Genomic DNA, 288,358 nt, shown 5'->3' on the forward strand with positions numbered 1-288,358 from the left:
CAGGTCACAGAGAAACTCATTTCTTTTTCAAAGGTATCAGTCTCTACTGGGATCATAACACTATTAATATTACATATTAATACTATATTATAGTATTAATACTATATTAATATACTATATGTAGTATATTAATACTATATTAATATATATTAGTATGTAAGTATATTACTATATTACTGCAAGTCGTTGTTAAGTGAGGAGCACATCATATGTCTTTTATAGCTGAGTTCCAAGAAAGCCTGAATGACTTTACTAATTGTTTAAAAAAAGTACCAGTCTTGTATAATCCTATATTTCTACAATGAGTGGTCCCAACTGCTTTCCTGTTTCAACATTTTCGATCACAACAGATGAGAAACAGTAATACCTGAATATACTTCATGGCTGGTGTTAGTGGGCAGGTTCATTCATTATCCCAGAATGTTATCACACCAGGCGTGACTGCTGGAAACCATAGAGAAGTCACTGCTCCCTGCTTTTCACCCTCTCCCACTTGTTCTCTCGCTCTCTCAGAGGAAGCTGTCAATCAGGTTTTTTTTTTGGGTGGGGTGGGAGGGGGGGGGGGTTGGCTCTAGAGGTTTCCATTGGCTGGGACTGGGGTGGTGGGCGGTGGAGGGTGTACTTAGGGGAGCTGGAGATTGGGGAGTGCTTGAATCTGGCTGGGTGGCGAGTTTTGTGTGTGTATCTTTCGCACTCCTGGAGCAGGGAGGACCCAAGAAGAGAGCGAAAGATTGAGCAGGTCCCGTAACCCCAAACACAGAGAGAGAAAGAGAGAGAGAGGAGAGGGAGCTGTCACTTCTGGCGTGGGAGAAGAGAATACATTTTATTAAAAAATTGTTTAATTCTTAAGAAAGAACTGACTGCACTATCAATGCTTCCCGCCTCACAGAGGTAAGGAACTTTCCCAACTATTTCTGCTAACGAGATAACCATATCTGTTTTTAATAATAATAAACTATATATATATCCTATCAGGAATTATGTCGTTTATGTCCCAAAGCTGTTTAAAAAGTTGTTACTTGGAGCTTTGACTTTATTAAGAACGATGCGGCTCCAACTGTAAATCTGCAAAAAATATCTTAGTGCATCTGTGAATTTGAAGGTGGGTTGAATATATGTTGCTTGCAAATGTTTAACTCTTAACATCAGCCCACCCCGACCCATCAAAGCAAGGAACGCGGGCAGCTATTACTGAAGGACTTTTAATAACATGTTTTGTAGCAGGAAGGTTCTGGGGCCAGCTGCTGGTTTTTTTTGGGGTGGGGGGGGCACACATCTGTTTGCTTCCAGAGACGTGTTTTGTGTTTCCCTGCATACCTGCGCTCGGAGGGAGAGTCCCGCAAGTCTTGGCCGCTTGTTTTCTGCCTCTCAATCTGCTGATGGAGTTTAAAGATTGAATGAAACTTTTCCCCCTAATCTCACCGCGCAGTGACCTGCGGTGGGACCTTCAAATCATTTTTTTTTTTGTTCACGGTGGCTTTGAACTCCCAGTTTGAACAAACGGAGAGAGAGGGGGAAAAAAATACACGCGATTATTCCCAGTTTTCACCTCTGTGTTAGCCATTTCTAAAAAAAAAATAAAATAGATATTCTCTGGGGAATGTGATTACAAAACAGAGGGGGGGAAAAAGTCATCATACCCTTCAGATCCCCACTCATATATATATATATATATATATCACACCCGGAGTACACTCAAGAGGCAGAAGAATCGGAGTGAGTCCTAGATTGGCTCTTCTGTGGGTGATACAGGGCGAGTGGCCGAGTCCTAGTGACTCTGGAGTGAAGCCCAGGTACAGAGTGTGGGGTCTAATTGTACTGGAGGGGAGGCAGCCTCAGTTGCACTGGAGTAAGTACCTGTAAGCACAGTTGGCTGAGGTTGCTTGGCTTCATGTCACCAGTTGGCACCATAAACCCTGTTGGTTTTCAACACCAATCATTTCAATTTGAGTTGCGGAGTTGGGACTCTCGCCTGTGAAGGGAGGGTTTGGAATTCTGCACACGGGTGTCTCCCCATGCCCGAAATGATGGCTGAACACTCAGCTTCCCATGGGATTGATTCCCAGTTAAATTCTGTCCTGTGACATTGCCGGGTCCGGGACTGTCTCGCGTGATTCCTTTTTTTAAAAAAAATCTAAGTGTAGTGTTCAAATCCAATCTGAGAGGCTGCAGACAGGTTAATTTAGACATCGAACTTAGATAGAGAGGACTAGGTCCTGAGCAAGAATGGGAATTAAATCTTCCGATAGCAAAATGTGTCTGTTCTGTATCAATTAAGTCTGAAACGGCTTGTTGGATAAATGGCCAATATTATGACTCAGCGTGATAAACATTAAGGGCTATTGGTTAGTGTGAATTTGGAAGTAATGTTGTTTTAATCTTCTGGAGTTTTGCCTCATTATCTTGTGAGGGGTTAAGGGAGAATTTTCACACAGACTTTTCCTTCTTGGCAGTTTAGCTGCTCTTGGTCTCCAGACTCGGGCGATTTGGGTGGATTTTGGGTACAATTAATGTCACCTTGCAATTCTCTTTTCCTACTGAAAAATACTTTGGGCAAAAAAATGTCCGTTTGAAAGTCATGTTTTAAAGCAACAACTCGCATTTCTGTGGTACTATTAGCATAGGGGAAAAAAAAACATCCCAAGGTGCTTCACTGGAGAGTCATCAAACACAAAGACTTTGTACCACATATGGTCAGGTGACAAAAAAAAACTTTAGTCTAAGAGGTAGGTTTTCAGGAGCGTCTTAAAGGAAAAGACAGAGGTGGAGAGGCTTAGGGACCGAATTCACAGCAGGAGCGAAATAAATTGGGGATGCTCAAGAGGCCAGGATTAGAGGAAAGCAGACCTCTCGGATGATTGCAGGGTTGGAGGAGGCTGCCGAGGTCGGTAGGGGTGAGGCCATTGAGGCATTTTGAACATTCGAACTTATGAGAATTTTAAATTTGAGACAGCGCTGTGCATTAGTGTAAGTGAAATAAAAGCTGCGCCTGAGGCAATAGGGTAGGTAAAGATGCTAATGAACTAGCTTTGATGTCGAAGAAGCTCTAGAGCAGACTCGAAACATTAACTATTTCTCTCGCCACAGAGGCTGTCAGAGCTTTTCCAGCATTTTCTGTTTTTATTTCAGATTTCCAGCATCCGCAGTATTCTGCTTTTAGCTTTGATGTGGTTTCTTTAGGGACAGTAGAATTGGGCAAAGGCAAAATACTGCAGATGGTGAAAACCTGAACCAAAAACAAAAAGTGCTGGAAAAACTCAGCAGGTCTGACAGCATCTGTGGAGAGAGAAACAGAGTTAAGGTTTCGAGTCCCTATGACTCTGTTTCAGAACTAAAGAGAAATAAAAATATGGCGAAATAGGGTGAATAGAAAATATAGGGAGAATAAAAAATATGGTGAATAGAAATAGAATAGAACTGGGTAGCTTGGCTCTGCAATTAATACATACCTCATTGTTGGAAAGTATTTGATCTCTTATTAACTGTGAATGGTCAGGAATGAAATTACATTTTAAACACTTAATAAGACAGTGTAGACTTTGGACAAGAGTTGCGACTGATGCACCTAAGCTCCCAGAAAGGGTTGGCGCAAAAGGCAGGATTCAGGAGTGAAACAAGGTAATCCTCTGATGTGGGATAGCATGGCATTCTTGTCATTTTCATATTATGCAATGAAATAAGTTTATATAGATTGAACAACTTCAATCTCATTGTAACAATCTTGTTGTACATTCACCATACTGTACATTGATGTTATTGTAGAGTAAAGCAGTTTTAATGATTCAAACCCATTCTCTCCTTTAGTTCACCGTGCAAAGGGTTTAAAGAATTCTATGCACAAAAGACACAAGTATTGTGATTTGGGTCACTGGGTGCATCATTGCTATTGTACCAGTGTGAATCACTGTCCAGAAAAATAAGATGCCCAAAGATCTTAAGAGAGGTGATTAACACTTTGGAAGAGATCCACAGTCCAAGGGAACTTGTAAACCAGAATAGGACATGTATATAGTCTATGAAGGGAAAAGGCTTGATGGGCCAAATGGCTATTTTCATTCATTGATTTTTAAAAATTCATTCACGGGATGTGGGTGTCACTGGCTAGGCCAGCATTTATTGCCCATCCCTAATTGCCCTTGAGAAGGTGGTGGTGAGCTGCCTTCTTGAACCGCTGCAGTCCCTGTGGTGTAGATACACCCAAAGTGCTGTTAGGGAGAGAGTTCCAGGATTTTGACCCAGCAACAGTGAAGGAAAAGTGATATATTTCCAAGTCAGGATGGTGAGTGACTTGGAGGGTAACTTCCAGGTGGTGGTGTTCCCATCTATCTGCTGCTCCTGCCCTTCTAGATGGTAGTGGTCGTGGATTTGGAAGGTGCTGTCTAAGGAGCCTTGATGAATTCCTGCAGTGCATCTTGTAGATGGTACACACTGCTGACACTGTGCATCCATAGAACCATAGAAACGTTACAGCACAGAAGGAGGTCATTCGGCCCATCTTGTCCATGCCAGCCCAAGGACACCCAGGTGCCCTTTCTAATCCCACCTCCCTGCACCCGGCCCATAGACCTGCAACTTACAGCACTTTAGGTGCAGATCCAGGTACTTTTTAAAAGAGTTTAAAGTTTCTGCCTCTACCACCAACTTGGGCAGCGAATTCCAAACACCCACTACCCTCTGCGTAAAAAGTTCTTCCTCATGTCCCCCCTACACCTTCTGCCACTTATCTTGAATCTATGTCCCCTGGTTCTAGAATTCTCCATCGAGGGAAACAATTTTATCCTGTCCACTCTATCTATTCCCCTCATAATTTTGTGCACCTCAATCAAGTCACCTCTCAGCCTTCTTTGTTCTAAGGAAAATAACCCCAACGTATCCAATCTCTCCTCGCAGCTACACTTTTCTAACCCTGGCAACATTCTTGTAAACCTCCTCTGCACTCTCTCCAGGGCTATTACATCCTTCCTGTAATGTGGTGACCAGAACTGCACACAATACTCCAGTTATGGCCTCACCAGTGTTTTATACAATTCCAATATTATATCCTTACTTTTATATTCTATACCTCTGCCAATGAAGGAGAGCATTCCATATGTCTTCTTTACAACCTTGTCTACTTGAACTGCTGCCTTCAGGGACCTGTGTACTTGTACGCCAAGATCTCTCACTTCATCTACTCCTCTTAGTATATTCCCATTTATTTTGTAATCCCTGTAACTGTTTGACCTCCTTAAATGTATGATCTCACGCTTCTCTATGTTAAAATCCATCTGCTACTTTCCCGCCCACTCCACCAACCCATCTATATCGTTTTGGAGATTATGGCTATCCTCCACACTATCCACTACTCGGCCAATCTTTGTGTCATCTGCAAATTTCCCAATCGTGCCCCCCTCGTTCATGTCCAAATCATTAATATATAACACAAACAGCAAGGGTCCCAACGCCGAGCCCTGTGGAACACCACTTGAGACAACTTTACATTTGCAAGGGCATCCATCGACCATTACCCTTTGTTTCCTGTTACAAAGCCAATCTTTTATCCAGTTTGCCACATTACCCTGAATCCCATGGGCTTTTACTTTCCTGACCAATCTGCCATGTGGGACCTTGTCAAATGCCTTGCTAAAATCCATGTACACAACATCCACTGCACTACCTTCATCAACCCTTTTTGTCACTTCCTCAAAGAATTCAATCAAATTTGTGAGGCAAGACCTTCCTTTAACAAATCCATGCTGACCATCCCTGACTAGTCCATGCCTTTCCACATGACAGTTAATCCTATCTCTCAGGATTGATTCTACTAATTTGCTCACTACCCATGTAAGACTAACTGGCCTATAATTGTTTGGCATTTCCTTTGATCCCTTTTTAAACAATGGAACTACGTTTACATTTCTCCAGTCCTCCGGTACCTCCCCTGTATCTAGTGAAGATTGGAAAATCATCCTCAGAGCATCTGCTATTTCCTCCCTGACTTCCTTCAGCAGCCTCGGAAACAATCCATCTGGCCCTGGTGACTTATCAACTTTCAAGGACTTTGAGTACTTCCTCTCTCTTTATGACTATCCCGTCCAATATCTCGCAGTGTTCCTCCTGGACTACTATATCTACATCCTCCCTCTCCTTTGTAAACACAGAGACAAAATATTCATTCGAAACCCTTCCCTTAGCCTCTGCATCTACACACAAGTTTCCATCTTCATCCCTGATAGGTCCCACTTTTTCCTTAACTAACCTTTTAGCATTAATGTATTGGTAAAACATCTGCTAATCTTTTTGCATGCCCTCTCTTTGATTTCCTTATTTCCTTTTTTACTTCGTCCCTGCACTTCCTATATTCGTCTAGGCTATCTGCAATGCTTAGTTCTTTGTGCCTATCGTACGCTTTCTTTTGCTGTTTGATCTTCCCCTGTATTCCTCTGGACAACCTGGGAGGTCTAGATTTGGCAGTACCATTCTTATTTTTGTAGGGAACATGTCTACGGTGGTGGAGGGAGTAAGTGTTTGTGAATGGGGTGACAATCAAATGGGCTGCTTTGTCCTGGATGGTATCAAGCTTCTTGAGTGTTGTTGGAGCTGTACTCATCCAGGCAAGTGGAGAGTATTCCATCACACTCCTGATGTGTGCCTTGTAGATGATGGACAGGCTTTGGGGAGTCAGGAGGTGGGTTACCCGTTGCGGGATTCCTAGCCTCTGACCTGCTCTTGTAGCCACAGTATTTATATGGCTAGTCCAGTTCAGTTTCTGGTCAATGGTAACCCATTGGATGTTGATAATGGGGGATTCAGTGATGGTAATGCCATTGAATGTTAAGGGGTGATGGTTAGATTCTCTCCTGTTGGAGACGGTCATTGCCTGGCACTTGTGTGGCACAAATGTTACTTGTCACTTGTCAGCCCAAGCCTGGATATTGTCCATGTCTTGCTGCATTTGGACATGGACTGCTTCAGTATCTGAGGATACATGAATGGTGCTGAACATTGTGCGATTATCAGCAAACATCCCCACTTCTGACCTTATGATGGGAGGAAGTTCATTGATGAAGCAGCTGAAGATGGTCAGGCTGAGGACACTACCCTGAGGAACTCCTGCAGTGATGTTCTGGAGCTGAGATTACTGACCTCCAACAACCACAACTATCTTCCTTTGTGCTAGGTATGACCCTAACCAGCAGAGAGTTTTCCCCCTGATTCCCATTGACTCCAGTTTTGCTCGGGCTCCTTGATGCCACACTCGGTCAAATTCAGCCTTGTTGTCAAGGGCAGTCACTCTCACCTCACCTTTGGAGTTCAGCTCTTTTGTCCATGTTTGTACCAAGGCTGTAATGAGGTCAGACCCTGGCAGAACCCAAACTGGGCATCAGTGAGCAGGTTATTGCTAAGCAAGTGCTGCTTGATAGCACTGTTGATGACCCCTTCCATTACTTTACTGATGATCAAGAGTAGACTGTTGGGGTGGTAATTGGGCGGGTTGGATTTGTCCTGCTTTTTGTGCACAGGACATACCTCGGCAATTTTCCACATTATTGGGTAGATGCCAGTGTTGTAGCTATACTGGAACAGCTTGGCTAGGGGTGTGGCAAGTTCTGGAGCACAAGTCTTCAATACTATTGCCGGAATATTGTCAGGGTCCGTAGCATTTGCAGTATCCAGTGCCTTCAGCCGTTTCTTGATATCATGTGGAGTGAATCGAATTGGCTGAAGACTGGCATCTGTGATGCTGGGGACCTCCGGAGGAGGCTGAGATGAATCATCCACTCAGCACTTCTGGCTGAAGATTGTTGCGAATGCTTCAGGCTTATCTTTTGCACTGATGTGCTGGGCTCCTCCATCAATGAGGATGGGGATATTTGTGGAGCCTCCTTCTCCAGTAAGTTGTTTAATTGTTCACCACCATTCATGACTGGATGTGACAGGACTGCAGAGCTTAGATCCGATCCGTTGGTTGTGGGATCGCTTAGCCCTGTCTATCACTTGCTGCCTATGCTGTTTGGCACGCAAGTAGTCCTGTGTTGTGGCTTCACCAGGTTGACACCTCATTTTTAGGTATGCCTGGTGCTGCTCCTGGCATGCCCTCCTGCACTCTTCATTGAACCAGGGTTGACCCTCTGGCTTGGTGGTAATGGCAGAGTGGGGGATATGCCGGGCCATGAGGTTACAGATTGTGGTTGAGTGCAATTCTTCATCTCCACAAGGACTGTGTGATGGCGATACTATCATGGACTGATTTCTCTGTGGCAGGCAGGTTGGTGAGGATGAGGTCAAGTATGTTTTTCCCTCTTGTTGGCTCCCATGCTGCAGCTATGTCCTTTAGGACTCAGTCAGATCGGCCTGTGGTGGTGCCAGTCAGCCACTCTTGGTGATGGACATTGAAGTTGCCCACATTCTGTGCCCTTGTCACCCTCCAAGGGTGGAATACTGATTGATCAGCTGAGGGGGGACGGTACATGGTGACCTGATGCCATGAGACTTTATGGGGCCCAGAGTCATTGTTGAGGACTCCCAGGGCAAATCCCTCCCGACTGCATACCACTGTGCCGCCACCCCTGCTGGACCTGTCCTGCAGTGGGACAGGACATCCCCAGGGAGGTTGATAGTTGTGTCTGGGACATTTTCTGTAAGGTATGATTCCGTGATTCTATGTCAGCCTGTTGCTTGACTAGCCTGTGAGACAGCTCTCCTAATTTTGGCACAAGCCCCCAGATGTTAGTAAGGAGGACTTCACAGGGTCAAAAGGGCTGGGTTCTCCATTATCAATTCTGGTGGTCCATCCGGTTTTATGGGCTTTTTAGCATTTTGATACAACTGAGTGGCTGGTTAGGCCACATCACTGTGGACCTGGAGTCACATGTAGACCAGACCAGGTAAGGATGGCAGATTTTCTTCCCTAAAGAATATTAGTGAGCCAGGTTTTTACGACAATGGCCACCATTAGGCTTTAATTCCAGATATTTTGTTGAATTCAAATTTCACCTTCTGGCGTGGTCGAACCTGGGCCCCCAGAGCATTACTCTGGGTCTCTGGATTACCAGCTTAGTGACAATACCCCTCTTGACCCTGCTTTTATATGGCCTTGCCTCATCCCTATCTCTGCAACCTCCTCCAGTTCTACAAGTCTCAGAGGTCTCTGCACTCTTCTATTTTTGGCCTCTTGCACATCCCCGATATTAATCACTCCATCATTGGTGGTCGTGCCTTCAGCTGACTGGGCTCTGAACTCTGGAATTCCCTCCCTAAACCTCTCAAATCTCTTTCCTTTAAACTGCAGCTCAATATCTACTCTTTGACCAAGCTTCTGACCATCTGTCCTAATGTCTCCTTCTGAAATTTTGTTTAGTAGAAATGCTCCTGTGAATCACTGTGTGATGGTTTACTATATCAAAGATGCTACATAAATGCAAGTTATTGTTGCTGTTTTATTATTAATCTTTCTGTTTAATAACCACCCTCCTGGCCACAACTGAAGTTCCCATAACAACCAGGGGAGGAGCTCATGTCAAAATGAATTCATCCTCAAGCCAGACCTAAGCATGGTTTGGAATAAAAAATGGTTCAGTTTATGGCATAAAAGTTGAATTACAAAATTGTTGCATATGGACAGAACTTACCGTGAGTTACTCATGCCTTCTGATGATGGAATGTTATTAATTATTGTCTTTTTTAACTTGGTGGCAAAGTTCTCAAATGTAATGATGCGCTGGCTAGACATTTCAAATGGAATGTGCTATGTCTTTAGTAGTTGTAATCAGCGACTAAGAAATGCTGCTTTTGTGTTGCTTTTACAGGATTGTTGAGTAAACCCAGCCACAGGCAAGACTTAAGTATGCCGGTCCTTGGGCACAGAACAGAGACCTGCCTTCTCCTGGCCTTTGTAGCAGTGACAGTTCATTTCATCGGCAAGGCACAGGGTCAAGGTAATTGTTGGCAAGATGAAATAAATGTCTAAGAAATCCCTCTGATGTGCAGATGTGGGCAAATCACTCGCTATGATTTTAAGTTTTTTTTTACAATACGTCGTACATGTTAGTTTTGATTCGCTGTGTTTATAAGGTTTTATAAAGTTATTCATTATTTCAGCGAAACGGAAGATGTGAAATAATTATTGCAAAATGCGTTAATATATTAACAATCTCAGGTTGCAGTTGACTCTTTTTGTGACTATTTGCAATATGTATAGCATAATTTACCCCATTGCCTGATTGGAAAATGGGTAATCATTCTATTTTTACAACCTTCCTGTAAAGCTGTAGAAAGCGTGTATCTCTTTACCTTTCCACAATATTATGTTTTTATTCTGGCACGTAAACTACAGCAACCAATATTATTTTAACGGTCATGCACAAAGGAATTTTGTACAACCTCATGTCACATTTTCTCATATCAGGACATCATAACAGGTATTTTCAGAACCCAGCATTTGTACTTGCCTCATACCTGACTGTCTATCAGCACTTAATAAAACTTTGACTCCATTTACACTTGCAGTTGTAGACACAGGTTTTTTTCTTTGCACTGTCAATTGTAATTCAAGACTGCTCTTCAAGGCTCTAATCTAACTGGAATGCAAGGGTTGGGTTGGGCCATGGCTTTGAATATAATGCAACATCTTTGCTGCTTCAACGCAGTGGGTTTGAGGTAGAAGGTCAGCCATGATCATACTGAATGGTGAAGCAGGCTCAAGTGGGCTGTATGGCCTACACCTGTTCCTATTTTTTATGTTCTTATGTGCAAAGTGAATCTGTTTCATGTTGCTGCTAGTGTTGTAGTATGAATACCACTTAGCCTCTTGATTGGCAAGAGACATCTTAACAAAGATGCGAAACAAGAACTGGTAGAAGTAAAACCCTAATTCCACTGATATTATGGCACAGTAACAAAGTGACATTCCATATTTGTATCAATCAATTTGTTTGGCTGAAATGTTTAAAGAACCTCTATTAACATTTATACTTTCGAGTTGTGAATCAGCTACAAGAGTTGAAAATAGAATAACAGAGTGGTAGGAATACTATTTCCAGTGTTGATGGTTAGTGTAACCCAGTCACGATACAATCAATGGTTTGGTGAACCAATCTTGGGCCTGAAGTAAGGGGTTTAAAAAAGACCATGTTGGCCCACAACTTATTGAATTTTGCTTAGCATCTCTCCTGTCAATGAGTGCTGGATGGCTTAGTGGGCTATGTGTTGGCTTGAGGGCAAGGAGGCTGTAGATTTAGTGGGGCTCGCTCAGTCTCTCATTTCCTTGAGCTTCCTAAAATAAGATCTGCCCCTCAGGGCAATGGTGAGACTGTGTTTAGCGTTGGCCACTCTGTAATAAGTGATGGCCTTGGATGGTTCTGTCTATTGGAAGTAGAAATCAGCAGTGTCTGAAGCTGGTAGAAGTTTTTCTCTTTCTACTCTCTAATGAGCCATTATTACTCCTGCCTGGCATGGAAGCATTTCAAAAGTGTAAATATTCTTCCCTGCAACTCTGGTCACGCACAAGGTGATATACAGGGAGGTATCAGGATCCATTCAGTATTACACACAGTAACCATGTTGATGTACTTTATGGAAACATCATGGAATGAAACTGTACAGGAAGAGGCCATTTAGCCCATTGTCCCTGAGCTGAACATTTGAAAGAATTAACCCTATTCTCCTGCTTTTCCCCCATGGTCCAGCAAATTGCCTCTAAGTGTTATGCCATAAAATGCAAATGTTAGGGTGTAAAATTTACCCTATTATGTTTATAGCTGTGTTTTGGCAAAATCAGATTCACGAGAACCATGGAAAGTTGTAGCAATGTCCCATAATTCGAAAACTGCATTACATTCCAACCACTTCCTTGCCACTCATGTCCTGCACTTTTGCCTTCTTAAGAAGCCCCTTGGACAACAGTGTGAAGAAGCTTCACCTTTTTTTATTTACCTCTTGGCCTTTGCAAGAGAAATATTTGACACCATTTTCTCTCCAAGAATGTTTTTCCCTTAAAATATAAATGCATTCCCTGAGTCTAAGACCAATACAAATTGTGTTCAGGTTATGTGACCTCAAAGCAGAGTAATAGTTTTAGAGACCCAGTGACTTGAAAAGACATATTTTTCTACTGGATCAAAAGGAAGGAATTGAAGCAAAAGTCAGCTCTCTTTAAAAAAAGATACTTTTTTGGATAATATAATTATTGTATCTGTTTATTTTTGCATCAGGAAATGTTAATACAAATATTGTCATTTGCTGCATTGTCTTAACTGTATGGTAACAAATACAATTTGTGACAATGAAAAAAATCCAGCCAGTTTCATTCTCAATAATCTAAGAATAGATTTAACAGCCCTTCAAAAAGTTCTTACAATGTTCAGTGGTTTAACTGTTGGACAATTATAGGGCAATAATCATTCAGAAACAGCTGCATTTCAAGTAACAGTAAGGGTGATTGTGTTAAGTAGAACACACGCTTTGTATGAATTCTGAACATACCAGGTAAAGTGAATATAAAGACAATGAACTAGAACCAATAATTTTTGTGCATTCCGAGCTCCATGAAATATTTGCTTCAACATGTGAAAGCAGTGTTAGTGATTGCCACAATTACAGATGGTTGTTTGAATGAATTTCTGTCAATAATGAATATTGAAAGTTTTAGCAAATTATTCAAGTGTTAGAAAATGGAAATGGGGCAGAAAGTGTGGCATGTTTTGTTATGTTAAGATAAGCATAAGATAAGGTTGGGGGATTGATATTCCCAGAAAATTCCATATCTTCTTTTCCAGCCGTTTCATTCCTGTTGGTGCCGCTTCCTTGCCCATTTTACACATATTCTTACACGCTTTAAGTGTAGGCCACACGTTTGTCCCTGTGGGAGCAGGGAGGTGTGACGATATTCAAATGAATTAGATTCTTTTGGCTGTTTCACCTCCCCTGGCGATGAAAGGTTTCATTCCATGTGACAAACATGGTTCAATCTGACCTAAACTGGCACAGTCCTGGGAAGTGAGCCGATAACCTTCTGCCTTGACAGCCAAGAACTCCCCCACTTGAGATTCTGCGAATTTGTAGTCAAAACAGTTGGGCATATTAAATTGCAAACTTCCAAACATCTGCCATTCAGCATATTGCACTGCGGCGACTCTAATTAACATCAGTGATGCTGTGCCTTGTGGGGCCTATAGTCCAAAGGCCTATAGAAAACAGAAAAGGAACAGGGCTTATCCAGTAAACATAGTTCTTCCATGATGTTGCAGCTACAATAATATCAGTTCCCACCAGGAAACAATGTTTTGCACAGCCTCTAATAGAAAACAAAATCATGTTTTGAAGATTTTAAGCAGTACTGTGCGATTAATTCATCCTGTGTCATCTGCTCACAACAGAGGAGAGTTTCCAACATCCAAACACTTGCAACTTTTCATAAAGTGGATTTTGCTTCATACGCACAGTTAGACTTTGCAGATGTAGATTCTTTTTCCCAAAGTGTTTATAACAAATGCAAGCAGTTTAACTTTCAATGAACAGGAGTATGAATCTTGGAGAGTTAATTGTAGGAAAGCCACTTTTCTGTAATGTTAATAAAGATGCCTCCCTTTGACAGTGCCGTAGGGCTGCATTCCTACGTAATTATTTTTCTTTTAAAAAAAAAGCCATTTATCTGTCAAACCTTCAATGGTCTTTGGGGCATCTTTCTAGTTGAGTGTGTTAACAAGCCCATGCTTTACAGTTGCACATTTCTTTTTCAATGAGGCACTTTTACTGGCCACTTTGACACCAAGTTCCAGCCCAAATTTGGGGTGACCAGTAATTTTTATTTGGGGGAAACAAGATTTTCGCTGCAAGGATAATAAAGTACAACAGGAAAAAAAAAGGTGCCATCTTCAGGTTGGTGAACACATAACTATCGTTTTTGTCTTGTTTTGTCTGAGTGTTAGCACTGATTGTTTAGCTGGGTTTTGGCAAGAAACAAGCAACCTTGTGCCAAAATGCTTCCCTGAACTAAAATGGAATCCCTTCAATACAGACAATTCCTTATTCCTACTTTTGAAACCACTAGTAACCAGGAGATTATTGATTGATGCAATGATAATTCTACTATTTAAGAAAATAACTTAGAAATTATTTGCTTAATAAACTAAGGTGCAAACTTTACTCATATAACCGGTCAAACTCTTAAAGCCCGGGCGCTCGATCTTACACATTTACTCTGGTGTTGAGAAAGGGTGTTGTAACTTCAACCTAAACCAGGGTGTCCAAAGTTTTGTCAGTATGTACCATGAAGTATTGGGAGCCACGTACAGTATAAAGAGTGACTCCCAGATATGGTGCTCACAGTAGGGATCAGTGTTTCATTGCAGAGAGGACATCTTGAGAAATTGCTGCCCCACAGTTTCCTGGAAGCAGAGATAGAACATGGAGCCTTGGAAGTTAAATCGCTGACCTTCCAATGTCGGAGCTAACATTCCAATCGCTAATACACTACCAAGGTGTATCACAAAGGTGTACTTTGAGAACACAGTGAAAGTCATTTTCAACCTCACCACCTGGGCTGTATTCACTCAATGGGATAAAAACTGAGTGTGCTCTACAAAGGGTGTATAATCCTATTTACTCCATCTGATTAATGTCCAGACAGTGAAAAACAATAACCTGTATTTATTTGGGCTTTTAACGTAACAAAACCTCCCAAGGCACTTCACCGGAGTGATATAAAGTGAAATTAGGCACTGAGCCATGTGAGACAATATTAGAGCAGATGACCAAAAGCTGGGTCAAAAAGGTAGGTTTTAAAGAGTGCCTGAAAGGACGAGAGAGAAGTGGAAAGGTTTAGGGAGGGAATTCCAGAGCTTAGTACCTTCAGGCAGCTGAAGGCACAGCCGCCAATGGTGGAGTGATTAAAATCAGGGATGCACCAGAGGCCAGAATTAGAGGAGTGCAGAGATCTTTGAGGGTTGTGGGGCTGAAGGAAATCACAGATTTAGGGAGAGGTGAGGCCATGGAGGGATTTGAGAACAAGGGTGAAAATTTTGAAAATCAAGGTGTTGCTGGACCATTGTCTTGTTTGCTAATCCGTTAAGGATCAGTGTCATCGGTAACTTCAATCCCCAACACAGTTGGCAATTAATTAGTTAACACACATTGTGCTCTCAATCCAGAGCCATCAGAAGAAGGGTGTGATGGTGTCTGTGATACTCCCATGTCATGCTCTTGGGTATCTGCTAGTATTTCCTCAGAGGTAACTTAAATAATTTTGTCCTCGTTTTTCATTAGAGAGTAGTCTTGGCATGTCCACAGTACAGTGACAGCTGTAGACTTGTGTGGGCTGAACATTAGCATACCACAAAGCCTTTGCAGACAGATCAGAGCATGTCACTCTTCAGCGCTATGAATTACTGAGCAAACTGTACAACAGATTTGCTAAAGCTTAGAGCTTACCCAATTCATCTGTTTGCTAATGAAAAATCTCATTAGAAATATACTTATTGATCAGCTACTAACAACTGCACCAAAAATAATTTTATTTATGATTGGCAGCCGTCAATGATAACATAACTGGTTAAGCATGGTTGTATTTTGGCACAAAACCATTATATGTTTGTATCATGGTAGTGACACCAGTTGACTTGCATTGTTTGTTGGGTTGCTCCAATTTGTGTTTTCTTTACAAGATCAAGGGTCATAGCTAGGCAGCACCCAAAGTGCCAGGCACTTGGAGCTGCAGTCATTGCCATATAACCTCCCTGTTCTGAGGTGGGCATTTGAACTTGTACAACCCCTGACTTCACCTGGGTCCCAAAGTCTCTCCCTAGTTATGACCCTTAAATTTGACTGTGGTGTTTCAATTAATTTAACTGTTTGGGTTTGTGGTGATGGCTAACTAACTCATTTCTGCTTCCTCATCAAATGGGCAAGTCTTAAAAAAAAAGAAGTATGAGTGAAGGATTGTATTAGAATTCCCTCACCTTTCTTTAAAGAAAAGGAAATACTTTTTGTTAATTCCTATGGATTGTATGTTTGGTGGCAGGGGAAATTCATCGTGTCATTTTGTAATCCAGCACTGCACCAGTTCATCTTACTTTGTCTTTGTCTTTCACTGTATCGATCAATGTAGAAACTATCCATGGGGATTACTTGCTTGCAACGTAGTTTCTCATTGTACAAACTAATACATTTGCTTGTAGTGTGTTTGGAACCAGGGCTCTACACTACATTGTAAGTGATTAAACAGAGCATATTATTGCACTCGAAGAGCTGATAAAAATTGGCATTTTGAACTTAAGGTGAGCTTAGTTGTGTGGGTTTGAACATTTCAATTGTCTTCATGGGATTTCCAAACAATCAGTCAACACGTGTAGTTTAGAACCCTGGTAAATAATGTGGTAGTTGTAGTTTACTGTGCCATAAATGTTCATTTTAATGAATGACTGACAGCTTGCTTTGTTGATTTGTGTATGAATTGTTTCCCCTCATGTTCTGATATAATGACGGTATCCATTTCAAATGTTTAATTCATTTTCTTTTCTTTTTTGTACATCTTGTAGTTGCCTCCCCAACAAGATTAAAGTTTACTATAGTGTCTCAGGACAGTGTTAAGATTACATGGAAAGCCCCTAGGGGGAGATTTCAGGAATACAGATTAACTGTGACGCCAGTTGTAGGTAAGATTTTTTATCTTGCATTTTATAATGTATTGCTTCTTTAGCCAAAGTGCATTATTGTTGCTTCAATCTGGTTCAGTTGAATTTCTGCTTGTTAAACTTGTTTAAAAATAACATTACTTCTCATATAATTGAAACCTGTCTTTATGCTTTCTACCAGCAGGTCTTATCATGTTTCTGCATTGCTGTAGTGTTTGATTTTTTTTCTTTTAGGCAGGTAATTTTTCTTAAAGGGCAGGGAAAGGTAAGTCTGAATTAGGCCAGTCAGCCTAACATCTGTTGTTGGGAAAATTCTAGAGTCCATTATTAAGGAAGAAATAGTGGGACATTTAGAAAAGCTTAACACAATCAAACAGAGTCAACATGGTTTTGTGAAAGGGAAATCATGTTTCACAAATTTGCTAGAGTTCCTTTGAGGATATAACACACTGAGTTGATAAGGGAGAACTGGTGGATGTAGTGTATTTGGAATTCCAGAAGGCATTCGATAAGATGCCACATAAAAGGTTATTGCGCAAGATAGGAGCTCACAGTATTGGGGGTAAGGTATTAATATGGATTGAGGATTGGTTAACACACAGAAGACAGAGAGTCGGGGTTAATGGGTCTTTTTCAAGTTGGAAAGACGTAACTAGTGGAGTGCCACACGGATCAGTCCTAGGGCCTCAATCATTTACTATCTATATTAATGACTTGGAGGAGGGGGCAGAGTGTAATGTATCCAAATTTGCTGATGATGCAAAATAGGTGGGAGCACATGTTGTGCAAGTGAAGCATTTGATGGGAAGACACTTTAGAGCAACATTCAGTGTTTGCCTAACTCTGGCAAATCATGCCACCATCTGAGTATTAAGTTTACAAAGCAGCTTCTTTTTTTCACCTTTTAAATAATATTGAAACCTAGTAAATAAAAACCATTAGCAAGCGCTAGTATCAGAAAATAGCCCAAATGATATTGGAAAATAATTCCAAAGGTCAAAATGTCTGATACCAAGAGGGTGATTAATATATTGTTATGACCAGGTGAGGAGAGTTTGAATCACTCCCCTCTTTGCCCTCTTTGCCCTCTCCTCATTTGACCACAACAAGTTTTTTTTGTTTGAAAAGGATTAACTTGTCAAGTCAGTGACTACCTAACTGTTTATGCACTGTGATCATAAAATAACCAATAGGACAGGTCTTCTTGAGTTCAACAAAGAAAGAAGTTAGCTTTATTGTACTTGAACTGATCTAAGTGAAAATAGAATATAAACACACACACACAATTACAGAGTGGGCCAAATTGGAATCCATAATAAAAGTAAAAGAGTATACTGTCTGTAGTTTGGTGACTTGGCTGGCTTCAGGCTGAATTCGATGGTCTCGATGCTTCAGATTTGAAGATGTAGATGACTGGGTTGGCTGTTCTTCTGGAGATGGTAGTGCTGGGTTGGATTCTTCTAAGAAACCTCTGTCTGAATGAAGCAGGGTGCCCCTGGATGATCACAGTCAGCAAACAGGGCTCAAATCTTAAGGCAAAATACTGCGGATGCTGGAAATCTGAAACAGAAACAAAAACAAAAAGTGCTGTAAAGACTCAACAGGTCCGACAGCATCTGTGGAGAGAAAGGCAGAGTTAACGTTTCAAGTCCGTATGACTCTGCTCTGAAGAAGAGCCAACAGGGCTCAAAATTTACCAGGAGGGTTGGAGAAAACAGATGCAGGAGGGACCCCAATCAGGCCTTCTCCCTAAGCTGCTTGTCCTTAGTACTGTTGAGAAAACATGTGCTTAAAGTATTCAAAGGGTTGGCTTGTCATGTGACCTTCCTTCTCCGACTGCCAGGGGATTCAAAAAAAGACATTGTCTGTGTATTCTAACGGTGACATGGTTAGCTCATGTCTAGAAGCTAACCCAGCCAGGTTCCTATTGTCCAAGCGATTAGTCTTAATGGCCCATCTCCTACAGTTGGATACCTCAGGTAATTGCCATAGATGCCTTGCTAATGAGATAGGAGATATAAGCCCTTCACACTCCCCTGAAGACATTGGGCAGAAGTTTCTGCCTACCGGGCGGCGGGCCTGACCCAATCTCCGGCGGGCGGGGAGCCGATCCCCGCCGGAGAAGCGGGCCTCGCTGCCATTTTAAGTGGGCGGGCTAATTAAGGCCCACCCAGCGTGGCACTTGGCGGGAAGCGCTATGCGCTCCCTGTGCAGGCTAGGGGGGTGGGGGTGGATTCCCCAAATGCGAGAGTGTGCTCTTTCACGCATGTGCACGGAAGAGTGCACGTCTCCCTGAGGCTAAGTGCTGCCTCAGGGAGATCGCTGAAAGTTGTACAAAGATTAAAAATAGAAAAATAAAAAAAATCCTTAACATGTCCCCCTCATGTGACAATGTCACACAAGATGGGACATGTTAATAAATTTCACTAAAACTTTATTAAAATGTTTTAAACCGCTGGTGGATGAGGTTTCATGTTTTATCAGAAGCCTGCTGGGGCTCCTGGCCTGCCCACCAGCCTTAAGGTTGGACGGGCAGGTCTTTAATTATCTTAATGATCCTGCAAATGGCCTCAATTGGCCATTGATAGGTCAGCTGTGCCCCCACCTTCCTAAAGGTTTAAATGGGGTGGGATGACATTGGTTCCCCCCAACGTCATCCTGCGTCATTTTGCGTGTCGGCGAGTGGGCCCCGGCGAGTGGGCCCCGCCCCTGCTCGCCAACGGCAAAATTCAGCCCATTGTCTTTGAGTTTTACAGACAGACTGCCACCACTCTAATGAATTGGAACATAGAATGTATAGTAATGCAAATTGGGGTTGGCCATCTTGGGCTGTGAGTTCAAGTTGCTTCCGTCTCTCTGTTTTCAAAAGTTCAATTCATGTTTCCAGTTGGTGGATTAAAAATAATTATTTGGCATAAAGCGCATCTTTGTGACAATATAAAATTACATAGAACTTACAGCAGAGAAAACAGGCCATTTCGAACCAAATGTTCCATGCTGATGTTTATGCTCCACACAAGCTTCCTCCCACTCTTCTTCATCTCACCCGATTAACATATCCTTCTATTCTTTTCTCTCTCATGTACTTACCTAGCTTCCCCTTAAATGCATCTATACTATTCACCTCGACCATTCCCTGTGGTAGTGAGATCCGCACTCTCACCACCCTCTGGATAAAGAGGTTTCTCCTGAATTCCTCACTTGATTTATGAATGACTGTCTTATAATTATGGTATCTAGTTTAGGCCTTCCTCACAAGTGAAAACATCTCTCTGTCTACCCTATCAAACCCCTTCATCATGTTAAAGCCCTCTAACAGGCCACCTCTCAAACTTCTCTTTTCTAGAGAAAAGGGCCCCAGCCATTTCAATTTTCCCTGACTAGATATAACTTCCCAGTTCTGGTGGCATATTTGCCAACCTTTTTTGTACTATCTCTAGAGCATCTATTATAATTTCTATAATGTGAAGACAAGAACTATGCACGTTACCCTTAAAAGCATTCTAACTAAGGTTCTCCACAAGTTTAACATAACTTTTTGACTTGCCAGTTCTTATCCTTCTAGAAATAAACCCCAGTGCTTTCTTTGTTCTTTTCTTAAGGCCTTATTAACCTGTGTTGCGACTGTTAGTGATTTGTGCATCTGTACCCCTAGGTTACCTTGCTCCTTTACACTATTTCATAGAATGATGCAGCACATTGGCCATTCGGCCCATTGTGCCTATGCCTACGCTTTGGTAGAGTTACCCAATTAATCACACACTTGTACTCTTTCCCTGTAGCCCTGTAATTCTTTACGTTTAAGCATTTCTCCAATTCTCCGTTGAAAGTTTCTATTAAACTGCTTCCGGTACCCAATTGCGCAGTGCATTCCAGATCACAAAAGCTTGCTGTGTTTTTTAAAAAAAGTTTCCTCATGCCATCTCTAGCTCTTCAGCCAATCACCTTAAATCTGTGTCCTCTGGTTACTGACCCTTCTGCCACTTTAAACGGCTACTCCATATCCATCCCCTATCAAAACCCTTCCTGATTTTGAACGCCTCTATCGAATCTTCTCTTAACCTGCTCTGCTCTAAAGAGAACAATTTAGTTTCCGAATTTTCCATATTGCACACAGGTGAAGTGTATTTATACCGTGTTTATGCGTTACCGTGACTATGTGTTCAGATAATAAATGAATGTTGCCATGACTTTAGCATCACCAAGGTTACCGAAAGGCTCAGCACTTTCCTTCCTGGGTTGAGTTACCGACTAAAAAAATCAATCATTAACATTGCATTTCATGCATGTGGTGCAAGTGCAGATTGTATCACTGTGAGTGAAGTTTGGCTGCTATTACCTATAGCACCATTGTCAGTTTTGCTTCAGGTGACATAATTCAGTGAAGTGATATATCTTGGAGTTTTCTTGGCATTAAGTGCTCCCATATACTGAAGGAGCAATGAGCCCTGGGGCCACAGTCATTTTTCAGTTTGTGGGAGACAACTTTAATAAGTTGACTCTGGGTATTAAGCCACATTTTTTTGTGGAGACTATTGCGAATCATTAAATGCTTCAGGGATTTCTCTGTTAACTTTCCCTTTTGTGAGGGCATATGAAAATTGTACAGATTTTGAGCTCTAAGATTTAATCAAGAGCAGAAGTGAAAGTAAACTAAAACACAATTGGAACTCTTTATTTATAGATGTGTTTTTCTAATAAACTTTAACTCTGTAAAACATGATCTCAGATTTTAATAGAAACCCAAAATATTGGCACAACTTCAAAGATAAACACAGAAATTATTGCTTATCCGAAAGAGTAACATGGTTAATAATTGTTAACCTCAAGATCTGAACCAAGTTTTAATTCCAGGCGGGTGAGGTGAAATTCCTTTGCCATTGACTCCTCGAATTTAAAATTCTCATCCTTGTTTTCAAATCTCCTCATGGTTTCAACCTTCTCTATCTCTGTAACCTCCTTCAGCCCTACAAACCTCTGAGATCCCTGTGCTCCTCCAATTCTGGCCATCTGAGCATCCCAAGATTTCCATCCCCCCCATCATTGGTGGCCGTGCCTTCAGCTGCCTGGATACTAAGCTCTGGGATTCCCTCCCTTCACCCATCTGCCTCTATCTCTCTCTCCTTTTGAGACACTCATTAAAACTCACCTCTTTGATCAAGCTTTTGGTCACCTGTCCTAATACCACCTCATGTGGCTCGGTATCAGATTTTATCCAATACGCTTTTGTGAATAGCCTTCAAGCAATATTTCAGAGGGATACCTGCAAATGGAATGTTTTATTCCAGAGTGGCCCTCTCCTTTCATTGGGACCAAAGTTCGCTGCTGAGTCTACCTAACTTGTGTGAGGTCATAAAGTCAATCCTCCCAAAGGATCATTGTTCCTCAATCTATTTTTCTTGTATGAAAAGCAATTAACACATCTTTAAAACAGCCAACAGTCTCTGAGTTAGCCAAATAATTCCCCTGGCGCTTCCAATACCTCGTGCGTTAAATGCCAAGGGTGCAACAAAAATCACAGAATGGTTACAGCACAGAATGAGGCCATTCAACCTGTTGTGTCTCTGCTGACTCTCCAAAGGAGCAATTCACCTAATGCCACTCCACCTTCTGACCATTGCCCTGCACATTTTTTCTGCTTCGGATAATAATCCAATTCCCCCATGAGTGTCTCGATTAGAGCTGCCTCCACCACACTCTCAGACAGTGCATTCCAGATCCAGACCACTCGCTGTGTGAAAAGGTTTTTCCTCATGTCACTAATGCTTCTTTCCACCAATCGCCTTAAATCTGTGCCCTCTTGTTCTTGATCCTTCCACCAGCGGGAGCAGTTTCATCCTATCCACTCTGTCCAGACCCCTCATGATTTTGAACACCTCTCTCAAATCTCTTCTCAACCTTCTCTACTCCAAGGAGAACAGCGCCAACTTCTCCAATCTATCTACGTAACTCAAGTTCCTCATCCCTGAAACCATTCTCGTGAATCTTTCCTGCACTGTCTCTAATGCCTTCACATCCTTCCTAAAATGTGGTGCCCAGAGGCCATTCAGGCCCTTGAGCCGGTTGTGTCATTCGGTTCAGTCATGTCTGATCTCTATCTTGACTCAACCTTTCCACCTTCAATACCCCTATCTAACAAAAATCCATCAGTCTCAGATCTTTGTATTTTCAGTTGACCCCCTGCCCCACCAATGCGGAAAAAATGTTTCCACTTATGATGGGATTCCAAAACTAAGGACTATAAATATAAGATAATGACTAATAAATACAATAAAGAATTCAGGAGGAATGTCTTTCCCCAGAGAGTGGTGAGAATGTGGAACTCGCTAGCGTAGGGAGTAGTTGAGGTAAATAGTGTAGATGTATTTAAGGGGCAGCTGGATAAACACATGAAGGAGAAAGGAGTAGAAGGATTTGTTGATGGGGTGAGATGAAGTAAGTAGAGTTGGAGGAGACTCGTGTGGAGCATAAAAACCAGATTAGTTTTATTGGGCAGAATGGTCTGTTTTGTGCTGTCCATGCTATGTAGCTCTGTGTAAGTGAGTTACTGGCTGCATTATAAGAGGAGCAATGATCATTAGTTCTATCCTAATGATGCTGTTTCCTTAGAGCTGCATAGGACATTGTTGAGCTCTGGAATGAATTAATGTGTGTCCCAGCTTATTTAAGACAAGATGCTGGTACACTTATATTAAACATCTGGGGAAATGTTTCAGTTGGGAACAGAGTGTTTCCTGTTTAATAGATCCTGAATGTTGGGGGAAAATTGCTTCTGATTCGGAGACTATGTGGAAAGTTCGTTAATTTGCTTTCTCAATGCTAAGAGTTACATGGAACATAAACCCCTTCCTGTTCATTAACTTGCTAATCCCACAGCTTTTGACCTGGGATAAATCACTTTTGTATCTCTTTGATTGTGTAGTTGAGGAGAGCTCCTTGAGTTCCTCATCAACGATACAAGGGGAGGAGTGTGATTGGTTAATGCCAGTATCACGAGAAAGGCTCATAGTGAAACATCAGCCGATTTTTTTTCACTGTGTCAGTTCTTATTTTCCATTGTCTCGGAAAATATTGCCAAGACTTTTAATTTCCAACCAAGTAAAGTGAGACTGGGGCCTGAACTTTACCCTTGGTGGGTGTGCGCGATTGGCGGGCCTGCGACCGATCAGAACACTGGCCGCTGTCCGCGATCGGCCCCCGACCGCGATTTCACGCTGGTTGGCCAATGAACGGCCAGCTGGCATGAAACATACGCTGAAAAGCTCAGCGCTGCGGGGGTGAGGGCGGCCGATGACATTCCCGCGAGAGCGGGGCTGTGCTGCGAGGAAGCTCCCTGAAGGGAGACCAGTTGCCTCAGGGAGCTGGAGACCTGAAAATGCTAAAATAAAGGTTTTTTTTTAAAAAGCTGAAAAGAAGTGTCTGTGCATCATAATTGATCACCTGAAAATATAGCTGATAAAAACGCTGTTCAAAAAATTTTTATATTATTTCATCACTGAAACTTCATCCCGTCCTTGGATGAGGTTTCACGAAAAATGCAAAGGCTGCCTGGCCGACTCGCCCATCCGCCATCCGTTGGACGGGCAACGGAAAATCGGAGCCAATTGTGCCGTTAATGGGCTTAATTTCCCTCTTCATTTTAGGCAGGTGTGCTTCCAACTTCTGCGCGCGCCTGCCGAGTGAAATATTGCGCGAGCGGGTGATGACATCATGACGCTCGCCCAACGTCTTCTCGTGCGATTTTACGCCTGACCAGGTCGGGCGCGCGTCCGCCCGTAAAATTCTGCCCCTAGGAAGTGAGTCTCCAAATAGAGTGTGAACTGTCTTCCTGTGTACTTCAGTGGAAAGATGCTCAGGTGCGGTGAAAAATCAGCTTCCGATTCGCTATGAGTATGTTCCACATCACTGCCGCAGACCACTTCACTCCCCAGATCTCAACAACCAGAGTTAGGCAAAAAAAAACAGACCCTTTGCTCACTTCCCAACTCATTTTCAATGATCCATTCTTAGAGATAGAAGATTCCTCAGGGTATCAAAGCCATAAAGGTAGCAACGCAGCTTAACAAAGTCATGACAAGTGCAACAGCACTGGCTCTCATTTCTAGAGGGATAGAATTAAAAAGCAGACTTGTATTGAACCTTGATTAGATCACACTTGTGCTGTGAACAGTTCTGGTCTCCCTACGACAAAAAGGTTATTGAGACACTGGAGAAGGTACAAAATGGATTTTACAGGGATGACACCAAAGCAGAGAGGGTACCACTTTCAGGAAAGGCTGAATAGCTTGCGTCTCTTTTCCCTAGGAAAGTGAAGGCTAAGAGGGGACCTAATAGAGACCTTTACATTTTTTAAGGGATTTTGATACGACAGATGTAGAGAAAATGTTTCCACTTCTGAGCGAGACCAGAACTAGGGGCTGTAAGTATACGATAGTCACTAAATAAATCCAATTGGAAATTCATGAGGAACTTCTCTACCCAGAGAGTGGGGAGAATGTGGAACTCGCTACCACAGGGAATGGTTGAGGCGAATAGCAGATACATTCAAGGGGAAGCTAGAGGAACACACGAGGGAGAAAGGAATAAAAGGAAATGCTGATAGGGTGAGATGAAGGGAGTGGAAAGAGAATCACGTGGAACTTAAAATACCAGCATGGACCAACTGGGCTGAATGGCCTGTTTCTGAGCAGTAACATTTTATGTAAAAGCATGCAACACAAACAAATAGTTAGTTGAGGTTCTCTGAATATGTTACATCGCTGTTTACTCACATCTACTCTACTATTAGCAAATGAAGGGAAAAATATCCCTTTAAAATTTAGCTGAAGCTATCATCTGGTATTGTACAACATTGAAATAGGAAGAGGCCATTCAGCTCCTCAAGCCTATTCCTCCATTTAATTAGATCCTGGCTAATCCCTTACCCAACAAAAACCTATCAATCCCAGTTTTGAAATTTTCAATTGACCCTCCAGCCTCAACCTTTTGGGGGACAGAGTTCTGGATTTCCACCACTCTTTGTGTGAAGAAGTGCTTCCTGACATCACCCATGATCGGCCTGGGTCTAATTTTAAGGCTATGGCTCTATGCCCTGTACTTCCCTCGATCAGAGGAAACAGTTCCTTTGTATTTGCCATCTGAAATGCTATAATCATCTTAAACACCTCAATTAGATCACCCCTTAATCTTCTCACCAGGTGCTTCTGCTGCCTTTAGGTCTGTTACAGGACAGATACAATGACAGATTACTGTGCATGTTCCAGTAACAGTGTTAGCAAACAGATACGGTGCAGACAGAAGCTGAGTATATGGTGGAGCAACTCCCCGAGTTGGTTCAGTTCTGACATTATGGGCCCGATGGACCCTAGCCTGCAATTCCCTCCGCAGCCTCACCCCCTCCCTATCTCTCTGACCTCCTCCAGCCTTACAACCCTCTGAGAATTCCTCGCTCCTCCAATTCTGGCTCATCTCTGATTTTTATCACTTTACCATTTTTGGCCGTGCCTTTAGCTGCCTGGACCCTAAGCTCTGGAATTCCCTCCCTGAACCCCTCCACCTCTTCACCTCACCCTCCTCCTTTAAAACCTCTCTCTTTGATCAGGCTTTTGGTCACTTGTCCTAATATCTCTTTATGTGGCTTGGTGCTAAACCTTGTTTGATATTGGCTCCTGTGAAGGGCTTTGGGGACCGTTCACAATGTTGAAGGCACTATGTAAATGCAAGTTGTTGTTTTTGAATGGTGAAGTATGTTCTACTTTAATAACATTAATATTGCTTGGTGCTGAGTTAAACTGAACTGTGAACTTTGTGTTTTTAGGTTTTGTAATATCCATTAAGTGATAAATTCTTCAGTCAATCTCAGAACGAAAAGTGCAGCAATAACAAAGATTAGGAACAAATTTCTTCAGATCTTGCCTCCAAAGGATGGCGATCAGTTCAATGTGCAGTGCTATGGCTGAATAATTGAGTTAACCTTGCAGCCAAAAGCTATATTCCTATGGCTATTTCATTGACCTGCATCATGTAGCTCAGGCACTAATACACAATAGTTAATACACTCCTGAATGATCAAAAGGCACCCTGCATAAGAAGGCATTCGTGTTAGAATTGCTGTAACTCCCCTTTGCTGTTTTATTGCAAATTGGTTCGTGTTTTGTGATGATTAGCTGTGTCCACCTGCCAAGGCTGGGTTTCTCTATTTCAAGTGAACAATAATGTGTGCGTGTGAGTGTGTGCCCTGTGACGGACTGGTAGTCCTGTCCTGGGTGTACCCCGCTTGGCGACCATTGCCTGTCGGGATAGGCTCCGACTCCCGGCAATCCTGAATTGGACGAAGTGGTTCTGGAAAAGTGAGTGAGCAAGTGAATAAAAGCAGTGCTGGGTTATACCTGCCTTTGTTGTAGGCCAACTTGCAGCAATCTCTGTAAAGTTGTTCACCTGGCAAGGAACTTAACCACAAACTACGTTCGATAATCTAAGACTATAATTTGAGCTGGGAGGGGAGGAAGCATTGTTCATTAATGCTCTGATTACACCGTGTCAGTTTAAGGAATTCTACAAGTTAATAGCTTAGAGTTAAGTATAATACTCCACTCTTGGGTTAACAGTAGCACTGTATTCTGCAGACCTGGCAAACTCTTCCCCCAAAAACCTAAGGCAGCTAAAGGTTGAGGCTGGGGCTCGATTGAAAATGTCAAACCTGAGATAGATAGACTTTTCTTACACAAGGGAGCCAGGGTGACTAGATGGAATAATGTTACAGATCAGCCATTATGTAGGAGCATAGGAACAAGAGCAGGCCATTTGGCCCATCAGATCTGTTCCCACCATCCATTGAACAATTTGTTTTTACATGTGTTACTGTGGCCCTTGTGCTTTGAACAATTTCTCTGACCTTTTGAATAACAGGTGGAAAAACCCAGGAATTAAGCTTACGGAAGGGTGAAACAGCAGCAGTCGTGGCAGGTCTGCTCCCGAACCAGGAATACATGGTGCAGCTATTCGCCATCAGCAGCAACAACAAAGCGAGTTCACCAGCTCAGGGGCAATTCACAAGTAAGATTGAACAGGGTGTTTATGAAATGGGCCTCGTATTTTTGTCAGTTGGCGGAGTGGAGGAGGAATGGGGAAACATTTCTATCTAAATGGTCTTATGAATAGGCTGGTGATAGTATCTGGTATGAAAAATCTTAGGGCTTCATAAATCTCTTTCAGCAGACGCGACTATTCCAATGGTGTCCTGGCCAAACTCGCAGCCTCCATCCTTGGTAAATTTTAGCTCATCCAGAACTCGCTGCTGCCCGTGTCCTAACCTGTACCCACCACCCCCCATGTCCTAACCTGTACCCACCCCCCTGTGTCCTAACCTGTACCCATCACCCCCCGTGCCCTAACCTGTACCCACCACCCCCCGTGTCCTAACCTGTACCCACCCCCCTGTGTCCTAACCTGTACCCATCACCCCCCGTGCCCTAACCTGTACCCATCACCCCCCCCGTGTCCTAACCTGTACCCACCCACCCCGTGTCCTAACCTGTATCCACCACCCCCCGTGTCCTAACCTGTACCCACCCCCCTGTGTCGTAACCTGTACCCACCCCCCCACCCCATGTCCTAACCTGTACCCATCACCCCCCGTGTCCTAACCTGTACCCATCACCCCCCGTGTCCTAAACCTGTACCCATCACCCCCCGTGTCCTAACCTGTACCCATCACCCCCCGTGTCCTAACCTGTACCCACCACCCCCCGTGTCCTAACCTGTACCCACCCCCCTGTGTCGTAACCTGTACCCACCACCCCCCGTGTCCTAACCTGTACCCACCCCCCTGTGTCGTAACCTGTACCCATCACCCCCCGTGTCCTAACCTGTACCCACCACCCCCCGTGTCCTAACCTGTACCCCCCCACCCCATGTCCTAACCTGTACCCATCACCCCCCGTGTCCTAACCTGTACCCATCACCCCCCGTGTCCTAAACCTGTACCCATCACCCCCCGTGTCCTAACCTGTACCCACCCCCCCTGTGTCCTAACCTGTATCCACAACCCCCCGTGCCCTAACCTGTACCCATCACCCCCCCCCGTGTCCTAACCTGTACCCACCCACCCCGTGTCCTAACCTGTATCCACCACCCCCCGTGTCCTAACCTGTACCCATCACCCCCCCCCGTGTCCTAACCTGTACCCATCACCCCCCTGTGTCCTAACCTGTACTCATCACCCTCCCTGTGTCCTAACCTGTACCCATCACCCCCCCGTGTCCTAACCTGTACCCATCCCCCCTGTGTCCTAACCTGTACCCACCCCCCCTGTGTCCTAACCTGTACCCATCACCCTCCCTGTGTCCTAACCTGTACCCATCACCCCCCTCTGTGTCCTAACCTGTACCCATCACCCTCCCTGTGTCCTAACCTGTACCCATCACCCCCTCTGTGTCCTAACCTGTACCCATCACCCCCCATGTCCCAACCTGTACCCATCACCCGCTGTGTCCTAACCTGTACCCATCACCCCCCGTGTCCCAACCTGTACCCATCACCCCCTGTGTCCTAACCTGTACCCATCACCCCCCGTGTCCTAACCTGTACCCATCACCCCCCCTGTGTCCTAACCTGTACCCATCACCCTCCCTGTGTCCTAACCTGTACCCACCCCCCCTGTGTCCTAACCTGTACCCATCACCCCCCCCTGTGTCCTAACCTGTACCCATCACCGTGGACCTACATTGGCTCCCACTCTGGCAGTACTGCAATTTTTATAATTTCATATTTATTTTTGAAATCCCTCCATGGTCTCATCCCCTCCGTACCTCTGTGATCTCCACTTAAATGCTCCCCTAGTAAGCCACTCAGATGTATCAACCGCAAGTTCCCCTCCGAGCCCCTCACCATCCTGACGTGGAAATACATCGCTGTTCCTTCACTGTCACTGGGTCAAAATCCTGGAACTCCCTCCCTAACAGCACTGTGGGTGTACCTACACCACATGGACTGCAGCGGTTCAAGAAGGCAGCTCACCACCACCTTCTCAAGGGCAATTAGGGACGGGCAATAAATGCTGGCCCAGTCAGTGATGCCCACATCCCATGGAATCTTTATAAGAATATTATTAAAATGATCAGTGAACTTAACAAGGAGACCAAACCTAATCTCCCTCATGAACACAGGTGTGGCTATTGGCAGTAACAGGTCGCACTGAATGTTTTTTGGGCTCATGCCCTTTGGTCCATTGTGTCTGTGCTGTCTCTTGGAAAGAGCTATCTAATTAGCCCTGCTCTTTCCTTGTAGCCCTGAAAATCTTTCCCCTTCAAGAATCCAATTTTATTTTCAAAGGCCTATTGAATCTGCTTCCACTGGAAGTGCCACCATTCGGGTAAGTTGTTGAACCGAGGTCCGTCAGGAGGATGTGAGAGAACCCAGGGTGTTGTTACTGAAGAAGAGCAGGGAAGTTGCCCCTGGTATCCTGACCAATATTTATTTCTAAACCGACATCACAAAAACAGATTATCTGGTCAGCTGCTGTTTGTGGGATCTCGCTGTGCGCGCATTGGGATGCCTACACTGCTACAGTGGCTGCACTTCAGAAAGTCCTTCCTTGGCTGGGAGACAGTCCTGGGGTGTCCTCACTAACACTTTTAACAGGAAGTTGCAGGAAAAGTCTTTGTTAGAAATTGTTTACACGGCAAGGGCAATTTTCTGATATGGAAACGCACCCCCTGACAGGGTGGACCTGAAAACATACCCCCCGATGGGGTGGATTTGAAAACATGCCCCCCGATGGGGTGGATCAGAAAACCTGATCTGTGTTTCCTACCATGTCCTGTCCATTCACTCAGATGGGCAGAGAATTTTGAGTCAGTGTGCCCACAGTTTCCTGGGATGTGGTGAGGGTGGATGAGGCTTCTCGTCACTAGGGTGTACTCCAAGTGTTTACACCGGTGTGTCCACAATCAACCTCTGTGGAGGCCCAAGAATGAATGTGAGCAGCGAGCAAGTGAATTAGCGGCTTTTCCTCAAACATGCTATTTGACTACATAACTTGATATAAATTAAAAATAAACTTTGGCCTGATTGCCAGAGTAGTCATTATGTTTGTGGTGTGGGAACATTTATACTTGCTGATCAGACTTGTTGAATGTGGCAGGACAAGATTGTTAAGGGAAGCAACTTGCATTGTGGGCTTTATAAGCTGGAGGCATAGGGGACAAAAGCTAAGGAAATCATTCAAACATTTATAAATCACTGTTAGACCTCAACTGGAGTATTATGGCTAATTCATCCAAATGTTGAAATTAAGATAATTGGCAAAAAAAAAGGTGAGGAGGCTCTTTTCACACAGCGAGTTGTTGTGATCTGGAAGTAGATTCAATGGTAATTTTCAAAAGGGAATTGGATAAATATGCAAAGGAACCATTGCAGGGCTATGGGACTAATTGGGAGGGAATGGGACTAATTGGGCGGCTCTTTCAGAGAGCCAGCACAGGCATGATGATGGGCCGAATGGTCACCTTCCATGGTTAGACGGGTCTATGATAAGTTGCTAAAGTCATTTTTTTTTTCTACCATGCAGTGAAGGCATCACGAAGCAGAGGCAGACCTGGTTCACCTCACATGCCAAAACACAGAAAGGAGTCGGAGTCCCGCGGCAGAGATAAGGCAACCGATGAAGGTACACTTCCTCACAGTTTCGAATTGGAAGGAAATGCTAATCGGGGAACTTTTTCTCCAGTTAGACAATAAAGTTTTTCTTTACACAACAAAAGAACAGACAAGGGAAATGAAATCCGTTCTGCTTTTAGATGATAATATACAGTTACAGCAGGAATAATAGCGACACACAGGTATACCCTCGAGGTCCTGCTTTCATTCAAAGTATTGGATACACAGAAATGGATATATATTTATACATATATGTGAAAGGGTAAAGTGAAACCCATGTATATAGTTACTCTCAACAAAACAAGACACTTGCAAAAAGCAGACACCTATTGAGAGATTCAAGTAACTTGGGTGGCCAAATATACAAGAGGCACCCTGAAACCATGCACACTCGCAAATTATGAATTACAGTCAGCCTTCAATGAGCCAAGTACCTTTAGCAGTTTAAAAACACGGGTTACGCAGCCTTTTGCAAAGTTGCAAAGCTGTACCTAGAACTTCCACTGAGTTGGGGGGGTGGGGGTGATTGGGTTTTTTTTCCTTTGCTTCCTATCCAGGGCCCCGCATTCTCATGGGGCCAGTCTAGGCTGGCTCAGTGAGAGGCGGCAGCGAGCGCTCATGAGAGAAGCTGTTTCTGCGGGATGGTGGAGCTCTGTACCCAGCTTGCACAGCGGTAGAGGAGCTGGGATTGCATGCTGGCTCTGACCTGGGGATTGAGGCCTTTCTGCTGCCATGGGTGGGGAGAAGGTGGCACACCAGTAACGTCACTGGACTAGCCATCCAGAGGCTCAGGCTAATGCCCTGGGGACACGGGTCAAACCCCACCACTGCAGCTGCAAATCCCACCAATGCCACGAAATGATGCATTCAGTTAATGAATAAGAAATCTGGAATTGTAATGATGACCATGAAGCTATCATCGATTGTTGTAAAAACCCACCTGGTTCACTAATGTCCTTTTAGGGAAAGAAATCTGTGTCCTTACCTGGTCTGCCTACATGTGACCCTAGCCCCACACCCATGTGGTTCACTCTTAGCTGCCTTCTCAAAAGTTCAAGGGCATTTAGGGTTGGGCAACAAATGGCTACATCCCAATAAAGAATAAAAATGCTGGGTATAAAGTCCCCGTTCTACTGAAAGCTTTTACAGTACATACAATGACCATTTTGAAAATAACACCTGCAAACAAGGACAGCTGGTGCCAGTCTCTAAGGTGTCTCTAATTTATAGCATTCACTGTGCTTTAGGTCACTTTGTACATCGCTATCAGATTCCACTCTGACATTTCCTCATTAGTCTTCTGTAAGGAGGAAGCATCCTTGAGTTTGGAATTGTCATTAATCCTGACTCCTCACTATCCTGACTCCTCATACGAGTGACAATCTTTATCACAGTTGGAGACGGAAGGAATGTCTTGCATATTGTGTACAAAATCTTAGCCAAAATGCAGAACCTCTAGTTTGTAATGAACATCCCATTCTCGCTCCTATGAAATGCGCCGTGCGTGTTATCTCCCTGCGTGTATTGGAACACACGGGTGGGTCGGGATTGGCTTTTCCTGTGAGCTTACATCACCAGAGTCATTGTATTTGTTTTCACTTCTGTTTATAATGTCTGGTAACTCGTATATTTGCTCGCCATCACTGTGACACTAAAACTACCGCCACCTTGGAAACAAAGAAGGGAAGCTCTTTGGGTAATTTACGGAAAATGAGTTCCATGTAACACTGGCCACGCAGAGTCTTCATTCTAGAGAGGAGATGTGGGCACTTCATCACCCCAGGTATGATAGGGTTGCCAACCCTCCAGAATTGTCCTGGAATCTCTGGGAATTGAAGATTAATTTGCCTACCACACACAACGGACAATCATAACTAAAGAAACTAATACAAGAGGAAACACATGGAGCGGCTGATTCAGAAGCTGCGCTGTCAACCGGTGAATCCTGCCACCCTTTCTGCGATTGAAGCCCTGGAACCATCAGTTACCTGTAGGAGGATGAGTTAAATGGTCTGGCTGTGAGCTTTTGAACGATAAAACAGTACAGCACTGACAGAGGCCATTCGCTGCATCATGCTTGTGCTGGTATCTTATCTCTCCCATGTCTCACCTCAGCTCTTGAGGGGGGGGAGAATTTTCTCCCTGTTGGGCGGGACCGGGTGGGTGTGTTGCCGATCGCCGTCTGCGATTGGCTGCGCGCCGCCATTTTACATGGGCAGGCCAATTAAGGCCCACCCAGTGTGTGACGCACGCCCGGCAGTGCTGAGCGCTCCCTGTGTGGGTGGGGTGGGGGCGGGGTGGAGGGGTGGTTGGGGGGGTGGGGGGGGGTGAGAGTCGGGGCCTGCACGTGAAAGAGTGCAGAAATCCCCCTGAGGCACTGAGCTGCCTCACCGAGATTAAGTTCAGAATGAAAGTTTTATTAAAGAAGAAGAATATTTAGACATGTTCCCTCATGTGACAGCGTCACATGAGCTAGGGCGTGTTTATCAAATGTTCGAAAAATGTTTATTTAATTAATAAACCCGTCATGAAACCTCATCCCTCCCGTGGATGAGGTTTCATAAAATGTGAAGGCCGTCTGGGCTCTTCGCCTGCCCCCCAACCTTAAGGGTTGGACAGGCAGCCCTGACAATTACTTCAATTAGTTTATTAATGGCCTTAACAGGCCTTTGACGGCTCAGCGGGCGTGCAGCCGACTCCGGTGTACGCCTGCCGAACTGAAGATCGGAATGACGCGTGGTGATGTCAGGACGCCGCCTGGCGTCAATGCGCATCATTTAACGCGTCGGTGTGCGGGGCCCACCCCCACACGCTGAAGAGAAAATCCTGCCCTTGATTATTTTTAAGTTGAATCATACTTTACACCAATGAGAAAACATAGGAACATAGGAGCAGGAGTAGGCCATTCAGTCCCTCGAGCTGGCTCCATCATTCAACTTGATCATGGCTGATCTATAAGACCTTAAGGCATAGGAGCAGAAGTAGGCCATTCGGCCCATCGAGTCTGCTCCGCCATTCAATGAGATCGTGGTTGATCTGATAATCCTCAAATCCACTTTCCTGCCTTCTCCCCATAACCTTACTGATTAAAAATCTGTCTATCTCAGCCTTGAATACACCTAACCATCCAGCCCCTACAGTCCTCTGTAGTAAAGAATTCCACAGATTGACTACCCTCTGAGAGAAGAAATCCCTCCTCATTCTCAGTCCTAAATGGCCTAATCTTATTGGGAGACTTGTTCCCTGGTTCTAGACCCCCAGCCAGGAGAAACATCCTTCCTGCATCTACCCTGTTGAGCCCTGTGCGAGTTTTGTGTGCTTCAATGAGATCTCCTCTCATCCTTCTAAACTCTAGAAAAAAAAAAGAAAAGAACCTCTTTTCAAAGTTTAATTTGGAGATGGGATGAGTGCAGCTCAGTGAGCCAGCTGGGAGAGGATGCTGCCGTGACATGAGCTCTAGAGGTCATAGCAGGAGTTAGGAACTGCCTGAACTACATTCTGCTCAACTTTGTTTAAGTGGTACCTTTGTATTTCGTTCTTGTGGTGGTGGCGATAGCTCAGCATGGAACTGGCCAAAAATAAAGAGCTCTCTGGGATATACAGGATGGTACAAGTTGTAGGGGATCTCTCACTCCCTTCATATTTCTATCTGGCCACCTGTCCTTTGTGTACCAGGCAGCCGGTGTTATCATTCACCCGGAGGGATTTGATCTCCCGCCTTCTTGCTGGGCTGCTTGGTCACAGCAACGCCGCAGTAAGGAATGGTCCAAGTCCTTCCCTTCAGAATGAGAGTCAGTAAAGCAAAATCAATACAGAGGGCCAGTGTGTGCCAGCTGTGCCCCCACAGCTCTGGCCAAAATGACTCAAAAGCAGGCCACAGATAAACCGTTCCATTTAAGACAGAGATGAGGTGACATTTTTTTCTCAGAGGGTTGTGAGCCTTTGGAACTCTCTTCCTCAAAAGACGGTGGAAGCAGAGTCTTTGAATATTTTTAAGGCAGAGCTGGATAGAATATTAATAAACAAGGGGGTGAAAGGTTATCAGGGGTAGGCGGGAATGTGGAATCGAGGTTACATTCAGATCAGCCATGATCTTATTGAATGGCAGAACAGGCTCGAGGGGCCGAGTGGCCTACTCCTGCTCCTAATTCGTATGTTCGTATGTATTCCGCCTGAACCTCTTTCCCAGAGACAGCCTGGCGGAGATTTTGACTCACTCAAAAGCTGTTCATATACACAGAGTCAATATGGGTCCCAGTATTTGTTATCAGGGGAGAAACTGGGACATGGAGTAAGCAGGAGATGTACCTTCACAGGAGAAAATATCCCCTTGCAACGAACTCAACACATTTAACCTGGAATAGCAGGTGATATGATCCCTATGCATTTCTCACCAACCAACCTGCAACTAAGTGTACTTTCCACCCATCATTCGACAAAGATTATTTATATTGGCTCCGCCATTTCCTGTTATTTAGCAAAATAATGAATGTTACTGTAGCCCAGGACCTGTCACGTGACATAATTTAACTTGGGTTTTAAGCTCTGCTGTGTGTAAATGGGAATTAGCAACTGGGCAAAGTGGTCATAAGCTTTAATATAGGGCAGAATTTTCAGATTGGCGGGTGAGTGCGATCGGCAGGTCCAGTCAAAGCCGGGGAATGGACCAGCGTCTGCGATCGGACCCCAACCGTGATTTCACTGACTGGCCAATTAATGGCCAGCCAGCGTGAAGCACCTGCTGAAATGCTCAGCGCTGCTGGGGTGGGGACGGGAGGAGGGCAGGTGTCGATGTCAGCGCGGGCACGGTGGGGTGGGGAGCGCTCACAGAGAGCTCCCAGAAGGCAGAGACCTACCTCAGGGAGCTGAAGACTTCAAAAGTGTTAAATAAAGATTTTCAAATCAGAACAAAAATGTCCAAACATTGCAAACAGTCACCCGAACGTATACATGGTGAAAATTTTATCCATTGATTTTTATTTAATATTGGAAACGTCATCCTGCCCTCGGATGAGGTTTCATGAAAAATGCAAAGGCTGCCTAGCCAATTCGCCGGTCTGCCAACCATGAGGAAAAATCGGGAATAATTACAACTTTAATGGACTTAATTGCCCTCTTAATCGTCAGCGGGCACGCTTCCAACTTTTGCGCGCGGGGTGACATCGGTACGTTTGCCTGATGTCACCACGCGCTACTTTACGCTTGAGCGGGTCAGGCATGCGTCCAGGCGGACGCCGACCTGAAAATTCTGCCCATAATCTCGCGAATTCTCCTGATTAAACCACTCAAACTTCACTCCTCTCGTCTCCAGGATTATTGCTATATTCCTGTCAAATACTTTTAACCCACTTGTTATTCGATTCATTTTGATATATTTTAGCATCTTAGTTCTGTTTGGTCTTTGTATTTATTGTAATACTGTACTTAATTAAAGCTTTCTATTAAAAGAACATGCTTGTGGTTATTTTAAGATGGCTTAGATGGATTGCAGTTTGTTAAAGACATAAGCACGTGATGGAGGCAAGAGGAGAGTACCAGCTGATTGGATGGAAGTGGAACATTTGCGTCTGAGATCTGTGGTTTGGGGTGTGTGTGTGCATGTTTGAGTGTCTGTGTGTGTAAAAGTGCAATCTGGTTTCCATTGGTTAATTTGTTCTGGCTAATCAACTGGAAGTCAACTCTAATTTTGACAATTGGAAGTCTGTTAACATGAGTCTGTCTGGTGCATTGAGAATTACTGTTGAGTCACAATGCAATGTTTTCCTCTTTGAAGGAGAGCTTTGTTCTCAAACTAAAAGCAAGCCAAGAAAAACAATATTTACCACGTGTTTCCTCCCTTTTTCTCCTTGCCTTATTGGTATGGGGTCACATGGTCTCTAGTTGCCCTCACCCTACTGGCCATACTTTGTATGAGCCTGGATGATTTGGGTAAAGGAGCTATTTAACCATGGGGCTCATCATAGGCTAGCCCAACCTGTCCTCACCAGCAACCTGTATCAGTACAGAAAGGAGAAGGGCAGCAGATACATGGGGACACCACCGCCCGCAAGTTCCCCTCCAAGCCACTCACCAGCCTGACTTGGAGATATATCGCCGTTCCTTCACTGTCACTGGGTCAAAATCCTGGAACTCCCTCCCCAACAGCACTGTGGATGTACCTACACCACGTGGACTGCAGTGGTTCAAGAAGATGGCTCACCACCACTTTCTCGAGTGCAATTAGAAATTTTTTTCCAAAATATATTTTATTCATAACATTTGTATGAATACAATACAGAACTGTTCAAATTTGACATTATATGAAGTGCAGTACACATCAGTTTCTTTCAATCCAGTGCATGAAATGCCTCACTACACATGTCATTACAGGTTATGTTTACAGTGTACCTTTTCATTTCATGTCAAACACTCTCTGGTACATACAGCCTGTGGGATTCTCAATGGCTTCCACTGTTTTGGTGTACAATGGCAGGAGGAGGGATTAGACAATGGCCTTTCCCCGTTGCACCTTTGCAGTGGCTGCCCCATGCCCCAAGCTTTAGTCCATCCCTTGGCACATTGACCCAGACCATGGAATGTGCCAGTCTGCAACATTCAGTCACTGGCAGCTCATCACGCCGGAAGACTAGCGAGTTTCAGAGCATCTTTCGCTGAGTTGTTGGCCTTTCAGCAGCAGCTGGTGCTTATCTTGGAGTGTGGCCCCCGGGAACAGCCCCTCGACCACAGAGTCCTGCGTTACAGAGCTGCTCGGGATGAACCTCGACAAAAACCTACTGCATCTCTCTCCAGACCTTCTTCGCAAAGGCGCATTCAAGAAAGCAGCGGGCGACAGTCCCTTCCCCACCACAACCACCTCAAGGGCAACGTGCAGAGGCACTGAGACTCCAGGCGTGCAGAAAAAATCTGACAGGGCGGGCCCGTCTCACCACCATTGGGGATGGGCAATAAATGGAGCCCTTGCCAGTGATGCCCACATCCCATCATCGAAAAAGGACAAACTAAGAGAAAACCCTAGTTGGGTCCCAATCCCTTCCCACAACCCAATTGCAGCACCTCTGTTGTCCCTCTGGTTGAGCTCAGCCAACTCGATGCTGATTTAAGGATGTCTGTTTTGGATCTGCTTGATACTCCAACCAGTTATGTACCAATTTGCAACTCTTGGGTGGCCCGGCCTAAAGATGAAGGTTATTAGGAGGTCAGGAGTCTTTGAGGAGAACAAATAAACTGGAGAAAATCAGGACAGAAATGCACGATAACAAAGCAGGTTAGATTTATTTTACTGAAATAATTTATATTCTTATTTCCAAGTAAAAAATTGAATTTAAGGATAATGACACTGATTGAGTTACTGGGTCGGGATAGAGTACAGACAGGAGATACCTGCTATCAATGTGTTCCTCAAAAGTAAATATTCCAGCTTACCTTGTAGTTATCGGTGTGACCGATCTTGTTAAGTGACTAACACTCTTTTATGGAATGAGTCTTTTTAATGAGAAACCTGTATTGTTGCCAGTATTTTGATTTTTTTTTATATATGTAGCTACGGCTTTACAGAATGGTAAGGATCTGTTGGGAAGCCTCAGTTCTAGCTGCAGAATGCAGGTTATGCTTTTTCATACAATCTGGGGAAAAGAATGGTACCTTTTCCCTGTTGGGCATTTTTTGTGGCAGCGATTCCTGTGTCCACCGCTGTGCTTGTGGAGGTAAGTACTAAATCTCTGCTAGTTGCCCCTTGCATGCATCTGTATATGTCGATGTGCAACCTTTCTTGTTACATTTTATCCACTGGCCCATTCGTTTTATCCACTCGATTGACACTAGAATTGCTTTAAAAGCGGCAATGTTGAATTTATTACGTGACCGAATTCTGCTTATAGTCCGTGCAGGTAAATCACCCTTTCAGCTACTGTAATACCAACAAACTCAACCTGTCCGTGGCTGATGGAGGCCAAATCACTCAATAAAAGCAGCAAAATGGATGGTTGAAAAGGATTAAGCCAACACATTGGGGTTTGAAGACTTCTGTCCTTGAGATGAAGTACAACACAAAGACTACTGCTCTGTATGTAGTACTGTTTCTTGTTACTTCCTTATAGTTCGAAAAAAATAACATCCCCATAGCAAAGTAAATTTACCTGTGCAATATTTCTGAATAATTGATGGTGACTGTCATTCGGTAAACTTGTAACAAATATGCCACAGTGATCTTGCAGTGTGGATGGTTTGATTTAGGGATCAGCAATTTTGGAGCAAAGCCGCAGTCCTCTGATAAATCCCACAAATTTAGACACTGACTGTGTGGAGCCATATGTTCTGCTTCAGTAGCTCTATTTACATAACTGAGAACAGATATTGAATATCATTTCATAGAATCAAAAGGACATAAGAAATAGGAGCAGCAGGAGGCCATTCAGCCCCTCAAGCCTGCTGTGCCATTCAGTAAGATTATGGCTGATCTACCTCAACTCCATTATCCCCACATCTCTTGATTCCTTTAATGTCCGACCATCTATCGATCTCTGCCTTGAATATACTCAATTATTGATCATCCACAGCTCTCCGGGGTATAAAATTCCTATAAGGGCTGTAACAATAAATCAGTTTGCTCTGTTCTTTCACCGGATGTGGGCATCACTGGCTGGGACAGCATTTATTGCCCATCCCTAGTTGCCCTTGAGAAGGTGGTGGTGAGCTGCCTTCTTGAACCGCTGCAGTCCATGCGGTGTAGGTACACCCACAGTGCTGTTAAAGAGGGAGTTCCAGGATTTTGACCCAGCGACAGTGAAGGAACGGTGATATATTTCCAAGTCGGGATGGTGAGTGACTTGGAGGGGAACCTCCAGGTGGTGATGCTCCCATGTGTCTGCTGCCCTTGTTCTTCTAGATGGTAGTGGGTGTGGGTTTGGAAAGTGCTGTCTAAGGATCCTTAGTGAGTTCCTGCAGTGCATCTTGTAGATGGTCCACGCTGCTGCTACTGTGCGTCGGTGGTGGAGGGAGTGAATGTTTGTGGATGTGATGCTAATCAAGTGGGGCTGCTTTGACCTGGATGGTGTCAAGCTTCTTGAGTGTTCTTGGAGCTGCACTCATCCAGGCAAGTGGAGAATATTCCATCACGCTCCTGACTTGTGCCTTGTAGATGGTGGACAGGCTTTGGGGAGTCAGGAGGTGAGTTACTCATTGCACGATTCCTAGCCTCTGACCTGCTCTTGTAGCCACAGTATTTATATGGCTAGTCCAGTTCAGTTTCTGGTCAATGGTAACCCCCAGCATGTTGATAGTGGGGAATTCAGTGATGGTAATGCCATTGAATGTCAAGGGGCGATGGTTAGATTCTGTCTTGTTGGAGATGGTCACTGCCTGGCACTTGTGCAGCATGAACGTTACTTGCCACTTGTCAGCCCAAGCCTGGATATTGCCCAGTTTGAAGCATATCCAGGTACTGGCAAATTGCTTGTTGCCTGACAACAGTCAACAGTCAATGCCCTCAATCCAGAAACTCTACAAAGAAATATAGTATTAAAAAAACAGTCTCTGCAATGTCAAGACCACAGAATTTATTTGGACTTTCAGATGATGAATTTAACAAGCTCAAACCTGCTTTTAAAGTTTTGAAAGTGTTGGAAATGGCCGGGAATGACTCTGTTGTGTTACATCTGGTAATTGACTGCACCTTGTTTGCCAGTATTAGGAAAGTGTTGCCAATCCTTCACGGTGGATCTTAGCTATTTGCTAACTGTGGAGGGTCCTAGCAAACAACATCCCCAGAACATTCGCTCTCTTGCAAAAAAGGGACCAAGAATGAAGCATGATTCCTGCACCAGGAACTGGTGTGTAATGAAACATTGATGTCTATTTTGGAGCAATTCCAAATTGGATAGCGGCTGCAATCAGTTGATAGCCTGCGATATCTTGCGAACACAGTAACGTGTTTGCTTTCTCTAAGCATCTCTGTGTAAGCTGTAAATCAGTTTGGGATGTCCTGATGTCATAAAGGATGCTATGGCGCTGCAACCTCTTTTAAAAAAAATCTAGTTATTATTCCCTACATCGGACACGCTCCTTTGCAAAACTATCAAAAAAACACAACTTTGATTTTGGGTGCTGTTGTACTCATTGTGTTCATTAATATTCCTCTAGCATTTAGGGAGGGTGCAGAAAAGATTCACAAAAGTGGTTCTAGGGATGAGGAACTTCAGGTAGATTCTTGATTAATAAGGGGGGTGAAAGGTTATCGGGGGGGGTGAAAGGTTATCGGGGGGGGTGGGTAGGTGGGAATGTGGGGTTTGAGGTTACAACCAGATCAGCCATGATCTTATTGAAAGGCAGATAGACTGGAGAAGCTCCTTGGAGAAGAGAAGGTTGAGGGGAGATTTGATAGAGGCGTTCAAAACCATAAAGGGACAGAGTAGATAAGGAGAAACTGTTCCCATTGGCAGAACTGTCGAGACCAGAGGAGACAGGTTTAAGATAATTGGCAAAAGAGCCAAAGGCCACATGAGGAAAAACTTCTGTACACATTGAGTGGTTAAGGTCTGGAATGAACAGCCTGAGAGTGTGATGGAGGCAGCTTCAGTTGTGGCTTTCAAAAGAGAATTTGATAATCATGTGAAGAGAAAAAAAAATGTTTCAGGGCTACGGGGGAGTGGAACCTGCTGAGTTGCTCGTGCAGAGAGTTGGCACAGACATGATGGGCTGAGTGGCCTCCTGCTGTGCTGTAATAGCAGAACCATTTAAACTGGCAGCATGGAAGGAGACCATTTGGCCCATCATACCCATGTCAGCAGATAAGTAGCCATCCATCCCAGCTATGATCTAGGATTCTATCTCAGACGCTGCCTCATTTTGCTTTGTTCCATTTTAATAATTTTCATGTCCTCATTCTTCATGTCCTGTGGCATCTCCTGGATTGGTTTCAATTCCCTGAGGCATTCAGAGTATTTTTTTTCAGAGTATTTTATTCCCCTTGACCTACCCTGGATATTTTCCTTTTTTCTCTTGCCTCTCTTGTTATATGACCGTTGTGGGGGAGGGGTTTAGCAGGGCAGGAGTGTCGGAGCTGTTTAACATAACTCCACAGCCAGCATGAAGACTAGGGGCAGGTTTGATGGACCAACTGGCCTTTTCGTATCTGTTCATTTTGTATGTTTTGTATGTACAATAGCACAAGCTAACACTCATCAAATTAACATTTGACAAAAATTGAAGGCAAGGAGATTCTATTTGCTTTATTGAGGGCTACACCGCAAACTGGATCATTGCTTTTGTAGTGTGTGTACTTTTCAGCCATGGTTTCTTTGTGCCTTGATTAAATGTTTAGGCAGTCAAGCGGTTAAAAGATTACATCGGATATATGAAACAGGCTATTCAGCCCATCAATCTATGCCAGTGTTTAGGCTGTACCCAAGACTCCTCCCATATTTTCTTTCATCTAACCTGACATAGCCTAACCTGCTATTTCCATCCCCCTCATGTCTTTATCTAATTCCCCCATAAATGTACCTACACTCTTCACTTCAACCGTTCCCTGTGGGAGTGAGTTCCACATTCTCACCACTCTCTGGATAGAGAAGCTTCTGCTGAATTCCCTGTTGGGTTTCTTGGTGACTATCTTATACTGACGGCCTCTAGTTATGCTCTTCCCCACAAGAGGAAACATTCTCGTTGTATCTGCTTGATCAAAACCTTTCAGAATTTTAAAGACCTCCTCCTCAGCCTTCAAGACCCAGCCTATTCATCCTCTCTGATAGCTAGAACCTTGCTGTTCTGGCATAATCCTTGGAAATCTTTTTTGCACCCTGTCAAGTGTCCCTCTATCTGTTTTATAATCTGACCAGTCTGGTTTACCCCAATGTTAAAGAACGTATTCTCACCAAGAGCAAATCTCTTCACCCACTTCCTTGGTAGGTTTCTATTACAAAGCGGATTTGAGGCTTTGAAAGATAAGAGAGTTTGAGGGCAAAATTTCTCAATCCATCTTCAAAGTTGAATTGTCCATTAGTAGGATATACAGCTTTTTAAAAATGGAACGATTAGCCATTTCTGAACTTGAGTAAATTGAATAATTAATAGGAGAAAGTGCAAACTATTCTTGACAACGTTAGTTTAAATCTTCAGTCATTATAGCACAGAATCTGTTGCTATCTGCTGCTGAAATTGTCATCCGTGCCTTGGTTACTTGTCAACATGGGGCAGGATTTTCCCTTTGTTGGGCAGGCACAGCAAGTGGGCTCGGGAGTGCCTGCGAAACAGACCACCGCCCACCATCGGGCCCCGACCCCGATTTCATGCTGGCTGGCCAATTAACGTCCAGCAAGTGTGAAACGCGCTCTGAGAGCCTCAGCGCTGCCGAGGTGGGGGTGGGGGTGGGGGTTTGGGGGGGGGGGGGGAGGGTGGTGGGAGGAGCGCGGGCGCTGAAGTCTGCGCGGGCACAGGGGAGCGCACACTGAAAACCCCCAGAGCTGCCTCAGGGAGCTGAAGAGTTTTGCAATGAAATATAAAGCTTTGAAAAATAAGGCAAGCGTGTGCCCACATGTGACTTGGTCACATAAACAGGGACATATTAAAAATGATGTTTAAAATTTTTTAAAAATTACTGTTGGAAACCTCATCCCGCTCGTGGATGAGGTTTCCTAAAGAATGCAAAGGCCGTTTGGCCTATTCGCCCGCCCGCCAAACGTAAGGTTGGACGGGCGGAGAAAAATACAAATGAATTGCTAGTTTAACAGCCTCAATAGGCCTTTTAATTGTCGGTGGGTGTGCTGCCGACTCTCGCACGCGCCTCCGACCTGAATATCACGTGAGTGCGTGACGAGGTCGGGATGCTCGCTCGATGTCATCGCGCACTATTTTACTCCTCATCAGGCCGGGTGCGTGCCTGCCCACGGGATGTAAAATCCTGCCCATGGACTGTTTCTACGCTCTCCTACCCAGCTTCCCACTTTCCACCCTCCCATAAATTGAGAAAACTCTGCTGCCTGTGCCCTAACCCACACCAATTTCCATTCAGCCAAGACCCCCAGTGCTTGCTGACCGACAGCAGCTCCCGGTCCCTAGTGCCTCGAATTTTAAAACTCTCATCCTTGTTTTCAAATCCCTCTATGGCTTTGCCCTTCTCCATCTCTGTAACCTCCAATCCTCCGAGACCTCCTCCGATTTTGGTCTCTTGAGCATCCCCGATTTCCTTCGCTCCACCATTGGTGGCCATGCCATTTGCTGCTGAGACCCTAATTCCCTCTGTAAACCTCCCCGTGTCTCTCTCCTCCTTTAAGCTGCTCCTTAACCTACCTCTTAGACCAAGTATTTGGCCACCTGTCCTAGTATCTCTTTAGGGAGTAAGATGTTACATTCTGCTTGATGATGCTCCTGTGAAGCATCTTGGGGATGTTTTGCTAGGCTAAAGGCACTATGAAAGTACGAGTCGTTGATGTCAATATACCGAGCCTCATGCCAAGTTCTTATAAAACAAAAATCACCATCACTTAAACCTTCTTGTGACTTGAGAACAAAATAAAAACACTCGAGGCTTATTTTTGCATTTTATTCCCAATGCCACATCTTCGTTTTGGTCAGAAGTTTTCTTTTATTCGTTTCTGGGATGTGGGCGTCGCTGGCTGGACCAGCATTTATTGCCCATCCCTAATTGCCCTTGAGAAGGTGATGGTGAGCTGCCTTCTTGAACCGCTGCAGTCCATGTGGTGTAGGTACACCCACAGTGCTGTTAGGGAGGGAGTCCCAGGATTTTGACCCAGTGACAGTGAAGGAAAGCCGATATATTTCCATGGTGAAAATGGATGGTGAGTGGCTTGGAGGGGATCTTCCAGGTGGTGGTGTTCCCATGTGTCTGCTGCTCTAGCCCTTCTAGATGGTCATGGTTGTGGGTTTGGAAGGTGCTGTTGAAGGAGAGTTGGTGAATTCCTGCAGTGCATTGTGTAGATGGTACACACTGCTGCTACTGTGCGTCGGTGGTGGAGGGAGTGAGTGTTTGTGGATGTGGCGTTAATCAAACAGGCTGCTTTGTCCTGGATGATGTCAAGCTTCTTGAGTGTTGTTGGAGCTGCACTCATCCAGGCAAATGGGGAGTATTCCATTACACTCCTGACTTGTGAACAGGCTTTGGGGAGTCAGGAGGTGAGTTACTCATCACAGGATTCCTAGCCTCTGACCTGTTTTTGTAGCCACAGTATTTATATGGCTGGTCCAGTTCAGTTTCTGGTCAATGGTAACCCCCAGGATGTTGACAGTGGGGGATTCAGTCATGGTAATGACATTGAATGTCAAGGGCCGATGGTTCGATTCTCTCTTGTTGGAGATGGTCATTGCCTGGCACTTGTGTGGTGTGATTGTTATTTGCCACTTGTCAGCACAAGCCTGGATATTGTCCAGGCCTTGCTGCATTTGGACATGGACAGTTTCAGTATCTGAGGAGTTGTGAATGGTGCTGAACATTGTGCAATCATCAGCGAACATCCCCACTTCTGACCTTATGATGGAAGGAAGGTCATTGATGAAGCAGCTGAAGATGGTTGGGCTGAGGACACTACCCTGAGGAACTCCTGCAGTGATGTTCTGGAGCTGGGATGATTGACCTCCAAAAACCACAACCATCTTCCTTTGTGCTAGGTATGACTCCAACCAGCAGAGAGTTTTCCCTCTGATCCCCGTTGACTCCAGTTTTGCTGGGTCTCCTTGATGCTTTACTTGGGCAAATGCTGCCTTGATGTCAAGGGCAGTCACTCCCACCTCACCTCTGGAGTTCAGCTCTTTTATCCATGCTTGAACCAAGGCTGTAATGAGATGAGGATCTGAGTGGCCCTGACGGAACCCAAGCTGAGTGTCAGTGAGCAGGTTATTGCTGAGTAAGTGGCTCTTGATAACGCTGTTATAAGATATACCAGCCATTTTCAACACAGTGGGCAGAATTTTCTCTTCGGCATGCGAGGGTGGGCCCCTCACGCCGACGCGTAAAATGACACGCGGTGACACCGGGAATGCATCCCGACGTCATGAGCGTCATTCCGATCTTTCGTTCGGTGGGTGCGCAGCGGAGTCGGCTGTGTGCCCGCTGAACTGCCAAAGGCCTGTTAAGGCCATTAATAAGCCAATTAACCAGATTGACAGGGCTGCCTGTCCAACCTTAAGGTTGGTGGAGGGGGCAGGCGAAGAGCCCAGGCGGCCTTCACATTTTTCATGAAACCTCATCCACGGGCGGGATGAGGTTTCATGCAGGATTTATTAAATTAATAAATATTTTTCGAACATTTCATAAACATGTCCCAGCTCATGTGACGTTGCCACCTGAGGGGTCATGTGTAAATTAATTTTTTACCTACTTTATTCAAAATTCTCATTATGAAATGAATCTCCCCGAGGCAGCTCATGAGCAGCCCGTCTGACGGGGATAAAATTCTCCCCAATGTTACTCTTCAGAAGGCAAGTGGAAACGGGCTGCACTTTATTTAACCGGGAAATAACCCTAACAGAGAGATGTCTTGATAGAACAGACTGCATGAAGATGGATTCGAGAGTAAAGCGATTTTAAGCCCCGGTGAATTCTGACAGTCCAATGTGTGTGAAGCTGTCATTCAAACTCACTTTGGGCCGCTCGGTAACAACTGACGATGGGGATGGTTCCCTTCCTCAGTAAAGAAATTGTACTGGTCACTCTGGGATGGGTTTGTGAGAGGTGACCAGAGGTAGACGTAAATGGCCTTGTAACAAATGTAGTGGCAACAGTTGTGATATGGTTTGCACGCACCTTTAAGAACGTGTATCTTAAACTGCTGTCAATTGTTACCACCTTGACAGGATGTGATGTCATTGTCCCATGACTTGTCGTCAGTCCATCAGCAGCAAGTCTAGGAGTAAGATGAGTGTATCATAGTCTCCCAGCTAACTCTGTCAGTATATCGTCCTATCTTCAAATAAAGACCTCACATTATTGTTTCACCAGTCCTTATGTATGACCAGTATGTTTATGTTGAGAAGAAATATGTAACAGTGACAAGCTATTCTGATGTAAGATTCCATGAGTAATGGAACCAGTCATAAAGAAGAATTATTTCCACTTAAAATTTGTGGATCACTGTCAGCTAAAGGTCACCGTAGCAATTACATTCTTCACGGTGACCTGTGGTTCCTCCATAATTTTAGTCTCCCTCATGTTCCTCGCAGGATCGTTTAGGATATATTGCTTGCCTGAAGGGTACTGCACCCAGGTGATCTTGTTCAGGCAGCACTCTCCTTTTGTACCATGACCCTGTGAGGTCAGAATTCTTGAGCAGTGCATCAGAGGCAGGATCTGTGCTAGCCCCTACAGGCAGCAGGTGTAATCCTCCTCAGCACCTGCTCCTCCTCCTGCTCATCTGTGCTCTGTGCCCCACCGCCTCAAGCTCCACCAGCTTTTCCAGGACATTCCCCTCTGCGCCCTTCTGAGGCTTTGCTGTAAAAATGATATAGAGGCACTGCAGTAGGTGTAAAAAAGATTTACGAGGATGATACCGGATTGATAGACTGGGATCTTTTCTCTGGAAAAGAAAAGACTGAGGGGCTGACGTTATTGAGGTCTTTTAAAAATTATGAAAGAGTTTGACAGGGTAACCATGGAGGGGATGTTTCCACTTTGGGGGGCAGGAGGTAGGTGTTGGTGGGAAACCAGAAGCAGGAGACCATAAATACAAGATAGTGACTAATAAATCCAAATGGGAATTCAGGAGAAATTTCTTTACCCAGAGAGTGGTGAGAATGTGGAACTAGCTACCGTGTGGAATGGTTGAGGTGGATAGTATAGATGCATTCCAGGAGAAGCTAGATAAACACATGGGGAAGAAAGGAATAGAAGGAAATGCTGATGGGCTGATAGTTGTGTCATAAACACTGGCAATCTCCTTCGACAGCACCTTCCAAACCAGTGATCTCTACCATCTAGAAGGACAAGGGCAACAGATGTATGGAAATACCGCCACCTGGATGTTCCCCTCTAAGCCACTCGCCATCCTGACTTGGAAATATATTTCCGTTCCTTCACTGTGGCTGGGTCAAAATCCTGGAGCTCCCTCCCTAACAGCACTGTGGGTGTACTTACACCACATGGACTGCAGCGGTTCCAGAAGGCAGCTCACCACCACCTTCACAAGGGCAATTAGGGATGGGCAAGAAAAATGCTGGCCTAGCTAGCGATGCCCACGTCCCATGAAAGAATTTAAAAAGTTGACTAGTTGGGCTGAGTGGCCTGTTTCTGTGCTTTAAATTTTATAGCAGTTTTGTAAAATGTGTAATGGTTTTTGAAGTTGAGTATATGTCCATGTGAGTAGAGAGATAAACGTCCAAATGTTTTAGTTCTGAACTCGCGGTTATACCGATTTTCCCTATTTTCTTGATGCTCTGTGGCCTGTGATATCCTCCTTAGAAAGAGACAGAGGCTTGAGGTGTCTGGAATTTGTTGCATTTCTGGTCTGTGGAGACAGAAAAATAGTCTTGCCAAGTTTGAGTAACAGTGGCAATGACTCCCACCCGTCCTCCTGTCCTTCTCATCTTCTAATTAACGAACACTCACCGTGCAGATTGGGTTGGCTTACAAGAATTTCTTGTCTGAAACCCTTGTGTCAGTTTTTGGGAGCTCATTGATTGGGATTAGGAGCTGGTTTGGACATGTGTGCGTTATTCAGTTTCTCTCTTGGCAGTGTAAGCTTTAATGAATGGTTTTGAGAGTTTGACACGAGATTAGTTGATATGTGAGAGTAATTACTGTGGAGGGTACTTGGCATTCTAAGTTGAAGTTCAGTCTTTCAGCTGCTATTCTGAGGTCAGCCAATGTTCCCAGGATCCACTGACCTCTGGACACTTACTCTATCTTGTATGCTCCTGATTAACTATACGTTTGCAGTTTCTAATGAGGGGTTTGCCCTTCAAAGCCGTTGAGGTCTTGTGTCCCTGCCCTTTACTTATATCAGGTCTTCTAGACCTGATTGGCAAAATAGCTCTTGTTCTCAGAGTCGGAAGGTTGTGGGCTCAAGTGCTACTCCAGCAAGCGCAAAAATCCAGGCTGACGCTTGCGTGCAGTACTGAGGAAGTCCTCCCCCTCAGTACTGCAGGTCACAGTGCTGTCTCTCAGATAAGATGTCATGTCGAGGCCCCATCTGCCCTCTAAGGCCCCAGGAGGGAACTCGCGTTCCACACAACGTACTACTGCAGTAACGCTCGATTAATAAATCAGCAATGACTCCCGAAGTTCCTTTTGAAATAAAAGTTCAGAAGCCAGCAATCAACATTAAATATATCTTGGGAATTGTATATCCCAAAAGCCTGACAAAACAATTTGTGATAAGTGAAAAGGTTATACAAACCTAATTACTTCTGAGCTTTTCCTAGAACTTGATCCATAATCAACCAGTGTTAGAATCTGGTGAGATTTCCTTTTGTCATCCTGTCCATCTATCTCAGGTTTTTTTATGCTTTATTTTATTTTAAATGCAGGCTTCCTCCAAATCATCTGTTTTATTTTCTTTTCTTTTCTCCTTTCCAGTCGCTGGTTATACCAACCATCGGCCTAACCATTGCTGCTCAGTGTGTGAGAAGTTAGAATGATACCACACTGATTTTAAAATTTGCAGACAACGCCAATGAGGGAACGAAAACAGAAAATGCTGGAAAAACTCAACTCTTGAGTCACACGGACTCGAAACGTTAACTCTGTTTCTCTCTCCACGGATGCTGCCGGAACTGCAGAGATTTTCCGGCATTTTCCGTATTTATTTCAGATTTCCAGCATCCGCAGTATTTCGCTTTCGACCAGTTAGGGAGTGTTTTTAATGCAGAGGAAGACTGTGATAAAATGCTGACAGAATGGGCGTGTAATTGGCAAATTAGCTTCAATGTAGAGAAGTGTGTGGTGGGGCATTTTGGTAGGACGAATAGGGAGGTCACGTTTTATTTGGAATCGTCGTCGGCTGTTCCTCGATTCGAGGATGACGCCTACGCAGGGTCGCGAGTTTCTGCCTTGGGCCTTCATTCATGCGACTGAAGTGGTCAGTTCACCACCTGCAGACCTTTGAGCACAAGGGGCAGGATGTCCCACGAGGCAGTGGGATCTGGAGTGATCCTTGGAGTTTAAGTGTCTAAATGGAATAGAGGAAAACAGGAATTTTGGATGGACAAATGCACAAATCACTACAAATAGCAACACAGGCCACGATGAAAGGGAACGCAGAACTGGGATTCATTTCTAGAGAGAGAGAATTGAAAAACAGAGGCCTGTATTGAAACATGGTTAGACAGCACTTTGACTATTGTGCAGAGTTCTGGTCTCCGCATTATAAAAGGATATAGAGGCTGTGGGAAGGTGCAAAATAGATTTACTAGAATTATACTGAACTGAGAAGTTATACCTATCTGGAAATGCTGAGAGGCTGATGTTCTTTAATCTGGAAAGGAGAAGACTGAGCGGTGACCTAATGGAGGCCTTTAAAATTATGAAAAGGTTTGGTCGGGTAGATGTAGAGAAGATACTTCCACTTCCAGGTAAGACCACGAATATAAGATGGTCACTAATAAATCCAATCGGAAATTCGGGGGAAACTTCTTTACCTAGAGAGTGGGGAGAATGAGGAAGTCGCGACCACAGAGAGTGGCTGAGGTGAATAACACTGGTGCATTTAAAGGGAAATTAGATAATCACTTGAGGGAGAAAGGGATAGAAGGAGATGTTGATAAAGTGAGATGGAGAGGGGTTGGGAGGAGGCTCATCTGGAGCATGAGCACCAGCAAAGACCAGTTGTGCTGTAACACTTCGTAACATAAGCACATGGCCATTCAGCCCATCATGCCTGTGCTGTATCTTTGAAAAAGCTATTCAATTAGTCCCATTCCATTTGCTCTCTTGCAACCTTTCCCCCTCTAAGTTGTTAACCAATTCTCATCTGAAAGTTACTATTAAAACTGCTTCCACTGCCTTCTCAGGCAATGTATATCTCCCAATACATGGCAAACACCTCTCAGTGATGATGTGACGATGTTCAGGACCACTGTCTTTAGTGAAGATCAGGCACTCCTTCCTTTCTAGTTTTTGTTTGACTTCAGCTTGTTTTATTTACAACGAATGGATACCAGGCATCCCAGAAGATTCAGAGATTCATGGCAATTTTTCTCTTAAAAAAAATCAAATCCAAATCTACTTTTTTTCAAAAGAAATACAAACAGTTATGAAGCACATTTAAAACATTGTTATGTTTTTCCAGACCTGTTGTTTTCAAATTTCACAATTTTGCAGTTCTTTTGCAGAATCAGTGTCTGGTTCAAAATGTTTTAGGCAGATGCGCAATAGCTGCAAAAATGGTGCAAAAATGATAAGGAAGCCAAATGACTGCTGGCTATAACTCTGCCAAAATATCCCGATGTCCTTCCATACAGGGAATGGCAGGGGCTTGTATGAAGGGATCAAAAAGGCAACAGGTCCATCAGCAAAGAAAATGGCTGTGCTGAAAATAAAGGCAGGGGAGGTCATCACCGACTGCAATAAACAGTTGGAGAGACGGGAGGAACACTACCTTGAGTTGTACTCTAGGGAGAACACGGTTACCGAGGAAACTCTAGACACAAATAGAGCCTGCCTGTCACGGCAGAGCTAGATATCAAACTTTCCAAAGCTATTGGCTCACATGCCATGGGCAAAGCTCCAGGTGCTGATGTCCCACTGCCTGAACTCATCAAGTATGGTCACTTGGCACTCCTACAGCATCTACACAAACTTCTCTGTCTCTGCTGGAGAGAGGGAGGGGGCAGTGCCCCAGGGTATGTGTGATGCAAAGATTGGCATCCTGTACAAGAACAAGGGAGACTGCAGCAGTCACAACAACACCCATGGCGTCTCCCTGCATCCTGGGGAAAGTATTTGCCCGTGTTTGCCTTTGTCGGACTGCAGATCCTAGCTGAACACATCTACTCTGGATCCCAGTGTGGCTTTGAGACTGGAAGATCCACGATTGACACGATCTTCTCAGTCCAGCAGCTGCAAGATAAATGCCGTGAAGAAAGGAGACTGCTATGCACTGCCTTCATCAACTTCACCAAGCCATTCGACCATGCGAGCAGACGTGAACTATTGAAGCTGCTGGAGAAAATGAGCTGCTCGGTGAAGCAGCTCTATGTGACCTCCTCTCTCCATGACCGCATGGTAGGTCAGGTCAGCTGTAATGGGGCAACATCAGAACCTTTTCAGATCTGCACTGGGGTCAAACAGGGTTTGTGTTTTGGCACTGACACTCTTTGGCATATTCTTCACTTTGCTGCTGCCACATGCCTTCAGGTTGTCGACAGGGGGTGTCTACTTACATAGCAAAACTGACGGGAAAGCCGTTCAGTCTTGCTCACCTGAAATCCAAGATGAAGATGAACCAAGTCCTCATCAAAACCTTGCTCTACACCGACGATGCTGCACTAGCATTCCATACTGAGGAACACCTGCAGGAGCAAATGGAGAGACTCTCGCTTGCCTGTAAAGAGTTTGGTTTGAACATCAGCATCAGGAAGACCAATGTCATGATCATGGACAAATGTCACCATCCTGACTTGGAAATATATCGCCGTTCCTTCACTGTTGCTGGGTCAAAATCCTGGAACTCCCTCCCTAACAGCACTGTGGGTGTACCTACACCACAGGTATTGCAGTGGTTCAAGGAGGCAGCTCACCACCACCTTCTCAAGGGCAGTTAGAGATGGGCAATAAATGCTGGCCTTGCCAGCGATGCCCACATCCTATAAATGAATTAAAACAAAATGCTGCCACAGCCCCATCTATCAGCATTGACGATGTGATGGTGGAGGTTGCAGATAGCTTCACATATCTAGACTCCACAATCACTAGCAATCTGTCACTTGATGCTGAAATCAGCACACGCATCACACATTTATGTCCAAGCTGAGTAGGAGAGTGTGGAACAGCAGCAGCCTGACTGAGATCACCAAACTGCGAGTCTACCCAGCCTGTGCCTGCAGCACACTCCTCTACGGTGGTGAGATGTGGACAATATATAATAGGCAAGGGAAAATTCTGAACAGTTTCCACCTTCGCTGTCTCAGACATATCCTCGGCATTTCTTGGCAGGACAAGGTCACCAACTCAGAAGTCCTGGAGTGTGCTAATTCCATCAGCATACACTCATTGCCCAGCCAATGATGTTGGCACTGGCTCAGCCATGTTCATTGATGGATGATGGCCGTATACCCAAAGACCCTCTGTATGGTGAACTGACCACTGGGTAACAACCTCCTTGGCGTCCATAGTTCCGCTACAAAGTGAGATATGGAGATGATGGACATTGACACTGGGGGACAGTCGCTGACGGCCGTGACCTCTGGAGGCTGACCCTGCATTGGGAGGAGACGAGCGGAAACAAAAAGCTCAGCTGCTGAGAAGAGGACCCAGGGAAAAAAGGAGCCAGCGAATCATGCACCTTCTCAACCCAATGTCGTCCTATGCAGCGAATGGCGCAGAGCCCAGCCCTGCCAGAGTGGGGTCCTGAGCCACAGCAGGTGATGTTTAACACAGCGTTGACCATCACGGCGCAAACCATCATCTTACGAGACAAGGAAATGATAAAGCAATGATGCAATTTTAATGCAATCTATTTGCACTTTCACCTTTGTAGTTCAACAAATTCATCTCGGTAGACTGCAGAAGAAACTTCCCACTGGCAGCTGGAGGTCACCAATTGAAGATGATTGGCTAAAGATCCAGAGGGCAGATGAGGAGAATTTTTTTTAAGTGTAAAGTTGTTATGGTCTGGAATGCATGGCTGGAGGGGGCAGTGGAAGTAGATTCAACAGTAACGTTCAAAAAGGAATTGGATAAAAATTTGCAGGGAAGAACAGGGTGTGAGCAGAACCAATTGGATTGCTCATCCAAAGAGCTGGCACAGGGGCAATGGGCAGAATGGCTTCCTTTGGCGCTGTGTGCCTGAGATTAAGTCTGACCATAGATTGCTTGCCTGTTCTTTCAACCGGATGATATCGCTCAGTGATGGCCGACTGCAGGAGGGAGCTTGTTTTAAAAAGGAAATAACTAGTTAATTATGTTTGGTTTTCTGATTGAGATATGAGCCTGGTCGTTGGAGCAAATCGTGTTTTGCTTCCTGTCAAAGAGAAATGGTGCAGGGCTGGAAACTCCTTCAGTGCCAAAGACCTCACTCAGCAAGGCCGCAGCTAACATCCAAATTCCACAAACCCCTTCCATGACTGAAAACCGGGTCACCTTCCAAAATGAGAATGCTTGTGTCGTTTGGGGGTAACGCATGGTCCATGAAATAATTATACATGAAAGAAAAGTAGCTAGCTTTCAGGTGGGCTTCTCAGTGGTTTCAAAAATTGACTTTAAAAAAGCCTGTTTTCCTGTGAATTTGGGGCGTTACTCCCTCGAATTGAGTTGGTTTTTGCTTCCAGAAAGGATTAGATTAGCTGCCAGAACTAACACATGCTTCTTAAAAGGAATTTGCAAAGTAACAGAAAGAAAACAATCTATGACGGTGGATCCATTCTGATTTGTGATTCTAGCTCAGTGTAGTCTAGATGCTACAGTCAGAGAGATACCATTTGGGAATTTAGTACACCTGGACTGTACCGCTGCCCGCAGAGATCAGCATGCTGGGTTCACACGCCGATCCATCTCTTGGATATTACTTTTTAATGACTGGAAAATTGTGACAGCTGCAGATTGATACACTGACCTCCGCGCTGGGTCTTCCGATCCACCCTCCCATCAGCAGGAGCTCTCTGCTGGGCGAGGTGACCCATGAACTTTGTGTCCCGAGTGTACTGCTCGTCTGAGATTGCAGAGTGCAAGTTCACCGCTAACGGGGTCAGATTGATGTGGAGGGCTCTTAACTACATAAATCCATTCATGGAACTTCGGCACTAGCTGGTAAACTTTGAGCATTTTGATAGCACAGGCAAGGAAAGGTACTTTTACTCAAAGTATTAAAAGCAGACTGCTGGAGTTTGCAAAGTGCCCATGTGGTTCAACAGAACACTTTTAGTATCCAGATTAACTCGTCATTGGAGCCGCTAGAAAGCCACACATAAGCAATGCCATTCTTTTTTTTATATTCATGCACAGGATGTGGGTGTCACTAATAAGGCTAACATTTATTGAGACACCCGAGTGGCTTGTTTGGCCATTTCAGAGGTAAGTTAAGTCAACTGCATTGCTGTGGATCTAGGGTCACTTGTAGTCTGGACCAGGGCAGCAAATTTCCTTCCCTAAAGGACATTAGTGAAGGAGATGGGCTTTTACAAACTCAGCAGTTTCACTGTCACTGATATTAGCTTTTTATTCTAGGTTAAGTTAATTAATTGAATGTAAATTCCCTAGCTACTATGGGGGGATTTGAGCTCCTGGCCAGGATATTGAGGTCGGCGAGCAGGGGGCGGGGCCTGCTCACCGACGCATAAAATGACGCGGGCTGACGTCAGGCGGAACTCCCGACTTCACCCCGCGTTATTTCCATTTTCAGGTCAGCGGGGGTGCAGCCGAAACAGCTGTGCGCCCGCCGACCTGTCAATGGCCAATTGAGGCCCTTTAAAAAGTAATTGAAATAATGAATGGACCTGCCCATCCAACCCAGCTGAGGGAATCATCCCTGCCCGCGTCGGGAGCGCATAGCGCTTCCTGGCGGCTGTCACTTTGGGCGGGCCTTAATTGGCCCACCCACATAAAATGGCAGCGCGCCCCCGACTGGGGGCGCCGATCGGAGGTGCGCCTCCACGCGCCCACTTCTGAACTTACCCCCTGATGGGGGGGGTGGGGGGGGGATTCTTCCCCATGTCTCCAGATCATTAGTCCAGGTCTCTAGATTACTAGTCTAGTAACATAACCACTACACTACCATAACCACCATTCAGCCCATCTTAACTCGTCAATCCTCATTGCAGCATCCAGTTGGTTCTTAAATGATTGCTGAGTTTGTGTTATTCTATCCAGGGGTCTGCCACGTGTGTCAATCACTCGCTGTATGAAGGAACAATTCCCAGTATAAATCCTATATTTGCTTTTGAGCCTCTGAACTCTTGTCCTATTCTCACTGTTCAAAGTTATTTTCAGGTTTTTTTTCATACCACCCTGTAATGACACCATATGTTAAATTACACTATGTTATATACTTCCAAAAGGTCACCTATCAGATGCCTCCTTTCAAGGCTGATAGGTCTATATTCTTCAGTCTTTCCTTGTAACTCAGGTCTCTAACATCAAGGACCAGTTTGGTGACTCCACTCTACACTGCCTTCAATATCTAACTGTCTCCGTCAAAACTGGACACAGTTTTCAAGGTATGGACAAACCAGAATTCTCTACAGTATGATCGTGAGCTTTTCAAGCTCATATTCAACTCAACTGTCTCAATGATCTGCCCGTATCCTAACTCCCTTTCATCCATCACCCCTCTTCACTTGCCAGCCTACACTGGCACCCCAGTCAGGCAACAGATCGATTTTAAAATTCTCATCCCCCCCCCCAAACCACACCGCCCCACCCCCAACATCCCTGTAATCACCTCCAGTCCCACAACCCTCCAAGATCTCTGCATTTGTCCAATCCTGGCCTCTTGCTACTATCCTACTTCCCCATCACTGCACTATTGGCAGCTGCGCCTTCAGCTGGTTGAGGCCCTAAGGCTTTGAAAATCCATCCAAAATCTTTAAAAACGGAAACTTTGCAGCTAAGCAGCATGCTTACGTCTTCCAATGTGGAAACACTGAGGAGCATTTTAAAGATAGGTGTTGGAGATTGTAAACAACCCACAAAGGAGAGGCAGCATGGCAACATTCACAAAGCACAATATAACACAAAAAGTTGCTTAAATGTCCAGTGCTTGAGATGTGCAGAGTGCTTTTGTTGAATAAGGCAAAAAGTGACCATTGATGCTAGATGAAAGTTGTGAAGTGCACCAGAAGGTGTTTATCATAGAGTCATACACCTCAGGAGGAGGCCATTCAGCCCATCTTGTCTGTGCCAGCTCTTTGAAAGACCGATCCTCCTGCCCTTTCCCCTTTGCCCTGCAAATGTGCCCCCTTCAAATGGTTGTCCAATTCTCTTCTGAAACTTACTTTTCAATCTGCTTTCACCGCCCTTTCAGGCAGCTCGTTCCAGATCACAATAACGTGCTGTGTTTCCTTTTGAAAAAAAGTCGTCTCATCAGCTCTGTATCCCCCACTGCCCCCCCGCTTCTTTCAGTTTATCGAACTACTACTTTGCTTGAGGGAAGGTCTTGAGGATAAACGTGGAGAGGAGGATTTAGAAAGAAGGCAGCTTAAACACTTATTGTCTTAAAGGCTTAGGTTTGTCCACCTGATTGGTGGCAGCCTGGGTTTTGGAACTGTCCATTCACTGGGGACAGTGACCCTGACAGATGTTCCGGCTCAGACTCATTTAAAATGTTTGCAATGGACTCTGAGCATTTGCGCTGCCTCAGGCAAAGGAGGAGATGAAACAGTGAGATTATTGTGGCTGCATTGTCCACGCCCCACACACCACCAGCCAACCCACCCTCCCCCTCCCCACCACCAGCCAACCCACCCTCCCCCTCCCCACCACCACCACCCCCCACGCCCCCAACCCGGGATGGGAGAGCAAAATGTATTAACTGTTTTCAGTTTTTAAAAGCACACCACGCCTCACGCGTTTAATCACTCTTTGCTGAGACTTTAACGGTGGGGAAGCATCTCGCTTGACATAACGCCACCATTTATTCAAATACACCACCCAGACTTATCGACTGCAAAGCCCAAGGGTTGGCTGATGCAGGAGGGCTGGCCAAATGAAATAAAAACAGAAAGTGCTGGGGAAACTCAGCAGGTCTGGCAGCACCTGTGAAGGGAGAAACAGAGATAACGTTTCGAGTCCAACAGAACTCTTCTTCAGCTGCCCAAACAGATGTCCAACTCAGTTCCCAACCTTTCAGTAGTGTCCAGGAGACTAAATAGTGATCTCCAGCACACTGCTACATGGCGATATCCTCCACCACCGATGCACAGTAGCAGCAGTGTGTACCATCTACAAGATGCACTGCAAGAACTCACCAAGGCTCCTTCGACAGCACCTTCCAAACCCACGACCACTACCATTTAAAAGGACAAAGGCAACAGGTGCATGGGAACACCACCACCAGCAACTTTCCCTCCAAGCCACACACCATCCCGACTTGGAACTATATCGCTGCTCCTTCACTGTCAAAATCCTGGAACTCCCTCCCCTAACAGCGCTGTGGGTGTACCCACACCACATGGACTGCAGCAGGTTCAAGAAAATGGCTCAGCGCCACCTTCTCAAGGGCAATTAGGGATGGGCAAAAAATGCTGGCCTTGCCAGCGGTGCTCACTAAGGATGGATAAAAATGGGGAAGATCACAGGGTCTTTAAAAAAATGTTATTTTATTTTCTTTAAACACTTTTGTTTATTAGTAATTAATGTTCTGGAAATTGGGGAAAAAAAAAGGCTGTTTGACTGAGTGTCAAGAATCAGCCAATTGGGGAGCTTGGAGTAAGTTGGCATTCCGATTGGCCATGAGAAGTCGGAGCATCGTAAGGATGGGCCAATGGAGGGAGCGTGAGGGTGGGGGCAGTTGGAGGCAGGCGACCATGTAATGAAACCTCCAGGAATATGTCCGTCCTGAGCTGGTAACTCTAATTCCCACCGCTGATTGCTTCCCACTTTGAACTGTAAATCCTGCTCCTGATGTAGTTTTGTTTGAGCGGTGATGGCTGAGCTGATGTTCGCAGAATTCATCGCCCTGGGAATGTCCTCGGAGCTGCTCTCGTTCCAACGCCATAATTTGGCCAGAATTGGGGCATAAACCCCGGTTTGCTGAGTGCAATATCCATTGTAAGGAAGGGCTTGTTATATTTGAAGGTCACTATGTGGGATTCTGATGAGCAATGTGCTGCCCCTGTCCCAATGCCTGTGTGGGCAGCAGGAGCACACCACAGCTGCATTGCACAGAGTTTACTGCACAGAAGCAGGCCATTCGGCCCGGCTAATCTGTGCCAGTATTTGTGCTCCACACTTTGGCACAAAAACAACAGTGTAACGGCAGCCGAGTTAGCATCCCAGTGAGGAGCTTTATCTGCCAGAAACACACATGAAGAAATTTATATGGCACCTTTCACAACCTCAGGGCATCCCAATGTGCTTTACAGCCAACAAAATACTTTTGAAGTGTAAACTTGCAATGTGTTGAGCTTTTTGTTGAAGCACTTATCGACTATCTTCAACACTGATATCCTCAGAAGCTATTTACCCTTCACCTCTGAGATGCCACACTCCTGATATTGTTGCCTGGCAGCCCTCAAGTAACACAGGCACCTCAGCTGACAACATCAGTGATTTACAGCCTGTTGTCAAGCATTTGTACACTGTTAACATAGTGTTCAGAAAATGAGGTTCAGTCTATAGTACATAGAGATAGGGGCACATGCCTGGGGCTGGTTTGGGTGAGTAGGTTTAGCTCTTTGGTATATTGCATTACCTGTTAAGTGAAGTTGAAGACCACTCAATCTTTCTGCCGGGTTCATTAACTTTTCCAGATTCCACATGCACATGTGTCAACATGTGTTCCCCTTGTGTTGCCGCGTGTTCCCCTGTGTTTTATCCAGCTCGTATCTGGATTATTGCTAGTGCATCAGCCATCTGTGGGTTGGCAGTGGGCCAAAAAGAGTTAATCTTTGTTTAAACAATTCCCCCTGTTAAGCTGCGTTCTGTGCGTATTATCCGTGCTATGTCCCTGTAAACGGCAGGGAATAAATCCTTGTATCAGCTCAGATCATCTGATTGGATTCCAGAGACTGCTATCCATCATTTTTTGAACTTAACAACCTCAGTTATGAGAGCAAATCTGTTCACCTCTTGTAATCCAAACTCTAAGAGCGTATGTTGGAAAGAGTAACACGTTTGTGACAACAGACATTGGGTTAAAAGATATGGATTTCAAACCCTCCTGACATTCTGTTTTGTAATTGTCTTCCAGTCTCTACATAGTCTATAGGGGTTGCCTATAGAGATGGCAAAGTCTACAAGGAAATAAAAGATCACTCATTTCGGTAGAGCCTTTCACCACCTCAGGGCATCTCACAATGCTTCGCAGCCATGAAACGGTCACTGTTATGCTGTAGAAAGTGCTGCAGCCATCTTGTGCACAGAAGGATTCCAAAAACAGCAATGAAATAATGACCAGATAACTGATGCAGAATGTATTAAATTACTTATAAAATTAAATAATTTGACAGTATTAGGCAGTCTTAATGCAGACAATGTTTTAATATTGCAAATAGTCAACCAGGGAAGTAAATATGGTTAACTTTTGTGGACAATATAGAGACCACTCAGTGGTATAAGTAGGATACACTGAGATTTATATAATGAGATTCCTAAAAGTTTTTTAAAATTCAATTATGGGTTGTGGGCATTGCTGGCTACTTCAGTATTTATAGCCTATCCCTAATTGCCCTTGAGAAGGTGGTGATGAGCTGCCTTCTTGAACCGCTGCAGTCCCTGTAGTGTAGGTACACCCATAGTGCTGTTAGGGAGGGAGTTCCAGGATATTGACCCAGTGACAGTGAAGGAATGGTGATATATTTCCAAGTGAGGGTGGTGAGTGGCTTGGAGGGGAACTTCCAGGTGGTGGTGTTCCCATGTGCCTGCTGCCCTTATCCTTCTAGATGGTAGCGGTCGTGGGTTTGGAAGGTGCTGTTGAAGGAGCCTTGGTGAGTTTATGCAGTGCACCTTGTAGCTGGTACACACTGCTGCTACTGTGCGTCGGTGGTGGAGGGAATGGATGTTTGTAGGAGGGATGCAAATCAAGTATGCTGCTTTTTCCTGAATGGTGTCAAGCTTCTTGAGTGTTGTGGGAGCTGCACTCATCTAGGCAAGTGGGGAGTATTCCATCACACTCCTGACATGTGCTTTGTAGATGATGGACAGGCTTTGGGGAGTCAGGAGGTGAGTTACTCAACACAGGATTCCGAGCCTCTGACCTGCTCTTGTAGCCACAGTATTTATATGGCTGGTCCAGTTCAGTTTCTGGTCAACAGTAACCCCCAGGATGTTGATAATGGGGGATTCAGTGATGTTAATGCCATTGAATGTCAAGGGGCAATGGTTAGATTCTCTGTGGTTGGAGATGGCCATTGCCTGGCACTTGTGTGGTGTGAATGTTAGTTGCCACTTGTCAGCCCAAGCCTGGATATTGTCCAGGTCTTGCTGCATTTTGACATGGACTGCTTCAGTATCTGAGCAGTTGCGAATGGTGCTGAACATTGTACAATCATCAGCGAACATACCTACTTCTGACCTTATGATGGAAGGAAGGTCATTGATGAAGCAGCTGAAGATGTTTGGGCCTAGGACACTACCCTGAGGAACTCCTGCAGTGATATCCTGGAACTGAGATGATTGACACCCAACAACCACAACCATCTTCCTTTGTGCTGGGTATGACTTTCCCCCGCACCACTCCACCAGTAGAAATAGTTTCTATCAACCCTGTTGAATCCTTTAATCATCTTAATCACTTCAATTAGATCCCCTTAATCTGCGTTACTCATGCAGAGAATATCTTTGAGATGGGACTTGTGTTGCAAAAGTTCAAATACTGTCACAGAAGAAAGGAGTTTGTGGAGAGTGAGCAATTTTGCGGGAGTCACAGCACTAATGAAAATTGACCAAACTTAAAAGTTGGAATGTTAATGCAATTCTAGTATTGTTTGAACTTAGTTTATCTTCTGCTTCTATCACTTGGCTTTTTTTTTTGAATGTTTTGTCTTTTCTTTTTAAAACCCAATGAGGATTTTGGTGCTTTTGTTTATTCTTATTTTACATCCTCAGTTTATTGCTGCTTATTTCAGCTGTTCACAGATCTATCTGCTTTAATGGTTCTTGTGCTCATTACATTAGATCAATCGCTGGCTCTTTTTCCCTTGATCTTTATGATAATATGCCTGATTCCTCTCTTCCTTTCATTTTCTCCCTTTTCATCTTGTACCTCTCAGCTGTACCAATGATTTTCACCCCAGTTACAGGAAACTTGCAAGTTACTGCATGCTTTTTCTCAATTCCAACTGTTCCCCTGCTTAATAATTGCATTCAAGAAAAGTAGAGGCTTGAATTGAAACACTAAGTGAAATGTGTTCAACTAAAAAAGGGCTGAATTAAGAGTTAACATCTGCTTGTTGCCTTTGGGCTGTGAAGAGCGACTGAGCAGGCTGACTCACTTTTTCCCTAGGAAAGGGAAGGCTGAGGGATGACCTTTACAAATTATGAAAGGGTTCGACGGGGTGGACGTACAGAAGATGTTTCCACTTTATGGGAGAGTCCAAAACTGGGGACCACAAATTTAAGATATTTCACTAATCAATCCAATTGGCAATTCAGGAAAAACCTCTTCACCCAGAGAGTGGTGAGAATGTGGAACTCACTACCACAGGGAATGCTTAAGGTGAATAGTACGGATGTATTTAAGAGGGAGCAAACGGACATACAAATTAGGAGCAGGAGTAGGCCAATCAGCCCCTTGAGCTAGCTCTGCTATTCTATAAGATCATGGCTGATCTGATTGTGGCCTCTACTCCACTTTCCTGCTGCCCCCAAGACCCTTTGACTCTCTTGCTGGTCAAGAATCTATCCACCAGTGCCTTAAAAATATTCAGTTACCCTGCCTCTCCAGGGAAGAGAGTTCCACAGACTAACAACCCTCTGAGAGTAACAATTTCTCCTCATCTCTGTTTTAAATTATTTTTAACTGGTGTCCCCTAGTTCTAGTCTCTCCCATGAGGGAAAACATCCCTGTCTAGTCCCCTCAGGATCTTATATGTTTCAATATCGCCTCTCATTATTCTAAACTCCTATGGATACAGAAACTGGAAGCTAGATAAACTCACGAAGGAGAAAGGGGTAGAAGGTTACGCTGATGGGGTGAGATGCAGCGGGGTGGGAGGGGGTTCGTGTGGATCTCAAACTCTTTCATAATTTTAAAGGCTTTTATCAGGTTCAAAAAGAGGCCCAGGCTATTTTGCCTTTCCTGATACTGAATTGTTGCTTATACTAATTTTAATCGATTGAATGCTAAGCCCACAAGGATTGGACTGGTGAAGTTTCTTTATCAACGAGAATTACTCTTTTGGCCTTAAGAAAAGGTGACGCCATTCGGTCATGAGTACATGTTGACTTTAGTGAGCTTTGTGAGAGGGAATTTCCTGTTTTCAACCTTTGTGTGACGCTGGTTTCCAAGCAGCAAGTGACATTTATTTATAAAAGGATGTTTTAGTTAAAATTATGTCTCACTAAATGATTAAATCAACAATGAAGTGAAATAATTATCCCAAGAGGGTTGGGATACAATAGGTGAAAGCTGTGTTACAGTTTGCAGAGCTCTGCTTGGACCCCACCGGGAGTAACTGCACCCGGCTCCAGGCACCTCACCTCAGTAAGGAGATGCTGGCCTCGCTGGGGAGCTGAAGCACAGATTCACCCAAAAAGATACTGGGGCCAAAAGGGTTAAATTATGAGAACAGATTTCATAGACTTGGTTTATATTCCTTTAACTGTAGAAGATTAAGGGGTCATCTAATATGATTAAAGAATTTGATAGGGTTAGGTAGTGAGAGACTATGTCCTCTATGGTGATGGGGGAGTGGGGGTTGTGTGGGGGAGGGATGTTGTCCAGAACAAGGGTGAGAATCTTAAAATTCGAGCCAGGCCGTAGACCAGGGGTGATGTCAGGAAGCACTTCCTCACACAAATTGGGAGTGGAAATCTAGAACTCTCTCCCCCAAGAAGCTGTTGAGGCTGGAGGGTCAATTTTAAAACTGAGATTAACAACATTTTTGTTGGGTAAGGGGATTAAGGGTTATGGAACTAAGGCGGGTGGATGGGGATGGGCCTCCATCCCCGATGTCTGGAAAGGTTTCATTTGAACCCAAAGCCCAATCAGTGCCTGTGCAATAAAGTTTAGAGCCACTCACATCCAGCATTACACACTGGCCTACCCTGCACCATAAATAAAAAGGTGAAGCATATTCAGGTCATTTAAAAAAAAAAAATTTATTCATTCACGGGATGTGGGCTTCGCTGGCTAGGCCAGCATATATTGTCCATCCCTAGTTGCCCTTGAGAAGGTGGTGGTGAGCTGCCTTCTTGAACTGCTTGCAGTCCATGTGGTGTAGGTACACCCACAGTGCTGTTAGGGAGGGAATTCCAGGATTTTGACCCAGCGACAGTGAAGGAACGGCGATATATTTCCAAGTCAGGATGGTGAGTGACTTGGAGGGGAACTTCCGGGTGGTGGTGTTCCCATCTACCTGCTGCCCTTGACCTTCTAGGTGGTAGTGGTTGTGGGTTTGGAAGATGCTGTCTAAGGACAAAAACAAAATTTATCTCATTTTGACAATCCAAAAAAATTAACATCTCCTTCTCTGGTCTTCATTCCTAGACCAGTAAACATAAACAAAACATTACACAACAGAAGATCGCCCGTGACCAGTCCCTCTAGTGTTCATGGTGCCTTAAGCTTGCGTTTGTGAGTGCTGTCATGGTGCATCTGCCTCATTGGCAGCGGCATTGCAGTCAGCCCGCTGACTCTGCTGTCCTGTTGGCTTTGATGACCTTGGCGGTCGTCCTCTGGCCAGTGGAGCCTGTGCTGGCCCCGCCTGGGAGGGAGCGGCCAGTGCCATGGCTGGCATTTCCCAGTCACCGCAGCCTCATCAGATGCCATGGTCACTGGCGGAGGAGCTGCTGCCGTCATCCAGGATGCCCTGAGAGGAGCCCACAGAGACAACAGACAGCTCGTGCACCAACGTGAGGTCGTTCTGGACCTCCCTGCTCACCTTGATGGATGGGCACCTAGCTGGGATACTGGGTGCCTCATCCATCTCCCACACTAGCACTGACCAGCTGAGGTCAGTGCCTGTGTGAGGGCTGCAGGTCCGAACGCAACCCCAGTAACTCCTCATTCTGTCCCTGGAGCTGCCTCTCCATGAGAGTCGCCACTCTCACAATGGAGGAGGCAGTGCGCTCGGCCATGAGGGTCAATACAGTGCTCATGCTCCACATGGACTCCTCCATAACGGAGACCATGGCACGCAGACCCTCTGGATCTCCGCCAGATCCTCCCGCACTTTCCGCTAGACATCCAGCATCTGCTAATGGTTGACCCGGAGGCTTCAATCTGCCTTCCACTGAGCGTTGTCCTGGTCTCCCAGGAGTCCTCCAGCTGCTGGTGCCCTGGGCACTCTCTGCCTCCACCTGCTCCTCAAGCGAGTGTGAAGTGCCCTCACCGCTGTGCACCGACATTCTAGCTGAGGATCATACGCCCACCAAGGTGCTGGTATCTGTGCCGGTGCCTGGTTCAGAGAGCGGGTGAAGCCTGGCGGTCCTCTGGCATCAGGGGTGGCTCTTCGGGGTCCTGCGATTGAGTGCGTGTTGGCGAATCTAAAGGAGAACAACAAGATGTCATTAGTTTAAGTGATCACACTGTCACTGCGTATGCCAGGTACCCTGGTGAGACAATGGAGATCTGCATCATGGTGCCATCGTCTTTCATTGATCAATGGGGACTCCAGTTTTGAGGCTCCCATTAATGATGAAGCTACACAAAAATGTTTGCACCATCCGAAACTCTCATCTCTGTGCACCGCACTGTTACCTTCATCCGACACCCCAGCCTCACCGCGGCCGGTTGACCGAGGTACATAGCGCCTCTCCAGCTCCAAGGCATCCAGCTCGAATCTGGATAGGTTTAGGAGGTTTGGGGGGCCTCCACCTGTCTGTGACCTTTTGCTGTTGTTATGGGCTGTCTTCTCCTGAAAGGACAGAGGTGCATTGATTAGTCCCCTCTCTACCTGCAGCGCCATTGCAGCCTGGCCAACCCCAGCTGAGGAACACCTCCCAGGGCACATCTGAGTCGTGGCCCTCGAGCCGCAAGGCACTCAGTCCAAGCAGCCAGGGCTCACCCACTTGGCCAGCTCTGGCATCATTGACAGTTGGCACTCAGACTCTAACACCCCTGAGGTCTTCAACACTTCAACACACTGATCCATGCCATCATGGTACTCACCTTTCTCAAGTGCACCAGGTCATTGAACCTTTTGCGGCACTGCATCAATGTGCACCGTACAATGTTGTAGCTGCTGAACCGGGCCACCACCTCCTCCAAAACTCTTTTTGTGAGGTGCGGTGGCCTCCTCCTTCCATCCCTGGGGACAAGGGTGTCCCTCCTGGCAGCCACCCCCTCCAGGAAGACCGTGAGGCACTCGCTCAAAAACCGGGGGGCCAAGTGCCCATCCGAGCTGCCCTCCTGCCTGGCGTCTCCAGCCACACTGGATGGCATAACTTCAGTGTTCACAACGCAGAAGATACATCCTTCCCTGGCAGCCTTCAAAGAGCTGCCTGTGCCATTTTTAAACCGGCAGCTGAATCACCATTGGACCGGGCGGCTGATAGGCTCCCGCCTATCCCTTCCCGGCCATTGGGAGGATGCATTTCACGCTGGTTGGGCCTTAATTGGCCAGTCAGAGTGAAACCACGACCGGAGGCCGATCGCGGGTGGTGGCCCGTTTCCTGAATGGTTGCAGGCCCACCAATCACAACCACCCGCCAAGGGTAAAATTCAGGCCATAGTTAGTCTGTTGGTATCTGGAAAAAGGAAACCAAGTTCCAGATGTCGAGCCTTTGTCAGTGTAACAGTTGAACAGAAACCTTTTGGAAGGCTAAAACTCCAAGAAATATGACTAATGGGAAACAAAGCAGCAGATTAGCGTCTGGTGTGTGGGTGGATTCAACTTCATGGAAAATTATGAAAAAACTGAAAAGAAAGGAGAGCCCAGGAGAGGCTATTAAAGTCTCCAGAACACAAAATAGGACAGAGTGTTTGGAAAGGGCTAGGAATCTAACTTCAAACACATCAGATAAAGGGACGACAATGAGAAAGGGGACGGGAAATACAGGACTGAAGGTGTTGTATCTGAATTCACACAGTATACGAAATAAGGTAAATGAGCTTCTGGCGCAGATTGAAATTGGCAGGTATGATGTGGTGGGCATCACGGAGACATGGCTGCAAGGAGATCAGGACTGGGCGCTAAATATCCAAGGATATACATCCTATCGAAAAGATAGGCAGGTTGGCAGAGGGGATGGGGTTGCTTTGTTAGTAAGAAATGAAATTAAATCGATAGCAAGAAATGACGTAGGGTCAGATGATGTAGAATCTGTGTGGGTAGAGTTGAGGAACCGCAAAGGTAAAAAAACCATAATGGGAGTTATGTACAGGCCTCCGAACAGTAGTCAGGATGTGGGGCACAAGATACACCAGGAGATAGAAAAGGCATGTAAGAAAGGCAAGGTTACAGTGATCATGGGGGATTTTAATATGCAGGTAGACTGGGAAAATCAGGTTGGTAGTGGATCCCAAAAAAAGGAATTTGTGGAATGTCTGCGAGATGGCTTTTTGGAGCAGCTTGTGGTGGAACCCACTAGGGAACAGGTAATTCTAGATTTAGTGATGTGTAATGAGGCAGGTTTGATAAAGGAGCTTAAGGTGAAGGAACCCTTAGGAGGAAGTGACCATAATATGATAGAATTTACTCTGCAATTTGAGAGGAAAAAGCTGGAATCAGATGTAACGGTATTACAGTTGAATAAAGGCAACTACAGAGGCATAAGGTAGGAGCTGGCCAGAATTGACTGGGAGATGAGCCTAGCAGGAAAGACAATGGAACAGCAATGGCAGGAGTTTCTGGGAGTAATTTGGGAGACACAGCAAAAATTCATCCCTAGGAAGAAGAAGCATACTAAAGGGAGGACGAGGCAACCATGGCTGACAAGGGAAGTCAGGGACAGCATAAAAGCTAAAGAGAAAGCATACAATGCGGCGAAAAGCAGTGGGAAACCAGGGGATTGGGAAGCCTACAAAGACCAATAGAGGACAACTAAAGAAGAAATAAGGAGGGAAAAGATTAAATATGAGGGTAAACTAGCCAGTAATATATAAGAAGATTGCAAGAGTTTTTTTTAGATATATAAAGGGTAAGAGAGAGGCAAAAGTGGACATTGGGCCACTGGAAAACGACAATGGAGAAGTAGTAGTGGGGAACAAAGAAATGGCGGAGGAACTGAATAGGTAATTTGCGTCAGTCTTCACAGTGGAAGACACAAGTAACATCCCCAAAGTTCAAGAGAGTTGGGGGGCAGAGGCGAGTATGGTGGCCATTACCAAGGAGAAGGTGCTAGGAAAACTGAAAGGTCTGAAGGTGGATAAATCACCTGGACCAGATGGATTACACCCCAGAGTTCTGAAGGAGATAGCTGAAGAGATAGTGGAGGCGTTAGTGGTGATATTTCAGGAATCACTGGAGTCAGGGAGGGTCCCAGAGGACTGGAAAATCGCTAATGTAACCCCCCTGTTTAAGAAGGGAATGAGGCAAAAGACGGCAAATTACAAGCCGATTAGCCTGACCTCGGTCGTTGGTAAGATTTTAGAGTCCATTATTAAGGATGAGATTTCAGAATACTTGGAAGTGCATGGTAAAATTGGGCAAAGTCAGCATGGTTTCATCAAGGGGAGGTCATGCCTGACAAATCTATTAGAATTCTTTGAGGAGGTAACGAGTAGGTTAGACAAAGGAGAGCCAATGGATGTTATCTACTTGGACTTCCAGAAGGCCTTTGACAAGGTGCCGCACAGGAGGCTGCTCAGTAAGATAAGAGCCCATGGTGTTAGAGGCAAAGTACTAGCATGGATAGAAGATTGGTTGTCTGGCAGGAGGCAGAGAGTGGGGATAAGGGGGTCGTTCTCAGGATGGCGGCCAGTGACTAGTTGAGTTCCGCAGGGGTCAGTGTTGGGACCACAACTTTTCACTTTATACATTAATGATCTAGATGAAGGAACTGAGGGCATCCTGGCTAAGTTTGCAGATGATACAAAGATAGGCAGAGGGACAGGTAGTATTGAGGAGGCGGGGAGGCTGTAGAAGGATTTAGACAGATTAGGAGAATGGGCAAAGAAGTGGCAGATGGAATACAACGTGGGGAAGTGTGAGGTTATGCACTTTGGTAGGAAGAATAGAGGTATAGACTATTTTCTAAATGGGGAGAGAATTCAGAAATCTGGAGTGCAAAGGGACTTGGGAGTCCTTGTCCAGGATTCTCTTAAGGTTAACTTGCAGGTTGAGTTAGCAGTTAGGAAGGCAAATGCAATGTTGGCATTTATTTTGAGAGGACTAGAATATAAAAGCAGGGATGTGCTGCTGAGGCTTTATAAGGCTCTGGTCAGACCACATTTAGAATATTGTGAGCAATTTTGGGCCCCGTATCTCAGGAAGGATGTGCTGGCCCTGGAGAGGGTCCAGAGGAGGTTCACGAGAACGATCCCAGGAATGAAAGGCTTAACATATGAGGAACATTTGAGGACTCTGGGTCTATACTCGATGGAGTTTAGAAGGATGAGGGGGGATCTGATTGAAACTTACAGAATACTGAAAGGCCTGGATAGAGTGGACGTGGGGAAGATGTTTCCATTAGTAGGAGAGACTAGGACCCGAGGGCACAGCCTCAGAGTAAAGGGAAGACCTTTTAGAACAGAGATGAGGAGAAACTTCTTTAGCCAGAGAGTGGTGAATCTATGGAATTCATTGCCACAGAAGGCTGTGGAGGCCAGGTCATTGAGTGTATTTAAGACCAAGATGGATAGGTTCTTGGTTGGTAAGGGGATCAAAGGTTATGGGGAGAAGGCGGGAGAATGGTGTTGAGAAACTTATCAGCCATGATTGAATGGTGGAGCAGACTCGATGGGCCGAATGGCCTAATTTCTGCTCCTATGTCTTATGGTCTTATGGTCTTCTGCCCCTGAACCTCAATGGAATGTTGTGTTGGACGACTCTAATAGTTGAGTTTGGAAAACAGCATCACAGTATTGTACTGGGATTCAGTTACAGCTTGCATGGGCTGTGGTTATGCAAATTACAGCCGGTATTCTTAGCTTTGTGTATGTACACACCTGATAGCCGGCCAAATTCAGACTCCGTAGGCTGGCATTAAACGACATTAAAAACAACATTTTAAATTGTCTATACAAACCATGATGCATTGGATACGTTTGTGTGGCACATTCAATATTCACGCCAAGCTTAAATAAAGAGGATAAAATAAAATAAAGAGGAACACCACCACCTGGAAGTTCCCCTCCAAGTCACTCGCCATCCTGACTTGGAAATATATCGGCCGTTCCTTCACTGTCGCTGGGTCAAAATCCTGGAACTCCCTCCCTAACAGCACTGTGGGTGCATCTACACCACATGGACTGCAGCGGCTCAAGATGGCGGCTCACCCCCCACCTTCTCAAGGGCAATTAGGGATGGGCAATAAATGCTGGTCTAGCCAGCGCTGCCCCCATCCCATGAACGAATGAAAAAAGGTTTCTGCCTTTCTCCTTAAAAAGATATCGGTGAAGTCATTATTCACAAAGGTAATTAATTCAAGTTCCGTACTGAGAATTGTAACATCTCTCAAAAGCTGTTGTCTAAACAGGGGAGAAAACACAGCTGTGATTATTTGAATGGTTTCATTTTTGGTCCTGAGCACAGCCCATGCCATTGCTCGCTACAGAATTGACCCCGCATGCCCGATGTTGGCTGCTGGAGGTACACGGCAAATTTATCCAGACTGTCCATTTATAATTCATTGACAGCGATTGATTTAACAGAAGGGAGGATGAATTATTTAGACAAGACCTAAAGTGCTAATGGCTGTAATTGCAAATGTCATAATTCAACACAAAGCACATTTTAAAACTGAGTGATGTATTAAAATTATTTTAATGTGGCCTTTATCCAGGGTCCCCCCCAAGGATGTAGCATATGTAGTTTAGTGTGTACTGTTAGCTACTTCTTAACAACCTGGTAAAACTTTACTTCAGAGCTGTTAAACTGAGAAGAATACAATGTTTACAATAAGAATGGAATTATTTGGAAGATCAGTTTAAGTTCCACCAGTTTATTTTAATTGACCCATTGGAAGGTTTTATTTGCCTTTTAAACATATAATTTAAATATTACTTTGATTCATTTTTTTCTGAAATCTTAAAATAATTTGCTTCCTACCCCTGGGGACACCCTGTTCAATTACAGTATCGCAACAAAACTCAGGTGGCATTAGAACTGACTTAAATTTGGAACCTGAGCCTTTGTGGGTCAGTGTTGTTTGGCACCACACCTGGTCGTTGTATTTAGCTGCTGATCTTTGAGACTTTAATGCTCCATCTAATTGATTAGGTCAGAGGAGTTTGAGCCCTAAACCCAGACTGGGATTTTATAATCCTAAAAGGAAAGAAAGACTTGCATTTACACAATGCCCTCATGACCTCAGGCCATCCCAAAGTAATTCACAGCCCATGAAGAACTTTTGAAGTGTTGTAAATGCTGCAGTCAGTGTGTGCACAGCAAGCTCCCGCAAACAGCATTGTGAAGTGAGCAGATTCTGGGCAGAATTTTGCCCTCAGATGGCGTGCGGGCCCCACCGGCTCGGCGGCGAGCGGACAGCTGACCCCCGCCGCCGAAACGGGGCCCGCCGCCATTTTGAGAGGGCGGGCCAATTAAGGCCCACCCAGCGGGCTGCCCGACGGGAAACGCTATGCACTTCCTGTGCGGTGGGGTGGAGGGAAGGATTCCCCATCTGTCAGAGTGCGCTCTTTCACACATGCGCACAAAAGAGCGCACTGCTCCCTGAGGCAAAGTCCTGTCTCAGGGAGTTTACTGACAGGTAAGAAAAGTCAAAAAATAGAGAAATATTAAAATTATTAACATGTCCCCCTCATGTGACAATGTCACATGAGATGGGACATGTTAATAAGAAACACATAAAGTTTATTAAATTTTAAAAAAACGGACATGAAACCCCATTCCGCCAGTGGATGAGGTTTCATGTATTATCAGAAGCTACTGGGGCTCCTGACCTGCCCACCAGCCTAAAGCTTGGACGAGCAGGTCTTTAATTATCTTAATGATCCTGTCAATGGCCTCAATTGGCCATTGACAGGTCGGCGGGAGCACAGCTGATTTCACTGTCCACCCACCATCCTAAAAATTTAAAGGGACCGGGATGGCATCGGGAGTTCCTCCCGATGTCATCCCGCGTCATTTTTCCCTCGGCGAGCGGGCCCCCCCCGCCCCCCCCAATCGCCGAGGGGAAAATCCTGGCCTCTGTCTTTGTGATAAAAGAAAAATACTGTGGATGCTGGAAATCTGAAACAAAAACTGCTGGAAAAACTCAACACTGTGGAGAGAGAGAAACAGAGTTAATGTCTCGAGTCTGTATGACTCATCTTCAGAGCTCTGAAGAAGAGTCATACGGACTTGAAACGTTAACTCTGTTTCTCTCTCTCCACAGATGTTGCCAGACCTGCCGAGAATTTCCAGCATTTTCTGTTTTTGTTTCAGATTTCCGGCATCTGCAGTATTTTTCAAAGGAATGTTTGGTTTCTGGTTTTTTTTTTGGGATATCCTTCAAGCAAAGGAATATGAAGCTGTTCTCAGTCATGAAGTCGCTGATGCCATTTTTAGGATAGACCTTCTTTAAAGAACCCAGGTTTTAGCTAAGAGATGGAGTGGAATGAAGAGACCCACACAGCGAGGGCCAAACTGCCTCTGCTGTTGGCAGCTGTGATTCGGTGAGTTGCACTCTCAGCTTTGAGTCAGAAGGTTGTGGGTTCAAGTCCCACTCCAAATGCTTGGGGTGTGCAAGTTGAGACTGATGCTCCCGGTACTGAGGGAGCACTGTACTGCCTTTCAGGTGAGATGTTAAATCAAAGATCAGCCTATCCTGAATAGAAGCTGCTGGGGAAGCACAGCAGGTCTGGCAATGTGTGTGTGGAGAGAGAAACAGAGTTCATGTTTTGTATCCAATATGGACAGAACAGTTTTCTATCCTCTCTGGTGGATGTAAACAATCCCATGGTATTATTTTGAAGAAGACGGGGAGTTCTCCCCAGGTGCAAAAACAAAAATACCTGGAAAAACTCAGCAGGTCTGGCAGCATAATTATTGCAGACCTGCTTGAGTTTTTCCAGGTATTTTTGTTTTTGTTTTGGATTTCCAGCATCCGCAGTTTTTTTGCTTTTATTTTAGTTCTCCCAGGTGGTCTGGCCAATGTTTACCCCCCAACAGACATCACTAAAGCAGATTATCTGGCTGTTACCACGTTACTGATTGTGGGAGCTTGCTGTGCACAAATTGGCTGTCATTTCTACATTGCAACATTTCAAAAGTACTTCATTGGTTGTAAAGCTCTTTGGGATGTCCTGTGGTTGTGAAAGGCGCCATAGAAAGGCAGGTCTTCCTTTTTGATTTTTGCCCTTTGAGTGGGGTGTTTAACCAATGCCCCTACTGATACTTCAGATGGACGTTAACATTTCCAGCGGCATTGTCCTGGTGTGTGCTCAACACTCCTCTCTCACCCTCAAAAAGCAAATTAATTGCTCAGTCATCTCTGCGCTGTTTGAGGCATGTTGCTGCTGGTTCTCCACATAGCAGCCGCTGGCCTCTGAAGATTTGCGTGAAATGTTTTAAGAGCTTTAAGAGTGGATGTTGCTCTCAGGACTGGGACTTGAACCTATCGCTTTCTGACCTGCCGCCAATCATAAATCTCTCCCAGTTTTCATGCCCGGGGAACTCAGTAGGAACGGAAGTCTCTGGAGAGTTGTACAATGGACAGCTGATCTCACCAGTTTACATTACTGCCAAAGTTCAATATAGAAACGAGGCCCCCAGCCTCACTTCGCAGTCGGCGTGGGTGCACAGAACCCCTGCAAGAGTGCTTGGCGAGATTGAATGGAGCCAGGCCAGATTGGGAAGGGTGTGAGTGAATTATTGGGACCCCAAGAGCAACTGGGATCGGAGGGTTTGTGATGCTGTCAAGGGCCTGGGAGGTTTGTGAGGGTAGCAGGGAGGGTGCAAATCGTGGCTTCTGGGAACCGTGGCTCGATCGCTTGAATTGGTAGTGACGATCTCAAAGAAAACTCCGGTTTTTGCACCATGACCACATGGTGGCTTGTGTGATATGTAGGGGGCAGGCCACCCGGCACAGAATACCTAATCTCGGGTATGCAGGCACCAGGCCGTGCTATTGTCCGCTGATGTACTCAAGACAAAACATAGAGCAGGATTTTGAGTTGGGCGAGCGAGGGAGTGGCCGGGAAATGGGTTGCCCCCCTGCAGTCGGCCCCCGACTGGGATTTCACACTGGCCGGGCCGATTAACGGGCAGCATGAAAGGCTCAGCACTGCCGGGGTGGGGGCGGGACGTGGGCGGGTGCTGAGGTCAGCGCGGGCGCCGGGGGGGCGGGGGGGAGCGTGGAATGAAAACTCCCTGAAAGCAGAGAGAGGGAGAGCTGCCTCAGGGAGCTGGAGAGTTCAAATCCAATAAAAACAGAGTTTAAAATCTGGATTTTATTTTTTTAAAAAATTAATCTCGGAAACCTCATCCCGCCCTTGGATGAAGTTTCCTCAAAAAGGCAAAGGCCGCCTGGCCGATTTGCCCACCCGCCAACCGTAACGTTGGACGAGCAGCGAATTGTCACGGCCCATTAATGTGTTAACGGTATTAATCGGCCTCTTGATTGTCGGCGGGCGCGCTGCCAACTCTCTCTAACGCCCGCCGACCGAATTATCACACGAGTGGGCGATGACGTAGGGATGCTCGCCGGACATCATCGCACACTATTTCACGCTCGAGCCTGTCGGGCGCGCGCCCGCACACTGAGTGGAAAATTCTGCCGATAATCCCCTCCCCCCAGCCTCTCCCCCAATCCAAAGACGGGTGGGAGAAAGTGGAAACTTTTGGATCTAAATGAAAGACGGGATAGGTATGTTTATGGATATATTTGTGACTGCTTCTTGTCTAGGCTGTTGAAATTGTTCTGTGCTTGTCGTACAATTAATCATATTTTGTCATCTAATTATCTAGTTGTGGGGGGGGTGGAGCAGGTTGGATGTGGAAACACCAGGGCATGTGCAGCTACATAGAATCACATCGAACTTACAGCACAAACAGCCCATTCAGCCCAACTAGTCCGTGCGGTTGTTCATGCTCCACTCCAGTCTCCTCCCACCCCTCTTCATCTCACCCTATCAGCATATCCTTCCACTCCTTTCTCCCTCACGTGTTTATCATGCCTCCCTGAACATCCCCAATTTTAATCGCTCAACATTGGCGGCCGTACCTTCAGCTGCCTGGGTCCTAAGTTCCCTCCCTACACCTCTGCACCTCTCTACTTCTCTCTCTCCCTTTAAGACCCTCCTTAAAAGCTACACCTTTGATCAAGCGTTTTGCCATCTGACCTAATATCTCCTTAGGTGTATTGGTGTCATATTTTGTTTAATAATGTTCCTGTGAAGTTCTTCAGGATGTTTTATTATGTTAAAGGTGCTATATAAATATAACTCGTTGGTCCCATTAAATACATTTATACTATTCGCCTCAATCACTCTCTGTGGTAGTGAGTTCCACATTCTCACCACTCTCTGGGTAAAGAAGTTTCTCCTGAATTCCCGATTGGATTTATCTTATATTTATGGCCAGTAGTTTTGGACTCCACCACAAGTGTCTCCACACTCTCTGAGTCCAGCATTTTAAACCCCTTCGTACTCTTAATGACCTCTGTCAGGTCAGCCCTCAGTCCCAGTCTGTTTCAGTCTCAGAGAGTTACTTTTTTCAGAAACATAACTGCATAGGTTACCTTTGTACAATGTGGCTGGGGTGGGGCAGGCGGGAGGGGAGGGGGTTGCAATTGTAATTGGTAAGAAAGACTTTGTGTGAAGTGAATGTTGAATGATGGAAGGGATACAAGTCAGAAAAGAACCCATTTGAAAAGAGAAGTATCGAATCGAGACTTAAGCAATTAGCTAGTGAGGAACAACATTGGACACTGGTTCAATGAACCTCTGACAACTCGCCAAATTTGACTTGTTAAAAAAACCCAAGACCTTCTCAAAGGAACGAGAGAGAACTGCCACATGGAAGATCCTTTCGACATGGATTCCCACCATGTAAATGCAAAACTGATTTTGAATCGATCTGCATTAAATATGCATATTTTTAAATTGATTGCAAGCAGTCCTGAAGTAGCCTTTGAAAACTATACTCACAATTTTAAGAACCGCTGTGGTTCATGCAATCATGCCTCAGATTGATCATAAAACTTAAATTCCATGTAAGTAAGGAATTTGATAAATATTGGTTATGTTTCGGCTAAGTGGTAATTATCTCCTGTAATCCCCTGGAGTTCCTTGTCTGTTTTTGTAAAATATTCATAAATACTAAATAAGGCAGACTGAACTTCTTAACAAAACATTCATTGCGGAATGTAACATCAGTTAGATCGGAAACATGTGTTTTATGACAGAGTTTATTAAAGCATTTAACAGTTTATACGCTGTGCCTCTGTCCAATGTAACCATTCACGGACCATGGCCTTGACTGAACTGCAAAGTGTCTGTGAATGAAATTAGCCAGATGTTTGTTCATGTTAAAGGAGCGATTCCATCAGGAAAATGTAACTTCTCTATGGTTTAAGGAGGCAGAACATCGGTTCTATCGCATTTAACATCAGGTGTAACAATGTGTTTTTAAGAAGTAATAAAAGGGAATCTTGCATTTATATAGCGCCTTCCACTGGTCTTTGGACCTCTCAAATAACTTTACAAACAAATTTTGAAGCGTTTTAATGTTGGAACCGTAGGAGCCAATTTTGCACACAGCAGCTCCCACAAACAGCACTGCGGTAACAAGCAGAGAATCGGTTTGAGTGATGTTGGTGGAGGGATAAATTCTAGCCCGGGATGTGATTTATATTGTCAGTTTGCGTGTTTAAAAACAAACTAGAGACGGCCTAAGGCAAGCCTTGAAGATGGTGCGTCTAAATACTCAAAATAAAAACTGAATACATCAGAGGATGCGGGTTAAAATGGAAGATGAGGATTCAGATTTGAATGGAGAATGTTCCGGAAAGATTGTGGGGTAAGAAATTCTGAGTTTACTGTCAGTGACAACTCCCGTTTCCTTTACATAGAGTGAAATTATAGCCCCATAATGCATGAGTTCTTATCTCATTTGGAATACTGAATGACGTGCCGCCATTTTACGTGGACGGGACAATTAAGGCCCGCCCAGCGTGACACGTGGCTGGTAGCACTACCTGTGTGGGTGAGGGGGGGGGAGGAGGGAGAGTCGGGGCCTGCGCTCTTTAGTGCACGTGCGTGAAAGAGCGCGGAAATCTCCCCCGAGGCACGGAGCCGCCTCAGGGAGATTAAGTTGAGGGTGAAATTTTGTAATAAAGGATGAAAATAGTATGTAAACGTGTCCCATCATGTGACAGTGTCACACGCGCTGGAACATGTTTGTGAAATGTGCAAAATTTAATTAATAATTTTATAAAAAACCTTCAGGAAACCTCATCCCGCCCGTGGATGAGGTCTCCTGAAAACTGCGAAGGCCGCCTGAGCTTTTCGCCTGCCCATCAGCCTTAAGGTTGTCTTGGTAACAGCTTTAATTGTTTCTTTAATGGCCTCACTAGGCCGTTGACAGTTCCGACGGGCGCGCAGCCGCGTCTGGCGTGCACCAGCCGAACGGAAGATCTAAATGACGCGCGATGATGTCGGGACGCACGCCCAAGGTCACCGCGCATCATTTTGCGTGTCAGAGTGCCAGGCCTGCCCCCACATGCCGACGGCAATACCCTGACCTATATTTTTAATATTCAGTGCCAGTATTTCGCCAACTGGAAAAGCTGCCAGTTGACACTCCTTGTGGTGTCTTGTCTGATTTAAACGACCCATTATCGAAAAATTGATGAATGCAATAATATTTAGCTTGTAAAATGAAGCTAATTACTGCAGCTTAGATACAATCCTTTCCATTCTGCTGTGGACTTCAGCCTATTTATCATAATGGGCGATCGGGAGGAAACTGCCAGGTTCCTGGTGACGTCGGAGAGCTCAGGTTGGATTCTGTGTGATGGACAAACATTTCTTGAATCGCATGATTTTCAAATTACAGGATTGCACAATGGTTCCAACACAGGAGGAGGCCATTCAGCCTGCTGTGTCTGTGTCGGCTTTCAAAGCAATTCAGATAGCCCCACTTCCCCGCCTTTTCCCCATAGCGCCCCCCCCCAAATATTTTCCCTTCAGGCGCTGATCCAACTCCCTCCTGAAAACCGCCCTCTTCCAGATCCTAACCACTTGCTGCATTAACCAAGCTCTTCCTCACGTCACTGTTGAGTTGTAATTTTGGGATGCAGTCAGGGAATTGAATCCTCGACTCCCGATAGTTGGAATCAGGCAGCACAGAAGGAGACCATTCGACCCATCTTACCCGTGCTGGCTCTCTGATCCCACAACCCCGGCTCTTTCCCAACGACCCTGCAAATTCGATCCTTTTCAAGTCTTTATCCAACTCCGTTTTGAAAGTTACTGTTGAATCTGTTTCAGGCAGTGCATTCCGGATATGTAGGTTCACATTCTTTACCCACTGATCTATTTATTCAGGAGTAGGTTTGTTCCTGAGGGAAATATGTTTCTACCTGTACTGTTTTGACAGTTTGTCAGATTCTTGTTGAGGTGCCATGTCATGTTGGGATTGTTTCATGCATCATGGAATTATTTTTGCCCTTGAAAACATACCAATTTTACAGTGTTTAAAAGTAGAATGGAAAATAAAGTTGGTGGGAATGTGGTCTGGACAGTGTTCACAGAGGTAGGCAGCTGATGGAGGGACAGCAGGACCTTTCTGGATGGTTGGGACAAGAATGACTGGAGTACTTGCCTCTTTTGTATCCAACTCATGGGGCAGAATCTTCTGGCTGACGTGCGGGTGGGCGGAGTCCGCACACCAGCGCTTAAAATGTCGCGCGAGCGTCCCGACGTCAGCGCGCGGCATCGTGATATTTCGGTCGGTGGGCACGCTATGCAGCGGGATGCCCGCCCGCCATTAATTAAAGGCCTTGTTAAGGCCATTAAGTCTCCAATCGACCAGGATTTTGAGAGGCCTGTGCGAACTTCGGCTCGGCGCACGGGCCCAACGGGCAAGCGGGTAGGAGATTTTTTTTACAAACCTCATCCAGTAGCGGGTTGAGGTTTGATATCGGATTTAAAAATGTTTAATAAAGTTTTTGTTTATTTCATTAACGTGTCCCATCTCGTGTGACATTTTCACACGAGGGGGACGTGTTGATGAATTTTTTATTGTTCTATTTTTAGTATTTGACAGTCTATCAGCGACCTCCCTGAGGCAGCGCTTAGCCTCAGGGAGATGTGCACTGGCAGTTGGGGAATCCCCCTCCCCCCCCCCCGCGCACAGGGAGCGCATAGTGCTTCCCGTTGGGCAGCACGCTGGGCGGGTCTTAATTGGCCCGCCCACTTAAAGTGGCGGCGGGGCCCGTTTCGGTGGCGGTGATTGGCTGCTCACCCGCTGCCAAGTCGGTCGGGCCCGCCCGCCCATCAAGGGCAAAATTCTGCCCATGGTCATCTTAAGTGTTGCCATTGCTTCGACTTTGCTGATATAACCATACATCTGGTTGAGGTTTGCGTTATTAGGATGGGTTGTGCTACCATCTCCTTCAGTTTTGTTTCTCCTTTCTGGGATTGGGTGGAGTGGGGGTGGGGTGGAGAGAGAAGCCTTTAGGATGAGACGTTAAACCTAGACATCGTCTGCCCTGTCATGCAGACGTAAAACATCCAACAGCCCCATTTCAGCAAAAAAACACAGGAGCTCTCCTCAGTGATGGGCCCAATCTCACCGGGAAGGCGGTGATGTGGTGGTATTGACACTGGGCTGGTGCTCCAGACACCTAGAGTAATGCTCACAGCAGGTGGTGACATTTGAATTCAATAAAAATCTGGAATTAAAAGTCTGATGATGACCATGAAACCATTGTCGATTGTTGTAAAAACCCATCTGGTTCACTAATGTCCTTTAGGGAAGGAAATCTGCTGCCCTTACCCGGTCTGGCCTACATGTGACTCCAGACTCACAACAATGTGGTTGACTCTTAAACGCCCTCTGAACAAGGGCGATTAGGGATGGGCAATAAATGCTGGCCTAGCCAGTGACGCCCACACCCCATGAACGAATAAAAAAATAAAAAAAAATTTACTCCTTAACCAACATCACTTTTAAGCAAAAAAACACTTTTCAGGCTAAAGAACTTCAGGACATTGAGAAAACATTGAGTTTCGAAGAATGAGAGGTGATCTTATTGAAACATATAAGATTCTGAGGGGGGCTTTGACAGGATCTGGAAGGATGTTTCCTCTTGCGGGGGAATCTAGAACTGGAGGCACAGTTTAAGAATAAGGCAGCACCATTTAAGACTGAGATGAGGAATTTAGTCTTTGGAATTCTCTTCCACAGACAGCAGCGAGGGCTGGGTCACTGAGTACATTCAAGGCTGCGTTGGAAAGTTTCTTTCCTCTTTATTCTTTCACGGGATATGGGTGTCACTGGCAAGGCCGGCATTTAGTGCCCAGATGAGTTTTTACAACAATCAATGATAGTTTTATGGTCACCATTACTGAGTCTAGAAGGGTCATTCGGACTCGAAACGTTAACTGTGTTCCTCTCCGCAGATGCTGCCAGACCTGCTGAGTTTTTCCAGGTATTTTTGTTTTTGTTATAGATTTATTAACTGAATCTAAAATCCACCAGCTGCCGTGGTGGGATTTGAACCTGTGTCCCCAGAGCAGCCTGGGCCTGCTAGTCCAGTGACATTACCGATACATCACCATCTGCCTCTGATCTGCAAGGTTTATGGGCGGCAAGCAGGAAAGCGGACTTAAGGCCACGGTCAGATCAGTCATGATCTTACTGAATGGCAGAGCAGGCTCAATGGGCCGAATGGCCTACTCCTGCTCCTATTTCTTATGGTCATATTGAGGAAAAGCTCAAATTGTGGCTGGCCATCCAAGTCAGACCATCGCCCACATAGTCAACTCCTGCCCTAAGAGATCCATTCCTGATGGCACAACTGTTCACACTGCGTCAACTGAAGCCGTTGAATAGATTGTTAACCTCAACATCGGACTATAACTGAGCAACACGAATAAAAAAAAACTTTTAAAATAGCCAGATTACCCGGTCACTCTCACATTGCTGTTTGTGGGATCTCACTGTGCACAAGTTGGCTGCTGTATTGCCTCCATTACAAGAGTGAATACACTTCAGAAGTACTCCCTTGGCTGTAAAGTGCTTTGGGATATCCTGAGATATTGAACGGCGCTATGTAAATGCAAGTCTTTTATATGGGGGTGTTAAGAGTTTGCAATTTAACAGAGCTGGGCAGGTGCCTGCCCATCCACTTTCTCAGTGCTACTTTAAAACATATTTTAAGTCTACATTCTTTGGCTTTAGCTTCTGAGTTGCAGGAGGTTGACAGAGTGCCAGTTTAAGGGAGTAAGGAATGGGCTTGAGGGTCGAGAGTAGGGTGTGATGCATTGAGGAAGAGTTTCTTTTGATGTCAATGGGGTATCTTTCCTTCCTTTATATTTAGAGTCTCCTGCCCCATTTTGCAGGCTGCTTTATTCGATGGCTCTCTAGATGCCACCTTCTCCTCTGGAATTTTCAAACACAGTTTCAGAGAAGTGCAGCTGGCAATGTGCAGGCAACAAAACCAATCCACCCCTCCAAATAAGTTGAACCCCGTGGCACTCTATCGGATTAAGAAGGTCATGTGAATGGGTAAACAGTGTATTAAGCCAAGTTTAGTGACTTAATCACAAATCGCTTAAAAATTAATTAAGGCTTTAGATCAAGTAGGTTCTGTTTTTTCTGTGCAAGAAAGCACACCCTCTAATGTCTGTCCCTTTTTCTATTCATTCACGGGATGTGGGCTTCGCTGGCTGGGTCAGCATTTATTGCCCATCCCTAGTTGCCCTTGAGAAGGTGGTGGTGAGCTGCCTTCTTGAACCGCTGCAGTCCCTTTGGTGTAGGTACACCCACAGTGCTGTTAGGGAGGGAGTTCCAGGGTTTTGACCCAGCGACAGCAAAGGAACGGCAATATATTTCCGTCTTTTTGTTTGAAACCCATTGTACTTGTTATCTGCATTTATAAACCTTTCTTCTTCTCTGCTGTAACTCTCGCGATCTCTTTACCTTCACACATTCTTTTGGTCTTTCTACTTTGTTGATTTTCTGCAGTTTTTATCATTTTACTTATTGTGGCTGATAGTTTCCCTGGCTCTGCTTCCATGTTGAATCGCATCTATTGGATATTTTGCATCTTCCTTATTGCTGTCAGTCCGAGGTCTATCCACAAGGAGAAACTTTGTAACCGATCCAGATCTCTCCTTCGCTCTCCTCTTTCCCAGCACTTCTCTTTTGCTTATGGTGTTGATAGCTCCGCTGGGACAACGTTGGTTCATGGTCAGGCAACAGGGGGATACGATGGTGTAGTGATGTTTGGACTAGTAATCCAGAGGCCTGGGCTAATGCTCTGGGGACAGGGGTTCAAATCCCACCATAGCAGCGAGTGGAATTTAAATTCAATTAATAAATCTGGAATATAAAGCTAGTCTCAGGGACGTGGCCATAAAAAACATCATTGATTGTTGTAAAAACCCATCTGGTTCACTAATGTCCTTTAGGGAAGGAAATTTGCCACTGTTACCCAATCTGGCCTACATGTGACTCCAGACCCACAGCAATGTGGTTGACTCTTAACTGCCCCCTGAAATGGCTGAGCAAGGCACTCATGTCAAGGGCAAATAGGGATGGGCAACAAATGCTGGCCTTGCCAGCGATGCCCACATCTCATGAAAGATAAAGTAAAGAAACATCTTGAATTGGAGATTCTCATCCTTGTGTTCCAAACCTCCCATGGCCTCACAGCTCCCTATCTTTGTGTAGCTTCCCCCACAAGCCACCAATGTCAACAAAGAACCACAAAAAGCAGATAGTAAGACCTACAGAGAGAAAGCATGAAAAGAAACTTGCAAGGGATATCCAAAGCAACATTAAAAATGTTCTGATTCTATTTAGGAACAGGAGGTTGCACTGTGGGCCCCTTAAACTGATATTGCAAATGGAACTAAGGAACCTTACTGAATAACTACTTTGTCAGTGTTTACAGTCATGGGAGAGGTCAGTGTGTCGGGCGTCGTAAGGAAACTAATATTGAATCGGGGCAGGCAGGAAATCACCAGAGTTAAGGGCCAGAATCTCCTGTTCTGGAGTCTATGTTTGGTGGCGGGTGGGACAGCTGACCGTGCATGATGTTGCGCTGTTCAGCTCATTACATAGGCATCTGCGAGGGACTCGTCGATTCTCACGGTGGGTTTAGGTAGGACGTTGTCGTCCCCACTGTTACCTCATGGGGCAGATTTTCTCTTTGGTGTGCGTGGGTGGGTCCCGCACGCCAACACATAAGACGACAGTGCGGTGATGTTGGGTGTGCGTCCCGACGTCACTGCGCGTCATTCAGACCTTTCACTCGGCGGGCACGTGCCAGAGGTGGCTGCGCACCCGCCGATCTGTCAAAGGCCTGTTACGGCCATTAATAAACCAATTAAACTAATTCTCAATGCTGCCCGTCCAATCTTAAGGCCGGGGGGCAGGCGAAGAGCCCAGGCGGCCTTCACGTTTTTCATGGAACCTCATCCACGGGGGGGATGAGGCTTCATGAAGGTTTTATTAAATTAATAAATAAATTTTGCTCATTTCGTAAACACGTCCCAGCTCATGTGTAAATGATTTTTAACTTTCTTTATTTTAAACTTTCAATATGAACTGAATCTCCCTGATGCAGCCCCCGTGTCTCAGGGAGATTCCTGCACTCTTTCGTGCACATGCACAGCGCAGGCCCCGACTCTCTCTCCTACAGGCAGGAAACCCTGCCCCATGGGTGGGGGGTCGAAGGCCCACGCAACTTGCACTGGCCCCCACCCGCGCTCTAGCACAGGCCGGCATTTACAGACGCTCCCCAAACAGGACAATGCAGCAGCAACTCACCGTTCACCATGGGAGAAGCCTCCCTCGCCAGCTTCACACCAATTCTGTGCAGTTGTGAATGTGAACATTCTAATTTCTCACCGGAGCTTAATTTTGGCAAGGTGGCTTTTTAATGAGTACACGTGATTTGCTAACAAGTGCAAAAGGACTTGCTGACAGTGCTCGTCGGGAAGCTCACCTTACCTTTAAAGTCCCGGGAGCAGGGTCCCTACAGTTCACCCCACTGTCGGAAAACTGATTTTTGGCATCAAGCCAAATTAAGTCCCCCCCGCCCGCCAAGCTTCTCGCTGCTTACGGGACCCGAAGATTCCACTCAATGTAAGCAAAATACCAGTAATGAAGAATATAATGGCACTGAGGGGGTAACAAGTCCCCAGGGCCAGATGGTTTTAAATTACAATTAGACAAGGTGGGATTATATTTCCTCGAATTTAGAAAGTCAAGGAGTGATTTAATCAAAAAGGGGAATGGTTAGGGGAGGTAGAGAGAAACTATTTCTGCTGGTTGGTGAGCCCAGGATTAAAGGTCATAGACTAAGCATTAGAGTCAGACCTTTCAGGAGTTAAGTCAGGAAACACTCTACTTGCAAACGTTGGCTAAAGGTGGGAACCCTCTTATGCAAATGACAATTGATGCTAGATCAGTTGTTAATGTTAAATCTGAGATTGATAGACTTTTGTTAACAAAGGGTATTAAGGGATGTGAGACAAAATTAGGTTTATGGAGTCAGGTCACAGATCAGCCATGATCTTATTGAATGGCAGAATAGCCTCGAGGAGCTGAATGGCCTCCTCCTGTTCCAATGTTCCTCTGTTCATATCTCCACACTTCTCCAATTCTGACTTCTTGTGCATTCTTGATTTTAATTGCTCCATCATTGGTGGCCAGGCCTTCAGTTGCCAAGACTGTAATTCCTCTAGAGAAGTACCTCACTACCTCACCACCTCACCACCTCTCTACCTCACTACCTTACCACCTCTCCACCTCTCCACCTCACCGCCTCTCTGTCTCTCTGCCTCACCACCTCTCTACCTCACTACCTCGCCACCTTGCTACCTCATCACTTCTCTACCTCATCACCTCTCTACCTCTCTACCTCACTACCTCTCCACCTCACCGCCTCTCCGCCTACCTCTCTGCCTCTCTGTCTCTCTGCCTCACCGCCTCTCTACCTCACTACCTCACTACCTCACTACCTCTCTACCTCTCTACCTCTCTACCTCACCACCTCTCTGCTTCTCTACCTCACCACCTCACCACCTCTCTACCTCTCTACCTCTCTTTCCTCTAAGATGATCCTTAAACTCTACCTCTTTGACCAAGCTTTTGATCATCTTTATGTATCTTTAGGCATCTGTGCCAGATTTTGTCCTTTAACCCTTCTTGTGACATTTTACTATGTTAAAGGCTCTGTATAAATATAAGTTGAGATAGGCAATTCATCAAAGGGGTCTTGGTATGAATGGTACTGTGTGCCGTCCTGAAATTAATACTCCATTTTCTCAGCTTGATAGGGAAATATTCCCCACCAGTTGCCTGGTTGAACGCAACCTTCATTAACTGCTCGGGACAGCTCTAATGTGCAAATGCCTCAGTACGTTACCCTCATATTCGCTGTGACAGCTTCATTCACTGGTCTTCATACTCAATCAATCCTCTTCAAACACAGCAACGACAAACAACAGCAATTATTATTGTAAGAACAACCCCGGTGTGGGAATCCCCGAGCTGAGAATACTGATCTCCCATGATTTCACTGAATGTTGGAACAGGCTCAATGGGCTGAATGGCCTCCTCCCGTTCCCCCCTGTTGCTATCCCATTACACCAGATGTGCAATTTATGCTAATCTTAGCTACTCCACTGTGATGTGACATCTTGTTATTTTTGGAATGTAACTGCTCAGGTAATGGTAAATTTGTTTATCATATTCATTGTGTTCTTTTCAGGTCTTCCTCCACAGCCTTTAGAATTCTAAAGCTAGAGAGAGAGAAAATTAAACACAATTAGACTGCACTGGTGGACGGTGGATTAGAAATATCAGCAAGAGACCCTCACTGTCCAATTCCTGCAATAACGCAGGAGTTCTGATGTGTAAATGGAGCGCGATTATACAAGACGTGGTGTGACTCCGTTTCTGCGCCGTGTCCTGCATCAGTCCTCGGAGGGTGGGGAGGGGGGGGTGAAGAATGTCCGGGAAGGAGTGATCTCAGTTAAACAGGAATTTGAGAATGTATGTCTTCCTCCGCAAGGAGACATTTACGTGATCCTTGAAAAGAGAATGTGAAATGTACAGTTACAAATGCCATGCAATATCTGGTGATTTTGATGAATCATTCACTTTGAATTCTAGACTATGTCAGGTCGCGAACTCACTGCATCATTACTGTAATTATAATGCTTGCGATAACGTTTATAATTTTTTTTTTTAACTGTTGAACTACATGCACGCTGCCTGCAACAGCTGAATTGCTCTTGTCTGCATTTTAAGGGTTTTTTTGATGTGAACAGCAAAATAAATCTCCAGATTTGTTTGTTAGCTTTTTATTTCTCTGAACTATTTCTATAAACTGGATGTCAGTAATTCTGCATTGTAATTACTTCTGTCCTTTGTGATGATGTTCAAATAAAGTTTTATTGCTTCTATACCTCCAAGAGGAGGTGGTTTTCCTGTCGTCCATTATTTTTATTTTAGGCCATAATCGTCTCAGCCTCTTGCTGTATTGTTGAAACTAAATTAAGCACAAAGCATTTGGGGGTGACCGCCAATCCTTTGCGTAGTTTGGCTTCTGATTAAGTTGTACTCTGCTTTCTACACTGACTGGTTAATAGATGTTTGGGATTATTCTGCTCATCTGCACATCAGGGGCTAATACCTCAGGCACGGGGGATATTTAACGAGTGATCCATTTTGCCATCTTGCCCAATGTCGATTTTGGAATGGCCCCGGATTTAGTTTCTCGAATGTTTCAGTTGCAGGCTCCCAGTTTATGTGCAAGTCGCCAGCTATCGCCGACATCGTGGTCCTCGTGGACGGCTCCTGGAGCATCGGCCGACTTAATTTCCGCCTCGTCCGGTTGTTTTTGGAGAACTTGGTTAGTGCTTTCAATGTAGATTCTGACAAAACAAGAATAGGTGAGTGTAACCTCCGGCAACAGCATGAAAATAGCGGGATAAGATTGCTTTTTTTGTGTTTAAAGACTGCGCGGGTTTCCCTCTGGATCACCTGGGATTACAGGATGAAAAGAGGCCACTCAGCCCATACTGCCCCCCTCCCCAGTCCCAGCCTGAATTGAATGCTCCTGATCCCATTACCCTGCTCTTGGATCTTGTGTGTCTCAGCAGTTTTGCAGGGAGACTTAAGGTTACCTTGAATGCCAGTGAAAACTAGACAGTATCTCATTGGTAATGAATTCAGTGGCAGTGAATGTTAGATGGGTGGCTAATCTGATGACTGCAGGTTATGTGATGTCCCCCCTAGTCGAATTTCTAAACCCAAAATATTTGTTCCAAAGGATTTTGTTATTTGTTAAAATTGATGTTATTGTCTCACATTTGACACTCATTTCTCTCCCTCTCTGCGGTTTGGGGTGGATTTTTGATTTGAAGAGAACTCAGGTTGGTGGAATGAGAGTGGGAGACCGGAAGGAATCAAGTGGAGAGCTCTCGATTAATTCTGGTCCCAATTACAATGAAGTCGGCAAAGTGTCAGTGCCAAGTGCATGCCCCAATAGATAGGAATTTCGACTGAAAAAGGGGATGGGAAGGGCTTCTGGAAGCACCTTACTGAGGCAAGGTGTATTGGCATAGGGAACATGAAGGGAGCAGGATTTTACAAAGGGCTATAATGCATGTAGATCTCACAGAGGCACGAAAGGGTGGTGGAGGCAGGTTCGATCGAGGTATTCAAATGGGAATTGGATTGCTATCTGAAAAGAGAGAATGTGCAAGGTTACAGGGATAAGGCAGAGGAGTGGGGCTAGTTAGAATGCTCTTTCAGAGAGCCAGTGCAGACACAATGGGCTGAATGGCCTCCTTCTGCACTGTAAAGGTTTTGTGATTCTGTGATTAAAATGTGGGAGCATTTGAGGAGCAGCATTGCTGAACAACTATCCATTAAATCATCTCCCAAAGCAGCATCTGGCTTTCACTCACGGTAGCTAAAGCCAGCCCTGGGTGCATGTGGTCACCTCCCTACCTGCAACCTGCATGTTTGGTGGATCAGATCAAGAACTGGCAGCAGCCAGGCTAGCAGAGGCTAGGAGGACTCTCACGTGTCCTTTGACTGCCAGCTTCCTTACATCTGTGAACCTCCGCTAATGTATCCAACAGGTTGTTATGACACAGCAGTTGGTAAAGGCAGAGTTGTTTAAATCCCAGAGGGAAACTTGAACAACTGTCATAACCTATATTTTCAATTGGTATGTTTGAGAGGCAGCTCTGAGTTCAGGAATAAGACCACCAAGCCTCAAGGTTTTTTTTATATAAAACTAAATTAAACATTTATTAATTTAACAACTAATTAAACACATACATATGTTTGCAAATTACTAGCATAATAACTTTTAAACAAATCCCTAAATTAATCACTCCCAGGTAAATCTCCACCAAGGTAACAATAACCCATAGACTTTAAACAGGCACCAGGCAAAGCACATTTGACCTTACGAATTCAAAATGAGGTTCCTTTCAATTTAGTTCCTTTGCACAGTTGTAGGCTTACAGGCTGGTTAGATCTTAAATGCCTCTGACTCACACACAAACTCCTTTCGGTTTATACCTATGAATGTAAGTTTTCCATTGTATTACTAGGTTTTTAATTTTCTCCTAACAATAATTCTTTCATTCCACCAATTTTATTAGTAATATAAACACATTGCTTGGCGTCTCCCAGCTAAGTGCAAGATTTCACCCATGCTTTTGAATGGTTTATTTAAAAATGCAAATTGCCCTTTAGCTTCTACTACTTACGTTTATCTAATTAACATCTCAAACTATTATATATCAAAGCATCCAGACTAGCTGGCTTTAATCCAATTAAGCCACACACAGACACACCCATAGACACATATGTAGACACAGACCCTACTACAATTCCAATTTAACAACAATTTCCAATAACATTATAGACATTAATATCCCTTCATGACACAGATCCACTCATAACTCGGAGTGGGCAGTCCTCTTATACCTTGATTTAATTATCCTCGCTTTATTACAGCATAAACACCAGGCAACACAGGTCAATGCCGGCTTTTATGTCCCACAAGAGCCTTCATCTCACCCCATTAGCCCTTCAATTCCTTTCTCCCTTGAATATCTAGCTTCCTCTTAAATTCATCTAGGCTGTTTACCTTGACCACTCCATGTGACAGCGAGTTCCACATTGTCATCGCTCTCTAGGACTTGACAGGATGGCCACCAAGAGCTTGTTTCCCCTGGGCTGGGGAATCTAGGGAACCCAGTCTCAGGATAACGGGTCGATGATTGAGGACTGAGATGAGGAGCAGTTTCTTCAGGCAAAGGGGTTGTGAATCTTTGGAACCCTGTACCCCAGAGGGTTATGGATGCTCCATTGTTGAATATATTTAAAGCTGGGACAGACAGATTTTTGGTCTCTCGGGGAATTAAGGGATATGTGGAGATGGCAGGAAAATGGAGTTGAAGCCCAAGATCAGCCATGATGGTATTGAATGGTGGAGCAGGTTCGATGGGCTGTATGGTCTATTCCTCCTGTTTTTCTATGTTCTTATGTTTCTCCTGAGTTCCCTATTGGATTTGTAAACTACTATCTTATATGTTTGGCCCCTATGGTTGGCCCCACAAGTGGAAACATCTCTATGTCTACCCTATTAAACCCTTTCATAATTTTAAAGACCTTTATCAGTTCACTCTTCAACCCTCATTTTTCCAGAGAACAGTACCCAAGTTTATTCCATCTTTCCTGATAGTTATAATCTCTCAGTCTGGTAGCGTAGTTCATTGATAACATCCCCGGAGTGCATCATCCTCAGATGAAGAGGCTGAGTGGGGGCTATTCAAACATGGTTATGCATACACCAGGAGTGCGGAATTCAGACCTAGTACTTTCTAGTGGCTCTTCTTGCACACGATGTGCAAACTTATCTTCAGATCACTGCCTCTCCCATAGGAACCCTGGTCAGACTGAAGTTGGGTGGAACAGTAATGTTCCAATGCTCCAATTAACCAGCGCATTGGTGTTCTAGTCCACTGGACCTTCACACTATACTGGTTTTAGCTTCCATTATGAAGTTGCAACATTTGAAGGGATTCACGATTTCAGAGAGTCACACAGCACAGAAGGAGGCCATTCGGCCCATCATGTCTGTGCCAGCTCTTTGCAAGAGCTATCCAGTTAGTCCCACTCCCTCTGCCTCTCCCTTTCCCCCATAGCCCTGCAAACATCTCTACTTCAAATATTTACCCGACTCTTTTTTGAAGGTTCCTATTGAATCTGCTTCCACTGGTCTTTCAGGCTGTGCGTTCCAGATCACAACAACTCGCTGTGTAAAACAAAATAAATTCCTCATCTTCCCTCTAGCACTTTTGCCAAGTACCTTAGCTCTGGTTACCAACCCTCCTGCTAGTGGAAATAGTTTCTGCTTGTTTACGCTATCAAAACCAATAATAATGTTGAAGCAAAAACAGAAAATGCTGGAAAAGCTCAGGTCTAGCAGCATCTGTGGAGAGAAAAACGGAGTTAACCTTTCGAGTCCATATGACCCTTCTTCAGAATGTTGAACACCTCCCTTAAATCTCCCCCTTATTCTTCTTTGCTCTAAGGAGAATAACCCCAGCTTCCCCTGTCTCTCCACATCACTGAAGTCCCTCACCCCTCAGTTAATTGGTTTCAATTAAGGTAACAATGAGTTCACTATAAGTTTCCCAGATTAGTGACAGTTTAGAGTTGTTACTCCTGATTAGTCCGAGTTGTATCTGCTGAGAAAGGTCAGAAGACGTCGGGGTGAGTTAAGGATTGGATTGGGCTAAATTGTATTGGTTGCTGTGGTCAAGTATCTCACTGATGATAGGTTGGGACAATAAGAATGATAGCAACTAGAGAAAGGAGGCAGAGGAAAGATGACTTAAAACAGGATTTAAAAAAAATTAATAAATAAGACGCTGACATATTTGCAATAAAAGAAGAAAATGCTGGAAAAACTCAGCGGGCCAGAGCTCTGAAGAAGGGTCATATGGACTCGAAACGTTAACTCTGTTTCTCTCTCCAAAGATGCTGTCAGACCCGCTGAGTTTTTCTGGCATTTTCTGTTTTTCAATCAGATTCCCAGCGTCCGCAGCATTTTACTTTTATATTACAGGCATTTTTGCTTTGTGCTTTAATACATTTCTGGACTTTCTTTCAAGAGAAATAACAGCATGTGAAGTAATTAACCTTTCTGACCATCGCAGGTTAGGGAAATGATTCACGCCGATATCCAGATATGTTTTGTGCAGATTATGCTTGTCTAAATTTTGCAGTAATCAGATAACGTTGCATAATTAATTACAGGTTGGATAGAACTAAGTTAAACGGACAAATTAAGATCTTTTCTAAAAAAGGCAAGGAGCTGTTTTTTCTAGAGGAGGCTGTGTGTTTACTGCATTTATTTAATACCCAATCGTGTTTATTCGAAGATGTCGTAGACTAGTACTGTACCACACAAACGTGTGCTGTTTTTTCTTTGAACATGTCATCCACTTGTTTCAGGGTTGGCTCAGTACAGTGGGGACCCAAGGATAGAATGGCACCTAAATCAACACAGCACAAAGGAAGCTGTACTGGACGCTGCCAGAAACCTTCCCTATAAGGGCGGGAACACTCTCACAGGTATTGTTAATTATATAAATTACCACGTGAAAAAAAAAACCACCAAAAGATTCCAGAAGTACAAATCGACCAGCATCATAAGACTTCAGCACAAAATCCAGGCCGACACTCCCAGTGTAGCACTGAGGGAGTGCTTCACTGTCAGAGGTGCCGTCTTTTGGATTGGATGTTAGACCCAGGTGGATGTGAACGATCTCACGTCCACTATTTCAAAGAAGTGCAGGGGAGTCCACCCCAACGCCCTGGTCAATATCCGTCCCTCGACCAACATCGATTAAAAACAGAGCATCCGGCCATTTGTCTCATTGATGTTTGTGGGAGCTTGCTGTGTGCAAATCGGCGGACGTGTTTCCTATGTTACAACAGTGACTGCACTTCAGGAAGTACTCCATTGGCTGTGAAGTGTTTTGGGACATCCTGAGGTCGTGAAAGGCGCTATAGAAATGCAAATCTTTCCTTTCTCTGATAATGAAACCATCGAGAGAAGTCTGAGAGCTATTTATTAGGAACAAAGAAGGAGTTGAACAAAATGACATAATGGGTTCATGAGGAATTTAACAGCCCACAGATACAGGCTTTCAGTATGCTGCAGAGATTGTTGTAAAGGTCCACAGACAGCAGAAGTAGGTGTTCTGCCATTCACAGTCAATTAGCTGTTGAACTGGTTGTGATAAAGGGTTACTGTTAGGCTGATATTTGTATCTTGCCCTATTGACTCAAAAATGAGTTAACTTTAGTCACATTAATGCAGAGGTCTCCGTTCCTCCAGTTCTGGTCTCTTGCACGTTCCTGATTTCCATCACTTCACCAATGGCAGCTGTGCCTTCAGCTGCTTCATCCCTACACTCTGGAGTCCCCTCTCCAAAGCTCTCCTCCTCTCTGTCCTCCTCCCTCTCCTCCTCTCTATCCTCCTCGCTCTCCTCCTTTGAGACGCTCCTTATACCATACCCTTTGACCAAGCTTATTAGCCCTAATCTCTCCTTATGTTTCTTGGACTGGAATTCTGACAGATAATGATCTTGCGAACTGCCTTGGGATGTTTTCACGACGTCAAGGCGCTATATAAATGCTAATTGTCATTGACTGAAACAGTGGAAAAGGATACGTTGGCTGTGCTGAAGATTCAACCTGTTCCGGAGAATATCCTGGTCAGTGCAATACTTGGCAAACAGTGTAACCAGTAGCTCACAGACTCAGTTTGGAAACCCAGAGGTAGAATGCTGAATGTTCTGTATTGTTATTGCAATTGGTGGATTATTGCACAAACCGTAAACCCGCAATTTTCTTGGTTAGGCCTCACCTGAAGTGAAAGCAGAAAATGCTGGAAAAACACAGCAGGTCTGGCAGCATCTGCGGAGAGGGAAACAAAGCTAAAGAGCAGAATTGTCCCAGATTTGCACTAATTGCGGTAGCGGGCGGGTGAAACGACCTTTTACCTGCCGGCCGCAATGGCGGCTTCTCACGCCGTACCATCCCAAACCCACCACATTCATTACGCATTCCCGGGAAACATGCTGTTCCCATGGTGAGCGGGCTCTGATTCGCCCACTGCACCATCACCTCGCTGCTTTATCACGCCGGGCGCCATATTTCAAGTACAGCCGCGTGCACACCTCTTAGTGGGTCCAACTCAGGACTGCTGGAAATAACTCATGGCCCCAAAAGGTAAGAAGACTGCAGCCCCCAGGTATGGTGACTTGTCCCTTGAGTGCCTTTTGGATGCCATGGAGGCCCGTCATGATGTCCTCTACCTCCGCTCTGGCCTCATCTGGCCTCATCTCCTCTGGAGACAGCCTCCTCAGCCCTCACCATCTTGAGGCCACTTGCACAGATCAACAAGTGCCCCCCACACACACCCTGGGATACCCCACCTTCCCCAGTACAGCCCTCGCCCTGCAGCCTCTTCCCTTGCCTGAGGCCACTTCTCCCCCTTCTCCAAGCAAGACCTATCCCTGAAGCCACACAAAACCAGCCCCAGCCTAATGGCTGGTCTGGTAGGTAGAGACCTGCCCGTGAGCCCCCCCTAAAAGTGATGTGGTGCTGCCTGTGAAGCCTGGCGCTGATGACTGAGTGCTGCCCAAAGCAAGATAGGCAAACAAACCTCAGTCCTGAGAAAAGTGCAGCTCACTAGGTGCACCTCACTTACGTAGAGTTGTGAAACATGTCAACGCGCAATCACGCCAATGTGGCGTGGACGATCCAGCGTGGGGGGATGAGTCTGGTGGGCTGGCCTTATAATGATATCCAGATGTATTACAATGAACTTCCCAACACCTGACAGCAGGAAACGCGGCCCACCATCGAGGGGCTGAGTGGCCAATCGCAAACTGGCTTCACAACGTCCTGAAACCTATTTTTGGCCTTATCACCATATTGTCCGCTCACAGCACCGAGCGTGCCCAACGCCAGTGGGGTCGATTCCACCCGAAGTTTCGAGTTGAATATGAGTCAGAAGTAACTGCGTTTATAGCTTTGAACACTGAGCCTTAGGAAGGATATATTGGTTTTGGAGGAGATGCAGTGCAGAATGATACAAAGGGTTAATTATGAGGAAAGTTGCTTACATTTGGCTTGTGTTCCTTCGAGTTTAGAAGCTTGTGGTAGGATTTAGTCAAGATCCTTAAGATGATTAAAGGATTTGTTACAGTAGAAACTGAAACCTAAAATGAGAGTGGGGCCATTCAGGGGTGATGTCAGGAAGCACTCCCTCACACGAGAGGGAGTTGGCTGTGGATCCTGGGGCTCAATTGTAACTTTCAAGACTGAGATGGATAGATTATTGTTGGGTAAGGGGATCGAGGGATATGGAGCAAAGGCGGGTAAATGGAGTTGAGATGCTGATCAGCCAGGATCTGATTGAATGGCAGTAAAGGCTTGAGGGGCCAAATGGACTCCTTCTGTTGTCAAGCTGCTGCAACCAGTCCTCTGGCAGAATGGTGAAATACAACCATACGCAGTGATGTACCTTCTGAACCCCGTTCATAGAGGACCCTGTAACCCTTTGCATGTTAGCTCTTCTGCTTATGAAGAATGTTTAGCCTTATCACAGAGGTGATAATTCAACAACAGATTCTGGGCAATTTAAGGGTTATATGGAGCACCCAGAATAATGCACAGTCTCCCTGTCGTAACTAGTTGGTAGAACTGGAAGTCATGAGACTGATGAGACACCAGCCTTGAAGGAAGTACATCAGCCAGTCCAATCACTTCCAGGATGGCATTATGCATTGTAGACTTGGGACACATTTACACACTTAGAGTAGCGTCAGTGTGAAGCAGGTAGATTGAACAGTGCTGGGATAGAGTCTTCACTATCCTGAACCTTCAGTTATATACTTCAAGCCAGTGCAATTTAGGCCATCAAAATAGATTTGTATCATCTGCGCACCAGAGAGACCTGGCCTAGCACTTTGAACCTTGGCCTTTCCAAAAGCCTGTTTTAAACAGTTCTAACCTTTTAAAAATAACTGCAACAAAAAAAAGAAATTCAGGAATGTCAAAGGAGTGGCAAAACTTGGCTTCTTCAGATGGGCAATTATTTCCTAAACTGATATGGAGAATTGCCAACACATCTTATGGAACATGTCCAAACACACTGATATAAGCAGCCTCTGGATTAAGGTTACAAATTTTGGTTTTTTAAAAAATTTCCTTTTCATGAAATACTCAAACACTCCCTGAAGAAAGAACATAAATAAAATCTGTTTTCGCTTAGAACCACAAAGTTTAATCTCCCAGATTTAGCTGTAAAACAGCCTAGGTAATTTATGGATGTTGGCATAAAGAACATTTCTTTGCCTAATTGTATAGTTGCAGATCTTTGCTGAAGATTAAACTAAAAGAACAGAAGGTTTGCATCTCTATAGCGCCTTTCATGACCTTAGTATGTCCCAAAGCACTTTAAAGCCAATGAAGTACCTTTGAAGTGTAAGAAATGTGCAGCTATTTTGTGCACAGCAAGCTCCCACAAGCAGAAATGTGAAAATGACAAGGTAATCTGCTTTTCTGATGTTGGTTCAGGGAGAAATATTGGTCAGGACGCCTGAGAGAATGAACTTCTTCAAAGTAGTGCCCTGGGATCTTTAGTATCTACCTGAGAGGGTAGGTGAGGTCTCAGCTTAATGTCGCATCCAAAGACAGCACTTCCAACAGTGCAGCACCCCTTCAGTACTGTATGAGGGTGACAGCCTAGATTTAGTTTTCCCCCTTTGAGCATGGAGCTGTCACACGGTTGAATGAAATAATACTGATCACAGTAGGGGTGGTCAGTCAGGTGGAAAGAAGGTATTTTTGTTCTTAAATGTTAGGAAAAACTAAGTTCAGAACATAATACTCGCACTGTCAGTCGCTTGAAGCTATGCCTTATGTCAAGTTTGAGGTGGTTCACTTAATCCCACTGTGGAAAATTTTAACTGTCGGAGGGTGGAGATAGAAGAACAGGGGCGTGGGAACTGTAATGTCAGCAGCCCAAAGTTATCTGACCTCCCCATCCAAATTGGTAACCTTTGCAAAACCCCTAACAAAATACCTGATTAGGTCAAAGTGTTAACCTTGGTTTTGTGGTAGCACTCTTACCTCCGGGACTAAGGCTGTGGGAACAAACCCCTCTCCAGACACTTGAGCACTTAATCTAGCCTGGCACTTCTGACACAATCCTGAAGGGAGCACTGAACTATTATTACATGTTGAACTGAAATCACATCTACCCCCTTGGGTAGAGATAAAAGATCGAACGGCACTTTTCAAAGAAGAGCAGGGATGTTCTCCTGATCTTCTGGCCAACATTTGTCCCCAAACCCAACAGTTTAACTCGGTCATTTATTTTATTCCTGCTTGTGGGACCTTGCTAGATGCAAATTGGCTGCAGTGTTGGGGCCTCCTGACCTTGTGATAGGTGCTATATAAATGAAAGTTCTTTCTTTAACTACACACCAATTCCTATTCTCCCAATGTGTGATATTTCTCTGGCCACTAATGTGAGTGAAAGATAGGTTCAATTATGAAATGAGTTCCTCTCTTTTATATATATTCATACAATATTTTATGCCCATTATCAAGTGGAGAATAACAGGTCCTTCAATCCCACTACTTTTCCTAATATGAATACCTTAAGTTGTTTCACCATTAGCTCTACAGAATGCATTTTCCACTCTGAAAACCCTTTAGTGGAGACCACAAAAGGTTTGACATCTTTTCATTCCACGGTATTCTTTGTTTTTCTTATTGACAGAAGGAGTAATGTAAGGTGGGACCTTGATCAGATCACCTTACATAGAGTTTCCAGCGAGAAACAAGCCATTCAGCCCAACTGGCCCTTGTTGATGTTTATGGTCCACAGGAGCCTCCGTCCACTCTACCACATCTCATCCTATCAACTTGCCCCACTATTCCTTTCTCCTTCATGTATTTTTTTTATTCATTCATGGGATGTGGACGTCGCTGGCTAGGTCAAGCATTTATTGCCCATCCCTAGTTGCCCTTGAGAAGGGGTAGTGGTGAGCTGTCTTCTTGAACTGCTGCAGTCCATGTGGTGTAGGTACACCCACAGTGCTGTTAGGGAGGGAGTTCCAGGTTTTTGACCCAGCGACAGTGAAGGGACAGCGATATATTTCCAAGTCAGGATGGTGAGTGACTTGGAGGGGAACTTCCAGGTGGTGGTGTTCCCATCTATCTGTTGCTCTTGTCTTTCTAGATGATAGTGGTCATGGGTTTGGAAGGCACTGCCCAAAGAGCCTTGGTGAATTCCTGCAGTGCATCTTGTAGATGGTACACACTGTTGCTACTGTGCATCGGTGGTGGAGAGAGTGAATGTTTGTGGATGTGGTGCCAATCAAGTGGGCTGCTTTGTCCTGGATGGTGCCAAGCTTCTTGAGTGTTGTTGGAATTACACTCACTCCTGGCCTATGCCTTGTAGATGGTGGACAGGCTTTGGGGAGTCAGGAGGTGAGTTACTCACCACAGGATTCCTAGCCTCTGGCCTGCTCTTGTAGCCACAGTATTTATATGGCTGGTCCAGTTCAGTTTCTGGTCAATGGTAACCCCCAGAATGTTGATGGTGCAGGGAATCAATGATGGTAATGCCATTGAATGTCAAGGGGCAATGGTTGGATTCTGCCTTGTTGGAGATGGTCATTGCCTGGCACTTTTGTGGCGCGAATGTTACTTGCCACTTGTCAGCCCAAGCCTGGATATTGTCCAGGTCTTGCTGTATTTCAACATGGACAGCTTCAGTATCTGAGGAGTTGCGAATGGTGCTGAACATTGTGCAATCATCAGTGAACATCCCTATTTCTGACCTTATGATGGAAGGAAGGTGAAGCAGCTGAAGATGGTTGGGCTGAGGACACTACCCTGAGAAACTCCTGCAGTGATGTCCTGGAGCTGAGATGATTGACACCCAACAACCACAACTATCTTCCTTTGTGCTTGGTGTAACTCTAACCAGCGGAGAGTTTTCCCCTGAATCCCATTGACCCCAATTTTTCTAGGGCTCCTTGATGCTATCCTCGGTCAAATGCTGCCTTGATGTCAAGGGCAGTCACTCTCACCTCACTAGCTTCCCCTTAAATACATCTATGCTTTTCACCTCAATCACTCCCTGTCGTAACAACTTCCAATTCTCTGGGTAAAGAAATTCCTTCAGAATTCCTTGTTCGATTTATTAACGACCATCATTTTTTTATGACCCTTAGGTTTAGACTCTATGGAAGTGGGAATATTTTCTACTTGTCTACCGTATCAAACCCATTCTTAATTTTAAAGGGGTCACCTGTCAGTCTCCTCTTTTCTAACATGTTCAGTTTTTCCTGATGGTTATACCCTCTCAGTTATGGCATCACCCTTGTAAATCTTTATTGTGCATTTTCCAGCTTCTCTATATCCTGTTTGTGATATGGAAACCAGAACTGTTCACGCTGCTCCCAATGTTGTCTAACTAAGGTTCAACACAAGTTTAACACAACCGCTCTGCTTTTCAACTCTATCCCTCAAGCAATGAGCCTCAGTGATTGGCTTGCTCTTTTTCTAACTTGCACTAGGCTGAATCTCCTTTCAGTGTTTGATATGTTTATTGGTGCCGTTCTAACACATGAACTTTGTGCTGTTTTGTAGGCCTTGCCTTGACGTATATCCTTGAGAATAGCTTTAAGCCTGAATCTGGGGCCAGAGCTGGTGTGCCGAAGATTGGAATCTTAATCACTGATGGGAAGTCTCAAGATGATGTCCTTCCACCAGCTAAAAGTCTACGTGATGCTGGCATCGAGCTCTTCGCTATTGGTAGGTCTCTTGGTGCGGGTATAACTACCAACTAGACGCATTGGCAAATGTTTAACCATTTTTACCATTGACTGCTATTTTTAATACACCGGGCTGCGGCAAGCTCCAATTATTTTTCCCAACGTGTTTATTTTATGGATTGTAATAGGATTTCTCACGGGGAATGCTCTTTATAGTGTGAAGCTTGCATAAATTGAATCTTCCAAAAAAAAACAGACGGTTACTGAGAGACCCAAATAAGTTACATGGTAAAATATCCAAGTGGCACTTAGAAACCATGGACTCTTTCAAGTTACGAACTGTGGACCACCCGCAATGCACCAAGCTCGTGTGCAACTTGGTGAAATGTGAAGTTATCCACTTTGGTAGGAATTTTTTTTTTAAAAAGCAGAATATTTTTGAATGGTGAGAGATTGGGAAATGTTTGAATTCAGATGGACCTGGATGTCCTGGTACATGAGTCACAAAAAGTTAACATGCAGCAAGCAATTTGGAAGGCAAATGGTATGTTAGCTTTCGCTATTCTGCAAGGAATTGGAATGTAGGAGTAAAGAGGTCTTCCGACAATACTACAGGGAATTGGTGAATTCACTCGGGGAGCAGTGTGCAGTTTTGGTCTCCTTACCTAAGAATGGATAATGCTTGTTGCAGAGGGAGTGCAACAAATGTTCACTAGACTGATTCCTGGAATGAGTGGATTATCCTATGAGGTCCGATGTGGAGTGGAGGTAGATAATCAGCTGGCATCTTGTTGAATGCCAAAGCAGTCTCGAAGGGCCAAATGGTCTAGCTCAGCTCTTATTTCTTATGTTCTGAAAGCAGAGGCCAATCAGGTCAGCACAAGCCAGCAGCAGATTTTGTGAAAGTTGTGGAAAGGGGGAGTTGTTTCCCCAACGTGCACAGTGTCAGAGAAACCTCTCCATCTCTGGGATTGAACACGAGCATGGCTCAGTCCCAGGGTTGGAGGGATTTCTCTGCTGCTGTGCGATCTGGGTATAGAACTCCCCGTTCTACTGGGAACTTTTTACAGTCAGTACAATCGCCATTTTGAAAATATGGACACCTGGGAAACAAAAGGATAGTTGATGCCGCTCTCTGGGGTGTCTGTAACTTACAGGTTCCACTGCTTTTTTTCCATTATCAACATTTCAAATGCTGCCAGTTTGTTCGCTCAACAGTTGTTATCGTTTCTGTTAAACCACAGGCGTGAAAAATGCAGATGTGAATGAGCTCAAGGCAATCGCCTCAGAGCCTGATGAGACACATGTCTACAATGTGGCTGACTTTAATATCATGAACACAATCATTGAAAGCCTCACTAAGACGGTGTGCTCACGTGTGGAAGAACAGGACAAAGAAATAAAAGGTATGACACTGTGCCTCCGCACTTGGCATCAATCTCATTCTAGAATGATTTACGATAAAAGCTGGGCATGGGTAGCAGATCAGCTACCCATTAAAAAAAGCTTGGCCTGATTCTCCTTTCCATGTCTAACGAATGACTAACCATTACTGCTGATATTATACCCATGGCAACTTTGTAATTTCCATTCAGTTTCTTTCTCATCCCTTCTTCCCACTTTTACATCCGCCTTTTTTCCCTTTCTAACCTTGAGCTTAATACATTTTCTAGGACTGATGCACAAGTGAAATTCATATATTGCTTGTTTTTCTCTCAGCCTTTTGTAAAAATAATAAATGTTCAATATAAATTTTATCTCAGTGAAGCTGTTGAAAATTCATGTCTTGTTTTTCCAAAATTATTTGAAGGGCGACGGGGCAGAATCTTCTAGAAACTGAAGAAAAATATTGCATCAGTGTAGGTGACTGTGTGGGGTGGGGATGTGTTGTGGTCAGTGGACAACGTCCACGCCTCTGAGCCAGAAGCTCTAGGTTCAAGTCCCACCTCAGGACTTGATGGCCAAGGAAGCTGTGTTCATAATGTGGCCAACCTGCAAATCCTTCCAATGGGAAGAGCGGGGAGATTCCTGGTCAGCCATGTGATGGAAAGAAAGTTGGAGCTTCTAGTACAGCTCCAGACTACAGCATGCATGTAAACATATATGTTACCACAGCCATTCAGACTCCCTGAATGAACTGTAACACACCACAGTGACTGAATGGTACTAATGTGTTTTGTGACATTAGGTGAACTGTACTCAGTCTGACTACACAATGCAAATTAAGTCACAATTCTGGGCTGACATATTGTTTGAAATAGAGAAGATTAATGCCTTTATGAAGGCATTATAAAACACAAAAGATAATTCAGCTGATACATTTATGATGTTGTGAATTATGTTGTGCAATTATTATTTTAAAAAAGGCTTAAACATTTTTAGACATTAGAAATGACAATTGCTTAGGGAAAAATAGTAATGGACACAATGATTGGAAAGCATCTGGAGCGCTTTCCAGGAACTGTGATCAGGATTGTGTAATCAGAATGACAGTTAACATTGGCAAGCCACATGTTAAATGTGGACGTAGACACAAGTGTTACAAAAAGTTGACACAAAACCTGGGGCAGCAGAAAATTAAACGTTGCAGACAGGAAGTGAAATACATGAATGAAATATTTCAAACAGGCTCGGAATTCATGTGGAAGTTTTAATTAAGGTCTAACTTTACATGGCTTTAAGTACCAATATTGGTTAAAAAGGTGTAATTTGCAAGGGTGTCATGCCCATCGCCAAACAAACACCATTAGTGTATTACCAGCAGAATAGACGAATATCAGATTTCCTCTCATGACAGAATTGTCACTGCATTGACGAGGAATGTATTAGTCACTTTGGTCCCGAATGTGCACAGTGGAAATCTCCCCTCCATCATACCCAGGTTTTCTGGCTTCATTAACTAAAGGAAAAGAAGGACATCTAATCCATCTTTTCCTCCCAACTTTCCAGGATATTAAGGTGAACAGATCGGGCGCATAGAGAAAAACTATTTGTGTTAGGTCGGGGGAGTCTAGGATACGGGGTTTAGTCTAAGATTAGAGCCATACGTTTCAGGTATGAAACTAGGAAACATGTCTACACGCAAAGGGCGGTAGAAGTTTGGAACGCTGTTCCGCAGAGAGCAACCGATGTTAGGTCAATTATTAATTTTAAACCTGAGATTGAATTTTTTTTGTCAGCCAGAGATAATAAGGGATATCGGACAAATGAAGCTAGGATATAGATCAGCCATGATCTCACTTACTCACAGGACAATCTTGAGGGACCGAGTGGCCTCCTCTGTTCCTATGTTTTTAGTTTGGCAACTATGTTAATGGCCTTTCTGCCAATTTGTGACATTATAGTTACCAGATTTTTATTTTGCCTCCGAATCTCTAGAAGCAACGGAAAGTGTGAGCTCAAACCCGGTGGCGCCCACGAACCTCGTCACAACTGATGTAACAGCGCGGAGTTTCCGCGCCAGCTGGTCACACGCCCCCGGGAAAGTGGAAAAGTATCGTGTCGTTTATTACTCTACCACCGCAGGTCAGCCAGAAGAGGTACCTCAGCGTTCACTCGAATTGCAAGTACACAGTTACGAAATTGTACCGAGGACCCATTGCATACACAAAAGCAAAATACGGCAGATGCAGGAAACCTGAAATAAAGAATAGGAAATGCCGGAAATTTTCAGCAGGTCAGGTCGCACCTGACCCGGGGAGAGGTTAAAAACAGAGCTAGCGGGCTGAATTCTCCTGTGGGTGTCTGGGACCTGACGTCAGGGCTACATGAGGGTCCTGGGCCTGCTCGTGTAGTCAAGGTACCCGCCAGATCAACTTCCCCTGCCGGGGGTGGGGGGGGTTCCTAGTTGTCCGCTCCCGCGTTCACGGTCCGATTTGGGGTGACAGCTGGTTTCTGAGGCTGGAGGCCCAAGGAGAGGGCCGCAGGCCCAGCGGCAGAGGTGGGCATTGCTGGGACAGAAACGCGTGCTCAAAATGGAGGTGCTTTCAGGAGCCTGCCCGCAATGTTAAAACCAAAGAAGGCCCACACTAGTCGGGTGACCAGTGTGGAGGGGGAAATCCCCTCCTCAGGAATGGTTTTGGCCACAGCTGCAGCCTTGATTTTCCCTACGGCTCATCCATTGGCTGGCGAGAGGAGGCACCTGATGGCCCCTTGTCCCGCTGTGGGCAGACAGCCTCCAAGTTGCTGCTGGTCTCCAGAATCAGTGGGGGTGTGGGGGGGAAAATGACAGCGGGTTCTCCAAATGGCCCTCAGTGGGGCCTCACCTCTTTTCTAATTGGCTGCCTGTCTCCATGGAGAGGGTTAATAATTCCAACGGAAGCCCGCCTCTGGTACACCCGTTCCACAGAGGGGGGAGGAGGTGGGTGGGGTGGGGGTGGGGGGCACTATCTGTGGCAAAATTCAGCCCAACGTCTTAGGTCGACAACCTTTCATCAGAAAAAGTCAGAGGTGTAACAGGTCTAAGCGACAGGGACAAAGGGGAGGGAGAGAAGAACAAAAGGGAAGGAGTGTGGGAGGGTGGAAGGCAGGAGAGATTAAATCACAAAAGGGATGTTGGCGCAAGGCAAAAGGAGATGGGAATGGGACAAGTAAAGAAACTAAAGCTGGGTATCAGAGGAGGTGTGAATGGCAACAGCAGAATCATCAACAGCACCTACCACCCGAGAGATCAGGAGCAGAGATTACCGTCTGAAATTGTTCAACACAATGTTGAACCCAGAAGGTTATAAAGTGCCGAATCAAAAAATAAGGTGCTGTTCCTCAAGCTTATGTCAAGGGGTAGTATATCTTTTTAAAAATTTGTTTAAGAGTCAATTTTAGCATATAAAAGCATAAATAATGTTGTGAGGTTATGTTTATCGAGCTTCTTGAGTTTTGTGGGAGCTGCACTCATCCAGGCAAGTGGGGAGTGTATTCCATCACACTCCTGACTTGTGCCTTGTAGATGGTGGACAGGCTTTGGGGAGTCAGGAGGTGAGTGACAGGTGTCGCTTGGATGATGGTAGGTTGCCTGAACCAGTGTGGCTCTCACCCAGTGCAAAGTGGCTGCACACATTCTTCATACCTGTTTTTCAGGTGACCAGTATCACAAAATCAGATTACTGGGTCGTTATCACATTGCTGTTTGTGGGATCTTGCTGTGTGAAAATTGACTGTTCTGTTGTTTACATTACAACAGTGACTAAGCTTCAAAAAGTATTTCATCAGCTGTAAAGCATAATGGGATGTCTGGAGGCTATATAAATGTAGCTCCAACAACACTCAAGAAGCTCAACACCATCCAGGACAAAGCAGCCCGCTTGATTGGACCCCATCCACCCCCTTCAACATTCACTCCCTCCCCCACTGACGCACAGTAGCAGCAGTGTGTACCATCTATGAAATGCACTGTAGAAACTCACCAAGGCTCCTTTGACAGCACCTCCAAGCCCATGGCCTCTGCCACCTAGAGGGACAAGGGCAGCAGATGCATGGGAACACCACCACCTGGAAGTTCCCCTCCAAGTCACTCACCATCCTGACTTGGAAATATATCGGCCATTCCTTCACTGTTGCTGGGCCAAAACCCTGGAACTCCCTCCCTAACAGCACTGTGGGCGTACCTACACCACGTGGACTGCAGCGGTTCAGGAAGGCAGCTCACCACCACCTTCTCAAGGGGCAAGTAGGGATGGGAAACGTCATGCCCATATCCTGTGAAAGGATTAAAAAAAAAAATATTTTGGTATAACCTCCTGCAAAAAGTGTAAGAAAACACATTAGGCACAAAATTGTCCTTCATGCCAAAGTTCATAAATTGTCTGGCTTTGCAATGATCCCAGCCAGACTGTGTAACAACTGAGTCTGTAGGATAAAGACATGCACATTCTTTTCCCTGTAGGTGGTTGTGGACGGGACAGAGTCGACAGCCGTCATTCAGAATCTGATGTCCCTGACAGAGTATCAGCTCGCGGTGTTTGCCATCTACGAGAAGGCAGCCAGCGAAGGCTTACGCGGGGTCGTAACCACATGTGAGTAGCTTGTAGCTAAGTCCAAATTCTGGCATGAAGCTAGGATGGCCAAGCCCTCCGGGAATGTACCAGAGTCAACAGGAATTGGAGATTAATGTTCTGGACACTGCCAGCCCTGGCAGGAAACTCAAAAGAGAACTGTCAAAAATATAAGCTGTGTTTATTTTCATTTTCTTTGGACAGTCCCCTTCATTGGTCATTCAAAAAAAAATTGGAGATGGGAAAATGCTGTCAGACTGGGAGGGAGGGGGCACGGTGGGAGGTTAGAGGGAATCATGTGGGCGAAACTTCCAAAAGTAGATCCAGTGCAGAGATGGTGACCCTGATTTAAGCATCGACTCTGCTATTTGTGATTTGAGGAACAGTTTCCATTACGTGTGGAATGCAGACACAGGGCTAAAAATGTCTGTTTAAAAGAAAAGCAGATACAGCACGAATGAAGGGTTTTGTGGACGCATGGGGGCCGAGGTTTTGGCAGGGCCCTTTGCAAGTAGAATCTGAAAGAAGAGCTTAGTAAATCTTGAATAGCGCTTTGTAACGATGCCCTTTGTAGATTGCGTCAGAGCGTTTATTTATCTAGAATATCACTTATCAAATTAGCCATCACTGCAGTCCAAGGCCTGATTTAAGGACAGATTTATAACAATTAATCTATAATGCCAAATGCTAGAAGAATTTTAGCTGTCAGGGGATAGATTCTATTTAGTCACTTTAGCCTGTAGCATAATTAAGATAGCTTGTAGTCTGTTATGAAGCAGTATCCCTACAACTAGGGATATCAGTGAAACCTGAAGATGTAATTGCCATCTTAAACTCTTCACCAGGATTTTGATATTTATCATGCCAAATTATGTATTTTTTTCTTAAAGACCAGCCTTTAAAATTTTTTCCTTCAAATTAGTAGTAAATGCTAAGGTGGGGGAGGGGTGTGTACGGTGGGGGATGTGCACAGCAGAGGCAGCATTATATATGTAACGAGGTATTCAAGAACAAATTGTCTTGCTGAGTCAGAATGTTGTGGGTTCACTCTCCCACTCCAGAGACTTGAGCACAGAATCCTGGCCGACACTCCCAGTGGGGTACCAAGGGAGTGCTGCACCGATGGAGATGCTATCCTTTGGATGGGACATTAAATCAAGGTCCCATCTGACCTCCCAAACTATCCTGTGGCACTATTTTGAAGAACGACAGGGGAGTTATCCCCACTGTGCTGGCCAATGTTTATCCCTCAACTAACATCGCTAAATAGCAGATTATCTGATCGTTGTCAGATTGCTGTTTATGGGAGCTTGCTGTGCACAAATTGGTTGCTGTGTTTCTTACATTACAACAGCGACTGTACTTCAAAAAACACTATTGTCTATAATGTGCTTGGTATGTTTTGAGGTGGTGAATGTTGCTATATAAATGCAAGTCTTTCTTAACCTTTCTGAACTCTCCAAATTAAACCTAAAGCAATTTACTTTATTTTATTTATTGACAGGATGTGGGCATCATTGGCTAGGCCAGCATTTATTGCCCATCTCTAGTTTCCCTTGAGAAGATGGTGGTGAGCTGCCTTCTTGAACCCCTGCAGTCCATGTGGTGTAGATACGCCCACAGTGCTGTTAGGAAGGGAGCTCCAGGGTTTTGACCCAGCGACAGTGAAGTAACGGCGATGTATTTCCAAGTCAGGATGATGGGTGGCTTGGAGGGGAACTTCTAGGTGGTAGTGTTCCCATGTGTCTGCTGCTCTAGCCTTTCTAGATAGTAGCAGTCGTAGGTTTGGAAGATGCTGTCTAAGGAGCCTTGGTGAATTCCTGCAGTGCGTCTTGTAGATGGTACACACTGCTGCCATTGTGCTTGGTGGTGGAGGAAGTGAATGTTTGTGGATGGGGTGCCAATCAAGTGAACTGCTTTGTCTTGGATGGTGTCCAGCTTCTTGAGTGTTGTGGGAGCTGCACTCATCCAGGCAAGTGGAGATATTCCATCACACTCCTGACTTCTGCCTTGTAGATAGTGGACAGGCTTTGGGGAGTCAGGAGGTGAGTTATTCACCACAGAATCCCTAGCCTCTGACCTGCCCTTAAAGCCACAGTATTTATATGGCAGATCCAGACACGTTTCTGATCAATGGTATCCCCAAGGATGATAGTAGGGGATTCATCGATGGTAATGCCATCCAATGTACAAGTGAACATCCAAATCCAACTCTAAACAGTAGCTAATAAAGGTGATGATGTACACCACGGTCCTTTCAGGTCCCACATATTTTTTTGAAGTATCTTTTCCTCTTTGTGTCCTGACCCCTCAGGGCAGGTTTCCCATCTTACCTCAGGATTCTTCATGTCAGCTGTTCTTGATTCGTTAATGTGCAACAGGTTCACAGTGGGAGGCCTTGTGGTGCAGTGGGCAGTGTCCCTGTCTCTGAGCCACAAAGCTCCGGGTTCAAATCCCACTCCGGGGCTTGATGGCCAAGGGAGGAGCATTCGTAACTCGGCCAAACAGGTTGAGTACCAACCTGCAAATCCTTCCAACACACGCCAACGGCAGGCGGTGAGAGCGGGACAGATTCCTGGTCAGCCGTGTGATGTAAAGAAAGTTGGAGCCTCTAATGTCACCATCCGTAGCTCCAGGCTGCAACATGCATGTAAAAGTGTGTGTTGCCACAGCAACTCAGACTCCCTGAGTGAACTGCAACACACCCACCACCAATTCAATTCACAGACAGGAGGAACGTTCAAAGTGAGCTAGCCACAATAGCAGTGAACTGCAATTAAAAAACTACCCAAACCAAGTGTTTCACCACCGACACACATCACTGAAGTGAAATAACACAGGTTAACGCTTTCAAGTACTGAGTGTCATTTGGAAAATGCACATTTGTCAATTGCCAAAAATGATCCTCTTACATCATTGCCTAATCTTCGATCACCCCATGAAACCGAAACAGTTTGTAAACTGAGGACGTCAGTGGATACAACAATAATTAGACATGAGACCTGGAGACATCCGACTTTATCAGCTCAAAGTCGCCCTGAATATTCTTGCATTTTATGATCTACAGTGAGATATCTTTTACTTAGCCTTATGGAAGTTTAAGTTAAACTGTGAGCGATTGGAGTTAAGATACAGCCACGATCTATTTGAATGGCGGGATGGGCTTGAGAGGTCGAATGGAATTCCTAAGTGTGAACATTCATTTGCTTTCCTGCCAGTGGCACTCCCTGCAGCTGTGGACCTGGATATCTATGATGTGACCCACAGCAGCATGAGAGTCAAATGGGAACCTGCTGAATCTGCCACTGGCTACATGATACTCTATGCTGCGCTCACTGGGGGCGAGACTGCCGATGAAAAAGAGGTACCGTTTTCACTAGTGCTTTAATATTTAATTCCACTTGTCGTCTGCTTCCGTCCCTGATTTAAAAACCTGCATCGGAAATTACATTCACATTTTCATAAACGGCTCATCGGCTACAAGTGGACATTGTCCCATTTTTCTATAAACGAAGAATTCACTCAGATCATTTAATACAGAAAACGCAATGCAGTTCAGTTATCATTGGGAAGGTATCATTTTCTATCTCCTCGCTAATATTTCCAGTTTAAACGGGTTTAGTTAAAGGATGAGTTTGGATTCCCGACATTCATTAGCGTGCCAGTGTGTGTGTGTCAGCCATATGGCTCAGTGGGTAGCACTCTCGCTGAAGATGGTGGGTTCACAGTCCCACTCCAGAGACTTGAGCACAAAAATCCCCAGGCTGACGTACCCACTGTGGTCCTGAGGGTGTGCTGCACTGCCTGAGGGGTTGGCTTTCAGATGAGATTTTAAACTGCCTTCTAAGGTGGATGTAAAAGATCCCACGGCACCGTTTTGATGAAGAGGTGCTGCAAAATCTTTTGGAGCACGTGGAAATTGAATGTTCAATTAAATTCTGTGGGTTTAGCATTTCTACCCATAGTGCCACTGGCTGCAAAATAGCAGCAGTGAAAGCAGGTGCAATTGTAACCTTCAGAAGGGAATTAGATAACTACTTGAAGGGTGGAACATTTTTGCAGGGCTATAGGGGAAAGAGCAGGAGAGCGACACTGATTGGATAAGTCTTTCAAAGAGCCATCCCAGACATGATGGGCCAAGTGGCCTCTTCCTGTGCTCTGTCATTCTGTGACTCGAATTCAGACTTAGGCTTTCAAAGATAAAGGGGGTAAATTCAGAATAATGTCCTTACGTGTTGTACTCAACTTTCCGAACTTGTATTTTATTTTGACAGTGGAATGATCATAGATACGATTGAGAAATCAGCTTGTTGTATTTTTCACCATAGATGAAGGTGGCCAATTCAGTTACAGACATAGAACTGGAGGGATTGTCCACAAACACGGAATATACAGTGACTGTCTACGCCTTGTACGATGACGAGGCGAGTGACCCATTGACTGGACAAGAAACAACACGTAGGCCTCAATGATGCTTTCACTAAGTTATATTCCTCATGTTATCTCAACACCTGGAGTTGCATGGCACGTACAAAACACTGACGAAAAGCTTCCGAATATGGGCAACATCTTCAAATGTGCTTTTCCTAGAATCATACAGCACAGAAGAAGGCCATTTGACCCATGGTCATTAATCTGGCCGATCTTGGCTCCTTTCTGGGGTGGGGGTGTGGTGGGGGGGACAGTTGAGCTGCCTATGGGGTCGCTAATAGCCTTCGTGCATTTTCTGCACATAAAACGGACAGACCAATTTCTCATGGTTTTGTCTTGGGTCTCATTGGGCACCAGCAGCTCGCACAGCACAGGGATGACATCCCATTTGGGACACGGTCCAAATTCTAGACAGTTGAGCTCATCTTTTGAAATAGATGTGTGGGTGAGGAACCTCATCCTTTATTTAATGACAACAGCTCGTGTCTTTAACTTTGTGAATAGTCCCAAGGTGCTTCACAGGAACGTTATCAGACAGAATTCTTCACTGAGTAACATAAGGAGATATTGGGGCTGGTGAGCAAAAACTTGGTCAAAGGGTTAGGTTTTAAGCTGAAGGCACGGTCGCCAATGGTGCGATGAAAACTGGGGGTGCTCGAGAGGCCAGAATGAGAGGAGTGCAGATATCTCGGGGTCGGGGGGGGGTTGTGGGGGCTGGTGGAGATTACAGAGTTAGGGAAGGGTGAGGCCATGGAGGGATTGGAAAATGAGGATGAGGATTTGAAAATCAAGGTGTTTCCAGACTGGGAGCCAATGTAGGTCAGGGAGCACAGGGGGTAATGATATCAGGAGATAGTAAACAAATAAAGTTTACTACAGATCGTATATAATCTTTTAATAAACTGATTATGCTTATTGTGGAAAATATATAATAAAGAAGATGATTTGCAAAACCTTTTTTGACCCTGGTTCTGGATTTACCTGAAAAATAAATGTCTGTTTTTTTTCTCTTTTTCTCAGTGCCACTCAGTCCTCCCCGAAATCTCGAGTTCTCAGAAGTTGGGCACAGCACTGCCTGGGTCACCTGGGAGGCAGATTCAAAGAAAATTCGCGGGTATCGGGTCATGTACGTGAAAACTGACGGGGCAACAATAAGCGAGGCAAGTGTAGGAATCATTTACTGATCAGCTCACTGACTGGAATAATTAAAAGACAAATTTACCATCGACCTCTATTCTTCGAAGATTGATTGGGGAGGGAAATGACTCTGTGTTTTGCACTTGGTGCATTAATGACTCTGTTCCTGCTGACCAAGGCATCGTGAAAGTGACCAAAGAGCTGCCTGATTTGTTGTTCAAAGAAAACTGAACTGGTTCACTACTGTCCCCTTCTGTCAAGGGAAACTTGCCATCCTTACCCAACCTCAGCCTCTGAGTGACTCCAGTCTCCTCAATCAGTCTGGTTTACTCTTGTACACCCCTCCCGAACCCCTCAGTTGTACTAGGGATGGGCAATTAACGCTGGTCTTGCCTGTGATGCCCACATCCCAGGAATAAGCGAATAAAAATCTGTCCCCTCTCCTCAAGCTGTGTATAAGGGTTCATGTAGCTCCTGCTCATTGATAAGCTAAACATCGATAATTTTACTTTGCTAGTAAAGAAACGTTTGAAGGATTTTTCCTAACTCTTTACGGGTGGGGCACGGCCTTTCTTCAATTCGTTTAGCTACTTGGACGGGAGGTCAGATTTTGCAGGCTTTGTAGAGTTCCATAATGTCACTTCTAACCTTCGCTGTTCTAAGATAAATCATCCTTGAGCCAGCCTGAGCAGCTAAGTGCTTTAAGCTAGGAATCATTCTCTTGGCTTGCCTCAGGACCTTCCTAAGGTGGCTACAGCAGCCACCACATGAGGGGACTGGGACCAGACCCCAGGAATAAACCACCCAGCTTCAGCCAAGTGCTTAATCTACATCAGAGCTTCACTGAGGCCCTTGAATTCTCTACTGGATTTATTGGATAGATTTATTGGTTATTTTTCTTATATTTATGGTCCCCCTAGGCTGAAGTTGAAGGGTCGACGTCAATTTTCTTAAGTAACCTGACATCGCTTACAGAGTACACAGTTGCCGTTTTCTCAGTTTACGATGAGGGCCAGTCGGACCCTGTCACAGGCAGCTTTACCACCAGTAAGTAGGCGAAATTTGGTCTTTGCGTCTTCTCAGCAAATGATTCAATGTAAAGATATAAAACCTGCTGCCGCAGAATGCACATTACAGAATGCTGTCCATTTTATTTTAACCCTTGTCCAATTCAGAGAAAGTCCCAAAGCCCCTGGACTTAATAGTCAGCGACATTACTGAGGACGAGTTCCGGGTTAGTTGGAAACACTCTGCTGATGATGTTACCTTATACAGACTGGCTTGCACTCCCCTGAGTGGTGAAGAGGCAAAAGAGGTAAGGCAAAATACACCTAGAAGCAGTAATAGTTCAGGAAATTAAATCTGAAATTAGATATGACCATTCCACGGAATAATTCTGAATCACTGAATTCACCCAGGCACGGTATATGAATGAGAAAAAAAATCACAGCAAAACCTCTCCCCATGTGTTTGTTGTAGCAAAGTTATAAATCCCCTTTGTTCTATAATGATCTTTACGATTTAGCTTTACACAGTGAACAGAGAAAATTCCCTCTTTGTGCGTTGTGGAAAATACCACAGCAAATATGTCATGGACAAACTGTCCAGGAAGTGCGTTCATCTGAATTGTTACGTTGAGTTACATTTTGTAAAGAGACATCAATATCCATTTAATTCCTGCTTCTTATTTTGATTTGAACTTTGAAAGTATTCTTATTCCCCCCCCTTTCAATGATCATAAAATACTCCCTGAGATCTACAGATGTAGATATCCGATTAGGTAATGGGAGCATTGGGCAATATTCGCAATATTTAAGCAACAAAGGAAGTCCAGTAAAATTTCAGTACACCGTAACAACTCTCTTCCAGCTGATTTATGATTTTTAGAAGTGTCTTCAAAATCTAACCTTTCAAATTTCTTGAAGAGAGTTCTCCTCCTGAACTCTCCGTCGACTCCAATCCGCCCTCTCTTCACCATTTAAAGGCTTGGCCTTTAAACTGTAATTTTCCTTATTCCTGGATGCATGTGCTGCTGCTTCATGCCTGAGCTATGGCTCAGTGGTTAGCGCTCCTACCTAGGAGTTGAAAAGTTGTGGGTTCACGTACCAACCCCCAGACACCTGAATGCAAGATCTAAGCTCATGCTGCAGTGCGGTACTTGGGCAGTGCCGCACTGTCAGAGGTGCTGTCTTTCGGCTGAGATATTAAATGGAGCTCTGCCTGCCCTGTCAGCTGGATGTATAAGATCTCACAGCCCTTACTGCAGATTGGCTCCTGCATTTCCTATTCTACAGCAGTAACTGCACTTCGAAAAGTACATCATTGGTTATGAAGCACTTTTGGACACCTTGGTGTTATGATAGATGCTACAGGAATGCAGGGATCCTTTTATAAATGCATTAGCAGACCTTCCTGTTCCTGGGGGCACTGGACCTCCTGGGCACTGTGAATATTGTAAATTGAATAATAGGGGGCAATTTTAATTTTTGTGTGATAATGTAAAACAGGTGATGGTGAATTAGTGGTCATTTTGCATCTCTCTGTTTTTATTTGCATTGAGATCAGCAGAAATAAAAGTCAGGAGAGAGCTGTAAGACAGACAAAATGACCCTCCTCTTATCTGTAAAGTGACTCACACAATTTCATCCATTAATTTTAAATAGAGGGAAAATCCCTCTTTAAGGGATTTAAGTGCTGCGATCCTCGGAATCCTGTCATATTCTTCCCCATTAGGTGTTCGTCTGGTAAGTGTGGTAACAGTAACACGATATCTTCATTATATTTTATATGACAAAATCTGCTGTTGAAGAATTTTGATGGAAGTGAAGATTGTCATAAACCACGACAGTCGCCCCTTGTCCCGGTATTACTGTCGGAAGCATTCAGGGAAAAGGGAATCCCTCAGAAGCAGGACCAATCGGTTCCTGAACTCGCTTGTGCCCTTGTCTATCAGAATTTTAACAGGAGTTTAATGTATGGCTGGGGATATGCCCTCATGATGGGGACTCACTGACTGTTATAGCAGGTGGATGGTAAATGCCAAGCTGCCCAAATCCCAGAGGGAAACTTGAAGCAGCTGCCGCAACTGTTTGCAATTTGTACTTATTTCGAGATGCAGCCTTTGAATTCAGTAAAAAGAAGGCCACAAATTCTTATAGGTCTCTTGAAGTAAACCCTTATTAAATAAAAAAATGTTTCTAAGCACATACATAGGTTTACAAGTTACTACCATAATAACTTCTAGCTCCCCTGATTAACCTAACTCCCAGTTACACCTCCGTTAAGGCAACAGTAAAAACAAATATATTTTAAATGACCCAGGCAAACTAACACCATACCCTGAACATACCCGGATTCGATGTGAGTTTTCTTAACTTTAGTTCTTGCAGACAGCAGTTTGAGGCTTAGAGGTTAGAGGCTTTTTACGCTTGTTAGATTTAAGAATGCCTCCCCTTACACACAGCCTTCTCTCCTTTATACATATTTTCCCCTTTGAATGCAAATTCCCATTGTTTCACTATAGGTAGAACATTTCGCTCGTTGGGCGGACGTGCGCCCGACCCAACGAACATAAAATGGCGTGTGATGACGTCGGGCGAACATCCCGACATTTTGGTTGGCAGGCACACGCAGGAATTGGCAGCGCGCCTGCGGACAATTAAACGGCCTATTAAGGCCATTAAAGTCATAATTAAAAGAAACTTTCCGCCGCCCAGCCAACCTTACAGTTGGTGAGCAGGCGAATCGGACAGGTGGCCTTTGGATTTTTTTTGCAAAACCTCATCCACGGGCGGGATGAGGTTAATTGGCTAGCCAGCGTGATATTGCGGTCGGGGCCCGATCACGGGTGGCAGTCTGTTTCACGGCCGCTCCCGCTCACCCCCCCGCCGAGCCTGCCCAACGACCGGAAAACCCTGGCCTATGTCTTTGGACTTTGCTTCTCTAATAGTTAAAGTTTTGCATAGTAATAATTAGGAAAAATAAACACACTGTTTCTTAACTTCTCCTGGCTAGGTGAAACATTTCACCCCTTCTTTTGAATTCAAGCTCGTCTGGTTTATTTAAAAACGCAAATATTCCCTTTACACCTCACATTCTAAAACTTCTCCTATGTTTACCTACTTAGCATTTCAAACCTTGCTTCTCTTCTGATACATCAAATCCTTCAGACCAGCTGTCTTTAATTCAATTAAATCCCACACACACCCACACACACGCACACACACCCATCCATAGACACAGACCCCACTATTACTCTACTTGATGATTAATTCCATTAACATTATGAAAATTATTATATCTTCCTGACATTGACTGATTATTTTAATGCATTGGAGTCGTTTTTTAATACATATTTTAATTAAAGTGACAGGGTCATTTTTTTTCTTTTTATTGTTATTATTCATTAATCTGTAATTTTTTTTAATGAACGAGCAATGTGCCAGAAACAAATTTCCATTTGGACAATAATTGATTGAAATCTCTTTATGTGGGAAGAAAATGCTTGATTTGCATCGGGAGCTTTTATTTTGCAGTTTGTTTTGAGTGGGGACACAGACACGATAGTTCTTGATGATTTATTGCCTGGGACGGAGTATGAAGTTTCTCTCTCTGCGATTTACAGCGATGAGACAGAGAGCGATGTCGTGGCAGTTCTCGAGACTACACGTAAGATGACACACCTGTTAAAGTAGCGTGCTCAATTTGCTTACATTGTAAAATTACATCTGTAAAATTGTAGCTTTGCTTGCGCTGTGCTGTTCAAAAATGATGGTCACATAACTTCAATAACAGTAACAACTTGCATTTACATAGCGCCTTTAACATAGCAAAAAACGTCCCAAGGCGTTTCACAGGAACCTTTTCGAACAAAATTTGACACTGAACCACATAAAGAGACATTAGGACAAGTGACCAAAACATGGGGGGTGGTCAAAGGGGTTTTAAGGGATTTCTAAATGGAGAAGGGAGAGATGGAGACGGTTAGGGAGGAATTCCAGAGGCAAGGGGCTATGCAGCAGCAGGCACGGCCAATAATGGCGGAAAGATAGAAATCAGGGAAGCTGATGAGAGCAGGTTGGGGTTAATGCAGAGATCTCGGAGCAAGTTACAGAGATAGGAAGGAGTGAGGCCTTTGAAGGATCTGAACACAAGGATGAGAATTTGAAAACTGAGGCATTGCCAGAATGGGAACTGATGTAGATCAGTAGGTAGAGGAGGTGATGGGCGAACAGGACTTGGTACGCGTTAGGACAGGTGCAGCAGAGTTTTGGATGACCTCAAGTTAATGGAGGGTGGGAGGTCGGCCAGGAGAGAATTGGAATAGTCAAGTATGGAGATAACAGAGGAAGAGCGAGGATTTTCCCATGTATATGCACCTGGCTGAACCTTCGAGGTGCATTGCCTAGAGTCCCAGGGTTGTAGCTGTTTTGCTTAATTCAGTGGAGCAAGTTGGGAAAGTGAGATAAAAAGACATCTTAATGGACTGAAAATTGGTTAGGGCTCATTCCCAGGCCCATTAGCAGAATAGGCCTAAGTTCTCCACGTTTATTGATAAATGCATCTGTGCATCTCGTTAAAAAGCCGGCATAAATACATTAAGTACATTGATGTATTAATGTATACATAAATACATTACTAGACAAAACCCTTATAAGCACAGGTATGGTGCTAGCCTATGAAGTCAGCTGTATTTTCATCAGTTTATATCCAGGATGGGCTCATATGGTTAAGAATTAATTTTAACTTTAATTCCAGTTGAGCGGATAATCACAACAACAGTAGCTACAACAACAACCCAGAGGCCAACGACTGCAGGTAGGTGTTTATTAACGATGAGAAAACTTGCAGGCTAATAATTTCAGTAAAATGAAACTGTTCATATGTCTAAACCTAAATAAAAAATTCCAAGTATTTAAATAAAAATGTCCTCTTGTTTAGTCATCTCTTCGGTAAGAGATTAAATTGGTGCAAGTAGTTAAATGTTTTCTTCATGAACATTATTCATAGAATTTTACAGCCATTTGGCCCCAGCTGAAATATATTGTATTAATATGCTACTCCTCCTAACCCTTTTCACATCACTTCTATTCCTTTCCCTCTTAAATATATCTACATTATTCATCTCAACTGCTCCCTGTTAAGGCCACATTCTCACCATCCTCTGGGTAAAGAGGTTTCTCCTCAATTTCTAATTCGATTTATTAGCGACTAACTTATATTTTTGAGATATTTCAGCACCTCGGAGCACTTCTGTAAGCGGCCCCCTCACTCCTTACCAGCCAGAATATGTCTTTACTTGACCAATATCTGAATTATTTAGTCGTGAGTCCGCAACTTAAACAGAATAAATCCTTCCGGGAATTCCGACTTACTGGAGTGGGCACAGGCCCTCTTGTGAGCTTTCTGAATGTACAGTCCTGCAGTCTGTAGCTAGAATCATTAAAATTGCTGAAGGAGGCCATTCAGCCCATTGAGTCCGGCCTGTCTGTCTGCAAGAGCAACTCACCTAGTCCCACACACCCACCTTTTCCCTGTAACCCTGCACTTTTTCTTTCCTTCAGATAACGATCCAATAAAACTGAGCAACACTGATGTGTTAATCAATAACTTTTTAAAAATTCAATCATGGGATGTGGGCATCTCTGGCTAGGTCAGCATTTATTGCACCTTGTTCAGAGGGCATTTCAGACTCCAGACTGACTTTGCTGTGGGTCTGGAGTCACATGTAGGCCAGACCAGGTAAGGACAGCAGATCCTTCCCTAGCGGGACATTAGTGAACCAGATGGGTTTTTTATGACAATCAGCAATGGTTTCATGGTCATCATCAGACTTAATTCCAGATTTCTTTTTATATTGAATTCAAATTTCACCAGCTGCCATGGCAGGATCCTTGGTCTCTGGAAATCCATTACCCTGGGTCTCTGGAATACTAGCCTGGTGAAAAATACCACTATGCCATCACCTCCCCTAAGACTGAAGCATAACAGTTACATGCTGTGTACAGTTTTGGTCTCCTTACTTAAGGAAGGATATACATGCATTAAAATCAGTTCAGAGAAGGTTGATTCGGCTGAGCCCTGGGGTGAATGAGTTTGTTCTTATGAGGAAAGGTTGATCAGGTCGGGCCTGTGCCCATTGGAGTTTCGAAGAATGAGAAGTGATCTTATCGAAACATATAGGATTTTGAGAGGGCTTGACAGACCAGATGCTGAGAGGATGTTTCCCCTTATGGGGGAATCTAGAACCAGGGAGCACAGTTTAAAAACGAGCGGTCTCCCATTTAAGACAGAGATGAGGAGGAATTTCTTCTCACAGAGGGTTGTTAGGCGTTGGATTGCTCTTCCCCAGAGAGCAGTGGAGGCTGGGTGATTGAATATATTCAAGGCCAAGTTCAGACAGTTTTGTGATCGACAAGGGATAGGTTATGGGGGACAGGCAGGAAAGTGGAGTTAAGGCCACAATCACATCAGCCGTGATCTTATTGAATGGCGGAGCAGGGTCGAGGGGCCGAATGGCCTACTCCTCCTATTTCTTATGATCTATAGTTTTGCTCTAGCTGCAGCTTTCACTATCTGTTTAAACAAAATAGCAAAGAACAAATGTGTTGATGCTATACAACTCTTCGGACAGATTGCACTGTAAAAGAACAGAACCAAGTGGAAGCTCCAGGCCTAAGTATTGTTACAGCATTTCTTTGCAAACACCTAAAGCAAGAATTATTAAAATCTGTGAGATGAGAATTATTCTGCTGATTCATAAAATGCCACTCGCGGTTATTGTTCTAAAAAAGTTAACTTAAAAACCGATGATCTAAAAGTGCATATCTGATCACATAATTACTCTGATTTCCAATTTGCTATGATTTGTTTGATCTAGTTATTCGATCTGGAATAAGAAACCTGGATGTGGGCGATGAAACCACGTTTAGCCTACACGTGTCCTGGGACCCTGCTGACTCCTTTGTTACACAGTACAGAGTGTCCTACGTAACTCTTAAAGGGGATCGGGCAGAAGAAGCGGTAAGCATGGTCTGTATAAGTTTTCACACATTTTATTAGGAATGGGAGTGTCCTTACCATTTGCAAAATGTAAGGTAAATTACAATTGAAAATTGGGGAACAGCATCTTTATTGGTTACATTGAAAGTCCTCACACAAGCCAAGTATTTACTGATTACCTGCCTTGTTCACAATCTCCACCTGTTCCATCCTATCTGAAAACTGGTAAAACCCATGAGTTATTTAAAAAGGGAGAGAGTAGACCAAAGTGAGCGTTGGTCACTCCAGAGAGTGAGACTGGGGAAGTAATAACAGGAAACAGGGAGATGGTGGAAGCATTGAACTGATATTTTGCTTCTGTCTTCACCGTAGAAGACACAAAAAAAGTCCCAAGAATACTGGAAAGTCAAGAAGTAAAAGGGAAGAAAGAACTTAAAACAATCACCTCGAACTAGGGGGGCACAGTTTAAAAACGTGGGGTCTGCCTTTGAGACTGAGATGAGGAGAATTTTTTTTCCCTCAGTGGGTTGTTGGTCTGTGGCATTCTCTTCAAGTTCAGACAGATTTTTGATCGCCAAGGGAGGCGAGGAATATGGTGGACAGGCAGGAAAGTGGATTTAGAGGCCACAATCAGATCAGCCATGATCTTACTGAATGGTGCAGCAGGCTCGAGGGGCCGAATGGCCTACTCCTACTCCTAATTTTGGTGTCCTTGTGTTTTTAAAGTATTGACAAAATAAGCAGACGACGTGTGGAAAATCTTTCTCACTCAGCGAGTGCCTAGGGTCTGGAAGACACTGCCTGAGAGTGTGGTGGAGGCAGGTTTGATCGAAGCACTCAGAAGGGATTTAGACAGCTATCTAACAAGGAAGAATGTGCAGGGTTAGGGTTAGGTTTAGAAGTGCCCGGGAAGTTGGGATTTTAATTCCGGGGTGGCGGTGTTCTCTGGGAGTGGGACAAGGCGGACTTGGCCTTGCTGCATCGGCGTTTTGGCAAAGACTTTAAAAAAGCATTAAAACAAAAAACAGACCAAACCCCTCACAACCCCTCACCCACTGCCCATTCCCCATACTCTCCATGCCAACATATGCCACTCCAACCACCCCCATAACCTTATATCCTCCATGCCAACTTATGGCCCTCTACCCACCCCCTTGGCCTTTAGAACCCCCATGCCAAATTAGTGCCAACTTAGTGCCAACCCATGCGCCCCCACCTACCACCTTCACCTACTATGCCAACTCACCCAGTATCCACCATGGACAGACCTCAGGAGCAAAACAAACTTCTATGTGTTTATTGCAGACTTTATTTTTTAAAAAACAACACTCTCATTCTTAAAAACCCGTTCACTACATTTTTATTTATTCAACGATATAATCCCTTGTAGAACAAATATTTTATTCAAGTGCTTAATCCCTTATAAAAACAAGCATTGGAATTCATAGTTTCACTTCAAAGAGTTGATAACCACTCGGAGGTGTCAATCAAACTGTGAAAAGGAAGGCACCCTACTGTGATAATGGAAGGTTATGAAATCAATCCTGCAGCACCAATCCGGTAATGAGGGCCCTCAGGTTTATGTGAACAGACAGACTGCAACTGCAAGCAATGATTTTTTTTAAACACTCTACACAGTTTTTTCAATTACTTAAAGGGCAGGAGTTTTAAATGTATTGACAGGTTGACAGTTGCTTTTGACACTTTTGACAGTTTTGACAGTTCCTCTTGACAGTTCTCTTGACAGTTCCAATGAGATTATGCGCTTTTACGCACACTCATATCTAATTTTAATAATCCCAAAGGGCACCTTACCACTTCCAAATTTGCCCTGGGACCATATCCAAAGGTGTACCCTACCTCTCAAAAGTGGTACCTCATCTTTCCAAAAGACTCTGCAAAGTTTAGATCTACTCCTACCACGTCTAATCTGCACAAGTCACGTTTCCCACTCCTGGTTAATGAAAATCATACTGGATTGGAGGCAGCTGCTGTCTTATGTGGGCTGTTCCTCCGTGAAACACGCATGCGCAAATCCCAACCAGGTCCATTCCCCCCTCCTCACCACACCCCAGTTAAAATGGTAGGTGCTGTGTTCAGGGCGGGACTTCCATATTTTGGCCTCTTCCACCATTTTTATAACAATGGAGATGCTCCCCTTCATTGTGAAAATTCGGGCCAGCGTTAACACATCAGTCTGATGACCCAAGTTTCATTTACCAGTCGCTCCTCTGTCCTGTCTGGCATTATGCCTCATTTTTGAAATTCTTATCCTCATGGTGAAATCCCCCCATGGCCTTGCCCTTCCCTCTCTCTGTAACCTCCTCCAGCCAACAACCATCTTACAGCTCAGCACTCCTCCAATCCTTCCCTCGTGCACACTCCAGGTTTGAATTGCTCTACCATTGATAAACGTGCCTTCAGCTGCCTGGATCCAGAGCTCTGGATTTCCCTCCCTGAGCCTCTCCACCCCTCTCTCCTCCTCTAAGACGCTACCTCTTTGACCAAGCTTTTGGCCACCCATCCTAACATCCGCTTCTTTGGCTTGAAGTCAATTCTTTTGTCTGATTTATGGCCCTGGAATATGTTAAAGGTGCTATCTAAATGTAGGTTTTGTATGTATGTTGTGATGTGCAGTGCACCAACAGAATTTACTGACAACCCATTTCATTCAGGTGGTAGTTCCTGGGAGGCAGAATGACCTCGTGCTCCAGCCTCTACTCTCGGACACTTGGTATAGAATTTCTGTGACACCACTCTATGCCAATGGAGAAGGCAGCACCCTCACTGTTAATGGCAAGACATGTAAGTGAAGTAATAATTTGTGCTCATTTTACCCATGATCTTACTGAATGGCAGTAGCAGGCTTGAGGGGCCAAATGGCCTACTCCTGCTCCTATTTACTATGTTCTTATACATTGGAACAGTGACCCTCGTGGACCCTGATGGTGCAACAAAATCGCAATTTTTAAAAATTCATTCATAGGATCTGAGGGTCATTGGCCTGGCCAGTATTCATTGACCATCCCTAATTGCCCCGAGGAAATAGTGGTGAACTGCCTTCTTAATAACTGAGGCCATTCCGGAGGGCAGTTAAGAGTCAACCACATCGCTGTGGGGCTGGGAGCCACGTGTAGGCCAGACTGGGTAAGGACGTTGGTGAACCACATGGCCAGGATTTTTCCTATGGCGGGCAGGCTGAGCAGGAATGGGCCTCGGCAGGCGTGGAGCTGACTGCTGCCCACCATCGGCTCCGCGCCGCCATTTTAACGCGGGCAGGCCAATTAAGGCCCGCCCGGCGTAATACGTGGCCGGTAGCGCTCAGCACTACCTGTGCTGGGGGGGAGGAGGGGGTGGAGGAGGGAGAGCACGGAGCTGCCTCAGGGAGATTGAATGGAGATTCAAAGAATGAAAGAATTGATTTTAAAACGTATTTAAACATGTCCTCTCATGGGACTGTGTTACATGAGTGGGGGCATGTTTTTATATTTATGAAAATTAATTTATTCATTTAATAAATCCCACCTGTGGATGAGGTTTCCATGAAAAACGCGAAGGCCGCTTGGGCTTTTCGCCTGCCCATCGCCAACCTTTAGATTGGACGGGCAGCGTTCACAAGTGGCTCTATTGATTCCTTAATGGCCTTAATAGGCCGTTTACATTTCGGCTGGCGCACAGCCGACTCTGGCGCGCGCCTGCCGAGCGAAATATCGTGATGGTGCACGGTGACGCCGGGACGCCCAACGTCATCACGTGTCATTTTACGCGTTGGCGTGTTGGGCCCGCCCCCACACGCCGACCGGAAAATTCTACTCCTTGGATTTTCACAGACAACCCAGTAGTTTCCTGGTCACCGTTACTGAGACTAAATTTTTATTTCAGATTTATTTAATTATCTGAATTTAAATTCCCATGCTGGGATTTGAACCCATGTCTCTGAAGCATTAGTCCAGGCCCCTGGATTACTAGACCAGGAAAACAATCGTTGTGCAATCATGCCTGATAAACACACTTAATTTCAGAAGAAATCTTAACCTAATACGGCCTGTGCTCACTCCTAACCTGCTTTGTTATCCTGTTATACCTGAGGCTCCACGTTCCATTTAGAGAAAGGAATGAAGAACAAGATACATAAAAGAGAGAGAGAAAGGAAGATAGAATAAGATGAGTGAAAAAAGAAAGGGAAGAGACTGAAAATAAGAAAAGCCCTTTTTCAAAATCAAGCCATGGGATCTTTTACTGAGAAGACGGGGTCTCAATTTAACATCCCATCTGGCAGTCGGTCCCTCTGACAGAGCAGCGCTCCCTCAGTATGGTCCCTCTGACAGAGCAGCACTCCCTCAGTATGGTCCCTCTGACAGAGCAGCACTCCCTCAGTACGGTCCCTCTGACAGAGCAGCACTCCCTCAGTACGGTCCCTCTGACAGAGCAGCACTCCCTCAGTACGGTCCCTCTGACAGTGCAGCACTCCCTCAGTACAGCCCCTCTGACAGAGCAGCGCTCCCTCAGTACGGTCCCTCTGACAGAGCAGCACTCCTTCAGTACAGCCCCTCTGACAGTGCAGCACTCCTTCAGTACAGCCCCTCTGACAGTGCAGCACTCCCTCAGAACGGTCCCTCTGACAGAGCAGCACTCCCTCAGTACAGCCCCTCTGACAGTGCAGCACTCCTTCAGTACAGCCCCTCTGACAGAGCAGCACTCCCTCAGTACAGCCCCTCTGACAGTGCAGCACTCCCTCAGTACAGCCCCTCTGACAGAGCAGCACTCCCTCAGTACAGCCCCTCTGACAGTGCCGCACTCCCTCAGTACAGCCCCTCTGACAGTGCAGCACTCCCTCAGTACAGCCCCTCTGACAGTGCAGCACTCCCTCAGTACTGACCCTCTGACAGAGCAGCACTCCCTCAGTACTGACCCTCTGACAGAGCAGCACTCCCTCAGTACTTACCCTCTGACAGAGCAGCACTCCCTCAGTACTGACCCGCAGCACTCCCTCAGTACAGCCCCTCTGACAGAGCAGCACTCCCTCAGTACTGCACTGGGAGTGTCAGCCTTGATTTTATACTCAAATCTCTGAAGTGGGACTTGAACCACGACTTTCTGACTCATTGAGCCGTAATGAACTAATGGATTTAAAACAATTTATTAATTTGAAGGGACGTTTAGAGAGAATATAGAATTATAAATAACGATTACTTTTTGTTGTAGTGCCACTTTCTGGACCATCCAACCTGCGTGTCTCGGAGGAATGGTACAATCGTTTCCGAATTAGATGGGACCCTCCACCATCAGCAACAATGGGCTACAGAGTGGTTTACACATCAGCCTCAGGTATTGCATTCTCATTATTGATCAGTGAGACTCGTGCTAACAGTTCTCTCCATTACAAAAATGCTTGATCCCAGCAGGATTTGTGCTGACAATATCTAGTCATTTCTGTATATCTGTTCACGGTGTAAAGGTTTGGTCTCCTTACCCAAGGAGGGGGATATACTTACCTTAGAAGGAGAAGGAAGAATGATCCCTGCCATTGCATAATTAACCTATGCGGCGAGATTGAGTGGAATATGGGCCTGTATCCTCTGGAGTTTAAAAAAATGAGAGGCGATCCATTAAAATGTATAAAATTCTAAGAGGGATTGACAGGTTAGACACTGAGAGCTTGTTTGCCCCGGGCGGGAGGGTCTAGAACTAGGGGTATAGTCTCAGGAGAAAGGGATCAGTCATTTAGGATTGAGATGGAGAAAAACTTCTTCACTAACAGGGTTGTTAATCTTTGGAGTTCTCTACCTCAGAGGGCTGTGGATGCTCCATCGTTGAGTATGTTCAAAACTGAAATCGATAGATTTATGTCTACCAGGGGAATTAAGTGATGTGCTGGGGTAGAGCAGGAAGGTGGAGCTGAGGTAGAATTTCAGCACGACCTTATTGAAAGGTGGAGAAGGCTTGAGGGGCTGTATAGTCGACTATTTCTCATGTTCTTATGTGAAATGCATATTACTGCAGGCTTGGATATATTTATCACTCATACTATATCTGTTACAGTGTTCCCGGACAGCCCACTGCTATCCTGAACTGCTAATAAGCAGCTTGGGATACATCAATGAACATCTGAATTTCCTGCAGCCAAGAGTAAACCAAAATTGTTGCTGGTTTATCAATCAATACCAGGAAATTTGGAAATATAAAATTAACCTGTGGTGAATCTTCTCATGTCCTTTTGTTTGAATTCAGCACCAGGTCCTACTCTGGACACCTTCGTGGGAGATGATGTGAACACAATGGTAATCCTCAACCTGCTGAGCGGCACTGAATATATCGTCAAGCTCTTTGCCACATACTCCACTGGCTCCAGTGACGCACTCATTGGAAGAGCCAAGACATGTAAGGTCCATTTTCACTCACCCTCAGTACCGTCAACTCTGCTGCTTTCCATGAAGTTTAACCTGGATCAACCCCGATCTGTGCTGATTTAAGGCTTTTGTCAAAGAAATAATGAATTCCCTTCTTGTTCTGTGTCTGGTAGTGTCTGGAGAGATTCCCCCATCCCCCCCTCCCCGTTATTGAACTTATAATTCTCAACAGTTTCCCTTAGTGTCATCAATGTTGCATTAAACCATTGAATTACAGTTCCTGAGTGCATAAACCAGCCAAAGGAAAGATGAGATTAGTTTTTCCTTGACAGAATTACTGGCAGTTTGAGAAACACACACAAACCACTGACATTAACATGAAACATTGAATTTGGCATCAGGCAGCACAGAAGGAGGCCATTCAGCCCATCTTGCGAGTGCTGGCTCTTTACATTAGTCCCATTTAATCCCACTCCCCTCTACTCTTGTCCCATAGACCTTAACTTTTTTTTTCCCCCTTGCCATTTATTGATGTAATTCTCCTTTTGAAAGTTACAATTGAATCTGCTTCCACTACACTCCCAGCTGTGGCCATTTACGGTTCAATATTTCTGACTTTATTTTGTAACTATCAGTAAAGGTTAATTAATAAATATCGTCAAATGTAAACAACTACTTTTGAATTCCCACCCTACGGAGATGGATTTTACATGGCAGCTATTGTGGGACCTGGAGTCTAGGTGGAGCGGCCTCTGGTTATGTCTGCAGGTGTAGAGGATAGATGTCGGCAGTGGTTCCATACCTGTTCCATGTCGCAGCTACTTCATCATGTGAACATTCTGGTGGCGTCTGTCGGTGCTGTTGGTGCTGGCCCTGGCTCAGTGGGTAGCACTCTCACCTCTACATCAGGAGGCCACTGGTTCAAGTCCCATGCCAGAGGCTTAAGCACAAAGTTCCAGCTTTGACACTCCCAGTGCAAGCACTGAAGATGTGCTGTCATTCAGATGTGACCTTAAAGGAAGGTCCTTCCTGCCCTCTGACATGGTATAAAGGATTCCATGGCATTATTTGAAGCAGGGCAGTGGAGCTTTCCCTTGATTGAAGTATATAAGATCCTGAACGGCCTTGACAAGGTGGATGTGGAAAGGATGTTTCCTCTTGTGGGTGAGTCCAGAACTAGGGGGGCACTGTTTTAAAATTAGGGGTCGCCCTTTTAGGACAGAGATGAGGAGAAATCTTTTTCTTTCAGAGGGTGGTGCGACTTTGGAACTCTCTGCCTCAGAATGCGGTGGACGGGGGGGGGTCACTGAATATTTTTAAGGCGGAGTTAGATAGATTTTTGTTTAGCAAGGGGATCAAAGGTAATTGAGAGGTGGATAGGAATGTGGAATTTAAAACACAAACAGATCAGCCATGAGCATATTGAATGGCGGAGCAGGCTCGAGGGGCTGAATGGCCTACTTCTGTTCGTATTTTGTATGTTTCCGGGTATCTGTCAACCACTATCACTAAAACAAATGATCTGGTTGTTGTTGTTTTTGGGAGCTTTCTGTGCACAAATTGGTTTGCTGCATTTCCCCATGTTACAATGATAGCTACCCTTCTAAAATGCTTCATTGGCTGTAAAGCGCTTTGGGACATTCTGAAATGGTGGAAGGCGATATAGCAATGCAAGTCCTTTCTTGGTGTGAGATCCGCTGTCACATTCAGTGTGCTGACACCTAACACTCTTCTCGTTGTCTCCTGCAGTGTACCTCGGCGTGACAAATCTTACCCCGTACCAAGTCCGAATGACCAGCATGTGTGCACAATGGCAGCTGCACAGACACGCCACGACCTACAGAATAGTCATTGAATCTCTCCGAGGTAAGAAGAAGAGGTACAGTTGCATTGGCTGTATTTCCAGAGGGCTCAGTATATATACAGGGCACACACTGCGAATTTAGGGGAGATTCTTCCCACAGAGGATGGTGAAAATAGGAGGATGTGGAGATTTGGGAGAGGAGTAAGTGGTGGATATAACTTTGTTGGTGATTGAGACAGGAATACAGAGCAATTTCAAAAGATGACATGGTCAAGACTGTGGACAAGGATCATAGTTAAGGTGTCACCTTAATTTTGGGGATTCTTTGACCATTTTCCACAGAAAGGATTTGTAAAAGAGTTCCTTCCATCATAGAATCAGACAGCACAGAATGAGGCCATTTACTCCCTACTTGCCCGGATGAGTCCAGCTCTAACAACACTCAAGAAGCTTGACACCATCCAGGACAAAGTAGCCCGCTTGATTGGCACCCCATCCACCTTCAACCTTTATTCCTCCACCACTGACGCACAGTGGCAGCAGTGTGTACCATCTACACGATGCACTGCAGAAACTCACCAAGGCTCCTTCCAAAACTGTAACCTCTACCAGCTAGATGAACACGGGGAGCAGATGCATGGGAATACCACCACCTGCAGTCTCCTTTCCAAGTCACTGGAACTATGTCGCCGTTCCTTCACTGTTGCTGGATCAAAATACTGGAACTGCCTCCCTAACAGCACTGTGGGTGTACCTACACCAGACGGATTGCAGCGATTCAGGAAGGTGGCTCACTACCATCTACCCAATGAGGGATGGGCAATAAATGTTGGCCTAATTTGCCAGCAATTCCCACACCCCAAGAATGAATAAAATAACTTAGCCCATTGTGCCTGTGCCTCTTTGAAGGAGTGATCCACTTAAACCCTCCAAATGTTTCCTTTTCAAGTTTATACCCAGTTCCCTCTGTATTGGATACAGATTAAAGAGTCGATTGAAGTTGGCAGAAAGTTAGACAAGGGTCACATTCAGCATTCATCTGCTGTTATTGTTAACGGTAACTTTGAGCTTAACTATATTTGAACGAGTGTTTGGCCTGTATAAAAGAATTGAATAAAAGAAAATGAACACATGTCAGAGCCAATTCTCCAAGTGCAGTCCCCATCTATTTGCACTTCATTGTGTGGTTGAAGTTGAGTCATTGCTTCAGTCTGAACATGAGCCAGATGCCCAGAAAGCTGACGCAGCAAAACCGTGAAAGTGGGGATCAAATTTCTGCTCAGTGCCTATGAATGGGTCCGATTCAGGGTCCTTCACGCCTTTTCATAACATCGGGAATGCATACGCATTGAAGTTTGGACGTTAATTACTTGACACAGGAAAACTATGTTTTTCCAAAGTGACAATCTGTATTCAGCAGAAAAGCAGCAACTTTAAATTGCTTGGCACTTATGCCTGTCCCAATTCTTAATGCTAAAGTTACAGAGGTGAACTTATAAAGCAGCTGTTGTAGGGTGGCTGAGTTGTACTATTAGTGATAGAGTTGATCTGCAGACACTTCTTGGGTGGAAACTTTAAGTTTATTTACAATGTACTCAGCAGCAACTACACATGTGCTTTCAACTCCAACTCCATCTCTGCACTGCCTGCTGAGGTAGCCCGCACTATGCTCCTATTGGTTACTACAGATCATGTGATCTTTCCTAACAAGTATTATTCGTAAAGGTACATAACCCACTAAATAAAACCATAATTACTAGATTCCTCCCCCTTTAACTCTGCTATACATATTATATTTACAAGTACAAACTTTTCAAGACAGCATAGTATTTACACTGGGTAAGGAATTTACAAGTTCTGTGGAACGTTGCAGCTCCACAACTTCAGATTCTTTATCAGGAACCTCCTTTTCCGGAGTTACCTGAACATCAGGTGCTTCGGTGAGCACTTGCAGTTCTGTATCCTCAACTCTTACAGGAACATCAGACATGTCAGTCCTGGGTTGAGTATCCTCAACAGAAAACACAGGCCTGGTCATGGTCACTGGAGGAACCAAATCTTGGTGATTTGTCTCTCTCTTCCTTAAATGGTCCACATGTTTACAGATGATCCGGCCTTCCACCTCCACGTGGTAAGATAGAGATCTAGTCACCGCACTTACTTCACCCGGTAACAGCTTTGGTCTTTCCCTGAAATTTCTCACGTATACCGGCTCTCCCACGGTAAATTTCCATCCTGACTATGCCAGTCATGATTAGTTTTCTGGCTTCCCTGACTCCTTTCCACCTTCCCCTCTAAATTCACCATTATTAAGCTCAATCTTATCCTGAGATGGCATTTCAACAATAACTCCGGACACCCGTTGTTGTGTGAGGGGTGGTCCTGTAATGACAAAGAAAGCGTGCTGGCTTGGTTGCTAAGGTGGGCTTTTTCACGCCTGCCTTGAATGTTTGAACTGCCCTTTCAGCCAGTCCGTTTGAGGAAGGATGGGTACGGTGCAGTTTTCACTTGAGTGATACCTTTGAGGCTGATAAACTGTTGAAACTCAGCACTTGTAAATGCCGTGCCATTATCGGAAACAACTACTTCCGGTAGCCTGTGAATGGCAAAACTCTGATGTAGTTTCTCAATTGTAGCACCTGACATTGGTGACTTCACCTCATATACATCCAACCATTTTTAATGGGCATCGACAATGAGCAGAAACATTGTTCCCAGGAAAGGTCCAACGTAGTCAATGTCTAACCACACCCAGGGTCTACCTGGCCACTCCCATGGGTGTAATGGACCTGTCGCTGGCAACTTTTACAGTTGCTGACATTGCACACAGTGTTTTACTAAACTCTCTATTTCACTATCCATCCCAGGCCACTATAGGTAGCTGCGTGCTACGGTCTTCATTCGGGAAATCCCTGGATGGGCACCGTGTAGTTCAATTAAAAGTGGTTCCCTTCCCTTTGGAGGAACTATCACTCGTGCTCCCCACAATAAGATGCCATCCTGGCTGGTTATTTCATGTCTTATGTTGAAGTACGGTTTCATTTCATCAGATACAGGCTCCTGTGACCAACCATGTAGCACTTGTTTTCATACCTGAGATAGGACTGGGTCCCGACTTGTCCAGTCTCTGACCTGTCGAGCACATACTGGCGAGGGATCTAAGAAATTTAACAGTAAAACAAGTTCCTGTGTAACTGGGACGTGTTCATCATTTTCTTGTAAAGGCAAATGACTAAAGGGCATCAGTGTTTGTGATTTGATTGCCAGGCCTATGTTTGAAAGTGTATCCGTGCGCTGCCAGAATTAAAGCCCTATTAGTATTTCTGTATCTTCATTCTACACGCCTTCTTCTTTCTCACACAGACTTTAATCTCAGCTTCCTTTTTGACTTCATTATTGGCCAGACTTCTCTCAGATGGAAGCTCAACTTGTCTGAGCTCAGTGGCTGAGACTCCCAAAATTTCATCATCTGTCTGCCTCTTGGAAAATTCTGCGACTTTTGCTTCCAAATTCTCTTTGGCTTCATTTAGCTGATTCTTTAGCTCTTCCGTCTCATTTTTGAATTTGTTTGCTGCCTCCTGGAAAATTGAACATTGTTGTGTCTTCTCTGCCAACTCATTCTTCAGTTTGTTCAGAGAGGTGCTGAATTCTTTCTGTTTCTCTTCATAATTTTCCAGAGGTACAAACTTTGACTTGAGGGAATCCTGTCCGTGTGTGAAGGTCTTTTAACAGGTTTTCTTTTTCCCTGTGAAGGTTGCTCACCTCATCTCGAACTCTGTCATCAAGCAGGGTCTCTTCGAGTTTCTTCTGCTCTTCTTCCAGGTTTTGGCTTAAGACAGGCTGCATTTCTTCAGCTTGTTGAGTCCTTACACACTCCTTTCTCAAAACAGGAACACTTCCAGCTTCCTTTTGGAATCTCAGTGACCACTCAAGGTTGATTTCCCTTATCCAATTTCACCCTAAAAGGCTTGGTCCTCTGCCTCTCAATACCAACACTGGTAGCTTTGCTGATTGGCTTCCATAATGGACAGTTACTCTGCTTATGCCTTTTACTTGAATGTCTTCACCTGTATAAGTTTTTAGCTTGGCCACTGTTCATTCCAAGTTTAATTAATGTTCACCATTATTCAGATATCTGAAGGTATGTTCCCCAGTTACTGTAGTGGAAGTAACCGTGTCCACTTCCATTCTAACAGGTTTGCCATTTACTTTCACTGTGACAAATATTGGTTCTGTCTTTCCAACTTTCAGATTAAACGAGTAAATGTCTGAATTTGTTTCATGTTCTTCTAAATTGTAGATTTCATTGGGCTTCTTTTTTTGTTTTCAAGCCTGTTTGAATCTTTCCTTACACTGCCTCATTATATGTCTATTTCTGTGACAATAGTAGCATTCGATTTTTTTAAACTGCAAATCGCTAAAGAAACTGCTTGTTTCCACCTCTATTAAAATTATTCTTCGATTTTGCTGCTAAGTTATTTTTCTTTATTCTTCGGCTAGCGGGGACTGTTTCCTGCTTCTCAGCGTAGTCTCTCTTTTTGTGCCACTTTCTCTTGAGGTTTCCCGCCCGATGTGGAGGACGGCGCCATTTTGCGGATCCTGTATTGCTTGTGAATCTCTTACAGCGCTTTCCATGGCCAGCGCTATCTCTAGCGCCTTCTTGAAATCCAGATTCACTTTGGACAATAATCTTTTCTGAATAGTGTCCTCTTTCACACCACACACGAAACAATCTCTGAGCGTGTCATTCAGAGTTGTACTGAACTCCTTAGTTCCCTTAGCTGCTTCAAATTTGCCACGTAGCATGCAATTGTCTCACCTGGGGCACTATTCACAAATTAAACCTAAGCCTCTGTATCGTGACCGAGGGCTTGGGTTGAAAGTGACCCTTCACAAGGTCCACCAATTCATCAAAATTTTTTGAATCTGGGGCACTGAGTGCCATCAAACTTCAAATCAAACCGTAGGTTTTGCTCCCACAAGTACTCAAGAGGACCACTCGCCTCTTCTCTTCCCCTGTAATCTCGTTCGCTTGAAAAAAGAACATGGGGAATTCTATCTGTTAAGTCCAATCACCTGTGGCTGGTTCAAAAGGATCAATTCTCCCAAATTATGGCATTTTGAGAGGGGATTACTTCTTCAATTCTAATGGAGCTTGCTACTTTCAATCGCTGGGTGAGGTACAGTGCCGATTTCTTTTTAACTTGATTTCTTCTGTTCAATCCTATTTTATCCTTGTTGCCAGTTTGTTGTAGGGTGGCCAAGTTGTGCTATTAATGATAGAGTTGATCTGCAGACACTCTTTGGGTGGAAACATTAAGTTTATTTACAGTGTACTCAGCAGCAGCAACTACACGTGTGCTTTCAACTCCAACTCTATCTCTGCACTGACTGCAGAGGTTGCCCATGCTACTCTCCTATTGGTTACTACAGATCATGTGACCTTTCCTAACACATATTCTTAAAGGTACATTACACTAAATAAAACGATAATTATTACAGCAGCATCATGATAATAACCACCACTGTTAACATTTATCCTGCTGTTGACTATTCCTTTCCATTCTATCCAGTATTTGAGCAAGCATTGGATTTTTTGGTAGCTACCTTTGGCTAAATGGGCAATTACAAGTATCAGTAGCAGGCAGCATTTCATGAGGCGAGTTTCCTACAGTGAGGGAATAGAGCAAGGGACAGCTCAATTGTATAAGCACGGTATCCAGGAGTCATTCTGCCTAATGGTTGACTGCAACTTAACCTACCTACCGCAGCCTTGTTAGATCTCAGACTTCTTCCCTTTATGGTTTGCATATGTTCTGTATAATACTTCGACACAAGGTGGTGGGGTGGGGGAGGTCTGGATTCTACTTTGTTCCTTTTTTTTGCCAAAGAAAAGTCTCTCAATGATTTTCTTTTAAGTTTCTTGGATATAGGAACAAAAAAAGAGCCTTGGCAAAGCTCCAAGAAGAGTTTCCACCAACAAAGCATTCTATAGTAGCTGTATTTTGATTTTGCAGTGGCTGGAACGGTTTGAAGATTAAGTTTCAAATCGCTCATTTCATTACAGTCAAAAGACATTCAAATTCAGCTTGCTTAGGAGGAGGTATATCTCAGCTGAATTGAATTGACAAGAGGGCTGATGATGGAGGACTGCTGCTCAGCTTATATTATTGGGTGACAGTTATTATCTGGCTGTATAAAGCTGAGGTTAGACTATTTTTATTCTTTCACAGGACATGGGCTCCACTGGCAAGGCCAGCATTTTTATTGCCCATCCCTAGCTGCCCTTGAGAAGGTGGTGGTGAGCTGCCTTCTTGAACCGCTGCAGTCCATGTGGTGTAGGTACACCCGCAGTGCTGTTAGGGAGGGAGCTCCAGGATTTTGACCCAGTGACAGCGAAGGAACGGCCGATATAGTTGCAAGTCAGGAGGGTGTGTGGCTTGGAGGGGAACTTCCTGGTGGTGGTGTTCCCATGCATCTGCCGCCCTTGTCCTTTTAGGTGATAGAGGTTGCGAGTTTGGAAGGTGCTCTTGGAAGACTCTGTTTTGAGTACCTGCATTCAATACTGGAAGCCACACTTCAGGAAGGATGTATTAGCCTTGGAGGGGCTGCAGTGCAGATTCACCAGAATGATACTAGCCTAAAATGGTTAAATTATGAGGACAGGTTACATAGACTAGACTTGTATTTCCTTGAGTATGGAAGGTTAAGCAGAGAGAATTTTTGAGGTGTTTAAGCTGATTAAAGGATTTGATAGGGTAGATAGAGAGAAACTATTTTCTCTGGTGCGGTCGTGAGGGAATGGGTGTGTGGGGGGTGGAGAAGAGTCCAGACAATGGGGAATAACCTTGAAATTAGCACTGTATCTCCTGCCAACAAAATTTGGCCACCAATACCCATCTGCGCGTGCGCCCTGGTCTGCACATGCACAGAAATCCAACGACGTGCACATATCAGTTCACCCAGCACACCGCCAACTCATTTTGATTTCGAACTCAGTTTTTGCAATAGGCTCCATGGCTCCCAAACACCCTTCTTGGGCTGGCTGCTCGGAACATTGAGCTCACAAGCGTTTTACTGACACTTGGAGAAAGCGTTGCAGTATTTTATGAGGACCGACAGGGACAATCCAGAATCGTTACTAAACTCCGAGGCTTCAACTCACTTTAATTATTCCTGTCGTCTCGCAGTCTATAAACACCCTGAACATGTGTTGCGAAATATTCAGTGATCCGAAAGACAGGAAAGAAAGCTGTTGCAATGTACTGAGCTCACTAATTTTAACGGTTTAGCGAAAGGGCGGAATCCTGCCTTAAAATGTCTGCATATCCTGTCACGTCCTCCAATCTCCTGAGTTTAAGAAGGATTAATGAATTAATGACATTGCAGTACTAAGTATGATTTTGCAAAGTACTGACAGCCACTTTATTTTAATACATGATACATAGATCTTGAAAGTAAACAAGCTGGGTTCATGTTGCACATTGTCCCTATGAAGATAGCCGGCTGCGCATACAACTACACATGCACACCATTGGCAGCAAATGCAATCTACAATTCGAGCCAGGCCGTTCAAGGGGAATGTCAGGAAGCACTTCTTCACACAAAAGGGGGGGGTGGAAATCTGGAAAACCCTCCCCCAAAAAGGCTGTTGATGCTGGAGGTCAATTGAAAATTTCAAAACTGAGATAGACTTTTATTGGGTAAGGGGATTAAAGGTTATGGAGCCAAAGCAGATCAATGGAGCTCAGATGGCAGATGAGCTATGATCTAACTGAGGAGCGGAGCAAGCTTGAGAGCCTGAATGGCCACCTCCTGTTCCCATATTCTTGTGTGAAACATTGCGACAATTCCCCTGGCATTTGTTTATGTCAGCATTTATTATTTAACCGTGTCAACACGCAAGTTATACCTCCACGAAGCCACATTTTTCTGTGAGTACTTCCATTAAATAATAAATAAAATGATATATATTGAAGAGCGTGAGACTTAATGTGACCAGTGCCAAAACAGTTCTGGGAAAATGTAAGATATATGGGAGTAAGAGAGGAACAAATTGGGATTTGGTGAAGATTAAATGCTGCCTTCCTGCCTGATTTCAGACCCTACATCTCTCCCAATTCACACTGCTGAGGTCAGCAACTGTGCTTTTAAAATGGAGATTTCACAGAGGTACACAGACATGGGCTTTATGGACCATGTATTTGTGAGATGTATCATCAAATCTGAACGCATTCAGTTATTTTTACCTAACCACGGCGATTGCTGTCAGTAGGAAGGTTAATCCTTTTAAAACCAGTGGCCAATCCCATCATGTCAACTTCCTCCGGGATGGGTTCAGCTGCAGTAACCCCCCCTCCCCTCATCCGCCATTATATTGGAATCACTTGTGACATTCCCAATCAACCAGTTCTGTCTTTTGGGAAATTTCAGATGGAAAGAAGGAAGAGGTGATTGTCGATGGAGGCATTTCCCGTCACTGTTTCTACAACCTCATTCCAAACAGCAAGTACAAAATCAGCGTCTATTCCCAGCTGCAGGAAATAGAGGGACCAGCTGTGAGCATACTAGAGACAACAGGTATGTGACCACTTATCTTCATCGTACTCACTGTTCCTCCTCCATTCACCTTAGATTTAATTTCAGCTGCCTCACACTTTAGGAGGTCTTGTTGGGCAGTGGATAGCGTCCCTGCCTCTGAGCCATGAAGTTCAAGTCCCACTCCAGGACCTGATGGCCAAGGAAGGTGTGTCCGTAATGTGGCCAAACAGGTCGAGTATCAACCTGCGAATCCTTCCAACGCACGCCAATGGCAGGCGGTGAGAGCGGGAGAGATTCCTGGTCAGTCATGTGATGGAAAGACTGTTGAAGCCTCTACCATCACTCTCCATAGCTCTGCACTGCAACATGCATGTAAAAGTGTGTGTTGCCACAGCCGCTAAGACTCCATGAGTGAACGAAAACATACCACCACCTCACGTTTTATTAACCCGGTGCTCAGCGAGAGTGATTAAATGTGGAAGTTTAACATGGCGTCACGTGAAACACATCTTTATGTCTTAAGACCTTATGATTTGTAATCTGTACTCTGTGTCAGATAACTGTCAGGGCAAGATTGTGGCTGTATTCAATCGTAAACATGAAATTAAGCCTACATTTCTATTGCATTGATGTAGTGACTGCGGTAAAAGTGTCTTATCTGATAAGCATGTGACCAGCATCCCACTTCCTCGCACTCTCCGTAAACTTGAGCTCATCAAAAATTCTGCTTTCCCGATTCCAAAACAATGCAATGACACTGCCGAAGCCGGAAACCGGAGGAGAACAGAAAATTCTGGAAAGTCGGTCACTCAGCACTTGTGGAGGAAGAAACCGTTAAGGTTACAGGGTCGATGACCTTTCATCAGAACGGGAACTCTGCTTCCCTCGCCACAGATGCTACCAGACCGGCTGAGTATTTCCAGCATTTTCAGTTTTCGTGTCCATTTTTAATATTTTGCGCCACGTCTCATTGGCTCCCGGTCCAGCATTGCCTTCATTTTTAAAATTCTCATCATTGTTTCCGAACCTCTCCACAGCCTCACCTGCACCTCCCGTCCCTCGCCTCTGCAGCCTTTTCCAGCTCTACAATCCTCTGACATCTCTGTGCTTTCTCTGATTCGCGTCTCTTGTTACGCCTCCTCAATTTTAATCTGTCCACCAAACTGGCGGCCGTGCCTTCAGCTGGCCTTGACCCCGAGCTCTGGAACTCCCTCCCTAAACTCCTCCACCTCTCTCGCATTTTTTACAATGCTCCTTGAAACTATCTCTTTTGTAACTCCCTGTGTGGCTCAGTGTCACATTTTGTTTCATAAGCGCTCCTGTGAACTGCCCTGGGATGTTTTACTAAATTAAAGGTGCCACACAAATGTAAGTTTTTGTTATCACGGAAGGATTTGGGTTTGATATTCGCCAGCCTTCATGTTTTCTGTTCCTATAGATTGAGGTCAACATCTGGTATCTTTCAGCCTCTAATCCCAACAATTCTGCACGACGACTACTTTGCCTTATTTAAGGAAATGAAAAAGGTTGTCTTGTTTGAAGTGACCGAGGAAAACCTGGCCATTAGGTTTCTCTGGCGTCTGGTAAAACTCATGAGATTAAATCTTTCTGACCCGATGATAGGCTGGTTCCATCAGCTCTCAAGAAAACTGTGGTCCTGGGGCAAAGGGGTGGAATTTTACGTCCCTGTCGTGGTGGGGGTGGGGCTGGAAAATGTGACGAGCCATTCGAAAGTCCATTGACTTCGGCGGGACAGGAAAATCCCGTCGGCAGGAAGGGGCCATAAAATTTCGCCCAAGGTGTTGAGTCTCCATCCCGACCACGCTAAGTAACACCCCCTCTGGAAGTGGTTAGCAATCTGTCCCTTGAAGCAGAACTCAACACACACAAAGGGAAAGCAGCTACCACCTTTGGCCAACTCACGAGAGGTGTATGGAGTAACACCGAGCTGCCTCGTAAGACCAAGCTGATGGTTTCTAAGGCCTGTGTTCTCAGCACCCGGCTGTATGGCTGTGAGACGTGGATGGTCTACAGCTACCAAGACCAGAGGCTCAACAATTCCCATCTTGGCTCTTTGCAGTGCCCTATGGGTATATCCTGTCAGGACAAAATCACGAATGCGGGCGACCCTCTCAAAGGCCAAGCGCCCAGGTATGTTGGCGCTCATCAAACAGAGGCGGCTTCGTTGGTTCGGGCATGCCCGGAGGATGGAAGACAGTCGCGTACCCAAGAGTCTGGTGAGGCAGCTGGAGCCACAGGGACCAGTTAGACAGACAGAGCTCGGCTTCGAGGATGCTCGCAAGTGTGAAGGCCCTAAATATTGATCATCGCACCTGGGAGACACTGGCCGACGACAGTGCAAATTGCCGACACTTGGCTGAGTTTTACATCCCCCAGTGGGCATGTTTCCCGTGATGGGGGTGGTGGTGGGGGGCATGTAAAATACGATGGGCACCCGTCCCACCAACTTCCTGCCCACCCCCCGTGTTCACCCCATAATACAGGTGGGTGGGTGGGCAGGGAGGCACCGACATCGGCAGCCCGCCTGCCACACTTAAATAAATAATTAAGGGTCAACTAGTCTTGTTATCAAGTCAACTGACCCTGATGATACGCCATAAAATGTTGGCGCGGGCAGCAGATCGGGAGTGGGAAGCCTGAGTTTTTTAACTTAAATGTTTAAAGGGCAGGAAGGGGGTGTGTTGCTCATTGGGGTGGATGTCCCACTTGTTAAAGGGCAGGAAGGGGGTGTGTCGCTCATTGGGGTGGATGTCCCACTTGTTAAAGGGCAGGAAGGGGGTGTGTCGCTCATTGGGGTGGATGTCCCACTTGTTAAAGGGCAGGAAGGGGGTGTGTCACTCATTGGGGTGGATGTCCCACTTGTTAAAGGGCAGGAAGGGGGTGTGTCACTCATTGGGGTGGATGTCCCACTTGTTAAAGGGCAGGAAGGGGGTGTGTCGCTCATTGGGGTGGATATCCCACTTGGCCCTCGTTAATCCGCCCACAGCGCTTTATGGCTGTGGGACAAGTCAGCGTGGAGTGAGTCGGCTCTACACCGAGGTGGTTTCCGGTGGTGAGGCGGGGGAGCTGGGGGTGGGGCTGCTTCCCCCCACCCCCAACCCCCCTCCACCATTTTATTCAGTTCCTCTTGTGGGCTGCAGTGCACCGCCCAATGACCAATGGCTACATCAGCTTGGCGACTGATGCCAACGCCAAAAACAACAGCACGCTTGTGGCGGAACCTGCCTCGGAGGGATTGGCCTCTTCAGCCAACGGCAAAGACAGAGGAAGGCACCCCCGTCTGAAATGGACGGTTTGCTGCCTGTCCATCATCTATCGCAGTTGGAAGGATGCCAGCCTCTAGCAAGGTGATGGGTTTATTGTTCTCGATGTGGGTCCCGCCCATCATTCGGAGAACTGGCGGGAAACCCGTAACACTTTGGTCGGGGAGGCCCAACTCAATCTAGTGCCTATCAGGCGCCCAACTGGCCAGCATCGGGCCTTCTCCGCGACTTAGGACCCCAAGAGCTGCTGGCTAATCGGAGGCCAGCAGCTCTCCGGTGCCAGCAACGCCACCAGGAGAGGTGGCTGCTGCAAGTGGTACCACGAGGGCTTCACGAGGGATCATGGTGAGGTCCCTGGAGAGAGGTGAGTGGGGTAGGTTGGGGGTTATGGGGAGGGGGTAGCTGGTGGTGTGGGGGGTGCGGTGAGGAGGAGCCAGATGCAAGGGCAGCGTATGGCTCTCAGCGGGCACTCCCCTACCCGATGCCGGGTCCCTCGATCAGGCACTACTTAGTGCCTTTGAAAGAGGGACCAGCGTGAGGCCCGACAGGGTTTACTGGGTGGCCCTCACGAGGCACAGGAAACCCATCTGAGTCCAGGAGAATCCTTGAGCCACCACTAAACCCTGGCGGGCTCAGGGATAATGACCTTTAAATGGCTCATTAATTAGCTTAATTTACAGTGGGCGGGTTGTCTGTGTCAGGCCATTCCCGCTGCTGACCTAATGGGGGTGAGTTTTTGAGCTGGTGGGAATGGGAATTATGTGGGCCCTTCACCAGCTTGGCTGACGCGATTCCGTTCAATACCATTGAGCAGTGATGGGAGAGAACTTGGTGAATAAAATTAAAGAGAGGCCTGCATTTCTGTAGCGCCTTTCACAATCTCAGGCCATCCCAAAGCACTTTACAGCCAACGTAGTGCTTTTGAAGTGTACCCACGTGTGCACTGCAAGATCCCACAAACAGCAACGTGGTAGTGACTAGATAATCTGCTTTATAGTTTATGATTTCAAACATTTTAATGGACTTTGATTTATCGGCTCCTATATGAAGCTCATATTTTGGTTGTCTCTTTTCCACGATAACCATCTCAGCCTCTTGAACCTCTCCTTACAACTCAAGATGCCTTAAACTACTGATCATTTTGTTTTTCTGCATTTCCTGAATATCCCTGTGGCAGTATAACAAACAGTGTTTCGCACTGACATGTCTCTACTATACTAAGCATTGGCTCAGTGGTTGGGGCTTTTGAGTCAGAAGGTCATGGGTTCAAAAGATCCACTCCAGAGAGACTTGAGCACAAAATGTAGGCTGTTAGTGCAGTACTGAGGGAGTGCTGCACTGCCAGAGGTGCCTTCTTTTGGATGCAATGTTAAACTGAGGCCAGGTCTGCCCCCTCAGGTGGACAGGAAAGATCCCGTGACACTATCTTCAGGGAGAGCAGAGAAGTTCTTCTACTATTCTTTGAACCCTGGCCAAAATGTATCCCTCAATCAACAACCCGAAAACTATCCATTGCTGGCTGTGGGATCTTGCTGTGTGCAAACTCGCTGCCACATTCCAACAGTGGCTTCGTTGGCTGTAAAGTGCTTTGAGATGTCCTGAGGATAAAAGTGCCACTATAAAAATGCAAATTCTCGCTTGCTCCTTTCCGCTATGTGTTGGACAGATGTGTTATCACTCCCTGGGATTAATGCTGCCATCCCACAAGATCCTTTTAACTGCTGCCTCTGGCACACATGTTACTCTTGCTTTCGGCCAGCTACCCAGCAATATTCCTGTGCCATTTATTTTATAGTTTTGTTGCCAAGTTTTCTCCTGTGATCTCTGTTCTTGCATCTATCCACAGGAAGTGGAATATCCCCGCACCTTATCCCACTTCACCAAACTATCCTCTATATTTAGTTTACTAGTTCCCTATGGCTTGAACTTTAGTCCTCCCCTTTCTCCTCCCATATACACACATTTTAAAGTATCTAAACTTCAAGCTGTTAAGTACAATGCCCCCATTGCTGACTCTTGTGCCATTTCACCAGAGGGAAGTTACCATGTCAACGCAGCTTCATTCACAATCGCCCTTTGTTCTTTCTGCTATGAACAAGCTTGATTTTATCAGCTCCACCTCCGCCTCACAGGCTAGTTTCTCCAAAGAGATAAAAACAAAAAAACTGTGGATGCTGGAAATCCAAAACAAAAACAAAAACAGAAATACCTGGAAAAACTCAGCAGGTCTGGCAGCATCGGTGGAGAAGAGCACAGTTGACGTTTCGAGTCCTCATGACCCTTCAACAGAACTAAGTAAAAATATGAAAGGGGTAAAATAAAACAAACCCCCCCCCCCCCTTAAACCAGCTTATATTTCACCCCTTTCCTATTTTTACTTAGTTCTGTTGAAGGGTCATGAGGACTCGAAACGTCAACTGTGCTCTTCTCCACCGATGCTGCCAGACCTGCTGAGTTTTTCCAGGTATTTCTGTTTTTGTTTTTGTTCTAGTTTCTCCAATCCTCACTTGCCACCGAATTGCTCTTCTGACATGATATTGAAAGCTCCATCGAAATCTAAATACCTCATATCCACAGAATGCTCATCGTGAACAAAATCTCTCATTTCCGCAGGGAAATCCTGTAAACTTCAGCTCATCCAAAACTCTGCTGCCCTTTTCCTAACTCTTATCAAGTCCTGTGGACCTATCACCCCTTGTCATCGCTGACCTCCATTGGCTCCCAGTTAAGCAACACCTTGATTTTAAAATCCTCCTTTTAAAATCCCTCCGTGTCCTCGTCCTTTGCTACCTCTATAATCTCTTCCAGCCCTACAACTCTGCACGGTATCTGCGCGTCCCCTTGCACATCCCCAATATTCCGGCGATATCTTCAGTTGCTGGTTCTAAACTCTGGAATCGCCTCCTGTCAACCTTTCCACCTCTTCACCCCAACAGCTTCTTTAAGACGTTCCTTAAAACCTACCTCTTTATCCAAGTTTTCGGTCGCCTGTGCAACATCTCCTTACGTGGCCCTCGATAACACTCCTGCAAAAGTGCCTTGGGATGTTTTACCTTAAAGGTGCTATATAAATGCTCTTTAGCTCTGAAGAAGGGTCATACAGACTCGAAACGTTAACTCTGTTCCCCTCTCCACAGATGCTGCCAGACCAGCTGAGTTTTTCCAGCATTTTCTGTATTTTTATTCCCAAGAGAACAACCTCCCTCCCATCAAACTACTCTCTTATTAAACAAACCTGCTGTGGTGCTCCTGACACCAGGTTACACCAGAGTGGTTATGTCTGTGTGGAGAAGTGGCTTTATCTTCAATGTGCCTTTTCTTTTGCTTCAGCTCCAGTTCCGACTGAGCCGACAGCTCCTCCTACAACAACAACCCCATTGCCCACAATCCCTCCTGCTCGGGAAGGTAAGGCATACATGTTAAAATTAATATCCTGGGGGTGGAATGAAAGTATTTCTATTGTTCTGTGTTTATGTTCCGTGTGAGAAGAGTCAGGACATGTTTGACTGGAGATATGTTGTGCTGCTCCCACTCTGCTGTTCATCTCATGCTATGTATCATGTAGATAATATCCATTGCCTCTGTTTTAATAAGTCAAACTTATACTGGTTTTGTTATTGGTCATGCTCGTAATTACTGCCAGGGTTTATAACAGGATTAAGGGTTGATCTAGTTGAGGTACTTAAACTGACTAAAGGGTTTAATAGGGTCGCTAAAGAGAAAGTATTTCCTCTGGTAAGGGAAGTCCAGATCAAGGGGGAATAACCTTAAAATTAGAACCAGACTGTTGATTGGTGATGTCAGGAAGTACTTCACACAAAAGGGAGTGGGAATCTGGAACTCTGTCCCCCAAAGAGTTGTTGAGGCTGGAGGGTCAATTGAAAATTTCAAAACTGAGATTGATAGATTTTTTGTTCGGTAAGGATATTAAGTGTTATAGAACCAAGACCTGAACCAAGGTCAGAGGCTGGGAATCCTGCGGTGAGTAACTCACCTCCTGACTCCCCAAAGCCTGTCCATCATCGACAAGGCACAAGTCAGGAGTGTGATGGAATACTCCCCACTTGCCTGGATGAGTGCAGCTCCCACAACACTCAAGTAGCTTGACACCATCCAGGACAAAGCAGCCCACTTGATTGGCACCACATCCACAATCATTCACTCCCTCCACCACTGATGTACAGTAGCTGCAGTGTGTACCATCTACAAAATGCACTGCAGAAACTCACCAAGCCTCCATAGACAGCACTTTCCAAACACATGACTGCCACCACCCAGAAGGACAAGGGAAGAAGACACATGGGAACACCACCACCTAGAAGTTCCCCTCCAAGACACTCACCATCCTAACTTGGAAATATATCACCGTTCCTTCACTGTCGCTGGGTCAAAATCCTAGAACTCCCTCCCTAATAGCGCTGTGGGTGTACCTACACCACATGGACTGCAGCGGTTCAAGAAGGCAGCTCACTACCACCTTCTCAAGGGCAATTAGGGATGGGCCATAAATACTGGCCTTGCCAGTGATGCCCACATCCCGTGATCAATTAAAAAAATAGATGGGTAGACAGAGCCATGATACAGATCAACCGTGATCTGATTGAATGAGGGGCTGAGTGGCTTCCTCTTCCTATATTTGTACTATTTCTACAGTAACACACCTGTGAGTAACTGTTTACATTTATTTCTGGCAGCATTTCATTCTTCTCCCTCTTCCTCCAGTTTGCAAAGCTGCCAAAGCTAACTTGGTGTTCCTCGTGGATGGATCGTGGAGCATCGGGGATGAGAACTTCATCAAGATCATCGGGTTCCTGTACAGTACGATCGGAGCTCTGGACAAGATCGGCCCTGAAGGAACTCAGGTGAGCACTGCCTGGGAGGGATATAAATTAAATGGGAAGCAAGGCCTCAGGTTGTCCTCAAGTTCCACCCACAGGGTGGAAACGCTCAGGGTTGCATTTCACTTTTTTACTGCCTGCCTTGTGTCACCGAATGAAACAGCGCAGAAGGAGGCTATTCGGTCCATCATGCCTGTGCTGGCTCTTTGAAAGAGCGATCCAATTAGTTCCAGTCTTCTGCTCTTTCCCTGTAGTCCTGCAAATGTTTCCTTCTCTAATATTTATCCAATTCCCATTTGAAAGTTATTATTGAATCTGCTTCCACCGCCCTTTCAGGCAGCGCCTTCCAGATGACAACAACTTGCTATGTGAAAAAAATCCCCATCTCCCCTCTGGTTCTTTTGCCAATTTCCTTAAATCCATGTCCTCTGGTTGTCAATCCTCCTGCCAGTGGAAACAGTTTCTCCTTACTCTATTAATTCTATCAAAAGTCTTCATTATTTTGAACACCTCTATTAAATCACCCCTTCTCTGCTCTAAGGAGAACAATCCCAGCTTCTCCAGTCTCTCCACATTAGCTGAAGTCCCTCATCCTTGGGACCGTTCTAGTAAATCTCCTCCGCACCCTATCCTCCAAGGCCTTCCTTCCTAAAGTATGGTGGCCAGATTTGGACACCATGCTCTGGCTGATACTTAACCAGTGATTTATGAAGGTCTAGCACAATCTTCATTGAAGATACTTCTAAGAACCCACTGACACCTAACACACTTGTCTCAAATGTGTGACTTTTCTCAATCACACACCAACTTCTCCTGACCAACTATGCACATTCTACACACACTCCTCCATTGATAGCATGTGAGCCCAGGAAAGGAGTGACCAGTTATTCATTTAAGAGGAAGCTAGATAATTACGTGAGGGAGAAACGAATAGAAGGTTATGTTGATGAGGGATAGATGAAAGAGGAGCAAAGGGACATCTGTGTGGAGTGCATGGACCAGTCGGGCCGAATGGCCTGTTTCTGTGCTGTACATTCTATGCATTATTCTGTGCAAGAAAGTGATGGCCCTGAAGTTAAATAGCAGACGCAACAATTTCTGTCTCTAAACTATGAGAAATTTCATATGGGAGCTTTGGATATTTATGTTCAGCATTGAGTCTCTCGGGTGCACTTTTAAAATATTCGCCAGTCCAACCAATGTTAACTTCTGTCAGTTCATATCCAGAGCCATTTTCCTAAAAACATTCTCCCGGCTGCAGAGCCTTGACATCGGCTCTCCTCCCCCCTACATATTACCCCACTCCCGCAACCTTCCTTTCAGCAGGGCCAGATACCAGGAAATTGGATCTTTACTTTTGCATCCATCTCGAGTGTGTTCAATGTGAAACTCTGCAGTTTTGCGTAATCAACCGTGTGACTTTTATTTTTCTTTCCAGATTCAATTTTGATAGCAAAAGTTGGCAGGAAGACCTATTTTAGATTAAATATAAACAGAAAAGTGCTGGGAACGCTCAGCAGGGAAGCAGCAGTACGGAGGGAAGAAACATTTCTCTCTTCATCGATACTGTCAGACCTGCTGCGTGTGTCCGGCATTGTCTGCTTTTATTTCAGATTTCCAGCATCCGCAGTGTTTTGCTTTTCTCTTTTAGGTTTATTCATGCCCCACCCTTTAGTTTCCTTATGCACCGTACCCAATTTCATAGCTGACAGCGCAACTGGACAACCTGCTCCTGTGTGCGAGTAGCCCAGAGAGGCTGACCCTCTCGTATTGTTCTTTTTCACTTAATGGCTTCCACTCTGCACCTTGGCGCAGGTCAACCTGTGGACACTGAGAGACACCTGCACAGAGGTTACCCCACATTCCACAACAGGGGTCAGCGAACCTTCAGAGCTGGTGTGCCGAGTCTTCATTTAGTCCCTCTGATTTAAGGTTTCGCATGCCAGTAACACATCTGAACATTTATAAGGTCTCTATGTATAATGACCATAATCTTACCAGTTTAGTGTGATCCTTGCCCTTGCTTTTCCTTGCTGAGCTTTCCAATGTCCAGTACATAATTTGGGTACCCCCCTACCTCCCCACTCCCTTCCACCTCCCCCCAAATCCCTGCCACACTGTCCCCCTGCTCCCCACCACTAGACACCCAGCATCCAACTGGCTCTAAAATTGATGGGGTTTCACCTCCCATGAGCTCTTTCCTGACAGTTGCCATGTTGCTGCTGGCCTTCGGGCAGCTTTGGCTTTCTTGGCGGGCTTTTCAAACGAAATAAATCGGAGCCCCACTGCTGCCCAAAGGTTGGAAGCAGCAGCACAGCAGCTCAGTGAAATTGACACTGACACTGACGGAGCGACTACAAGAAGATCGGAACTCTCCAGTTCTGATTCTATTAAGCTGGTTTGTCAGGTTTGCGGCTCTGGCTGCTCAGACTGGGCAATCGTCTTGCCTGCCAGCTTTGGCATGCGTGCCATTGGTTGCCGACCCCTGTCCTACAAGACCTTTCAAAGGGAAATCTGTTTGACTAATATCTTTCCCTCACGTCAGGGGAGAGTGGACTTGAGGAGGGTTTTGGTCTCAAATGGCTGAGAGGACTTGGTGAACTTGCACCCTGCCACTAAATAGCCAAGCCTTTGAGAAGATTGGCAGGATTAAGAGGAATATTTCTTTCGGATTTCATTGTAAAGTGGAATGTAATAATTGGCGAAGTGGTTTACTGATGCAATATTTATTTGAAATGGAACAGGTTGCGATAGTACAGTTCAGCGATGATCCCAGGACAGAATTTCAACTCAACTCGTACAGTGACAAAGAAAATCTCCTCAATGCTGTCCAACGCATTAGATACAAGGGTGGAAATACCAAGACAGGTACAGAGAAATGGTGTTTAACACAGAATCAAAGAAACCACAGCACAGGAAGAGACCAGTGAGCTTATTGGATCGGTTTCAGCGCTGACTCTACAACTTGAACTATGTGTTGTAATCCCATCTCTCTCTTCGCCCCCAGCCCAATCATATCCTTTGCTTGTCTTCCTTTTCCAATATATATCCTGTTCTATTTTAAATGATATTATAGTGTCTGTCTCAGTCGTACTAATGTTTTAATTATCTTTTCTGTGTGTAAACATTCTTCTGACTTTTTCCTTGCTGTCCTGGTGTTAATCTTCATAAATGGTTTTAGCTGCAAGTTGCTTTATGCGAAATTAACAAGTATATAATGAATATTGACACCTTGCTGTGTCAGTCAATGAGTCGAAAGCTGGGCAGGACTCATATTTTAACTTGCTCTTCAACGACAACAAACAGAGTCTATTTTTACTCAGCAAACAGAGGCTATTTACCCATTCTAGCCAGGACATTATTTTTAAAAAATTTTCACGGGGTGAGAGCATTGCTGGCTGGGCCAGCATTTATTGCCCATCCCTAATTGCCCTTGAGAAGGTGGTGGTGAGTTGCCTTCTTGAACCGCTGCAGTCTATGTGATGTAGGTACACCCACAGTGCTGCTGGGGAGGGACACTTGTACCGTGCCTGCATGCAGCCTTATATCTCCTGCGGAACATAGTGAGTGGAGGACAGTTACACAACCCTGATGATTCACATGCAATCAACGGGACTGCTTTTGGACCCCGACCCCGTTCCCTCCTGCAGCATCAGGAGTTCAGATGCGATTTTATTGGAGGCAGCCAATTAAGAACCTGTTTCCGGGACTGTCATCCAATTAGGGATGGTGGATGGGCTGAGGAGGCAGGAGGGCCAATCAGGACCAAAGATATGGGCTTCGCTGTGGCTGCAGTGGCAGTGATGGGGCACATGAGGGAGCACCGAGAGGACAGGGAGGTGAGGCTAAGGCTGCCGGAGGATTTTTCTTTAGTTAGGCAGGGACACGGGCAGCTGGTGGAATTTAAATTTAAATAATAAATATGGATATGGAATGGTAAGCAGGGAACTATCATCGAATGTTGTTCAAAACCTATCTGCTTCACTTAGGGAAGAAAATCTGCCATCCTTACCTGATCTGGCCTACATGTGACTCCAGACCCAAAGCAATGTGGTTAACTCCTTGACTGCTCTCAAGGGCAGTGAGGGCTGGGCAACAGATTCTGACCTCGCCAGCGACGCCTACATCCCAAGAACAAATAATATAAACAAAAATCTCCACGAGAGAGAGGCTGCCTACTATAATGGCAGGCCTGTGCTTGGGGATGATCACTGTTCTCCACAAGTACAGGTTGGAGAGGTAAGATAAATGTCAAAAGCCTGGGACCTCCTGCGGTGCAATCGCCTCCTGCGAGCTGCTGAATCCTGCACACTGCAGGGATCCCAGTCCCATCTGGGAAGATTGGAAAGTTCGGAGAAAATCCCTATAGATCAACACCTCAATTACCTTAATTGACTTTCCGCTGTTGCCAGGCAGGTTGCCATTGAAAGAGGGAGGATGTTGGGGAGCGAGTTCAGTGTTTTCTTCTCTACCGTTTTTCCACCTCTTCACCCCTGCCCCAACCCCATACCCCCCGACCCCCACCGTGACCCCTCAACCCCAGCCTCCAGACCTACCATCAAGGTGCTGGGAAATTCTGAGTTGGAATTTTTAGATGTGTCTCCTAGCTCTGGTACGATGTTCAGTGGTGTTAGATGTGGCTCAGTGATAACATATCTTGCCTTTGAGTCATTGCCCCACCATCAATTACAAACTCCGTAATCATTTTTAAATGGCCTTCATTGCTCTTAACGGCTCCATGAGCCCACTGAACACAGAAATATTCTCAACATGCAGCATTGACTATGATGGCAGTGGGAGAAAATGTGATAAAAGAAATAACTTGCATTTTTATAGTGCCTTTCACAACCTCAGGATATCCCATGGCACTTTACAGCCAATGAAGTGCTTCTGAGTATAGTCACTGTTATAATGTAGGAAGCGCCTCTACCAATCAGAGTCCACTTGCTAACCAATCAGCACTCTCTTCACATACAATATAAATTGTTGTTTTCCCCTTGTATTGGTATTCTTGTGAAGTGTCCTGATGAGTGCAAGATGTAAAGCTTCAACATGTCTCTTTTCTCAGCAATACTCAAGTTCTGTAATACTAAATGACTAGATGTAGGAAACATGGCAGCCGGTTTGTGCACAACAAGATCCCACAATGTCCAGATAATCTCTTTTTAGTGATGTTGATTGAGGGATACATATTGGCCAGGTCACTATGGAGAACTCACTTGGTGTTCTTCAACATTGTTGTCATGGCATCTTTTACGCCTAAAGTCATCCCACACCGAACAAGGCCATTTGGCCCATCGTGTCTGTGCTGGCTCTCTGAAAGAGCTATCTATTTAGTCCCATTCTTCTCTCACATTTTACCCCATAGCTCTGTGAATTTTTGCCCTTCAAGTATTTATCCATATTCCTTTTGGAAGTTACTATTGAATCTCCTTGCACCGTCCTTTCAGGTGGTGCATTCCAGATCACAGCAACTCGTTGTGTAAAAAAGAGCAGGTTCCCCTCATGCCCTGACTGGGACTTTTGTCAAGTCCATGACCTCTCGCCAATGGAAACAGTGCATCCACCTGAAAGGCCTGATGGACCTTCAGGTTAAAATCTCACCTGTAAGACAGCATCTCGGACAGTGCAGTACTCAGGGGGCAGAATTTGGCCCTCGATGGGTGGGCAGCCAAACTCCACCGCTGAAACGGGGCCCGCCGCTATTTTGAGTGGGCGGGCCAATTAAGGCCCGCCCAGCGGGCTGCCCGACAGGAAGCGCTATGCACTTCCTGTGCGGGGGGTGGGTAGGGATTCCCCATCTGTCAGAGTGCGCTGTTTCACACATGCACACGAAAGAGCGCACATCTCCCTGAGACTAAGTGCTGTCTCAGGGAGATCGCTGACAGGTAAAAAAACTCCAAAAATAGAAAAATATTAAAATTATTAACATGTCCTCCTTATGTGACAATATCACACGAGATGGGACATGTTAGTAAGAAAAACATAAACTTTATGAAACTTTTTAAAAACGGACATGAAACCTCATCCCACCAGTGGAAGCCTACTGGAGCTCCTGGCCTGACCACCAGCCTTAAGGTTGGACGAGCAGGGTCTTTAATTAACTTAATTATCATGTCAATGGCCTCAATTGGCCATTGACAGGTCGGCGGGTGAACAACTGATTTCGCTGTCCGCCCGCCTTCCTGAAAATTTAAATGGACTGGGATGACATTGGGTGTTCCTCCCAATGTCATTCCGGGTCATTTTCCCCTCGGCGAGTGGGCCCCGCCCCCAAATCGCTGACGGGAAAATCCTGGCCAGGGAGTGCTACCCACTGTATCACAGCTGGCACATAATGTTGGCAGTGATTTATGATACCCGTTCACCAGCGCCAAGACATTTCATTCTATCCACAACCAGTTCCATTATTAAATTTAACATGGGTTAAAATGGGTGGGATCCGCTATGATGATTCCTGGCCGAAATGGGACTTTGCAGGAAAATTCTGTCCTAAAGCTGAGCACTGTGAGGAGTCTGCTGCTCGCTGTAAATCTGCAGAGCTTTGAAAGGGAATATAAACAAAAATCGACATTAAAGCAAGCAATAAAAGAGCTTTAAAAACCTTGGATTTCAGCAAGATTATGTTTCGATTAGGTTTTGCTGATTTATGATTTTTCTTAATGATATGCCTCTTCACTTGAATTGAAGGTTTTAGTTTGGTTTAGTAGCATTCAACATTAAACTTCACATCTGCCTGAAAACAAAACAATGCATCAATGGAGTGTGAATTGAGCATGCACCGAGTCCTTTACCTCTCTCACCCCTTGTGCTCACTGACCTAGTTTGCTCGCAGTTAAGCAATGCCACGATTTTAAAATTCTCATTCTTGTTTTCAAATCAGCCCATGGTCTTGCCCCTCCCTATCTCCGTTATCTCCTCCAGCCCCACAACTCTCCGAGGTATCTGCGCTCCTCCAATTCTGACCTCTGGCACATCCCCAATTTTAATCGCTCCACCATCGACAGCTGTGCCTTCAGCTGCCCCGGCCCCCCCCACCACCAAGCTCTGAGGAGGTGGTGGTGTAGGTGGTATTGTCACTGGACTGCAAATCCAGGGACCCAGGGTAAATCTCTGGGGGTCCTGGATTCGAATCCTACCATGGTAGATGGTGGAATTTGAATTCAATAAAAATCTGGACTTAAAAGTCTAATGATGACAATTTAAAAAAAAAGCCATTGCCAATTGTTGGAAAAAGCCATCTGCTTTTACTAATGCCCTTTAGGGAAGAAAATCTGCCATCCTTGCCTGGCCTAGATGTGACTCCTGTAATGTGGTTGACTCTTAACTGCCCTCTGAAATGGCCTAGCAAGGGCAATTAGGGATGGGCAATAAATTCCGGCCTAGCCAGCAACACTCACATCCGATGAATAAAAACAAATTCCCTTGCTTTCCTCCTTCAAGACACACCCTCTATGACCAAGCTATTGATCACCTGGCTTGGTGTCATACTTTATTTTATAATGTTCCTGTGAAGCACCTTGGGATGCTTTATTAGGTTAAAGGTGCTATGTAAATATAAGTTGTTGTTGTTAGTGCCTTTGAGCCTGCCCCACCCTACAGCTGTCGCCTGGTGATCTTTTTCAGTCTGATGCATTCAATAAGTGGTGAAAACGTTAAAAGTATTCATTGAGATGAAAGGGTTAAAAGATCAGAGCTGACTGATTAAAAAGAGGGAAGCGAATGACAATGTGGAGAGGGGGAGAGACACCGTCCACTCCAAGAGAGTCGATCGTTTATCATCAGGAGTCTTTACTTCCTGCCACAAATCACAAATTTCCTTTTCCAATAAAACATGATAATGGTCATGTAAAACTTCAGAAGTAATCATCTTTGCTGTCCCACTTCATTATCTTTATACAGTCAGGTTGGGAAATGTGAGAATTGAAACAAATCTGCAGGGAAATACAACTTGTAATAACAACTAGCAAAGTTGGATGAGAAATGAAGTTAATTTGAGCCATTCCCCCCCTGCAGTTTCCACCCCAGTGATAAATTGCAGTGGATGAATAGTTAAGAATATAAGAAATAGGAGTTGCAGTAGGATATACTGCCCTTTGAGCCTGCCCCATCATACAGTAAGATCATGAGTGATCTTCAACTCCACTTTCCCACTCTGTCCCCATTTCCCTTGACTCCCTTAATATCCAAAAACCTATCAATCTCTGTCCTGAATAATTCAATGACTGAGCATCCACAGCCTCCCTGGGGTAGGGAATTCCGAAGATTCACAACCTACGGAGTGAAGAAATTTTTCCTCATCTCTGTACTAAATCGCTGACCCCCAGACCATGGTCCCTGGCTCTGTTCTTCAGCCAGGGATACAGCCTCTCAGCATCTACCCTGTCAAGCAATCTAGGAATCTTACATTCTTCAATAAAGGTGCGTAATTGGAGTTAAGATCAGCCATGATCTAATTGAATGAGAGAGCAGGCTGGAGGTTGAATGGCCTCCTCCTGTTCTTACATTCCATACTGTTCCCAATATCTGATCATGAGTCAGGTTTTCGTATTCCAGCCTCCCCACTGTCAATGGGAAACAGGGAGACAGGCCAGGCCAACAAAGATGTGCCAGAAGTACGTCCAGCTCATTGATTGCATGAGTTCTGCCCAAATGTGATGTCTTTGAAATGTGTGGCCAATGATCCCACCCCAAAACAGCACCCCCCACCTCCACCCCAGAGTCTACAGTTAAACCAGAACCCTTTGCCATTGTGATTTTCATGTACCAGTGAGTGTGGCAATGAAAGAATTGTATATTTTCCCCTCCGTCCAAGAAAGGAAATCCTTTCCTCACTCAATTTGCACTCAGCACACACGGACTGTAACCTAGTGCCGGTGCTCAGGTTTGTACTAAGAAAAGTCCTCTGGTACCTCAGATGTTAAGTAGACCTCCCCGTGTGGTACTGAGGGATACAAGACAGAGAGGATGAAGGGTCATAGCCAAGGTATGCACTTTGTTCCCTTTATGTGCTGACTGATCCATTCTGCATATCCATAATTTGTAATTTTGAATCCCGATTGTTAATGTTTGTGATTTAATTTCTATCCCTGACTCACCTGTCATATGCTTGTTATTTTCTGATGAATTCCAGGCAGAGCTATCAAACATGCCAAGGATGCTGTCTTCACTGTAGAGGCGGGACTACGGCGGGGCATTCCCAGAGTCCTGGTGGTAATTACGGATGGTCGATCGCAAGATGACGCTGACAAGATTTCCAAGGAGATGCAGCTTGATGGTAATGGAGAAAAGTAGTCCTGGAAACCTATAATGGATGCATTGCTCTGACATGCTTATCTCCACTGCCCTGTACACTTAGTAACAAGAAGTATGTGTGTTTGTTTAAGTGTAGGCTTGTCTCAGTGATGAATTTGTTTGAAAAGATGGATGCTTTGAAGAATGAGAGGTGATCTTATTGAAATGTATGTAACTCTGAAAGGATTTGCAGGGTAGGTGTTGAGAGGTTGTTTCCCTCTAGCTGGAGAGTCCAGAACTAGGACCCACAGTCTCACGATAAGGGGTCGGCCATTTAAGACTGAGATGGAGAAATTTCTCCACTCAGAGGACCGTGAATCTTTGGAATTCTCCAACCCAGAGAGGTGTGGGTGTTCAGTCATTGAGTACATTCAAGAGTGAGATTCTTGGACATTAAGAGATTAGTGGGATAGGACAGGAAAGTGGAATTGATGTATAAGTTCATCCAAGATTTTATTGAATACCAAAGCGGGTTTGAGGGATTGAAAAGCCGACTTCTGCTCCTATTTCTTACTTTAGGCGAGTCACCAGAAGAACATTTCCCCTTTCTTTTAATAGTGCTGTGAGTTCTGGGTGCTTAGAATAGGCTGGCATGCCCTTGAATTAAAGTATGGTCTAATTAAGGAGTAAATTTAAGGTGATTAAAGGGGTGAATAGAGAGAAAAACTTCCACAGGCACAGGAATAACAAGGCTGCTGAGAGTCACAAATAAAAGAGAGGTAAGGTACAAGTGGCCACTGTTCCATTAGTTGTGACACAAAATAATTGTTAATTTACTCCCCATAAGGAACCCAGTACCCATAGGAGAGTGGTGAGAATGTGGAACTCACTACCACAGGGAATAGTCTTTTGGTAGTACAGAACTTGAGTATTGCCGAAAAAAGACATGTGGTCGAAGCTTTTCATTTTGCACGCATCAGGGCAATTTACAAGAATACCAAATGTAAAGGGAACAACAATTTATACTTCATGAGAAGAGAGTGCTGATTCCTTGGCAAATGGACTCTGATTGGTAGAGGCATTGCCATGGAGAATTCACCAGTTAACTGATGACTGACAGTTAACTGCCAAACTTTGTTCCCCCTGCCTGGTTTGAACTTAAAGAAAGCTTGGCAGTTAACTAGTCAGTCATCAGTTAGCTGGTGTCTTTTTCCCGCAATACCACAGGGAGTGGTTGAAGCGAATAGTATTAATATATTTAAGTGGAAGCTAGATAGACACATGAGGGAGAAAGGAATAGAGGGATATGCTGATAGAGTGAGATAAAGTAGAGTGGGCTGAGGCTAGGATGGAGTGTAAACACCAGCATATACCACTTGGGCCAAAGTGGTATATGCCTGTTTCTGTGATTGTATATTCTATGTAATTCCATGTAAAGACACTGCAAGCACCAACAATACTGTGAATTGATGAAAATTAAAATACCCTAAAATTGTGCCAGATGCATGATATTGACGTGTACCTCATGCCAATATTGAAGGCATTCTGTCCACTAACAATTTCAAACATAACCAGGAAGGTAGGTGCAAATTAACCATTTTTACAGTCCAGTGCTTACAAAAATATATAGCACTGAAGCATAACCTCATTTCTGTTTCTGCTGCAGGTTACAGCATCTTTGCAGTAGGCGTTGCTGATGCTGATTACTCAGAGCTTATCAACATTGCGAACAAACCCAGTAACAGGCACGCGTTCTTCGTGGATGATTTTGATGCCTTCAAGAAGATAGAAGATGAACTCGTTACCTTTGTCTGTGAGACAGCATCTGCAAGTGAGTCACGATGACTTGATGTTTCAACAACAGCAATTTGTATTTATATAGCGCCTTTAACGTAGTAAACTGTCCCAAAGCACTTCACAGGGGCATTACAAAAAACAAAAAATGGCACCAAGACACATAAGAAGATACAGGTGAGCTCACCGATACCTTGGTCAAAGAAATAGGTTTTTAAGGAGCATCTTAAAGGAGGAGAGAGAGAGGCAGAGAGGTGGAGAGGTTTAGGGAGGGAATTCCAGAGCTTAGGGCCCCAGGCAGCTGAAGGCAGGGTCACCAATGGTGGAGCGATTAAAATCAGGAGTCCACAAGAGACCACAATGAGGCAATATAGGGCTGGGGAGGGGTGAGGACATGGAAGGAATTTAAAGCAAGGATGAGAATTTTAAAATGGAGGTGTTGCCGGTCTGGGAGCCAGTGCAGGTTAGTGAAAAGGAGGTGATGGGTGAACGGGACGTACTGAGATTTAGGACACGGGCAGCAGAGTCTTGGGTAAGTTGAAGTTTCCTAAGGGTAGAACGTGGGTGACTGGCCTAGCGGGTGTTGGAATAGTCAAGTCGAGAGGTAACAATGGCACCATCGCTGTATGATTGATGTACTTAAAGTCTGCCATCTGCCGATGACTTGAAAACACAGGGAGCTCTGTCAGCAGTACTGATGGCCTCATCATGTTTAGGAACATGTGCCTATTCTATTGGACACACGTCATGAAACTAGTTGGCGCTGTCAGCCCATTTCACAGGGTGCCTAATTGCCTACCCCCGTGCACCACAGGTCAGGGGTAACTCCGTAGATATCCAGGTCGTGTGTCTGAAACTGGTGTGAGGCCCATTGCGTTGTTCAAACTGAGGCCCCCAATTCCTGCTTCAGAATCCCTTTTAAGCGGCCCATCAGCTGCCAAACCAGCGGGTCCCTGAAAGGGGGCCGCCAGTGGTAAGGAGAGTTTAACCCTTTCTTTCTTTTATTTACCTTATCTCAGGGCCACTGGTGTGGGGGGTGGGGGGGTGGGGGGGGCAGGCAGGACTGCAGCTCTGAGCTTCCTAGCTTCCCCCTCAAACAAGGAGCTTCTCTTTACCCTTCATGGGATATGGGCATTGCTGGCAAGGCCAGCATTTGTTGTCCATCCCTAATTGTCCTTGAGCTGAATGGCTTGCTAAACCATTTCAGAGGACAGTTAAGAGTTGACCACATTGTTGTGGGTCTGGAGTCGGCCAGACCAGGTAAGGACGGCAGATTTCCTTCCCTACAGGGCATTAGTGAACCGGATGGTTTTTTAAACAACAATCGATGATGGTTTCATGGCCATCGCTGGTGGTCCTTCCCTCCCAAGCCCCCTGTTCCCCACCACACTCACAGACACTCCTTAAACCCTCCTCCAGTGCCCCAGCAGGCTAATCTTGCTGCCCCACAACTGGGGTGAGCTGCCCCTCTGTGCAGGTGAATGGTGCCCCCCCTCCTTGAGCTGATGGTCAGGTTCACTGTGGGCCATCGCAGTCAGTCTCTTAGCCACACTCTCCCAGTTCTGGCCTGCATTTGTCGATCCAGCTGTTAGACTAAAACAGCGCACGAGGGCGGATTTATGGTTTTATTATTCCTGATACGTAACTTGATACTTTCGAAGAAAACAGGCTGAGCTACACTCGATATTCCTTGTGACAGAAACCTAATTTGATCCAGACCTCATGGTGTGCACAATGTTGTATTATTGCCAACTTCATGCTAATGATGTCTCCGACATTGGCCGTAGCACTGCAGGTTAAATGTGGCTCTTTTCAGATATTCACTCATGGTTTTCTCCTCCCAGTATTTCACATCGGCTGTAATTGAGCAGTCTCTACCATCCTGTCAGTCTTGGGTGGGCTATACCCATAAAGAAAGGGAAAAAAAATGGAGAAAATGCATTTCTAAAGCATCTTTCACATCCCGAGGATGCCCCGAAACACTTTGCGACCAGCCAAGTACTTTTGAAGTGTAGTCCCTGTTGTAATGTAGAAAATGCAGCAGCCAATTTGTGCACAGCAAGATCCCACAAACGGCAATATGTTATTGACCATATAATCTGTGTTAGTGAAGTTGATTGGCCAGAGAGAACCGCCCTGCTCTCCTTCAAAATAACATTAAAGGATCTTCTACCTCCATCTGAAAGGGGGATGTGACATGTCATCTCATGTGGAAGACAATGCAGCACACCCTCCTTACTGCATTGCAAGCACTAGCCTGGGTAATTGTGCTCAAGTCTGATGAGGCAGGACTTGAACCCACCACCTTCTGACTCTGAGGTGAGAGTCCTACCCACTGAGCTGTGGCTCACACCAAACTGTGATTGTGCCCCTCCTGCACCGTCACCTGGGGCCCCACCACCCATTTGTACCTGGTGCCTGATCCAGAATTGGGAACGGAAAGACACAATACCTTTCCCATCTGTGCTCCAGAGCTGAGAAAATTAAATTACACCTGGGTATTAACGTGTCTCAATTGTTATATTTTCAGCTTGTCCGCTGGTCCAACGTGGCGATCACAGTATTGCAGGTAAGGGAATAGCTACATCTTTCACCATTTGATGGAAAGGTGCAGGAAAACAGAATCACGGGAAATTGTTACAGACAGAAGCCCATTGTGTTTTTGCCGTATGAGCAATGCGCCTCCTGCCGTTCCCCCACCTTCTCCCTGTAACCTTGGCACATTCTCCCTTTTCAAATAATAATCCGATTCCCTCGTGAATGCCTCGATTGACCCTGCCTCCACCACACTCTCAGGCAGCGCATTCCAGACCTTAACCACTCGCTGTGTGAAAAGTTTCTCTTCATGTCTCTATTGCTTCTTTTACCAATCACCTTAAATCTGTGCCCTCTTGTTCCACAGCTGAGCTGTTAAATGAATACTTTGCATCTGTCTTTACCAAGGAAGCGGATGCTGACCAGGCCACGATAACAGAGGAGGACACTCTGTCACTAGAAGGGTTCAAAATTGATAAGGAGGAAGTGTTGGATAAACTGTCGGTACTTAAGGTTGACGAGGGAGAAAGTCATTAAGTCTAAATCAGGGTTACTGTGCATGTATGTGAATGCAAGATTGGGGAGTTACAGGTACAGATTGCCATGTGGAAATATGATAACAAGAGACCTGGCTCAAGGAAGGGCAGGACTTGGTGTTAAATATTCCCGGGTATAAGGTGTTCAGAAAAGATAGGAAAGGAAGAAAAGGGGGAGGGGTGGCAGTATTGGGTTAAGGAGAGCATTGCAGTGCTGGAGAAAGAGGATGTCCCAGAGGATTCAAGGACAGAATTAGTTTGGCTAGAGCCAAGGAACAAAAAGGGTGCAATTACATTGCTCGGTGTAGTCTATAGACTGCCAACTAGTGGAAAGGATGTAAAGGAACAAATCTGCAGGGAAATTACAGAGAAAAGCAAACTTTATAGAATAGTTATATTGGGGGATTTTAATTACCTGAGTGTAAACTGGGACAGTGGTAGTGTAAAGGGGGGAGAGGAACAAGAGTTCCTAGATTGTGTTCAGGAGAATTTTCTACAGCAGTATGTGTCCAATCCAACAAGAAAAGATGCACTGTTGGGCCTGGTTCTTGGAAATGAGGTGGACCAAGTAGTTCAAGTGTCAGTGGGGGAACATTTAGGAGACAATGATCATTGTACCGTAAGGTTTAGGATGATGGTACAAAAGGACAATGGCCAATCCAGAGTAAGAATAATTAACTGGGGGAGAGCTGACTTCAATGGGGCAAGAACGGAGCTGGGCCAGACAGACTGGAACCAAAGGTTGGCAGGAAAAACTGTAGCTGAACAATGGGCTACCTTCAAAGAAGAAATGGTTCGGGCACAGTCAAGGTATGTTCCCTCAAAAGGGAAAGGTAGGGCAAACAAATCCAGAGCTCCCTGGATGGAAAAGGAGATAGAAATTAGGATAAAGAAGAAAAAATATGCTTATGACAGGTGTTTGGTAGAAAATAGAATTGAGAACCAAGCGCAATACAGAAGGTTCAGAGGGGAAGTGAAAAAGGAAATAAGAGAAGCAAAGAGGGATCATGAGAAAAGACATAAAGGAGAATCCCAGGGTCTTCTGTTGGCACATAAAGAGTAAGGAGGTGGTAAAAGGAGGAGTCGGGACGATTAGGGACCTAAAAGGGGATTTACACATGGAGACACGGGGCATGGCTGAGGTGTTAAATAAATACTTTGCATCTGCCTTTGGCCTTGGTAGCATCTGATTCCTTGATATAGTGACAGAGGAGGAAGGTCTGTCACTAGAAGGGTTCAAAATTGAAAAGGAGGAAGTGTTGGATAAACCGTCGGTACTTAAAGTTGACAAGGCACCAGGACTGGGTGAGATGTATCCAAGGATATTGAAGGAAATAAGAGGGGAATTTTCAGAGGCACTGGCCATAATCTTTCAGTCTCCCCTAGACTCAGAGAAGGTGCCAGTGGACTGGAGAATTGCAAACATTACACCCTTGTTCAAAAAAGGTTGTAAAGATAAGCCCAGCAATTACAGATGAATCAGTTTAACTTCTGTGGTGGGGAAGCTTCTGGAGAAAATTATTTGGGGCAGAATTAGTAGTTACATGGAAAAATGTGGGTTGATTAGGAAGAGCCAGCATAGATTTCTAAAGAGAAAATCGCGTTTAACTAACTTGCTGAAGTTTTTTGAAGAAGTAACAGAGAGGGTTGATGAGGGTAATGCTGTTAATGTGGTGTACATGGACTTTCAAAAGGCATTTGATACAGTGCCACACAACAGACTTGTGAGAAAAGTTATAGCTCATGAAATAAAAGGGACAGTAGCAACATGGATATAAAATTGGCTGAGTAATAGGAAACAGGGTAATGGTCAATGGATATTTTTTGGGCTGGAGGAAGGTTTAGTGTAGTGGAGTTCCCCAGGGGTCAGTATTGGGACCCTTGCTTTTCCTGATATATATTAATGGTCTAGATCTTGGTGTGCAGGGGACAATTTCAAGGTTTGTAGATGATACAAAACTTGGAAGCATTGTAAACTGTGAGGAGAACAGTATAGAACTTCGAAAGGACATAGACAAGTTGGTGGAGTGGGCAGATAGGTGGCAAATGAAGTTCAATGAGGAGAAGTGTGAGGTGATTCATTTTGGCAGAAAGAACATGAAGAGAAAATATAAAACAAGGGGTACAATTGTTAAGGGTGTGCAGGAGCATAGAGACCTGGGTGTATATGTGCATAGATTATTGAAAGTGGCAGGATAGGTGGAGAAAGCAGTTAATAAAGCATACAGTATCCTGGGCTTTGTTAATAGGGGCATAGAGCACAAAGAGCAGGGAGATTATTCTGAGCTTATATAAGATACTAGTCAGGCCTCAGCTGGTGTATTGTGTACAGTTCTGGGTGCCACACTGTGGGAAGGATGTGATCACAATGGAGAGAGTGCAGAAGAGGTTTACAAGAATGGTTCCGGGGATGAGAAACTTGAGAGATGAAGATAGATTGGAGAGGTTGGGACTGTTCTCCTTGGAGAGGAGAAGGCTAAGAGGAAATTTGATAAAGATGTTCAAAATCATGAGAGGGGGCTGGATAGAGTAGGTAGGGAGAAACTGTTCCGGCTCATCAAGGGATCGAGAATGAGAGGGCACAGATTTAAAGTGATTTGCAAAAGAAGCAAATGTGATGTGACAAAAAACTTTTTCACACAACGAGTGGTTCGGGTCTGGAATGCACTGCCTGGAAGTGTGGTGGAGGCAGGTTCAATCGAGGCATTCAAGAGGGCAATAGATGATTATTTGAATAGAAACAATGTGCAAGGATACGGGGAAAAAGCAACAGAATGGCTGTAAGTCATGATGCTCATTTGGAGAGCTGGTGAAGATACGATGGGCTGAATGGCCTCCTCCTGTGCCATAACAATTCTGTGATTCTGAGATCCATCCATCTGTGGGAACAGTTTTAGCTATCTACTCTGTCCAGATCCCTCACGGTTTTGAACAACTCTATCAAATCTCTTCTCAACCTTCTCTTCCCCAAGGAAAATAGTCCCAACTTCTCCAATCTATCTACGTAACTATTTACACTCCTCATCTCTGGAATGTTGTTATGAATCTTTCCTGCACCGTCTCTTAATGCCTTCATATCTTTCCTAAAGTGCGGTTTCCAGAACCAGACACAATACTCCAGTTGAGACTGAACCAGTGTTTTGTACGAGTTCAACATAACCTCCTTGCTCTTGGTACTCTATGCCCCTATTAATAAAGCCTAGGATGCCGTATCCTTCACTAATCGCTCTCTCGACCTGTCCTGCCACCTTCAATGCATTATGTGCATATACACCCAGGTCGCTCTGCTCCTGCACCCTCTTTAGCACTTTACAATCTTTGTGCTGATCATCCAATGGTAACAGAGACAGGATTGTTAGAATCACTTCAGTTTGAATGAATGCTTCTTCACTTTATACTATTTGCCATCCATGTGAAATGATCACATCACAATAGAATCTTCACTGCTCCAAATAAAACCACTTATTGTTCTAAGGGCGTATTTTCCTTTGTTTGCAACATTGAGGGAATTTCAGTCTATTGAACAGCCCAAATAAGACCGATGCAAGTTTACTGGCAGGATTTGTTTTTATCAGTACAAAGGAAAACCTAATCTGTCAAGACCAGCTGAGCAAAGAAGAGACTCCTTTGTGATTTTCTTCTAACATCTATAATCCACCACAGGCTCAGGTGCCAATCCCAATGGAAGACAAGGTCTATCTGTAACAGCAATAATTGAGTTTCCCGCTTGAAATTTTCCCAGCGTGAAAAAAAGACTTGTATTTATATAGTGCCTTTCACACCCTCAGGATGTTCCAAACTTTACAGTCAATGAAGCACTTTTGAAGTGTAAGCACTGTTAAAATGTAGGAAACATGGTAGCCTGTTTGCACACAGCAAGCTCCCACAATCTGCCATCTAGTAATGTCCAGATAATCTGTTTTTTAGTGATGCTGGCAGAAGGATAAATGTTGGCCAGAACACCAGGGATAAGTCTCATGCTCTTCTTCAAAATAGTGCCCCTAGGGAAAAAGGTATTTTTGTCTCCGCCCCACAAGAGAGCAGACAGGACCTTGGTAGAGGACAACAGCATCTGTCTAGATTTTTGTACTTATAAAGTCATGGAGATTTGAACACTCAACCTTCTGATTCTGAGGCAAGCAGCTACCCACTGAGCCACAGCTAACACTATATTGAAGGGTGCTGATTGTGAAATTATAGTGTGTTCATCAAACAGAGGCAATGCCTCGCCTTTCTTGACGCCCAGATTCAATGCTAAAGCCATGAAATGCATGTTCTTGGAACAACTTGAATGCCAAATGGTGGCAGAAATAAAGTTTCAAATATGTAAGTGAAATAAAGAGGATCTGCGCCCAAACCATTATTTTAATAAGCAACCCGTCGCAGAGGGAAAATCTGCCAGTGGTGGTTATCATGTGGGACGTTCATGGTGATGTGTTGTCGGGGTAATTTCCTGTTGGATTTGCTGAGTGCCGCACAGAGTGTGTGAGACTTCTGAGCAATGTGCTTGGTTGGGATGATATTGTTAGAAAAAATACACCAATCTCCGTGCTCCCCTTCCCAAACTACCAAAACAAAATTGCCACCCACCTTATGACGAAGGCAGAGTCCCTCTCAGCTTGGCCAGAGAAGCTGGGATTGTTCTCCTTAGGGCAGAGAAGGTTAAGGGGCAATTTAATAGAGGTGTTCAAAATGATGAAGGGTTTTGATAACAGGTAAGGAGAAACTGTTTCCATTGGCTCGTTTTACAGCTGACACAGGATGGGCCAAGTGGCCTCTTTCTGCGCTGTAAACTTTCTATGATTCTATGAATGGCGGGAGGGCCAGTAACTGGAGGACACACAACTCAGGTAATTGGCAGGAGAACCAGAGGGGGGAGATGAGGAGTCTTTTTTTTAAACCCAGCGAGTTGTGATCTGGAACGCGCTGCCTGAAAGGGCGGCAGAAGCAGATTCAATAATAATTTTCAAAAGGGGAATTGGATAAATACTTGAAAAGGAGAAATTTTCAGGATTATAGAGGGAAGAGCAGGGGGTGTGGGATAATTGGATAGTTCTTTCAAAGAGCTAACACGGGCACAATGGGCTGAATGGTCTATTCCAGTGCTGTAAGATTTCATGAAGTCCTGTCCATTTAACACCCAAACATCCTTTGGTAGGCTGTAGGGTTTGTATGCGTGATTTCCCATGTTTCTAAATTCTCATTTTACTTGTGCCTCCCCACCACCTCCCACCACCCCTAAACTTCGGTTCCCTATTTTCTGTCATTGAAGACCCCCCGGAGATACAAATGGGATCTTATGGGTGGTGACAGGCAGGAAAAACACGTGAAGAAAATCAGAGTGATCATGTTAAACGATCTGGTGGCGGGGGGGAAAACACTTTTTGCTTTTGTTTCTCAAACTAGAAGAGAATTGTTGGGAGGTATTGTACGACTTTCATACCACAATCTGAAAACACAATTCACTGGTGCTTGCAGGGTTTAAGATGATGGAGATGTTTGGACTGATTGAGAAGGAGTATGCTTCTGTTGAAGGGGTGTCGCTGGAGTCTGGCTCATTCAATACTTTTCCTTGTTTTAGACTTCACAAAGATGCTCTTATATCGCAACCAACCAGGTACGTGTCATAACAGGAACTGAGATTTTGGAATGAAGCTTTCTGTATATAATTCATATGTTTGCTGATCAGGACATGAGCACTGTATCATTTACAATAACTGGTCTTCTTGGATTGTTCCTGCCTTATTCTAATGGTCAGGAAATCGGGCTGTGAAAGTACACGGAGAGATTAAACAAACTAGCAATGCATTCTGTGATTTTGTATTTAAGTATTGCTGAAAAAGAGACATGTCGAAGCTTTTTATCTTGCACTCATCAGGACACTTGCATGAATACCAAAATAAGGGAAAACAACAATTTATACTGTATGTGAAAAAAGGGCTGATTGGTTGGCAAGTGGACTCTGACTGGTAGAGGCATTGCCATGGAGAATGCACCAGTGATGGTGGCTGACAGTTATCTGCCAACCATTTTTTGAAATTTAAACCAGGCAGCTTGACCCTCATTGGTCAAGGCATTGCCCTGCGAATGGCTGTCACTTATTTTGACTTGGCTGAAATAGGCACAATGTGTGTACATGTTCTTTCTGTCTGCAAAAAACTGGGCCCTATGTATTAATATATGTAGCTTCCAGTACACGCAAATGTGCCACACTGAGCCCGACTGACAATCTTAAATTGGTTGTCAGTGTAATTCTTAGCACATTGAGGATTATTTTGTAAATGTTGTCCAATTGAGGAACCACATCTAATGTTGGACACTGTGTTTTGAGTTTTGCAAGCGCCGACTGGTTGGGTACGGCCTGTACCCTGCCCATTGTGAACAGCGACTGGGACATGTTGTTTGATACAATCCACCAGCCTTTGGGACATATGGTCTACATACCTATCATCACACTGGCACTGAAATTCATATACCACATTACTCATTTGTGTGATAAGCAGGACGTCTTTTTGGCTTGACAGCAGCATCCTGTTAGTGGAGAATACCACTCGTGTTGTCACTGCATAGTAGCAGTGTGAAACAGCTAGCTACACCTGTTGCTCCAATTTTTGCGATATCTTGCCCTTCCATGAATTGTTAATTTTTCAACTGAGATTGATAGATTTTTGTTAACCAATGGTATTGGTAATATGGGGCAACAATATGGGGTAACAGTTAGGCTGTAGCTCTGCTATGATCTTGGTGAATGGCCGAACAGGCTTGAGAGGCTAAGTGTCATTTCACTGTTCCTACTGTTCCTATGAACAGAGTAATAGCAGAGTAGGCCAGCAATGTTTTAAAGAGCTGTGGTAAATCGAGATGCACCAATCGAAGGATTGGATCTTAAAATCCTTGATTAGAGGAGGAAAGTCGAGAGCTAGAATAGGAAATGATGATGGATTATCGATAGAACATAGAGGAGTCAAGGAAGACAAGAGTGTGCAGTTTGTCTAATTGGATTTATAGTCATGTGGTTTCATATCTTGGAGGTGAAGTTACAGACAGAGTATGTAGTATGGTACGTTACATTATACAACCTGGGGCTCTTTGCTCTAGAAAAGAGAAGGCTGAGGGATGACCTGAAAGAGGTGTTTAAAAATTAAGTAGTTTAAGAGGGCAGATGTAGAGAAGATGTTTTCACTTGTAGAGGAGACCAAAAATAAGAGTTATAAATATAAGATAGTAACTAATAAAACAGAATTCAGGAGAAATCCCCTTCTTCACCCAGAGAGTGGTGAGAATGTGGAACTCATTATCACAGGGAATGGTTGAGTTGAGTAACATATTTGTATTTAAGGGGAAGCTAGATAAGTACACGAGGGAGAAAGGAATAGAGGAATATGCCGATGGGGTGAGATGAAGTAGAGGTGGAGGAGGCTCCTGTGGGCCATTAACACCAGCCTGGACCTGCTGGGCTGAATGGCCTGTTTCCTCAATGCAGAGTCTATGTAATTAGTTGTATATGGATTAATGCCGATCATAAAACTGAAATCTCAAATAATTGAAGATATCGCCTGTCTTTTAAACTTGTGTTGAAATATCATCCTTCACAAACAAGGGTTGTGTGGAGATAATGTTGGGGACCAAATTTCCGAGGAATACAAAGGCTGCTCTTACCCGGGTTAACCAAGGCAAAACTGTGGTGGGGGCTAGCAAGTGAAGACTCCGGGGATGACATTAAAGCGAAGGACGTTAATGAGTTCTATTAACTGCACTGTGTGTTCATCAGGAATGTCCATCCTGACGGACTGCCTTCTGATTACACCATCACCTTCCTGTTCCGCCTGTTGCCCGACACTCCGCAAGAGCCCTTCGCCCTCTGGGAGATTCTAAACAAGCAGAATGAGCCTCTGGTTGGAGTCATCTTGGACAGTAAGTGTTTTACGTCCATTCACTTCTATGTCATGTGGAACAATACCAAGTTGAAGTTGGTCTCAAACCTTCAACCTTAGGGTTCATTGAGGAGGGTGAACTAGAGATCAAGTGTACACTGCTCATACTAAATTCATCTCGTGCAAAGAAAGAACTTGCTTTCCTATAGCACCTTTCACAGCCTCTGAGTATCCCAAAGCGCTTTGCAGACAATGAAATGTAGTCACTGTTGTAATGTAGGAAATATGGCAGCCAAACTCCCACTAACAGCAATGTGACAAATAACCAGGTAATCTGTTTTAGTGATGTTGAATGAATGGCCCAAGACACCAGGGAGACATTCCATGCTCTTTTTTGAAAGAGTGTCTACGCACCCTTTAGAGAAGGATGATTTAAAGCTTCATCTGAAAGCGGCACCCCTGACAGTGCAGCACTCCCTCAGTACTGCACTAGAGTGTCAGCCTGGATTCTGTGCTTATCTCTCTGGGGAGGAATTATGAATCATCAATCTTTTAACTCAGAGGTGACAGTTCAACCACTGAGCCACGATTGACATCTTACATTCCAAAGTAATACAACATAAAGAATTACTGGTCTTCCTAATGGCTGTATCACGCTGGTTAAACAATTTAAAATGTTTGGGTGTCTATTGGGCAAATTTTCAGTAAATTCTAATCACATTTATCTTCAACCTTGTTTGACTGCGAAGGTTTTCTGTGAAGTATTGCAGCCTGAACAAATACTTCAATATCTTAGAGTCATAGACTTATTACTGCACAGAAGGAGGCCATTCGGCCCATTGAGCCCATGCCAGTTCTGTGTAGACATACCCAGCCAGTCCCATTCCCCTGCCCCTTCCCTATATTTCTGCAGGTTTGTTTCCTCCAAGTGCCTTTGCAATTTTCTTTTGAAATCATTGATCATCTCTGCTTCTATTGTCCTCATGAGCATCAAGTTCCAGTCCATTATCACTCGCTGTGTAAAAATAAGTTCTTTCTCACATCCCCCTGTATCACTTGCCCAAAACCTTAAATCTGGGTCCCCTAGTCCTTCTATCATCAGCTAATAGGAACAGCTTCTCCTTGTCTACCTACTCTTAACCTGTCATAATCTTATACACCTCTATCAAATCATCCCTCAATCTCCTTGTAGTTTAAATTCCCCCCATTCCTGGAGCCATCCTGGTAAATCTTCTCTGCACCCTCTCAATGACCCTCACATTGGCCTGGATTTTCATCCACGAGGTGGGTAGGGGGAGTTGGGAAAGTTCCTGGCTCAGTCCGCCCGCCTCGAGAGAAAGTTCCAGTAAAGGGAGGATCTTCGTTGCTCAGGAGGGCGGGTGTGGGCTGGAGCTGGGCCAGCTAACCCAGGAAGAAGAGTGCAGGCAGCCAGGGGTGGGGGGCTGGTTAAAAGGCCGTCCTTGGTGCCATGGGACTTTGTCCCAGCTATTTTAAGAAAAAACAAAGGCCCTCCATTCCCTTACCCCTCACACCCTCTTCACCCTCCAAACACTCCCCACACCCCATCCATGCCACCTCATACCCCCACACCCACCCCCATGTCCCCTCATGCACCCTATGCAATGCTCTGCCCTTCCACCCACCTCCACTGTGGCCCCTCATGCCCCCTATGCAAAGCTCTGCCCTTCCACCCACTGGATACTTTCTAGAGTCAATGAACCCTAAAGTGTAATGTGGAATGTGTAAAAAAAATCCTTGAAAAGAAGTCATTCATTGAGAACTTTCTGCTATGTTTGAAAAAGTAACAGAAGTGTCAACCATCCAGGTGCTTTGAAATTTCAGAAACCACAAACTATAAACCCTTGAAATCACTTAACTTGTGTAAACAAACATTGTGAAATTGACTGCAGAGATGAGAGAGCCTGAGCTCTGGGGAGGAGGTGTCTTAGTGCTCTAGTAGCTGTCTGGGCTCTCAGCCAAGCAGACATTATGAGGGGGCATGACGGGGACCTTTTGAACTTACCATTGAAAAGGTCCCCCCCATGCACACTGGGGTTCATGACTCCCTAAGGGCCGTGAACCACGACTCTTTAAAAACCTGGTTCCACTCTGAAAATTGCGGAGGAGTAGGACATGCCGATCTCTGCAATGGAGCCAGGCAGGTTGGGAGTGCCAATGTGGGTTTCCGACAATAATCAGCCCGCACCCTTTAAAGGCACTCCCAAAAGTTGCACAACCCCCGCAATGCGGTCCGGAATCCCGGAATTGCGACCCGCCCTCCATTTTAAAGGGCTCCCCGGTCAACCCGACTGGGTTGACCAGATGTGATGACCAGATGCAGTTTTCTATCTGGAGCCTAAGCGGAGTTTTATAAAGATTCAACATGTTTCTCTGCTTTTGTATTCAATACCTCCGTTTTATCAATTTTAATCTTTTTTTTTAAATTTTGCTCTGTTTAGATGGTGGGAAAACCCTCACTTATTTTAACTATGATTACAAGAATGAATTTCAAACTGTCACTTTTGAGGATCCCGGCGTTAAGAAGATTTTCTTTGGGAGTTTTCATAAGGTCAGATAATATAAATTACTAAAGAAACCATCCTTTAACTGTCTCTTCTGAATTCTGCGTCTGTTCATTATTTGATCATAGACTACTGTCGTTGCATCATTTGTGTTCCAGCAAGTAAATTTAGGGAACTTCCCCAATTCTCTTAGTTTATTTTGCTACCATTTGGTGTTCTGTTCTATTTCACAAGCTGAAGAATAATTTTCATTTAACCCGAGGTACAGTGACATGTAATAAATACATATAGTGAGATCAGTTATGCAATACTTGGAGAATAACATCATGCTAAATGTGAAATACATTTTGTGTGATTCAATGTAATTCTGATGGTGAGGTTAAACTTTGTGGGGACATTACACAAACCAGGCTCTGAAGAAGAGTCATACGGACTCGAAATGTTTCTCTTTCCATAGATGTTGCCAGACCTGCTGAGTTTATCCAGCATTTTCTGTTTTTTATTTTGGAAACTAGGGGATTGTATTCCCTGGAATTTAGAAGGTTAAGAGGTGATTTGACCAAAGTTTTCGAGATCCTAAGGGGAACAAGATAGGGCCGATAGAGAGAAACTATTTCTGCAGGCTTGGGGAGTCTAGGATTAGGGGGACATAGTCTAAAAGTTAAAGCCAGACCTTCCAGCAGTGGAATTAGGAACAAAAACAGAAACAGGAATACCTGGAAAAACTCAGCAGGTCTGGCAGCATCGGCGGAGGAGAGCACGGTTGACGTTTCGAGTCCCCGTGACCCCTCAACAGAACTAGATGCTGCCAGACCTGCTGAGTTTTTCCAGGTATTTCTGTTTCTGTTTTTGTTTTGGATTTCCAGCATCCGCAGTTTTTTGCTTTTACCTCTGTGGAATTAGGAAACTCTTCTACACACAGAGGGTGGTAAAAGTTTGGAACGCTCATCCGTAAACAGCAATTGATGCTAGATGGTTGGCTAACTTTAAATCTAAAATAGATTTTTGTTAACCAAAGGTATTAAGGGATATGGGGCTAAGGTGGGTATGCAGAGTTAGGTCACATGATCTCATTGAATTGGGGAGCAGGCTGGAGGGACTGAATAGCCTCCTCCTGTTCTTATGCTCCTGTTTTTTTTGCTGTATATCCTACAAAATGTTACTGCATATTCTTTTCCAACAGGTACACGTGGTTATCACTAAGACCAACGCAAAGCTGATTGTTGACTGCAAAGACGTAGGCGAGAAGGACATCAATGCAGCAGGAAACATTACCACCAATGGGATTGAAGTGTTGGGCCGAATGGTGCGGTCGAGGGGCCCAAGGGATAATTCTGCACCAGTGAGTGACTCAGCTCCTTCTTCATCACTGCCAGCTCAAAACCATAGGCCCTATTATCGTTGCTTACAGAGCATGCACAGAATGACAAATTGCATTTACATTGCAAAATGTCCCAAGGCGCTTAGCAGGTGCATTACCAACAAAATCCGACACTGAGCCAGGGCAGGAGATATTAGGACCGGTGACCAAAAGCTTGGTCAGAGAGGTAGGTTTTAAGGAGCGTCTTAAAGAAGACGAGAGGTGCAGAGGTTTATGGAGGGAATTCCAGAGCTAGGCAGCTGGAGATATGGTTGCCAATGGTGTGGGGATGGGCAAGGGGCCGGAATTAGCTGAGCGCAGAATATCTCAGAGGAAAGAAAGCTGCGCCGACCAACTATCATGTTGTGGGATTTCTCAGGATGCTGCGGGGTGGTGTAATATAGGCTTTAAAATTGCTCTTATCAAATTAGACTTAACCCTTGAGAGGTTAAATTCACAAGACAGAAGATTTGACTTTAGATGCAAACTTGAGTGTTTGAACCATGGTGCTTTAGACCATACAAGTTAGTTTGGGCAATTCAGTGATGGTTCATGCCTACTCTGGATTGGGCAGCTCGGCTGATTTGATCTCAGAGGAACAGCAGTTGTCAGGGTGACCCTGGCGAAATGCTGTGCCCTTGGGCAACAGTGAACAAAAAGGGTAAAAAAAAGTCCCATGTTCGGGGTCAGTCAGGTCAAACTCAGGCTACAGGAAAGAAGCTGTTTGCCCGAGCTGGGAATTAAGACACGTCCAGGTTGGGTTTTCCCAGTAGCATTGGATTCAAAAAGCAGCAAAATAAAACATGAATGTTCTCTCCGCTATTTGCAAGGCTGTAGCATGTTTCTGTTGTTTTTGTGCTGTTGTGAGAAGCTTTGTGAAGAAAGAAGGAACTTGCATTTATATAGCACCTTTCAGGGCCTCAGGATGTCCCAAAACATTACAGCCAATGAAGTACTTTCAAAATGTCCCTGTAGGGAATGCCACAGCCAGGTCGCACACAGCAAGATCCCATAAATATTGGCTAGGGCACCAGGGAGAGCTCCCCTGCTCTCCTTCCAATAGTGATATGGGATCTTTTACATCCACCCCAGAGGGCCTCGGTTTAACATACCTGAAAGACAGCACCTCCAACACTGCAGCACTCCCTCAGTGCTGCATTGGAGTGTCAGGCTACCTTTTGTGCTCAAATCTCTGGGCTGGAGCTTAAACAGTTTGGAATTATGACATTTGCTTAGCAACAGGTCATCACCGTTAAAGCTTCGAGATGAGGATGATGTCTGCTAGACTTTATGATTTGCAGCCAGTAACATCAGGGTGTCCCACTCCCAGCCAAAAATTTAAGGGAGGCTTTGGCATTGGCCCGAACCTGTAAGGGAGCTTTGGTTGGGGGGGCGGGGGTTGGTGGAGGGCTGCTGCTGCCAGAGCTATAAGAGCAGGGGGTGGGGGGGGAGGGGAGGCAGTGGGGGTTGGGCATGTGGGGGGTTGTGGGGGGGGCTGAAGAGCAGTGGGGGAGGTGGAGTTGCTGTTCCTGCCGCTGGGAGGAGGCCATGGTGTACGTGCATGGGTGCGTATTGAAAAAGTGCAAGCCCCCTGATGTGGAATCTGGGGCAAACAGCTTCCCGGATGGAGGCGACCCGGGATGGAGGACACACGGCGCAAATATGGAACAATCATGTATTTCGTGGGACGGGTGGTCACCCTGTGTTACGTGTATTCTGCAAATCAAACTAGCTTTTTGCTCTGGCACTGAGTTCAGCTTATCAGTGTGGTGACCTTTACACCTATCAATAGATTGGAAAGGGGCAGGTTGAGGGGACAGATAACCAGCTCGAGTGATAAGCAAGACACACTGTTACATCCCAGCTACCCTAATGGTAGTTGACAGAAACATAGAATCGTAGAATGGCTACAGAACGGAAGGAGGCCATTCAGCCCATTGTGTCTGTGTTGCCTCACTGCAAGAGCCGCTCGGCTAATCCCACTCCCCTGTCCTTTCCCCACAGCGCTCAAATCTTTTCTCTTCGGGTGATTGCGTCCAATTGCATTTTTAAATCAGCCTCCACCACGTTTTCAGCTAGTGCAGCCCAGACCCTATCCACTGGCTGAGCTTGTGTGAGTTAACTCTGGAACGTAAGAAGTTTGAGGTCTGTTTATGGGAGTGACCTGTGCTGCTCAAACTGTGAGACTATCTAAGGCAGTTGCAAAATTTGTTAACATTAACCTTCACCTTTAGTTTATGACTTCAATTGTAATTAAAGCCCAGGCAGACTTTGAAACCAACCATATACTAAATGAAATGCTCATTTGGTATTAACAGGAGACTGTGCCTTTGTCACAATCTTTTACATGTGTAAATCACCTTTATTGCAAGCTCCTCATGTTACAATGAAATCATTTAGTGATCTGGGCATCATTTCTTGTTTGAATTCTTTGTGGTTTATGCTGAAACAAACATTTGGAGAGAGAGATTTTCCAGCTGGTGTATTTGATGTCTTCTAAAGAGTTATTTCCTTTACTGTAGCGATTGAGACAGAAAGAATTTATTTTAATTAAGGTGTAGTGCATTGGATTTGCAAAGAAGAGAATACTTAAGGGCTGTTTTATTATAAATAGTGATTAAAGAATAAGTGACTGTTTTATTGAAGTGCACACTGGGACAATTAAGGAATTATAGCTTGTCTGTCAATGCCCTCAGGTCCTTTAACAGCTCTCTGTGACACAATAACAACTTCCATTGATAAAGCACAGTTAACATAGTAAAGCTGCTTTACAACAACGTTATCAATAATGATTCTTGATGCTGAGTTACATAAGGAGATAATAAGACTGGTGGCCAAAAGCTTGGTGAAAGAGTGGGGAGGTAAGGATCATCCTTAAGGAGGAGACAGGCGGAGAGGTTTCAGGAGGGAATTCCAGAGTTTAGGGCCCCCAGGCAGCTGAAGGTACGGACGTTAATGGTGAAGTGATTAAAACTGGGGATGTGCCAAGAGGCCACAAGTGGAGGAGCACAGAGATCTCAAACGCTTGTAGTTCTAGAGGACGTAGAGAAGCGCCATGTAAGGATTTGAACAAAATGGACGAGGCTTTTAAAGTTTAAGGTGTTGTTCGGCTAAGATCAAGTGTAGGTCAGTGAGCGCCGGGGTGATGGGTGAAGGGGACTTGGAGTGAATTGAGATACAGCAGCAGAGTTTTGGTAGATTGGAGATGGGAGACTGGCCAGGAGTGTGTTGGAATCATCAATTCTAAAGCTAACAAACACAAGGTTCCAGCAGCAGCTGAGTTGAGGCAGGGCTGGAGTCAGGTGAAGTTATGGAGGTGGACGTCGGCGATCTTTGTGATGAAGCGGACGTGTGGTCGCAAGTTCACCTCGGGTGAGGCACAACACTAAGGTTGCGAAAGGTCTGGCTCAGTTTCAGACAATTGTCAAGTATGGAAATAGTGACCAGGGAGCATACGTTGTATATAACAGAGCAAGGATGTAAACATCTGTTCCAGTCCAGTTACTGTAAGTATACCCTGTGCTGTGCCACAAATAGAAGATGTTATAAGATACCAATCTTGGCTCAGGGGGTAACACTCTCACCTCTAGGCCACAAGGTTGTGGGTTCAAGACCCACTCCAGAGATTTGAGTTGATAACTGAGGCTGACTGAAAGTGCAGTGCTGAGGGAGTGTAGTGCTGTTGGAGGTGCCAAGCTTTCAGATGATGCATTAAACCAAGGTCCTGACCAATATTTATCCCTCAACCAACAGAATTAAAGCAGGTTAGCTGACTATTTAACTCATTGCAGGTTGTGGGATCTTGCTGTGTGCAAATTAGCGGCTGTGTTTCCCTGCAGTACAGCAGCAACTACACTCAAAAGTGCTTCAGTGACTGTGAAGTGTTTTGGAAAGGCTATATATAGTGCAAGTTCCTGCTTTGTTCAGTGGTATACTATATGACTTTCTATATAAATCCTTTAGAATACTGAAATATATGTAAATTGTTTTGCTGTAGTCAATCTGTAGATTTAATCTCCTTTACATTATTTCTCGCTGACTGTTACACGTCCCATTTAGATCTTGTTGTTCTCATTCTGAAGCTAATTTATAGGAATAGACTTTCAAGTTCTACCTTGACAGAAACTAGTACCTGGTGCCCTCCGACAATAACCAAACTTGAGGTAGCCATCCATACAAACTACAAAGACCATTTGTTTCCAAGACAGTGTATCAACAATCCCTCTTCCCAAGGACAATCCCACAATGGAACAAGCTGCCAAAGGAAATAGTCACGGCCCCATCAGTGGAAATCTTCCAGACCCATCTTTAGATTATTTCCATTTAGAGGTTTACATTATCAGGACTACCATCTCAGCAGGTCAGGCCTGGTTTAGCTATATTAATGTTGGCGGAAAGGGGATATCAGCCTGTGATGTCGACACAACTAAAACAGAAACAAAAGTTAAGTTGGTGATGTGATCATAAGCATTAATATGTTGATGGGCAGTTAGACCATCAAACCCGATGTGACTTTAGAGCAACTTAATCTTTTAATTCACTGTTCACTGAACTAAAGCGGAAAACCTTGCGGATTTCCCAATCTGCCGAGCTAGCTCCAGGGTCATCTGTTTTAGCTAGGATCGTCTCTTGGGTCAAGCCACAACTGACAGCGTGGGCTCAGTCCAGGGGTTGTTGACTTTAAACTAGGATTGGGTGGAGTGTGGTGTTAAAACTCCAGAATCTGAACATTTACCAGAGATGACGCTTGGTGTGACATCTTAATACTGGAGAGGGGAAGCTGATGTGATTGCATTTCATGTTTGCAAGGTCACATTGCCAGCAGCGTTTCCTCGCTTTGCGCTGGGGTTTCAGTCAAGCCTTGTGTAAAGAATGAGAGATCTTCGTTTCATGTCTCTGTTAAATGACTCCTCCGGCATCAGAGGGGGACATTGAATATCCTACTGGCAGAACCGACTGAACAGAACTGGGCCAATCAGCTTCAACGCGTGTATGCAGACTGTGTCACGCCTTCAGATTTTGGAGGTTTGGCCCTCAATATTAAAGCACCCCCCCCCCTCCGCCGACAGGATTATATTGTCAAACGCCAAAACAGCGATACCAAATAACTGCACATGTTGCTATTTTCAGCAGCATGGAGCGACGGGAGACTTCATGAACGTATTTAAAGTGGGATCACACAGTACAATTGGGAACCTGATTTAAAATTCACTTGTTGCTTCACGTGCTTCCCAGGGTTCAGGAAACCCAACAGTGAGGGGTGGGGTACGGAGGGTTGGGAGAGGGGTGCAGTGGTTCCAGAAGTAACAGCCTTTTCCAGCGCTGCTTGAGGGCCAGGAGGAGTAAGAGTGTGCCCCCCCTACAGGCCATTAGAGGGAGTCTTATTAAATGTGCTCGATCTTTCACAAAGATTTACCTTTCAGTATTTTATTTCAATTCTAGTTCCAACTGCAAGGATTTGATATTTCCTGTTCCACTTCCCATGCAAACAGGGACAAGTGTTGCGAACTTCCTGCTCTGGTGAGTATGGGTTAAAATAAAATAAAACATTTTTAAGTCAGAGGGAAATAGATTCTTGATAAGTAAGAGGGTGAAAGGTTATAGGGGTATGCGGGAATGTGGGGAAATCAGATCAGTCATGATCTTATTGAATGGTGGAGCAGACTTGAGGGGCCGAGTGGCCTACTCCTGCTCCTAATTCATGGCCAGGGTTTTATGGCTCCGTCGTGGCCTTTCTCCCCCCAGCGGATGTGGTGAGTTATTTAAATGTCCATTCAGTTCAGCGGGGCTGTAAAATCCTGGCCCATATGTTCGTATAGGAGTTTCTATACAGATACTATCCCTGCGTTTGTATGATTTATAACTTTGGAGGCACGGAGATGATTCTGAGCATGTGTGGGTTAATGACAGTTTACCCAGGAATTGCGAATTCTGCAACTGATTCAGACTATCCCATTGCAATTATTTTTTTCAACCCTTCAACAATCAATGAAAGGCTGCAGAAAAGACAAAGAAGCTGCCACTTCTCTTCAAGGAATGCCTACCTTGAAGAAGTATTGCTCTTCTCTCCGACAGGATTTCCATATCTCTCTTTTGCCTTGTTCACCTTCATTGTTTTCCATTTCTCGCCTGGTGTTTGACAAGGTGTTTACTAACCCTTAATTAGCACATTCCTTAGATAATATCATCACCTTCAACACCTCTTTGTCCTTTTGTCTGTGACATCTTTTGGTTATCTCCACCTATCACTGGCCCTCTATCCGGCTCTACTTGTCCCACCCCCCCTTAAACCAGCTTATATTTCACCTCTCTTCTATTTTTACTTAGTTCTGTTGAAGAGTCATACGGACTCGAAACTTTAACTGTGTTCCTCTCCGCAGATGCTGCCAGACCTGCTGAGTTTTTCCAGGTATTTTTGTTATTGTTGAAGAAGAATAACAATCTGGCTAATGAGCACAAATGAACTTTAATAACATCCCTTGGGTATTTGACGATCATTTGGGCTGAGTGGATCAGGCAGTGGGCAAATCACACATCTGTAACAGACTCTGGCTGACTTGCCTATCCATTTAAGTGAATTGATGGATTCCATTCCCGCTTTGCAACCTTTCTGAACCTAACTTCCCTCCATTCAGGCCAAGCACACAACAGGAGGAGGCATCTAGGCTGGTAGACCCATCTTTAGTTTCTTTACTTGTCCTACTTTCATCTCCTTTTGCCTTGCACCATTATCCCATTCGTCGTTTAATCTCTCCTGCCTTCCCCTATCACCTTCCCTATTTTTCTTCCTCTGCCTTTGTACTTGCTTAAAACCGGTTACATCGCTAACTGTTTCCATGTCTGATGAAAGGTCATTGACCTGATACACTAACTCTTGTTTCTCTTTCTACAGATGCTGCCACACCTAGAGTGTTTCTAGCATTTTTGGGTTTTATTTCAGATGTCCAGCGTTCACAGTAAATTGCTTTAGTAATGTTTCCGGTTGATAGCCTTTCATCAGAACTCAGATCTGTGGCATACCCTCCGTAAAGCTCAATATGTTTCCTATGGTGTGAAGCCCAACACTGCACTCAGTATAACCGTGGTCTTACATTCGTATAACTTCACCTCTTAGCTTCTATATTGTAGATTTACAGCTTGATTGTTCAATCTATGGTAGAATTATGAAGGTTTCCATTTGTTGAATTATAAAAATCGACTGTCCGCTATTTTCACTCATTCAGAAGCTGAATGATGCTGGAGTTAAGAAGCCTCCAAGGGTTTTTTTTTGCAAGTGTGTGGTCTAAGCAGGCTCCAGCTGTGAATTCCTGTTCACCCCTCATTTCACAAGCAGCGTCCAAGTTGAATGACCACTGCAGTCAGTTTACTAAATGGGTTGTGTCACCAACAGCTGGTGGGATGGGACGGGACCAACCACCTGCATTTGGAAATTCAATCCCAAATTATTAAAGCACCAAAGATTATTGGATGAGCTCACGTTTATGGAGTGTGCAAGGTGATGGGCCAGCCAGGAGAGCATTGGAATTGTTCAATCTGAGTAAACATGCCAGGAAACCAATGTCAATGACCATCTCCCTCACAGGGAGTGGTCTCTATGTAAATAAGGAAGGGCTTAGAGTTTTTTTAATTCTTTTACGGGATGTGGGCTTCGCTGGCTGGGCCAGCATTTATTGCCCATCCCTAACTGCCCTTGAGAAGATGGTGGTGAGCTGCCTTCTTGAACCGCTGCAGTCCATGTGGTGTAGGCACACCCACAGTGCTGTTAGGGAGGGAGTTCCAGGATTTTGACCCAGCGACCGTTAGGGAACAGCGATATATTTCCAAGTCAGGATGGTGAGTGGCTTGGAAGGGAACTTCTAGGTGGTGGTGTTCCCATCTATCTGCTGCCCTTGTCCTTCCAGATGGTAGTGGCCGTGGGTTTGGAAGGTTGAAGGAGCCTTGGTGAGTTTCTGCAGTGCATCTTGTAGATGGTACACACTGCTGCCACTGTGCGTTGGTGGTGGAGGGAGTGAATGTTTGTGGACGGGGTGCCAATCAAGCGGGCTGCTTTGTCCTGGACAGTGTCAAGCTTCTTGAGTGTTGTTGGAGCTGCACCCATCCAGGCAAGTGGGGAGTATTCCATCACACTCCTGACTTGTGCCTTGTAGATGGTGGACAGGCTTTGGGGAGTCAGGAGATGAGTTACTTGCTGCAGGATTCCCGGCCTCTGACCTGCTCTTGTGGCCACAGTATTTATATGGCTAGTCCAGTTCAGTTTCTGGTTTACTCACAGAGAAAGCCATGCCAGCTGTTAGCTTTTCCCCTTGCTGCCAGGTATGCAGTGATGCTGGTACCAAACTCCTGCAGCCATCTTTGACCATTCATGTTGCTCTGGGATACACTATGTGCAGCTGTCATCCCGTTGGCATGGTGAGCAGTGAGTGTTTTCTGACCTGCACAGATCTAGCCACGATTTGTGGGGAAAAGAGCAGGGGATTGGGGCAAATTGAATAGCTCTTTCAAGGAGCTGGCACAGGCATAATTCTTTCATGGAATGTGGGCATCACTGGTTAGGCCAGCATTTGTTGCCCATCCCTAATTGTCCTTGAACTGAATGGCTTGCTAGGCTAGGCCATTTCAGTTTAGTAAAGAGCCAACCACATTGCTGTGGGCCTGGAGTCACATCTAGGCCAGACCAGGTAAGGATGGCAGATTTCTAGATGGGTTTTTACAACAATCAATGGTAGTAACCGTGATCACCATTACTGAGGTTAGCTTTCAATTCTAGATTGTTATTAATTAATTGAACTTAAGTTCCACCAGCTGCTGTGGTGGGATTTGAACCCATGTCCCCAGAGCAATTGCTGGGTCTCTTGTTTAACTAGCCCAGTGACGTTATCACAATGCCACCGTCTCCCCTATAGCCTCTCACTGTGCAGTAATGCTCTAGGAACAGCTCGCATACAAGATTAGCCAAGTGCGCTGGTCTTCAAGTTGTGTTTATTTGATATTTGAACACTTGTGAATTCGGATGCTTGTTGTCAATGCTGATCCAAGTGCTGAATGTCATTGTAAATGAGATGTGTTGAGCGCAGCCGACATTCTTAACACAACGTTAAATTAATTTAGCCCTGGGGTGGCTCCTTCCATGTAACGGAGCATTAACACAAAGCCGACACAGCAACAGATTTATAACAAAAGCAATGGCCAAGGAGGGGGAACATATTGTGGCCAGATTCAACAATCCTGTATAAATAATGTATGAGACTCATGCAGATCAGGACCCCTCTGGCCTGAGTACAGCTTTATTCCCAACGACTCCACCTGAATAGCTATTGTGGACTTACAAAAGCAACCAGGAGAGAAAAGAAAACAAGTCTGTGCGCTACGAAAATAAATCTCATCCAACTCTTAAACATCTGATATTAAAAGCAACTTATTATTTGTGACAGGCATAAAATGTCCCACCCATTCCTTCCAATAAAGCTCTATGATGATTTATCATATCTAGGCTGTGTTATTTCCAGATTTTTCCTCATGTCTGGAAGTTAGTAACTCTTGCTGGTTTGGTAATTGGCAAAAGGACCGGGGGTGGGGGGGGAAGATGAGGAGAATTTTTTCACACAGCGAGTTGTTGTGATCTGGAAGACGCTGCCTGAAAGGGCGGTGGAAGCAGATTCAACAGCAACTTTCAAAGAGAATTGGATACATATTTGAAAAGGAAAAATGTGCAGAGCTGTGGGGAAAGAGCAGTGGGCGTGGGGTGAATTGGATAGCTATACTTCAAAGAGCCAGCACAGACACGATGGGACCAATGGTCTCCTTCTGAGCAGTGTGTTTCTCTGGCGCCATGGACAATGGCAGCTCCCTAGTGCTTTCTTATTGCTCATGGTGTGAACCTAGACAGAGCAAAACAAAAACAGAATTACCTGGAAAAACTCAGCAGGTCTGGCAGCATCAAAACAAAAAACTACTGCGGATGCTGGAAATCCAAAACAGAGAACAATAGCAGCTTACTTTGCAATGGGATGGGGAGGGGAGTGAGTGCACCCCTATCAAACCCACTCCTGTTTCTACTGAAAATGTTTCCAGTGAAAGTGACTGGACAGTGATCAGCCACAGAAACACTTAGCTCATCTTTCCTCCCCGCCAGCCCTGGGACAGCTGGAACCAAACGTGTCCTTGTATGTTGAGGTGGGAAAGTCACTGCAGATCAAAGCTGTGGTCTGATTGGTCCCACACTGCTCATTTTCCACAATGTGAGTCAAATTACAGAGAATGTACAACACAGAAACAGGCCCAAAGTCAATGAAAGTTGGGGGGTGGGTGTAGGGAGGTGTGAGCCAGACAAGTGGAGCTGGGCTCATCCCCGAAATTTACACTGATGTGTGGGGAGCCCACTCACAGGTATAACCCAGCCCAAAGTATCGCTGTTGTGGGGAACAGGCTGAAAAGAGCAGAGGCTCTCCATCTGTCTGTCATTGTTCATATGAGTAATCACAATGTTATTTATTACAGAGAGATGAAAGTAATTGCCCATCTCTTCCACATGCCTGCACTTGCTCTCAAGACAGCAAGGGACCGCCTGGACCCCTAGGACCTCCGGTGAGACACACTACTTGATTTGAAAAACTATAACTGGATAAAACACTTTAGTTTTGAAGCCAAAAGCCGATCTTCTTTGGCAGATCTTGTTTGTAAAATTGTGGCCCATCTTTTTATTCACATTTGTTACATTATGTTTGTGTAGCCTCTCCTGAATGAAGTTGATCAGGTCTGTGTGATCTTCTGCTTTACAAATGGAGGCATAGGGTACAAAAGCAAGGACGTCATGCTAAATCTTTGTAAATCACTGCTTAGACCCCAGCTGGAGGATTGAGTCCAATTCTGGTCACCGCACTTTGGGAACGATATCAGGACCTTGGAGAGGGTGCAGAGGAGATTTACCAGAATGGCAGCAGGAACGAGGGACTTCAGTTAATATGGAGAGACTGGAGAAACTGGGATTGTTCTCCTTAGAGCAGAGAAGGTTAAAGGGGAGATTTGATAGAGGTGTTCATCACAACACCGAGAGTTGTTTCTTTCTAGTTTTGCAAGGACCCGACATACGACTGTAGGCACTTATGTCGAGTGAGATGAGACGTACTAGTATCCAGATGGAAACAAGTGACAGGAATTCTAGATCTCCAAATAAAGGGCACTAAGAGAACAAACAATTGGGTTGGTTTGTTGGGTAGTGATTGTGGTAGCGGGGAGGGGGTCTCTGTAGGGACTGGGGCTGAGAGATGGGGTTGCTGTGAGAGTGATCCACAATATGGGAGAATGATCTACAATAGTGGAGCAGGTTTCCCAGTTGCTTAGAACAGTCAGATGTCAAGGATGTTCCCACTGATGCCCTTCCACTGACCCTGCACCCTCCGGGTCTGGACTGATCTCAGCTCTCACACTGGGATCCCACCCCATGCTCATATGATCAAACTATCAGGAAGGCTTGTGTCAATGAAAGACTGAACAGACTGGGTCTTTTCTTTTGAGAAAAGAGAAAACTGAGGGATGACCCCTGATTTTGAAAGAGTTTGATAGGGTAGATATAGAGAAGATTTTACCACTTGTGGGGGAGTTCAAAACAAGGGAGCCTAAATATAAGATAGTCATAATAAATCCAATTGGGAATTCAAGAGAAACTTCTTTACCCAGGGAGTGGTGAGAATGTGGAACTTGCGACCACACGGAGTGGTTGAGGTGAATAGTGTTTAAGAGAAGCTTGTTAAGTACAGGATAAGAAAGGAATTGAGGTATATATCGATTGAATTAGATGAAGTGAGGTTTGGAGGAGGCTCATGTGGAGCATAAACACAGCTAACTACCAGTTGGAGCAAATGGCCTGTGTCTGTGCCGTAAGTTCTAGGTAATATCGTTCTTCTTTCTGATCATATTTACTGCTCTATTATGATATTTCAAACATTACGTTGCAAACTAACCTTTTTTGAAGCACAAAGGTATAGGTTGTTGGTGAGCAGTGTTGAGTTACATGTCTTGACACAGTCCAGGAGAACAGACAGTAGAAACATGACATGAGTATATAGGAATGTTGAAGAGGCTACTTGTCACCTATCAGCCAATTGTCAGACAGTAATCCCATCCAAATACTTGAAATAGCACGAAGGATAGTGTGAGCAAAGCTTTAACAATTTATGCTTGCCATCTGGATCTTTCAGTTGGATCTCAGTGTCTTCACATTACTGTTAATAACTTTTTTATATAAAAAATATTCACTTTTGTTATTTTTTGGTTCTGCTGCATCACATTAAAATTCAAGGAATGTGACTTCTTGTGCAGTCCAACCAGGATATCTGGGATATTAAATTTACTAAGAATGTTTCTGCTGCATGTTTGACTAACAGCCTGTTAGTGAAGGGTGAGACCTTTACTCAGTTTTAGACTTATTCACAAAGTGAAACATTACAACATTCGCTCCTACTCTCTAACCCACCACTGGTGTCAACAAGTGTTTCTTTATACTCTTTTTGACTGCTGACAAACAAATTGTGCACAAGTAATTACCCGATACAGCCCTCCACCTGGTTGCACTTAACCTTAGCTTATTCAGTTACCACAGCATAGTGGTGGGTTTACATATCAGGTGTTGGCATCAGCTACTGAACTTGTTTGGTTTCCCCATCTGTTGACGGCTCTGCCTCAGTTGGTTAGCACTCTCGCCTCTGAGTCAGAACATTGTGGGTTCAAGTCCTACTCTAGCGATTTGAACACAAAATCTAGACTGATACCCCCAGTGCAGTACAGAGGGAGTGCTGCATGGTCGGTGGTGACATCCTTTGGATGAAACGTTAAACCGATGCCCCGTCTGACCTCTTGGATGTAAATGATCCCATGTCACTATTTTGACGAAGAGCAGGGAAGTTCTCCCCAGTGTCCTGGCCAATGTCCAACATTGAAACAGACTATCTGATCATTTGTCACATTGCTGTTTGTGAGACCTTGACGTGCACAAATTGGCTGCTGTGTTTCTTAGCTGCTGCATCAGGTTAGTGTCTTTAATTCAAAAGTACTTCATTGGATGTGAATTGCTTTGAGATGTCCAGAGGTTTTGAAAGGAGCTATGGAAATGCAAGTTCTTCTTAATCCCCATTTAAAAAAAGAGCAGATAATTGGAGATTCTACCCACCGTGCCCAATGTACGGTGTCCTGTGCCATGAATGCAAGAGTGGAAAATGAACTGTTTTGAGGTGTTGCTCTCCATGCTCCACCCCTCTCTGTGAAGGTGGAAAGCCCTGATATGGGCCATTCAGCAAGTGTGGCAGGCAAACTCCTGTGTTATGCACCCATTAAATTTAATACTGCCTCTGTGAGTCAGAGCCTGTACCCTATTCAGCAGGAGCTGAGATTGACAAGTCACTATAGTGAAGTGAAAGACCCAGACAAACTCTCCTCCTGTCAGCCCACAATGTTACAAAGCACACAGAGCCAAGTCACTGCTGCTTCTACCCACTACATGTTATCGTTCCGCACCCTTCGATCTATGAAAGATGACAGACACACAGCAAACAATTCATTTCAGATGGGGTGTTTTCCGATGGCAAATCTTTACTGATGGTTGAAGAGGCCAATCCTTGAGAGGCAGGTTTAGCCACAAGTGCCACGCATGAAGCTTCTGAGTGTCAGGGTTGTTGTTTTTGGTGTTGGGGGTCTGTGGCCCAAGCTGCAGTAGCCACTGGAGATCGGGATGGTGCTTGCCAGTAAGATACTAGATATACACAGCCGGCCCAACTACATACGATTACATAGGTTACATTGCAGGCCGTAAAAATGCAAACAAAGCACTGGGACTCGTTTCAAGATGGATGGAATGAAAAGCAGAGAGGTTATGTCAAGCTTGTACAGAACCTTGGTTAAATCACACAGAGTTACTGTGAACAGTTCTAGTCTCCATATTATAAAAAGGATGTAGAGGCACCTCAGATGGTGCAAAATAGATTTACAAGTATGATACCTGAACTGAGAGACTACGCCCATCAGGAAAGACAGAACAGGCTGGGCCTCTGTTCTCTGGAAAAGCAAAGGCTGATGGGTAACCTGACAGAGTCTTAAAAATTAAGAAAGGGTTTGACAGGGTAAACATGAAGAGGGTGTTTTCACTTGTGGCGGGGGGGTGGAGATTGGAACCAGGGGCCATTAATATAAAATAGTTAATCCTAAATCCAACAGAGTGGTGAGAATGTGGATCTTATTACCACAGGGAGTGGCTGAGGTGAATAGTGTAGATCATTGTTTCTCATCGCAAGGCTTGTGAGCCAATGGTGGCTCCCATCCTCACTAAGTGTGGCTCCCCGACTCTCCCTTTCCTGTAATATCGTTGAGCGCCACGGGGTTTGTTTTAACGTTGCTTCCCGTGCTACTGGCGTGGCGCCACTTTGGAGTAGCCTCTTGCCGACCCTCAACCTCCGAGTTGTGACCTATGAGTTGCGGCAGGATCTTGAACGGGAAAGCAGGCCCGGGAGAGGGAAACGGCCAGTGGGTGGGTCAGAGAGGGGGTAGAGGCCACAACTCGAAGGTCGGGCAAGGGGAGAGACCACAATACTGAGGGCTGGGCAGGAGGATGACCCGCAGGGACCAGCAGGAGACAGGATTGGTGGCAGGCAGGAGGTAACTTAAGTAGAAGGTTACATTTTTCTTTTAAAATAAAATAAGTTTAAAAATGTAGGACTATAGCAATGTAGTATATTGCAGCTTAGAGGGCATAGTGTTTTAATATTTGTTTTTTTTCTGATAAGGAAGTTCCTACAGAGCCTAACATTGAATCCTATGGGAACCAATGATTCACTTAAAGTGATTTCACTTAAAGTTGTGATTTTCAGGAATGCAGCCACAACTTTAAATAAATAAATAAATGTGTATTTATTTTTAAGTATAATGCGTGATTTTGTTTTAGTTTACATGTGTTGCACTGTAACATTACATCATGAAGGAGTAGTAAGCAACGATAATTGAGTCAAGTAGTCGATGTGGCTCTCACACTGCAGGTTTTTTGCAAAAGTGGCCCTTGCTTGAAAAATAGTGAAGATCACTGACATAGATACATTTACGGGGAAGCTGGATAAACACATGAGGGAGAAAGGAATAGAAGGGTATGCTAACAGGGCGAGGTGAAAAGGGGTGGGAGGGGGCTCGTGTGGAGCAGAATCACCAGCACGAAGCGGATGGGCCAAATGGCCTGTTTTTGTACTGTAACTATTTTGCCATTTGGAAAATAATGTCAACGAGCAGGCTGTGTACTTCCAGCATTTTGTGTTTTTAATTTCACATTTGCAGTTTCTTATATAGACACATGCATGGCATATATTTGCCGAGAGATCACTTCAATGTGTATTTTACAGGGTGGTCCAGGTTTGAGAGGCCCGAGAGGAGTGAAAGGAGAACCAGGTCAAAGGGTAAGAGACCCCTTTATAAATCGACTAGAAATCTGTGAAATCAATCGAGGAAATGGTTTAGATTTTTCCCTTTTTAAAAAAAAATCATCAAAAGCGGAGAGTGAATGTTTGACAGAAAGACTGTCCTCTAGCGGGTAAATATTGCACTCCTGTCACAGGCATGATAATCAGAGTGCTCAACTTCGCTGTGCCCTTGAGTTCCTGGGGATTCATTTTATTGACTGAATTCCATGTCCAGTTCTCTTTTTGTGCTCAGCACCTAAGAGGTTAGCGTTACAGTGTACACAATAACGGTAGCCTTCGACGATTATGTCACATTGCTCACTTGTGTCTGTTAACTCTCCCTTTATCTTGTGACAGGGACCTGAAGGGTTCCGCGGTGAGATTGGACCCACTGGCCTGCAAGGGCAACCTGGACCCCAGGGACCAAGTGGACTTTCAATTCAGGGACTGCCGGTGGGTTCATCTTGTATCTCCATCTGGGAATAGGCCGCACGGCAACACTTGCATGAAATCAGCTTGATGTTCACTGAGGGGTTTTGATGCTTCTTCCCTTGTTGGAGCTGATTGGATGTTGGAATTGGTCTTTGGGCAGTATACCAGAATGGGCTCATAGCCAATTGGGCTCCTAGTGACTCTGGTTGGTGGTGAAACTGGCTGATAGGTTGGAATTTTCCAGCCCCCTCACGCGGGTGGGATCTTCCTGCCCAGCCGATGTGAACGGAGATTTCAATGGCTCCCCGGCCCCGCTTTGGGGGAACCCACCGTGGGGGGGGTCTGGAAAATTCCGGCCGTCGCGTGTTGGACTTCATAGAAAATCAGGCTTTTGGTTTAACAGGCTTGCAGTGAATCAGGCTCAGAGTTTAAAGACCTTTCAGCCCAATCTGACTCGTAGCCAAAGGGCCACGCAGCACATCCAGCTCACAGCCAATTGGCTCTCAGCCAATCAGCTTTGTAGCCAATTGGGCTGGCAGCCAATCGAACTCCTGGCCAACCAAGTTCCCAGTGCATCAAGGCCACAGTGAATCACAAGCCTGCTTTACTCAATGCTTGATTCTCTTATCCATTGTAAAGAAGATTGGGGTGGGGGTGGGGGTGTAAATGGGGACTGTTGGTTTGTGATGAGCCTGATTTGACGTTACTGGGCGATTTCACCCCAATTATTCCCTTCCTTTCTTTACAGCTGCCGCTACAGCAGTGGGTTTTTACTGTGTTGGTGTTGCACAGAATGAAATTACGAATGGTTCTTTGTAAAGACGTTTACAATTTCACTGGAAATAACATTGGGAGTAAATTTCCACCTGTTAGTGTCTCACACAGCAGAAAGTTCATGTCTGAAATGTGTCTTTATCAATTCTGTTAGGGCAGCATTGGTGAAAAGGGCGAGAAAGGAGATATTGGACCCCTCGGTCACCAGGTATGCAGTTAATTTGATAATAGAGTCCTGTAGCAATTTAGAAATATTATTTATTAATATAGGTAATTTGGTTCATATTCTGTATTCCATTTATTCCATTTAAGTAACTTGCATCATGTTAAAACTTGGTTTCAGCATTTTTGAAGCAGTTTGAATTCAGAAGGTGTACGTTTCTGCGAGAATTTGTTTGATAAGATAGAACAAGTGTGTTTCAGCCTTTAGACACTGTCTTTTCAGAATTTCATAGCTGCGGGTGTCCCTCTGTCAGATGGGAGATATTGCTCGTCTCATCACGCAGAGCTGCTGTCACGACAAACGTTCTTTTAATTTAATTATTGCAAATGCGTAAAGCTGCAAGCTGGGAAATGTGAGTGCGATCTCGGCTTGTAGTCAGGCTTCTAGACTTTTCTGTAATCGCTTAGCTTTGAATGTAGTAGCTTGTGCTTTGTACAAGTGGCAGGACTCCAATGTCAAAAAGCTGTATGACTCTAACAGCTATTGCAGCTAAACCTTATTCAAGTCTTCATGCCGTACTAAGATGAGCACAGTTCCAGCAAAGCAATATTTCAAAGTCAGAAGGTTGTGGGTTCAAGTCCCACTTTGAGCACAAAGTCCAGACTGATCCTCACAATGCAGTACGGAGGGAGTGTGGTCTCTCTGACGAGCTGTTAAACCGAGGGCACGCCTGCCCCCTCAAGTTGATGAAATAGACCCCCACGGCATTATTTTTGAAGAAGAGCAGGGGAGTTTTTAACCAGTGCACTGACCAATATTTATCCCCCTATGAAAAGCTGATCTGGCCATTTATTTCTTTGCTGTTTGTGGGAGCTTGCTGTGCGCAAATTGGCTGTGGCGTTTCCAACGTTACAGCAGTGGCTGCTCTGCAAAAAGTGCCTCATTGTCTGTCTGGAATAATTCCTGAGGTTGTGAAAGTCTTTCTGTGTTTTTTTTTAAATATGCTCAGCCCCTTTGGTACTACAGACATCATCCTACTTACATTTGAATTGCTGGTAACGGAGAAAGGGCTACACATTCACAAGGTGGTTTAAAAGTTTTCGGGATGGTGTAAGAGGAAGTCCCAGACAGGTCGGTCATGTATAGTCTCCATTTCCAATACCCAGAGTCAGCACTAAGCCCTCCCATGCCAGTTGGAGTTGTTTCCTGATGATGGGAACTCAGCTTCATCCCAGGAGAGATCCAGAAATGTTCCCAATGGAAGCTGGATTCAGACTTCCCAAACTCAAACCTGATCTCCAGCAAAAGTAGGAGACTTCCATTCCCATGTGAGGGTTGGATTACAGCAATGGTTGCCAGACATTCGAGGATACCCAGGAGAAAGAAAGGACTTGCTTATATGTAGGAACGGAGCACACCCCCAAAGTGCTTCATGGCCCACAAAGTATTTTTGAAGTGTGGTCACTGTTGTGATGTAGGAAACGCAGCAGCCAAGTTGCGCACAGCAAGATCCCACACACACACAGCAGTGTGGTAACAACCTGATCACCTGCTTTTTAATGGTGCTGGTCGAGTATCAGTACTGGCCAGGAAATCGGGGACAGCTCCCTGCTTTTCTTCAATGTAGTGCTATGAAATCTACGCCCACCTGAGAGGGCAGACAGGCCCTCGGTCTAACGTCTCACCTCTGACAGTGCAGCACTCCCTCTGTACTGAATCATAGGATGGTTACAGCTCGCAAGGAGGCCATTCGGTCTGTCATGCCCATGCTGCCTCTCTTCAAGGGCAAATCACCTGGTCCCACTTTCCCGCCTTTTCTCTATGGCCCTGCAAATGTTTTCTCTTCGTAGAGATTGGGAGTGTCAGTCTAGATATTGTGCTCAAGTCCTGGAGTAGGACTCAATCCCACAACCTTCTGACTCCAAGGTGAGAGTGCCACCCACTGAGTAATGGGTGACACTGAGCTCACAACACTCAGCAACAGTGTCTAATTTTTTCCCTTTTTCACATGTCTAGGGGATCCCAGGAGGCCAAGGGAGACCAGGACGTGACGGCTCAACAGGTCAAAGGGTAAGATTCAGGAAGCACTTAGAATTCTCTCAAGATAATTTTCAAAGCCAACATTGAAGACCACGCAAGATTTGAGTAGCACAATGGATATGTTCCTGATCTCGAATGCTGGCCAATCATTATAGGAATATACTACAAGAACCCTTCATGCAGCACAACTTTGAAAACATTGCAGGTGAAATCCAACTTTGGGAGGCAGCACAAACCAAATTTTCATTGAAAGTGACTGGGAAAGAGAACAGGGCGGAGTGAAAAACAGGCAGCTGATTGGCTATTGCCTATCATGTGCTGTCACTCAAGTTGAATTTGACCCTGTGCAGCTTTGTCTTGAACTTGATATCATTGGTTAGTGCTTTCAGATTTTAATAAGGCAACACTTTTTCTGTATAGTATTCAGGTACAAAATTAACTCATCACTAACTAAATGAAACAGTGACTAAATTTAGTGGTCTTTCCAATCAGACAGGGTTTTAGAATGTTTTATTGACTCCATATGAATCATTGTGGCTATCCCTAAAATATCATTAACATGGAACCTCATCATGGTACCTTTTAAAAATTAGAATAGAAACTATTGATGATTATTTTTAAAGGGTGAAACTCAGCAGGAGGTCTAATCCTCAGCTGTGTATTTTTTTTAATACATTCTTGGGATGTGGGCGTCACTGGCTGGGCCAGCGTTTATTGCCCATCCCTAATTGCCCTTGAGAAGGTGGTGGTGAGCTGCCTTCTTGAGCTGCTGCAGCCCCTGTGGTGTAGGTATACCCACAGTGCTGTTAGGGAGGGAGTTCCAGGATTTTAAGGGATGGCATTAGATTTCCAAGTTGGATTGGAGTCTGACTCAGAGGAGAACTTGCAAGGTGGTGGTGTTCCCATGCACATGCTGCCCTTGTCCTTCGAGGTGGTGGAGGTCACTGGTTTGGAAGATCCTGTTGAAGAAGCAGCTGTGTGCTGGAAACATTGTGACGCATTCAACCTTTAAAAATTAAAGCCTCCTTTGGAGCTGTTGAGAAAGTGATCGACCCATCAGGAGGACATTAACGTTGTTACAAGTTGATATTTTTTTCAAATAATATGCACTTCAAACAAAAAAAATCAATGCAGTTCTTCATTTTTCAGATACAATTGTTACAGGATATGGACCATTGGGTCTAATCCTTAAGTATTTCTTTAACATTCTACAATCTACTGAGTTCTTCCCCCCCATACTTCCAATAGAATATTTGTACTTAAATGCTGATCCAGGGGATCTGCTTAAGAAGGGTTAATGAGCTCCGGAGTTAAATTAAGAACAATAGATACAATTGTTGACTTCAGTTCATTCACCAATCTTATGCATGGTCACTGAATTTCCTGATGCTGGTCAGGTCGCACTGACTCTTCCCAGTTTCCTGATGATTGGATTAACATCCATCCTTCGAACAGATAGTTTATCTTGATTTCTCTGAGCGATCAGGATAAAAAGACATGCTAAAGTGAATGATACTGCCTTATCAACAATTTGATTTTATATAAGGAGTGATAAGGGCCGTGTGATTGGTCAGCATACTCCAAGCCAGCCGAATGGTGATAGAATGTGGGTTTGAAATCTGTAGAATCAGAAATTGGGAAGGGGTGCCTGATCCAATATCACCCACTTTATAGTACCGGCAAAAGTTTAAAATCTCCCCATTCCCCACACCCCCCTGACAATGTCCCTTCCATGTTTTCTCAACAACCAGCATTTATATAGCACCTTCAACATAATCAAATGTTCCAAAATGCTTCACAGGAGTGTTATCAAATAGAATTTGACATCATATCACATAAGGTGACCAAAAAGCTTCATCAAACATATAGGTTTTTAAGGAGTGTCTCAAAGAGAGAGAGAGTTTGAGAGGTTTATGGAGGGAATTCTAGAAGGGCCCAGGCAGCTGAAGGCACGGTCACCAATGGTGGAGTGATTAAAATCGGGATGCTCAAGAGGCCAGAATTAAAGGAACACAGAGGTCTCAGAGGGTTGTGAGGCTGGAAGAGATTACGGAGATAGAGAGGCACGAGGCCGTGAAGAGGTTTGAAAACAGGATAAAAACTTTAGACTCGAGACGTTGCTTAATCAGGAGCCAAGGTAGGTCAGCGAGCGCAGGGGGTGATGTGTGAACAGGACTTGGTGTGAGTTAGGACACAGGCAGCAGAGTTTTGGATGAACTCAGGTCTACAGCAGGTAGAACGGTGAAGGTCATTCAGGAGAATATTGGAATGGTCAAGTCCGGAAGTAAGAGATGAGGGATGGATGAGAATCTCAGCAGCAGATTTTATTTGTCTGATCCTCGGGAATCATTCCAATTAAGAGTGTGAGAGACCTGTTTCCTCACTAATCGCGCTGTTGACTAGGCCACGTGAGTTTTATGTGTTAACTATTGGATCTTAATGCCACTCAGGACAGAAGGGCTCATAATTGGTTGGCCCTCACAACAAGCTTTGCTTGCTTTCTTCTGGGGAGTCACCAGAATTGATCCTGGAGTGAGGTAAGTCCAGGGTATAGGGTGAGGAGGGTGTGGCTAGTTTAGGGAGGGTGGGGGGCGGGGGGCAAGGGGGTGGAGGGGGTGGGTTTCGGAGAGCAGGGTGGGAAGGAAGGAAGGGTACTATCTTAGTGGGGCTGCCCACCCCCCCCCCCCCCCCCCCCCCCCCTCCCCGGTCTGTCCCGGAAGATAGAATCCCCCACTTCCTTCTCGCCATTTAAAAAATATTTTTTTAAAAAACAGGCTGCCCACTCCTACCCACCTGCCCACGCCAACTGTATTATGGTGTGGGCAGTATATTCTGGGAGCTATTTGGCTTATTAACAAGCTCATTATGGGGGGTGAGCTCAGGGTTGGGCGGGAAGGTGGTGGGGTTGGCCATTCGCCCTATTTTACTTGCCCCCCCCAACACCCAACCCGAAAACATGCTTGGCGGGGGCACATAAAATCCAGCCCAGTGAGTTGGACAAATCTCCCATGTCCTGGTATAAAAGAACCAGTTTGCTACAGCTGCCAAAGAACTCTCCCTGATTGTGTGTTATAACGGAGAGAGAAAAGGATTCTGGTGACCATATATAACACTACGAAATGTTGCATAACATAATGTAATGCAATACTGGGAGGTCAGCCATTGTAGAAGGGTAGATTTTAGGAATCTGCTCTCCCAGGCATGGAAATTCATGCGCTGGGAATGTTGGGAATTATGAAACATCATTCGGCAGACGACACAATGCTCTGTCTATTAACATTAATGGCTTAGTGAGGACCGCTGAGCATCGAGCTAAATTCCTGGTTTTGAGTGAGTTCCAGCCCTACCCCAGAGGCTTCAGCACATAATTCCTCACGTGGATCCCCCCCCCCACCCCCCCAGTGCGTTACAGAGGGAATGCTGCCCTGGCAGAGGTGCCGCCTTTTGGACGAGAAGTTAAAACCAATGACTCGCCTGTCCTCTCAGGTGGACATAAAGATCCCACAGCACTACTTTGAAGAAGTGCGGTGGTGAATCTTTACTGCCGTCCTAGCCAAAATTTATCCCGTAACCAACATCGCTAAAAAACAGTTTAATCTGGTCAGGATCCCATTGCTGATGGTGGGATTTTGCCGTGCACAAAATTGGCTGCAGCGTTTCCCACATTTACAGCAGTGTCTGTGCTTCAAAAAGCTCTTCATTGGCTGAGAAGCGCATTGGGACATCCCAAAGGTGCTATACAAATGCAAGTTCTTCCCTTTAACGCTCTTCGCCAGATTGCAAATCCCTAAAATGCGATTGAACCTTTGCAAAAGTCTCCTTAGCTGGAAAATGAGTGAATGGCCCATGTCCAGGAACATGTGTGTGTGCAGTGTGTTTGTGTGTGTGTGGAAATATATTTTAGCAAACAAAACAATAGTCTCACTTGCTGGAATCACCAAATAACCTGTGCAATCAACTTTTGATCCAGGGTCCTGTTGGTAAAGATGGTCCTATAGGTGTTCCTGGGCCAGCTGGGCCGGTGGTGAGTACATTTTCATGCTGCCCTTTCCCGTAGCAAGACTTTGGTGTTTAACAATGTCAATTTTTCAGGGTCGAAGAGGTACAGAGGGTCCAGTTGGACCAACTGGCTTTCCAGGTAGGAGGGTAAGTTTTTTTTTGCATAGCTAAGAAATGTTGCTGGAAAATCCCAGGAATCCTATTCGCCATTTACATTCCACCTTTCGAGCGCAGTTGCTTTTGTACCTGACTGACCACGGGAGCTACATAACCCGGGCTGCTACTTTTTGAGTGTGCGAATCACTGGGGACTGAGTTTTATTTTATATGGTCGAATGCGTTCTTTCACCCAGAACGTGCCCTTCATTAAGTGGAGTGAAGTTATTTGATTATTTTACGCCAGGATGTTTTCTGGTTGCAGCTTCAGCTATTTGGATTGCACACACTGTCGAAGGACGCTTTCTACACTGTGGTCAGAAAGAAGTGCAGGCCCGGAAACACGCTCACACAGACGACCTGGCCTCCCAAACTGAATCCTCCTTAATTGTTCACTCCCTTCAATAATTACTCTAATTATTCTTAAATGTTCGCCATATTGTCTCCTTTGGCAATCCATTTCAAGAAGGAGTTAGATACAGCTCTTGGGACGAAAGGGATCAGAGGGTATGGGGAGAAAGCGGGAGCAGGCTGTTGAGTTGGATGATCAGCCATGATCCATAATGAATGGCGGAACAGGCTCGAAGGGCCGAATGGCCTACTCCTGCTCCTAGATTCTATGTTTCTATAAGTTCACCACTATCTGCAATAGTTGGTTAAATATAACTTGTCCGTCTATCTACCTTCCCTCTTCTTAAGCCCATGCTATGTTGCCCCTTTTTAAGGATTGGCGATGCATTGACTATATTCTTCAATCCTCGGGGACTCTTCTTTGTAATCATCCCCTGGCGGAGGAGATGATGGCGTATTGGCAATGTGACTATACGAGTAATTCAGGGGATAAAATTAATGCTCTGGAGTCATGGGTTCAAACCCCACCAGAGCAGCTGGTGGAATTTAAATTCAGCTAATAAATCTGGGATATAAAGCTAATCTCAGGGATAGTGACCAACTATCATTGATTGTCGTAAAAACCCATCTGGTTCACTAATGTCCTTTAGGGAAGGAAATCTGCCGTCCTTACCTGGTCTGGCCCACAGGTGACTCCAGACTCCTAGCAATGTGGTTGACTTTTAATTGACAAATGCTGGCCTTGCCAGTGATGCCCACATCCCATGGAAGAAAAAAAATAAATCACCAGTTACATCTTTAAGTGTTTTTGCATGAAGTTGACTCTGAGAGAACTTGAGGCACTAAGAGGCTGTTTTCCCCTGACTGGAGGGTTCAGAACCAGGGGTCAGAATCTCAGAATAAGGGTTTGGCCATTTAGGACTGAGATGAGAAAAAATGTCTTCATTCAGAGGATTGAATCTTTGGAATTCTCTACCCCAGAGAGCCCAGTCCTTGAGTGTATTCAAGACTGAGATTGATAGCTCTTTGGACTCTAAGGGAATCGAGGGATATAGGGAGCGGGCGGGAAGGTGGAGTTGAGGCCAAAGATCAGCCATTATCTTACTAAATGGCACAGTACGTTCAAGGGGCTGAGTGGCCAACTCCTGCTCCTATTTCCTACATCCTATCTCGCTGGTGTGTGAACTTACTGTCAGAGCACAGGAGTTAGGAGTTGCCAGTTAACACATTCTGAAGCTTTTCCATGACCAGAAGACAAATGCTACAAATTAAGGTTGTGCATTTGCAGCTACATTAATTGGGACCAAAGGCCTTTGAACTTAACCCATTAGAGGGTCTGTACAATTTCTGTGACAATATCAGGTTACTGTGATGAAGTAGAGAATTCCACAAATGAACAACACAACCAAATTTGCGACGGTGCAGTTTCTCTGATATTATACAGAACAGTTGCTGGCATCCTTTATGTGAGAGATTGGAGCAGGAGTCTGCCATTTGGCCACTTGTGCTTACTCTGCCATTAAGTAAGATCTACCTCAGCTCCACCTCCCTGCACCATCCCCATATCTGTTAGCTTCCTTAGCACCCAAAAATCAACCTCTATCTTGAATATACTGAATGTCTGAGAATCCACAACCCTCTGGGATGGAGTATTCCAAAGATGCACAACCTTTTGAGTGAAGAAATTTCTCCTTATCTCAATCCTAAATGGCCGACTCCTTATCCCAAGACTGTGACCCCATGTTCTAGATTTCCCAGCCGGGGGAAACATCTTCTTAGCATCTGCCCGTTGGCATGTTGCACCGCTAGCTTGTCAAGTCCCTTAGAGTTTTATGGTTCAGTTAGATTTCCTCTTATTCTTCTAAGCTCCAGAAAATATGGGCCTAGCCTGCGCAGTCTCTCCTCATAACCCAACCCTCTCATTCCAGGAACCAGCCTAGCGCTATGTAGCATGATCTAAGACTGTTCACCATGTCATACTGACAGGCTGAGCACCATGTTGTTTAGATGGAACCACTGTTACACACCTCGCTGTGAGTGCCATAATGATATAAAAGCACTAATTGGTCATAAGAGGTTGGGGGTAAACACGTTGTGGGTTCGTTTATTAACTCTAGGCACATGTCCTCAAGCTTTCTGTCCATGTATAACCGTTCACATCAGAGCTCCGTGGCTACATGTTTGTATTCTGCCCCAGGCCAAAATGAAACTGAGGCTGGATCACATGACACACTTGCTGCCATCCCTTAAAAGCATATTACAAAACTACCTTGTCAAGCCCCTTAGAATTTTATATGTTTCAGTGAGATTTCCTCTTATATTTCTAAACTTCAGGAAATATAGGCCTAGTCTACTCTGTCTCTCCTCATAAAATAATCCCCTCATCCCAGGAACCAGCCTAGTGAATCTTCCTTGCATTCCCTCTGGGGCAAGTATGTCCTTCCTTAGAAAATTACACACACTAGTCCAAGTGCAGCCAATACCCTTCATTTGTCTTATCACTTTTGCCTTTACCATTCCAAAGGTTTTTAGAAAATTGGAATTAATATCTCCAGTGTCCCCTCCTTCAGTATTCAGGGGTTTACAATCTGTGAAATTGGAAATTTTCCTCTTTCTCTAGTAACTTTTTAAATAATTCTTTTTCAAATATTTATCAGTGTTGAACCCTATCGCACCTTCCACAAGGGATCTTAGAGTCCCACTTTCACTTTTAATCTGTAAAAAAACTGGATTTATAGTCCCTATTCACCAGTGTCAATCTAAAAGTAGCAGCCCTGTGTGTAACAGAGCAGAGTTGGCCTGATTAACACGACTGGCTGAAAACTTCCCTATTGGTTAAAAATCAGACACTGTTCACCAATTAGAAAATTATTGAACTGTTGACCAAAAACTTGGCGGAACAAGTGAAGAAAATTATTTAGAGATTATAGTGAATGATAGTCAATTGAACCATTTTATTGTAACATTTTATGGATCAGATGATCAAAGGTGTGAGATGAATGATAGTTATTATTAAAAGTTAGCTAACATGTCTTAAAGTGGCACGTTAGAAAGTAGTATGTAACTCCAGTTATGGTAACAAGAATCCCTGTCGCCTGTTTTAATGCAGAGACTTTGGATGTTTAATGTTATTTGCCAACATTTACCATCATCGAGCCACCTCACTGCTTTTTCCAGTGACTCCATTTCATCACACGTTTCCTAACCTTATATAGTTTTACATAATCCACTGAGAGCTAAGTACTGAGAATCCCTCAGTGCCTTACACACCTGGAGCCTGCCTCTGCCAGGCACTAGCCAAAGAAATGAAGATTGGGGGTTGTGATGACTTACGGGCAGCTTTTTAAAAATTCATTCATGGGATGTGGCCATCGCTGGCTGGGCCAGCATTTATTGCCCATCCCTAATTGCCCTTGAGAAGGTGATGGTGAGCCGCCTTCTTGAACTGCTGCAGTCCAGGTGGTGTAGGTACACCCACAGTGCTGTTAGGAAGGGAGTTCCAGGATTTTGACCCAGCGACAGTGAAGGAACGGTGATATATTTCCAAGTCAGGATGGTGAGTGGCTTGGAGGAAAATTTCCAGGCGGTGGTGTTCCCCATGTGTCTGCTGCTCTTGTCCTTCTAGGTGGTAGTGGCCATGGGTTTGGAAAGTACTTGGTGAGTTTCTGCAGTGCATCTTGTAGATGGTACACATATTGGACCATATCGCCCATAATCACAATGGTCCCCGCTCAGGAGAGTCTTTACGTTCTCGTGCCACTTTTGTCTGTCACTTGCTACATAAAAGAAACATGACAGTGCTGTGCCTAATGCAATTCACAAAGTCCCAACCTCTTGCATTTGGGAAATTGCTCTTTATAGAGTGCAGCTGTGAAATTCCGCAATTAATAGCTGAGTCGCAGTTTAAGTTTCAGTGTCAGAGTCCTAACAAACATTAGATACCAGACACAGGTTAAATATGGAGCAGAAGTAAATCCGTTTCCCAAAGCAAAGTTGCCAATGCTGCACATGACTAATAGGGAAGCATCAGTCAAAACAAGTAATGATACAAGGAATGGTTTAAAATGCTTGTTCAGCCTGGCACCCTGCTCAAGTTGGCTAAGTGTAAGTATGTGAGCAAGCTGATTTCATCCTCTTGCCTTATAATGTGTGTGTGTAATGACAGAACATGGAGGATCTCTGATAGAACTTGTCCAGTTTTGACAAGATAATCTCTTAACAATAGTGAACAGTCAAAACTGCACATCGCAGCTGTTTTATTTTGTATATATTTTACAAATTTTCATTCCCTGGTGACTTTACAGTTGGTTTCGATTTTACTTTTTTTCTTTTCCTTTACATTGTTTAGTCTGTTTTTTTGTGTGTTTATTTAAACTCTGACTCTTTGAAAGAGATATCCAATTAGTCCTCACTCCCTTGTTCTTTCCCCATAGTCCTGCAAACTTCTCCCCTTCAAATATTTATCCAAATCCTTCTTGAAAGTTACTGTTGAATCTGTTTCCACCACCCTTGCAGGCAGTGTGAGGCGGTGTACTTAGAATTTTTGTGTACTAAAATGTTTCATACAGTGATACAGTCTTTTGGGCACAGAAGGAGGTCATTTGGCCCATCGAGTCTGTGCTGGCTCTCTGTACAGCAATCCAGTCAGTCCTACTCCCCTGCTGTATTCCTCTGGCCCTGTAAGTCTATCTCCCTCAAGTGCCCATTCAATTTCATTTTAAAATCATTGATCACCTCTGCATGTAGGGAATAATCGAAAAATATCTGTCCAAATATTTTCTGCAAAGTCACTGGGAAGCTAACTATAATTTCAACAACTTATAAGGCTTCAGGAGACTCTATCTATTGGAGGCTAATCTTTACGGAATGATAAACTATCTTTTTCCCTTTAAGGTGTTGACTGACCTGCTGTATATTTGGAGCAATTTTTTGTTTTTTTTTCAGTTTCCTAGTAATTGCAGTTTTTTTCCCCTTCTAGTATTTGAAAACACTGGGGATGTATAAAGAGACTCTTCCAAAGTAAACTTTCAGTAGAAGCTTTGGGACGCTCTTAAGTGACCTGTGACAGCCAGGTCAAGTTACAATTAATAATGCAGGTTAGCTTTAAGGGGGCGGCCCATTTAAAACAGAGATGAGGTAAAATTCCTTCTCTCAGAGGGTGATGAGTCTTTGGAACTCTCTTCCTGACAAGGCGGTGAAGCAGAGCCTTTGAATATTTTTAAGGCAGAGTTGGATAGATTCTTGGTAAGCAAGGGGGTGATTGGTTATCGGGAGTAGGCGGGATGCAGGTTTGAGGTTATGATCAGATCAGCCATGATCTTACTAAATTACAGGGCAGGCTCAAGGGGCTGAATGGCCTACTCCTGCTCCTTGTTCATATGTTCGTAATAACTGACGATGACTGAGGAGCTCTGAAGAAGAGTCATACGGACTCAAAACGTTAACTCTCCACAGATGCTGCCAGACCCGCTGAGTTTTACTAGCATTTTCTGGGTTTTTTTTTAGTACTGAAAAAGAAGTTTGTCTGGCTTCTGGGTTAATTTAAGTTTAATAAAACACAGATTTCAAATATTGAAAACTGTATAAAGACGATTCTTTCTTGCATTTAATTGGAAACAGAAGCTTCGATAAATTAATTCCTTTATTCATAACTTTTAAGTTAGGGATATGAAAGCATTAGAGACGGTGCAGAAAAAATTTACAAGACTGGTTCCAGGGATGGGGGTGCTTGGGGCTGTTCTCCTTGGAAAAGAAGAAGGTTGAGAGGAGATTTGATAGAGATGTTCAAAATGATGAGGGGGTTTGGACAGAGTAAACAGATAGAGAGAAACTATTCCCATTGGTGGCAGGATTAAGAACCTGAGGACACCAATTTAAAGTGATTGGCAAAAGATCTAGAGGCAAAATGAGGAAAAGCCTTTTTGCACGGTGAGTGGTTAGGAATCTGCCTGAGAGTGTGGTGGAGGCAGATTCAGTCGTGCTCCTAGCCGAGTTACCCTGGCAGAGAGCAGGCAGGGACACAATGGGCCAAATGGCCTCCATTTGTGGCCATTCTATGATTGCTAACGTTTTAGGAAATTTAGCAATTTTATCCTAGAAGCAAAATACAACTAATTTTACAGGTCGTGTTTTTAATCTGTTTCTTCCAGGCTTTGCAAAGATCCAGAATGTTGACATTTTAACAAATTAAGTCTTAAAGCTGCATTGGTTGCTTGGAAATTGTTCCAGAGCACTTGAATGAGATCCTCCATGTTTAGTAATCTGCTTTGCATGTGTTCATTTGTTTATTTGATATAAGCATGTTTGATAGATCATTTTTCATTGTAGCTGTTTAATGGTTCATGTTTCTCTGTGATGTATCTTGTTATCTGTTGATATTTGATTCACTGCAGATCAGCGATTTCTTGCTTTGCAATTGAAAGCCATCTTGTCTATTTTCACTTATAAGTGCCCTCCCATCCACGCTGCCACGCTAAAGAATGAGCCAGTCAACTGCTGATAATCCTCTGTGATAAATATTAAATATTTGTCTCTCTCTTCCTTGACAACTGTACCTTTTAGTCAGCATTCTGTCATCACGATAAAGTATATTGGAGCTTTAAAAGCACCAGTAAGCGTGAGGTATAATTATTGTTTGTGGAGAGCATCTGCAAATTCCATCACCACTACCCTTATCCAAAATATTTATCCTGTTACCCCTTTTGGAATTGCTGAGGAAAGAGGCATGTTGAAGCTTTTTGTCTTGCACTCATCAGGACACTTCGCAAGAATAACAATATAAGGCGAAAACAACAATTTATACTGTATGAGAAGAGAGTGCTGATTGGAAGAGGCAGTGCCATGGAGAATGCACCAATTGGTGGTGACTGACAGTTAACTTCCAAGCATTGTTCGAAATTTAAACCAGACAGCTTGACCCTGACCGGTCAAGGCATTGCCCTGAGGAATGAGTCAGCGATTGGCTTTCACTTATTTTGTTTAGCTGAAACAGGCACAATGTGTATAAACATGTTCTTTCTGTCTGCAAAGGAGGAATTGTTGACAATCATCAGTTGAATTCCCACTTATTAAAGCATGTGTTGGTTTTGAATAAGTGTATTCCGCACTATTCGTTTAATCATAACACACACTTCATGGCCACCAACGTATTGCAGCTGCGAGATAAAATTATTAGATTACCAAAATCCTAGAGTATCGTACAAACATATGAACAAGAAGCAGGAGGAGGCCATTCAGCCCCTTGAGCCTGCTCCTCCATTTAATAAGATCATGGCTGATCGGATAGTAACCTTACCAAGGATCTATCCACCTCTGCCTTAAAAATATTCAAAGGCTCTGCTTCCACCGCCTTTTCAGGAAGAGAGTTCCAAAGACTCACGACCCCTTGAGAGAAAAGATTTCGCCTCATCTCTGTTTTAAATGGGCGATCCCTTATTTTTAAATGGTGACCCCTAGTTCTAGATTCTCCCACAAGAGGAAACATCCTCTCCACATCCATCCTGTCAAGTCCCCTCAGGATCTTATAAGTATCCTGTACAAAATACAATTTCTTCCACGAACAAATGTAATGCCTGGCCACCATCATTTGCATACTAGAAATTATTTTCATCATGTACGTTTCCAACTCAAAAACAAAGATTAATTTATACTTTAGAGCAGAACACCGCTGACGTGTAAGTATTGTTTTTTGAATATACACACATTTTCATGTGGTAAAACATTCCAGCTTTGTAAGTAATGAGTGGCATTAATTCTAAACAAAAAATAATAATTAAGTCCAAGTGAAGTTGTTGATGCAGTTCGCTATGTAAACCCTCATTCCCCGTGCTCTTATTATTTTCATAAGGTTAAATACTCATTTCCTTTCCCTTTTGAGCTGCCCAGCGTTGGTGCAGGGGTCTTTGTATTCACTGAACCTGTCTGAATTGAGTTATTTAATCGGCTTGTGCATCTGTGCTGGGAATTGAACTTGTCATTGCATGACTTCACAGGGAACTCCAGGTGTCCCAGGCTCTCCCGGTGCGACAGGGAGCACAGGTCCCCAGGGCGACATCGGACCTCCTGTAAGTCAAACATTAACAGATTACCCTTTGCGAAGAGACAAAGAATTGGTTAGTTGCAAAAACCTGATAGTGATTTCACCTCTTATTTCATTGGTGACCATAGGCCCCTAATTTCAGGCCAGTCTTTGAATATTGCCTATGTTAAACTTTTGTAATGATCAGGTATTTTAGTCTTTTGATTGTAGCGATACAGCCACAGATATTCCATTTGACTCAGGATTGATTTTTATTTCCAAAATGCACTTTATTTATAAAATGTATTCATGTACATTGCATAACAGCTCGATGACAACATTACATAAACTACAACCCAAATCAGTTTCTTTCAGTACGACACATGGCACTCTGAGAAGCACTTACTACACTCGGAATGACAGGTTATATTTACAATATTCATTTTATGTCAAACATAGAGCCTGAGGGGTTTGCCACGGTAACCAGCCCCTCAGTATGTCTGAAGCTTTAGTGCATCCTTCAGCACATAGTGGTGGGCCTTGGGATCAGTCGGCAACACTCAGTTGTGGACAGCTCTTTGCAGTGGAAGACCAGCAAGTTGACACCAACCATTGTAATACAGTACAAGAAGATGCTTATAATTGATTTTTTTTTTTGACAATTTATCCACATTTAGATGTATTTAATTTTCTGAGGACATGAAGAAAAAGCAGCTCTTTGTCTAGTGGAGACCATAACCAGGGCCAGGTCTGACCTGGCTGAAAGCAACGTTGGGTATGGTCGCCAACTCTGGTCATATTCCTGAAGGGATAATCACATCATCTCCTCCTGCCAACTGCCCCGCCTCCACACTGCCACCATTGGTCACCCAGCTCATCCATCCTCACAGAGCGCCCCCAACCCACGGCCAATCGGGAAAGCGATCAACCTCTTCGTCAACCAATGGGATAACTCGACTCTCAATCAAGCAGCTCTTTCTCACCTATCACCAACATTTCTATAAATAGTACAGGAAAGCGTTCAAAGAAAATGAATGGAAAAAAACCCAGTTTTTTTCTTTGCCCCTCTGATATCTCTCATTGCGTTGGCTTGTGGCAACGTCCCCGAGATTAATCTTCAGCATCTGGAGACTCCAGGACAACCCGGGAAGGCTGGCAACCGCTAGTCCAGAAGTTCGAGTAATTAATAAGCTGAATGGCTGCACCATAGGAATAGCCCTGGAGTTGCTTCCACTAGAGCTTTGATGGGAGAAACCCTCCTCTCTGTGAAAATTTTCTGGCCAAAGTTAATGTCATCTTGAATTTAGGGAAACAGAAGTGAAACCAGCAAATGGAGGTTGTTGCTCTTGTTTTCTGTCTGTTGCAAAATGATTTTCTCTTTGTCTAGTCTTTGGGACAATCTGTTGCCATGGTCGATTGCTGTTTCAGAGCAGACCACCAGAGACAGCATGTCTACTTTCCCTTGTTACTTCCTACCCTCTGCAGAGTTTCCTGGTTTCCAGTGAGCTCCTGTTATTAATGGTGTACTTGGGATGGAGATCCTGGTCCGAGCTGTTCTGTTCACAGAGTGTTGATGCACCAGTTCACTGGAGGCAAAGCAAAAACCAGGGTGAGTGTCCAGAAACCCCACTGGAACATGATGGGGAAGCAGAGTCAAGACACGTTGCACTGCAACACTGGCCCAAGCCTGCTCTACTGTTGAATATTGCTCTGCCTTGTGGCCCTGCAGTCACTGCACAAAGGCCATGGATGTATAGCTAAACACTGCCCTGCGGACAGTGTCAGGGGCGCTTAAGACCATTCCAACTGAGTGGCTCCTGTTGCTGCCCCACATTATCCAGCCTGCCATTCACCGCATCCCCTTTGTGCTCTGTGAGATGGAAAGAATCATGGGCAGAATTTTCTGTCTGTCGGGCGGGTGGGCCCAACCCAATCTCCGGCGGGCGGGGAGCCGATCCCCACCGGAGAAGTGGGCCCCGCCGCCATTTTAAGTGGGCGGGCCAAATAAGGCTCGCCCAGCGTGACGCCCGGTGGGAGGCGCTATTTGCTCCCTGTGCAGGCGGGGGGGGGATTCCCTAAAAGCGAGAGTGCGCTCTTTCACGCATGCGCATGAAAGAGCGCACATCTCCCTGAGGCTAAGTGCAGCCTCAGGGAGATCGCTGACAGCTGTACACACATTAAAAATAGAGAAAAAAAAATCCTTAACATGTTCCCCTCATGTGACAATGTCACACGAGATGGGACATGTTCATAATCTACACTAAAACTTTATTAAAGTTTTTTAAACCCTACAAGAAACCTCATCCCGCCGGTGGAATGTTTTTTCTATTGCCCGCCGGGGCTCCTGGCCTGTCCGCCAGCCTTAAGGTTGGACGGGCAGGTCCTTTAATTGTTTCAATGATCCTGTCGATGGCCTCAATTGGCCATTGACAGATCGGCGGACCCGCAGCTGATTTTGCTGAGCCCCCGCCTTCCTGAATATTTAAATGGGCCGCGGTGATGTCGGGGGTTCCCCGCGTCATTTTGCGCGTCGGCGAGTGGGCCCCGCCCCCTGCTCGCCGACAGCAAAATTCAGCCCCACGAGTGACAATGATCTTCCCGTTCACAGACTTGAAAATCCCAGCAAGAAAGCATTTAAAATCACACCGACCTTTCTGGAAACAGTGGGTGGAATTTTATGGCCCTGTCCCAGCGGGGGCGGGGCTGTAACATGCGGCGAGCTGTTCAAATGCCCTTTGACTTCAGTGGAATCGGAAACCCCGCTGGTGGGAGAGGCCATAAAATTCCGACCTGTAGCTAATATCCACACAGCTGATTCAATCCAGTAGGCAGGTGGACGGGATCGTTGGAACACATGCAGCTAAAAAGACCAACATCTCATCACTGACCCAACAACAGAGGTTCCTGGCTTCAATCTCTCTCGAAGACAGTGGACAGCGGTCAATTGAATCCACGCAGGCCATGGACGATACAGCCACCAGCTCCACAAGTGGAAGACAAGGGACAACGTGAAGTGCGATTGTGGCCGTGAGTCCTGGACTATGGAACATACCACATCCTCCTGCCCGCTGAGATCTGCTGCAGGAGGCACCTTATTTCTCCGTTAAGCATCTCAGGAGGCAGTCGAATGGCTAACCAAACCAGACACCCTAGTATGAACTTTTCCAGCCATATGAAAGTAGCAATACTGGACAATGAACAAGCTATTGGTATGTTTCATACCCTATTCATAGGGCTCCAAATTGTGTGCAGTGAGGCCACAACAAAAACTAAACGAATAAACAGTTCCCCAGTTAATTACACTTAACAAAATACTTGACATTTCTGGCGTTTCCAGGGTTCTCAATCGCCCCTGACAACTCATTGCAAATTTATTGCCTCTCTCTGTTAATTGGACTCTTGTATAGAGCAAACTTTTCAGACCATTCATAGATGTCACCCATTCAATTCAAACACTGAAATGCCTTTTCCTTTTCACAAAGGCAGTGACTTTACAAAGTTGTACGTTTCTTGCGAGGAGAATCAGTGAAAGGTTTCTCAGCAAGCAAGAGACATGCTTGGAAAGGTTGCCTTTCTTTTAGTTGTTGGCCCTTGCTGGGACAAGTTAGGAAAATCCACACAAACCTGGTTTTTGATGGGAATTTTAAACAGTTAAGACCATTGTTTGAGCAGCGCAGAGATTTATTGATCGGAATCCATTGGAATTCTGTTTTAGGAAGCTCAGTAATTTACTGTGTGCCATTCATTCACTGTATTTCATGCTTCTCCTTCTCACAATGAATAGCAATGAGTTGCAGTTTCCATGTTAAAGAGTACCCACTACATTAATGCACCGAGTAACACAAAAGATCACAGATAACAAGCCATCAGAAAATTTGGGCTCGGTAACCTCACTCAGAACTTCGTGGTGGAAGGGGCAGTTGTGAATCCTGTAATTATGTGCTCCTAATTTTCATGGGAGAGGAGGTTTTCTGGAGCAGTGAACATTGAGTAATGTCCCTGCCTCTGAGCAGACGCCCTGGGTTCACGTCCCACTCCAAGACTTGATGGCCAAGGAAGGTATGTTCATAATATGGCCAAACAGGTTGGATATCAATTTACAAATCCTTCCAACACACACCAATGGCAGGTAGTAAGAGTGGGAGAGATTCCTGGTCAGCGATGTGATGGAAATAATGTTGGAGGCTCTACTATTGCTATCCATAGTCCCAGACTACAACATGCATGTAAAAGTTCATGTTGTCACAGCAACTTGGACACCCTGAGTGATCTGTAACACACCCACCACTATTTTTCCTGGATGATGAATTTGTTAATTCTCCCCCACTGATCTGGCATTGTCTCTTTGTTGGTCATTCATGTTTGGCATCTGTGAACTAGGACATTGATGCTGACATATGTTTAGATTTTCTAGGGTTTTAGTTTACAATCTGCCCAGGATAACCTGCGGAGCAAACCAAAGAGTCGCTGCTACTCCTCCAAATATAAATGTGGCGATGTTCAAACCACATGGATGGGTCAGACTGTGAAACCGGCTACAGTGCAGAATACTGACAGAATTTCAAACAGAAAATACTTCAAGGGTTTCAGAGTCTGCCAAAGGAAGTGTAGACCAACTGGTTTGAATTATTTGCAGATATTGCATTGCCAGTTACGTTTCTTCCCATCAGAGCTGCAGCGATTGTCATCATGGTTCCTGCAATGCAGCGAACGAGTTATTAATAACTGAAGACCATTGTCAAAAAATACCATCAGCAGCAGCAGCAAAGGAAACAAGCGATTTCAGTAACTGGGATTTTCCTCATGTTGGTTCAAACAGACAGTTTGATACATTTGATACATTTACGGGCAAGCTAGATAAATAGGACGGAGAAATGAGTGGAAGGCTATGTTGATAGGGTGAAATGAAGAGGGTTAGGAAGAAGCTCATGTGAAACATCAACACCAGCATGTACCAGTTGGGCCGAATGGCCTGTTTTTGTGCTATGTCACAGCTGTCTCTGAACTATGTATATTTCTATATCAACAAATATCTGTTAATTCTGTTACAGGGTCCAGCCGGTCTGAAGGGAGAGAGGGGTCCGAGGGTAAGTTCAGAAAGCTGGTTTTTAATAATAAATTATTCTAATAGGGATGAATGTTGGCAGAATCACCCATTCTAACAGCTTTATCTCCATGACATGATGATTTGTAGGATGCAGTATTTAATAAGCAGTGTGTAAACATTCATTAACACCTAAAGCAGCAGTCAGAAGTTTGAACATTGATGTGACAAAATATTTTACAATGTTAGTACCATTTGTGTTGTTAGAGGTAATTATTAGAAGTTGAAGAAACTTTTTTGAGGGTAAAAATGACCAAGGTTACAGTCTATGCTGTGTCATTTGGGGTATTTTATCTGAGTTGTTTATTGAACAGCAACTTTAATGGTTGGTGTGTGAACAACCTGTAATCCAACTGGCCTGAGCAGTTCAGCTTTACCAATACAGTTCATTGCTTCGTATTCTTGGTAAACACGCACCATATGAACCCTTTAAAATTAATATTTTTATTTGGTAAAAGATTCCTTAGATCAGTTTAAACGATAAAGTTTTAAGTTATTTTGCATCACGTCTGTGGCTCGAATGAATGATTTTCTCGTAAACCTATTTCTGAGCTGATACATTGCTTCGCACTGTCTGGCTGTCAGGATTGGAGGATTTCTATGTTAAATGTGGAGGGCTTGTGGCACAGTGGGAGTGCCCCTGCCTCTGAGCCAGGAGCTTTGGGTTCAAGTCTAACATCAGGACTTGATGGCCACTGAAGGTGTGTCCGTAACAAGTATCAACCTGCAAATCCTTCCAGCACACGCCAATGGCAAGCGGTAAAAGCGGGGGAGATTCCTGGTCAACCAAGAGATGGAAAGAAAGTTGGAGCCTCTACAATCACTATCCATAGCTCCAGGCTACAACATGCATGAAAAAGTCTATGTTGTCACAGCAATTTGGACTACCTGAGTGAGCTATAACGCATCACCACTTTAAACATTACAAGGAAGCTTAAATTGTAAATTAAATACTGCCAAATTGTCTTCTGATAAGACTTTACAGCTGGTGGTCATGGTGCTCCTTTGTGACCATCTAATACTGTCTCTGGGCCACATGCACGTTCATAATGGGGCCTCGCTCCAGCATAACTTTGCAAAAAAGAAACTCTTATTTCTCAAAACATTTGAGACGCTTTAATAAAAGGACTGAACGAGGTGGCTGCTTTTTTTTGCAGTTGCTTTTTGTAGATATTTCCCTTGAAATTTTTAAAATTGAGATTGATAGATTTTTTGTTGGGTAAGGGTATTAAGGGTCACAGGGAAACTCCCAGGGGGACAGTGGAAACACTTTAGGGATGTCCTCAAAGCATTCCTGAAGAGGTCAAACATTCCTGCCGACTCCTGGGAGTCCCTGGCTTGTGACCGACCAAAATGGAGAAGGTTCATTCGGGGAGACACCGAACATACGAAATAGGAGCAGAAGTAAGCCATTTGGCCCCTCGAGCCTGCTCTGCCATTCAATAAGATGGCCTGTTTGTGTTTCGAGTTCCACATTCCTATTTACACCTGATAATCTTTGATTCCCTTGCCCAACAAGGAACTATTCAATGACCCCGCCTCCACCCGCCTTCTGAGGCAGAGAGTTCCAAAGTCGCACAGCCCTCAGAGTGAAAAAAATTCTCCTCATCTCTGTCCTAAACACATTGAGATACTTCGTCATGAACGTTCAGAGTGATGCCAGGACGTCGCAGGGAGTGCACATACCTACAAACAACCCACCTGCCCAACCCTTCAATCACCACCTGCCTCGCATGTGGCAGAGTCTGAAGGTTGCACATTGGAAGCAGGTCATCCTTGATCCCGAAGGGGCTGCCTACAAAGGAGAAGGAAGGAGATTAAGGGTTACAGAACCAAGACCGGTAGATAGAGTTGTGACACAGATCATCCGTGATCTAATTGAATGGTAGAACAGGTTCAAGGGGTTGACTGGCCTCCTGTTTTCTATATTTAGTGTAACTATAAAAATAGGGCATTAATCTAAAGACTATTCCAGTATGGAAGGCCAGGACTCAGATGTACCAGGCCCCAGCTTTATATGGGGATGGCCTATTGCAGTCAGAGATCCTGCCTGCCCCTATATAGCAGTTAACATAAGATGAGGAGATCCCAGGCCAAGGACTCCTGCACACCAGGAAATTCTGTGTCCACAGGGCCTCAGTGGGACTTGGTTTGATCAAACCCGCAGGGGAGCAGAATTGGGGTAGAGGCTGGGATATTGAGCTGAAACCCTCGGAGGAAGAAAGGAAAAAGGAAAGTGTGAAACAAAGGGGGAGAATTATCCCCCCATCGGTGGGGCGGGCATGAAACTGATTGGCGCTGCCATTTTATGTGGGCGGGGCTAATTAAGGCCTGCCCAGCGTGACGCGCGCTCGGAAGCGCTGAGCGCTCCCTGTGCGGGCAGGGGGATTCTCTGTGTTGGGGCCTGCGCTGTACATGCGCACGAAAGAGCACAGAAATCTCCCTGAGGCTCGGAGCTGCCTCAGGGAGATCAGTTTAGGTTTTAAAAAGCTAAATAAAGAAAAGAAAAAATTTAAAGACATGTCCCCTCATGTGAAAGTGTCACATGAGCTGGGACGGGTCAATGAATTTTAATAAAAATTTTTATTCAATTTATAAACACTTCATGAAGCCTCATCCCGCCCGTGGATAAGGTTCCGTGATAAATGCGAAGGCCGACTGGGCTCTTCGCCTGCCCCCCCGCCAACCTCAAGGTTGGACGGGCAGCTCAGTTTATTGCTTTAATTAGTTTTTAAATGGCCTTAATAGGCCTTTGACAGTTCGGCGGGCGCGCAGCCAACTCGGGTGTGAGCCCGCTGAACTGAAAATCTAAATGATGCGCGATGACACCCCAACCCCGCTTGCCGAGCCAAAAATTCAGACCAAGGTGTTAAATGTTGCCTTTCCAAGATGGACCATGGGGGGACAGCAGCTATTGAGTGGGGGGGGGTCTTCCGTGGGGTCTTGGGGGAACATCCCCTTCCACCTGGCAGTCTCTGCCAGATGTTATGGTGTGGCGTACACACTAGATGCACCCTGGAGATGCAGAGATTCCTCACTTACAGAAGAATAAGAGTTGACCCTGTGTTATCAGTGGATCTTCCTGGCCACTTGTAATAAAATAATCCTAAAGTAGATTGCCAGGACTAAAATAGTAGATTATAATAATAATATAATATTATAATAATACAGCTACTTATGTTTCCCTAATTTTTAAATTACAAGTTGTGTTTCAAATATTTATCTTTTGTATCTTAGGGTTACCGCAATATAAAGCTATCCCTGGCTGTGTGTGTGTGTGTGTGTGTGTCTGTGTGTCTGTGTGCCTGCTGTGTCTATATTTGTGTGTATATGTATGTGTGTCCCCTGCGCAGCAAGATCTAGATTATTTATATATATCAGGAAGAGCAAGGGTCCCAATACCAACCACTGGGGAACTCCACTACAAACCTCCTTCTAGCCCGAAAAATACCCATTAATTTAGTCTCTGTTTCCCATACCTCAGCCAATTTTGTATCCGCGTTGCTACTGTCCCTTTTATTCCACCGATAACTTTCCCCACAAATCCACACATTAGGATACAGGTGACTGGAAGCTTGACCAAAGAGGTGAGTTTTAAGGAGCTTCTTAAAGGAAGAAACAGAGGAGAAGGGGATGGAATTTTAGAACTGCGTCCTGAGCAGCTGAAGCTACAGCCACTGATGGTGGACCAAAGGAAGTGGGGGGATGCGCAAGAGGCCAAAATTAGGAAAGCCTAGAGATCTTGGGGGAGTGGGGTGGGGTTATAGGTTTAAGCTGCGCAGCAATCCAAAATTTTCCATGAAGGCCATGCATGAGTCAGCTTCCTCCAGCTCCCCTGCCTGCGCAACTGGGCAAAGAAATTTGGATTGCCCACACAGTTACACAAATCACCCACGGACTCAAAAAAATAGGATACGATACCCTTGAGCTGTTGATGGGTCTGAAACTATGGCCAGAATTTTTGGGTCAGCGAGCAGGGGCAGGGCCCACTTGCCGAGGGCCTGTAAAGTGACGCACAGTGACATCGGGTGTGCGTCCCGACATCAGTGCGAGTCATTCAGATTTTCAGTTCAGCAGGCGCGCACCCGCTGAACTGTCAAAGGCCTATTAAGGCCATTTAAATATCAATTAAAACAATAAACTGAGCTGCCCGTCCAGCCTTAAGGTTGGTGGGGGTGGTGGGGGTGGGGGGGGGGTGCAGGAGAAGAGCCCAGGCAGCCTTCGCATTTTTCATGGAACCTCATCTACGGGCGGGATGAGGCTTCATGAAGGTTTTTAAAGTTTTGCGAAAATTTTTAATAACATTCCTAGACATGTCCCGGCTCATGTGACACTTTCACATGAGGGGAGATGTCATAAATTTTTCTTTCTTTATTAAAATTCCCAGAACTTAAACTAATCTCCCTGAGACAGCTCTGTGCCTCAGGGAGATTTCTGCACTCTTTCGCGCGCTTGTGTGTAAGAGCGAACTTGGCGACTCAGCCTGCTCCCCCCCCCCCCCCTCCCCCGCCCGCACAGGGGGCGCTCAGCGCTTCCGGGCACTGTCGCGCTGGGCGGGCCTTAATTGGCCCTGCCCACGTAAAATGGCGGCACCCAGCCAATCGCGGGTGACAATCGGCTGCGTGCCCACCCATGCCCACCCAACCCCCTCCCGACTGGGGGTGGGTGGGGGGTGCGGGGGGAGGTTCTCCCCTATAAAATTTCAACAGGAAATATTGTTAAAAGATTTATTGGAAAGCCATGTCAGATACATGCTCTTTACATGTCCTTTGTGTAGCTCTTGAAAACAGGTTTATAAAGAGGGTCGGCTGAACTTGGCTTTGACTAGTTTTGGGAATTGGAAGAAATGCATTTTAATGTGATAAACTTGTAATTCAAATACATTGTGTTCTAGAGACTTAACATCACTGCATTTTTTTCATTCCTCTACGGCTTCATTGCATTTTTACTGCTCACGAAAGGTTTGTACTTTAAATAGAAAGGGCACAGCTATTGAACATGTGAAGGCAATTAAACAGGGTCATATCAGACTGGAGATCTGTACATGGAGATGACGTCATAGGGAAACACCTCTCAAGCAGAGGGTTTATTAAAACTTAATATTTGAGTTGACTGTAACAAGGTTCCCCACAAGCTCCAAGATGAACTGGCAGCGATGGGGTTCCCACTTTGGCCAGGGTCAGCGATTCCAGTATAAATCGCACCCATTTCGAAAGCTCCTTCGCAAATCGCCGAATGCGAAATCTGCCTCGAATCAGGGCGACCTGGCAATGTTTTAAAAATTAATATTTTCTTTTTACATTTCGCTTTTAAAAAGTATTCTGCGATCCATGTAAGAGTGTTAACTTGGTAAAGTTGGGTTAGGACAGCTGAAAATGGGTTAAGATTTTAAATCACAGTCTTGTTCCATCACCTGTAACCCCCTTTGAAATGACTGGAAGTGACTTTTTAATATACTGAAGTATTTCCTAGACAGGTTTGGGGTCCAGTAGGCAATGTCTCAGTAATTAAAAAAAACTACTCCCCACCTAACTACCCTTGATCCGAGCCGACCACCAGCCCTGACCCAACCCAACCCAAACCAATCCAACCACCCCACTGACCCAACTACCCCCCCCCCCGACCCAACTACCCCCCCAGACTGACCCAACCCAACTGCGCCATGCCGACTACCACCCCAACTCCATACCTTTGAGCCGACCCGATTACCCCCCCTGACCCGACCCAACCCAACCCAACCCAACTACCAACCCCCACCCCCCAGACCCAACCCGACTAACCCTCCGACCTGACCTGATTTGATCCAATTATTCCCCACCTGACTACCCCCGACCTGGCCCAACTACCCTCCAGACCTGACTGTCCCCTGACCCTCCTGCCTGACTACCCCGCCGACTTCACCCAAGTAACCCCCTCCCCCACCCGACCATCTCCCCCGCCTGAACCCACTCACCCACCCATTCATCCACCTACTCATCCACCCAGCCACGCACTCACACACACCCACCCACCCACGCACTCACACACACCCACCCACCCACGCACTTACACACACCCACGCACTCACACACACCCACCCACCCACGCACTCACTCACACCCACCCACCCACTTATCCATTCACCCACCTACTCACCCACTTAGTCACTCACCCACCCACCGAAAGGCTTGAAGCCTTTAAAAGCTCCCCTGAATACGGCCGCTAATGTCATGCGGAGGATGTTTATCCCAGCTGAAAAATTCCAAAAGGGTCGGGTAGCAAAAGTTATCGCAGCTTCGGCCCTGGGAGACCTGGACCAATGTGTTTAAAACTGGTGCAAAGAGAAGTCACGGACACTCACATTGTGCTCAATGCACTTAAAAGCTTCACGATTGTTGGTGTCGGTAATACCGACATTGGGAGGTCAAAAAAAAAAAGAACAACGCAACTAAGTGTTCGAATTTTAACCCCTGGATCGTGCTTAAAACTATTGCTGAATGCTTGCCATGTCATTTAAACCACATTTTTATGGCGGATATTGTTTGTTTTCTCCAGGGTGATACCCAATCTCAAAATGCCGTTCGTATGATAGCTCAACAGGTCTGCGAGCAGCTCATTCAGAGTGAGTGATTTTACTGTCAGACTTTCTCCACTGATAATCCCAGCACTTCTATTGGAAAAGGTGCAATCTGGTGATCCCTAACACGGAGGATGAAGCACTTGCTGTGTGTATTTCTTCCAAAACATTCGGAAAGGTGATAAGTGAGCTCGACAAGACATTGGTACTTCAGATAACTGTACCACAGCACTAGCGTTTCATATTTAAGTCACAGCAGCAACTTGTGTTGATATAGCACTTTCACTCTACCAAAGCAGTAGGGTGCACCAGGATGCACCTTTTAAGTTGCAACAACAATTTGCATTGATATAGTGCCTTTAATTTAGTAATGTGACTTCCTTAGGCAGTGAATGATCAGATTGATTAAACTGTCTGGGGGAGCTGCTTGAATGTTGGGTCGCCAAATCTTCCAGGATTGTCCTGGAGTGTCAAATCATTGATTTGAGATTAAATCTGTGGACACTGCTCTGAGCAAAACGTGAGAGATAATTCAGAGGTGTTAAAGAATGTGTTTTTTAAAAAAAATTTTCTTTGAATACTACTGTTTATTATTTATTAACATGCTGGAATTGGTGAAAAACGGCTGTTTAACACAGAGTCGAGCATCGTCCAATCGAGTAAGAAAGCATCAGTTTGCTTTTTGATTGGCTGTGGGAAGGTGGGTGTCCTAAGGATGGGCCTATTGGGCAGCCAATGGCAGGAGCACAGGAGCGGGGCTGTGGGAGATCATGTGATGAAATCTCCAGGAGTACCTCCAAGCAGAGTTGACAACACCAGCTGATTGAAGAGCAAGTGTTCCCACCCAAGGGGGAAAGGGAAAGGGAAGCGATACTTGTACTAATGTAGGGCCTCAGCACGTCTTAAACAAAAGCTCAGGAGTGATACACACACAAAGAGAAAGGGCTAGCTTCTTCCCGACTGCTTCATCTGGATCTTCCTGGCCAGGAATGCAGCTGGTGACAGAGCCTGGGTCCCTGGAGCCTCTCACCGGCTTTACTCCCCCACTTAATGCTGCTTCCAGTGGGTTACCGTGTGGAAACCTGTGGCTGATGATGATAGAATCAGTGCTGAAAGAATGGATGGGATGGGAGTGGTGGGGGAGTATGTCTGTGAGTGTTGTAACTGGAGGATTTGACTGGATGTGGAACAAGCAGATGTTATGATGGCACAGAAGGAGGCCATTTGACCCATCGAGTCCATGTCAGCTATGTGGAAACTGAGCCCATGATAATGTCACTGAGGGACAGCATGTAATTGAGGAAGAGAAGGGGGAGCATAGTGGTTGTGTCACTGGACGAGTGACCGAGAGGCCCAGGCTAATGCCCTGGGCACACGAGTTCAAATCCCACCACAGCAGCTGGTGGAATTTAAATTCAATTAATTAATTAATAAAGATCTGGAATTGAAAGCTAATGGTGACCATGGAACTTTCAATGATTGTTGTAAAGACCCATCTGGTTCACTAATGTCCTTTAGGGAAGTAAATCTGCCGTCCTTACCTGGTCTGGCCTACATGTGACTCCAGACCCACAGCAATGTGATTGACTCTGATCCGCCCTCTGAAATGGCCCAGCAAGATGCTCGGTTCAAGGGCAATAGGGGATGGGTGACAAATTAAGAGTCGAAACAAGAGAGAGGGCAGTCGCACTGTCCTGGACAGAGGAGGAGAGCTGTGGTGTGGTCGACAGTGTCAAAGATGGCGCAGCAAGGGATAGTGTACCATAGTCACTCTATAAATAAGAATGAGGTGAGACACTTTGTGGCTTTTTTTCCTTATTTCTCCTGCCATTGTCCTTCGAAAATAAAAAAGTCTGAATGGGGCAGAGGATCAAAGGAATCCTGGGGCACAGATTCGCAAATCACTACAAGTTAGCAAGGCCAGGAAAAAGCAAGCAAATGGAAAAGCAGGGCAGTTACGTTAAAGTTAAGCAGATGTATTTAAGGGGAAGCACATGATAAGCACGAGGGAGAAAGGAGTAGAAAGATATGCTGGTAGGGCGAGATGAAGTAGGGCGGGAGGAGGTTCGTGAGGAGCTTAAACACCAGCATAGATCAGATGGGCCGAATGGCTTGTTCCTGTACTGCCAATACTGTATAACAGTTGTGCCTCAATTGTGTATATTTTTTACATCAACCATATATGTGGTTCCAGTGACAGAAGGTTCAGGGATTCTGAAATATCAATGTCAATATTATTTTTCCACTAATGGATCAGACTGGGGAGGGTATCTCTCTGAAATATTCATAAAATGATGTTGTGTTGTGCGAGAAGCCAATGTAACCTCTGTGTGTCTTGTCTGTGGCGCAAATGCTAATATTTGGGAATTCTGGTTTCCTTAGGCCACTTGTCAAGGTACAACTCCATCCTGAACCACATTCCCAGCAACTCAGTCCAGGTGCGGGCAGCTCCAGGGCCTCCAGGAGAGCCTGGCCGTGATGGGTCTACAGGTCCTCCAGGAGAACAAGGACTTCAAGGCCGCCCAGGATTCCCTGGAAACCCAGGCAGCCCCGGCAGGCCAGGAGAAAGAGGTAAGAAGATAAATGTTATCTCGTAGATTCGTACAACACAGGAGGCCATTTGGCCCATCTCGGCTTTGCTGACTCTTTAAAAGAGTTATCCAATCTGTCCTTTGCCCATATCCCTGAAAATCTTTCCCCTATTTATCCAATTCCCTTTTTAAAGTTACTGTTGCATCTGCTTCCACAGTCCCTTCAGGCAGCGCATTCCAGATCACTACAACTTGTTGTATGGTATACTTTATTCATTCGTGCGACGTGGGTGCCGCTGGCTAGGCCAGCATTTGTTGCCCATTCCTAATTGCCCCTTGAGAAGTTGATTGTGAGCTGCTGCAACAACATGTTGTAGGTACACCCAAAGCGCTGTTAGGAAGGGAGTTCCCGGGTTTTGACTCAGCGACAGTGAAAGAACGGTGATATAATTCCACTTTAGGATGTTGAGTGGCTTGGAGGGGAACTTGCAGGTGGCGGTGTTCCCATGTATCTACCGCCCTTGTCCTTCTTGGTGGTAGAGGTCGCAGGTTTGGAACGTGCAAGTTTGGAAGGTGCAGGTTTGGAAGGTGCAGCTTTGCATCTTCTCTCAGTGCATTTCTCTTCATCTCCCCTCTGGCGTTTAGTCAATCACCTTAATTCTGTGTCCTCTGGCTATCGACCCTCCTGTCAGTGGGAATAGCTTTTCATTTACTCCAAAAAAAAAACCCCTTCATGATTTTAAACATCTCGATCAAATCTTCACTTAACCCGTCCTGCTCCAAGGAGAACGTTCTCCATTGTTGAGGTAAAATTGGAACAGGGTGTTTGTCATAATCTACACCACAGCTAAATGTAACACGTGATTTAAGCACACAGACTGCCTGAAGGTTATATAAGGTTTCTTTATTCCATTGACATCAAAGCAGTATCAACCCTCAAGGAAAAGTACAAATCCAAGAAACGAAGGGGCAGGATTTTCCAGCTCACACACTGGCAGGCATCATCACAGGCAGGACAGGAGAATTTGGAGAGCTGTTAACTTTTAACCGCTCTCCAAGTTTTCCCATCCTGACTGCAACGATGCCCATTGGTATCGGGGCCAGAAAATCCTGCCCAGACTATTTACAGTGAATATTCGCTGCCAATGCTCCGGATCTCTTCCCTATGCGGGGGCCTCAGCTCCTCAACGCAGTCACTCACCAGGCCTGTCCTGTTGCTCAGCTCCTGGCTGCAGTCCTGTTCCCTCACTCCCTCCCTCTCTTAAGACTTCTTATAGACTCAGGGCTGCTGCCAGTCAATGGACGAGGTTTCCAATTCCCTTCCTGGCTTCGTAGTCACCCTGAGGGGCTTCAAGTTGCCCTAGGCTCCTGCCACCCTCAAGCCCCTGCTTCGTCCTTGCTGCTTTCTCCTTCGCCTCATGGAATCTGGCTTCACCCCTCAGTTTGTCAAAGGCACTGCTCCCTGCAGAGAGGGGGCCCACAGGGGCTGACCAGTTCCCCTGCTCGGTCCTCTTCCCTCAGCATTGCCACCTGCTGCCAGAGGCCCTGCCATACAAAGAATAAATGCCCAGATGGGGATAGCGTAAGTATATTAGGAATGTAATAATGGGCTGCAGCTTCTGGTCGGGGAGTGAGGGGGAGGGGGAGGGAGAGGGGGAGGGGGAGGGGCCTGCTCGCCGATGCATAAAATGACGCAGGGATATGTCGGACATGCGTCCCGACATCACCCCGCCTCATTTAGATTTTCAGTTCGGCGGGCGCACAGCCAACTCAGCCTTTAGAAAAAACACGAAACCTCATCCACAGGTGGGATGAGGTTTCATGAGGGGTTTAAAATTTGTATGTCCCAGCTCATATGGCAGTGTCACATGAGGGGCCACGTCAGGAATGTTTTTTTCTGCCTTTGGTGAAATTTTGAATCTTGAGCTGATCTCCCTGAGGCCGCACTTTCTCTCAGGTAGATCAGTGCGCTCAATCGTGCGCATGCGTGAAAGATCGCTCTCCCGGCTCAGGGAATTCCCCCCCCCCAACCCGCACAGGGAGTGCACAGCGTTTCCCAGTGGACGTCATGCTGGGTGGGCCTCACTCGGCCCGCCTACGTAAAATGGCGCCGCGCCTCCGACTGGGGGCGCCGATTGGGAACCCGCCCACTCCTGCACAACGCCCCCACCCCCCGCCCCGACAGGGGGGAAAGTGCTACCCAATGTATCGGGAGTTCATAATCTAAAAGCTTGACTTGCGTAGGTACAGGAGGAGGCTCTTCAGCCCCTCAAGCCTGTTCTGCCATTCAGTTGGTTCAAGACTGATCTGTATCCTGACTTCATCCACTTGCATTGGCTCCATATCCCGTAGAACACTCAGATATCAAAGATCTATCGATCTCCGGATTTAAATTGGTTAGTTGAGCCGGTGTTTACTGCTTTCTGTGGGAGATAGTTCCACACACCTACAATCTTGTGTTTGAATTGTTTCCTAATTTCTCTTCTGAACGGGACTGGCTATGATTTTAAGGTTCTGTCCTCTTGTCCTGGATTAATTCCACCGGCATAAAAGCTTTCCCTCTATGTATCTGGTCAACTTGTTTCAAATTCTGAAAAAAGCCCCAACAAATCGCCTCTCTGACCTTCCATAATCCGGGAAATTACAAGCCCACTTAAAGTAATTGTTGCTGATAATCGAACCCATGGAACCCTGGTAACATTCAGGTCAGCATTAAAGAGAATTCAAATTGACGAGTAGTGTTAACAAAAATGCTGTGACTTAGTTGAAACGGTTGAGAATTTGGTATTACTGTCGAAAGGTGAGCAGCATCTTGTGTTACGTGTACAATGCCCTGAGGTTGTTCAAGTTGCTGAATTTTTTTTAGGTTTACCAGGTGACAAAGGAGATCGTGGAGTTCAAGGTCTCGGCAAACAGGGACCAAGAGGACCACCAGGAACACCAGGTAAAATGCTAGTTTTATGCTGCACTATTAAACTGTGGGTTTTATGCCTCACTAAAATATTACATGCTTTGTGAGTAAATTTCTGTTCTTGCTTCTGAGGCAGAAGGTTGTGGGTTCAAGTCCCACTCCAGTACTTGAGCACAAACTCCAGGTGGACACTCCAGTGCAGTGCTGAGGGGGTGCTGCACTGTTGCAGTTACCATTTTTCTGATGAGATTGACTACCTTCATGAGCTGACATAAAAGATCCCATGGCATTATTTTGAAGAAGAGCAGGGAAGTTCTCCTCAGTGTCTTGGCCAATATTTATCCCTTAACCAACACCACTAAAGAACAGATTATCTGGTAGTTTTCTCATTACTGTTTGTGGGAGCTTGCTGTGCGCAAATTGGCTGCCACGTTTGCTATGTTACAACTGTGAATACACTTAAAAAATACTTCATTCTTGGTAAAGCACATTTCCTGTACACTATTTGATATTAAAAAAAGTCCAATATTTGAAAGGAAGAAAGATGATAAACTCATTATGTTTTCGGTTGAAGTCTCAGGGCAGTTTTGGAAAATGAATGAAAGCAAAACAACATTATGAAGACTTCCCTGATCGCTCAGCTAGTTAAAGGATGAAATTCAAAAGGTTCTGTACAGATGTCTGTTTCACTCACTAAGACACTACAATTAACCTGAATGTCCTAAGTTAACGAGAAGAAAATCAAGTAGGGCTCCCCCTCTGAATCGATTATTCACTGATGTTTTGCAGGTTACACGGGAGGTTGAGTGAGGGCAGGAGAGTGTGACATGTGTGATGACCCATGAGAGCTAACAGCTTGCTGAAACAACAACTTGCATTTATATAGCGTCTTTAAAGTAATAAAATGTCTCAAGGCGCTTCACAGGATGTTAACAAACAAAATTTGACACCAAACTGCTGAAGATATTGACCAAAAAATCTGTGAATGAGCTAGGTTTTAAAGGGTGTCTTAAGGGAGGAGAAGGAGGCGAGGAGGGAATTCCAGAGTTTAGAGCCTAGGCACCTGGAAGTACTGCTGACAATGTTGTGATGAAGGAAATCAGGGATGCACAAGACAATTTCTATCTTGGCTCGCACGTGAAGATGTCTACATTGGCAATATTTCATCAGTTCCCTGGGGGAAGGATTGAGAGGAGGCTAACAAGAAAAACAGAGAGGGAAAATGCTGATCTTGAGACTGTGAACAAACATTCTTCTAATCTTTATTCAGCCTGTCACATTCGTTCATTCATGCTGTTCAATTATTTCGTTCATTCATCCATTCACTTACCTGTTACAGGTCCCCCAGGTGAAGGACGAACGGGTAGTCAAGGAGCACCAGGCCTCCCAGGAAGACAGGGTAGTACAGGACGTACAGGAACTGGTGGTCCAAGAGGACCACCTGGCCCACCTGGATACTGTGATCCATCTTCCTGCGCTGGCTACAATATTGGAGGTATGATATTTTACTGAGTGGACCTGGTCACCTTATTGCTAAACTCGTCACTGTGCCACTATTTGGTTTGTGAAATTCAGAAACTGTTGGGGGTCGCTGGTGTGATTCGTGTGTGTGCACTTTTTGTTGATGTCAATTTATTTTTGGCCTCATCTTCAGATACAATCTGTTGTCTTCTTACCTGAGGAGCCTCAGATCTGTCTGAAGCATTGCAATACAGCTGCAGCAGTTTGTACCCGTGTGTCTACTACTGTTACAGATGGGTTGTAGTTAAAATGATTAAAGTATGCTACTTGTATGACACCGGTAGAATTGTTTGTAAAGCTCCACAGCATTGCAATGGCATGAGACTTTCACTGCCTTCACCCTGAATTGGTGCAAAGCCCAAAAACAAAATTGGGATTTTTATTAAAAACTCACCAGCGAGGAGAAAGAACAAAGAACTTTCATGGTTCTGTTACAGTAACATAATGTGCAACATGCTAGGAGTAGTTGAAGCAAATAGCATAGATGCATTTAAGGACGGGCTGAGAAGTACAGGAGGGAGAAAGGAATAGGACATGTTAATAGGGTGAGATGAAACAGGGTGGAAGAAGGCTCGGGAAGAATAAACACCATCATAGACCAGTGGGGCTGAGTGATCTTTGTGTTGTACGCTTAATGTAATTATATGTAACAATATAACCGTAATATATAAAATTGAGGAAAAAAATTGCAGGAGTTTTACACAAGATTGAGGCAATGAGAACAGGAACTGTGAGGATGAGAAATAGTACAGCGTGCATTAGCATATCTTAGGCCACCCTTTTAAAAACAATATTATTGTTAAAGATCACAATTTTGGTTTCTGTTTGCTTGTAATCCTATTTTTACTGACTGTTGTGTGTGTTTCTGTTTGTCCTCGTCTTCCCTTCCACCTCAACCCCGTCGGTTCTGGCAACCCTTTGAAGGTCCTGATGTTTACAATGATTATCAGCTATGAACTAGGTACCAGCTTATTTCTCTAGTGCTCTCTGCCACCTAGGACAGGTGCAGAGTTCTGGTCAGCGGTATTGTTCCACCTTGCCTCATCCAGACTAAACACAACAAAGCATCAACCACCATCAAACAACCACTACCAGCTTTTTCCCTTTGCAACCGCAGCTCATCCAGATGCAAATATTTTTGTAACAAGGCAAACCATTCATCCCTCTAACCATGTTTAATGATTCTGTATGAACTAATCAACCTAACAATGACCTGTTTATGAAACCAAACTCCTTTCAATCATTGTATATTTTGTTTTATTCATCTGTTCTAATGATGAAAAAAAAATTAAAATGCAGCTTTGTTTATTTAAGAGGCACCAAACTTTTCTGCCATTAATTGTTCTCTAATCAATTTCCCTGAGGAAAGAATATCTTGTGCGTCTCAGGACTACGTTGCATTGCCTAACCTTTGCAAATTGTTTGGAGGCAGTCAAAGGTGACACTTTGTATTTGGAGGCAAAAATTGCACTTCCTCCCCAAACACGTTTTGTGGGAAATTCTGTAATCCAACCAAAAGTCCAGTGACTGCACCAATTTGTGTCGTTCCTGCTAAACGTAAACCTAACAATTTGCACCTGTAACAATAAAGAGCCATTTGTGTTTTTTAAAAAAAAGAAAAAATTTAGAGAAAAAAAAAGAATTGATCCACGTCTTGTCATTTTGTTCCTACTGGATCCTCTCTGTGCTGTCTGTGTGTGTTCATCTCCGGTGGTCTTGTCAGACTGTGCTGATGTTCATTACTGGTGTGTGTTTTAAATTTACTCGTTAAAATGTACATCAAGTACCAAACAGCTTTTTGAATTTACAAATAATGTTCTAATATCCTAATCATATTTAATCTTCTGCCTCTCCTCCTGTGCTAACTATGGATACTGTTGATGGTGGTGGTGGGTTAAGGTGGATACAGTGATCCAACCGATCAAGACATTCCTGTAGTACAATTGCCTTCAAACTCCTACCAAACCTATGGCCCTTACGATGAGCAAGATCCGTACATATATCATGGGACCTACCCCTACCCAAACCCATACTCCCAGCCCTCCTATCCTGAGCCTCGTCCTGTGCAACCGGACGATCATTACGAAGAGGAGGAGCCAGAAGAATTGGAGGCTGTCGAAGTCCGGTCGCCTGGCATCAGACAGTTTGTGAGGAACCTATCAAGATGGAGCAGTACCTCGTCAAACACAAGGGAGGAGAACCAGTAAAAGAGACTTGTAAATGTAGCGTAAAAGCTCTACGCTCTTTACCCCTATCAAATGGCCAATGGATATGGTGGATTCAGTTTAGTAGATTATAAACTGGGACCTCTGCAGAGATGGGTTTTTAATAATGGAACAATTACCCTGATAGAGAAGCCAAGCATGAGTATTGGGTATGAAATTTATGATGTAGACTAATTGAAGCGTTTATGCCATTAATTGATGATTAATTTTTTTTTAAAAATTGCCTGCAATGTCAAAATATTTCAGTAGTTAAAAATGTTGACTGATTATTTCAAATGACTAATCTTATTGAAGATTAGTAGGGTGCTACTATACCAGTTCTGTGTTATACTGAGCATAAACTGTTGTGTTTTCCTTTCTGTAACAGTTCTGATTGTATTAAATTAATACAAATTGGAATGATGCAGTCATTTATGTTCCACAAAAGCAACCAAATTGGTCAAGAAAATGTCACAAAGTCATTGAATTTGTATGCACTTAAACTGATTCAAAACCACTGCAATGGGTTTCTGTCTGTTGGCCACGTATAAGAGTTGTCAAAACAAAAGCTTCCAAAGCAATGCAGGAGATGTACATTTATGAATGGGAATTTTCACTTGTTACCACCAGGTGAAACCATTTAAATGAAGACATGAATGTTTTTCATGTCGTACCCGTTCCACCCAATTAGCTCTTAATGGAATCTAGCCAGTAATTTATTTGGATGAGATGATCGTTGTTCAAATGAATAAGTCAATAAAAGCAAAGAAGTACCAATTTTAAAGTGTCTGCCCAAGTTTCTGCTTTTTAGCTGTACAAAGTACTGAAATACCCCTTCAGTTTCCAAGTTTTCTGCTATTAGTTGACAATATAAATCTGACGTATTTAACACAATAAAGTAGATTAGAATAGGCTCTAATGTCTTTTGAGTTGCCAACTCTTGTTGGACGCACTCCTGGAGTTAACATCACATAATTCTGTCTCCAACTGCCCCAACCTCCTCCAATATTTTCATAACTTTAATTAACAAAAATGTTCAAAGGAAAAAATACACTTTTTAAATGACCTTATGATTTTTCTTCTGGGCTACAGCTATGTTCAGGAGGTTAATTTCTAATTCCCATAAACTCCAGGACAATCCTTGGAGGTTGATAACTTTAGACGCTGTAACATCTGGAATTCTTAACCAAATAAGTTCTTTGTGTCCTCACCTCTTCATTTCTTCTATAAAACTGTTCTTTGGTTTCCTGCCCTGATATTCTTTCTCTCCCCTGTACGGTATCTACCTTAAGCAACCCGAGAATTAGAGATACTGCTGGGATGTGGTCAGAGGGGCAGTACATTTACATAGCCTGCATTCTAGAATGAAAGGCCATGAGTAATGCACTTTTAAAAACATGAGCAAAACTTTTTGAGAAATTAGATCATACGGTCCAATAAATTTCTCCTTCCGTGGCCATGCATGACTACCCAAATCATTGGCTCTTCCTTTTATTTTTTGCAAAGTAAAGCAGTTCCTCCTGAACAAGGACTTGAAGCTGGTCTTCTTAAGATTATTAAGCTGAAACTTTACTTTGAGTTTCTTTGCTCCTGGTATTATCCGAGGAATCACTAAGCCAGGGGCTGTGGATGTGCTAGCATAAGGTTGGTAACTGAACATATGAAACATATAAGATTCTGAGGGGACGCGACAGGATGGATACTGGGAAGATGGTTACCCTAGAACTAGGGAACACGGTTTAAAGATAAGAGGACTCCTATTTAAGACGGAGATGAGGAACAATTTTTTTTCTCTGAGGGTTGTTAGGCTTTGGAATTCTCTCCCACAGAGAGCAATGGAGGCTGGGTCATTAAATATATTCAAGGCTGAGTTGGACAGATTTTTGATTGACAAGGGAATCAAGTGTTATGGGAGCAGGCAGGAAAGCAGAGTTAAGGCCATAATCAGATCAACCATGAACTTATTGCGTGGCAGAGCAGGTTTGAGGGGCCGGATGGCCTGTTCCTGTTTCTTATGATTAACGTCAACATGAGAGGGCAAATGGGGCATTGGTTTAACAACTCATCCAGAAGATGTTGCCTCCAACAGTGCTTTTTAGTGATGCTGGTTGAGGAATCAATGTTGGCCCAGGATACCTATTAACCCTAACTTTTGCATACACACTCTCAAGTGTCGTGGGAAATCCTACATACACATTTTAAATGCGTAAGTCATGAGTGTTGTTGTCTCCCTACATACACATTTTAAATGCGTAAGTCACGAGTTTTGTTGTCTGGGTTTTCAGGAGTAGGCCGCTCTGTGAAGTGTGGGTTACAGTGCAGACATGTCTGGTTGGATTTATTCATCAAAATAAAAGCCGCTAGAATTAGATTTCAAACAAAATAACCTGCTGTGAACTTCAGCTCCAAAATGGACATGTCTTGGCCAGCAAAAACATTCTGAATGGCATTCTCAATTGATATACACATCTGGTAGTGTTCACTCCCAACAGCCATTATATAAAAAAGGCATTAAATAAATCTACATTCTGCAAAGTGTTTTCAGGAATCTTACAGCTAGAACGTTGAAGGCTTGTCCCTGCTTGACAACCTCATATTGCCCAAATCTTTAAAATAAAATGGGAAAGGTTGTGTATGTTTTCTATTCATACAGCTCTCATTATAACCACCTTGAAGACGGATTAAAGAAAATTCGAATAATCCATTGCCATTCTGGTACTTGGTGAGGCAAAGTGACTTTCAACCGTCTCTCTCACCTGCTCATCAACCCCTACAGTCTAGAATCATAGCAAGAGCAAGTCAAAATGACACAACTTAACCTAAGACGTCAGGAGTAACGGAAACACCTTGGAAGCATGCAATGATACAAAGCAGCAGAATACTGATATCTAGTTCTGATCAGATGGCTTTGTATTAATCTCAGCTTGCAACCTTGGTATGCCCTGGACTGGAAACGTCTTGGGTTGACAATTTTTATAATGACAATAAGTCTAATTCATTATTTTGCTCACATAAAGGAGACTGTGAGCAAGTACAAGCATTGTCTGTGTGTGAACAAAGGTAGCATTGAATATATCGGACTTTTTCGGGCAAAATTCTATGCTGTTGTGCTTTAAAGCCTAGTCATTCTCAACGTGCAACATTAAAAGTCAAGAGTCGCCGAACTGCATGAACAAAAATGTTAAAAGTAGAAAAAGCTGAAATAATGAGTTTTCAGATGAGACTTGGCAATGTCAGTGCGCCTTTCATACCATTCATCACTGAGTGATGCAGATTGCAAATGTCAAACATTAAGTCTGCTGATAAAAGTTCTCAAGCACAAAATATTCTGTAACATTGAAATTTGTGAATGAAACTTGGCCAAGTACCAACAGTACCAGTTAGATGCCAAGCCTACAAATTGATAAAAGTAATTGAGCTGATGCGAAAAGCATTGCAACACATCTTCCAGATTTCATCACAGCTATTGAGGAGTTTTGTTTAGATATTAAACTCAACTTGGAATGTGGTGAAAAAACATGTTGGCACATTGAATAGGTTTTTGTGTAGCCCCATTTAAATTGATTCAGCTAATTTTTCCATTCAGCTATTTTCTTCTGCATTGGAGGGCACAAGATTATTTCCTGCTTAAGGCAGGCTCTGAAACACAATTTGTAATTGTTAATGACATAAGTCTTTAAAAAGTTTGATTTTTTCTGTTCCCTATCTATTGACTCCATCCCTTTTCCTGTCTAGAGTCTGATTAAGCTATTCTGTTCGCAACCTTGGTGTCACATTTGATCCTGAGATCCATCAGGTAGTGCCTTCACTAAGACCATCTATTTCCAGCTCTGTAACATAGCCCGACTTCACCCCATCTCAGCTTATCTGCTGTTGATACCCTCATTCATGCTTTTGTTATTTCGAGACCAGACTGTTCCAATGCACTCCTGGCAGGACTTCCACATTCCACCCTCTGTAAACTTGAGATCCAAAACTCGGCTGCCCGTGGGAATTAACTTGTAGCAAGCCTTGTTCCCCGATTCCCCGCTGTGTTTGCTGACCTACATTGGCACCAGGTCAAGCAGAGTCCTGATTTTAAAATTCTCATCCTTGTTTTCAAATCCCTCATGGGCACACTCTTTATCTCTGTAATCTCCTCCAGACCCACAACCCTCCAAGATCTCTGCACTCCTCTAATTCTGCCATCCCCAATCTTAACTGCTCCACATTGGTGACCGTGCTTCAGCTGCCTAAGCCCCAAGCTCTGAAATTCCCTCCCTACGTCTCTCTCTGCCTCTCTACCCTCCTTTAATACACCCCTTGAAACCCACCTCTTTGACCAGGCTTTTAGTCATCTGACCTAATTTCTTATGTGGCTTAGGGTTACACATTGTTTTACAATGCTCCTGTGAAGCACCTTGGGATGTTTCATTACGTTAAAGGTGCAATATAAATGCAAGTTGTTGCTTTTATAAACTATCAGAAAAGCAAATCTTTGAGGCAAATTGTCCTAAATCATAAGCAAATTAAACAGATTGAGAGATATTAATCCATGTATTTAAATTAGATTTTCCTCTCACTTATGCTCTTGAGATTCCTCAGTGCAAAACATCAGCTGCTTCAGGAATATGTTCTGGGTCATAAACTTTTCTACCCCCACAAGCAATGATGCCTTGACTTGTGTGCACTGTGGAGAAGCAAGTAGAGTTATGTACAATTTGGCCTTCCCGCATTCCCTGAGGTGGCAGTATTCTAAATGGACAATTCTTTATCTGGCTACTCGATTCAGACAGGATGAAACTTTTCCACACAATGCAGTTGGCCTGAAGGGTAATTAAGGCTTGACTTGAAATTTGAAATTTTCAGTTGGTAGATCAATTCTGAACTGGAGCTATCAAACTCAAAATATATTAGCACCTTGAGGAATAATGGTACCCTAATTATCAAATCAATCTTAACTCATTCACACACAAAAAAATCTGGTCATTACCACATTGCTGTTTGTGGGATCTTGCTGTGTGCAAATTGGCTACTGCATTTCCTAACTTACAACAGTGAGTACATTTCAGAAGTACTTCGCTGCTTTAAAAACACCTTGAGACGGTTGCTAGTTATGAAAGGCACTATATAAATGCAAGTATTTCTTCTTTCATTTTCTTATAATGGAATGTCATAAATAAAATATGGTCAGTTTATTTCTTTCTAGTTCAGTTTCATTAGAACACATTTTCCTGTCAAAATAATGGTGAGGCTAATGGAGTTTGCTGTTATTTATGCACAAAAGCATATCCCTGGAGGGAGTGGGGGGACACAGATTAGTGGGTAAACTAAAATATCTAAATATTTTCCTTTGTAAGCAGGATCGAGAGTCCCGCATGGTATGTTGCCTGCCCGGTGCCAGGGTGAGGGACATCTCTGATTGGCTTGAAAGGATATTGGAGAGGGAGGGGGAGGATCCAGATGTGGTCCACGTCGGGACAAATAACATAGGTAAGACTAGGAAAGAGGACCTGTTTGGGGATTATCAGGAACTAGGAAGTAAATTAAAGAACAGGTCCTCAAGGGTTATAATCTCCGGATTACTACCCGAGCCAAATGCAAATTGGCATAGGGACGCGAGAATAAGGGAAGTAAACACGTGGCTAAAGGAGTGGTGCGGGAAAGAGGGGTTCCATTTCGTGGGGCACTGGCATCAGTATTGGAACAGGAGGGGTCTGTACCGTTGGGACGGTCTCCACCTGAACCGATCTGGGACCAATGTTCTAGCGAAAAGGGTAAATAGGGTGGTCAACAGGACTTTAAACTAGAAAATGAGGGGGGGGGGGGAGAGGGAAGGGTAAAACTCCAAGAAATATGACTAATGGGAAACAAAGCAGCAGGTTAGCGTGTGGGGGGGGGGTGGATTCAACTTCATGGAAAATGATGAAAAAACTGAAAAGAGAGCCCAGGAGAGGCTATTAAAGTCTCCAGAAAACAAAATAGGACAGAGTGTTTGGAAAGGGCTAGGAGTCTAACTTCAAACACATCAGATAAAGGGACGACAATGAGAAAGGGGACGGGAAATACAGGACTGAAGGTGTTGTATCTGAATGCACGCAGTATACGAAATAAGGTAAATGAGCTTGTGGCGCAGATTGAAATTGGCAGGTAAGATGTGGTGGGTATCACGGAGACATGGCTGCAAGGGGATCAGGACTGGGAGCTAAATATCCAAGGATATACATCCTATCGAAAAGATAGGCAGGTTGGCATAGGGGGTGGGGTTGCTTTGTCAATAAGAAATGAAATTAAATTGATAGCAAGAAATGATGTAGGGTCAGATGATGTAGAATCTGCGTGGGTAGAGTTGAGGAACCGCAAAGGTAAAAAAACCATAATGGGAGTTATGTACAGGCCTCCGAACAGTAGTCAGGATGTGGGGCACAAGATACACCAGGAGATAGAAAAGGTGTGTAAGAAAGGCAAGGTTACAGTGATCATGGGGGATTTCAATATGCAGGTAGACTGGGAAAATCAGGTTAGTAGTGGATCCCAAGAAAAGGAATTTGTGGAATGTCTCCGAGAAGGCTTTTTGGAGCAGCTTGTGGTGGAGCCCACAAGGGAACAGGCAATTCTAGATTTAGTGATGTGTAATGAGGCAGATTTGATAAGGGAGCTTAAGGTGAAGGAACCCTTAGGAGGAAGTGACCATAATATGATAGAATTTACCCTGCAATTTGAGAGGAAAAAGCTGGAATCAGATGTAACGATATTACAGTTGAATAAAGGCAACTACAGAGGCATAAGGGAGGAGCTGGCCAGAATTGACTGGGAGATGAGCCTAGCAGGAAAGACAGTGGAACAGCAATGGCAGGAGTTTCTGCGAGTAATTTGGGAGAGACAGCAAAAATTCATCCCTAGGAAGAAGAAGCATACTAAAGGGAGGACGAGGCAACCATGGCTGACAAGGGAAGTCAGGGACAGCATAAAAGCTAAAGAGAAAGCATACAATGCGGCGAAGAGCAGTGGGAAACCAGGGGATTGGGAAACCTACAAAGACCAACAGAGGACAGCTAAAAAAGAAATAAGGAGGGAGAAGATTAAATATGAGGGTAAACTAGCCAGTAATATAAAAGAAGATTGCAAGAGTTTTTTTTAGATATATAAAGGGTAAGAGAGAGGCAAAAGTGGACATTGGGCCGCTGGAAAATGACGCTGGAGAAGTAGTAGTGGGGAACAAAGAAATGGCGGAGGAACTGAATAGGTACTTTGTGTCAGTCTTCACGGTGGAAGACACGAGTGACATCCCCAAAGATCAAGAGAGTCGGGGGGCAGAGTTGAGTATGGTGGCCATTACCAAGGAGAAGGTGCTAGGAAAACTGAAAGGTCTGAAGGTGGATAAATCACCTGGACCAGATGGATTACACCCGAGTTCTGAAGGAGATAGCTGAAGAGATAGTGGAGGTGTTAGTGGTGATCTTTCAGGAATCACTGGAGTCAGGGAGGGTCCCAGAGGACTGGAAAATCGCTAATGTAATCCCCCTATTTAAGAAGGGAGTGAGGCAAAAGACGGGAAATTACAGGCCGATTAGCCTGACCTCGGTTGTTGGTAAGATTTTAGAGTCCATTATTAAGGATGAGATTTCAGAATACTTGGAAGTGCATGGTAAAATCGGGCAAAGTCAGCATGGCTTCATCAAGGGGAGGTCATGTCTGACAAATCTGTTAGAATTCTTTGAGGAGGTAACGAGTAGGTTAGACAAAGGAGAGCCAATGGATGTTATCTACTTGGACTTCCAGAAGGCCTTTGACAAGGTGCCGCACAGGAGGCTGCTCAGTAAGATAAGAGCCCATGGTGTTAGAGGCAAGGTACTAGCATGGATAGAAGATTGGCTGTCTGGCAGGAGGCAGAGAGTGGGGATAAGGGGGTCCTTCTCAGGATGGCGGCTGGTGACTAGTGGAGTTCCGCAGGGGTCAGTGTTGGGACCACAACTTTTCACTTTATACATTAATGATCTAGATGAAGGAACTGAGGGCATACTGGCTAAGTTGGCAGATGATACAAAGATAGGTGGAGGGACAGGTAGTATTGAGGAGGCAGGGAGGCTGCAGAAGGATTTGGATAGGTTAGGAGAATGGGCAAAGAAGTGGCAGATGGAATACAGCGTGGGGAAGTGTGAGGTCATGCACTTTGGTAGGAAGAATAGAGGCATAGACTATTTTCTAAATGGGGAGAGAATTCAGAAATCTGGAGTGTAAAGAGACTTGGGAGTCCTAGTCCAGGATTCTCTTAAGGTTAACTTGCAGGTTGTTAGGAAGGCAAATGCAATGTTGGCATTTATTTCAAGAGGACTAGAATATAAAAGCAGGGGTGTGCTGCTGAGGCTTTATAAGGCACTAGTCAGACCACATTTAGAACATTGTGAGCAATTTTGGGCCCCGTATCTCAGGAAGGATGTGCTGGCCCTGGAGAGGGTCCAGAGGAGGTTCACGAGAATGATCCCAGGAATGAAAGGCTTAACATATGAGGAATGTTTGAGGACTCTGGGTCTATACTCGATGGAGTTTAGAAGGATGAGGGGGGATCTGATTGAAACTTACAGAATACTGAAAGGCCTGGATAGAGTGGACGTGGGGAAGATGTTTCCATTAGTAGGAGAGACTAGGACCCGAGGGCACAGCCTCAGAGTAAAGGGAAGACCTTTTAGAACAGAGATGAGGAGAAACTTCTTTAGCCAGAGAGTGGTGAATCTATGGAATTCATTGCCACAGAAGGCTGTGGAGGCCAGGTCATTGAGTGTATTTAAGACCGAGATAGATAGGTTCTTGATTGGTAAAGGGCATCAAAGGTTACGGGGAGAAGGTGGGAGAATGGGGTTGAGAAACTTATCAGCCATGATTGAATGGCGGAGCAGACTCGATGGGCCGAATGGCCTAATTTCTGCTCCTATATCTTATGGTCTTATATTTTCATTCCATTTGTTCCATTCTGTCATAAAAGCAAAATACTGCAGATGCTGGAAACCTGAAACAAAAACAAAAATTGCTGGAAAAACTCAGCAGGTCTGACAGCATCTGTGGAGAGAAAGACAGAGTTAACGTTTCGAGTCCGTATGACTCTTCTTCAGAACGTTAACTCTGTCTTTCTCTCCACAGATGCTGTCAGACCTGCTGAGTTTTTCCAGCAATGTTTGTTTTTGTTCCATTGTGTCATTAGCTTCATGAAAAATGCATCTCAGTCTGCCTCACAACTGACAAGCATTGAATGGCATGAAACTGCAAGATAGATATGGCCTAAATTCACCACAGAAAGTGAAATCTTGTCTATTTTAGTCTAAATACTCTTTTAATGACATGTTATTTACAGCCTGTCAACCTCTGTGGCACTGAAAATTATCCATTGAATCTCATTCCTTCAGGTTTTAATTGTTGTTGGAGATTTTTTAAAAGAAAAAAATTGCTTTTCCTTAGTCTCTCAATCTAATCTTTCTCTCCCTATTTCTATTCCTGCAGCTGACTTGACATGAATTTTCCCACTCTAAGCTTACACTTCAGTCCTTGTGCTGTTGATTTCACAATTCTTCAATTTAACTGGTTAAGGAGATACACAGTTGCTGTTCACTCATTTAGAGATGCCCAGTTTTCCATACTGCTATGTTATTAGCTCGCATTTTCAGTAACTTAAATCTGGAAGTGTAGCATGACTAGTGGCAGACACTGTTAGATGTCCTACCACAGTGAAATAATGGCCCATTGTCTTTGTGGCTGCTAACACTGCAAATTTTTTGAATTATTGGAAAAGCGTTTATTGGTGTGAATGCAGAAAATTCTGTCCTTTACGTTAAGCGTTCTAAAAGGCATAAATGATTTAAAACAGATGTTAAATACTCAGTTTTTCCAGGTATTTTTGTTTAAATACTCATTTCTTATGCCCATTGTTCTATGGAATAATTCTATGTCATTAGTCTCACTACTATTGCCATTTGGCTTCTTGGATTGGCAATCACATCCAAACTATTGGTGAATTTGCTTGTTAAAGAAAGAACAAACTTGTATTTTTATAACGCTTTTCACAACCTCAGAACGTCTCAAAGTACGTTACAGGCAAAGAGTTACCTTTTGAAGTGTAGTCACTATCGTAATGCAGTGAATGTGGCAGCCAATTTGTGCACAGCGAGGTCCCACAAACAGCAATGAGTTAATGACTGATGATGTGACTCAGTGCTGGTGTTTGAGAGATCACTATTGGCCAGGGCACCCAGGAGAACTCCCCTGCTCCTCTTCAAAATAATTCTCTGGGATTTTTTTCACCTAAACTGGAAGACCAGGCCTCGGTTTAATGTCTCATTCTAAAAGCGGCACTTCCAACAATACTGGACTCCCTCAGTACTGCAGCGGGAATGCCAGCCTAGGTTACTGCGCTCATGTTTCTGGGGTGGGACACGGAACCACAAGCTTCTGCCTCTGCGGCTGGAGGGCTACCCACTGAACCACTGCTGACACACTAAAAAGTTTATGATGAATTAAGGGCTGTTTGTCTGGGGAAAGCACAGCTGTGATTTTCACCATCACTGCTGGAGAAAGGCTGTGCCTGCCAACTGAAGGAAATCTGCAGCCCTGGCTGTCAGATTACATAGTATCCCCATCTGTTAGCTTTGGTCACAGCCGCGCAGTCTAGTGAACCGAGTGAGAATGCCTGACTCGTGCCAGAATTCATCCAAGAGTTGTGATTCTAGTCCTCTCTGCTAGGCAATGACCAGAGTATTAGTTAGGCTAGACCTTGGTGCTGATGCCAGGAACTGCTACCACTGCAAACCTCAACAATTTGCATGAATCCAAAATTTAAACTGCATACCACTGGTGAAACTTCACACTACTTCTCTCTGTAGGTCTCTCCCAGACAGCAATCGTCTGCTTTCCTGCGGTTGGCATGCAGAAATTCAACCGCAGAATTAATTACCAATTATTGAACCAGGTTTACAGGAATTCGTTGGAAGTCTCTGATTTGCCTGCTCATGTGGCAGGCAGCACAGTTTCTTCAAACGTTTCTATCCTCAAGCAACCATCGGGGTCAAATGTTTTATTTAAACAAAAATGTTTCCTTTAACTGCATTCAGTTACAATGTGTGAACCGATATACGACAGGGGACTGGATGGCTCAGTGGGTGAGCATGCTATTGCCTTTCTGATCAGATTCAAATACAACCCAGGTGGACACAATGAACATTGTTTTTCCCTCCGTTAGCTCCAATGGTTGGTCCTATAAAGGCGAGTGTTTGGTCACAACACAGATTCTTATGGGCAGGTCCAGTTCACAAAATCCAAAACGAATTGGCATATTCACTGAGTGAGACACAACGATATCTGCTATGGTGCATCAAGAGTCGTAAATGTGTTTTTATAAAGTTAGGATTAAGACATGTTTCTGGAAGTTGAGTTTAACTATCGGGATCGTGGTAAAACATTCAATTAGATCACAGCTCATTATAGAGTGTTCTCTTTTTTTTTATCTTCCCTATATATAAGGTAGTCACTAATAAATCCAGTAGGGAATTCAGGAGAAACTTCTTTACCCAGGAAGTGGTGAACATGTGGAACTCACTACCAAATTAGCATAATTAAGGGGAAGCTGGATCAACACATGAGGAAGAAAGGAATAGAAAGATATGCTGATAGTCATGTAGAGGGGTAGGAGGTTGCTCATGTGGAGCATATACACCGGCAAAGAGCAGTTGGGCTGAGTGGCCTGTTCTAGTGCTGTGATGACCTCTAGGGAAGGAAATCTGCCACTCTTATCCGGTCTGACGCCAGACTCACAGCAATGTGGCTGGCTCTTAGCTGCCCTCTGAAATGGTCTAGCAAGCCTTCTTAAGGGCAATTAGGGATGGGCAACAAATGCTGGCCTTACCAGAGATGCTTATATCCCAAGAATGAATAAAATAAAACTCTACATAATACTGCCTATGATTTCAGGAAGGAAAGTTCACCATCAGCTGTCTTGTTTCAGCATCCCATTTACATGCTTTTCTTCCCTGTCCCTTGATTCCTTTACCTAACAAAAGTCTACCGATTCCAGTCTTGAAACAAATCCTTGTTAAATTCTTGTAGGAAAATCAAGATCAACATCAGAGGTGGGGTAGAGGAATGAAGCAGCTTTTAATTCTGCAAATCAACGCTCTGAAAAATAAATAACTCTTTGGATTATCTTTGTCCTGGTTTGGGAATGTATTCACTTCATTCTGTAGTCATCAGGTCTGGAAAGAAACAAAAAAAATGCATCATTAGAACATGGAATTTTATCCAACACTTAAAGGCCATCTGTTTCACATTAGTGCAGTCATGACATTAAACAATTTTCCAAAAATTCAATGCGACACTAATTATAGCATAATATCTATAATATTAAGTTCCGTTTATTTATGTAAAATTTAAAATGCATATCTTGATCTAACGCACACTCATTTTTAAGTGCTCTGACACCCTTAGCTTTCTTGGTTCGAGGTCATGCTCAGTTCCCTCTGTGAATGGAAACCAGCCTACTTTACAAAGCATTTTTTTTTGCACAAGGTCAATTCAGCACACAAGAAGATTCATCCACATTGCTTATTATTTTTAGGGCTTTGGTCCAAACCTTAATTTTGGAAAAGCAAATAACCATTTTAAATAGGATCATCTTAAAATTTCCCAGCCTTTCAGTCGTAATCTCACTGTGATTCAGGCGAAAGGGAAGCAAAACCAATATGCACATAGGCATTCAGTTTCTGATTATTTATTGTGCAGCAGGCTACATACTACATTCAGTCCCAGCCTTTACCGTGGAGGCCCCTCTCAGCCTAGTAAGGGATAGAACCTGCACCATTCAAGGCCAGAATCAGGGAGGACAGGGACTCCCTCCATTGGGGATCTCCATAAGCATCAGTTGAGGGGTACAGTGGAATAGTGGCTATGATACTGGACTAGTAATCCAGAGATCTGGATCATGTCCCCGAGAAGCTTTCTTTGTTCAACGGCTGAATTCCGAAGGTGTCATGCATCTTTTAGAAGGTGTTGGCTTTGAACGAAAGGCGTCAGTGACCGATATTCAACCTTGGTAAACATCCAAAAAAAGTTCGCCTAAGTGCCTCATTCTGGAGGCTGGAATGCCATGATCTCTGACCTTGGCACTGGTATATAATGACTGCACATCAGTGATTAGTGAGATGAACTTTGTCCTTTGTTTGGAATGTATTATCTAAGTAATGAATAACAGATTAATACACTAGACAAGATGGGCAAGGGGGTGGTCCTTTTGTTGCAGATGCAGTAAACTTAATTATCCCTTCATATTGTGACATCTAGGAAATAAATTGGAATATTGAGCTAATGGTTTATACATTTAAAAACAAAGGAAGTAACGGTATGTAGCCTGCTGCACAATAAATAATCAGTAACTGAATGTCTATGTGCACATGAACCATCTTCTGGTTTACAGCAACCTTGTTGCACACTCCACACCAACATGTCCAGCACTGTGTAAACTGATGGACTAGGATTCTTTTTGCAAGAATTACAATCTGTATACAGCAAAAATCTTTACATGACCTTGTCAGTGTGGGAAAAGTGTATGCATATGGCTAACATGTTCTGCCTACCACACAACTGAGCAACACTGGGCAGTAATTCCAATGCTGGTGCAATGCCAGGTATGTAGGTTGTACATCCCAGCAATTGGTCAGTTGAATTAAACAGCATGTTTCTCTGGGTATTCAAAATAGACAGAGTACAGGTGTTATGGCACGGTGGTTGGTAAATGCCGAGCTGCCCAAGTCCCAGAGGGAAACTTGAAACAGCTTCCAAAAACAGTTTTTGCAATTTGTATAGGATGAGGAGTGGTTCTGAAATCAGGAAATGCTGTCCCTGACTACTTGTGATGATTTTATAGTAAAGTAAACATTTATTAAAAGAATAAAGAAAAAAAATTACATTTAAACACAAGGGTGGCTTCACAAGTAAACAGTACTTAAAGACAGTTCCACAAGATTTTAACTTAACTACCCTCAGAGCTAACCTTCCCCTTTTCTGTTCAGCAACTATCCTTATAGATTTTAAAATCTGTAGAATTCCAGTAATTTTTACCACACAGTGCCTTTTTCCCTTGGGGTATCCTCTGAGGTTGACAGCAACTGGGTCTTCAGAGTTGGCCTTATTCACACTATCTTCTTGGAGTTTTGCCCAGCTATCCTGCTGTCTTCTGGGAGATCTAAGCAGCTACCCCCTCACATAGGCTTCAGTATTTCCTTAAATGTGTTCCTTCCATTTGATCTCTCCATTGTCTCAACCAGTCCCTTTAGAAATGCATTCTTCCCAGACTTGATTAAACTCATTTCATTAGCCTAGCTCTTAGACTTGTAAAAACAAACTTACCCTATCTTTACCTTACTTATACCTTTTACAACCTGCATATATCTCCCTTTGAACTAAAACAACTCAATTCAAAAACATTCCTGTTACTGCTTTATGTAAAATGCTGACTGAAGTTCCTCTTGGTTGATTAACATATCAAACCACTTCTTACTGTTGGTTTTAGACTCGTGCAGTCACTCTGGCTCTTATCCAATTACCATATTTACACCCCAACAACCTGTCTTCCAGTACATAAGAAATATGACAGGGTTATTAACAGAAGAAAAATATTACAATTTCAAGTTTTCTTGACACAGACCGTATTCAACCAGCCCATGCTTGCAAAACCCAAAACAAAATGCCTACTGTTAGGTGTGGTTTGGCAGTTGGGCAGCAATCAATTGGGCTGCAACAAACAATTTAAGATAATCTGCTGAGCTTGTAACACTTGCTCACTTACATTTGCTAGAAGCGACATACATTCATATGTAGGGACCCATTCTCTGCAAAAAAGAGGAATATGTTCAAGTCTTGAACATTTTTTGAATTACCCGGGAACTTGGGGAGCTTATAGTTCCCCATTGCTTGCTCCATGGCAATGCCTCAGCCGATCGGAGTTGACTTGCCAACCAATCTGCATCCTTTTCTCCTGTAGCATGATTTGTTGTGATTGTTTGAAATTCGGCATTCTTGCATTTGTCCTGATGAGAGCAAGATGAAAAGCTTTGGCAACATGTCTCTCTTCTCAGCAAAATAGTTAAGAGTACTGTACAATATTTATAATGCCTGTAGCTTTTCTTTTGGTCAGTGCTAACCATGAGTCATCACATTTCAAAAGTGGAACTGCTTTCCATGGAAGGATCTCATTTCAAAATGTATTGCCCACAGATTGTACCTCACTGTAAAAAGAAACCACAGCCCTTTCATTTACAAAACTATCAGGCCTTATTTCCTTTGCAATGTAAGGTACTATTTATAACACCCCAGGTGCTGTTGACCATTTTATGGCTTTATCCATTTGCACTCAACTTCAGCAATTTAATGCATTTGAACCAATCGGTGTTTCTTTTAAACAGCCTTTCAGTGTCTTCCCGTTCAGCATACACTCTTTTCTGGCTTTCCCTCTCAAACATTCATCTATTTTGCCCATTCCAGCAACCCATCCTCTGGTTACTTGAGAACTTTTACAGCTCTCCTCAGTGTTTGCCAAACCTCCTACTTTTGGTAGTCAGCAAGTTTACAGACTGTACTCAGCAGGTCTGGTGGCATCTGCGGAGAGAAAAACAGAGACAACGTCTTGAGTCTGCATGATCTTTCTTCAGAACTGAAGTCATATTGGACTCGAAACATTAACTTTGTTTCTCTCTTCACAGATGCTGCTGAGTATTTCCAGATTTTTATTTCAGATTCCCAGCATCTGCAATATTTTGCTTTTAATTTGTGGATTGTGTTCCCTGTACTCAAGTTTAAATTGTCTATAAAGCTGAAGGGAACCACAAGTTAACACCCCTAAATCCTGATAGCTGGTGTCAGCATGGCCTGCTCAGGCTGATCCGATTCAAAATCGTTTTTCTTTTTGCCTTCTCTGCTGAATTTTTATCCCCCCGCTAAATGACACTCACGTCCACGATGCGTTGCTTGTCTGCTTGTTCCTCACAGACTCTGCTTTTCCTTTTTCAGCTACCTAACTCTGCTAACCCTGAGCGGAAATAACGGTCACTACCAAAAGGAAAGGCACTGGTATATGATTCGGTCCATGGTTGTTTGCGCTAAAATCGTTTTTATGGATATTCCAATTTTTCAACTTCTGGATTCTTGAGCTTTCTTATTGAATGCACAGAAGATGACAACCCATAAGTCCCTCTCCCTGCATTGTTTGTGGGCTGAGCAGTGGAAGCCTAAGGGGGAATGGGACGAAGGTGGGATAAGCAAGGTGGCCACCATTCAAGAGTTAAAGCCCCAATACTCAGGAAGGAGAATGCAGTGTGTGGTTTGAAGGTTCTGGCGGGAGGCCTGGGGAGAGGTCCTGTTGACACGTAGTTGAGAAAAACACACATACTCAAGTTCCTATTTAGCCCTTTGCTTCTGCATGTGTGGTAAAGGTAGAATGAAGAGAACTGTAATAATGATTGAAAAAGGCGTTCAAAAATATTTTTCTAGCATCTGATTAGTCTAGTGTTTTTATCTTGTTTGATAACTCTCCCGTGATGCACCTTGGGACATTTTATTATGTTAAAGAAGTTACGTAAATACGTGTTGTTTCCTATGAATCATTCAGAAAACTGAGCACAAGCCTGAACTGAAATAATTGGAAAGCTCCTACAGGAAATTTCAAGCACAGAAAACATTGATAGACTGACATATCCGTGTAACACTTTCTCTATATGTATATTCAGCATCTTAAGATTATACTCATGCAGATTAAAATTATTTTTTTCTTAAAAATCACTTTGTTAAAACTCTTACTCTTTAGTGCTGTGTTTTGAATCAGATAACAACCATGGAAAGTGAAATTCTTGTTGAAACAATCAGTTAAAACAAACTGATTTTGTGTACAATGGCATGCAACAATATGATGATATGTACGCTATGTTACAACATACAAAAAAATCCACAATTAGCTCTTCACTATCTGAAGAAACATAAAACAGATTTGATCTCACAACCTGTTTTATGCAACAGCTCTGCAGTACCTCTGGAGGTTTTAATCTATTTTATAAAAGGTGCCTTTATAACTGCAGATACCGGTTTGAGACTGATATATTCTCAGAGTGACCTGAAACTGGCAAAGTTATACTGCCACCTCAGCACGGTCCTCTGGAGGGGAAAACATGGCTGTAAACAAGGGTATTGTTCTATTCAGTGCCATGGGAATCTGAAATAAATCTACTCCTCCCTGCTAACAATGGACAAGGTTTAAAATCTATTTTAAACCATTTCCACATGAATCTTTTAAGAGAGTCAGAAGTCACAGGCCTGAAATGTTAACTCTCTTTCTCTCTCCACACAGGCAGCCTGACCTGCTGAGTATTTCCAGCATTTTCTGCTTTTGTTTCACATTTGCAGCATCCACAGTGCTTTGATTTGGTTTTAAACTTGGTTCTGCACTGGCTACAATCACATTTCCGTGCTGGACGTTGTTCTTACGTCATTTATCTAAATATAGTTCATACCAGAAAGGATCACTGTTTACATTAAGCCAAAGTGTTGCTGCTTGTGCAATATAACTGGCCTGTTCAAGGTCTAGTCCATGTATTGTAATCTCAGTGGTTACTCAGTGTAAAAGTGGTTTACCACAATGGTTTGATCTCCTTAGCTATTACAACTGAGCATCCAGCTGCATTTTGAATACACTGTCCTGCATCTTTACTGTTAAATCATTCCAGACACTAATCGACCTTCTTGCAAAAATAGTTCTTTAAGGTGTCCAATTTAAACTGATCCTTTATTAATTTATTTATTTCAATTAAAACGTTACTTAAGCTTCTCTCTAGACTGTAGGCATTGTGTTTTCACTTATTTTTGTAAGGTGACTGACATATTTCTTAGTCATATATTTCCCACATTAATTATCGAGCACAGCACAAAGAATTGAAAATAATGCAAAGTGATCCAGATCCGATCAGAATCGGAATAACCTGCCCTTACCAACGTAGATACTGTCTCAATATAGAGCTGTAGGCTTTATGTATTAAGGATCATCCTATAAAATAGTCCACTTTCCTGGATGAGTGCGGCTCCAACAGTACTCAAGAAGCTCAACACCATCTAGGACAAAGCAGCCTGCTTGAATGGCATCCATTGTCCACCACCTTTAACATTCATTCCCTCCACCACCGAAACACAGTGGCAACAGTGGGTAATATCTACAAGATGCAGTGCAGGAACTCACCAAGGCTCCTTTGGCACACCTTCCAAACCCATAACCTCTACCACCTAGAAGGGCAAGGACAGCAGACACATGGGAACGTCACCACCTGCAAGTAAGGGCCACCAGTAAGGGGCGCACGAGGAGACAGGAGACTACACCTGAGTGAGACGAAGACCGAGCGAGTAGCGAATTAGGTTCATGTGGAATTCGGTGCACAGGGGGAAAGAGGTGTAGTATACATAGGAATTATTCCAAGTTAATTAAGAAGGTAGTTAAATTAACTATCTAACATAAGTAACAATGGCAGGACAGGTGTTATGTTGCAGCTGTGGAATGTGGGACTTTTGGACGCCAAGGCGATACAGGACAAACACGTCTGCAGAAAGTGTAAGCAGCTGGAGGAAGTCCAGATCAGGGTTATTGATCTGGAAGTCGAATTGCAGACTCTGTGCAACATAAGGGAGGGGAAGTAATACCTGGACACTTTGTTTCAGAAGATGATCACATCCTTTAGAATAGGGGTGCCTGTTCTGGTCAGCAATGAGGGACAGGAGGATGTGACCATGAGTGAGGCAGGTAAAAGGGCCAACAGTAGTGGAGGGGCCTCAGGCTTTGCAGTTGTCAAACAGCCTTTGAGGAGCTCACAACCTGTGTGGGCGAAAGCGAGGTCTGTAAGGTGTACGAGCAGGCTGGCCATGGCATCATGGTACAGGGAGCTGTTCAAGCGGTGGGGGAGGGGAGCAAACAGGAATGTAGTGGTAGTAGGGGGCAGTATAGTTAGGGGGAGCGATACTGTCCTCTGCAGCAAAGAGCGAGAGTCCAGGCGGCTATGATGTCTACCTAGTGCCAGGGTTTGGGACATCTGCTCAGGGCGGGAGAGGAACTTACAATGGGACGGGGAGGATCCAGTTGTCATGGTTCATGTTGGCACCAACGACATAGACAAGTCAAGGAAAGAGGTTTTGCATAGTCAGTATGAGGAGCTAGGTACCAAATTACGAAACAGAACCTCAAAGGTAATAATATCTGGATTATTACCTGAGCCACTTGCAAATTGACATTGGGGAAATAAGATTAGAGAGGTGAATGCGTGGCTCAAAGTCTGGTGTGGGAGTTAAGTTTAAACTTAAATAAGGACAACTTTGTGGGCATAAAAGCTGAGCTAGCTGAAGTGAACTGGGATACTAGGTTAGCGGATAGATCAATAGAGAAGCAGTGGCAGACATTTAAGAGCATATTTCAAAATACTCAGAACAAGTATATTCCTACTATAAAGAAAAATTCTAAGGGGAGGACCCACCATCTGTGGTTAGCTAAAGAAGTTAAGGAAAACTTAAGGAAAAAGCATATAACTGCACAAAGATGAGTGGCAGGTCAGAATATAAAGAATGGCAAGGAATAACTAAAAGGTCAATCAGGAGAACGAAATTATGAGTATGAGAGGAAGCTAGCTAGAAATGTAAAAATGGATAGCAAGAGTTTCTACTGGTACTTATAAAGGAAAAGAGCAAGTAAAGTGAGTGTTGGTCCTCTAGAGGGTGACAATGGGGAGTTAATAGTAGATAATAAGGAAATGGTGGATGAAATGAACAAATATTTTGCTTTTGTCTTCACTGTAATAACTGTAAATTAGGGGGTGGAAGGGAGAGAGGAGCTTGGTGAAATTACAATCACTAGGGAAACGGTACTGAGCAAGCTGAGAGCTGACAAGTCTCCAGGTCCCGATGGACTTCATCCTAGGGTCTTAAAAGAGGTGGATAATGAGGTAGGAGATGCGTTGGTGTTAATATTCCAAAATTCACTAGATTTTGGAAAGGTTCCACCAGACTGGAAAGTAGCAAATATAACCCCTCTAGTCAAGAAGGGAGGGAGGCAGAAAACAGGAAGCTATAGCCCAGTTATGTCTGTCATGGAGAAGGCATTAGTATCGATCGTTAAGGAGGTTATAGCTGAGCACTTAGAAAAACTCAAGGTAATCAGGAAGGATCAACATGGTTTTGTGAAAGGGAAATCATATTTAACCAATTTATTGGAGATCTTTGAAGAAGTAACATGTGCTGTGGATAAAGGGGAGCCTGTAGACATGCTGCACTTGGATTTCCAGAAGGCATTTCACAAAGTGCCACATCAAAGGGTATTGCGGAAAATAAAAGCTCATGGTGTAGGGGATAACATATTAGCATGGATACAAGATTAGCTGGCTGGCAGAAAACAGAAAGTATGCATAAATGGGTCTTTTTCTGATTGGCAGGATGTGACGAGTACCATCCCACAGGGGTCTGTGCTGGGGCCTTAACTTTTCACAATTTATCTCAATGGCTTAGATGAGGGGACCAAAGGCATGGCAGTTAAATTTGCAGGTGACTCAAAGATAGGTAGGAAAGTATGTTGCAAAGGGGACACAGGAAGGTTGCAAACAGATACAGATAGGTTGAATGAGTAGGCAAAAGTCTGGCAGATGGAGTACAATGTGGGAAAATGTGAACGTGCTCATTTTGGCAGGGGGAATGAAAAAGCATTGTATTACTTAAATGGAGAACGACTGCAGAATTCCGAGGTGCAGTGGGATCTAGGTGTTCTAGTGCACGAGTCACAACAAGTTAGTATGCAGACACAGCAAGTAATTAAGAAGGCTAATGGAATGCTATCCTTTATTACGAGAGGAATAAACATAAAAATAAGGATGTTATGCTTCAGTTATACAGAATATTGGTGAGACTACATCTCAAATACTGTGTGCAGTTTTGGTGTCCTTATTTAAGAAAGGATGTAAATGTGTTGGAGGTGGTTCACAGCAGGTTTACTAGATTGATAACTGCAATGAGCGGTTGTCTATGAGGAAAGGTTGGACAGACTGGGCTTATTTCTGCTGGAGTTTAGAAGAGTGAGGGGTGACAATTGAAGTATACAAGATCCTGAATGGTCTTGACAAGGTGGACATGGAAAGGATGTTTCCTCTTGTGGGTGAGTCTAGAAATAGAGGGCAATGTTTTAAAATTAGGGGTTGCCCTTTCAGAACTCTAAGAGGGTTGTGCAACTTTTGAACACTCTGCCTCAGAGGGCAGGGTCAATGAATATTTTTAAGGCGGAGACAGATAGATTCTGGGGAAATCTAAGGTTAAACGGGGCTAGATGGGAATGTGGAATTCGAAACACAAAGATCAGACATGATCTTATTGAATGGCGGAGCAGGTTCAAGGGGCTGAATGGCCTACTTCTGCCCCTATTTTGTATATTCATATGCAAGTGCCCCTCCAAGACACACAGCATCCTAACTTGGAACCATATCGCTGTTCCTTCACTGTCACTGGGTCAAAATCCTGGGACTCCCTTCCTAACAACACCGTGGGTGTACTCACAGCACATGGACTGCAGAGGTTCAAGAAGGCAGCTCACCACACCTCAAATTAGGCATGGGCAACAAATGCTGGCCTTGCCAGTGACACCCACATCCTGTGAAAGAATAAAAAATGCAAGAGCTAATGTTGCCTTGGATTTATTGAGCACCTCATTTTGCTCAACCACTGTTGTATTTACCCAGCAGCAGCAGCCTGTAGTCCTTAAATCTCCTGGAATAGATGTTTACTGAATCAGCATATCATTAGTAGCAATTCCCCATCATTCCAAACATCTTTAATGATTTAACTTTCTCCCTTTTCTAAGGGATTACCAGAAGCAAGATCACAGCTTGATCCCATTCTTAGACCCTGAGGTAATCCCATCAACAATATCTCCAGGCATACTTACATCATTCTCAACTTGGCCCATGTTAAAAGCCAGTGCTCAAAAAATGTGAAACTCAAATCTGCATCTTAAATTTCCTATGAATGACACTATCCAGCTTTCACATGAACTGTTTAACTATGTGATGTAATCAGTTAGACAATGTAGGCAGAAGAGCCATGATTCAACCAAGGACACCATCGATGAAATAGTAAGACTGACCAACATACCAAGGGGCGGTGATTTAAATATTAAGAACATCAAAGTCATTGGCTGGAATTTTCCAGACCCCCCTCCCCACACCCCCGTGGGGCCGGCGAGCCATTGAAATCTCCGTTCACATTGGTGGGACTGGAAGATCCCACCAGCGTGAGGGGATGGAAAATTCCGGCCATTGTCTTCAGAACCTCCCACAAACTCTCTTGCCATTGACTCCATCCCTTACCTTGGCAAGTGCCTGATGCTGAACCAGACTGTATGCAACCTTGGTTTTGTATTTGACCCTGAAATGAGCTTTCAACCACATATCTGTGCCATTACAAAGACTGCCTATTTCCACCTCTGTAACAGTGCCTGACTCTGCCCCTGCCTCAGCTCATTCATCAGCTGCTGAAACCCTCATTCGTGCCTTTGTCATCTTTAGTCTTGACTATTCTAATGCACTCCTGGCCGACCCACATTCTTCCCTCCATTACTTCAGGACATACAAATACTACTGCCTGTGTCCTAACTTGGAGCAGGTCCCGTTTACTCATCACCCTGATGTTCGCTTACCTACATTGTTTCCCGGCTAAGCAATACCTTAATTTTATGGTTGTCATGCTTGTTTTCAAATTCCTCCATTGGCTCACTCTTCCCCACCTCTGTGACCACCTCCAGCCCAACAACCTTCTGAGATCTCTGCGTTCCTCGAAACCTGGCCTCTTATGCATCTCCAATTTTATTTGCTTCACCTCTGGCGTTCATGCATTCAGCTGCCTGGACCTCAAGGTCTGGAATTCCCTCCCTAAACTTTTTTTCCTCTCTCTCCTCCTTTAAAACCTACCCATATGTGCCCTAATATCTCCATGTGGCTTGGTGTCAGAACTTGTTTGATAACGCTGCTGTGATGCCTCTAACTTGTAGAGGCTGGAGTGCCAACTCTCAGACACTTCTTCCTACCTCCCCATGGACCAGGACCCTGCCACTGAACATCAAGCCATTGTTTTCAGGACTGACAGTGACCTCATCTCCTCTGGAGGTCTTTCCTCCACAGCTTCCAACCTCACAGTCTCCCAACCCCACTTCTATCTCCTTCCCAAAATCCACAAACAGGACTGTCCCGGTAGACCCATTGTGTCAGCCTGTTCCTGCCCCATGGCACTTATTTTTTACCATCTTGACGCCATTCTCCCTCCCCTTATCAAGTCTCTTCCCACCTACATTCCCGATTCCTCGGGTGCCCTACATTATATCAACAATTTCCAGATTAATGCAGAAAATTGTCGTGATCGAGAATGTGCTGCCTGAAATAGCGGTGAAAACATATTCAACTTTCAAAAGGAAATTGGATAAATAGTTGAAAAGGGAAAAAAAAAATTGAAGGGCTATGGGGGAATGAGCAGGGGTTTCTGGAACTAATCGGTTAGTGCTTACAAAGAGCTGGCAAAGACATGAGAGGTCGAATGGCCTCAGCCAGTGATGTAAGATTCTATGAAATATTTGCTCTGCTGAAGATGTTTACTTTTCAATCAGGTCATAACTGCACAGGTTGCCAGGGACATTCCTGAACTTGGGATAAACGGTTGTTATTTGCTGCTGAGCCTGGAGGTGACAGGGGGCAAGGTATTTGAGCATGAAGGAATTAATCACAACCAAGTCTATTCTACTTGCCACTTGACATATGCACTTAGGATCATTGAATGGTTGCAGCATAGGAGGTGGCCTTTGGCCCATTGTGTCTGTGCTGGCCCTCTGAAGGATCAATTCGCTAATACCACTCCCCCTTTTTCCCCATAGCCATGCAAATTTTCCCTTTTCAGTTAATGACACAATTCACTTTTGAAAGCCTCAATTGACCCTGCCTCCACCACACACTTGGGCAGTGCTGTGTGAGAAAAGTTTTCCTCATGTCACCATTGCTTCTTTTGCCAATTAATTAAATCTGTGCTCTCTGGTTCTCAATCCTCCCACCAATGGGAACAGTTTCTCTCCATTAACCCTATCCAGATCCCCCATGACTTTCAATACCTCTATCAAATATCCTTTCAACCTTCTCTTCTCCAAGGAAAACAGTTCCAATTTCTCCAGTCTACATTACTGAAGTCCCTCATCCCTGGAACCATTCCCATTAATCCTTTTTGCACCCTCTCTAAATACCTCCACATCCTTGGTACTTCTTCCATTGAAGAAAGTGCCATAACGCATTAAAAAAATGTAAAAGAAATGTCCAGACAGCCTCTGCTGTCCTGTTTTGTGTTGTGATTTAAATAGACTGACAGCTTTGGCTGTTAAAGAGAAAACTGCTTTAGAAAGTTTAGAAAAGAGTCTCTCGAGCTGCTCCTCTTCATTGGATGACAGATGCTCTGAAATGGAAACAGGACACCATTCTGTTCTGTTAGCTTCAAGCATTGTAGCTGGAAGCTTTTGTTATGATAGCTGATGATGATCCCAGTAGAGACCAATAACTTGTTTAGTTTTTTTTATTAGAATCTGAAGCCCCAGGAATTTACTAAAAGAATGAAGCCACAAGGTTCATGGTTTAAAACAAAAGAACTTTACTACACAAAGATCTAAGAACATGAATCCTAATCACAGAATTGTTACAACACAGGAGGCCAATCGACCCACCATGTCTGCTCCAGCACTCTGAATGAGCAATTCACCCACCTCTCTCCCTAACCTGACATCCTTACTTTTCAGATGACTCTCTCAATTCCCTTTTGAATGCTTCGATTGAACCTGCCTCCACCACACTCTCAGGCTGTACATTCCAGATCATAACCACTCGCTGCGTGAAAAAGCTTTTCCCATGTCACTTTTGCTTCTTTTGCCAATTATTTAAATCCGGGCTCTGTCGTTCTCGATCCTTTCAAGAGTGGGGAACAGTTTCTCCCTAACCACTCTGACCAGGCACTTCATGATATTGAATACCCCTATCAAATCTCCTCTCAGCCTTCTCTTTTACAGGAGAACAGTCCCAACTTCTCCAATCTGTCTTTATAACTGAAGTTCCTCATCGCTGGAACCATTCTTGCGAATCTTTTCTACATTCTCTCTAATGCTTTTACATCCTTCCGAAAGTAGGATGTTCAGAATTGGATACAATACTCTAGCTGAGGCCGAACTAGTGTCTTATACAAGTTCAACACAACCTCCTTGCTCTTGTACTCTATGTCCCTATTATTAAAGTCAGGGATACTGTTTGTTTTATCAACTGCGCTCTCAACCTGTCTTGCCACCTTCAATGACTTATGCACACATACACCCAGGTCCCTCTACTCCCACACCCGCTTTAGGGCTGTACCCTTTACTTTATAATGTCTCTCCATGTTCTTCCTACAAAAATGAATCACTTGCATGGATCGCCCTTTGGTAATTGGGGATAGGAATCTGGCCTACTTTTCCCCCTTTTTCTCCAAGGAGCACTGAGGCTATTAGCATCACTCTGTCTGAAATCAAGGAAAAGCCAGAGACTTCCTGAACTGATTTGATGGGCCGATGTAGGTACTATAGAAAGCCAAGGCCCTGAGGAATTACACCTGAAGGTATATAAGGAGGGACAGTCATTGACAAAAAGAGATAAGTTGCTGCAGGCATCTATCGAGATGGGAAGTGTGCCCGAGAATTAGGAGAAAGGAAAACGTGATACCAACCTATTAAAGAAATAACCCCAGGGAACTACACACCACTCAGCCTGACATTATTACAGGAAAATCGCTGCAGAGGATTTCTGAAGGAATGAATGATGAATCAGCTGGAGAAATACAGAACTGTAAGAGGCAACCCACATGGAGATCATGTTTGTTAAATCTCCTTGGAGCTCATTGAGGATTTAACAAATCTTGTGGACAGGTGAAGCTCAGCAGCTGAAATTTATTTAGATTTCAGCTAAGCTTCTGGTGAAATGTGGAGTAGGAAATCTGTCTACATATTGGCAGAGCACCGCACAGGTGGATTGCATCTGAAACAAGTTGAAAATGAGCTGAAACAAAGAATGGTAAATGTAAAACTGGACGTACTAAATGAGAGGAGGAGTCCCCTAAGTCAGGAGAGTAACGCTGGGAGTACTGCTCTTTATGGTGAACATAATGACTTGGAACTCTTTCGAGTTATCAACAGTCACAGATTGCAACTCTTTCGAGTACAATCACAGTTCTTGGTTTCCGGGAGTGGGACATGAACCCACAACCCTCTGATTCAAAGGCGAGGGTGCTATGAACTGAGCCACAGCTGACACCTCCATAATGACTTGGAAGTCAGGATAGAAACAAAGCTCTCTACATTTGCAGGTGATACCAATCTAGAAAAAACAACAGGGACTAGATCAAATACAGAAGGAACTGGATGGACCCAAGACCTGGGCTGACATTACATAATGTGGATGGACGCAAAACTATGGGATTAGGAAATGATCATGAAAACAGTGGTAACATAAACTACATAGTATTATTCTATAGGAGAGTGATTTGGGAGTGTCGGTATATAAACTGAAGTATTTAGCACAGCAATCACTGCAAGTCAAATCTTGGGGTGGTACAGCGAGAGGAATAGAGTACAAATCTCAAGAAGTGATTCAGGGTTTATACAGGTCACTGTTCCGGCTCTGCCAGGCTGTGTGTTACCATTCTGGTCACCACCTCATGAGAAAGACAACTGGCATTCAGCCCCTGAGTTATGAGGAGAGGCTGCAGAAAATGGGAATATTTACACTGGGGAAGGAATGAGTATATAGAAGCACTCAAGATCCTAAAAAAGTATAGACAATATGTTTAAACACAGTAATAGAATCTGCAGCAAGATGGCACAATCTGAAGAGAGAAAGGGTGAAAAGGTGGAATGGATTTAACAACTTTATATACAAGGTGCTGCCTGTATGGAACAACTTGCCAAGGGAGGCAGGTGTGACTGTATCAGAAAAGTTAAGAGACAGTTGGATAAGTACCCAGAAAAAAAACCTGATATTTCTTAAGATAATGCAACCAGTCAGGTGGATAGCAACAATTTTTCCATTGCTGCATGTTCCTATGTTCCTGCTAGATCCAATCTCATAATTTTACAGACCTCACTCGTATTCCCTAAGCCTACATTTCTTCAAAGTGAAGAATCCTAACTCCAAATGACTATTCATGTAACTAAAATTCTAAGTTTAGGCACTGTTCTAATTCATATTTTAATCTAGACCTTTCCAACTTCAATTTGCAGCTATATAATACCTTCAATGGAATAAAACGTGCCATGGCATTTCACATGAGCGATATTGAACTAAACACCGAGCCAATATAAGGATATAGTAAGACAGGTGATCAGAAGCTTGGCCAAAGAGGTAGGTTTTAAGGAGCATTTTAAGGGGGTGGGGGTGGGGGGGTGGTGGTGAGGAGAGTATGAGAGTTTCAGGGAGGGAATTTCAGAGTTTCGGGTGTGGCAGCTGATGATTATAGTCGATTTATTCAGGGTAAAGAAATGGTGGAAATTCACGTTAGTTATCATCACCACTGTCCTGAAATTCACAAATGATGTGATTTAAAATGATCTCTGGCGAAAAGGGCATTTATGCTGTTAATGGTTAACTTTATGCTAACTTTAATGGGTAATTAATATATAAATCCAGCTAGCTCTTAAAAATAATGGTGAGGGTAAATGCAGAGGCCATTTGTGAGAAGCAAATGGCAGAGCTGCAAAAACCGACCACCATGTTCTGGAAATTTGCAGCTCACGACATTTCTCTTCACCTCAGGAGTTGCTGGCCAATTTGCACATTAATAATGGAGTGCATCATTAACACACTTTCATTTTTCCGTAAGATGTCACCCATTGTTTTGTGTGAAAAGGGCATTTATAGTATTGGATTAATACTAAATTTACAATAACCTTGGGTCTTATTTGTGAACCATCCAAGGTGTACCAGCTATATTGCAAAGTGGAATTTTGGATTATAGAGAAATAAATTGCTTGCATTGCACTAAAATGGGTAATTATAACATTCAGACATTTTAATGAAATTCCTTTTCATTAACATTTGTGAACACAAGATCTCTGATTCAGAATTGACAGTCGAATAACATCAAAGCCAATTTAAGATTAAAAACAGTTCTCAAACAGTTTTTTAAAATATCAGCAGTCATTAGGATTCCACTTAAACAGCCACTTTCACACAAACGCAAACCAGCTGTCAGTGAACAATGACCTGAAAAACGGTAACATACCAGTGACTGATTGCTATTTAACACGTGAGGGTATCAAAGACAAGTGATTGTACTCAAAAAAAGAGTTGCAATCTGTGACTGTTGATAACTCGAAAGAGTATCAGGACAAATGACAGAAAGCTTGGCCAAAGAGTTAGTGTGACACACTACCAGGAGGGCATTGCACACTGCTTTTAGTTTACAGGGGCTGAGGTATAACACTAGTCCCTTGTGAAGTATTTTAAAAGTGTCCACAGGGTCCTTTGGATTTCCTGAAACTTTTCAAACTTTGCATGGAATCTTTAAATGAAATCTTTTAGAGGGAATGGATGCTTCTGCCACAAACTTAACTGCTGGAGAAGGGCAAGTGAAACCTGAAGAGTCCTATTGTTGCTGTGACTTAGTAATGACACGACTGAGGTCTGGATGTAGTAATTCTGTTCCGCCGCTTGCTGCTCCTGGCCTCAGCTCAGATTCTGAGATGACTAAAGAATCAAACTATTCAACCCCCATCCCAACATTCTCTCTAGTTCACCACGGCTGTTAATCAATATCTCTTCAGAACAAGAAGAATATTCCAAAGACATGGTGTCATCCAACATATTACTCAATCGCTCTGAAAACATCTAGCATTAACCCCTTGTGGATGACTGCAGATTTATCCCAGGAAGACTAACATGAGGAGAATACTGTGTAGGTAGCAGGCATTGTAAAGTCGTAATTCTGATGAATTCAAAGGTGTCACAGCACAGGAACAAACCTTCAACAATTTAAAACCATCATCTAGACCCCCAGATAAAATTACTGCCCTCTAAATGCTGTCAGTTTTTCATCTCTCCTGATGGCATTGGCTCCACAGACCGACCTTGACTCTGCTGATCAATCCCTGGCCCCGCTGAATGATCCCACTGACCAACACCAGCCCTGCTGACCGAACCCTGGCCCTGCTGACTGATTCCACTGATCAGTCCTGCTGACCAGCCCCAGCACTGGTGACCAATTTCTAGCCCCACTGACTGATCCCGTTGACCAATCCCCAGCCGCACTGACCAATCCCCGGCCCTGCTGACCGATCCCTGGCCCTGCTGACATGTATCAAGGGCAGCAGGCTATCACCTGCCACGATTCACCCAAGACATTCGGATTTGGAACTATATCATTGTTCCTTCACTGTCGCTGGTTCAGAACCCTGGAACTCCCTTCCTAACAGCACTGTTAGGTGTACCTACACCACATGGACTGCAGCGGTTCAAGAAAGCGCCTCACCACCACCTTCTCAAGGGTAATTAGGGATGAGCAATAAATGCTGGCCCAGCCAATGACATCAACATCCTATGAACAAATAAAAACACACCACACAAGAAGTCTAGGGATAGACAGTTTTATAAGGATACATTATATTATGAATAATTCCTTATTCTACTGCTAAGAGGCAGCTTTGCTTACTGTGGCGTGTCCCTTTCGGGTCACAGTGATCCTGAAATGACACTGTGGGATAATAAGGTAGGTGCTCTTAGGTTAATAGGCTTAAATTTCTGTCTCTGCTAGCCTAGCATAAATGTTAACGTTAAATATTAAAATAAATGAGTGAACGGATCTGGAAAGGGAAATTTCAGATAAATGCAGTTATGCAGCAACATCCCTTTTTGAATTTCAGGTCATTTCATTTTCTGCACTAACATCCCTGTTATTGGTCCAGCCTTTTCTGTTATTTCTGCCACACAATCCATGTTTATAGATTCTTATGGGCCTCACCCCATCTTATCTCTGCAATCTCCTGCAGCCTAAGTCCCAACTGACTCTTTCAATCCTCTGTCTGGTTATCCCCACTTCCCTCTGTCGGTCTGTCAATGCAAGAACTTATAGTTAGTTACCTTGTCACTAATCCATCGTTAAAAGCCTTTGGGTTTTTACTTCTTTCTCCAATTTAACAGCCTCCTCAAATCTATTTTTCATTATCGTGTCTCTGCTCATCTCTCCCAACTCTTCTCCCACCATTCAGGATTTGCATCATCCTCGGCAAAGTGCTTTGGAAGTTTTGTGATGTCAAATGCACCATATAAATCCAAGCATTAGCTCTAGTAGATGCAAGGACTTATATTTATATTCAGTACGAATCGTTAGAATGTGGAATTTTCTGAAACAAAACATAGCTGAAGCGAAGCCCATAAGTTATTTTAAAAGGAAAAGAGGTGCTAGGAGAATATTAAAGGGCATGGGGATCAAATGAAAGAGTGGTATGAGACTGGTGGGGAGAAAAAACACTGGTACAGATCTGATTGGCCACATGACCTGATCCTTATACTATAACATTTCAAACTTAAATTCAAAAATATATTCGATGATTTTGCTCATTGTAAAATTAAACATGCAGCACTGTAAATCTGGAGAGAACCATCCGTTGAGGAAGTTGTGCTATGTGAAGCGCACTTTCTTGGCTCTGAATCTATTAATATTCAAAAGGGCTATGTGGAGAAGACTAAAGAAAACAGATTATAGGTTCGAACAGCAGATGCTTTTCAACAACTGGCAAGTCACTGAAAATTCTAAGTAAGCTTGTACTGTTAAAATATTAGGACAAATTAGTTTCTTCTTGAACTGATGACAGAGATTAGATCTTACATACAACAAGTTTACTTGACATAAATTGACTTGTACATGGAGGAGTGTGTGGGGTAAATTTGTACTTTTCAAAACTGAAATACAGCACTAATATTTGGAGAGTGAGCTTTTTTTCCATCTAATTGCTCCAACTTGGATAGCACTGTACATGTCTGAAGGTACTGTAAAACTGCCTGATTGAAAATAGCTATTATTTTCTGCTTAGGAGTAGTCTGTTAACACATTCTAAAGCTTTTACATGACTGCGAGACATATGCTTCAAATCATGGCACTGCATTTGTAGTTATTTAAGTTGGGACCAAAAGTCTTTGAACTTAACCCTTTAGAGGGGCAGTATAATTTCTGTGCAATATCAGATTACCATGATGAAGTAGAGAATTCTATTAATACACAACACTACAAAATTTATAATGATACTTTTCCTCCGATATTGTACAGAACAGCTGCTGGCACACTTTACATAAAAGCATAAGGAATAAGAGCTGCAGTAGGCCATTTGGCCCCTCAAGTCTGCTCCATCATACCACAAGATCAGGGTTGATCTTCCATTTCAACACTTTTCCATAATATCCCCGCATCCCTTAATTCTCATGCCACCCAAAAATCTTTCAATCTCAGTCTTGAATATGCTCAACAACAGAGCATCCACAGCTCTCTAGGGAGTAGAGAATGCCAAAGACTCGCAAACTTTTGAATGAAGAAATTTATTCTTTTCTCAGTCCTAAATGGCTGATCCCTAATTTCTGAGACTGTGACCCCATGTTCTAGATTCCCCAGGAAAACATTCTCAGCATCTACCCCATCAAGCCCTGTAAGAATTTTAATTTTCAATTACCATCCCCTTTCGTTTTTCTGAACTCCAAGGAATATCGGTCTGGTCTCCTTATAGGACAATTCTCTCATCCGAGGAGCCAGTCAACTGAACTTTCATTGCACTCCCTCTAGAGCAATTATGTCGTTCCTTAGAGAAGGAGACCAAAACTGTACACAGTGCTCTAGATGTGGCCTCACCGACATGCTGTAAAGCTTAAAAAGACTAGGGCAGAGAGGGGCCTGTCATCAAAGTGTGGAGGGGTGAAGGAAATGGTGATGGACATGTTGTTGAGGAATGGAGTGTTCGGGTGCAGGGTGGGATATAGGATTGCAAAGTTTTGCAGGGATAGTGTGAGGAAAAGCTATAGGGGAATTTAAAGACAAGGGCATGGGTTTTCAATTCAAGTCATTGGGACTTGGGCAGTGAGAACAGAGGTGATGTGTGCAGGGCAAGAAATGTGTGGTGGCTTTCTAGACAGGGTTGAAGATTATGAAAGTGAAAGGATAGGAGGCCAGCATGGAGGACATTGGAGTAGTTGCCTCGAGGTGATAAAAGCATGCGCAAGGGTTTCAGGGACAAAGGATCTGAGGTGGGGATGCATGAGGGCAACACTGTGAAAATGGATGTCAGAACAGCTCTAAGGTTACACAGCTTGCAAACTGTTTGGCTCAGCCTGGGACAGTGACCAGAAAATGCAATCGGTGGCATGGGAGTGGGGTTTGTGGTGCGGTCCAAAGGTTATGGCTTCAGTCTTTCCAATTTTGAACTACAGCAGTAATTCTCAAATTAGGGTCCACAAAATAATTGAGCAGCATGTGAATGAGCGATGGCCAGAGGTGGGCTTGGTCTGAGATGGAAAACGGGAACTGAATGCGGCTGCAAAGCTTGCAATGCAGAGTGGGTTGGCTGTCTCATATCAGAAGAGTATATCAGCTCTCATATCACCTGAGCAGTGTTCACAGCGGCTGGAATATCACCAGGTAGACCTGTAATTAATGAGGTTTGTGGTGAACACCAGATGAGTTCAGCCTTGTTCAAGAGAGAGGAGTTGTTAAAATACTTAAATGCTACTTAAACTCAAAGAAGGGTTGCCAGAATGCAAGTTTGCCCAAGTATTATGAGCATTATATAACATTATAACTAAGAGGGGGGTATCCATTATTCCTAATCCATTTCAAAAAGAGTCCTGCAACCAAAAGTGTTTGGGAACCGTTGAACTAGAGGAAGCTTTGATTCAAACTGGATTTTGGACAAGCAGTTGTTGGGGGGAGAAGGGTGTTTGGTTACAAAGGTGGTGGACATGTAGAACAGTATAAATGAGAAAGCTAATCCTGTGCCTACTGTTAGGAACTAGAGATAGTTTAATAAGTTATATTTGTATTTGTGGGTGTTAGGAATAAGCTGTAACCTTAAGTTTAAGTTTTAGCTTTAAGTTTAGTTTATATTTTTCTATTTGTGGGTTAAAAAGGTGAAACCTGGGATCTAGTTTCATTTATGAGTGGAGACAGCAGGTCTATGGCTTTGTTTGTATACCTGCATTTTTGAATGAGGTTTTATGACTCTTGCAGTGGTTTAGGAAAGTTAAAACAAAGTAGGAAAAAACTGGGCTGTTGCCTAGCAACAGGAGGCCCACACAGCGACAGGGAGAAACAGAAAGCAATTTTAGTTCAGTTGAAGCCAGAAGCCAGGAGGAGCTGGACACAGCAGGGTGAACTGCAGAGAGCAGATTTCCCAAAAGAACCGAAAAGTCCCAAGCCATGGGGTGAAACTGAAAGGAGAAGTCCCATATGACCTTCTAGTCGAAGGAAGAACAGATGTCTGGAAAGGTCCTGTTCAGTGGAAGTGAAAATAAGGAGCAGAGAGGAGGGCTCCAAGCTTAAAGGGAGAAAGCTGCAGGACGCAGGTTTAAAGTAAAATAGGCTTGCAAGAAGCCAGAAAATCCAGGAAACAGCCGAAGGTCTGTAACTCTTTACTATGGGCATGTGAAGCAGTGGTGTTCTGTTGATGCGGCTGAGTATCTGAGTGTGTGTGGAAGGCAAAGCTTGAACACACGTGGCGATCCAGGGGAGAGGAACATTGAAAGGAGATTTTGAAACCCTGGAGGTGGACCCTTGCGGAACAGAAAGCGTTGTTTGGGAGAAGATTCAAAAGTGGGTTCCTCGAGAGTGGAAATTGGAAACTCTCATGTGAAAGACAGAGTTCAGTGAGACCAGTTGGCTCACGATGTGACAAGTGTCTGGGGGGAGTTGATGAGGGATCCATAGCATTTGTTTGGGGTGGCATCTGTCACTTGGTTTCAGAGTGTGGTGTGTCTAACCACAGGTCGCCTATTGGTTTACATGGACTGTGTACTTAATGTGAATAGTAGAGTATAAGATAGCTTTTGTAACTTGTGTTATCCTTACAAATCTGCATTGTTATGATCTCAGCTGAGGTTACCCCTGGGCAAGCCTGATCCCAGAGTGGAACCCAGCTTGATAGATGCTAACTTTTATTTGTTTGTTTAGATACGTGGAGAGTAGCTGCTGAACAGTCACAGGAGTCAGTTGATGAACTTTTAACAAAAGAATAAAACAATTGTATGGAAGTATTGTAATATGTTCATCTTTCCTTGTTTAATAAATGTTTTATTCTTTTGTTAAAAGTTCATTAGCTGACTCCTGTGATTCTGTTGAGCAGCCGCCCTCTACGTTTCTAAGCAAAATATAAAAGCTAGGATCTATCAAGCCGGGTTCCGCCCTGGGATCTGGTTTGTCCAGTAGTAACATCAGCTGGGATCATAACACTATGAATAAATCACCAAATAACGTGCAAACTGAGGAATGGAAACTTAGCAAAATTCATCATTCAGAAACAGCGGATTTATTTATCCTTGGGTATTTTTCAAATGTGCATAATTTATGCTGGATTAGTCCATCCAGGGCTCTCCACACATCTCTCTACTTTCATTTCTGACTTACCCCCTTGACAATATAACTGTTGGCACTCGTCAAACCTTTCAATTTTTTAAACTATCCAATAAGAGAAGCTGACAGAATGTTATCCAGAAGCACCAAAGCATTTTGGGGAGCACTGAATAGGGGTGACAGCAACTACTGCCAACTCGATGGGCTTGGAGAAAAAGCAGAGAAACAGGAAGGGGAAGCAAAGATAGAGGCAGCAGAGTAACACTGGGTATTGTATGGTTAATACTCAGTATCACGGAATAGATGGGCTTGATCGTCAGTCCACCCGGCTCCTGGTTAGAGCGCCAGGAAAAAGCTGTGGTATCTCTCCGACACCACAGGTTGAAAACCAAACCATGAAAAAAATATTCTAGCTACATCACTGCACCATTGTCCGTAGCTAGTGCTGCATAATTTAGGCACATGCTGCTTTTGACTAGATCTTAAAGAAGAAACTATTAATGACATATGCACAAAGTCGAGCCTTGTGGATGTCCAACTGCTTATTTTTGTTGCACAATTGAAGAATTTCCTCAAACCAAATTCTTAAAAATTGTGTGCAGCTTTTAAAGCGCCACAGTTGAAAAGTGATAAAGGAACAGCTACATATGTCCAAAGCTGGATGGTGCGTGACCTGGGAGTCGATGGATTCCTATAACATTGCTGCTCCTCTGGTTTTTCAACGGCAGAGGCTGTGGGGCCAGAAAGTGTTGTTGATGTAAGCTTGACACATTGCTACAGCATGTACTATAGATGGCTCACATTGCGACCATGCAACGTTGGAGTTAGAGGGGATGGATATTGAGTTCAGTGGCAGGGACAGTGAGCAAACAATCTGTGCTGGGTTTCTCGAGTGCTGTCGCGGCTGCTCCTACCCAGGCGAATATTGAACCGCGCGCTGCAGAGTACCCGGCCTCTGCCCTGCTTTTGTTCCGATGCGGCCCGGTAGGTTTCTGACCACTCCCCAGGATGGTGGTGATGGGGGGAGGATTTGGTCATGCTGGTGCTGTAAAAGGCAGGTGACTGTGTCATCTCTTGTTGGAGATGGTCACTGTCTGGTTTTTAAGATGACAAGAATGTTATCTGCCACTTGTGCGCCAAGCCTGAATGTTGTGCAGCACTTGCTGTGGTTTAGCATTGGCTGCTCCATTGTGGCAGGAGTTGTAAGAGTGACTGAGGATTACAGAATCATCAGCTAACATCCTTAGGATAGTGGGAAGGGCACTGATGAAGCAGCAGAAGGTGGTTGGGCTGAAGGTGAAAATGAACTTAGCAACTTCTAAAGTTTTAATATTCAATTTAACAAAGTTGTGCCAGGCATGATATGCATCGCGACTTTCATTAGGTCCACACCTGCATATTCCTGTGAATACCAACTTCATTTGTTTGGTATTGCTGTAATTCAGCAATATACAGAGACAGTAATTGGCTGGCATATGGATTGTCTACTGGAGAAAAGATGTGCCATTTCCACATTTAGTGACTGACATCACAAATATTAGAATATTTGCACATTTTGTCCATGTCGATTAACTTGGGAAAATATAGTTAATAGACAAGCCACTATAGGGAATTTTGATAATCTCATGTAGAAAGGTAGCCTACTTAAAGGTTTTTGAATAGTTTTTTTTGTTGCTTTCTAAGAAATTTTTTTTTTTTAACCAAACCAAAGACTCCACGAAATGTTTATATAACTGGTTTAGTCATGTGCATTAGATTTATGCAGTGCTTACCACTACATATGCCACAACTGTAGATGGTACACACTGCTGCTACTGTGCGTCGGTGGTGGAGGGTGTGAATGTTTGTGGATGTGGTGCCAATCAAGCAGACTGCTTAGTCCTGGATGTTGTCAGGCTTGAGGTGTTGTTGGAGCTGCACTCATCCAGGCAAGTGGAAGTATTCCATCACACTCCTGACTTGTGCCTTGTAGATTGTGGACAGGCTTTGGGGAGGTGGGTTACTCGTCACATGATTCCTAGCCTCTGACCTGCCCTTGTAGTCACAGTATTTATATGGCTAGTCCAGTTCAGTTTCTGGTCAATGGTAACCCCCAGGATGTTCATAGTGGTGGATTCAGTGATGGTAATGCCATTGAATATCAAGGGGCATCTTGTTGCAGATGGTCATTGCCTGACACTTGTGTGGCACGAATGTTACTTGCCACTTGTCAGCCCAAGCCTGGATATTATCCAGGCCTTGCTGCATTTGAACATGGACTGCTTCAGTATCTGAGGAGTCGCGAATGGTGCTGAACATTGTGCAATCATCAGCGAACGCCCCCACTTCTGACCTTATGATGGAAGGAAGGTCATTGATGAAGCAGCTGAAGATGGTTGGGCCCAGGACACTACCCTGAAGAACTGCAGTGATGTCCTGGAGCTGAGATGATTGACCTCCAACAACCACAACCATCTTCCTTTGTGCTAGGTATCACTCCAACTAGTGGAGAGTTTCCCCCCTGATTCCCATTGACTCCAGTTCTAGGGCTCCTTGATGCCACACTCTGTCAAATTTGGCCTTGATGTCAAGGACAGTCACTCTCACCTCACCTCAGGAGTTTACCTCTTTTGTCCATGTTTGAACCAAGCCTGTAATGAGGTCAGGAGCTGAGAGGCCCTGGCGGAACCCAAACTGGGCATCAGCGAGCAGGTTATTGCTAAGCAAGTGCCAGTTGATAGCACTGTTGATGACTCCTTCCATTACTTTACTGATGATCAAGAGCAGACTGTTGAGGCGTGAATTGGCCGGGTTGGATTTGTCCTGCTTTTTGTGTACATACCTGGGCAATTTTCCACATAGCCAGGTAGATGCCTGTGTTGTAGCTGTACTGGAACAGCTTGGCTAGGGGCGTGGCAAGTTCTGAAGCACAAGTCTTCAGTACTATTGCCGGAATATAGCCTTTGCAGTATCCAGTGCCTTCAGCCGTTTCTTGATATCATGTGGTGTGAATCGAATTGACTGAAGACTGGCTGTGATGCTGAGGTCCTCCGGAGGAGGCCGAGATGGATCATCCACTCGGCACCTCTGGCTGGAGATCGTAGCAAATGCTTCAGCCTTATCTTTGTCACTGATGTGCTGGGCTCTCCCATCATTAAGGATGGGGATATTTGTGGAGCGTCCTCCTCCAGTGAGTTGTATAATTGTCCATCACCATTCACGACTGGGTGTGGCAGGACTCCAGAGCTTAGATCTGATCCGTTGGTTATGGGATCGCTTAGCCCTGTCTATCATTTGCTGCTTATGCTGTTGGCACACAAGTAGTTCTGTGTTTATAGCTTCACCAGGTTGACACCTCATTTTTAGGTATGTCTGATGCTGCTCCTGGCATGCCCTCCTGCACTCTCCGTTGAATCAGGGTTGATCCCCTGGCTTGATAGTCAGGGCAGAGTGGGGGATATGCCGGGCCATGAGGTTACTGATTGTGGTTGAGTGCAATTCTGCTGCTGATGGCCCACAGCGCCTCATGGATGCCCAGTCTTGAGTTGCTAGATCTGTTCAAAATCTATCCCATTTAGCAAGGTGATCGTGCCATACAACACGATGGAGGGCATCCTCAATGTGAAGGCAGGACTTTGTCTCCACAACGACTGTGCGGTGCTAACTCCTACCAATACTGTCATGGACAGATGCATCTGCGGCAGGCAGGTTGGTGAAGATGAGGTCAAGTATGTTTTTCTCTCTTGTTGGTTCCCTCACCATCTGCTGCAGACCCAGTCTAGCAGCTATGTCATTTGGGACTCGGCCAGCTCGGTCAGTAGTGGTGCTACCGAGCCACTCTTGGTGATGGACATTGAAGTCCCCCACCCAGAGTACATTCTGCGCCTTTGCCACCTTCAGTGCTTCCTCCAAGTGGTATTCAACATGGAAGAGCACTGATTCATCAGCTGAGGGAGGGCGGTACGTGGTAATCAGCAGGAGGTTTCCTTGCCCATGTTTGACCTAATACCATGATACTTCAAGGGGTCTGGAGTCGTTGTTGAGGGCTCCCAGGGCAACTCCCTCCCGACTGTATACTATTGTGCCGCCACCTCTGCTGGGCCTGTCCTGCTGGTAGGACAGCCTCCAGATGTTAGTAAGGAGGACTTTGCAGATGTTAGTAAGGAGGACGGCAGGGCTGAGATTGCTGTTGTTGTTTCCAGTGGCTAGGTTGATGCCAGGTGGTCCATCCGGTTTCATTCCTTTTGTGTGACTTTGTGGCGGTTTGTTACAACTGAGTGGTTTGCTAGGCCATTTCAGAGGGCATTTTAAGAGTCAATCACATTGCTATGGGTCTGGTGTCACATGTAGGCCAAACCAGGTAAGGACGACAGATTTCCTTCCCTAAAGGACATTAGTGAACCAGATGGGCTTTTACAACAATCAACAATGGTTTCAGTGTCATCATCAGACTTTTTAATTCCAGATTTTTATTGAATTCAAATCCCACCATCTGCCATGTTCCACAAAGGATTCTTCATTTCTGGTAAGGAGGGCCAACCAAAAAGGATCTTCACTTGAAGGAAGATGGGGAGTAACAGGTTTTGCCACTTTGTGGTTTGTTGCTTCCAGTGGATGCATATGGGATTCCAAAGAAAGGATGAATTGCAGTTATATGGGCCTTTTTATGACCACAGGGAGTCCCAAGATGCTTCACAGCCAAAAAAGTACTGTTGGAGTGTAGTCACTGTTGTAATGTCAGACAGGCACAATGGCACAAATTGTGTTCTCCTGGCCACAGCGTCCCCACTATTTGTCAATTAAGGAGAACGGGATTTATGAGAGACAGCGCATGTTTGATGAATGAATATTAGTGCTAATTAAAAACTACTGTACATAACTGTCATAGATTTCTTAACAGGGATGGCAAGCTCTCCAAAGAGACCAACCCTCTGCCTGAACTTAAGCTTGCAGCATAAGGTAAAGGGGGGGGGCCACATTCTGCAGAAAGCATGCAAAGGAAAAGAAAAGTCTTTATCCGTGCCAACAGAATGTGCAATTCATAAATTACTCTTCGATTTTTTACAAAGGGACTGTAGCCTTATTCTCTGACAGACAGTAATATCCCAGGTTTCACAGTAAGAACATATGATTAAGTGTTCTCGTCACAAATCAGAATGTGTGGCCTCTAGTTCTTTCTCCTTGAATTTGCATCAGCTAGTTTTGCCTCAGTAATATTAGTAACTATGCACAGTCTCAGGTTGTGTCCTTTCCTGAAACTTCAGCAGATTTTGCAGATACAAATCAGAACGGAGTGTCAATCACTTGTCACGTCTGTCATCGGTTTCAAGAATCTTACAAGAAAAAAATTACCAATTAATATATACCAAAAAACAATCTTCAAAAAAACTGAGAAAATAAATTGCAGTTTCTGCAAGGCAGAAAAAAAAAATGACCTGAGTTTTCAGCTTAATTTCCCCATCTGGGGATAGTGCGTGCTTTATCTGATGTTGATAGCAATAATACATGATTTAAGTTGATGTATGAGAGGTGTACAGGAAACAGAAAGGCAAGATAACAAAGTTCTGAAAAGTTGAAAGGGCCTAATGGAATAAGCATTCCTCTGATCTTCCCAGCTTGCATATCTTATCTTATGGTACACAGAATAAAAACTGAATGAAAGTAAGGCAGTCTTTGTTAACCATCCAATACAGAAATAACTGAATATATTTATAGTGTGGAAGAACAATCATTATCTTGCTACTAATTTTGAGAAGAAAGGTTAATAAGTGTTCATTAAGTACAATGAATGCTGTATTTTAATCCCACTGCCACACTACAGTACATTCCTATACTATTCAAAAATAAGAGGCATCACACTGTAAAAACCCTTAATTCATGTAGCTCATCAATAGAAGCTAGACACCACAATATGAATACAGTATCAGAGCCCCCAAATCACTTTGCTGGATCTTAAATGTCCCCCAGAGATATGTACTGTGCACACCTGTTAATTTTCAATAAAATCCTCCCTTTGGCTTCATAAGACCATTTATCAACATTTCTGACAACGTTTCATACAATTGCACTTCACTTTGGTACAGGCAGATGCAATCCATCTGTTCATGTGGAAAATTCTGGAGACAGAAAGCAGTGCCAATAAACTTTCAATCAGAGCAGGACTTTTCTCTTCCTGAAACCCCATCACGTTCATTTGACAAATGAATTTCTAAACAACTAACATCCTTTACAAGTAAAAAGAACTATATATTCATGTCTTGGCTCATTTTATTTCTAAAACCTCATTGCTGCCAATATGTCCCCACCTTTAGCTAAGTGTAGACGGACAGCGTGATTCTATCAGAATCCCTATGGCAATTCTTAATTATACTTCAGTTGACCAACCAGATGCATTCCTTCAAAGTCCTAGTTGCTTTCTGTCTCTGTAAGCTGGCAAATTCCACAAATCCAAAGCGGTCCAATTTTGTTGCCCAGTTTTGAGCTGACAAATGTATTGCTGAGTAAGGGTGGAGGGAAAGCTGAACTGAAAGAGCAGCAAAGTCTAAATGGAATCCAAAGCTGTATTGTAAGAGTTACCAGCTAAGTGTAGTTCTGAAATGCTATGGTCCATTTGTCTGGTATTATGTGTAATATTTCAAAGTTCTAAATTCACAAATATTGAGATGGTGTATTTTCAAACTAACTACTCCATTGACTAGGTGATTTTGTGTATTCAAACAGACAATGTAAGTGCAGCACAGTTCCACTGTATGACCTCAGTGGATCATTTCGAGCAGGGGAGCAACATTTTCCTGAAAATAACACAACAGGCTAGATTCTTCTCTGATAGACCACCAAATTTGGGCAAGGAAGTGCTGGAAAATGTGGGGTATATTATGATAACTGTGGGATGGGGAAGTAAAGCTTTAGGAGATTTTCCTGTTCTTTGCCCTTTGCTTCCCAGAACTGCTTTGCGGAGGCTGACAGTGGGACCAAGGAACTGGTGGTTTTAGACTGGACATCCTCCAATGAAGCAGCCTCCTATTCCTCTAACCTGGCCTACATTAACCTACCAGTGTGGTGCTCTGCCGAGCTCTACAGGTTTACCAATTCCCTGGTTTTGGGGGGGGGGTTCTTCTGTCCCTTCAAACACTTAGCCATCTCTTCAGGTGCTGCAGAAGTCCCATGGCAAGGTCATGTTTTGTCACTGGGCACTGGCAAGATGCCTCCTTGCAGCAGGAATGCTGGATCTGAACCTAATTCTTTCATCTACCTTTTGTGGCCTCTTTCAGGTCCTGTACTCTTTCCTTTAACTGGTAACACCAGCTTTCATCTCTCATTTCAGAGAGATATTTACCATCCTGATTCCTACCCATCACTACCCCTTGGCCATCTTTTTCTTGAACTACTTAACACCAACGCAGTTGCCATAAAGGTTGAGGGCTGTACACAAGATCACAAATGATATGGAAAAGATAAATCTTGATATTTACCCCAACGTAAATTGGGAGAGAACAATGGAGTACAGGTTCAAACTAATAAAGTTAGAACTGATTCCAAGGACCATTCAAGATCTAATTTGATGCAGTAATTGGGAGGGGGAGCTTTAGGGTCCTTTAACAACAATAGCACCTTTAATGTAGAGAAACATCAGGAGGCGTTGTCTGAAATATGGACACCAAGGCAAAGGAGGACATATTAGAGGGGTGATCAAATGCTTGGTCAAAGAGGTGGGTATTAAAGAGAAGATATTTAAGATTTCTGGGTTTTCAAATTGTTTTAAAATTCTTACTGCAAATAAAATTCAGAAAAATGCCATTTTCTTTATAAATATAATGCTGTTCAGTTTATAATTATGACTGTGTTCCAATCTATCGTGCTCCTCTATCCCAATAAACACAAGCTAATAAGGATAATGGTTTTATATAAATATCATACAGCCTGGTTCTCTTGTGCAAGGTACAATATTGTTTTTGGGGTGAGTTATGTTAATTTCTGGAAACTTTAAAATAAGAGCCCAACCAAATCTATTTGAAAATAACACTAAGTGATGCATGTTTGTGAACTATTGACCAGGCTTCAAAGCACACTTTTTGTGTCCCAGCCGATCAGAAGGTAAAACAGCTAGACTCCCACTTTGGAGAGATATTCTTCTAATTGCAGCATTGGTCATTTAAATTCAGCTACACGCAACTCGTTGAACTTTACAGTCCTTTGGCTGGTTGCAGTGCCTCATAGTAGCAAAGGGGTCTATCTTGAGAGACGGTGGATTCGCATGGATTAGCTGTGTTTCCCCTACGGTGAAAGTAATGGCTTCTGCCCAAAAATGAAGGGTCTCTGTGAAAGTGCCTGTGGAGGTTTCTGCAGTCCCAGACTGAAGCAGGGCCCTGCAGCAGCAGCAAATCATCGAACAAAGGTTTTGTGCGCAATTGTTCACTCATTTAAAATTTATTGCTGCCTGTCTGATTTTGAAAACTGCCACAATAAGCAAACACTGCATAACTTTTCATGACGAATGCCAGCTTTCTCACATGCCTTGACTGCCAAAGGCATCGATGTTAAGTACTGCTCGCCTCAGTGGCGATTTCAATAAGGACGCAGGAAGTTTGTAAACAACTGCACTCCGTTGGATCATGTACCCGTGCACTTCAGATTCCAATCACCCCAATAAGCTAGACTATCTGGATTTCTATCTGGCATATCTTCCTTCAGTCTTCCTTAGACTCAGGGCTGATGCCAGAGGACTGGAGAATTGTAAACATTACACCCTTGTTCAAAAAAGGAACACTAAGCCTCGAAAAACAGGCCACTTCGGTGGTGGGCAAACTTGTAGAAACAATAACCTGGGACAAAACTGATAGTCACACGGACAAGTGCAGTTAATTAAAGAAAGCCAGCATGGATTTCTTAAAGAAAAATCAGGTTTAACTAACTTGCTGGAGTTTTATTGAAGAGGTAACAGAGAGGGTTGATGAAGGCAATGCTGTTGATGTGGTGTACATGGACTTTCAAAAGTCATGTGATACGGTGCCACACAACTGGCTTGTGAGTAAAGTTATAGCTCATAGGATAAAAGGGACAGTAGTAACATGGACACAAAATTTCCTGAATGACAGGAAGCAGTGAGTATTGGTTAATGGATATTCTTCAGGATGGAGGAAGGTTTGTGGTGGAGTTCCCCAGGGGTCACTGTTTGGACCCTTGCTTTTCCTGATATATATATTAATGACCTAGACCTTGCGGTACAGGGCACAACTTCAAAGTTTAAGAATGATATGAAACTTTGAAGCATTGTGAATTGTGAAGAGGATAGTGTGGAACTTCAGATGGGCATAGGCGAGTTGGTGGAATGGGTGGACAGGTGGCAGATGAAGTTCAATGTGAAGAAATGTGAAGTGATTCATTTTGATGGGAAGAACATGGAGAGATAATATAAAATAAATGATACAACTTTAAAGGAGGTGCAGGAGCAGAGCAGCCTGGGTGTATATATACATAAGTAATTGAAGGTGGCAGGACAGGTTGAGAGACTGGTTAATAAAGCACATAATATCTTAGGCTTCATTAATAGGGACATGGAGGACAAGAGCAAGGAGGTAATGTTGAATTGGTATAAGTCTGGTTCAGTCTTGGTTCAGCCTCAGCTGGAGAATTGTGTCCAGTTCTGGGTGCCGCACTTTAAGAAGGATGTGAGGACAGATGTGCAGAAAAGATTTACGAGAATGGATCCATGGGTGAAGAAATTCAGTTATGAAAATAAATTGGAAAAGCTGGGACTGTTTTCCTTGGAGAAGAAGGCTGAGAGGAGATTTGATAGAGATATTCAAAACCATGAGATCTGGACAGAGCAGATAGGGAGAAACCGTTCCCACTCGTGAAAGGCTCGCGAACGAGAGGACACAGATTTTACGTGATTGGCAAAAGAAGCAGATGTGATAGGAGAAAAAACTCCTTCACGCAGCAAGTGGTCAAAGTCTAGAATACACAACCCAAGTGTGTGGTGGAGGCAGTGCAATTGAGGCATTTAAAAGAGAATTAGTCAGTTATCTGAAAAGGAAGAATGTGCCGGGTTATAGGAAGAAGGCGGGAGAATGGCACTTGTAAGGAACCTATCTTTTTATTTCTGTTGGACCGTGGATTAAAATGACAATGGCTGCAGTTTGAAGGACATGTTTCCTGGAACAGTGTGAGGGATATATACAATATTGTTGCCCTGGGACAGAGTGTGCCATGAAAGACAGGATAGTGCTGAGGAGGAGTCTGGTCTAATGGGGAACTGCCTGACAAAAATGTTTTAATTTGAGTCCTGACCAGGTGACCAGGGTTTGTGTGAGAGCAGTGCTGCAGAATAGCTCCTGGCCTGAAAGTAAAGAGGCCTAAAACCTCTTGCTCCTATGTGTGTAAGATTCCAATAATTCCACAATAATAGCTAGCTGGCTTTTTCTCCTCATATCTCTATAACCTTCTCTCTTTCTGAAAACCCCTGTCAAGAGGCAAAGGGGAAAATCACCGTTAGGGACATTGAAAGGCAGGTGCTCAACCAGTGAACTAAAGACTGAAAGTGTTGGAAGACCACCTCGTGTCATCAACAAAGAACTGAAAGGAATCTGGAAGACATTGATCAAAATCAACCCATCGAATCCTATACTCTGGGATTGGTGCTATTGAACTGTTTTATCCCACCCTTAAAATCCATGTTTTTGTAATGTCTTATGTGTCTTGTATGTGTGTGTATAGGGATTTAAGAAGGGGTAGAGTTTAGGTTATTGAGTTAGAAATTAGCAGTTCATATGTCTTTCTTTTGCCACTGGTTAAAGACAGTTTGTTCAATAAACAGTTATTTACTTATTAAGTTTACAAACCTGGTGCTCGTATTCTGTTAACCTAAATTAAACAATTAGGTAGGTAGATCAAACTTTTCACATTTGTCACGTCTCGGGGAGCAGTGGTGCTTGATATTGCAGCGCACTATCCCCAGTGAGTCGTGACACACTAAGGGAATTAGTGGAGAGCTGGCACAGGCACGTTGGGCCGAATGGCCTCCTTCTATGCTGTAACAGTTCTGTGATTCTGTGATATAAAATGCACGTACTTTGGAAGAACACAGCATTAAGCCAAATGACATTCTTAGAAAACATCTCATTCTGGAATTCTCTGAAAAATATCACCAAATCCCTCAAAAAAAAAAGACTATGCTCCAACTACACCAAGCACCCTCAGAATAAACCTTTGTGTACTTTCCAATCAATGAAACTATTAGCCTGGTGTCAGTTAATGACACTAAAAGAACAGCATTTTAATAAATGTGTAATTTTGTAACAACCTGCTCAAGTCGCTCCGCAGTAAAAGATTAGACTGCAAGTGGGCGCTTGCTGAGGCTTTTGCCAGAATGCAGTCATCAAGATCCTTGACTGTGTTTAGCCCATTCCCCACACACTGCTCTTAAACCCTCTTTTCTAACTGTCACATCATTTAAAGGCTCTTCTACCCACCATGTGATCTCATCAAGATGCACATGTTTCCTAGAATTGCTCTCTGTAGAACAAAGGTTATGGAGATGTTCCAAATTATGCATGGTTTTCATACAGTAAAGAAGAAGAAATTGTTGCAATTGGCAGGAGGGTCAGCAACCAGTAGACACAGATTTAAAATAATTGCCAAAGGACCCAAGATGAGTTTTTTTTAAAATTTGAGTGAGTTGTTAAGACCTGGAACATTCTACGTGAAAGGGTGGTGGAAGCAGATTCAAGAATAACATTTAGAAGGGAATTGGATCGATAGTTGAAAATAAACATCTGCAGGGCAGCGGAAGAGTGGGACTAACCGGACAGTTCTTTCAAAGAGCAGGTCATGATGGCCCTTCTGCACTGTATGGTTCTAATGCACGATTACACCCCACAGAAAAGCTGAAGTCCTACAACAGATGTGCATACTCACTGAAAGTCACTGAATTATTAGAAGTGCTCACCAGGGAAGAAAAAACACTAAAACAAAAACAGAATTACAGAACTGTTGAAGGGTCATGAGGACCCGAAACGTCAACTTTTTTCTTCTCCGCCGATGCTGCCAGACCTGCTGAGTTTTTCCAGGTAATTCTGTTTTTGGTTTGGATTTCCAGCATCCGCAGTTTTTTGTTTTTAAGAAAAAACACTGGTTCACAACCCAATTATTGTGTACAATAAGTATCTTGAAATCATTAAGGAGGAGGTAGTGGATAAATTAAAAGGGTTGAAACTAATGAAACACATGGAGCAAATACTAGAAATCCTGAACAAAATTAAGAAAGAATTTTGCGGCATACTGCTTAGAATGGTGAAAGATCCATTGGGTGCAGGGGGCATTCTGCGGGATTGGCATTACATGATAACCTCGTGCCTACATATATTGCAAAATGGGAGTAATTGGGACCCGGGTCACACCAGCATCATCACCCCTGCACCAACATCAGGTTAATAATTGGAGTTACATGACGGAGTAGGTTGCAGGGATATGTGCACAGTCCTGGGCCAGGATTTTCCAGCCCCGCCAAGGCAGGACCCACTGCAGGAGATTGGGCGGCCCAGCCGAAACCCCATTGACTTGAGGCGGGACCAGGTGACCCCAGCAGCCGGCAGGGCCAGAAAATCCCGCCCATAATTTTATAAGCCACCGCTTCAACTTAGCAGGGGAAAGCTGCCTTTTGATGAGTCTTCTCAACCTCTCTGGAGGAATAAAATAGATTGCGGAAATCCTTATGATAGACGATCGAATTTTAAAAAGCATTGACAGCCATGGTAGGAGCTGGAAAGGATCAGTCATTGAACTAGAAATAGGAAACACAGAGTACCCATGAGAGCCATAATGTCAGACAGGTGAGAGGTGCTGAGTGGGGTACAGCATTGTGGACATCAGTAATTGGACCTTTGTTGGTGTTTTAACAAATGATCTGAATTATAACAGATTATAAGGCTGTAAACCCGCAATCAACACTGATGAATGCAGTCGGGTCAGAACATGCAGTGAAATTTCTTGGAAATATTTAAATCTATTAATCCAGCAGGACAAGTAACATTAATTGGTGACAAATGCAAAGTGTTGATTTTCACCTCCATCTCAGCTCTCCTTCCCACATCTCCACTGATTTCACTGACTCTTTGTCCTTTTCATATCAACTATCCCCTCAACTTTGTCGCCTCCCTCTCTGGTCTCACAACCTCTTCAATGCTTACAACTGTTATTTTCTTTTTTCCACCCTGTTCAGGATCCACTGTTTTTGACTTCCTAAAATTAAACATGTTTTAAAACACCTTCCTGTACTCGAAGAGCTCTGTGGAAATGCAAAAAAAAACTACTTTTACTGACCGACATTCCAGGAAGTCGATGCAATTTTTTCCCCTGATTGGACACCCCAGGATTTGAGACAATGGCTAAAGGTCACCATGTGTCAGGATGCGTGTCTGGTAAACTTATTCTCTCACCCCGTGCGGCACACATATCTTTGCCAATCATGGCGAGACTCAGTAATTACAATTTTATAATTTTTGATGTCCAGGCTGGAAGTTTATGATTCATCAGTAAGCCAACCAATCCAAATATTGCAGCTTACATACTGCAGTTGTTTATTACTACACTACAGTAAGTGGCTGAATTTCTGGCCACTTCGAGCTTCCATTTTCATTTCATTATCTAAGTGGTCATTCAGAATATACACGTGGCCAGCTCCCCTTCCTAAAAATGGGGATTGCAAAAAGGAGCTTATGGACTGTCAGTTTGAGCCCAGGGAAGTGGATCAGAGTGAAGGTGTAAAGGTTTGGGTGAAAACTTGAAGAAAGTGAGTAATTTCAAGTGCCTGGGGTCAGTGGTGACAGAAGATGGAAGTATGGAAATGGAAATTAAGCAATGGATTAGCTCTGGTTGGAGTAACTGGATGCGTACATGTGGAATATTAATCTTTAATTTCGTCAGCTGGTCAGATATATGTTGAACTTCTTTAAAAGGGCTTTTGCCAAGCAAAGACACTGATCTTAAAATGGCTGCAGAAGTCACCTGACCTACAAATTATCCAAGCCAACTTCTGAACATGGATTTACCAGCAGATGTAACTACAGGCTGTTCCCCTGATGGACTCCACACCTGCCAGTGCCATTGTCTAAATTCTCTACAAAGCATAAGGCCAATGGGCCTCTAGACTTTGATTATAGAAACTACCTAGGACAATGAAGCTATTATGCAAGGAGGGTTCTAAGGACGCCTGTTTTGATGGTGTCTTGATAGCTTTGACAATGGGAGATCAAAGCTCATTTCATTGACATGAATCACCTTCCATGGTGTACTAATAGCAGCTGTCACATGACCAAAACCCCCTTGTGAAAAGCTATGATATTAAGCTTGTCTGTGGGTTACTGTAATAGAAGTTGTCATTTGCGCAATGGCCCAGTAATACGATCTCTCTCCTTGCTGTTCTCAAGTTCAAGACCCCATCCCTGTTCCATTTTGTAATCCATCACAGAGATAGGATATTTCAATTGAAAATAGCATTCACTTTTGAAAAAGGCTATTAAAGTTTAAAAAAGACGGTCTCCAGAAATTACAGTTTAGATCAACCGCAACCCCATTTCAAAACCACCATTAAAGAACTGCCTCAACCACGAACAATAGCAAAGGACTCAAAAACAATGAACTCGCTATTTTTTGCCTTTTATCACTGAATCTTAATTTGGCCAAAAGTTAACCTCCTCTACTATATAACATAATTGTGTGTGTGTGTGTGTGTGTGTCTGTGCGTGTTACAATGGTTGGGATGTGTGTTTAGCTTCTTAAATCTTTTAAAATATTTTTATTTGTGTGGGTTTTTAGCTTAATAAACACTAACCCTTTTTGTTTTTAAACTCAAGAAAGCCTGTTGGACTGAGTTCTTTACAATCTGCACAAAAACAGTTAAATTTAGACACTGAACTGACACCTTCATCCTTATAAATTTCAAAAAACTCTGTTACGATCAATCGAGGAGTGGGAAAGGGCAAGTCCTCACTTTCTGCTCACACCTGGTCGTAACGCAGGAAGAAGGAGAAGAGGAGAGCCTAAGACCAAATGGAAAGATACGTTGGCGAGAGACTTAAACGCAGAGGGATTGGAAGAGGAATGGGTGACTGACAGGAGGAAATGGAAAAGGGTTTTTCAACTAGCCATATGGCTACCCAAGTAAAATGGGAGAAGCTGATAGAAGAGAAAAATAAACTTATAGAGAGAAATAGAGGTAGAGAATGATAGATTGAGATACCCATGATGATAAAGTGTACAATCCCCATCTCATCTCTATACCCTTGAAAATGGGGACAAATATGGATATGGTCCTTATAGCAATACTCAAATTCAGCGTTTTCCCGTTTTGTATAAATTAGTGTTTTTTTATTGGAGGACAAAGTCATTTCCTCACCTTCTTTCTAAAAAGAAAAACAAGCACTTTGGGCAAAAAAATGTGACAGAGGTTTCTTGAAGGAAAGTTATTGAGCATTATACAGTGGTCTGGAAAAAAACGGTTGGCACTCACTGAATAAAAGTTCCTGAGATAAAATTACAAGAGTGATGGGACAGTTCAGACTTTTTACTGAAGCATAAAATGGTACAGTATAAAATTTAATGTCGAATGGTTCATTGTGTTGGCACAGAAAAGTTTCCAACATACTTCTGTCTAATTGCAATTGTTTAACCATACGGCCTGCATTCTTAAAAAAATAGCATTTTAATCTCATTTCACGCCATAACTATGCTATTCTGAAATTTGCAAACAACATGTCGACCACTGTTCCTAAAGCACCTATTATATTTGAATTACATTTGTGACAACTTTAATTTTAGGAATCAGTCCCAAAATCTGACATGTGGGAGCGTTTACATTTCCAGCAAAATATTTCCAGAATCCTCCCGGACCCACCTTCTTAAAATGCAAACATAAAGCACTTTGAGGGCACATTTATTTATTGGAGCTTTGATTGGCTCAGAGCTACACATTATTTGCAATAAATCAAACATTTGTGCAGAACCAGTAGCGAGTTTGTTTGGTTAAGATGAGGTTTACTTTACTAACTAACATTTTCACTATGGAGTACAAAAGCAGATTTATTGTGTAGCAAGTTGCGCTACTTAAAAAGCTACAGATCAAGTTCACCTCAAATACTTCTGCATTACTTTAAACCTTATGGCTCTTTTAGAATTAAGCTGTAGTAAAACCGAGACTTACTGGCAATAAATCTTCCAACACATTAGTAATGGTGCCTATGGGAAGCCTACAGTCTGATCAGTCAGAGTACTAAGAAGGATTACAGTATTTAATTAACTCTGCTTTTGTTATACCATTTTACATAGCTTACCATTTTTAACAATGGAACAAATGGAGGGTGAGTAAAGTTAGATTATTTACTGCAGGCATCCTCCCTCACTCCTCGAGTGATGTTCAGCCTCTAGATTCCAGACCGTAGCTTCCTCCATCAATGGGGGTGTAATCATTTTCAGGATACTGCCCTTTTACATTTGCACATTTCAAATCGTGTAATTTTCCCCTTGCTCTGTTCACTCAAATTAATTCTTAGCAGGGGTTTTTTTTTTGCCTGTTAGGGCAACAAATGGGGATCTTCAAGATTTGAGATAGCGCTGAAACATTCCACTGAGCAAGGCTGTGATATGAAATATATATATACACACACACACACAGGTTAGCTATAAAATGTTATAAGAATGTGGGATATTTTGTTAGAAAAGTAGCAGCACCAAAGCACAGTTCAGACTGGGCTGTACATGATTCACATGTGGGTGAAAGCCGAGCTGTTCTCCACTGGGTCGGACAAAGTGCACTCGCTGATACGTCAGTCTGAAGTGATCAAAGTGCAATATCCAGCTCTGACAGTGGGCTCCAGATGCTCCATCATGCATGGATCCGAGCACAGATATCAATACATGCTTCTGCTCCTATTGGCAATCACATTGAGAGATATTTGCAATGTTTTTGCTAAACCTCTTTACACAAAGGCCTCTTGTCTCAAGCAGCATATGCTGCTTTATAATGATGGAAAAACAGAAAGATATTGAGGGCTCTATGATGCGTCCCTGTTCCAATATCGATTATCAATGCCTCCTTCAAAGGATGCCGATTATGCTTTAACAGGGGGAATATAATACACATCCTATATACTATGGCTTCTAAACCAGCTTGAATTCACCAGGTTAGCTGGCTCTCAAACAATTTATGGCAACAGGTAAAAGGCAGTACATCAAATTATGGACCAACAAGGTAACTGTGGCCCATTAATACAGGCAGTGCTGCAGAGAGAGAGAGAAGAATAACCAAAAGAACACTGAGTTCCCAACTCTGGGAAAATGTTGCAAATCTGTCACTGGTGCGCAGTGAGACTGAGATGCAGTCAGGTGTGAAACCTATAAATCAGCAAATTTGGTGTTGGAGTTCACTCGTATGAGCATAGGTCCCAAAGACTGACATGGAGGACTGCACTGATACCTTGACTGAAGCTAATTAATGTTGGTTTTAATCCAGGGGTTAGTCTTGAAGCCTGGATTGTACCTTGGTGACAGATGCTGATCACCCAACATGCATTAACATTGGTCGGTACTGGTCCACCCGATTATTACTTGAGTCTGGGTCCCATTGCTATGGTTGCTGCCCGAAGGGGTAGCACCATGTCATGGAGTGAGGTTATCTTCCCCCCACCACTTCAGTTAAACTTCTGCAGAGCAGGTGTCAACTGGTGACATCTGAAGGGATGGAAGCATGGGGATGCATACAGCCAAGTACTCTAGATGTCTCTCTGATCTGCAGGTAGAAGCTGAACTGCATAATAAAGCGTCTTTTTCACTAGAACAAGTAAGAGTTTAGAGATAGAAAACTGGGCTCTCTGTCCTTTCAGAGCCTCAGGCCCAAGCTTTACATCGTTTTGATTTGCTGACATTGAGAGCAGGTGAAAAGGCACTGGAGACAAAAGCAATGGATATCTTCACACTAGAAAGGCTTCACAGTTGTCTTACCAAATTTTAAAACCAGCTCTTTACATGAACACAGGCAGGACCTCAGTTCAATGTCTCATCTGAAAGCACCCTGAACCATCTGACTCCGAGGCGACAGTGTTACGCTCTGAATCAAAGCTGACACTTCAAAAGAAGGTAGAGATACAAGAGAGGCAGAAGAATTTAGGGCTAACAATCCAAACTGTGGGATTGAGGTGGCTGAGGGCATGGGAATACAAAGGAAGCCAGTGTTGGAAGAATGGAGGGTGCGTACAGGAACACAGAGCTGAAGGAGGTTGAGATTGGTAGGAGTGCCATCAGGATACATGTTAAGGAAAATGAGTGGAACACAAAGACTATCACTTGGTAACTTTGATCAGGGCAGTGTCAGTGCTATAGGGAGGGCATGGCAGACACTGGATTGAAGAGGCTTGAAGATAAAATGATGAGCATAGAGCTGAGTGGTAATGACATCCTTAAGGGCTTCAAAGAGGCTAGCAAGATTGGAGATTGGTGGCAGAGAGATTGATTGACAGTTTTTTGACAACAGCTGGCTTGAAGGGGACTGGGAACCTTAGAAAAGAAAGTCTTAGAAAAGAAAGCTTTTGACCATGTCAGCAACCATTGGGGTGAGGAGAAGTTATTGGAACCTACAGCAGCTGTTCACTGTTTAGGCAAGATACATCAAAAGGGGTGCAATTCTTTCAAAAATGTGTCTCAAAGGAGAACGTGTAGTGAAAATAGAAGCTAAAGAGTGGTTTTTGTCCAGGTGAAACACACACAGGCTTTCTGAACACCTCAAAAGGGGGTGGGAATAACTCTTCACTGACAGATAATGAATGCTCTAATCAAACATCTGGACGGTAAAGTGGAACCTCTAATCTAACAAAACTTGCGCTTACTTCTTGCTTTTACAGTGTGCAGACAATACACGTGTTTTGAGTTCTTAGAAAATTGTGGGTTTTAAAGAAGATGCAGCCATACAGCTCTCACTGAGATCTCATTGTATTAAACTTGAACAGTGAGCTTTGTGCACTGCTACTGAACACCTGGTTCCTTTTAAATACATTGGGAGTTCAGCAGCAAGACAGATTGAAATGACAACAGAATTAACCATTTTCATAAATTCAGAATTTTGACATAAATCCACCTCTGGATTTTGCTATAGCTATGCAGCCAAGCACAGAACTAAAAAGGAAATGCTGTCGTATTATATAACTTATTAAGCTTGAAGTACAGGAGGCAGTCATTTGGTTCATTGTGTCAGTGCTGCCTCTTTGCTAGAGCAATTTCAAACTAATTCCACAGCCTGCACTCTGCCCATTACCTTGTATGTTCTACTGCTTAACAATCGACGGCATTTCTTTTTATTCTTTTGAGTAACTTGTTTTTGAACAATAAAGACAAACTAGATGTAATTCTGCTGTAGATCACAGGATCTAAACATTACCCAAATGTCCCCTTACTTCTAAGAACAATTTACTGAAATAACTGGCAGAGCTGCTCAGGAACCTTAACAGATGAAAGTTCCCCGCTTCTTTACAATTCCCTTGCTGATTATTACCTTTCAAGTGAGCGTGGCTAAAAAAAATCTGAATGAAAGGTGCATACAGCAAATTACAAGTTAACTACATTTCAGGAAGGCCCATTTGAGTTCATCAATTCAGAGAGATTCAGTTATGTTTTTGACAGTTTGACCACATTATAGTTCTCTACTAGTTGTGGCATCTTTTGTCTGATGCTTCTTGCGTTCTTGTATACATGTCTGTATCTGTCTACCTTAGTTTGCAGCCTCCAATGTCCACCAGTGGCTGTCTATTCCTGATCCCCAGTTCAGGTGTCTAATGATCTGTCTATGAGATCCTGTTCCTCCCTCCCTATCCTACCTGCCTAATGTAAATGGGTTTCTATTGTAGCCTTGATGTCCCTCTTAAGTCTCTTCATAACTTAAATGCAAAGTTAAGTTACATCTATTTCGCCTCACCTGCATGACCATCCTATGGAGCTATTTCACTTTTGACTGGCCAATCATCATACACTTCTGCTCATGTACTGATGGTCAGGTTTGACACAGCAACATGGGCAGGACAACGGTTACCTCACTGGTAGATCTGTACTAATTTGTAATCCATACTTCAGACCTCAAAACTCTGCACACTTCAAATAGATGATTTGGAAGTTCAGGGAAGACCATCCTCTGCTATTTGATCAATCAATCACACCCAGCACCTGGAAACAGGGACTCATCACATCTCTGAAGACTAGTTCAGCCTTGAAAAGCAATCAAAACAAAATTTACCAAAAAGAACAATTCTGCTACTTACAGCAGCCATGATTGCTCCTTACACTGGAGACGGAACTATGATGTCAGTCCCTAATGCAAAAACAACAACAGCTTCTAGAAGTTGATGTGTGGTCAAGGTTCCACAGCAGCATGAACAATATGATTCTGAATGTACTGAATTATATGCAGAATGTTGGGGCTCAGGGAAGGATAGGAGATGGGAATGTGGGAGGGATGGTATGAGAGCGAGGGAAGGCGAGAGACACAGCGAGAGAGAGAATGAGGGAGAGAGTGAGAGTGAGAGCGAGAGTGAGAAAGAGGGCGTGAAAGAGAACAAGAGGAAGAGCAAGAGGGAGTTGGAGAGAGCGAAAGCAAGAGCAAGAGCGAGGGGGCATGTGCATGTGTGCTAGGTGGAGAGATGGGCATATGAGGTGATGAGAGAGTGAGCGAGAGATGCAGCGAGCGACGCAGAGAGAGAGAGCGATGCGCAGAGAGAGGCAGAGGCAGAGAGAGAGAGAAAGAGGGAGGAGTGAAGAGAGGGATTAAAAAGGGAGAGGGAGGGTCAAAGTAAGACAGAGAGGATGGGCGCAGAGAGAAGGGGATGAGGGTGCAGAGAGAGAGAGGAGCGCAGACAGAGAGGGAAGAGCACAGAAAGTGAGAGAAAGGAGAGGATGAGAGAGAGAGAGAGAGAGAGAGAAAGCATTCCAACAGTTACAGTTCACTTTTCTTCCCTATTCCTGTGGCGCAGAGAGGGGGTTTGGGTGCAGAGAACGAGAGGCACAGACAGAGCGAAAGAAAGGAGAGAGAGAGAGCATTCCAACAGTCACTGTTCATTTTACTTCCCTATTTCTCTGGTAAAAATATTTTAAAAATAAATCTCTGGGCAATGTTTTTCTAGCTACTAATAAATACTTTGGTTAAAGATATTAACTTTATGTTCTGAACCACAAACAAATGGGTCTCCGGAGAGAGAATGGTATATTCTGTACATCTTCATTGTCTGGACCTATAATTCACGCTCCATTCACTTCCAGATGTTTCCTCTGCTCTGCTCAGTGTGAAAAGGGCTTTGCTGCATTCACAAAAGCTAAACTCACACAATTTCCAAGACTACATTAGAACACCAGTGAACTTAGAAAAAATGGAAATGAAAGGTTTTAATCAGGAACACAGTTGTCAAATGCAATGCATCACCAGTTGGAAAGCTGATTAGGAGCGTTGCAGTAAATCATCCATCTTTATGATCTCAGGAAAGTAGATATTTAAACAAAGTACTATCTGCTGCTGTACTGAAGTTAGTGTTTGGAAAATACACAGTTCATTACTCAGTGTAGAGTTTTATTGTTCTGAAGCTAATCCAATATAAAGTCTTAAAAGAAAGCAGATTGTTTAAAGGCAGCTCGCTCTGCTGTTTTGTACATTGATAAATTTGGCCCATCAACCGAAGGCCTCATTCCACTTACGGTGTCCATAGTCTTGGGAAGGCATTAATCTCCTCTTGAGTGTATTCATTCAACCTTCTGGGTACTTGTCGTGGCTGTGGAAGTTCTTCTACCAAGTTCTTAAGAATTTCATCTGGAATCACCTTTTGAAATAGAAAAGCAAGGGGTAAAAAAAATAAGGCCACGTCTAGGATTTACCAAATATTTTGGGCAGTGTTTGATATTTGGTATACTGATTTCAAATTAAGAAAATGATAAAACATTGCACTGCAGGGATATTAAATTAAATTTTAATTTCTTAAGGCACATTAAGTAACTTTCCATCATCTTTGAATTGAAAGGGCTGGCAGAAAGGGCTGCACCTAATTTAACGTAGCAAATAGGAGAAAAAAAAACAACACATTGTGTCACGAACAATGATTAATGAAGGCAATCACACAAAACCAAAACTCACACGAGCATTTAGCAGTGGGGACTGTTATTTGAACCGCAGCACAGGCAGGGGTAGTTGGGCAAGTGGTGAGCATTGTCTCTAGTTGTGACTTTAGTCGTCCCTTCTCTCAGCCTTCTTCATGAAATAAGATGGGCCAATTTTAGTAGAAGGGCAGCAAATCTGAACGGCGCTTTAAAAAGCAGCTCTGTGCAATAAACCTTGTGTTACTTACTGACCCACAATATTTCTCAATCAATATTTAAAAATTCATTCACAGGATACGGGTGTCGCTGATAAGGCCAGCATTTACTGCCCATCCCTGGTTGCCGTCGGGACAACTGAGTGGTTTGCTAGTCCATTTCAGGGGGCAGTTAAGAGTGAACCAGGTTGTTGCACATTGCCTGGAGTCACATTAGGCCGGACCAGGTAAGGACGGCAGATTTCCTTCCCTAAAGGACATTAATGAACCAAATGGGTTTTTATAACAATCCGGTAGTTTTATGGTCACCATTCCTGATACCAGCTTTTTATTCCCAATTTGTTTACTAAACTAAATTTAAATTCCACAGCTCCGTGGTGGGATTTGAACTCAAATCCCCAGATCATTAATCCAATTATCTAAACTATTAGCCCAGTAATTTAACACATATGCTAGTGTGCCTGCTTCACTATTACAGTTACATCCACCATTTTGCCCTTTCTCTTGAACAGTTAACCTCACATTTAATGGGTTTTCATAATATCACATTACAGAAGACAGGCAAACACTAGATCCAGTACAGCAACAAACACGCAGGAATAAGAATAGTGACTTTTTAAAATATCACATGTTACTAGCGCAGCTATCAGGTGCCAGCTCTGGCGGCACTGTCATCTGCTGGTACCAGCAGAATTGAAGGTTAAGGGCTGGTGGAAATCGCACCAGAATTATAAATGCTAATAAGTCTCAAATTTCCTGAGTCAACAATTTGCATAATGATTTGCGGATTCAAGTGCAACTTGGGTGGGGGCCCCAATTTACACATGGGTGTGATTCAAAGGCAAGAGCACAATTAAAGGGGAACATGAGAATAGGGGAAAAAGTACTCAAAACCTTTGGAAAGGCTCAAAATGCATCTCAACTCATTAACAGCCTTGGCCCAGGCTGTATAGGTAGTAAAGAAGCCACAGACAAGAATGAAGGCAAACAGTTCCCAGACATGTAGGAACGGGCCTCCAGACAAGCGGCTGAGCCTGGCTCTACCAAAAAGCAAGGGTGGTGCAACATGAGGTAGCTGCAAAGGGGGTGATGGGGATGACTTCTGCACCAATCTACGGCAGCTTCCCAATAAATGTTTACTACAGAATGCTTTGTATGAGGTGAGGTGGGGGCAGGCTTGAGATCACAGCTGACCATTACTGTCATTGGTTGTGTCTGCCAGCAGTTGCTGTGCTTACAGCTGGCTGCACATCTCTGCAGCTGGCTTTTTCCTGCACTGGGACTGTGAAGATCGAGTAGGTGAGATAATGTGTGAGTGTGGTTGGTGACATCCTGGTGGGAGAGGGGCTTACCCTCCCCCCATGCACCCACCCCTCCCCTCCCCCAACTTCTCGTGTCCCTTACTTTGTGCATTATCATGTAAATCATGCTGCTTGAGAGTTACCCGGTCCCCCTTTTTTTTGCACCACTGAAGTAATAGGATCCTAACCACCTGTGTGTCCTTTACTAACCAGCATGATAAAGTAAGAGGTGAGTCAATAATCAGCAAAGATTTATTTTAAACCTATAATCAGTGCAGGAAGAACACTGCATTGGGAGAGTGTCATGCTAGTAACAGTGGACTAGACAGGAGGAAGTATACCAGCTAGCATATAATGGCAAATTTTAAAAAATGGTTCACGTGGTGAGACTTATCCATCATGAGCTTATTCTGAATTAGTGTGGATAGGTAATAACAGCAAAATGCCATCACAGGTATCAACCGCAAATGCTTATGCAAGAAATACTAATACGTTAAATGGTGGGAAAATTCAATGACAGAAGGTAATTTAAGACAACAAAAGGGCCTTCCTTTAAGAAGTTAAATAAAGGCAGTAGGATTTACAAATGCCATTGGAAGGGAAAGTCAACTATATCCATAAGGAGATGAATTGAACATATGGAGTCTTGGCGAGAATTTTATTCTTCTTGGCATCTTAGTGAAAAATGGGATTTTCTGCTTTGCACAACATAGACCCAGATGGCCAGGTTTTTGTAGCTCTTTCAAATCTTTACAGAAAAATATTTATGGAGATGAATCTAAATATTAAATCTCTCCAATGAATAATTTTATTTAGGCTACTCCAGAACCCCAGATGCAATTAATTATTTTGCAAAGCTCAAATCTTTTGAAGAGGGCATTTCACCAATGAAAGATTTTGATAGTTTGATACTTCAGGTAATTTTAAGTTGAGGCGAACAGATACAGAACTAAGCCACCTCAATGGATAAACAGAAATTTACAGCCTTCTGGTTGCAAATCAGAAAGAGGAAGCAGCATTTCAGAATAGCCGCTAGCTATCATTTGCCACACTCGCATTATTAAACAGGTAAGCCCCTGCTTTCTCTCAAGGTCCAGCAGTTTATATTTTCAAATTTTGCAGATTCCCTCCCTTCTCCTCCTCCCTACCTTGTCCTTCTCCCAACCATCATGGACTGGATTTTCCCTGCCAGATTCAGGACCCCGCTGTCAGACTCAAATGGGGGTCAGAACCCTGCATCTGTAATTTTCCCTAAAGCTGCCCATTAGTGGCCACTGGATGGACTTGCGGCCCAATTATGGGCAGTGGGCAGGCTCTCAAAGCTGGAGGGCCAATCACAAGCCTTCCTGCTTGAAAGCAGCAGAAAGATGCCATGGCAGGTAAGTGAGGGAGAGGGTGCTTCAAAATGGAGGTGCTTTCATTTCAAAAATTAAGTAAAAAATGGTCTTTGAAACTAGGCCATCACTGTGGGTGGGGATATCCCTCTACAGTGTTGTATCTGACCCTGTACAAGCTTAATTCTGGAGTTATCACACTTTCATGAATGAGTGCACTTTTTAAAATTATAGATTAAAATTACTGAACTACGTGTGCAGCTATCTAATTTTATTAAGTGCTTGGATAGTTTCTATTCTTTAGCTAATAAAATAATACAGGGTACACCACGGGCAGAATTTTACAGCCCCGTTTCGGCAGGGACTGGGCCGTAAAATGCGGCGAGACACTATAAACCGCATTGACGACAGCGGGAACGTAAAATCCCGCTGTCGTGAAATTCTGCCCCATGTGTATGTTGCTGATGTATAGAATGGATACCTGAAAAGTGAGGTACAATGAATTCCTTTTGGGCAGAATTTTTACCCTGTGGGGCAGGCGGGCCTGGGAGTGCCGGGCAATGGAATGCCACCTGTGATTGGGCCCCGACTGTGATTTCACGCTGACTGTCCAATTAACGGCCAGCCAGCGTGAAACGCGCGCTGATAACCTCGGCGCTGCTGGGGTGGGGGGCGGGAGGTGCTCAAGCGCTAAAGTTTGCGCATGCGCAGCGGGTGCGCTCAGGGAAAGCTCCCTGAAGGCAGAGAGCTGCCTCAGGGAGCTGAAGATTTCTAACGTTAAAAATAAGGAAAACACGTCCCCTCAAAATGAGTTCAAAATTTTTTTTTTTAAAATCGCTGTTCGAAACCTCATCCCGCCCGTGGATGAGGTTTCGTTAAAAATGTAAAGGCCGCCTGGCCTATTTGCCCATCCGCTAACTGAACCGTTGGATTGGCAGTGGAAAATTCAATACGATTAATTGGTTAAGGGCCTTAATAGGCCTCTTAATAGTCGGCGGGCGTGCCACCGCCTCTCGCGTGTGCCCGTCGAGCAAAACATCGCCAGAGTGCACAATGACGCCGGGACACTCACCTGACGCCATCGCGCACTGTTTCATTCCTGTTCGGGGTGGGCGCACGGCTGCCCGATGATGGAAAAATTCTGCTCTTTGATTTAGCATTCTCTTTGGATCCTTTTTTCTGCCAAATTCCCCCTTTTATTTTCCTTCCTTAAAGGCTGACTCCTTGCTCAGCTAAGTTTCCTCTGTCAACACATTTATGTGGCCATTCTTCACGTTTGAGCCACCTACTAACCAGATAGTTAGTGTTGACAAGCTGGAAAGATCGCAGCTGAGTCGAACACTGCTTTGGCCTGATCACAGTAAACTTGCAAGGCCTTGGTTTGAATGAAATAGAATTTCGTTAGAAGAAAAAATGTATTAGCACTTTTTAAAAAGGGGAATTTTTCCTTTAAAATTTGAAATGGGAAAACTTTCATGATGCATTTTCATTGAAAGCTTCTTTCTATTTTTCTGGGACCTTTACTGAAAGTTAACAGTGGGCAAGTTTTACATAATTATGCATTGTGCATTGATTTAAAGGCCATCATTCCCGAAGAGCATTGCATTTACAAATTGCTCCGCTTTCCAAATATCATCATTACTGTTCAGCTCTGCAAGTAATAAGATTCATAGCCAAAGATGGAAATAGCTTATGCATATATTGTTTATATTTGGACCATGGTTATAGTTAGGTCCCATTATTCTCAGTCAGGGTCCCAAAAAATCTTCAGTGGAAAACAGAAAAAAAAATAAAATAAAATAATGGCCAACAGCTATAGCTTGCTATTTATCGCAATTGTAACTATAGCCAGCACAGTGGATAATTGTTATGACCAGGATGGGAGGAGTGCGTAGTTGATCTAGCCCCACTACTGCACAGGTCGCACCATTAGTTTAAATGCTCATTTCACTCACCAAAATGGCAAATTATTTATCTTTGCTACTGTTACCCAGAATAAAAGAGTGTTTAACCAGGCTTCTACCAATAAACAACAAACATATTAGTGTATTATAAAAGCAGTCTTGTCGAATAGAAAGCAAATCTTATTAACATACAGTATGGAATATGAAACTATACTAATTGCTCTTTCGAGATACCACAAGTCTCTCTCTCTCACACACACACTCACACACACACAATGAAAAAAAACAGAATTGGAGGAATTCTGCCAAAGGTTAAAATTCAATAGTTGAACAGCAAAGGATAGATGGTGGAGTCCTTGAAACAGGTTGTACAGTTGGTCTCTCAGCACTGAACGGCATGACTCTAGGAAGTTCTGAGGAACAAAGGGACCTTGGCGTGTGTGTCCACAGATCTCTGAAGGTGGAGAGGCATAGATTACAAAAGTAGGGAGGTCATGTTGGAGTTGTATAGAACTTTGGTGAGGCCACAGCTGGAGTACTGTGTGCAGTTCTGGTCGCCACATTAAAGGAAGGGTGTGATTGCACTGGAGGGGGTGCAGAGGAGATTCACTAGGATGTTGCCTGGGGTGAAACATTTAAGTTGTGAAGAGAGGTTGGATAGACTTGGGTTGTTTTCGTTGGAGCAGAGCAGACTGAGGGGCGACCTGATCGAGGTGTACAAGATTATGAGGGGCATGGACAGGGTGGATAGGGAGCAGCTGCTCCTCTTAGTTGAAGGGTCAGTCACAAGGGGACACAAGTTCAAGGTGAGGGGCTGGAGGTTTTGGGGGGATGTGAGGAAAAACTTTTTTACCCAGAGGGTGGTGACGGTCTGGAATGCACTGCCTGGGAGGGTGGTGTAGGCGGGTTGCCTCACATCCTTTAAAAAGTACCTGGATGAGCACTTGGCATGTCATAACATTCAAGGCTATGGGCCAAGTGCTGGTAAATGGGATTAGGTAAACAGGTCAGGTGTTTCTCACGTGTCGGTGCAGACTCGATGGGCCGAAGGGCCTCTTCTGCACTGTGACTCTGTGATTGACAAAACAATCAATGACTCTGGCACTGCTTTTCAGGCGGACTCTAGGGTGCTCTATTCCAGTCTGTAGAGCATCTCAGGAGGGACCTGCCCTGAAGATGAATCATTTTCTGTGATTAAAGTGTCTATGAGAGGAAAGGCCAGTAGGTCCATCGGATGGAATTTAACCATGGTGACAGGATCTCATCCGCCGGTTGGAGAACCCATGGGTGCCTCTCATTGCCTCTGTTGGGTAAGGCCTGACAGTATTAAATGCCTGTCAGGCACTTAACTGGCCAGCATCAGGCCTTCCCCGGGATTTAGGACATTGGGAGGCAGCACACACAGTCTATCAATCATGAACAAAACCTCATCCACTTAATTAATGCAGAACTGTCCACAAATACTCTCTAACCTAAAAAGTAATCAATTGAATCCTCTACCCTTCTGAGAGCAGTGGAGGCTGGGTCAGTGAATATATTCAAGGCTGAGTTGGATAGATTTTTGATCTATAAGAGAGTCAAGGGTAATGTGGGGGCAGGGTGGTGGTGGGGGGGCGGGGAATGCTGGCAGAAAAGTAGAATTGAGCCACGATCAGATCAGCTATGATCTTATTGAATGGCGGAGAAGGGTTGGAGTACCGAATGGCTTCCTCCTGCTTCTGTTTCTTATACCGGGAAAACGTTAAAACAATTATCCATCCTCACACTCCAGCATTCAGTTCTCAACTGCCCTCAACAGATAATACACCTCACCCAGAGCATGCACAGGAACTACTTTTGTATCTTGGAGTATTAAGTTAACCCTTGATATTTATTCCCAGAACCTTCAATGCTGATCCCAACCAAATAAGGTTTTGTTTAAAAATTGCGAATTCATCGACACAGCGTGCACTGCTTTTGGCCAGGAACGTGTCCCACAATTCAATGTTTCTGACAGGGAAGAAAAACTTTTAACCTCTCGCCTTATTTGGTAAGTGGTGGAATTTATTACATTTTCTCCCCCATTAGTTCTCTTGTCGGTATGTACGTCATCTGTGGCACACTTGCCTCAGGATCAGGTTGTGGGTCTGTGTATTCAAAAGCCACCACATAGACTTGGGCAGATAAGTAATCTAGGCTGACACTCTCGGTGCAGTATGAACGGATTGCTACATTGTTGGAGGTGCTGTCTTTTGGCTGAGACATTAAACCAAGGCCCTGTCTGCCCTCTCAGGTGGATGCAAAAGATCCTGTGATTATGTCTCTCCTCAAAGTAGTTTGCAGAGGGGAATGTGACCTCTTCCGGGCGTGTGTCACGCTGGGCAGGCCTTAATTGGCCCGCTCACATAAAATGGCGGCGTGGACCTGATCGGGGGGTGCCGATCGGGTGCGCGCCTGTCTGCGCCCGCCCCCCGCACAACCCCCCCGATGGGGGGAAAATTCTCTCCATGGAGTAGTTTGCAGAGGGGAACGTGACCTACGAAATCTGCCCAGAGATAAGCCTATTGTGACCTGACTGCCATGACGACAGGAGCCCAAGTCAAAACTTATCGAAATAAGCTGCAAGTTTTGACACCTACACATAAAGGAGGAGGCAGCTGGTCTTGCTCTCAAACTCTCAGAGTAAGTCACACAGAGAGACTTGGGAAAGAAGATCCAAAACAGGTGCTGCCATGCCCAGCAGAGGAAAAAGACTGTTTCCAAGTTAGCTACAAAGCAGAGTGCTGCAGAGGAAAGATTCCCCTGTTTGAAGAAATAAGACATGTGGAGAGTTAAGGATCAAGGAATTGCCAGAGGGTGCCTTAGTATTGGAAGTCCACTGGATTATGCTCAGAATATTGAGGGAAGGGGGCTTTGTTTAAAAGGACACTGGAAGATTCACCCTGGTGGAGCAAGGAAAAGAGATATAATTAAAGCTGCGCTGAGCCTGAGGCTTCACATTTCTGCTGAGTGTGGTGTAATGTATAAACGTGGCATTGGGTTTTTGGTTAAGTTAACGGGAAAATCCTTTTCTTTAGTTTAGTGCATTAGTTGCCTTCCAGGTAATGTTTAGCCAATGTTGATTTTAGTCTGTGGTAGTAAAAGTCTTAAAATGTGAAATCTTGTTGTACGATTTGTGTTGGTCACTGGGAAGTTCATATCTCTTAAAAAGTTATTGGTCTCCACTGGGATTGTAACAATACCTACAATTGAACACAACCTCAAGTGCACTGAGTGCCTTTTGAAAAAAGAAAATTTGCAAATCCAAATCAACAGACTGCAAATATCTATCCCCTTACAGTAGATTAAATGCATAAAATTTTAATAGGCAGCAATATATATCCCATCAAACAATATTATTGTTCACTGGAATAAAAATCATATGTAATTTTTAAAATAGTTCCATTCAATTCTGATGTTCTTTTCCAGTGAAGGACACTTATGCATGTTTTCAATTACAGGATATTTTCATAAGGAGCATTAGGTAAAGTATGCCCCTATACAATGGAATGTAATAAAGGAAATGAAGGCCGATTGTCTCTAACTTTGTTTTTTTTACTTTCTTATTCCTTCCTTCAAACGAATGCAAGTGCTAGCCTTCACGTGTCCCTCGACCACTGGGTCAACAAACTAATAGACCTCAACGCTGCTGAAATTTGCTGCCAGGTAGGGTGGGCCTTTGGCTCAAACCAGCTTGCAATGGAACAGAGTGGAATATTAGTTTCTTCCTCTGTCGCCTGTCCCCGCGACACCAGACAGACCGCTTTTACCCTCCATTGTGTGCGTCGTTGAACTGTCTGTTGTTGACAGTGAAATGATTTCATTTCGTTTAAATCCTGCAGCACAAGCTTTCAGAGTGGCAGCAGCAGTAGAACCACGTACATTACAAAAAAATCGCAGCTTCTCAGAAATGACTGGCATGATGATAAAGCACTTCTCACAAGCAATCGTGCATACTTTTAATTGCAGCGACCCGCACCACCCCCGCAACCCGCACCAATGTGAGAGGAAGATGGCTACAAGCCGTCAGTTACAAATACTGCCCAACAACCCTCCGCTCTTAGAGGCGTATTACTCCTTTTAGCTTATAATCACCTGGGCCTTCAAAGGCAGGGCTGGGATATAAATGGACTAAATGGGGGCTAAAAATCCACAAGAGCAGCTGGATTTTTAAAAAAAAATGAAGTGCCTTGTAAAAGTTTGAGGTGGGTCAATTAGCTCACAACAGCCAGCTCAGCAGAATTGGCAGTTCAACTCTAATGGGAGCACACAATTACCCCCAACAAAGGTGAGAATGTGTCACAAGAAACATTATCAGCTGAATTTGGATGTTTAATAGAGAAAATAAAATTAATGCCTGTAACACATACCTCATCTGGGAAGAGATGCAACCTTTGCATCATGGTTCTTCGAAGCAGGTTCCTTGGCAGCATACCATAGATGGCCAGTTTTACAATCTGTAACAAAAATACCCCACTGAAACTCCAAACCAAGTTATTTATTATAACCTTTCACATCCAGGTTTATCAAAACTTAAAAAAAAAGTTACCTCTCAAGATTAAGCGTTATCAAAAACAGTTTTGCTCCAGTGAACAGAATGCTTTCCCAAATTTAACTGCATTTGGATTTAACAATGTTAGGGTATGAACACATTACACAAGACTAACCCGTGCTCAGATCATACAGTTAAATGTTCCAGTGCATTGTTCAGTTAGATGACATTAACAGACAGATTTTATATAAAAAGGTAGCAGTGAATCAGTTCTCTGAAGCTAGATATGAGCAAGGATACAAGTTCCTGTAAAGAGTATCCTTCAATAAGTTCCCACTAAAATTTTTTACCCAACATCTGTGGAAGTTTGTTCTGTGTAATATAACTTTATTTCATATAGGGAACAGTATATATTCCCACTGTGATGAGATTTATTATAAGCTGGGTGTTTTGAGATTGTGAGTGATTTGTTGGTTGCATGAGCAAGGCTACAAGCTCCTGAAAAGAGCAGTTTTATAGCATAAAGTATCTAACAGTTTAACAA

At 44.3% G+C, this 288,358-nt stretch overlaps 2 protein-coding genes across 3 annotated transcripts in view; one reads left to right on the forward strand and one right to left on the reverse strand.

The window, feature by feature from the left end:
* Window positions 1-651: 651 nt before the first annotated feature.
* Window positions 652-222,570, forward strand: col14a1a (collagen, type XIV, alpha 1a). Its single transcript, XM_078539858.1, has 48 exons — window positions 652-891; window positions 9,789-9,917; window positions 16,515-16,631; window positions 27,519-27,665; window positions 31,180-31,278; window positions 87,263-87,424; window positions 92,019-92,138; window positions 99,249-99,413; window positions 100,618-100,779; window positions 102,752-102,912; window positions 105,255-105,384; window positions 108,582-108,727; window positions 109,692-109,821; window positions 110,815-110,954; window positions 111,852-111,978; window positions 112,107-112,246; window positions 115,467-115,599; window positions 116,689-116,748; window positions 118,811-118,953; window positions 121,608-121,737; window positions 124,138-124,260; window positions 125,164-125,313; window positions 127,032-127,148; window positions 135,520-135,666; window positions 142,242-142,316; window positions 143,634-143,773; window positions 146,494-146,617; window positions 152,883-153,026; window positions 154,650-154,814; window positions 157,308-157,346; window positions 163,327-163,465; window positions 165,620-165,762; window positions 168,182-168,291; window positions 169,428-169,586; window positions 175,047-175,124; window positions 180,102-180,188; window positions 184,979-185,032; window positions 185,393-185,488; window positions 186,396-186,449; window positions 188,421-188,474; window positions 192,415-192,468; window positions 200,941-201,012; window positions 206,018-206,053; window positions 212,605-212,671; window positions 215,009-215,197; window positions 218,024-218,101; window positions 219,408-219,563; window positions 221,489-222,570. Exons 2-48 carry the CDS (start codon window positions 9,827-9,829, stop codon window positions 221,794-221,796), a joined length of 5,661 nt encoding a protein of 1,886 aa, XP_078395984.1. The 5' UTR covers window positions 652-891; window positions 9,789-9,826; the 3' UTR covers window positions 221,797-222,570.
* An 11,321-nt stretch (window positions 222,571-233,891) lies between these two features.
* The window catches only part of mrpl13 (mitochondrial ribosomal protein L13), a 94,133-nt gene continuing 39,666 nt past the window's right edge, over window positions 233,892-288,358 (reverse strand). Inside the window, exons 5-7 of one of the 2 annotated variants that reach the window (XM_078539855.1) lie at window positions 287,693-287,779; window positions 278,155-278,276; window positions 233,892-234,008 (exon numbers count right to left, since the gene is read on the reverse strand). In XM_078539855.1, the coding sequence (XP_078395981.1) occupies window positions 233,984-234,008; window positions 278,155-278,276; window positions 287,693-287,779 (234 nt within the window). In that variant the 3' untranslated portion in view covers window positions 233,892-233,983. Of the gene's footprint in view, window positions 234,009-278,150; window positions 278,277-287,692; window positions 287,780-288,358 lie in introns of those variants that run through there. The other variant, XM_078539856.1, reaches the window with a different exon arrangement.

The sequence above is a fragment of the Cetorhinus maximus genome, chromosome 4 (assembly GCF_964194155.1).
Source record: "Cetorhinus maximus chromosome 4, sCetMax3.hap1.1, whole genome shotgun sequence".
In the NCBI taxonomy this organism is placed as follows: Eukaryota; Metazoa; Chordata; class Chondrichthyes; order Lamniformes; family Cetorhinidae; genus Cetorhinus; species Cetorhinus maximus.

Bases quoted from the DNA above. Each gene is read 5' to 3' on its own strand.
- col14a1a (XM_078539858.1), top strand. From the start codon at position 9,827: ATGCCGGTCCTTGGGCACAGAACAGAGACCTGCCTTCTCCTGGCCTTT. The intron at 185,033-185,392 runs GTAAGAGACCCC...ATCTTGTGACAG, and splicing joins AAGGAGAACCAGGTCAAAGG to GGACCTGAAGGGTTCCGCGG. The intron at 215,198-218,023 runs GTAAGAAGATAA...AATTTTTTTTAG, and splicing joins CGGCAGGCCAGGAGAAAGAG to GTTTACCAGGTGACAAAGGA.